The 285,790-nt window shown below is 48.1% G+C and overlaps 6 protein-coding genes across 9 annotated transcripts; 3 read left to right on the forward strand and 3 right to left on the reverse strand.

Moving 5' to 3' along the window:
- Positions 1–13,070: 13,070 nt before the first annotated feature.
- Positions 13,071–30,641, reverse strand: ACAA2 (acetyl-CoA acyltransferase 2). Its single transcript, XM_059873788.1, has 10 exons — positions 30,574–30,641; positions 26,405–26,571; positions 24,678–24,806; positions 22,848–22,964; positions 21,355–21,502; positions 18,925–19,100; positions 17,848–17,977; positions 15,586–15,656; positions 14,880–15,034; positions 13,071–13,707 (listed from the first exon to the last, which is right to left on the reverse strand). The coding sequence occupies exons 1-10, from the start codon at positions 30,638–30,640 to the stop codon at positions 13,623–13,625; spliced, it is 1,245 nt and encodes a 414-aa protein (XP_059729771.1). The 5' UTR covers position 30,641; the 3' UTR covers positions 13,071–13,622.
- A 2,347-nt stretch (positions 30,642–32,988) lies between these two features.
- On the reverse strand, positions 32,989–184,499 carry MYO5B (myosin VB). Of its 2 annotated transcripts, none has more exons than XM_059837080.1 (39): positions 184,364–184,499; positions 154,108–154,218; positions 150,445–150,616; positions 147,416–147,560; positions 131,509–131,665; positions 129,429–129,572; positions 127,959–128,040; positions 123,909–124,016; positions 121,810–121,919; positions 120,026–120,291; positions 115,179–115,260; positions 113,509–113,649; positions 105,638–105,760; positions 104,381–104,464; positions 99,137–99,286; positions 98,415–98,512; positions 92,939–93,025; positions 84,727–84,838; positions 83,569–83,780; positions 81,647–81,803; positions 77,859–78,098; positions 72,937–73,176; positions 68,001–68,085; positions 66,450–66,598; positions 65,573–65,692; positions 64,346–64,483; positions 62,727–62,789; positions 56,754–56,993; positions 55,849–55,946; positions 46,916–47,114; positions 46,133–46,226; positions 44,994–45,137; positions 43,718–43,869; positions 43,285–43,374; positions 41,059–41,209; positions 40,028–40,307; positions 39,296–39,470; positions 38,213–38,293; positions 32,989–37,443 (listed from the first exon to the last, which is right to left on the reverse strand). In XM_059837080.1, the coding sequence occupies exons 1-39, from the start codon at positions 184,388–184,390 to the stop codon at positions 37,291–37,293; spliced, it is 5,460 nt and encodes a 1,819-aa protein (XP_059693063.1). In that variant the 5' UTR covers positions 184,391–184,499; the 3' UTR covers positions 32,989–37,290. The 2 variants fall into 2 exon arrangements, with proteins under 2 accessions (XP_059693063.1, XP_059693062.1); XM_059837079.1 differs by having other exon boundaries at positions 56,742–56,993.
- LOC132322555 (myosin heavy chain IB-like) lies at positions 183,732–184,373 on the forward strand. Its single transcript, XM_059837081.1, has 2 exons — positions 183,732–183,916; positions 184,057–184,373. Exons 1-2 carry the CDS (start codon positions 183,814–183,816, stop codon positions 184,371–184,373), a joined length of 420 nt encoding a protein of 139 aa, XP_059693064.1. The 5' UTR covers positions 183,732–183,813.
- A 5,185-nt stretch (positions 184,500–189,684) lies between the features above and the next one.
- CFAP53 (cilia and flagella associated protein 53) lies at positions 189,685–206,273 on the reverse strand. Of its 2 annotated transcripts, none has more exons than XM_059836557.1 (8): positions 206,123–206,273; positions 204,790–205,019; positions 202,415–202,591; positions 196,624–196,840; positions 193,526–193,744; positions 192,328–192,544; positions 191,776–191,878; positions 189,685–190,359 (listed from the first exon to the last, which is right to left on the reverse strand). In XM_059836557.1, the coding sequence occupies exons 1-8, from the start codon at positions 206,225–206,227 to the stop codon at positions 190,185–190,187; spliced, it is 1,443 nt and encodes a 480-aa protein (XP_059692540.1). In that variant the 5' UTR covers positions 206,228–206,273; the 3' UTR covers positions 189,685–190,184. The 2 variants fall into 2 exon arrangements, with proteins under 2 accessions (XP_059692540.1, XP_059692539.1); XM_059836556.1 differs by having other exon boundaries at positions 196,537–196,840; positions 206,123–206,272.
- Positions 206,274–217,759: 11,486 nt separating this feature from the next.
- LOC132341589 (tetraspanin-36-like) lies at positions 217,760–235,116 on the forward strand. The gene is made up of 7 exons (XM_059873285.1): positions 217,760–217,918; positions 229,555–229,746; positions 230,607–230,681; positions 231,131–231,226; positions 231,827–231,979; positions 232,922–233,005; positions 233,837–235,116. Exons 1-7 carry the CDS (start codon positions 217,859–217,861, stop codon positions 233,921–233,923), a joined length of 747 nt encoding a protein of 248 aa, XP_059729268.1. The 5' UTR covers positions 217,760–217,858; the 3' UTR covers positions 233,924–235,116.
- Positions 235,117–236,862: 1,746 nt separating this feature from the next.
- Positions 236,863–252,447, forward strand: SKA1 (spindle and kinetochore associated complex subunit 1). Of its 2 annotated transcripts, none has more exons than XM_059836505.1 (7): positions 236,863–237,113; positions 237,869–237,972; positions 238,584–238,708; positions 239,680–239,771; positions 243,276–243,407; positions 248,066–248,235; positions 252,075–252,447. In XM_059836505.1, the coding sequence occupies exons 2-7, from the start codon at positions 237,873–237,875 to the stop codon at positions 252,221–252,223; spliced, it is 768 nt and encodes a 255-aa protein (XP_059692488.1). In that variant the 5' UTR covers positions 236,863–237,113; positions 237,869–237,872; the 3' UTR covers positions 252,224–252,447. The 2 variants fall into 2 exon arrangements, with proteins under 2 accessions (XP_059692488.1, XP_059692489.1); XM_059836506.1 differs by having other exon boundaries at positions 236,863–237,054.
- The last annotated feature ends 33,343 nt before the right edge of the window (positions 252,448–285,790 follow it).

Genomic DNA, 285,790 nt, shown 5'->3' on the forward strand with positions numbered 1-285,790 from the left:
CCTTCAGGGCTCTCCAAGGCTGGGAAGGAGGGCTGGTAAAGGCTGAGGAAGAGAAGGGGAGGTGAGCTGCTGGGGATGCTGCTCAGCTGCAAATTCATCCTTTTTCTATTTTTTTTTTTTTTTTAACCCACAGATTTATTGTTTACACAACACCAAAGCCACAGACCCCAAAGTGCCACCTGCTCCCACTCACACACAGCGACCCCGGTGTCTGCCACTGCTCTCATTCCATCCCCAACATCCATCCCTTTCCAGCTGCTTTCCAATGGGAGCCACAGCTTTAGGAAACACTGGAGTCTGCAAACATCCAAGATCATTTCTCTTTAATCAAGCCAGATGTTATTAAATGGGAGACACCAAATGAGCTGATATTCCATGTTCACGAGCTTTTAGAAACAAAACAAGACTTGCAGTAAATCAAACCCATTGGAATAATATGTGGGGGAAAAGAAAGGAAAAAATTAAATCCCGGAGTGTATAGTTGTAGAAATAAGACACCAGGAAAAAACGTCCAGAAAGCTAATTTTTAACTCAAGAAGTTCACGTTTTCAAAAGGCACAGCTCATCCCACACTCCCACCCCTGCAGAGGAGAGAGGAGAAGCTGAAGTCATTTAGCAGACATTTGCATCTATATTCTACAAGTAGCAGATGCAAAGGAAGAGATTCATTTCCCTTTAACATAAGCCATCTAAAAATTAAATGCTGATAGTCATCTTGGATTCTTTTTAAACCCAGATTAAAATAGCTGCTATGTGCAGGTCTGCCCTGCTCTCTCCCCAGAGATTACAGAAAGCACTCAAGTGCCAAAATTAAATAGGGGGCTGAAATTAAACCAGAGGTATCCCACCCCCAGCACAACTCCTGAATGCATGGCCTTGTATCCAAAGCACACTGGAATCCCTGGAAAAATCACGGCTGTAATCCTGGAAGGGTGTTTGAGTCCTCTGCTGCTGCTCAGGGATTCAGGAGGTCAGGCTGACCTGAGGTGCTGTGTCAGCCCTCAGAGCGACCTGCCCTGCTGGCTGCCAGCACCCAGCACCCTCCAGGACAGCACAGCGATGTCCATTTGCCTGGGCTCAAATGGAAAGGCAGAAGTGGAAGCAAAGAAGGTGCTCGTGCTCCCAGACTCTCTGCTGAGATTGATTTCTTGTGATATTTTTACTGCCAGATACCCTGAGCCATACCAGAGCATCATCACTCTGAAGGCATTGGAACAAGCATCTCTGGAGTGCAAGGGCAGGAACTACAGCAAGAGCCTCAAAAAGGGTCTCAAAGGGCAAAGAAAAACAAAACATAAAGAATTCAAACATGTCTGTGGCCTCTGTTTTTCATTGCGCTACACCAAGGGAGCGTGTGCATGCCTGTGTGCATGCCTGTGTGCATGCACAGGACCAGGAGGGACCAGAGCCTGACCAAACCAGCCCCTGCTCCGGAGCAGCCCCCCACAGGACCCCCAGGCTCACAGCCCAAGGCCAGGGGTGCCCCACGAGCAGCACCCAAAGCCGCGCTGTGGCAGAGCAGGCAGGAGGGCAGCAGGAGATGCTCCCTTGGCTGCCCAGAAGGCACCACCAGAAGACCCTGAGGCATCCAAGGCAGGAGAGGGGGAAGTCCTGGAAAGGAGCCCCCATTTTTGTTGCTGGAGTCTTGCACTGCAAGGCTTGTGATCGAAGGTTCTGCCCTTTTGAACATCCAGCTTCAGGGAGAGAGGGTGCGGGGGGAGCAGAGGGGGAGCAGAGAGGGGACCAAGCTCATTTGCTTTTATTCTTTTTTTTTTTTTTTTTTTTTTTTTTAATACGTGGCAGGTGCTGGTTTTCCACGCACGCTACCAGCTCCACACAAGTTTTTTTTTTTTCACGTTCCTTTGAGAAACAAAGGTTCGACGCAAAACGCTGCCCGTGATGAAATGTGGAAAGCGCCCGGTCTGGCTGCTGGTGAGTGCTGCTATTCATCTGACCAAGCAGCATTTGACATTTGGGCTTGCTGGGTCTCAAGTTTCCCTCTAGTAAGATATGGGCTGACTCCGCCGCAGCCAATCTCGGTCGGAGGCGCGGATGGTGCCGGAGGGAGGGAGGGAGGCATGAGCACATCCCAGACGGAGCAGCACCCACGGGCTGTGCAAGAGCGGCACTGCGAGCCTGACCTCAGCTGCACCAGAGCCGTGGCACCGCTGCCCGGTCCTCCTGGACCTGCTGGGGATGCTGCTCAGCTGCAAATTCATACCTTTCTTTTTTATTTTCTTTTTTTTTTTTTTTTTAACATTTCTTCATGACTTCCACTTGTTTTTTTTGCTTTTCTCCCCCCATTTGCCAGAGTTTTGTGTTTCCTGTTGCCCGCATGGTTTATCTGCTGTAATCGGAGGCAAGTGGAAGCTGTTTTACAAGAGCAGCATCGAGTTTCCCAACCCAGGTTTGAGCTTGGTGCAACACAACCAGCAGCACAAAGGGAAATCCTTTCTGTCAGCCAGTGTTTCAGAATAAATCCAGTCAAACCGAAATCATACCAAAAGTGACAGGCTTGCAGAGTGCTGGCTGCGCGCTGCATGGAGGCTGTGAGCTGGATCCACAACTCAGACATGTCCTCCCAGATGGAGAGAGTCCAAGCCAGACAACAATACCACAGTCCAGTCTTCTGAGAGGTGTAATCCACAAAAAATCCTACTCTGGGTGGATGTGTCACTGCCCAAGCACAGCGAGCCAGCTGGAAAGAGCTGGCATGTTTGCCTTTGATGAGTAAAGCACTAAGCATGATTTGGTAGAGACACTTTGTGGTACTGGGAAGATCTGTAACATCCTTTAATCTTTACATTTCTCTTTGCCTTTTGTGCTCCTCCTCCCAACCCCAAGATTTTTGCTTTAACTACAAGCAAGGACAAAAAGAAGGCAGCTGCAGCATAAATGACATGAATACTAAAATAAGTGCCATTTATAAGCAAGGGTTCTTTAAGTATTATCACTTCCTGATGCAGCTACTAAACTCCTTGTCCACAAAATTTAAAACAGGCTTGTACAACACAGTTTTTCAATGAGTAAAAATCCCCTATCACTTTATTTTGCACCAGACTTCCCAGGACTGTTACTTGCAACATTGCCACAGAGTCTCCCAGCTCCTAACAGCACCATCCCCAAAGACCCACTTGTCACCCTCATTTCCACTTCTTGAGACTTTCTATTAGTGGAAATGAAATTTGCAGAATTGCAAAGCTCATTGCATAACTCGTTCAAAAGGAGTTAGGAACAAACATAAACACGTCTCGTGGATGACAATGAGCCTCTGGGAGCCCTGGAGTCCCAACAGGCTTCAACTCGCTCCAAAAAGCTATCTAAGGACCTGACCCCAGTCTCACTGAGTGCAGAAAAAAAATTAACTCCAGACCACAAGTGCTGCAGATCACTGTAAAGCCATGGCTTATAAACTTTATTTTCCTGGTACCCATATCCGTTGCCTTCAGGAGATGAATGGTCTCGTCCCAGGATGGTTTTGGGCATGGTCCCTGGCTGCCCAACAACTCAGGCAAAGCTCAGCCTGACTTTGAGCCATCTCTTTGTTTGGAGGAGATGCTGCAGCCCTCCTAAACTGGGTCTCAGGGCATCATGTCAGTGATCAGCCATGTGGTGGGACTGCAGGCATGCACAGGTCTCACATGTGCAGCTCTCTGTTGCAGTCCATGCAAGATGTGGCATGTTTCTCAGCTCCAAGAACACCCAAGATACTCATCTGCTCTGGAAATACAGCTGAGCCTCCACATGAGCCTGGAGAGTGCTCACGTGGACAAACAGGGGTATGAACAGTCTTGCACACAAATATGGGTATGAACAGCCCTGCCAGAGCAGCTACACGGGAAACTTGGGGCATTTCAGGGATAAAACTGAGGTGTCACCTCTCCCAGGTCACCCCAGAGAACCTCTGCCAGCTGTGACAACAGTGCAGGGCACTCCTGCCGCCCTGCTTGGGCAAGGGCAGCATCCCCAGGGCACTGAGCCTGGAGGAGCATGCTCCACCCCATCCCTCCAGCCTGCAGCCCTTGGCTGAGCAAGCAGAGCACCTGTGGGAGGAACAGAGCAGGTAGAACCAGTGCTCCCCACCTGCCAGGGAGCTTGCTGCTGAGCAAGACCAGGGGCACAGTCCAAAACAAACAGCAGCAGAAACCACTTCTCCAAGGAACAGCTTGTCCGTGCTGTTGAAACCTCGAGGATTAGTGCAGAGCAGCCCTGTCCCAGCAGGCAGCTCTGCTGGGCACACTCAAGGGCTGGAAGCACACCTGGAAAATGGAATGAAGAGGTCGAACCCAGGAGAAGGGCCTGCCTTATGCCACAGGCTGATCCTGAGTCCCACATGTTTGCTCTGCTTGTCTTTAGCAGGCACACACAGGGAGGAGGGACTGAGACAAACCCAGCTCTGAGCATTGACAGTGATGTAACTGCATCTCACAAGGAAGGGGAATGCAGGTTTTTCTCTCCCTGTTCCTCAGGAAGGGTGCAAGCCTCACTACTAATGGTTCCTTGTCTGTGCCACAGGAAGATGAGCAGGTGGAACCCTGTCCCATAGGGAAGCAGCAGGCTGGAAGGGGTTCCTTCCAGCAGTACAACCAGCATCTCTGACACCTCCCCGGAGGGCTGGAAGAGCAGGGTGCTCACTTTAAACTGCCCTTTAAAATCACATCTAATTTTCCTTATTCTAGCACTGAGCTGCACAGCTACCACATAACCTGAGGGTTGAGACTGGAGGAGTCCTACCACACTCAGCAGCTACATTCACACAGGTGCATCATTGTGCAATAGTAGTTGCAAAAACTTCTATCATTCGGGCATCAAGACCTGAAATTGGAGGAGAGAGATCTCTTTTACTTCTTCTCTGCACAAGGTGAGCTTAGAGAACACCACCAACCTGCAAAAGCCAGTGATGCCTCAGCTCACACTGCATGGCCACCAAGCCATCAGCACAGTGCACACACCTGCAAAGGCAGCTGCCTAAGTCACATAAAACATTTTTAGAAATACAGTTGCCATCACTAGAATGTTATATTCCCTGTGAAGAGTCCTTGCTTTGTTTTCCTATCTCAAACTCTCATGGTTGAAAGGGGCACAGGCAGCTCCAGTTGCAAGTTTACTAGCAGATTAACAAAAACCTTGATGAACTCCAGCATATTTCTGGTTGATGTCCTAAAGGATTTCATTTATACGAAATCCATGCTTTAAACAGCTGATAGTCACTTCGAAACATGTCAAACTGACCCCTGTTCTGGCCTCAAAGGAGCTCACAAATCATAAATTTACGTAATAAATAAAACTTCCCCTGGGACAAACAACAGACTGTGAAATGCACTCAGTTCAGCAACTGCTGAGAACACTCATTTCCTAATCAGGCCCTGTGGATGCTGCACACACCAACTTAACCTTATCTCCCCTCATCTGGGACTCAGACTATGTGCTCACACAGCAGCTGTGCTCCTCCAGAAGCACCGTGGTGCTCAGGTGCCAGGTTTTTCAGAGATGAATCAAACACAGAACGGTGAAGAGCTGTAGGAGCTACACAGGACCCGAAACCTGCCTGGCACAGCCCCAGCCCCATTCCTGGGGAATGAGGAACCTGGGCACTGAACACCTTTTCTGGCAGCCTGGAACCCTCTGTCAGATACAGATCAGGAGCTGCTTCAGCTGAGGATGCTGCAGGTGACTGGTTGGAATGTCAGGGGCTGAGTCACAGCACGGAGCTCCCCACCTGCAGCCTGGCAGTGGCCAGGACCAACAGGAGAGCTCAGCTGCTCAGGAGCACTTTGGGAAAGGGCCATGTAGTCAGGCTGGTGCTGCAATAAGCTCAGGAGTTGGGGTATAACATGAGATCAGGGCCATGAACTTAAAAGTCAGGTTTTGGCTCATTATCTACAGCCTACCAGATTCTGACATCCACTGCATGGTGTGCTGCAGCTTCGTACCAGGCAATTGGTACATCCCTGATACCCCATCCCTGGAAACATCCAAGGCCAGGCTGGATGGGGCTCTGACCAACCTGATCTAGTGCAAGGTGCCACAGTTTATTGCAGAGGGTTGGATTAGGTGTCCTTCACAAGTCCCTGCCAACCCAAACTGTTCTGTGATTCCATGGTATATTCCAGCACAATAAGTGGTAAATAATGGCTGGACGAGGTATCTAATACAGGGAAGGCATCTCAGAATTTTAATCTACTTCATTACCTATCTTTCACAGAAAAACAGTTTTTTTAAAGTTCAGATTTTTCCCATCCTCATAGCTCCACTCCCAGATTCTATCCAAAGCAGAGGCAAAAACAACTTACTGACTTGAGCTCAAACTTTGCACAGGGGAGTGTGTCCAGGAGAGCATGAGGAAGTGGGATAGTGGGAAGGGTGGGAGCCCAGCCTTTGGGTGCCTGTACTGTGCAGTCTTGCACCTCCATTCCAAATGTCTCTTGCACTTGTGGCAAGACATTCCTCAGGTCCACGGATGGGAGACAGTAACCTGGGATAGTGGAAGGCGTCCCTGCCCACTAGGAGGAACAAGGTGGGCTCCAAGGGCCCTTCCAACCCCACACACTCCCGGGTTCTATGAGAGGGGGCCACCTGCAGTGTCAAAACAAATCAAAGAATCTCCTGATACACAAAAAATCTGGCTCCTGCTCTCTCTGAGAAGCAGGCTGAGGGATGAGAGCGAGTTCACTGCACCTCCATCAATCTCATGGAGAGGCCCATTCCAGCAGTGGCACCCCTGTCACTCTGGCTGCTTCCAAACCTTGCTAAATAACTGCACCAATGCCCAAACCACACTGAGAACAAGGGAAGAGCAGGGAAGGAAAGGTGTAAAGGAAGGAAAAAGAGAACATCTCTATATGGTTAGAGCCCCAAGCTGCTTATTGTCCATCACACGTGCAGGGATGGGAGTCACTGACACTCCCCCGTCCTGCCCAGGGGAGTCACAGTGAAATCCTCCTCTGAAGCCAGTGATTTAGACTGGAATTACACAGGTGGTAGCAACATACCGCAAATTCCTTGGGTTTACTTGGCTCTCAAGTCATCTTCAGGAAATCTATTTTTAGGCCTGCAACTGCATTTTTCCATGGCACTCCATGACTCTTCCTCCCACCCCAGTGCTGGGCAGAGCAGGAAAAGGCTGAAGACAGAGACCAGCCCTCAAACAAACAGGATCTGAGCAAGGAGCACACCTGCTTTGCAGTACAAATTCATGGGCCTCCACCTGGAAGCTGTTCTGAGAGAAAACAGCAGCACAGAGCTCTGCAGCACACACTTCTGCCCAGAGCACCAGCACTGGGGGTTCCCAGTTCTCCAGGACAAAATGCTACAGGTGGTGACAGAGGCAGGACAGCCCTGGTGAAGGCACACAGTACTTGAACCTCATCCTTTCCTTAGAAACAGCATTAATGAATAAATACTGCTGTTTGTGTAGCTGCATCCAATACCTGCCACAGTGAGTTCTTTGTTCATATCCATGCTTGCCCTTTGTCTCAAGTTCAAACTACTCATATCCATTTATACTCCATAGCCTACTCCATACTCAGCCTTCTCCATGTTCTACTCCCTTAAAATCTCTCCTGGATCTAATTTGCAGACTTGCCCACTGTTAGAAAAGTAGTCATAAATGTTCTACTTTTCGCTCACCACAACCTCACAATGCTTTTCTCCAAATTAGAAATATTTTTTACCCTTCTACCAATAGTAGATTTGCTGAATCACAGAGCTTTATGATTATTTTTAAAGTGATTTAGAAGTTTCTGGAGTCTGGCGAATGTACTTTTATTAAAAAGAGCACAACTTTAGTTTGTACAGGTGGGGGAATTTAGCCTGGTGAGTGTCAGAAGAGGCTCCTGAAAATGAGTTTTTTCATGCTCAATCCAATTAGTGTTCCAATAAATACAACTTCTCAATGCTCTGCCATCTCTTAAGTTCTCCCTCCCGAGTTAAACTTACGTTGTCTTCTGCTTCACACTCTAGATTTTGCAAATCCCTTTTCAAGACCTGAAAAATCTCTTATTTATAAATGACCACAGAAGAGGGGAAAAACACTCTTGTGTAAAATACTCTTACAAGAAAAAACAGAAAGCCCAATGATTATATGATGTGTATCTTGTACTAGAGCTAAATGTTTATAAAGAGAGATCCATTTTCTTTTTCTTCCCTGGCAAAGGCTAAAGTAAATACAATGCTAGAGAAAATATGTGACATGCACTCAACACTGAAGAAACATGTTTGGATACAGCACAGTGAGGAACTCGCAGAAGAATCTAACACCATAAAAATTCTGAGCTTCCAGCTTGCTGTCAGTGCTCAAATCTCTCAAAGTAAAACTTGGGTGAGTTTTCTTTTGAGATGTGGTCAGATGGTGCTTACAAGCTCCATAAACTGATTAGTTAGTAACAGGAATGAAAAACATTTCATAGGTTAAGAGAGGTTATCAGGCAGCAACACAGAAATGAGGGCACAAAGCCTTTTCCCTCCTCCTGCTTCCTGTAACCCCATAGCTCAGGTTTTGGCTCATAGACACTTACTTTGCTCTTTTTGGTTTTTTTTTTTTTTTTTTTGTTATTCTAAGTCCCCTGCTGCTAATGTGGAGGAGCTGGTGTGCTGTCTGTGCTTGGGACAGACAGGAGTTTGGGGTGCCTGGCTCTTGGTGTCCAGGCTGGGCATCACAACCTCTCCAGACTGGCAGGTTCACTCCCAGAGCTTGCTGCCTTCAGCTTCTGTGCAACAGCTCCCTGTCTCGCTGATTTTCAGAGATTAAAGCTCTGCTTTCACAATCATTAATGCCACATTTGGGCAATGCCTGATCTCACAGAAAACACGTCCAGCCCAGGCAGGGTGTGAACACACAGCCCTGCTTTTGCTGAATCAGAGCAAGAGCATGATCACCAGAGGGAAATCAATAGCTATTCTTGCTGAGTACCTGCCAGGAGGAGTCTGTCATGATGGCAATTTCAAACAGCTGTGGATTAGCAGCCTGAGCTTACTCCTGATCTGCCCTGCAATTCCTATGGCTCCAGCATTTTGACCAAGCATCACTGGCTCTACAGCTGGACTTGTTCTCAAAGAGTGCCCTCAAATAAGTCCAAAAACATTACCTTTTGATCTTAACTCCCTTCCATGAGAAATACTTACCCAGTATAAAACTAAAACCAACAACCATATGTGTAATTCAAACTTAACTCATGCTCCATCCCACCTGCTGAATTTACTTTTTCATTTAAATGTACCAAAGTCAGAAAAGACATGACCAGCACTAGGTTCCTTCTAGCTGCTTCCAGAAGGGGGGAAGTGCATCCCTGTTACTGAACCCTTAGCTCTGAGCTCTCAGAAGGATTAATTTCCCTTCTGATCTCCCTCAGCACCCCTGAACAGCATCCCAGTCAGACAGCACAGACTTTGGCAGGTGGAGAGGCCAGACAGAGCCCTGCCCAGCTTAACATCATCACACCAGATGGAAATTGTCTGGATTTGCAGATGGAGGAAGAGCTTAAATAGAAATACTCTCACGATGAGGTGAGACTTCCCCAAAAATGTGCATTTTAGGAACTTCAGCATGTAATTTTTTTATACACAGAATGCTACACAACATCCCATCTTCATTACTGGAGCTCCACTAGCAGTACAGCCGAACTGCTTATTTCTAATCCAGAAAGGAATGCAACAGGTAAGTCTGTCTCTGTCAGGCCTCTGCACCTTGTCCCTCTCTCACACATACAGTTGTTTAGGATTAAGGTTTAATAGCTTTTTTTCTGGACCAAGGAACCACAGAACCTATTCTCTTCATTTTCTGCCAGAGGTGAAGCAGAGATGTAGCACTCCAGTCATCTCCCCACAAACTGCAGCTGGGACTCACTCTGTAAAACACCAAATGCTCCCCAATGCCCTTGGAGTCCAGCAGCTCCGGGGTGCAGAGCAGCACAGATGTGTTGTTTAAAAACCATATAAAGAGAAACGGGGCCTGAATTTTCAAGTGTTTCAGTTCCAAGGTTAAATCCATCAAGCACTCAGGAGGAAGGCTGTGCTACTGCAGGGAGGGCAGATGCCTTTGCGAGGCTGGGACAGCTGCTGGGTGTCTAAAACGCTCCACCCAGTGGCAGAAAGCTACACCCGCCTGAAAAAGAAAATCCTGCACAGTTCTACACCGGCAATAAATCCCACACGTGCTTTCTTTCCCCACACAGGCCAAAAAAAGAAAGAAATTAACATTTTCGTTATACTGCATAATAGAGGCTATTCACGTAAAGAATACAACTGAGCCTAAAAAGGGAGGGAAAAAAAAAGTATGCGTTCAGTACATTTAAAGTATGTGATTATCCCTCTAAAATCTAACACATTTCTTATCTCCCACTTCTTCTGGGACACTTAAATTCCCGTAATCCCAACTGCTCTCAGCAGAGATGCCTTAATTTCCCAAAGGCAGAAAAACAGTTCTACCATTGTTATATCCAGGAAATCAGAGAACATAGCTGGGAATTAGTACAAGGATCAGGTATTTCTGCTGCTATTCTGCAATAAATGATAGGGCTTACTGGCAAAGACAAGCTCACACCAAATCCTCAAGGCTCAGCACTCCTAGGTAATGTGGAAGATTGGCTCAGGAATCAAACATCAATGCTTCTGCTCATCTTTAATGATAACTCAGCAAGAAAAAGCAAGTATTTTGAATCTCTGCCCATGGCACTGGGGTTGGAAGTAGATGATCTTTAATGTCCCTTCCAACCCAAACCATTCTGTGATTCTGAAGCACAGCAAACTGTGTTTGTGTAGGGCCTAGCACAGGACCTGGTTTTGGCCTTCTGGGAATGCCATGCTCTGGGTCTCAAAGTGAAATCAGGACCTCCAGAAGAGGAATGCAGAGGGATTGTCACTGGTCTCAACCATTTAACTGTTTTATTTGCACAAAGAAGGTTTTGATGAGCTATTGGGAAGGAATTGCTGGCTGGGAGGGTGGGCAGGCCCTGGCCCAGGGTGCCCAGAGCAGCTGTGGCTGCCCCTGGATCCCTGGCAGTGTCCAAGGCCAGGCTGGAACAATCTCATCTACTGCAAGGAGTCCCTGCCCATGGCAGAGACTGAGACAGTCTCCAAGGTCCCTTCCAACTAAACCATTCCATGATTCCATGAACACATCACTCAGACCTGGTTGACCACAGCTGGGTGATGTGAAAGAAGCTGCAAGCGTTAGAGCTGCACTGCCTGAAGTCCCAGTAACTTCATGGGAAAGGATTTTTCACTGCCTCACTTCTGTGTGACAAAGTCTCTCAGCCTCTTCAGTTCTCACAGAAAATGAACAGGATAAAAATGGAGTGATTTGGGAATAAGCAGCTGGCTCACACTGCAAAGAAAGGTTACTGGCAGGAGGATGTACATCATCTGTGCTGATAACACATTTTTCAAGGTATCTGGAAGCTGTAATTTATGCATAAAAAGTTCTCTGGAAAATAAGGTGGACATCATGATGCATTCTGCAGAAATTATGCCATAATTCAGAATGACCAAATGCAGTTCTCATGGCTAGAATTACACATGAATCTCAAAAATGTGAGTGATAAAAAGGGGAAATGAAACATTGTGTGCTAAATAAAGCACATGAAGGGGATTTACTGTAAACACACATTGATGATCTCAGAAAGAACTGTTATTGCACGGGGATGAGATCCTGGAAAAACGTATCCAGTTCTCTGAAAATGAGAATTCAGGGATCATCAACAGTCAAGAACTGCCCATAAATTCCTCCATGAGGACAAGAAGAGGGGCAGCACCCATCCATGATCTCTGTAATGAGTGACCAGACCTGAGGGAATGACATGAAGCTCTGTAAGGGCAGGTTTAGGTTGGATCTCAGGGAAAGGCTGCTCCCCAGAGGGTGCTGGCACTGCCCAGGCTCCCCAGGGATGGGCACGGCCCCGAGGCTGCCAGAGCTCCAGGAGCCTTTGGACAGCGCTGCCAGGGATGCCCAGGGTGGGGTTGCTGGGGGTCTGTGCAGGGCAGGAGCTGGAATGGGTGGTCCTGGTGGGTCCCTTCCAGCTCAGAGTATTCCATGTTTCTATGATTCTAAGAAGAACAGGGAATTAGTTATTGGTTATTTCAGAAAGCACTATTGGTTATTATATAAAAATCCCCCTGCAAAAGATGTGGCAAAATCCATGTGGCAAATCAGTGAAATCCCAGTAATCCCAATTTACTACAATATGAGTAGAAAAAGGAAAACAGATACTGTATTAGATAAACATCTGGTTTGCTGCCCTAGGGCAGCTGGGTTGGTTTGAGATTTTTTTTAACCCATATAAACAGTGCTAAATATCTCTACAGTTGTTAAAGTCATTGCACCCATGAAAACCCCTGGGAAGCTGATCAGCATACTTCAATTGTTATCCACCAGCTGTAGCAACACTTGCCTTGACCTGAAATTCCTGCTAGGCTAGGCAGACAGGTTTGAGTAACTGCCTGGTTTTCACAATCCTCCCATGCCAGCAGAGTGGCAAGAAGCTGTTGTAGGTAAGGAATATTTGACAGGGGACAGAGGATGAGGAGTGAGGGCTGAAGTCTCTGCTGCTGTTCCAGTGCTATGGAGAGGTGTGTGCTGTCTCTGACAGGGCTCTCTCCAGGGAGTACCTGATGCAGACACGCACATCAGAGCAAGCTGCAAGCAGTTCATGGCAGCCTGAAGGACTCCAGTGAGCACAAAGACGTCATCTCACCCCACAGTCATGCTGGTTCTGACAAATGATTCATAACTCCAACTCCAATGCCTCTGGGGCAGCTTCCTCAGAGCTGCACCTCCCAAACTGGCCAAGAACAGCCCCACACCAACAGACCCAAGAAATATGGGTGGTACTATCAGAGGAAGTTTAAGAAAGAGATGCTGAATGGGTGCAGCTACTGTGATAACAGGCCAGATGCAGCCATGCCCCTTCTCAGGGGGCTGGCAGATTTGCTGGAGCTCTCTAGAAACTACCAAACACCAGTTATTCCTCAACCAGTAGAAACACTGTCTCCAACACCCAACACTGATTTCCCAAAAGTAACAATTTTCAGATTGATTTACTTTTAAAATAAACTAACAAACAGAACACCAAACCTTTTTTCTTTTGTTTTATATTTATTATTCTTTTGAGAGGCACAATGAAAATTTCAGCTTCTGTTCTTTTCCCTTGCAGGACAGCAGGGTACAGGTTAATAGCCATCAATCTACAATCAATATATACTTCAGAAAGTCTCTGATTGCATTTTCACATTTCCTGATAATAAAAGAGGCACATGTGCCAGACAGTGTCAGTAGCTGAAATAAGTTTAAGCAATACTTGCTTAAAAAGCTGCACTGACTGCTATTTTAAGGCAGGTTGGGTGAAAGTTTGACAGGCAATTTCCTCAGGAAATGAAAATAATTTTGCCTACAGAAATACATTGATTGAAAAGAAACTTTTAGAAAATACTTCATCAGTGTGAAATTATATTGACGCTCCACTTCCTTTACTTAGAAAGACATCAATGAATCTTTTTTGTTCAGAATTCTGACTTCTCAGTCGTTCCTTTACCTTGCAGGAAAGGCAGGCAGCGGTGCTCTGCTGTCAGAGGAGGCAGGTTTCTCGGGGGATCAGCAGCTCAGGCCAGGCTGCAGTGCCCAGGAGGCCTCAGGCTGTGTTCTCAATGAGCACAGCAATGCCTTGCCCTCCGCCGATGCACGCTGACCCGACCGCGTACTTCCCACCACGGCGCCTGCTCAGAAACAGCAACAGGGAGCTTCGGTTACTGCAGGGAGCCACAGCAGCTCCTGTCCTGATTTTATGAGAGGAAACCAGCTACCAACTGGCTGTCACTGACAATGATGTTTTAGAATGTCCATGCTGTTATTTTTCTAGTAAAATACCATGAAGCTCAAATGCTGTTGAAATATTTCTGAACAATGACTTTAGACATCATCTGGTTCCAGGCCCTGCCAAAGGCACAAACTTCTTCCACCAGACTCCACCTGAACCTTTCTGGAGTAGTTTTTAAACTAAAAACTGAGGTCGTTTTTAAATGTAGGTTTCCTACAGCCACACTCCAATAAACAGATTTCTGCGAGGTGCAAATGATCTGAAGTTTCACGGCTGAGCACTGAGACAGTGTTGCAAGTACAAGCAAAGAGACACAGTGATCCCCACCCTGAGGGGGGAATTAAAATGGTGCTAAGCATGTTAAGCAAGCCAAAAGAGCCAGAATTTCTGAAAATGGGCTAAAGGAGAGAGAAGGTGACAACAAAGTCTTTTAAAGTATCCCCTTCCAGCAGCTAAAGGACTGGAGAGGGTTAGGGCAAGGGGGAATGGCTTCCATTGTCAGAGGACAAGGGTTAGATGGGATATTGGGAAGGAATTCCTGGCCATGAGGATGATGAGGCCCTGGCACAGGTTTCCCAGAGCAGCTGTGGCTGTTCCATCCCTGGCAGTATCCAAGGCCAGGTTGGACAGGGCTTGGAGCAACCTGGCATAGTGGAAAGTGTGCCTGCCCATGGCAGGGGGTGGAATGAGATGGTCTCTAAAGTCCCTTCCAACCCAAACCATTCTAGGACTCCATGATTCTGTGAAATGCACCACCTTAAGAGAACAGACTTTGCTCAAAGGCCATTCCAAAAAAGGAAAGGTTCCCACAGGCTCCTGTGGGCTTGGATCAGATCTAGGTGAACTAACAAATGCTGTCATGACAACAGGATGGGATGTGGGGCAAGTGCGGGACCCGTCCTGCAGCACAGACATGGCAAACTTGTACAGAAAGTGGCCCATTCCAGCCAGGAAAGTTTTAGGCTGGCTGACCAGAAGAATTTAGTCACACGGTATCCGTGCCCAAAATGTCAGCAGGCATAAATCCATCCACCAGCAGTGCACCACGCTGAGCAGCTGCTGTGTTCATACCTTAATTCATGCACCAGGTGAGCTGTGATCCGTGAGCCCGAGGCCCCCAGAGGGTGGCCGATGGCGATGGCACCTCCGTTGACGTTCGTTTTTTCAGGGTCAAGGCCCAACACCTTTTCCACAGCCAGATACTGAGGTGCAAATGCCTCATTTACCTAAAGCACCAGAGAAAGACAGAACTTTAACACCGGCTTTCAGCAGCATGTGTGCAAACGAGATTAAATGAGGTGAACTGGTCCTCCAGGTCCTTCTAAGAGAAACCTTAAATGCTGTGTCTGTAACAGCATGCTCAGCCAACACACATCTGTCAATCCAACCCAACTAAATTCAAATACTATGCAAGTATGAGGTGTATTTTCTAAAAAAAAAGTCCAGTATGTTCTGAGACAGTGAGTCCATGAAGAGTCTGCTGCTCTGACAGAAAAAGGCCCTGTTCACATGTATCACTAATTAAAAACATGATGAGCAGTCCAGCCAATGGAGTAAAGCATCATGTCACATGAGGATATTTTTGTTCCATGGAATGCAATCACACCATTTCCAGTTTCCACATGCCTGGGATTTTTGTAGTGACTGTGCAGCAGACATTGGATGGACAGAGGTCAGGCAGGCACCTGACAGGCAAGAACACCTACATGGAATTGAGTGGAATCCTTCTGCTAAAAAGATCAGGGGTAAAATCACTGCTCCTGTAAAAATATCTCACCTCTACCAAATCCATATCCTTCAGGGTCAGTCCTGCCTTCTTCAAAACCTCTGTAATTGCAGGTACAGGGCCTGTTTGGAAATCATATGCAGTTAGTTAAATTAAAAAATTATTAAATTAAGTATTTGAAACTTGTTTTACACAGGACAAAATCATAAAGCCTCATGAGAACCCCTCCCACGAGCCTCTGTGAAGATAATGAATTCTGAATATGTCACTCACCTGCTTATTAGGTGGTAAGAGAGCTCCTAAATCTCAAAACTGCTTGATCTCCTTGCCAACATATAGCCAGGGAAAGCTAAGAGCATCACTACTGCTGCACACAGAGCTTTCAAGTCAAGAGAAGTGACAGTCCCCAGGTAAAAAAAAAAACAACTTCACAATGGTTGTGAGGCATTCTCCCTCCCAGTAATCTTGGTTCCATTTATTTCCTCACCACTTGCAGCCTCCAGGGAAACAAAATAGGAAAAATACAGGCTGCTCTAGAGTTTTCTGGTCATGTGCTTAGTTATGGGTATTGCTGTTTTGGTGTTCTTAATATATCTGAAAATCTTCTAGTAAAAAGCCAAACATTTAATTAGTTTATCCCAAACAATTAAATGCTCCCTCAGACCCAGGTCTTAGACAACTGAAGAAAGTAAGATTTTGCATTTCAGACTATTAAGAGTTTGGCGGTGACAATGTCCTCTGGAAGAAAGCTGACTTCTATAACCTAATATAAACTACTAAGGGAAATTAATCCTAAACACAGCTACCTAAGGAAACACACACTCAAAAGAGAATTTGGAAGGGTTAATCAGGTACCTGCTTGTCGGAGAAACATACTGAGATGTTGGGTGGTGGCTGACCATTCAATTCTAAAAGACCAACAATCCCAAATGCTATCACACCACCAAAAAATGGCGTTGAAAACACACAGCTCAAAGAATAAATACGTAAAAATGAGTAAATTACCAAAGAGACAGAAAAATTAAAAGAAGTAAGGGCCCAGTTCAGAGCTCAGTGGAGTTTCAGGGAGCCCCAGGCAGCTTAACACCAGACTAAGCGCATCTTATTAGGGAAGGATTTTAGTATGCCTGTTACGCATGAGAGTAATGGGAGGGTTTCATGTAGACAACACAAAGACCCCTAATGACAGCCAAGTAAACTTTTCCCCCCTCTCTCTTTTTTTTAAAACAATGAATTCTCTCACTGAACACTGTGAGACAGGACCTGCTATCAGTATGTGAAAGGACAGTGGCTCAGACTGAGCTCCTGTTTGTCAGATCTGCTGCTGTCACGTCGATGAACCTCATCTGGTCTCTTTGAGCTGCTGGGGACAAGCTGTGGTGCAAAGGAGTTGGGATACTAAGTGATCCTCCATATGATTTATGAAGTTTTTAAACAAGCTAGAAGAGCTGCCTGAACTAGAGAGAATGGGCTGGTCTAGGAAGCACAATGCCAGCACCAAGTCCAGCGAAGAAAACCCTCCCTCCACATTTGCTTTGAAGGCTGTGTCAGTCAGACAGTCTGAGCAGGAAAACAAATCTGACAATGCCTCATTTGCATTTCTGCTGCCACACAGAACCTGCCAACAACGGCTCCTCTGAGCAGAACACACAGAGCAAAAGCAATGCTGGGATACAATGCTGTCTGCAAACTAAAGTGAAGGGAAAAATCCAGTGGTGTCTGGATTGGCTTTGAGGGACTGTTTGCACTAAGAGAGGAAACAGAAAATACCTAATGAGGAAACAGAAAATATGGGACTAAAGCAACCCAGAAAAGGCTTTTGGCTTTCCAAGTAATACATGAACAGATGCATATCCTGGGATCCAAGCAGCTTGAGCCACTGAAACCACTGGAAGGTTGCACTATTCCATCAGCAAGAGGTGAGGCAGGCAACTCAGAGTTACACATTTTATCAAGAGATAAATGATAGAGCTTACAGGAAATAAAAGTGAATTTAAGAAGAAAATGGTTTTTTAAAAAATGTATGAGTGTTTGTTTTCTTAACTAAAAGAGACAGTAAAGCAGGGGAAGAAAGAAGAGCTGGAGGAATGTGCTTGTGCTATTACTGTGGGTCAGACACTGCACACACTCTTAAAGCCAAACTGAGGAGCAAATCTGTCCCTCTGCACAACAGGGATGGACTGACACAGCAGGATGGACAGCAGGACACACAAACACCTTCAGAGCCATCATTTCTTTCCTTCAGAATACTCACGACAAGAACATTTTAGTGCTGTTTGATGCCATAAAATGATGTGCTTTACTGCAACTTACCAATGCCCATGATGGAAGGGTCACAGCCAGCTGAGTGATAAGCTACTACTCTTGCCAGAGGAGTGAGACTGTGCTTTTTAAGTGCTGATTCACTGGCAAGGATGACTGCACCAGCTCCATCACACACACCCTTGCAGTAAGAGAGAAGCATTCTTAGAGAGAAAATACAAAGAAGCAAAAAAAAAATCCTCACACTCTTTAACCCCCAAAAGGGGCTTGAGTCTAAGGTACTATAATTACCACTTAACAATGTTTCTTCAAAACAACAACAAAAAAACCCCACTATTCTGAGGATGGGGAAAGATAGTTAAATATAGATAAATGTTTCATGAATTCCAATGTGTTAGAAAAGAAAAATAAGTCTTCCCTGCATTGGAAATATGATTCTGCTGACTTGCAAGAACACTATTAATAATGGATAATGTAAGTGCAATTAATTAGAAAAGATACTTTACAGACACCCACAGTGTCTGTGGCTATGATCTATTTTAGGCATGAATTCAGACTGTATGATCACAGCACTCCATCTGGCCCAAAGAACTTTAATCAATTAATTAAGATAATGACTATGAGAGGAACAGTACATAATGACAAGCTGCTAAGCACTGAGTATATTCTGGGTAAGACCAAACTGTGGTTTGGGGGAGAGAGGACAGTAGCTGTGGTACGAAGATGAACAGCAGCAGTATGCCCACTAAAAAAATGTAGGTTTAAAGCAAGGAAGTTCAGTTACCACTGGCCTCCAAAAAAAGTAGAGTGGCTACAGAGCCACTGCAGCCACCAACTGCACAACTCAAGGCTGATGAGGAAATGCCAATGCCTCACTGCAGTATCAGTGGCAACCCACAGAATCAAATTTAGGACTTAGGAGCTGACTGAAGGATCCCCTGGCACCTGCCAGGATCACCTGGCACGAGGCTGGGAGAGTCAGCTGGGGCATTTAGCTGCAGAATTAGAAGGCATTTTTGTCAAGAGACACAACTGAGAGCCAACTGGGTGAGAGATAAAAACAGTGGCAATAAATCTGGAGAACCACAGAGGGGACACGTGCCCAACCCAGGGGTCTGATGTACTCACTGAAGCATTCCCAGCCGTGACTGTTCCATCCTTTTTAAAGACACATGGGAGTTTTGTCAGCTGTTCCATGGTGGTCTGGGGTTTGGGGTGCTCGTCCTTTTGCATGCTTTCTTTACCCTTTTTTGTCTTCACCTCAATTGGTGCCATCTCAGCCTTAAAGTAGCCAGCATCATTAGCTGCAACCACAAAAGGAAAATAAAAAGGACCTGGTAAAAACATCAAGATGATTGCCCAACATGACCAACAATCATATTTTCATGTGCACACAGCTTCTTGCTCTATTCGAACCAGAAGTTCGGGGACAGCAATATTTATGCTTTATTTTGCTTATTTATTGTTAGGGGTTTTTTGTGTTTTTTGTTATTTTAAGAAATTGGGCAAAAACTATACAAGTACACTGTCAAACTTCTCCACAGAAAGCCTCAAATACTGAAACTTTATTTCAGGTTTAAACAGCTGAACTCTTTCTGGTTTGGCTTTTTTGTGTAAATCACTATGTTTATTTCTAGTATATATTCCCCTTTACTGCTTCATTATTTTACAGCTCTGTCATTTCTCAGATGGCCAAGATGTAAATCTCACTCAGAGAGGAATGAGCAGAAAACCTCTTGAGCCACATTGTTTCTGTTGATAAGATACTGTATGTCAATCAAAATCCCGCTCAAAATCCTCCAAAGGCTCTCACTGTCAAGCCAAGATCTTAGAATGGGATTCAGCTGCCTAAACAACCTAAAACAATTCAAGGCATTGTAGGTATCTAAGATGCCCAAAAAAGCATCTGGCCAGATTGCCTAATATAACAGAGATTTAAAACTAAGACACTGAAATTGTCAGATCTGATGTTGTTTAGCTACCTCTGGGCTTCTCAATAAATTCCTCAAAATCTTTTTCTTTCCTGATAACACACAGGGCTCTCTTTACTGTGGGATAAGATGACCTGGTCCTACAGGCAGAATTAAAAACAGCAAGGTAAAATCCTATAAAACAAGAAACAGTTTCTAGCAAAGGCTCCATAAATAGCAGGAGTTAGGTAACAAGAGGAACAAGCAGGAAGAGTAATAAACCATGAAGGAAAGTTACAAAAAGCACTTAACATCCATTAGAAAAAATACAGAATTTTCCTTCAAGAGTGCAGCTGTTAAAATGCACCATCATTAGAATCTAAAACCATGCTTAGACCTTTCCTTCTAATGTTCACTTTTGGCCTGTAATGTATGTTGAGTCCCAGGATGGCCACTGCACGTTCTGCTGGATTTTGGCCTAAACTTCACAATAACTGAGTCACAGAAACCTGGGATGGTTTGGGTTGGAAGGGAGCTTAAAGTCTATCTTGCTCCAATCCCCTGCCATGGGCAGGGACACCTTCCACTGTCCCAGGCTGCTCCAAGCCCCATCCAACCTTGGACACTGCCAGGGATCCAGGGACAGCCACAGCTGCTCTGGGCACCCTGGGCCAGGGCCTGCCCACCCTCCCAGCCAGCAATTCCTCATTCCCAATATTCCATCTGTCCCTGCCCTCTGGCCCTGGGAAGCCATTCCCTGGCTGCTGTCCCTCCATGCCTTGTGCCCAGTGCCTGTGCAGCTCTCCTGGAGCCCCTGGAGGCCCTGGCAGGGGCTCTGAGGTGTCCTGGAGCCTTCTCTTGTGCAGGTGAGCAGCCCCAGCTGTGCCAGGCTGGCTCCAGAGCAGAGGGGCTCCAGCCCTGGCAGCACCTCCGTGCCCTCCTCTGCATGGCTCCAGCAGTTCCACATCCTTCCTACATTGCAGGCCCAGAGCTGAATGCCTCTGAATTATGGTTTTGGGCATGAAAACCACCCAGAGAACAGTTTAAAACACAGCTCCTAAAAAAATATCCCCTCTTCAGATTCCAGGTGCTCTGACTGCTCAAGCATTCAAGAACAACATTCAATTTGCAGAAGAAAGCAGAGGGATTTAGATGAATTACAGCACATGCTGGCACACAAGGAGGATGTGGGTCACTTTGGAAGACAGTTCTGTGGTGCAGAGGAAAGAAAGGAGTGCAGTCAGGCATGCCTGGGACAATGCTGCATCCCACCAGAGGGCACCAACAAATGACGTTCACCAACATGAATCCTGCTCAGGCAGGAGCTGACCCATGACTGGCCAGTGGTGTTTGCTACCTCAACAGCTAAGAAATGTCTGAGGAAGGCACAGGAAGGCAGTGGAAAGGGGCTCCCACTAAACTTTCTGAGGGGTGCAACCCCTCACTCAGCATACTGTCAAAGTCAACCCCCCTAAGAAGGTGTTATTTGACCATGGGGCCGACAAAATCACAAATTACAGCATGCAAACAGAAGGACAAGAGCACCAAGAGCCAGAGAAACCCTTAGAAACACTTTGAACCAATGCTAAAGACTGACTAGACTTGAAACTGGTGTCACATAAACACTTCCACTGCTCGACTCACTCACCAGCTTTGCACCTCTGCTGGGTTTTGAGCGCGTAGCGGTCGCAGTCCTCCCGGGAGATGCTGTATTTTGCAGCCAGGTTCTCAGCTGTCACTGCCATAGGGATTTTAACATGTGTATCTGTTAGGGCTTCCCACAAGGTGTCTTCCAGCTGCATGGAACACCAGAAGAAGGAAATCAGAAAGCACGGCAATACTGTATTTATTACTGACAGCCTCTAACTGTTCAGCAGTCTCTCAGAAACTAATGGCTCTTTGTAAAATTAATTCAGGTTACCTACAGATAATTTACTGATTTATTAGAATGAACAGAGTGAAAAACAGTGTGCAAGCTCTTGTTTGCTGTTCTAATTAATCTCCATTACACTCTAGTGCAATTCCTTCCACTCACACGTGGCCCCAAGAGGCTTGGGGAAAGCTTTAAAATAGATTTTTAGTATTTCAGCATATTTTGCTTCTGTATTAATTACTTATTAGAGTCCTGTGAGCAAACTTCTTGGTTGCCAGGAAGGAAACTGGAGGCACTGTGAGAAGGCACAACAGCCTACTGATTCTTTAGCTCTTTCTCTTCTGTTAGGTAAATCCCCTTACTGGAGTCAAAGGTTTCTGTGGATATAACATCTTAGGGGAGAAGATACTCAAGTCTACCTTCACTCAACCTGATAAAGGTAAGTCCAGTCAGTTCAGAGGGGTTTTGTTATCTCTGTCAACAGTAAAGTTCTGCAAGACAAACCATTCACCTGTCACTGTGTAATTCAGTTATCTTTAGGTAAGAACACAGTTGCACCAACTTGGTTTATTAGCAACTTTGTGAAGGTGCTGTCCTTAGGACCTGTGCCACACAAGAACAGAATCTAGGACATCATATTCACCACCTTCACAATGGAAATAAGGTGAGAGGAAAAAACCCAAAGGGCTGAAACATGAAATATCCTAATTTTGCATTTTGATGTCAGTTATGACCTACTGAGTAGATGGTGGCCTGCTATCGATTTACCTACTGCACATTTCCCACAGTATTCACTCAGGACCTATCTTTAGAAGAAAATGTAAAGATAACTTACTTGTCAATGGATTTAACGTCAAGGTTCCACTTTGAAACTGAGAGATGCTCACAGCTTGGGGGTATATGTACTCTTTACCAGTCTCTCTACCTACTGCATGGCATTACTTGCCTAAACTGTGTGTGCCTCTATTTCACAGACATTTTTTACATAGTACCTGCACAGGATGCACTAAGTGAACTAAATTTTGTGTCCAAGAGTTTATTGGTATGTTTAACATGGGACAGGAACTCAAAAATGATTTTGAAAAAGCTGTAAAACGAGCACACTTCACCAAATGGCCTGAACCTACAGTTTTGATACTGTCTGAATACTAGATAAATGCTTTAAATTACAAATTCTGGATCTAATCTCCAAAAATTTCACATGCAAGGATATGGAGACTACAATCCTGATACTCAACAATGCTTTGCTCACACAACAAAGGAAGTACCTTGAGTTCTGCTCCTAATCTGGTTCCGAACCGAACCTTCCGAACCGCGTAAGGAGCCTGGCTCATGCTCTCAGCTCCGCCACACAGAACAACTTCTGACTCATTCAGGCAAATTTCCTGTCAACACAGTAAAACAGAACACATCTAGGATTTAGCTTGAGTAGGAAAATAACAACTGCTTTAAAAGAAGAGGTTGTCACCTACAAAGCAAAGAACTTAGAATGAATTCAAGCTTAGACGTGTGCACATGCATGAAGGGTTCACCCTTCTGTTAATGGTGGGGTCTGTCTCCTTCATGTCACGTCCCTTTTTCTTCCCCTCAGCAGAGAATGATTGTATCCATGAGGGAAGAAGAGATATGGGTGTGCACACATGACAGAGCAGAGGAACAAAGACATCAGGCATCTGCATGCTTGTGTGGTTTGGTTCACAAATGGTTGTGCTTGTGGTTTTGAGCTCCCACTCTTCTCAAAAGGAACACAAATTACACTTCAAAGCCTGAAGTAAGACCTTACAATTCAAACAAAAGGGACATAATTTTAGAAGACAACAGCTAGGTAGCTCCCAAAGTAAGTACCCAAAACACACAAATTCATCAATGGCAAAGCACACAAAACCTAAAGCCCCAATTCTTAAATGCACCATTAAAGCATTCAAAAATAGTGCTGCCTTAAAATGCTTCACTGAGTTGGACTTTGAGGTTTTTTATGAACTAGATGAAAGAAAATTAAATTACCCCAGAGAATCTGTGGCTGCCCCATCCCTGGAAGTGCCCAAGGCCAGGCTGGACAGGGCTTGGAGCAACCTGGGGTAGTGGAAGGTGTCTCTGCCCATGGTAGGGGGTGGGACTGGGTGTCCTTTGATGTGCCTTCCAACTCAAACAGTTCCATAATTCTGTGATCTTGATATGCATTTGAGATTTCTAGTTAATAACTTGTGTGTAGCAATATGTGCTGAGATGCTCCCTACAGTTACTAAAAACTCTGTGAGCACCTAAGCAGCACAGGCTGCATTGATGAAATGCCATCTTTGAAAAGGACCTCACCACCATACTTCCAGTAAAAGTGGTCACATTCTGCAGCAGATTTTTTCAGTATGGACAAACAAGTGTATGGCCTCTGCAAAGAACACCAGTAAAAACAGCTGGGCGGATATTATTGCAAACATGTAACCTTATCTCTACATTTTTTTTTTTTTTTCTTCTAGAGTATCAGACCTAAAATAATTCTTTAGCCAAGGAAAACCAAAAAAATCCCGCACAGTTAACAGTCTGCTTGTTCAAGTAATCATAAAAGCAATGTATGAGCAAATGAAATAAAAATCCATGCGCTCTGACTCAATGGTTTTGGCCAACTCCTCAAAGAGAAGTTGATTCTCTTCTATTTTAAAAGAAGTCAAACCATAAACTACTTAACCCATGAGAGGTTTGGATCTTTGAACAAAAGCATACTTAAAAAGCTCAGGTTGCTGCTTACACAGCTAGCCAGAATATAAACAATGATCAAGAGATGAAAGACTCCTGGAGTCCAGTAATTCCAGTCCATACAAACAGGATTGTGGGATGCAACCACAGCACAGCTGAGCTCCAATTCACTAGCTAACACTTGTTCCATTCATCATATTAAACTAAAAATTATGACAATACTCAGATTTTAAGAACCAACCAGACGATGTGGCACTGTGGTGGCTGAACTCCTGCAAAAAACTTTGCTGGACAATAGAAATCTGTCAAAAATCCACGTGAAGACTCATCCCAAACACAAAGCACATGTTTCTACATGTTAAAGGCCTGACAAAAGCTACAACTGACACAGAAACACAGCTTTGTACCTGACAGCCATTGGCAATGGACTGGAAGCCAGAGCCACAGAGCCTGTTGACAGTGAGGGCTGGGACAGATATGGGAACTCCCACTCGCAAACCAACGTGTCTTGCAATGTAGATGGCATCTGAAGAGCTCTGCAGGCAGAACAGGAAAGAGATTTTGTCACACTCCCGTTGGTTCAGAAAGCAAAAAAAAGTCTTGATGGAAAGTCAGAATGGTGTAATTGCATCCCAGACAGAAGATGGAGCATGTTCGGCAGAAATCCTACTGCTCACCCAAAGCACTTGGATTCAGCTCAAGAAGACACTATCCTACAGGATATGAAAGTGTCACTGTCTTAATATGCATTTTAAAAAAAGCGTGTGTTAAGTCAGCAACTTTATGGTTTTTTTCCTTATCCCTTATTTTCAAAACAGCACCCACACAGCAGGCTGACACAAGGGCAGATCCTGCCTGGCGAGCTGCAATTATTTTAAGGTAAATCAATATTGCTCAGACTAACAGGGGAAGGCCTCCCAAAACCAGAGAGAATGCCTGTGCTCTTGGGGAACATGCCCTAAGCTAAAACCTATCAGAAAGACACAGTTCTGTGCACAGTGCTACAATACTATTGCAAGTTCAGAAAAAAAAAAAAATAATCAAGCCACTTCTGCTGAAGAAGGGAAGATTGAAATAGTCATACATTCATAGTTAATTAAACTTAAACAATATATCAATAAACCACAATTAAAAAAAAAATCTACTGGGATGAGGAAGTATGATGCAAAGGAAAAGACATTTCAAAATAAAAAGAAACTTTATCAGGAGATTGCTATTTATTGTGTGAAAGCACTACAAGAGATTTGAGGGCAGCAATGCTTTCCCAGGCCACAAACAGCTCTTACAAAATTGAAAAGCTGAATAAAAGAAGCTTAGATGGTAGCTGTAGGAGACAGAATAATTTAAAGCTACTTTTTTGGCTGAAAATCCAAAGAAGGAACACTGCCTGTTTCTTTGCTTATTGTCCAAGTTCTTAGCTACTTGCTTCTTCTGCATCCTTGAAACCTGCAGAGCAAAAAAAAAGTCCCCACCCTTAACAGTAATGATGAAATCAGAATACAAAGAAAAGAAAGGAAAAGGAAAAAAAAAAAAAGCTAGGAATGTTCTTTGCTGTCTTTCCTAAAACAAAGATCCTCATTTGTATGTGTGGGTAACTGCAGTTCTGCAATGCATACAACAGCATCATCTTTGGAAAAGACACGATTGTCCAAATGTCTCTGCCAATCAAAGCACGAATCCTTCCAGCTCAAAGGAAACTCAAAAAAAAAATTCTATGGAAAACACAAGAGAAATAGACTCAAATCACTTACAGGCTTAATACAGAAAGAGATTTATGCAACTCAGTGAAAAAACACTGATCACCGAGTCACACAGCTCGAGCCATTTAAACAAGGGAAACACACCTGGGATTAGCAACTAACCAGTTAATTGACACATACTTTTAGGAGGTCAGCCCATCCTCGTTTAAATCACCTCTGGCACTAAAAGAAGCAAGCTAAGCCTTGCTCCCAACAGCACCACAAATCGCACAGGATACATCCCTCAAGCACAAGCAAGAAACACTAGCCTGCAAACTGCTACTGACCCCTTCCACTTCCACCCCTTTGGCTGCTGGCCAGAGGCAGCCGTCCACAGGGCCACACCGAGGGTGCCTGAAATAGCCCTGGAGCAGGAGATTTTCCAGGCTACCAACCTGCATGACGTTGCCCACGACGACGCTGTCGATGATCTCGGGGGGCACCTTGCCCGCGGCCAGCGCGGCTCGAGCGGCATGCTCCGTCAGGTCGGTGGCCGAGAAGTCCTTGAGCAGCCCCCCGTAAGTGCCGAAGGGAGTGCGCTTGGCTGCCACGATGAACACACCTGCAGAGGGGGCAGAAATGACCCACAGGCACAGCACCTCACGCACAGGGCAGCGCCAAGCCAGCCTCCAGGGGGGAGTGTGGCTATAGGACACAAAATAAAACAATGCGGACACTGGAACCTCCAGGGTAAAAGATTTAATTTCTCCAACATTGATAGATTTTTAGAAGTGACAGTGGATTGGAGGGTGACAGTGCTACCTCTCCAATGACACTGGACAAACCAACAATCCATCAAATTTCTCCTCCTCCAGAAAAAAATGCAAAACAAAAAACACGTGAGAAAATTGGTTACAATAATGTAAACATCAGAAGGCTCAGAAGAACTTAAAAAAACAGGGCAACAGGTGACACCCCAAATTCACACGAAACTTTGTAAGTATAAGCAAGACAAACACAGGAAGCTTGAGATAAATAATGAATGGTGCTTTAGACAGGGAAGGCATGAAGAATTAACAGTCAGAAAGAAAAGCTGGGAAGATTCTGGAAATACAAAGAGGTTTGACAACAAAGTAAGTTTGGATACAAATGTGGAGTCAGAGTAGGTTGCCACATGCATCAAAAATTAGTGCTAATGCACTAAAAACATGCCAGTAACATCTAGGAAATCCTGTAGTAGACATCTGTGAAAAAATCAGGTAAGGAACAGTGCTTTTAGCAGAGGCCATTCTCTCATCCTAGAAGAATCAGCAGATTTTTGGTTTATATGCAGAAACAGATTCCACAAAAAAAAAAAAAAAAAAAAAAAAAAAAAAAAAAAAAAGAAAACTCAAACCAAACAATAAAGCAAAAACCATCCCCCCCCCCCCCCCACTTTTTATATGCATTTTAATTTTGAGGACTTTAGCTTAAGAGGAAAAACATTCCCTAATCAAAAAATTAATGCTCCCGCGACCAGAAATATACATGCCACCTAAACTGCTTTAGCATGAATCTTCAGGTTCCTGAGAAGAAAATCCAGTTTTTACTAGGCAGGAGACCTGTGCAAGCACTTGTGTACAAATGCACGGGCCAGGAGCAGATGTTACAAATTCCAGCTCAGGGGAAGCCATCTCTGAACCAAAGCAAACATCTCCTGGCTGCCTGTCACACTGGCTCTCTGCTCCCACGTGCAGAAAAACAAGTGGGAGGCAGGCTGTGAACTTTCCCCCAGTTGAACTGTATCGCTCACAACCCCTGTTTCCACAGCTCCATCAAACACCCAGCTATTTTAGGGAACGCTGCAGGGACACATACAGATGTAAGAACGCAAGCAAATGAAAATGCCCGCTCATTAAGCTGCTTATGAGCACTGATTTCAGGTCATCTGATCTGTGTTACTTGGCTGTTTCATCAGAGAGAGGGTGCTCCTCCATCCCGCATGTATTTGCACCCCAGGCTGCATGACTGCTAGAAAAGGACATTCCAAACTGGTCAAGGTCAAGGCTCCCCACTGACAAGGGCCTGAACACAGTGTAGAGATCTAAAATGTGCAGGGAGGATGCTCAGACTCATATCACAGAATGGGCTGGGTTGGAAGGGACTTCAAGGATCATCCCGTTCCAACCCCCCTGCCATATGCAGGGACACCTCCCACTGTCCCAGGCTGTTCCAAGCCCCATCCAGACTGGCCTTGGACACTTCCAGGAATCCAGGGGCAGCTACAGCTTTTGTGGGAAGCCTGTGCCAGTGGCTCATATCATGGCAAAGTATTTCTTCTCAATACCCAATCAAACCTTCCCTCCTTGGCATATATTTCATGCAGCAAAACAGGCCTTGATATTCACATTCTTCACCTCCCATCCACTGATTCCCTGCCTCCTCCAAATTGTGACAACTCTAATTGATCACAAAGCCTTACTGCTGAGGACCTGACCAAGCTAAAAGAACTCCTTCTCCTCCCTCCTGGCCAGGCTGTCAGTCACCCACATTATTTGTTCAATCACATCCACCGTGGCATTGCCTCACGAGCAGTCCAGGGGCGAGGATGGAACTTTGCCCTTAAACATTCCTTCCACATCAACACCAGCCCTCCCTCCTCCACAGAGGCTGCTCACTGCTGCCCACTTCCCAACAGCACCACAGGGCCAATAAACCAGGGCAGGTCACACAACAGAGGCAGCTGAACTCTAACTCAGCAGAAAAGGAGGGCCTCATTTTCACTTGGATCAGTCCTGTGCCCGAGTTCACCTTCTGGCTGCTCAATAAAACAGTAACTCAAGACTCAGAGAGAAGACTGGGAGGAACCAGTACAAGAAAAAGATGAAGGAGCAGCAGCACAGTCTGTGTTATGTTGAATTAACCTGGACACAGACACTCCCTTAGGGGACAGAGCCTGCCAAATTTTGCTTGACTGGAGAGGCACCTACAAATGCTATGTACTCCCCAGAACTTCAGGAGAGGCAACAAGGGGTGGCTGAAGTCCTCAGTGAAAAAGGACTCTGACCTCTGACAACTCTTCCTAAATTTCCATTAATTAGTTCTGTCCTACATTATCAGAGAAAGATTCCAGAGTTTGCAATTTTCCAAGGTGATAAACATTGCATGAGAGCAGAACAGTACCAAATGCATAGACATCTGACCTTTTGGGGAAAGAAAGCCAAGATCACTCTGAATCCTTACCAAACACTACATTTGAAGTTGAGAAGCAAGAATGGTATATAAAAGTGTTGTGGATTGAGGTAAGAGAAAATCCTGCAGCTGACACAGAAAACCAAAATCAAACTATTATGGCAAGGTGCCCTCTGTGTTATCCAGCTCAGCAAACCCATCAGAATTAACACAATGCTGACTACACAGGCCTTAGCACTGCAATCTCACACCAGGACTGACATGCATGTTATTAATTAAGTACAGTCTGTCAAGCAGCAAAGTGCTGTCAGATAGATAAAAAGCCCTAGTGCAATAAATTTCAATTTTGTTTTCATACAAGAACAGGTCTTAAAAGGTGTATTTACCTCATTTTAAAGAGTCACAGAATTTAAACAACGTAGAGCATAAATTAGTTCTTTGCACCAAACACTTTCAGGAGCTGTGGCGACTTAAGGAGTTTATCCTGCACTATCAGGGCTAACACAGGCAGGGCCTGGATGTGACAAATACCCTGTCACTGACAGTTCAGGTGTACTTAGTCACTGCACATAAACAGAGAATCACAGAATTACAGAATCATGTGTGTTGTAAAAGACCTCTAAGACCACGGAGTCCAACCATTCCCCAGCACTCCCAAGGCCACATCCACATGGGTCTTAAATCCCTCCTGGGATGGGGACTCCACCACTGCCCGAGACAGCTGTGCCAGGGCTGGACAGCCCTTTCCATGGAGAAACTGTTCCTGACACACAAGTCAAACTCCCAGTTACATGACAGACACGCACCCCTTGCTATGTGTTTGTTTGCAGCACAACTGAATCGAGCACGCAGGGAGCCAAACACTGAATTACGGCAGAAAACAGTGCAGAACACAGAGGCTGTGGCTGACACTCTCTGACCCCCTCCCCACCCTGTGCTCCCCATTCCCACCCTCTGACCACATTCCCACTCTCTGAACCCCATTCCCACCCTCTGACCACATTCCCACTCTCTGAACCCCATTCCCACCCTCTGACCACATTCCCACTCTCTGACCACATTCCCACTCTCTGAACCCCACTCCTACCCCTTACCACATTCCCACTCTCTGAACCCCACTCCAACCCTCTGAGCTCCCTCCCCACTCTACGGCGATCATTCCCACCCTCTACACCTCATTCCCACCCTCTGACCCCACGCAGCACGGTGGTTTTGGGAAGTTCCTAATTACTTCCAGCAGTCAGGCCGAGCAGGCACGGACGGGACGGCGGGGAGGGAGATCCCCCAAGAGGCACGGAAACGGCTCTCGGGGTCTCTACATTGAAATTCCTGCGGGCCCCACCACCTGCCTCGCTTTGGGGGCCCCTACAGCGTCCAAGCCGTGACTGCCCCCCTCAGGGTCCGCCCGGAGCCCCTCAGGGAGCCAGGGATCCGCGGGGAACGGGATCCTCACCCCTCAGCAGCGCCATGGCCACACCGCGCCCGGCCGAGTGCCGCTCCCGCCCGCCTGCCCCGCACATTCGCCACGCTCAGGGCGGAAGGGGCGGCCGTTTACTTAAAGTTATTTTCTACGCGTAATTTTAGGTTTTTGATAAATTTATTTTAAATGTGGGGGAATTTTTGGTTGTTGTTTTTTTATACTTTGCTTCTGCTTGGTTCGATTGTTTTCCCCGTGCGGTTTTGGCGAATCGGCGTCAGGGGGAGCGGGCGGAGATGGCTGAGGGGAGAGGCTCCCCCGCCGCCCTCCCCACAGGTAATTACAGCGTGTTACGGTTAATTGCAGATAATCGTGGAATCGCTTCCGTTCAAAGCTCCTCCGAGATCATCGAGTCCAGCCTGTCACCCGATCCCCACCTTGTCACCCAGCCCAGAGCTCTCAGTGCCACCACGTCCAAGACCTCCTTGGACACCTCCAGGGCTGGGCACTCCGAACCTCCCTGGGCAGTTCCAGTTCCTGACCTGCCTTTCCATGGGGAAATCCCTTCTGATGTCCGACCTGAGCCTGCCCTGGCGCAGCTGAGATCTGTAAGTCTCCTCCAGGGGTTGTGGAGGGTCGCACCCCTGAATTCGTGCACAATCCGTGGCTGACCCACCGCTGCCCCTAATTCCAAGCTTTGACTTCCCTGGACAGGAATGGAGATGAGCAGGAGCTGCTTGCAGCCCATGGGTTTGAAACCTGCAAGCATTTGGATACTCTCATTTCCCAACACAGCAGACAGTGAAAAACACGGGGATAAAAGGGCTAAAAAGCTTGCAATCATATTTTGGTCACTGGAGGGAAGAACTGATCCCTCCGTGGGCTGCAATGGGCACGTATCAGTCTCGGTGATGGAGCACCGTGGATGCTGCGAGAACCAACAGCAGGGCAGAGCCATGGTGTACTCTGAAAATATGAAATAGTCAAAGCCGCACACAAATATCCGAGAATCCCAGCATGGTTTTCATTGAAAGGGACATTAAAGCTCATCCAGTCCCACCCCCTGCCATGAGCAGGGACACCTTCCACCGTCCCAGGCTGCTCCAAGCCCCATCCAGCCTGGCCTTGGGCACTGCCAGGGATCCAGGGGCAGCCACAGCTGCTCTGGGCACCCTGGGCCAGGGCCTGCCCCACACTCACAGACAGGAGTCTGGACCTCCAAGATACACCACAAAACTCACCCTCCATAGTTCTGATGGTTGAAATGCAACTTGAGGTATGATTGATCTGTACAATTGCTCCAAGGAACAGTCCCGGCTGTCAGGCAGAAGACAGGGAAGCCAGTGAAAATATTTTGTGTACTAATAAAATTTGCCGTATGTCTTCAGGCACACATTGAAAGTTCCATAAATTTTCTAGAAGGAAAAAATGTTATCCTGTGAAGTCTCCCATTTTTCATTTAAAATAATCTTTCAAGTACTTTCTCTACATAATTCCAATGATTTATTAAATCTATAAATCAGTGAACGTGCAACATTGTCTTTAAAAAGAGCCAGGGGTTTTGCTGTATTTTATCCCTTTGCCATTGAATTCTCTCATCTAAGTCTCATTTTGGGCCAAGGGAAGGGATTCTGCCCCTGGGCTCAGGTGAGACCCCACCTGCAGAGCTGCCCCAGCCCTGGCTCCAACAGCACAAGGACCTGGAGCTGCTGGAGCCAGTGCAGAGGAGGGCACGGAGATGCTGCCAGGGCTGGAGCCCCTCTGCTCTGGAGCCAGCCTGGCACAGCTGGGGCTGCTCACCTGCACAAGAGAAGGCTCCAGGGACACCTCAGAGCCCCTGCCAGGGCCTCCAGGGGCTCCAGGAGAGCTGCACAGGCACTGGGCACAGGGCATGGAGGGACAGCAGCCAGGGAATGGCTTCCCAGGGCCAGAGGGCAGGGACAGATGGGATATTGGGAATGAGGAATTGCTGGCTGGGAGGGTGGGCAGGCCCTGGCCCAGGGTGCCCAGAGCAGCTGTGGCTGTCCCTGGATCCCTGGCAGTGTCCAAGGCCAGGCTGGATGGGGCTTGGAGCAGCCTGGGACAGTGGAAGGTGTCCCTGCCCATGGCAGGGGTGGGACTGAATGATCTTAAGCTCCCTTCCAACCCAAACCATTCTGGGATTCTGTGATTTACACACATGCACAACGGGTGGCTTTTCCTCCCTTTTTCTCCACTCATTTGCAACGGCTCTCAGGGCCATAACGCTCCACACTCAGAGAGTTTCTAATTAGCTGCCAATATTTCAGCACCTCTGAAATCAGATTATAATTTCTAAAACCTCCAGTGTTATAAGTAAAAGAGATTCTCCTAATTTCTGTTTTTAAAATACTTAGAAATGTTTCTATTGGATGGAAGTATATATTGAAAGGGGTTATTTTTTGCATTCCCATTTTTGAGCAAGAGCCACAATTTCTTCAAAAGTGTTTATTTCACAAATTTTTTTATCCCCAGCTGAATATTACAGTGACTATTACAAGCATTTTCTTATAAACAAAGGTGTAGTTTACAGATTTGTTCAAAATGGAAAAATATTTTATAAGCAGTAGTATTTCATCTACAGTATTCACTCATGTATATCATTCAGCTTTGACAGCAGCTATACCTTCTGCTCCTTAAGGTAATGACACTTCACACCACAAAAAATAAAATAAAAATATCCCCAAAGATTTCAATATAGTAGCACTTTTTAAATATACTTCTTTTCTTCTGATTAATTTCAAATTAATCTCAAAGTCTTTGTCCACTGGCATTCACACCTTGAAATAATTTGGATACTCATCAGGGTTATGTCTTGTGGATTGCTTTACCTAACATCTACCTTGCTAGAATTTCTTTCAGAAAAAACAAAAAAAGATCAATTTATGACTGTAATATATATGTGAATCAATAAAGTTTGAGGAAAAAGCTTCATGGAAGTTCATGCAATTCATTTTAATTAGGTTCTATTTTTATGCACTGATAAAATGCTAATTTTTCAGTTAACGGTCTGAAAGAATAAGTTTGCACAATTTTATTAATTTACTATTGAAAATGGAGGAAAACAACCATTGTTTCAAGTGCAGCTTTTTCATTTGTACCTTTTGCAAATCACACAAACAAGGAATCATGTCCTGCAAAGACTTCAGTGCTCAAGCTGCAGGGTGATGAAAAGCAGCCACTGTGTTTAAAACATACCCACACTTTGGTACTGTTTCACAAATACAAAGGAATTCTTGTAGATCCAATGGAATAAACTGCATGAGCAAAAAAATGTTTGTAATGTAGGATTGCAAAAATTCAGTCTTGAGGTCTAATGTACTTTTTCTACAGTCACCTACAGCAGCTTTATCAGATAAGCAACCTCAGCTACAAAATGCCAATTAAAAAAAAAGAAGAAGAAGAAAAGGAACTTTCTGATGAAAATGAAACATGGACATTTTCCTGGATGCTTCTTGTAGGTCAGCCAGCATATGCCTCAACTCATATTTGAAGTGTTCGTGCTGTAATGCTGGTGATTTGGGCATTTTGATGGTTTACTTTATTTTATTTTATTTTTATTCCCAATAGTGCTTTTCTGAGATATAAGCCATCATATTTGCAGAAATCACTGTGGGCCACTATTGTTTGGGGTTTTTTCCCCAAGAACTTCAAAATGTTTTGCAGACCTCCTCAATGTAAGATTTTATAAGTAGGCTTTTGAATCCATAGACAACCTTTTCTATGACAGAATAATAAAAATATTCTACTGTTTTAATGCTTGTTTCAGAGAAAGAGTGGTTGAGTTAAACAACTGAAGGCACAGAGTGGGAAAATGCTAAACGTAATAATCAATATTTAAAAATAAAGACAGATCTGGAGAAGAGCCAGCTTTCTCTAAGCCATGCTTTGTGATCATTTTGCTTTTTCAATAAAGAAGTGTAAATCTGAGGAAAGAAGGCATGCTTGAGCATAGCAATTTAACTAAATTAACATTTAAATACAAATTTTTAAAAGTGCTAACAGAAAAGATAACATATATTAAAGGTATTTCATACAGAGTTCTCTTCCAGATGGATCTCAGTGGATAAACTACATGATCACAGATCAGGATGTTAAATCCCAGTTCCCATCTACACATACTAAGAGTTTTTAAGAAAGAATATATAAATTACAATCCTGAAAGTGCCAGTGAAGGACCATTATCCCCTAGAAGACCATTAAGCACATTTTACAGTGGTAATCAGCAACAAAGTCACTGCAGAAGAGGATTCTGCAGCAACCTGTCACTTAGTCTGAGTGATAAGCATAGCTTTAATCAATGCATTGGGAATTGTACTCCAAATAATTTACATCAGAAAGAGGTAGAGACCTGAACTGCCTGAAACTGCTGACCTAACACGAATCCTGAGGAACAGCTCTCTGTTTAAACCACCTTACAGAAAGGCTGAATCCTGCTTTGAATTATTTACTCTCAAACCATGACGACTGTTGGAGCATGGAAAGAAGGGAGAGGCAACGACTAACAAAATTCAGAGCACTGCAAGGACATTCATTGTGGAAAGAGGTAGGTGAAAAATAAATAAAGATATGGCGGGTGAGTGGGTGGCAGGGCTTGCTGGGCACGGGCAGCAGACTGGTGGCATTACCCTCATTGTACAGCCAGGGGAGATGAAGGCACTACTGAAGACACAGCAGAGGTGAGTGCCCAAGGACTGCAGTCTGGAGACAGTCCTGGCTCTTTACAAGCAAAGTATCTGTTATTCAATGGGTGATGATTAAGGGGGAACAAATTACTTTTTAGCCTGAAGTCTGTCCTTCAGTGGTAACAGTTGCTCTGAACTATAGTCTCAGTTTGGATCAAGGTATTTACCCACTAGCATAGACTGATATAACTCTGCACAGCACTCAATTGTTTCTTTTAAAATGTGCTTTTTTGGATAGTCATATACATGTATAGTACATACAGGACTACTGCAGTTTGTATATACACTGATTATATACATGATGCCTAAATCACAACACGCTCCTTGCCTAGAAAGGAAACTGCAGCAGACAGGAGTTAGTGTATCTTTAAGAAACTTCACATTCTGCTTTCAATCTCTGAGCAGACAGCCTATCTGGTCATAATTTGCTGTTTGGATTTACACCAGCTGAAAAGAGTCAGGTGGAGAGAGAGTGGATTTTTCTTAGCTTTTAGTCATGATGGAGCCGTGGACCACAAAGGAGCCACAAAAGCAGGTGAGTTAAGATTGACTTAAACAAGACCATTGTGGAAGTGGAGAGGGCAGAATGCTGGCAGCCACACATCCTGACTGCAGTTTGGCACGTTGTGCTGTGGCAGGAGCACTCCCACGACGAGCAGTTGTGGAGCAGCCCTGACCCTGGGGAACCCACCTCCTCCCCTGCCCAGCAGTCACTGACAGCTCAGCGTGTGCTGCCAAGGACCACAGAAAAACCAATGGCTGGTCTCCTTCAGCATCTGTGTGGTGAGGTCAGAAGGTTTGTTTGGCTTAGTTTATAAGTCTGATTTAAAAAAAAACATAACAGAATCTGAATTGAAAGCAATTATTCATTTAAGGTTGTTGTAGTTTGGGTTCACTTTTAAAGAAATGGCTTATGTTTCTAACATACTACTTGACAGCTTTTTTTTTTTTGGTGTGTGTGTGTATTAGAACATTTCATCTCTTTTAGAAATTTTTAACTTTTAAAATATTCTTCATTTATGCAAGCTGTGTATTTGCATGATTCTTAACACTTTGGATGGCTACTGAACTGAATGGAGTTTTTCCATGGACAGCTGCAGCTAGGATTAACCCACTGAACACAGGTAGGGCTGGAGGATTAAACTGGGTTCCTTAGCATGATCTGTGCATGGGATTCTGACACTGGCCATGTAACAGGTACAAGAACCTTGACAGCCACTGGAGGAAAGTGTTTGACACTCAAAAGCACAAGGAAAGCCAACAGTAGGGATCAGCATGATGCTATACTAGAAGCAGAAGGCTTAAGGCAGTCCTTTGCATCATGATTATTTCATTACGACAAAACCTTTGCTAACATAAATTTGGTAATGCAAAAAAGTCCAATGGAACAAATTCCTGCCAATTTATCTCAATTTCCATGAAGCACATGCACTGAATGTATTTAGGAGGAGCAACAGCATTTCTCAAACATACTATTTGTGACAAATTCCACATCGGTGGAAACAAGCAGTATCCCAGCCCTTTACCTTTATGGTGTGATAAATACACACTTTCTGCAATTTACTTTTTCAATTCACTATCATGAATGCAGTTACTAGCAAGAACTGAAGGCAGAACTGCATGTTCTGCTATTCATTCACCCAAGACCACCTGCTACTAGACAAATGACACGTCCTTCAAGGCAGTAGAAGTGTCTCAAATTTTGTTTTTGTCATAGACACCTATGAAAATCAAAATAAGCTGTCCCCCACTTCCTGGCTTTTGGAGATGATTATGGGCTTTGAACTATGTCAACATAAAATCGAGTAGTAAAAAATAAATCTATTTTTCAAGTATCCTTATTTCTGAGATGCAAATTACCAAAAAAAAAATCACATACAGACCAGTGTCTTTTTTAGTGTACATTTTAGCATCCATTTGTTACTGTGTACTGGTTCTTCCATAAGCCTGTTTGGTCCATATTTAAAGAGCTCTTGAATTCTTTTTATGATTTTTTTCTTTTGTTGCTGGAAGTCTCTGGGTGTGAGAGGTGAGTTTAATTCTACTTTCTTCAGACTTTATTGAGAAAATCCAAGTTGAGAGAAGCAGGGAGATGAATGGAGTCCATGGTGATGGCAGATGGGTTGAATGGGAACAGAACTGGGAACATGTGCTTGAAGTCTAACAGCAGCTGTGGAGGGTCATTCCGTTCTTGCAACTGCTTCTGTTGGGTGTGGAGAAGAAAACAAATTTAGCATAAGTTGTTGCCTTTTCTTGTTGTGTTTAACACCATCAAAGGTTTGAGAATGAGCATCATTTTACAGATACTGCAGAAAACAGTGAGAACTATTTTGTTCTTTTCTGCAGCACCTTTCCTTCTGAGCAAGTCATTACAGGAACTTCTATCAGACTGTAGGAAACACTGCTTCAGGAGAACCTGGTTATGTTTTCTACATGACCACAAAGATACAGGACCTGGAAACAAGATGACCCCCTTGGCACAGCAAAACCAGGACTACATGATACCAGCAGACCACCTTTGATTCAGCTGCTCAACCACAGTGAAATGTTCTGGGGGTAGCTGAACACATGCCCTTCCTTTTCCTCCCTGCTCCTTGTGAGCATTAAAAGATGTTTGGCTTTAATTTGTTTCTTTTTCCTTTAGTTGCTAGTTTCTACCTCCTATCTCAGAAGTAACTCAATTTCACCAACACTTTGTTGACTCCTGCAACCTTAATCCTCAGTCATGTTGCTACTGAAGAACTCAATTAGCTGAGTTTGGGATTTGGGTGCTTATTGCCCTCTGTGATTAACAGCCTGGTTATCCCTGCAGCTGTGTGCTCTGTGTGTGCACACACAGAGCACTGAATTCAGGACAACCTGCAGCAGCATGCCTTTTATAAATGCTCAGGTTAGCAGTGATTTAATACAGATGCCACTAGAACTACAGAGATGTTACTTGTGCCCTCCAGTTGGCAGCCCTTTAAATTTACCTGTATGTTTCGTATGAAAGCTACTGTCACACGTTCTTCAAACTCGTTCACAGGAGTGTAGAGATTAAGTATCTTTACAATCTGTTAAAAAGAAAACATGGTAAGGGTCGTGGGAAGCTAAACTTCTCCAGAACACAAAGCACCAGCAGCAGGTTGTCATGATATGGCCACAACAAGTCTGCCATGACAAAGCAGAGAAAAGAAGCAGGAGAAGTATCACCCTGGTGTTTTTCTTTGCCTGCTGGAAGGTATTGCAAGATCTATGGACCTGTCAAAATCACTTCTTATGGGAAGGTCTAAAAATTGGCAACAGACTTGGACAACAGATTTATACAGGGCTGGCATATGGTGACATGGATGACTTCTGATGTCACCTCTACAATACTTCTCTTGACGCTCCTTCACTCCCACTCCTCCCCTCAGCTTTTCTCAAAAATGCATGTTCAGGACAGGGTGATGCAGATACATTAGAAAAGCTCTCTGAGAACCACTGGAAATCAGCTCACACCTCCCATTTCTCCCTTCCTACAATATTCTCAAATTAAGGACAGGCCATCCAGCAACAAAAAACATGAGTTTATATCCTCCTGGAATGGACTCTCGAAGTTCAAGGTTATATCCAGCCAGCCTAGGTTGGTACTTCAAAACCTCCCGCCCCAAACAGGAATCCTTGGTGAGCATCCTGCAGACCCAGCCAGTTTAAGAGCCGGCAAAAGACAATAGGCGTGGGAATCCTTAAAATCAGAGGGTTTTGGGAAAGCTGCAAAAGGCAGGCCTCAGAGACAGCAGAACTGCGATTAGAGTTAGGCGGGTTTAAAATGCCGAGGATCTGACTTACACAACAAACTCCACGGGGCTGGGTTTCATCTTTGCACATTTCTGGAGCTCCAGTGCCATCAGTGGCACTGTAATAGAGGGGCCACCCCTGTGACCACCTCTGGGAGGGGCCAAGACGTAACATCAGTCCTGAAAAGCACAAGCTGTGCCCACTGAAGGAATGGCACACTGAAGAGCTGGCAGTGGGAGACCACCCTTTCCCACTCCTCAATTACCTGTGCTGTAAACCCGTGCCCTTCTCCCTACCTGCTGAGTTGAGAGTGATGTGCACAAGGAGCAGATGGCCTCAGCATCCTCTGAGGTTTTCTTCTTCAGCTGCAGGAGCTGTGCTGCCTGAATCAAGGGCTCCAAAGTTTGTGCTGCTCCACTCTGCTGCAGATTCTTCCCACGCAGCCATTCCTCCAGCTGGCTGATGTTAAACCTGGATAAACAACCAAGATGTGAGCTCAGAGGTAAAAAGCAGCATCTTCAAAACTCCTCTTTGAGGCTCAGGGTATGTTGCAGTGCTGGTGGATGTGGCTCTTTGTGCTGTGTATTTGTGATACACGCAGCAAGAGACAATCAGACCAAAGCTTAGTACTCAACAACTCAGAGTAAAATATATACTCCAAGTACCTTTCAAATAGACAAACAATGTACCAACCAACAACAATACAAGGGAGGTGCTTTTCTATAGCATTCAGATTCCTCCAAGTTTCAACAATTAAAATGAAGCTTTTAACCAGCTTTTAAATGCTAACAAGATCCTTCAAGGCACCCAGATACCTTTGAGAATATCTACACAGAAAATGCTTTTGCTGTGCCCACTGGCCTCAAGGGGAACACAGAAAGATCCAGCTTGGGAAGGGGAAAGTGTAGCAAAACGAAGATTTAACTAATTTGCACTAGGTGCACTTTATTTTCCTATATTCCTCCAACTTATAAAATTAACAAAACTTCCCTAAGCAGGCAGAGCCCTGCCCCAAGCCCCAGCCCCACCTCAGCTGCATGCCCGTGCTCCACGAGCAGACATCCTTCCTCAGCAGGAGGTTGTTCAGGGCGATGGCATTGATCATGTAGAAGAGCTGCTTGAACACCTGCTGGATGATCTCTGGGTCCAGGCCCTGGTCACACATGATGCTGTGGAATGTGTTCAGCTGGCGAATCATTTCATCCAAGCTGTAGGAGCTGTCACCCGCATTGGAGGAATATTTCCTGTAGCCCACCGGTTTGACACTGGAAAGCCCTTGGATACTCTCATTTTCCAGCACAGCAGACACTGAAAAGAGGGGGGGAAATGGCCTAAAAAGCCTGCATCCATCTATCACTAGAAGGAAGAACTGATCCCTCCATGAGCTGCAATGAACGTGTATCTGTCTCAGTGATGCAGCACCATGGATGGTGTGAGAAACAACAGCAGGAGAGATCCATGAATGCTGGTTTACTTTGATAATACAAAATAGTTTAAAAACACACAGATATCATAGAACTATGCAAGAGTTTGGTTTGGAAGAAACCTTAAAGGCCATTTAGGTCAAACACCTCTGCCATATGCAGGGAAACCTCCCACCATCCCAGGTGGCTCCAAGCCCTGTCCAGCCGGGCTTTGGACACTTCCAGGGATAGGGCATTCCTCAGATGAGTCCTCAGGGATTTGGCTGAAGGGTTAACTCTTCTCATATCTTCTCTCACACCCTCAAAAACAAAGTCTTTATGAGTCTTTTCCCTCTTCCCAGTCCTCTCCTCTCTTATAATGTACATTTACATCCAAAAAAGATTAACCACAAGCCAGGTCTGGAGGAGAAAGCAGACCCACCAGCACAACCTCACCTCTTCCACTGCCTCCCCAACAGAAATAAAAGAGATATCTTCTGGAGTGGGAGCAAAAACCCTCATCCCTATTAGCTCCTATCATGGAGGAAGATGAAGACTCTCTGGGTCATGCTGGCCCTGTGCAAAGGTCTGAAAACCAGCTGGAGCAGATAATCTGGGCCAAGAAGCACCCTGCTGAAGGGCAGCTGTGAGCTCACCGATCATGGGCTGCAGGATGCCCTCTGCAATGTTGATGAGCTGCTGGTAGATCTGGATGGAGAGGTGGCCCAGTACCTGCCGGTACTCAGTCAGGTCAAAGTTCTTCAGGCAGTGCTCGTTCTGCTTTGCCGTGTTTTGGGTCATGAAACCCTGAAAAGGAGATTAAAACACCCAGGCTCATTATCCCACCCACTGACAGTCCATCAAAACCACTGCATTAAAACCCCCCTGCACCCCTACAGTACAGTATAACAAAATATGTTACCAAAGTATATCATAGAAAAGATCAAAACTCATCAATCCCTTTCAGTTACCTAGGCATTTGTTCATAAATTATTGCTAGAGAACTACTTTTTGAAGAAAATCTTTAAATTACCAGCTTTTCATTTTATCCTTAGCAAAGATCTGCACATTTGTATTAACTGCAACATATAGGAGTAGAAAATGACATTTCAGGCCCTCTGAAACTACCTTTTAGTTTATCCTTTTGAGTTCCAGCTGTTTATGGGAAACAAAATATGTTTAAATTAGGTTCTAGAAAATTGGAAAAAAAATTATGACCGCATGTTACATGCTTTGACAGCATTTTAAATTATTCTGAAATTCATAAATCACCTGAAATAATGGAGTTTATTATTTTTTTGCTGCCTTTTGCTGATACAGCTGATCTATAATCCTGCATCTGACTGCTGTAAGCCCTCAGTTCTGGGCACAGATATTAATACAAGTTCTAGTGGCAGAAGCCAATGAGATGTTTTAATTAATACAGATCCTTTAATTGCCTGCTAATATGGTCTTACTTGGTGTGAAAATGTGAACTATGAAACTGTTTTTGTTGGTTGCTGACTGGCAAAATGCAAAAATACAACATGTACCAATTTGAGTTGATTTCACAATTTCCCCATTTTCCTGACTAATTGTAGAGCACCATGCTCTTCACCTGACAGGACTGCATGTGGGTTGGGATTTTCTTTTAAGCCTTTTCTGAAAAAGAGGCCAGATTTAAAACTAAAGATAACGGTATCTTGCAAACTGCTCTGAAGAATTTCTCCCCTCTATATTTTGCAACAGTTGCCAATGGAATTTGCAAACAGCTGGTTCATTTAACACAGTAAATCACAGCAAACAACTAAAATTTAAGAGTGTGTTTTAAACCAGCTGGTTTTCTGGAGAGGATTTTCTTTAAATGCAGTATTATTATCCAGACAGAAGAGGGCAAACAAGAGCACAACTGCTAGTAAGTATTCTCTAAAATATTTTAACTTAACTTTTAATTTTAAATCTTTGACATCCAGTGCTGAGGTTTTGCACACAAACCATTATCTTTTGAATGACATGTATAGTTAATTTAATTTTATGAATTTTTTTTCTTACAGTTTGAATGCTCAATATACCTAAATAAATATCTAAAGACTAAAAAAAAATAACAGTATTTGGGTCTGTTGAAAATTTTCATATGTAGAATACATAGCTATAAGGATGGCAGTGTGTAATGTTCTAGGAGAACTGTGATAATCCCATTCTTTTGAAAGGAATCAGCTTTAATAAAACTTATTTCAAGCTATGAAATATTGTTTAATGAAAAGCTGTGGGACGAACTAAAACCAGGAGAACAACCTTCAAAATGGCCCACCAGAAAGAGCATAGAAAGGATGGCACAGCTGAGGCTGCTCACCTGCACAAGAGAAGGCTCCAGGGACACCTCAGAGCCCCTGCCAGGGCCTCCAGGGGCTCCAGGAGAGCTGCACAGGCACTGGGCACAAGGCATGGAGGGACAGCAGCCAGGGAATGGCTTCCCAGGGCCAGAGGGCAGGGACAGATGGGATATTGGGAATGAGGAATTGCTGGCTGGGAGGGTGGGCAGGCCCTGGCCCAGGGTGCCCAGAGCAGCTGTGGCTGTCCCTGGATCCCTGGCAGTGCCCAAGGCCAGGCTGGATGGGGCTTGGAGCAGCCTGGGACAGTGGAAGGTGTCCCTGCCCATGGCAGGGGCTGGAATGAGATGGGATTTAAGGTCCCTTTCCAACCCAAACCCTTTTGTGCTTTTAGGAGCTTTTCCAGGGAATGCTAGCTGTGCTATATCCAGATGATAGCACTGCCGTGCCATTCCCAGATTAACCAAGGAGGGCAGTCAGAACAGCCCCATCCCACCGCCAGAGGGAAGCCCCTGGTGCCCAGAGGAGGCAGGACAGTCCCTCAGGGATGCCACCCCCAGGCCGGGCTCTCACCTCTTCCCCGCTGTACTGCTTCAGGCAGTGCAGCAGCCGGCACGTGTTCGCCAGCCAGAACGATGTCATCTCAAAGTCATCCTGGTGCTTCTGCAGAGACAAAGTGAAAACACGTGAGATACCCCCCTCCCTTTCAGTGGGGGTACTGGCATCACAAAACTAACCAATTTTGATTTTCCCCACCCAAAATTAGGCAGCTTTCCCTCTGCAGCTGGGCAATATTAGCTGCTCTTCTCTGCAATTTTTTTTTTTTAACCTCTAAATCCAAACAGTCATTGCTAAGATCATAAGTCTCCTCACTCTTCTAAAAAGGGAGGCTCTAAGAGCAAATTGGCTTGAAAATCACTGTGAGAGCTGAGTGTCACACTCTTGGACATGGTTATTACCACCTGACAGCCCCTCAACCCCAAGACAAGAGCAAATGGACACCTGCCTTCAGCACTTTCTTAACGCCGTTGATGGTGGAGGTGAGCAAGGAGTGCACCTTCTGGTCATCATTGATGTAATCTGCGTGTCTGATGCACATGTACAGGATGTAAGCAGGAAGGCAGGGAACAGTAGCAGACACTGCCTGAGGCTTGAGATCTGGAAGATGTGACAATTAAAAAAATGAAGATTTCACAAAAGAAGCAAACTTAAATTTCCCCAACTGACAAGAGAAGCAGAGAACACCAGAGCTGGAGTGTACCCAGGCAAAACCCTCTCCCCTCAGCCCTGGGGAAAATTATATTTTGGCTCTACAACTTGCATCCCTCTCTGCAGAGTGGACACGGAGCCAGAGGTTCAGCTGCAGGACAGAGGGACCTGTCCCAGACCTTCAGCACTCAGGCTTGGGAGGGCAGCCCTGCTTGCACTGAGGTTTTTGACAACACCCCATTTCTCCTTATGGATGCACAGTGGAGCCCGAGCTTCTCTACCTCATAAAACCCCCCCCCAGCAGCACAAAACCACCTCAAAACAGCTCCCCAAAGCTTTCAGGAATACCTCACATAATAAATCCTCTCCCTCTCACTGATTTAATGTGTCATCATGAATTGATGACACATTAAATCAGTCTTTCTCTCAAGATACGGAATCCTAATGGCAGCTGTGGGCATTTGGAGCCTCTATAGAACAAGCTTGTCTGATTAGGGGAGTTTCAGTGCCCACAGCAATGGGCTAGCACTGCTCTGTGAACACTTTTTGGATCGTCACTAGTCTCTGCTGGGGTTAGATTGTAGTAAATGTCAACACCTTGCCAGGGAAGCCTGACTTCTGAAACAGCACTGAGTGAGGGGATGCTGCAGCAACTCTGACCAGCCTGTGCAGTGCAGAAGAGCTCACAAGTTCATTATCTGTTGTCTGTTATTACCTCATAAACTGAGCTACCTTTGCTCCACTGCTGTGCCAGGCCCAGGGGCCTGTCCTTCTGCCACCCCCTCCCCACCTATCACCTCATATGAAGCTCAGAAAGTTACTACCTGCTCTAAAAACTAGCCTTGCTTTGTGTTTCCCATTTTTCGCTATCCCTAAGGGATTGTGTCCATCCTGGTCTATCTGCTTAGTGCAGCAGTACTTTACCTACCCAAACTGCCATCACCACAAACATGCAGCCCCAGAAAGGATCAACTGAGAAGATCTATTTGTCTACCTTAATTTTTTAATCTCAGGTTTACAAACTCCCCCACGAGAAGGAGCAGCCAGGCAGAGAAGCAGAGCAAGTTCCCCACCTGTAATGAGGTTTCGGATGAGGAGTGGCTCATCTTCTTTGTAATATTCCAGCATGCCCTGAAAATCCTTCTCCTTCCTCTGGACAGCAACCTGCATGCTCCGCTCGTGCGCCCTCCTCTCCACTGGCACCATTGTCTGGGATGCTGTGAAGAGAAAAGGTTATCAACACCTGGCTGGCACCTGGAAATCAACAGCTATTCAGGCCCTCCATTGGCCTTAGTGCAGACAACAAGTCAAAAAGTTATATATTGAATTCCCAATAATGTCATCAGCTTTGACAGTTTTATAAAAATATCAACAATCCTGGATTACCAGTCCACAGAGTTCTGACTCTGAATGATAGAAAAAGTGCAAAACTTGAACTTAGAAGAGGAAAAAATGAAGCCATTTTTTATTTTCCAGGAGACCACAGGCTAGAAGGTAGCAACCCTAGTGAATGATTTTCACAGAGCCAGGCAAAAAGTAGGCAGGCAATGCAAAATCCCTAAGCATGGCATCTTCTGTCTGCCTGCAAAGCTGCAAACCACAGTGGCACACTGCTGAAGTGTAATAAAGCAGAAGAGACCAGCATGCAAATACTGCAGCAAGCAGCATGCAAATCACACTGACAGGGAGCAGCTGGGCGAGCCATGGAAACCCTCCAGTTATTCAGCTTAATTTCACTTAATGCCTGGTTTCCAGAAATTAACTCATGAGAAGGGGGCTCTCTGATTAATCACGGCTTCTCCAGAGAACAGGAAGTGCTTCCCATACAACACAGATGCCACATTTAAGGTGATTTCTCATTAGGCAGAACATACACAATTTGATACTAAAGGGTTATAATTCCTCCTTCAGAATTGACAGATCAGAGCACTTTCCTGCTGGCCACTGGGCTCCTTTCTGTATCTCTGCCTGGGTCACTGCATTGACTGCAATGACAGCAGAAAAGTTTCCTTAAATATCCTCCAAACCCCAGTACAGGGTCAATGTCAGCTCAGTGCCTGCTGCTAGTTCAGTGCCAGAACAAGCAAAATCTTACTTTCATAGAAAGAAAAGGAGAAAAAACCCCGAAACCCTGCAGCTCTCCAAGACTGGCCAAAGAAGTAAAACCCAAGTGCAATTCCCCCAACCCAGCATCTCCCAATGCACAGGTCACCTTCAAAATCTTGGACCTTCTTCATGTAAATCTTCAGCTGCTTCTTCAGCTTCTTTTCATTCTTTTCCAACTTTTCCAGCAATTCTTTAAGATCCTGAGAGACAGAATATATATTTAAAAGAACTCCCAACATTAAACCCAAGAACAACTCATTTGGGGTGAGTTAGAGGCTGGAGTCTGGTCTGCATCCCCAGGGCATGGTGCGAGCATCTCAGTGGAAGAGGAGCACCACCACAGCATTTAATCCTGGCTCTTAATCACATTTAAACAGTTTTATTTAGATACTGGAGTTGTTGAAAAAAGGCAAAAACTCAGGAGGTGCCAACATTCCCTCCAGACTTTGCACACAGATACAGAAGGGGAGAAAGGGAAAATTTATGATCATCCAGGCCAACTTTTTGAAGTGGCAACTGCCTTTCCACACTCCCAATAAAAGCAAGTAAGATGAAAGACCTGTGCTGCCTCTGTGCCTAACAGAGTAGAAGGGTCCCCAGTGATCTGATTTGGAAGGCAGTGTCACAAAATAGAAAGCCTTAAAAAAGCATTTAAAAAAATTAAAAATAAAGCACCTATGTAGTCACAAAAGTCACACAGCCACAAAACATCAGCTCAAGGCCAAGTGCCAGCACTCCCAAATGCACCAGTGGGAGATGCTGGTGGATTCTGCAGAGTTTAGGAGGGGTGAAAGAGATCCCAGTGCCCTTCCCTCCCTGTTATGCTTCATATCTCCTTTTCTCAAACTATTTTTTGCTCTCTTTCTGTCTTTTCAGCACAGCCTCTTACCAGGTTTTCATTGGTCAGACGTGTAATTTCTTGCTGAAGTCCAAATTCCACCTGCAACTCTGGAGAGAGCTGCAGAGTCTGCAGGAATGCCTGCTGCTGCTTCTCCAGCTCCTCTTGCATTAAATCCATCTGGTTTTTCAGAGCTTCCATCTCCTCCTCATGCTCCCTTCTCTGGTCCTGGAGCTGTGCTTCCAGCAACCTGAGAACAGGACCACACTGATCAGTCTGTGATGTCAGTGTGACAGTAGTAACCACCATTTGAGTTTATATCCTTCAAAATCAGCCAACTTGGGAAATACTCTGTCAACCTCCCGATACAACTGACAAACAAGAAGCTATTATTGCCAGACTAGTCTGTCATTTGCTATACTGCAGATTAAATACTTTTCAATACCACAATCAAAGGTTGGGATTTTTAAACAATAAATCCCAAAGCACCCTTTTTTAACTGCATCAAACATCCAGGTTCCTTTACTTGCAAAGAGCAAATACATGGCAAGAAAGCAACACAGAGCAACACCTGCAAGTTTTGTTTTCAAAAGCTCAGCTTGAAGGACATTTGTTCTTGTGCTCCTTTCCTGTCAAACATAAATTTTCACTCTCCAAAACTGCCATTTGCTAAGCCAGAATGCCTTTTTAAATCCAGTGGAAGAATGATTCATCACTGAGATGTTAACTGCAGACACCTGTGCTGATGGTGATGGTGACAACCTGGCAGGTGACACGCTAATTGATTTTAAGTGTCCTGCACCCTCTGCTACATGGAAATCTCTCTTCAGCCCACCAGCTCTTGCCAGAAGATTGAAGTGACTCCAGAAGGTATGAGACCTCTGAGAGAGAACCACCACACCAGCAACTACAAAGCACAGTCCCAGATTATACAGGCCAATGGTGGCCAAGAGGAGGAATGACCAAGGGGACCACCAAGCCCCTGCCCCTGCTGCAGCTCACAGATGTGCCTGCTCAGAGCTGAGGGTCACATCACAGCCAGCTCAGGGCCTTCTGACACTGGGTGCAAACAGAAATCCTCAAAGATGAGGAGGATTCTGCTGTTGACAGCTCCACACTGACCCAGGACATGCACAGACACAGAGCTACAACTCACACTGGTCCACTAGGAAATTGATTGTGATCCACACCTGACAACTGTTTCCCTACAGGAACAAATATGCACGAAATTTTTTTGTTGTTGTTTTGGTATTTTTCTGTAATAACTTTTTTATAAAAGAGTGCATGCTTTCAGGGAAGATTCCTGGATGAAAAGTACTAATCATCCCCACGTTGTTTTGTGTAGTTGTTTTTGTTCCCTTTATAAAATTTAACAACACAGTCTCTACTCCCACATTCCAGCAGAAGACAGAAAAGCATGTTTTCCACCTATAGAAACATGAGCAATAAAGCAGTCAGCCTCATAATCCTGTCAGGAGTTATATTCTTAATAGGCTTGGAAAATACAGACCCACCATGAAATAAGTATTAAGTACTTAATTTTCACTTTATTTCTTCATACTGGGATTAGTTGGGATTCAGTCTGGATAATCCATGAGACACCCTCAGAAGAAAATGCTCCTCCTATGAACTTGGGCTCCTACTTTTCTTGGAAAAACACATGAAATAATCACTGTTGTTTCTTCCTGTTACTGGCTGGTTTTACCCTGATACCTCTAGATGTGACCACTTTAGACTACTCTATACAAAATACTTCCATTTTTAATCTCTTTAATGTCCTTAAAACTTTAATAAAAGCATATATATTGGAGCCCCATAACCACCAAGCACAGGGGTGATGCAGGACAAGAATCCAGGAGGGATATTTGCCCAGCAGAGCAGGACCTGGGGAGGGCTGTGGAACAAAGGCACCCTGTATCCACCACGTGCCTTTCTCACCCACAGACAACACATGGATGGGAGCACAAAATCCCCAGGATCATGCAAAGCTGACAGCACTGGGACACAAGCACAGACCCTCCCCTTCCAACAGGTCAAGGACTGGGAGAAAACACTTCTGAGAGGTGCCATGTCTCAGTGCAATGTGCAAGAAAAAAAAAAAAATGTGTTCTTGAAGAACCCAGCTTCCCAACCCCTCCATCACCCAATTTCCCATTACTGTCACATAGTTCTTACTGGATCACAGCTCAGGCACTAGTGACAACAGCCACCACCAGCAATGGCCAACTGGAACCAGGACTCCTCTGAAAATTACAGGAGGGTCTCAATTCCTGCAGTTTGGAAATTCCACCTCCAGCTTCTCCCAGACAGGAGGACAGTGGGCCCTGCCCAGGACCACATGGCAACAGCAGAGCAAGAGAAAGAAACAAAAGGGCAAGGAAAAGGCAGGAGAAGGGAGAAGCAGCAGTGGAGAACAACAGAAAGTGTTTGACCTGGCAACTTGCTTTAAACCTTGATAAGCCAAGCCGAGCTCTCCATCTTCATTGAGATAGCCCCAGTCCTCAGTCTTGCTAGAAACAAAGGACAGAAAAAGGAAACAAGAGGACAGAGAAAGACAAAAGGTCAATTGAAAGAGAAGGGGAAAAGGTGCAGAAGCCTTATGTATTTCATTCAGTATTAGTTTTCAGAGCACACTTGCATTGCATTGCATTTCTTTTTCCACCACAGGGAAGGAGAGCCCTGCCCTGGTTGTGCCCTGTAAGACATTTTAAAAACAAGTTTCTCCATCTCTTTCCCACTGCAGCAATTCCCACTGGTCTAAAATAAACTCTACTCCTTCTACTTCAGCCAAGGGTTTCCTCAGCATTTGACTCAAACACATCAGTCTCTCCTCAGAGCAATCTTTGGTCCAAACACCACATGCATCCACACAAGATCAATCTCCTCTGTATACATCCAGGCAGAATAATGGCCAGGAAAGTCTCATCTCACTTTAATACTTATAGCAGTTGGCTTTTTTTAGTCTCCTTTTAGCAGATTGTTTGGATTTTTTTTTTCTCAAGTTATATGAGGCAACAAGGTGATTTATCTTCTTTAACAAGGGGCTGAACACATTACAAATGAGTGATGTAAGCTGGTCAACTTGACCAGAAACACTTGTTACAGCAAGATTTTACACAGCTTTGATACCAGTTAGAAAAAAAGTGTTTGTTTCAAGCAATAACAATTTAAAAAGTAAGGAAGGAAACCATCAAACTTAATATATCATTATATTAAAAAAAAAAAAAAACCAACAAAAAACCTCAGAACCAAACAAACCAAAACACAAAAAGAAGAAAGCCAAACACACACTTTGAAAAGAGCTGTAGCAGAAGCCATTCCCTGGGAAGGGAATCTCTGCATTTTTCAGTGGCAAAGCACAACACACAAACATTCATGAGCAAATTTTCCCAGAAGGAAATTTTCCCATTTCTCACTGGAAAATTTCCAGTGAGAAATGCAGTGTTGCAGCACTGCTTTGAAGGGGCTCTGGAGGTGCCTCACCACCACAGACAGCTCATGCATCCCTCCCATGCCACTGCTCGAGCACAGCACTTCTCAAAACTGGCAAACATTTCAGGCACTGACACTTGCAAAGTTCATCTGTTAGAGCCACATGTATGAATTTCAATTAAAACCTTGTTGCTATCCCATACATAGCAGGTTTTCAAAAGGGTCTGCAAAGTGACAGATACAGGGAAGTTTATTGGTCTCATTTGCATGAATTTGTTAGTAAAGTCTTTTTTTTTTTGGTTCATATAATCTTATCAGGACATGCCCTCAGGCACTGAAAACCAAAGGAAAAAGCAAGAAGGTTCCCACTATTTATTGCACATCAGAAACCTGTGAAATCTCACATGATGAGCAGCATTTTTAAAATATAGCCTCCTTGAAAAAACAGCTTTCCTTCCTTTTTTAATCATAGGCATTGAGGTAAATGAGGAGAGCAGCTCAAGAAAATGCCATTATAGGTAAATATATAAAAATGCTGATGGAAGGTAAACCTGTACTAGGAAATAAGCATTCAGTTCATCTCTATCAACACAGCACTGACTCAGAAATCACTGCACTCCCCCTTCCCCCAGAAGGTCATGATGACCAAGACATAAAAAGGGGTCCTTTCAATATAGTTAGAGTCATTGGCATCTGAAACATAATTTCCTAAAATGCTGGGTCAATCCTATTCTCAAATAAGGCTGGAGAGGAGTTAAAAGGGCAAATTCACAAAGCCCTTTATCCTGATCTTGGAAGCAAAGGTCTGGGGAGCAGCTGGGACCTGCAGTCAGCAAACTGTCCTCATCAAAAGCAAAATATTTCCTGCCCAAACACCTCCCTGTCCTGTGCAAGGAGCTTAAAGGAGGTGTAGGTACCCCAGCTCAGAGATGTTAATTTCAGCATCTTCAGTAAATGATCCTCTCTTCATAAAAAAGGGGCATTTCACTTTCAGACACAGATGGACCTTTTTGTTTTAGGTAAAAGGAAAAATACTGTGCATCACATACTAGATGTATGGCAGAGTGGGAAGATACCCATGGGAGAGTGGGAGGCAGAGGTAGGGTATGATCTCCACATCATGATCTCTCCCAGATGCAAAAGCATCCCTCATGTGAAGCCAGCATCAGCTCTTCACTTTGCACAGCAGCTGCAGGTGGGACTTGCCCAACAGGGAAAAGAAAAAAATCCATGTACTCAACAAAAATCACTTGGAAGCTATCACTGAAGCTAATTTCAAAGGCACAGCCTGATTTACTTTGAGCTGCCAGGTTATTTATTATCTCTTAACACCATCACCCAGTCTCTGACTGGCTCTGCATTTCCACCAAGATCAAACAGCCTTGAAAGAACGATCCCAAGAACTAAAACAGGGAACAAAAAGCCTACTTAGCTTTAGATTCAGTTATTGTAGGAGAAAAATGAGGCAGGAGCTAACTTGATTTTCCTCTTAGCAGCTGAAATTCAGCAAAATTGTAGGAAAAAAAAGTAAAAAAAGAAAGAAAAAAAGCTGAGTTTAAGGCATTTATAAAGAAAGGGCTGATTTCAGTTCAAATTTGCCCTTGACCTGGAATCAAAGGGCTTTCCACTGGAAGCTTTGTGGAGAGAGAATTGCTACATGGGCAGGGTTAGCAGCACCTGGCATAGTTCTTCCTGTTTTGCTCCTGCTGTATTTAGAAGGGCTGCATGACATAGACATGGAGAGAATAAAAGGTCGATCTCCCACCAAAAGAAAGCCATGCTCTGACCTCAGCCTAAATAACTAAGACATGATGGCTTAGAGACAGGAGCAATTCCTGGGTGGAGTGAGATTTTACCACATCCATAAGGCTGGCTGTGTGAAGAACCTCCACCTGGTCAAAAAGCACCTCAGACTGTGGGGCAAAGAGCAGCTGACACCCCTAAGGACTGGGCCATCCAGAGGGACCTGGACAAGCCTAAACAGTGGCCCAAGGGAACCTCACAAGGTTTAACAAGACCAAGTGCTGGAGCTGCACCTGGTCAGGGCAACCCCCAGGATCAACCCCGGCTGGGGGTGAGCAGAGGGAGCAGCCCTGGGAGAAGGACCTGGGGGTGCTGTGGGTGAGAGCTGGGCCTGCCCCAGCCTGAACCCCCTGCCCTGAGCTGATCCCCCAGTGTGGGCAGCAGGGCAGGGGGGATTCTGCCCCTGTGCCCCTGGGCTCAGGTGAGACCCCACCTGCAGAGCTGGCCCAGCCCTGGCTCCAACAGCACAAGGACCTGGAGCTGCTGGAGCCAGTGCAGAGGAGGGCACGGAGATGCTGCCAGGGCTGGAGCCCCTCTGCTCTGGAGCCAGCCTGGCACAGCTGGGGCTGCTCACCTGCACAAGAGAAGGCTCCAGGGACACCTCAGAGCCCCTGCCAGGGCCTCCAGGGGCTCCAGGAGAGCTGCACAGGCACTGGGCACAAGGCATGGAGGGACAGCAGCCAGGGAATGGCTTCCCAGGGCCAGAGGGCAGGCACAGATGGGCTATTGGGAATGAGGAATTGCTGGCTGGGAGGGTGGGCAGGCCCTGGCCCAGGGTGCCCAGAGCAGCTGTGGCTGTCCCTGGATCCCTGGCAGTGTCCCAGGCCAGGCTGGATGGGGCTTGGAGCAGCCTGGAACAGTGGAAGGTGTCCCTGCCCATGGCAGGTTCTGGAACAGGATGAGTTTTATGGTCCCTTCCAACTCAAACCACTCAATGAAAGAGAAATGGGAGTGCTTCTTGCAGAGAAGTTGAGAGAAGAAGTGGCTCTTGCTCATAAATCCTACTTCAGAACCACAACCCCACCAGAAAATCTTCCTATTAAAATATGTATTGATCAAGATTAGAAGGGAAGGCATTTCTGTTTCTCATGCTGACACCCTTGGGTATAGAGCTGTGTAAGTACAAATGCAAATTTTTGCTTGGGGAGGGAATGTTAATTTATGTCCAGAAATACAATAATCTAGGCTCCCCAAGCATTTGTCTTCATCCATTTTATTGCCATCAACACCAGCCTACAGCTTATAAACCAACTCAATAAACAGACAACTGCACAGGGAACCTTGTAATGGGGAGGTTTGTGGTGCTTAATGAGCCACTGGATAAATAACTGCAGAAAATCAGGGTGAGAGCATATAGAGCTACTGCTGCTGTATTTCAAGAGCCAAGCTCCCGTCAAGCTTCACACGAGAGGCAGATGAGAGAATAATGAACTGACCCTGGAGGCTGCAGCTTTCCCCTCCCAAAACTTAAGAGACCAAAAACCACCAAGGCCAGATCACATGAACTTCTTAGAACTGCAGCTCACCCATGCAATTGCAAGGAAAGACATTTTTACTCCTGTGGAAAATTAGATCCTGGAAACCTAAAGGCCTTGGAGGGATTTAAAATCCATGTGGATGTGGCGTGTGGTTTAGTGCTGGCCTTTGCAGTGCTGGGAGAAGAGCTGAACCTCAAGACATCTTTTTGAGCCTAAATGATTCTACAATTCAGTTCTTTCTGCAGAAGTCAAGTGTGGAAACCAGAATGTTGGGAAGAGGACTGGAGCCTCCTGGCAGGCTACAGAAGGCAATGTGCACCAGTAAGGCCAGATACCACCTTATACTGGGGACCAGTGACACCCCTGGGTCAGACATGTTTCCCATGAAAGCAGCAACCCTTATTTTGATGCCTTCACCAAGCCCTGAACACCAACTAACCTTCCCTGCACACTGGAAAATTTAGGGAGCAATTAAAGCTGTGCCCATCAATGGCATTTCACATCTCATATAAGCACCCACGGCTTCTGGAGAATGTTGGAAAGAAGGAAAAAGAAGGAAAGAAGAGAAAATTCACAGAATTCATTAAGTGACCAAAACCTACTGCTTGCTGCAGAAAGCACACTGAGCTCCACTGATTTACTGACAAGAATGTGATGTGCAAATTAATCTCATCACCTCTGCTGCAGGAGGGGCAGAAATTTCATCAGCAAGTTCACTTCAGGAAAGCAAAATATTCAATGGGAAATTGAAAAAAAACCACAAAGACTAGTCCTGATTTAGCCAGACATGGTGCCCAGGTGAGAAACCAATGTCACAGGAGTCCTGGACCCCAACAATCCCCACTGCTCCAGGCCTCTAGATCTGGTGAAAGCTGGCAGAACAGGCTGAGCAGAGCCTCAGTCCAGCCATCAGTGTTTTGAGCTCCTCTTAAATGGGCCCTTCCTCATATTCATACAGGTGTGAATAAAATCCTCATTAAGTCAGGTCCCAGCCTGGAATGTTAACAACCTTCTGCAACCACTCTACAAAGTAGCAAACCATATTGTGTTGTTAAAAGCCATTAATCCATGATGGCTGGGTCTTCTTCATTGCAGAATAGAAATTATTTAGGGGGAAAAAGATTCAAACATCTGTATTTGTCAAGAGAAAAAGAAAAGATAAACACTCAATTTCCTTGAAGTAAAATAAAAATTTACTTTACATAATATCTTGCTGTTTAATCCATATAATTTTTTCTTCTTGCAAGATACTACTTTATTATTTTATATCCTCCTGGGCAGCTGCAAGGACTGATTTAATGCTTGGCAATATCAGCCCACTGTTACTGTCAGGACAGACATGTTCAAAGTATTAATCCTTATTGAGGTAAACTGGCAATAAAACAGTTGTTCCTGATACTCAGTTTGGGTGCAAAAAAATCAATAATATGAATGTTTCCACAGAATAGATCACATTTGTAAGCTCAGTTAACCACAATGGGCTTTTGCCTCTGGGAAAACCAGAAGGGAATTGTGGCATCTTCCCAACACGGTATGAAATACCTGAGGAACAACTGAGGGAGCTGGGGGTGCTCAGCCTGGAGAAAAGGAGACTCAGGGGTGGCCTTATCACTCTCTATAGCTCCCTGAAAGGTGGCTGTAGTCAGGTGGGGTTGGTCTCTTTCTCCAGGCAGCACTGATAGAACCAGAGGACACAGTCTCAAGCTGCAGCAAGGGAAATTTAGGTTGGATATCAGGAAAAAGCTTTTCATGGAAAGAGAGATAAAGTTCTGGAATGGCCTGCCCAGGGAGGTGGTGGAGTCACCATCCCTGGGTGTGTTTAAAACGAGACTGGATATGGCTCTGGGTGCCAGGGTTTAGTTGAGGTGTTAGGGCATGGGTTGGACTTGATGATCTTGAAGGTCTCTTTCAACCTGGTTACTCTGTGAATTCTGTGAAATAAATATAAATACAATCCCAAATCTTAGTCTTCCTGCTATTTCCATACTGGAAGTAAAGTCAAAACCCAGTTTTGCTCACTTCCACATTTGCTTTTCCACCTACTCAGTATCTGACTGGAAGTAGATTATCTTAAAGGTCTCTTTTGGTCCAAACCACTCTGGGATTCTACAATTCTGTAAGACATGTGTCCTTGGTTTCACCTTTATGGCCCACCCTTGAGTCCACAGCACAATCCAGAGGCTGGCAGCCCTCTGGAACGCATTGATTTTGGTGTGGGTCCCTCTCTGGCACAGAATCCCCCCGTGCTGGCGAGGTCTGTGCCACACTTACCGGTTGGTCTCGCACATGCCCTGGTAGGCTTCGATCGCGTCCTCCTGATCAACGTGCCGGTCACTGTTGGGCCAGCTGGCATTGGGGGAGATGCTCTCCTAAAGTCAACATGCAAAACACCCATGTGACTTCCTGCTTTAAAACTCTGCCCAGCTCTATGAGTTCCTGACACCAAACAAGTCTCAACTATTCTATTAAAAGCATCCCTAGGGCATCCACCACACTACTGAGTTTCTATGAGTCCACACAACATGCAGCAGGAGAGATAAGAGATGGAAGAAAGATGCAGTGAACTTGGGAAGAGGATAAGCAGGGTGCTTGGTTTGGTCTGAAATACAAAACACACTAAAACCCTGAGGAATGATAAGACAGCAAATCAATAAAGACTGAGTTTCTGGAAAATGTGCCCTTCCACTGGAATGTGCTCTAAATACAAAATCCCATCCCAGCTGTTTGAGAGACAGGCTCCCTTCTTGCCTGCATGTCAGAAGAAACTCATTACAGCTGCACCAGCCCAAAGTGAGCAGAATCTGGTCTAGATTTCATCCCATTTCCTTGCAGAAAAAGATTATTGCTGTGAAACATCACCAGGACCATCACCAATGTTTGTGGTTCAGTAACCACAAACATTGGTGCAGGGGCGGTGTGGGCTGGCTTATCCTCATCAGGTGTGGGGGTAGGCACCCTACAGCAGTACCATGGCTCAGATAGTCCTGGGCTGTCTGAAATGCCAGGGACTGCATCTCATCCCCAGGCAGGACATCCTGTATCCCTGCACAACCCCCCATAACCTCCCTGTGCCATCCTGCCCACCAGAGCAGGAATGGCATTGCTCAGGCAGCCAGTGAGTTTCCACCAACAGAGGGGAAGAAGGAAAAAAGAAAATCCATTACCCTCTCCTTTACCATGTTTTTCCCAGTCTCTTTCTGCTGGGCTGCCTTCATGATCTGTGACCTGAGGATGAGCACCTCCTCCTTGCGCACCTCCAGCTCCTCGTTGGCCGATTTCAGCTGGTTCAGAAGGAGGTTGTAGCCGTCCTGCACATCATTGGAGGAGTTGTTCTGGGTGGCATGGTCTGCAATGGCCTTCCTCAGCTCATTGAGCTCATTTTTCAGCTTCTTGTTCTCCGACTCCAGCTCTTGCCTCTGGAAAACACCAAGTCATTAAGCAGTTTAAATAAACTGTGGTGCCTCATCCTGTTTTGAGATGCCTCTAGGCTGACTCAATTATCGATGGTTACAGATCAATGCAAGCCAGGATCTGGATTTTGCTGCCAGCCCAGCCATCTGTGGTTCAGGGAAGGTTTTTGCTTTAGTCAGCAGCCTGTTGCTATTTAATAACAACACTACAGGGTGACCCAGGGTATTTTTTATTTGTTGACACTATTTCTAAACACAAACGCAGGCTGTTAAAGAAGTTAAGCATGCTCTTTTCCTTCTGAATCAATAAATCACACAACCCCCACAACATTCAGCTCACCTTTCATATTCATTAGATAAGCTGGAAGATGCTGGTTTGCTGAAACCATCATCATGGCAGGCATCCCTTAGGTAAGACACTGGTCTCTGAATTCCCTCTTCTTTTGTAATTACCCACCCCAGTGCAGTGTTTATAGCTTGAGGATTTCCTCACCCAGGTGTCTTCTCAGCCATTGGCATTTGACAGGCAGGGCCAACACCGTGCTAGTTTGATGCTAACTGATTCTCCTGAATAACAACATCTTAACTGAGACAACTGAAGGGCTTATTCACTTTTGCATGGCAGCAGAAGACAGAAGAATAGAGCTCTGGCAGCTAGGACAGCCTTTATTTTAGTCTGTCACCACAAAGCTTTGTTTGCAGGTGGCAGCACAACATTTGGCAGCTCCTTGCCACCGCCTAAAGCCCACCTGGAGAATCCCTGCTGGATCAAGAGCAGCTTTGCTCCTGTACACAGTGCAATCACAGAATCATGGAATGGTTTGGGTTGCAAGGGACATTAAAGCTCATCCAGTTCCAACCCCTGCCATGGGCAGGGACACCTTCCACTAGCCCAGGTGGCTCCAAGTCCTGTCCAGACTGGCCTTGGACACTTCCAGGGATCCAATCCACCCTCACAGCCAAGAACTTCTTCCCAATATCCCATCTAAATCCACTCTCTTCAAGCTTAAAACCATCACCAGTCTTTGCTGTGGGTCACAGACTGGCTGGGAGCCAGACTCCTTGGAGTCCTGTTCACAACAACCCACCTCCCTTGGCATGACCCTCCACCTCTGGCTGCTGCATGGTGCCACCCAGGAGTGCTCACTCCTGTCCCCACACCCCCAGACTTCTCAGGCAACACCAAACCCCGACAGGACCCTTGTCCAACACTGCACAAACCAACAGCCCTGCACGTGAGCTGACAAAGTCTGCTGTCTGAGGAGGGGTCAGCTCTTTCCTAGGGACCAACCCCCATCCATGTGGATTCTCCAGTGGCTACAACAGCACAAGATCATTCCCCACTGTCACCCATGTGCCCCATCTCCCTGCTGCTTACTGAGCCTTTCCACAGCTTCCTTTCACAAATCCCTCCTATCTCTGGGATCTCTGCTTCATTATCAGCTTGGGCTGAGTCAAGCTAATGAATCCAAAAATGGCTGGGGGGATGGGGGCAATTTATACAATTTACACAGTGTGTAGCTAGCACAGCTGTGTAAACCCCATTTCCATAGGAAACGGGTGTTGTAATTATAAATCCTTACAAATTATAAATAGCATGGTTTATCACAGCAGAGGTGTGAGCAGAATAGCTGATCTGGCACTGGGCAGCATGCTCCTAGCTGAACAGACACCATCATATAATGGGGCATATTCAGGTACTTTATACCATCTGTCAGGAAAAAACCAAAAGGATAAGTAATGCCTTAGATCCATCAATTCTGGTTAATCCCACATTAACCATGTACATGAGACATGGGCTTTTCTGTAACTGGTGTTTAAAGCAGGAGTTGGAAGTGTGTGCACGGTGGGAATTGGTATCAAACTGGGTGTAACTCTTCCTGCTACATCACCCCTCACTGATTGTGAAAGCAGTTACTTGCTTTTCTACTAAAATAACTCTACTGTGGGTTTGTTATTTGCTGGGTAAGACCTCTGCTTTCCTTTTTCTTAACCTTCTGCTTTCCTTTTTCTTAACCTTTGTCGTCCTCCTCTTTGTGTCCCTTTCTCCCTCTCTTTTTTGTAATGGGTCAGCCACACTGCTAACTCCAAGGCCTGGTCATTTCAAGCTCTGCTCTGGTTAGAAACAAAGTCAGGAAGACCAGGAAAGAAAGCAAATCCCAACAACCCTGCCCCAAGAGCCCCTACCATACACTCCTTTCAAAATTTACATTTAAGTTTATTCCTTGCTCCTTTCTTTGTGGATTTCACAAAGCAGTGTTAAAAGACCTTCTGTCCCCAGCCCACACACCCTTTGCATCAGCACTTGTCATGGGAGATCAGAAGCTAAAATAAAATGCTATTGATGGGAAAAGAGATTTCTACTGGCCAAGTGAAAAATGCTCTTTCTTCAGCATAGTCCAGTCATGCTGATTTATTTGACAAATATCTGACAAATAAATTTGACCAAAAAATTTTACAGTCAGAAAGCAGTGAACCTGAACTCACACTTGTCCCAACATATGCAGTGTTAAAGAGCTCTGACAGGGGTACCTGAGCACTAATGGTGATGGAAATAGCTTCACTCTTTAGCAAAGGGCCTACAGCGCAGTGCTGGGGGAAGTGTGAGCCTGCCTAAGTCACAGGTTAGCACTGCCATGCCAGGATTTTGCCCCCTCTCTCCTTTTCTGGTACTCTGCAGGAAAAGAAAATTAAATCCTCCATGCAGCTCATTTATGATGAGCTGACAATTTGAAGGGATGAAACAAGTGAGAAACTGAATTATGCATCATGCTCCTGCTTGGAATCCTAGAATGTGTGAGTTAGGAAGGACCTTTAAAGGCCATCTAGTCCAGCTGCAGGGACAGCTGCCACTAGAACAGGTTGCTCAGGAACACGGAGTCAGAGCAAGGGCTCCTTGGTGCTTTCATTCCAACTGCCACTTTCCCAGCTTGATAAAACAGGGAAAACACATTTTTCACTGGCTTGTTTGAGGGATGTAACTCCCTGTTTTGCATTCCTGGATAATGATTAACCAAACATCTGGCTGGGTGTATTTTGGGACAGCATCTCCTGAGAAATGTACTTCTCCATTACAAAGGACAGGTAACTTCTGCCTGTACATTTACCAGTGTTAGCTCAGGTTTCACATTTCATTCTTACAAAACTAAAAAACCAGAGGAGCCTCTCTAACAGAGAACAGTGCCTCACTCACTTCCCTCCACCAGAATCTGCATCAAGAACAGGCTCCCCACCAGATGCTAAATCCAAAGGGAAATCCCTGCCATCATGGTGTCATGACTAATAATTATAGTAATAATTACACCAAGACACCAAGCTGGAGGACAGCAGACACCTATGAAGTATCAGCCCATGTGCTGGTTGCAGAAGCCAAACCTGCACAGCCATCGAGTAACACCCATACCTTATATTGTCCTGGTTGAGGGGCTGTGAGTGCCAAAAATGTCTGAAATGGGGCATAAAAGTACGGAATCTTACTTTAAAATAGTGAAGAAATAGTTTTTAAGTTAAGGAACCTAAAAGCTCATCTTGTCCAAACTGAAAGAGAGAAGGTTTTGATCAGAAAGGAGGAAAAATATTCCAGGCTGTGAGGGTGGTGAGGCCCTGCCTGGCACAGGGTGCCCAGAGCAGCTGTGGCTGCCCCTGGATCCCTGGAAGTGTCCAAGGCCAGGTGGGAGCAGCCTGGTCCAGGGGAAGATGTTTCTGTCCATGGCTGACTAACTGGTACCTCACCATCCATTCAAGAGCATCCACAGAAAGACTGTCCCCTGTGTGAGCTCTTAGGCACCTCAGACTATTTCCCCAAAATAAAGTCTTTTTAAGCTGGTAAAAATGAAAAATAAACATATTCACAAGAAACTCTTTAAGGAGCCAGAGATAGTACAAATATTTGAGATATAAATTAGCAAGAGAAAGAGAAGAATAGCTTTGTCATAGCCATGGAAGCAGCTGTCAAGGGGGAAGGAGGGAAAAGAAGCCCTCAAAATCAGCAGTAAGTCACTTTTGCGTTGCAGACAGAGACTTCAGGCTGTGTCCTGTGTTCAGATGTGGGGGGAACAGCTGGGAACTGTACTTGTCTGTCTTTTTCAATGGTCCTTCTCAGGAAAACACTCCTACAGGGAATGTGAATTCCCTAGGGGTTCATTTTCCATCTATTTTAGACTAAAGTAAAAAAACCCCTGCATTTTTAGCAACACATGCCACCTATTCTTATGAAATAGTATTAACATTAATTGGTAAATTTGTTAAAAATTTAACATTTAACAAGTTTTTAAAATTTGTTAGATATGTAGAACTATGAATACTAGTATGTCAGTGTGCAGAAAGTAGCAAAATCCAAAATTAGTATTTCCACTCTGAACTTCCAGGGTTAAACCTTGAAGGAAACACAGTTTGTGAGCCCATATAGAAGTCAGAATTCCAGAAGCCATCTAAGGAAGTGGTGGCTCTCATCTGCTGGGTTTCGCCCTTCCAAACTGCAACTCCACTTTGCTTTTCAGGGTCAAGAAACTTAAACTTTCCACAAGTATGTTTAACCAACTGGAGGACACTTGGGCAGGGACCTTGCCAGGCTTCTTTTCCAAGAGCTATGCAGAGGTACTAAGGAAGTTCAGGGGGGTTTCCCTCCACCACAAACAGCACATTTATCCAGAACTACACCAATATCATGCTACGAAAATAAAATTGGATAATTAGGTTTCACAAAAATCTACTGATACTCCAAGGGCACTTTCCATCTTTAATTTCTGCCTTTTTTTTTTTTTTTTTTGCATCCTTCAGAGGAGATGATGCAGCAGGAAAAATTGATATTACTACTGACAGATGGTTTAGCATCATGCTATTCTGGAAAACATATGTTCCTCCGGACTTCTCAGTTGCATTGCAATATTTGTTAACGGGATAGGGAGAGAAGGAACATCAGAAAGGTAGGTCTGCACTGAACAAACCAATAGCATAAAAAAATTTCCCTTAGTAACGCTATCCTAGGAACTGTTTTTTTGAGGACAAGCAGGACATAAAAATTGGTCTAAGACAGTAAAGGCCAGAAGTGTTTGAATACAGTTAAAGAAGGAGGATAGAACTCACAGAAGCTGCTGTAGGAACCCAGGAGGTTTCAGTTGCTCTGATTGTCACAGGGAGAAAGTGATGGGGACAGAAACTGTCAGGATTTTGAGCTCGGGGACAAGACACATTCTAGGGTAGGGCAATACTGAGAAGACACAGGATGACTGTGGTCAGCCAGCACTTCTGCTGGGAGATGGAGACATTTAAGGAGGCTCAAATCACTCCACAGATTTATCTGGGTTTGACCTGAGTGGCACCTTGGGATAGCACAGAAGGTGGCTAAGAAGCAGAGATGGAGCCTGGAATAAGAAACAGCCCATAAGAATTTAACACCTGTTGCAAAGCCAACTGCTGAGACCTGCAGTCAAAGGGAGCCCAGCAAATCCCAGAGGGAAAACCTGAACTGGAAAAAGCCCCCTTCACCACGAGTGGGTTCGTTACCTCCATGGATGACTCAGAGACAGGCAGATCAGCAGAAAACAATGTCACCCAGAGAGAAACATATGTGAGCCCACCCCAGGCCCAGGAGCGGATGGAAAGCTACATTTTTCCAGCTGCCCTCTCTAGCAGAGCTGATTACAGCAGGTTTTGGATTATTATCAGGTTCACACCATTTGTTTGGGCTGCTGTAGCCATGCAATAGGTTACAGCATTAAGGAGAAGCCTGTCACTCACCTTCAGGCTGTTGTATGCAAAATCTTCATGTTCTGAAGCCACTTCAGTCTTTATTTCAATTACCTGTGCAGATTAAAGAGCAAATTTGTATTTAGGATCAGGCAGAAGAACTGGCACAGAGCACAGGGTAGCTGGGCACGTCTCCATCAGCATTCAGCCCTGCTGGCCAGTTCAACCATAATAATGTCATTAATTGCCATCAGACAGCATCCCAGCAACACCAGTGGGGCAGAGGACACTCCAAGAGAAAATGGTTTAATCTCTCATTAATATCTTGACAACTGTGCCTCGCTGCAGCTTTCAAACAATGACAGTCATTAAGGGAACAATCTCCAACACAGCAGTTGAAAAACAGGTTTTTAATCTTCCTGCAGCAGGAATGAGAGGCTGGGGAAGTCTCCCGTTTCATGTGTTTCTTGCAAATTGCTAGGGGTGATCAATAAGGATATCTAGTGAAGCAAGTAAATAATTACTGTTGATGATATTGTTGAGTCTCCTACTGCATTTGTTCTAAGGTACACCGATCTCACACTGGAGAGTAATAATGAAAACAATTCCCAAACAAAGCAACAGAAGCCCCAGGAATTCCAAATATGTATCCCAGAGGGATGGCATTTGCCCAGCAATTTGTAAAAGAGCATCTTCAGTGCTTCAGGACACCAAGCACACAGCAGCACTGCTGTTTCATATCACACTCTGGCCTCTGACAAGCCACAGAGCCTTGGCTACAGATGGCAGGGAAAGCACACACAAGAAATCTGCTATTAAAACCCCCCAACCCAGAAGTCAGCTCACCACAACCTAGAGAGCTGTATTTTTAGACTCACAGATTCCTGTCCCCTGAGTTACCACTGGGCTGCCAGTAATCTTAATTTTTTAAATATTCATGGTTTTAATTTGTTTCCAAGCAAGCAAATCAAATTTTAGGAAGTTTGGGGTTGTTTTTTTGTTTGGTTTTTTCATCTGTTTTTTTCACAAGGAAGGAAGAATACAGCAAAAGGCTATCCCTGCCTTGCAAGAGAAATTAAGAACCTATTCTTCTAACAGCTATCCTGATATTTCTGATTTACCACACTACTTTTAACCTGTATTCCTCTCTATGATCATTACTGAGGGAAAAAACCTAACCAAGACACACAGATGATAATAAAACCAAACTGAGGACACCAGCCTGACTGATATGTATGTGAAGTGCTTTTCAGTTCATGCCACACACTGCTGGATGGGGGGAAACCAGGACAGCTAAGAAATGCTTAAATAACAGAAATCATCCAGGGTTGTTGAACGTGCAGGGTGCCACACGTGAGACACAGGGTCAGTGCTGATGGAATAATGTGTGCCAAAATTGATTCCACATTTCATTGCTTTCAAGAAGCTTAAGATACTGCCCTAAATGTTATAACCAGTTTGTTTAAACAAATAAATGAAGCAGTTTTCCTGTCCAGTTGTCCTTAGTGGACAAAAAAAAAGTTTATCTCAGTTTTCCAGATGGATTTGTAGCCTTTTACATTGAACTTGTCACTCTCAAAGCTAAATTCCTACATCATGTGGCCTCAGGCAATCAAGGAAAGCCAGTTACAAATATGACATATTAGTATCCATGAAAAGATGCCTCTTGCCTGGGATTTCTTGCTCTCTTGCTCCTTTTTCTCCAGCTGGGCTTGCAGCTTCTTCCTCTCCAGCTCCAGCTCCCTCACTCGCTTCTGTAGCTTTAGGAAGAGGGTCATGTCCATGGCTGCTTTCTCCATCCCAATCTCCTAGAGAAGGACAGTGGGGAGGGAAAAAAAGAGAAGACCTCAGTGTCAAGTTCTATACCCATGCACAGTGCCAGATGCACCCTGACTGAGTGCAGGGTACATCAGCCACAGCCAGGGACAAGAGCATCCTAAGAAACACATGTGCTTCCAAAGAGCAAATCCACATTTTAAACACCTATTTTTAATGTCAGTAAAATACCTGACTTTGTTTTGATACATCACTGGATGCTTAACAGCCCAACAGATAAAAGGTGATGCAGCTAAGAACATGAAAAATGTCCCTTTTAGTCAAGTGTTTATTTGTTGGGGTTTTTTAACTGCCACACCTGGAATATTTTATATCAAAACATTGTCAATACTGATTATTTTGACTTCAGAAAATGCTTTCAGAGCTGTTCAAGAATACCAAAGCAATATAATGCAGCACCCAGCAGAGGGAAATAGGGGCTTCTGCAGGTGTGTATTGGGACAGAAAATATGGTCCTGCAAGGGTAGGGCTGACCACAGGGACACTGATCACCCATAAGTGCTCAAGAGTCAGAAAAGTGGAGCTTAAAACGCAGCCGGCTCTATCAGATGTAAGTAAAAAACACATTTCCCTTTTCCACAGGATTCTTGATAGCCAAGGAATAATTTGTGCTGCTCTTTTCTGCATTAGGAGACTGTTGATTTGATTACAGGGCTGTGCTGGCCAGCAAAATATCCGTGAAGATGCATGGGAATGAAAATGCTTGGGGCAAGAGGCCAATGAATTCTGGTGTCCTTGCAGAGAGGGATCATGATACAGTCATGATCCATCAGCACTGGGTGTAACTGCTGTGATGAATTTTCATCAGTCTTCAAGCTGGTATGGCCCAAAGACAGCACTAAATTATTTTTAGAGCCCTGATTGCTGCAAACAAATAGAATTTGCCAGAGCACCACAACCCTGCAGTCCCTCTCACACAATTAACGAGGCGTTTCTACTGCATGGAATCAATTCATCCATCACACCTCACTGTCCAGCCTGCACTGCCCTCCTGTGCTGCAGACCCCCATCCATCACACCCAGAGCAGGGCTCCCCTGCCCTCCCTCCTCATTTGCTGTACCTCCACCTGCTGTATCACATCCTCAGTGTCTCCAATCTCAGAGGTGCAGATGGATGGGTTATTGGAATCAGACTCCAAGCTGCTCTGGTTGGATGGGTTTCTCCTGTGGCCCGGTGTTTGCTGCCAAGAAACAATGCAGGCACATAAAGCACCCAGTGTTAAAGGATTCCTCTCCAAGTGTTGCTTCTGTAGAGCAAATATGTGACTATATAGTTGTTACCTTACAGAGAATTACATGTTCTGAGTTTTTATGCCCTACCCTTAAAATTCATATTAACACTTCAAAGTGCAAAAGTGATATAGAAGCTCAGCTTAAAAATTCTGCAGGAATTAAAGGCTCTTCATGACACCAGATGCCTGGTAAGTGTGAACGTGCAAATCTGAGCTCAAGGTTGTGCTGCTGGCAGCACCCTCCAGGACCCTCTTTAAACACTTAGTCTTCCATCAAATCCAGCAGCACTCTGATTTTAAACAGTTTTTCTAACACTTTAGCAATGCTGAACCCAAAAACTCTGGGTTTTGAAATTCTGAGGTCATAGTGCTGGAGGTTTTGTTTGTTTGCTTTTTTAACCCAACACCTACAACATGAACATCACTAACACAAAAGCAAAACAACAAGCATGACCCAGCTTTTGCTGAGGTTCACAGACATCTCTAAGCATTTCACAGAGGAGCACAGAAGGCCAAGCTCCTTTTGCATGGCACACAAGGCACTGTTTTGTCTCCAGTGCACATAGGTATCCTTAGAAATATCCAGCACAAACTGCCCACTCATGGCAGTTCTATTAAATGTTTTGGGAGTGAAGGAGCCACGTTATCCAGGCACCAACATCAGGTCCAGGGCACAAGGGAACAGGGATAATTCCAGTTTAATTACCTTAAAAATAGTCATTTCATCCCTCAAGTTGTCATATCTCTGTTCCAGACTTGCATACTCTTTTACCAGGTTCTGATAACGAGATCTCTCTTCTTCCAGCTCTTTCTTCATCTGCGTATTTTCCTCAACTGTGTTTCGTGCAAATTCATCTTTAAAATAGGAGGGGAGGAAAAAAAAAAAGAAATTATGAACTTAGCTGAGAAACAAGCTCCTTGTAAACATGTGGAACAACAACAACCACTAATGAACAAAATACTCTCTGCCAAGAGCCTTTAAAATACATGTAAGTTTTCAATAATATTTAGAGATTATTAGAATCTGTATTTGTCTACTCAACATTTGAAACAGCTTGAGCTCTTCTGCTTGCAGAGGAGTCCTTTGCCTTGAGTTAAAGAGAACTCTCCAGTGCCTACAAACCACCATTTAACTGTGGCAGCTCCAGCTCCCATGGGTCAAGCCATAAACCCACTTAAGAAAAGACCAGCACAGTACAGAAATACATTTGAGTTGAAAAGGTGGTACTTGCTGCATTTAAAAACTTCCATGCCTGCTTCCCACCAGCAGCTTTGGCGTAGGAGCAAATCAACAACAGCAGCTCTTCCTTATGTCACCATCAACCATTTACCATGGCAAGATTGTTGGGGTTCAAAGAAGTTTATATCGAAATAAATTCAGATATTTGTTGAAAACTCCCCTCTGGAAGAAAACCTGGTCCCTTCTCTTCCTAAGGAACGAGGCAAATGTAGCCCATGTGTTGTTTTAAATGGGTGAACAACAAACCAACCCCCTCCCCTTCCTTTCTCCCATCTTAGATGCTCCAAAAGCATCCTTTAAGGCATGAATAAGTATTTGCAGCAAGTTTCTTCTTAATATGTTATCTTCATTCCTTTGTTTTATGTTAGGCTAGGAGCAAAAGGCACTTCACAAGTACCACAGAGCAGTGGTAGTTACATCCACAGCAGGATGACCTTTGTAAATCCTGCTGCAAAAACAAAGCTGAAAAAGATGACAAAAAATAGAAATGCTCAATACATGCAGGAGAGTCCTCTTTGTGAAATGGGATCTTCCCAGATTGCTTCCCCTATGTATGACTTGTCAGCTAAGTCTCTGCTTTTAAAAAACACTCACAGGCTTCTGTCACACCAGACAAATCCTTTGCCACAGCTCAATAATGTGAATTGCACTGCCCCTTGGATCCTTTATTAATTATTCTTGGGACACAGCTGTTCTCTACTCCATCAGCTTCACTGCCTCCCACGCTGTCTGCATTAAATGCTTTAACATGACTGAACTAAAAAGCCTTGCTGGGTACTTTATTCTGTATTTCACCAATTAAACTGGCCTCTGCCTTACCTGTTGTGCAGGTAGCTCTGTTCATGCAGTGGGACAGCACAAACAAAACTACCTCCACAACAAAATGGAGACAAAAGCCACCGGGAAAGGGTCATGGGAAGATAAGCACTTTTCAAGGCAGGGAAAATTAATTTCAGGAGAGAAGATTAAGCCCTTGTCTAATGGAGGCATGACAATGCCATAGGCAGTTTTTCCTACCTTCAGACTGACAGAGGATCCTGCTGTTCAGCTCCTCTTTCTCCTGCTTCAGGAGAGCGTTTTCTTCTTCCAGGTCGCAGATACGCTAGGGAACAAGGCAGAGAGTTACTGCTGGCTGCAGGGCAGGGCTCCTGCAGGGATTAATTTCACCTGGCAGGAGACAGGGGGCTTTGTTCAGCCTCCCTCTGCTTTTTAAAAGATCTGTTCCCCTGTGCTTTGTCACTTATCCTTTGTACGCTGGTAGCAGAAACACAGGAGAAATGCACTGCTACAAAAGATAATAACTTTCCCTTTCCTGAGTGCACTTCTCCCTTAAATCAATGTTTTCAGCAGAATCTTACAAAGCACTGAGCAGCTGGACTTGGTGGCCACAAACTGCAGGGGCAAAGCTCTTGGAAGTGATCAGGTCATCAAATCAGAGGTTTATTTTTAGATTTCAATGGGCTTCATCATTGTCTTCAAGTCACAGCACCAAGTCACAGCTGCTGGGGAAATAAATCTGCTGATTGTTCCCAGAGATGTAGCATTTCAGGAGTTGAGATGGACACAGAGAATGTGAGCTGAGTGAATAGATCAGGCTTTTTTAACTTTATTGTACCCAATCCATGTAGCCCCATGAGTCACTTCAGTGCTTCCCACAACTACAGAACCTCTGGTACAGCAAGGAATGACATGTACCAGGGCTCTTGGCAATACAACAGCAGCATATTTAGCAGCTATTAACAACAATTGCCTCATAAAAAGTAATGAGAGCAGGAACTAAATCCTGAAAAATGCTATTTTCACTTGTCACAACTGCAAGGCTGGACTGATGCTGATGGCAACTACTCCTGGAACATTATTCAGCTTCCTGAATTCTGGTGCATTCAACAGCGTTATCTCAAAACACACAACCATCTTATTGTCAAGTGAAATACACTGCCACAGCTAAGCAGGATGATTCTTCCTTCTGCTGCTGTCAGGGGGAGAACACACATCATCCCAGCACGTGTCATCCCCTAAGCCTGCTCCTTCACTTCCTGTAGCCACTGCTTAGGAAACAGCTACACACAGTAGAAGGATCTCAAGGCACCAACAATAAACAACAATGTAAACACCATAATAAGAGTTTCCAGAGCCCAAGAGTAACAATTTTGCTGTCACCATAGATTAAATTTATATGCAGCCCAGCTGGCATGCATTCCTAGCACAGATTTCAGTCTTCCACACAAGCATGTTCAAATTAAGGCATTTTATCAAACACTGGCTATGCCAGATACATGCTAATGATGAGGACAAAAGCACAGTGAATATTTTCTTGTAAGTCACAACTGAATCAGTCCTGTTCTATGCACATACTGAAAAACCTTCCCACTCATTACTCTCCCTGTTAATTTACTCCAGCTGTCTGCATTACATCTGTCTGCACCTCTCCTAGAAGGCTGGAGTCTGGATGTACAACTAGAAAGTGAAAAACACCACAATTTAAGCATGCAGAGCTACTGGGGTTTTAAATGCTGTGAACTGAGCCAAGATTTTAATATTCTGTACCAAAACCAACTGCACTCCTTCACCATAAATCACATCTGCCATTAGATCACCACTAGTGTCTTCAAGATAGGAAGAATTCTTAAAAAATTGGAGAAGAGATAAAAGAGTGATGGAATGAAAGGAAAACCTGTGCTGCAATGGGACAGCAAAGAGCTCCACTTGTTTCTCCCATCAGGAAAAGATTAAAGACAGATTATTTTACTAATGCTTTTTATTGGGTGCTGATAAGGAATTCTCTGCCCAAAGCTATGATGGTTGGAAAACAAAACTGTTCGTAATTCTTGGGTATTCTCAACTGTGCTGAGAGGATATTTGGAAGAGCAAGACTTAACAGACTCCACAAAAATTATTCCCAGATTTTAAAATTACATTAGGTTGGGTAGAGATATTTTTAAGATGTCCTCTTAAGCCACTGGATGTGTTTTCTGCATTCCTGTTTCTACATGAATCAGGAACAAGCTCAGAGATCAAAACCTGTGTGTAACCAAGTCCAGTGGGAATGTGAACAGTCCACTACACACAGGGAGAGGCAAAGGGAGCAGGCCACACAATGGCAAAGCAGCACCAACTGCATCCCTGATACCTACACGGACAACTTTTGTACCTCCTGCTTCTCTTTCCACAGGAAACAGATCTTTGGAGGTGCCTCAAATGCAACAGCATCTGCTTTGAAAGATTTCTGTGGAAGATGCTGAGCAGGGAGCACTTGTGATAGCTGCAGCTCTTATCTAGGTGTCTCCCTGGAACAGCCTGCTCATAAGGTCTGCCTCCCATCCTTCCCCTAGTCATGTAAGGAAAGGATGATGGCATTTGGCACTTTCCTAATGAAATTCCTGGCCAGGCTGTGAATTATCCTAGCTCACCAAGCAAGAAAAATAGGTGCTACCAAAAGCCCTGGAAGGAGCTATTGGTACTTACCCAGATGTTTCAAACTTAATCAGGAAATTAAATAAGAAGAGCTGTTCTAAAATTAAGGACTTGGACAGAACAGCTATGATGAAGAGATTAAAGGACTTTTTTTCAGTAACTAAATCATAACTGACATGGATTTGCAAGAGCTTCAGAAAAATTAAAGGCTCATCTCAGTCTCACTGAGAAGTGAGATGTCTTTGAGAATCTGTCCCACTATAACCATGCCCATGGTGTCATCTTGATATTGAAGGCGGAAACTGCTTCTCACCTGAATTCAGTTTCATAATGCTTCCCAGCTCCTAGCAGATTAGAACAATTCAAAAATCTCATCCCAGAATTTTTTGGGGGAAGTGTTCTTGTTAAATTAATATTTTCAGGAAGGAAAGAGGTCCTCTCGATCTTCCCACTTAAAAGGAACCGAAGGGAGCAATGTAAAGCTAATGCCAGAAATAGGAGCCTGCACCATTAGAAATGTTTTATAATTAAACCATCTATTTTCATGGTAAAATGCACAGTATTTGCTCTTCTGTAGGCACTTTTACAACAAGGGAAAGCTTCTGCTTTGTTTTCATGCTTTTTAAAAGCATTTCTTCAGCAATTAATCCAACCTTCCATCCAAGTGCTCGAAGGCGATTTGCAATCAAGAACAAAGAGACACAGTTTATCCCCAGCTGCATCACCCTTAAAATCAGGCATCCTTTCAGGATGTGCTGTACCCAGCTAATGAACAGAGCCCTGTGCCAAAAAGAATCTTATAATTTTAAAAGGAAATCACTGGTTTCACATGTCCCTGTGTGGTGCACCACAAGCGCAAGGAGTGGGGCAAGTGATCACCTGGCAGCTCTCTTGGTCCAGCCAAGGACAGCAAGTGTACAGACTGTTCATCTCTTTGAGAATCACACTCAAAAGTGCATTTTAGTCAGGCCAGATGTTGAGGGTAAATCACCCTGACCACAGTCCTTCACTACAGCTTCTCAGCCAGACCCACCACCTGAGGGCTCAGCCTTGAGGGGAGGTTGGCCACAGCAATGGTGCTGTGTGAAGTGCACTAGAAGAGCTCATAAGGACATTCTTCCACTGTAATAATAACACAGCTAATTCCAGGTTCTTTTTTTTGTTGTTTTTTTAATTTCCAAAAGTGACTCCTCTTCAGGTTGTCACACACCAAGTACTGTTCTAGAATAATAGCTGCAAAACAGCTTTTTCTTTGCAATTTATTGAGTAGAAAAGCCCTAAATTCTTTCCTATAGCAAGATCAAAGATTCAATTCAGTTTCTGGCGCAGAAGAGATATCACGGATTTAACTTGAGCAGCCACAAGCATTTGCAGAAGGGAACTGAACTTTCATCTCAGTGCCTCAGGTTAAGAGAACGGGTGTTACTCAGAATTAATCTGATCAGTGAAGAAATTCAGGGCAAAAGTCCATCTTTGCTATTTGCAAATCAAACTCTACACTCTGAAATCTCTTCCTCCCACTAGAATGCCTTCTTGTACAATGGTGGCAGTGTTGGACCACTCCCTCTCCAAGATATAAACAACAGGATTGCTACGCTTGATTGTCCTTGTGAGTCCCTTCCAAACCAGGAAAGTCTGTGGGTTTGCATGAAGGAGGAAGAAAAAAATTAATATATTTTGTGTATATCCCAGCTCCAAATGCTATAAAAGCCCGTAACAACCAGCAGCTGGTGCTGGAGCAGTGCCTCTCCTCAGGGAGGGAACTTGGTCCTCACATAGGTCATGCTAAGTGCATACCTACAACACCAGCTATGTCAGAAACTGAGTCTTGTGTCCCATCCTGGGCTGGGGTGAGGAATATTTACACCTTCCTAATTTTTCCAGCAGCTGTGACAGACCTCCCCAGTAATTTGCATTACACACCACGAGGAATCACTGTATACACATGAAGCTCTGGCATTTACATGAATCTCAGGACAATAAAAGCAGCTTCAAATTGTGCCAGGGCAGGTTTAGATTGGATATTAGATAAACTTTTTTTACTGAAAGGCTTGTAAAGCATTGGAACAGACTGCTCAGGGCAGTGGTGGAGTCACCAGCCTTGAAAGCATTCAAAAACCACACGGATGTGGCATTTGAGGACATGGTTTAGTGCTGAACATGGTGGTGCTGGGCTGATGGTTGGACTTGGTGATTTTACAGGTCTTTTTCAACCTTTACAACTCTGTGATTCCATGATGTTCATGGTTATTAGGCATCCTGATTTCCAGATGTATTTGGGTTTGGGGCGTTTCCTTGTGGTTGGCAGCACAAAAGGCATCAGGGTGGGTGTCCTGACACAAGGCAGCCACTGCTCCTACAGGGATGTCCTCCTGTCCTGCCCCAGGAGCTGGCTGAAGGTAAATCCTAGGGGAATTCAGCAGCAGAAATAACACTCAAAGAGCAACACTCCCCTTCAGAGCTGTGAAGAGCGAGCTCTCACCAGTGTGGCCACCTGCAGGAGACAACCTGAGACAGGCAGACAGACAGACAGATATACCTTCCTCAGCAGGTCCCTCTCCTTGCCGTGGCTGTCCTCCAGGACCTCCCTCTCCCCGTGAGCCCTCTCCAGCTCCATCCGCAGCCGCTCCATCTCCTCCTGCAGGCTGAGGAGCTGCTTGCCATCACCCTGCTGGGTCTGCTGGTACTGCTGCAGCTCCTTCTTCAGCTTCTCCACCTCGGAGGAGTGGGCTGATGTCAGCATGGACAGCTGCTCATTCAGAAGCTTGTTCTCCTTGTTCTGCAGCCAGCATCCCAGAAAGAAGAAAACAAGAGCACAAGTGACATCAATGCATGCAGTGATGCACTACAAAAGTAACCACTCAAACCCTCAAGCACGGTGGGTGACAGACCCACAATAACAAACGTTCCCATGCATATGCTAATGAAGCCCATAAAGTTAAAAGCTATTTCTAAACTGTGACAAAAGCTCAATAATACTTTGGCAACGATTACAGAAGCATTTGTCAAACTGGTACTACACTGATATCACTCAGAGCAAAGGCAAATGACTCTTGGTAGCACTGGCAACCAAACCAAAATACTACACTTGTACTACAGCTTCCAAACAGCATTGCTTAATGTGATTGGTTTGCAGTTTTGGGGAGCTTTGTAGTATTCCTTTTGCAGTTTACCCTGCTATTCCTGAACTCCATGCCTGCAGAAACCTGGAGTGACAATGCAGAACTGCATCTTCAAGCACAAGGAGCTCCCCAAACTCCAGTTTCAAGTCATGTGCCAGCTCAGCCATCCTTTCATTTGCTCAGGTTTTCACTTCTAGCACTTAGCACTGATTTTCTCCCCAGTTTTGAGAACTGAAAATTCAGCAGACTTAGCTGTGTTTTGGGCTTCAAATGAAAGCCAATGGGCACTACATTGTGCCTGATAAAACATCATCAGTATTAGGCATCCCCAGGCCAAACACCTAGACCTTCATTAAAAGCTAACTACACAAGCTGTGCTGACTTTGGGTAGATAATCTTGATACCACACACAGCATTTTGAAACTTAAAATGCATTCTGGTTTTTAAAGTTTGCTCTGATTATCCTTCTGACCCTTCTTAAGGTGACCTCCCAAAGCACTCCCTCTCACTGCATCTCAGGGCTCTGAAGCAAGATAAAAACACATCTCAAATGGAAAAAACAAGTAAATGAGGCATATTAATATTTTTTTCCTTTTGCTCCCTAGTAATGAATTATTAATGAACATCAAAATTCAGCATTTGTATCATATTTGGAAATTATAATTTCTGCATGACCAAAGGCATTTCATGGAATCCTAGAATGATTTGAGCTGGAAGGGACATCATGCTCCCTGCCATAGGCAGAGACACCTTCCACTGTTCCAGGCTGCTCTAGGCACCCTGGGCCAGGGCCTGCCCACCCTCCCAGCCAGCAATTCCTCATTCCCAATATCCCATCTGTGCCTGCCCTCTGGCCCTGGGAAGCCATTCCCTGGCTGCTGTCCCTCCATGCCTTGTGCCCAGTGCCTGTGCAGCTCTCTGGAGCCCCTTGAGGCCCTGGCAGGGCTCTGAGGTGTCCCTGGAGCCTTCTCTTGTACAGGTGAGCAGCCCCAGCTGTGCCAGGCTGGCTCCAGAGCAGGGGTTCTGAAGATATTTCCAAATAAATGCATTTTAAGAACCTTGTATATACGGTTTTACACAGCACTCAACAAAGATTTTCATCCAAATACAAGATAAATGTACAGGAACGGTTCTGGGGTGTTTTATTAAAAATTACTGACATGAGAAAGCATTTACTGGGTTGCTCCCCACTGCAATCAGAGATTGCTCAACAGACCCTGTTAAACTCGAACTTGCTTTATTTTAAACCTCTATCCAGTCCTGCAGATCTGAGACAGTCCTGGTTTCAACCCGGGCTCTGTGAAAAAACCTTATTTATTTTGCTACCAAAGGCAGATGTAACAAATTCCTCAGCTTGTTACACAAACTAGTTTTTTTCACAAAAGTGCTCACAGAGATAGTAGTGATGCTTGCAGAGACAGTGTAGAGAGCTCACAGTATGTCTAAATATTGGCTACAAGAACATGCAACATTAAATTAGGCACATGCCCTGTAACTGTCTCAGGCAATTCCAACAGATTAAAAGAAAATTACCTGAAGGAAAAAAAAAAAAAAAAAAAAGAAGAAAAAAAAAGAGAAGGAATTGGTCCAATGTAAACAGAAAAGAAAGTGCTCCAGTGAAGATGTTTTGCAGCAAAATAGATCAAAATCTTTCTTCTGTGTGCAAAAAATCCCTCAGCGATTAAAAAACCTAATTAAATTATTCCAGTTACAGATGCCAGCGCATCTGAGCCGAGGCTGACGTACAATAATAGGTTTTAATGTTTTCAAAGAAAGTTCTCTTCCTTAGGGGCACACGGAGGATTGCATCTCTACTCATGCATGAGATAAAGTAGCAGAAATAGAAACATTTTCTTCCACAGCTACTCAAAAAAAACAACACAACTGCAGCTCTCCAGGTTACCTGCTATATGCTTTTTTTTTTTTTTTTTCTTGTAAAGTTAATTGGTATTTTCAAAGGTTGTGTTTATAGATTAGCAAGGACTGAAAGCAAGATCCTTCAGGGAAACTACGATACTGCAAACACACCGTGCCAGAAAAAAAGACTCAGTGCACTGAAAAGAGAATCTGCTGGAATGGTGCTGTTAGCACTTCCAAAGCATCCCAGGGAAACCTGGCAGCCCTGGAAGGATGGTCAAATTCAGCTCTCTGGACAGACCATCACAAGTAACCCAGAGCAGGAATTCTTTCCTTCAAAGGCTACACAGAAAGCATCAAAGAAACTCCTACAAAATGGTCTGTGGAGAAACTGAGGGAGAGCAAGATGAGCTCAAGACCATTATTTCTGCCTGGTTAAAAGCTCACCATGACTCCTTCCCTAAAGCAGATCTTTCTGCTGCTTTCATAACCCATGACAGGAAAGCCAATGTTAACCAAATATTGCTTTTTTGCCTTTACTGTTCCACTGCCACACTTCTCCTAGCAAGGAAATAGGGAAAAATACAAACTTTAAAATACGACTGATGTTCCAGTGTCAAGTCCAGCTGCTCAGCAGATCCAACACTGACGTTCACACTCATTGCATGAGTTCAGCCAAAATTATCTCGACCTGGAATGACTCTTCCTATTCAATTCCACCAAAATACCTTCTGGATGAAAGGTCATACCCTTCAAACCTTATTCAAGAGTTTCCCATTCCTAAGCTACTGCTAGCAAAATCTAAGTATGGAAGCAGGCATTTTAAAATTAAACACCAGGGTCTGGGTGCAGTTAATGCACTGCAGCCAATTAACACTGCAGTGAGGGTGACCACAGCAATGCAAACCCCCTGTGTGTCCTGACTCTGCACTGTCTGAGCCAACACAGAGCCACTTGTCATCACCCCCAACACAGGACCTCTCCTGGCTTACTGGGGTGAGATTTCAGGTGGTGAGGGAGCTATGTGGGATGGACAAAGGTCTCTGACAACGTCTCAGAATGATAAACTGGAATCATCACAAACTGGCGCTACAAATAAGGGGAAATCCCTTATTTGTAAGGGATAAACTGAAAAGGATGTTTTCCTACCTGTAAAAATTTAATTTAAGGGTACAAGTGGATATTGGTCCCATTCAGCACTTCTTATGATCACCCCTCAATTCCTTGTACAGCAACACAGAAGGTATTTAAGAAAGCAATTTGCACACATTAGGTGAAAAAATTATTCTGCTATGTCTCTAAAATCAAACCATTATTCTGCAGATTATTAATGGCAAATGGCTACTAAAGAAAACACCCCTGTGATCAAACAGTCATTGTAAAGTTATTAACTCATGCCACACAAGAATCTATCAGATCACACCATCCCACCCTCTCCTTACTCCTGGAGAGCTGTTGTGTCTAGCAACACAATGCAAAGTATTTACCCAAATTGCTGTTTATCTTCCAGGGAATGTGACTCCCAAGACACGCAGTTCACAGCACCCGTGGTGGCACACACTCTGCACACTCAGTGCCCACAGAGCAAAAACCACAGCAGAGCAATTCAGCCCCAAACCCATGGCATTGGACCCCATGTGGAGCTGGCTTGGGTTTTCAAGCAACATTTTCCAAAGCTATCATTCTATTTTCCCCCTCTGAGCCCTGCTGGACAGTCCCCACAACAATTCCAGTGCAGCTTGGAGCAGGCTGTGTCCCAGCCTTACAAATGCTTGGCTGCCACCAACATGACTGTGAAAAATGTGTATTTTATGATTGGCTTTTTGTAAATATTAAAATTAATATTTTATGTGTTGTGTCAGAAAGTTATGCTGTATTAATTTTTTTAGTAGTGTGTTAAAATATAAATTTAGATTATAACATAATGTTAAAATAAAAACTATGCTATGTAAGATACGTTTTTAAAGAAAAGACTTGCAGCAAGATAGCCACAGGACATCTAAATTTTCAGAGAAAGGGAATTTATTGTTCCCTATCAGAAGAGGCTAACTTCTTCCCTCCTTGCTCAGCCCTGAAGATACCATTAGGATTAAGAGGAAGAAGTTGGAACTGACCAGACAGAATCCTTTGTTTGAATGGAATTTATGCATCATGTATGAGGTGTATGAATATGTAACAGGCTATGGTTTTAAGGGTTAATCCTCTGTTAACGTGTGTCCTTTTTGGGGTTTATTTTGCCCAGAAAAGGTACCCGGACTGTCCATAACTCTTTGTTTCTATTGCCTCATATTGTCCTAATCTCAACTATTCAAATTTTTATTACTCTATATTACAATTTTTATAACCACTTTATTACTATTAACCTTTTAAAATCTGAAAACCAAGCGATGGGGGTTTTTCACACCGACCCTTCCCAGACGACACGGGAAGGCCCAAAGCGGCCGGCTGGGCCAGGCCCGTCCCAGCACAGCCCGGGACGTACCTGCTCGTCCACCTTCCTCTGCAGCTGCACCACCTTGTTCTCCATGCCGATGTTGAGCTTCTTGAGGTGCTGTGCCGAGCGGGCCTCGATGCGGAGGGCCTGGAGCTGGCGCCGGGCCCTGAGGCGCCGCCAGTGGCACTGCAGCACCACGGCGGCGGCCTGGGCCCGGCGGAACCGTGCGCGGGCCAGCCAGCCCCGCGCGTACTTCTGCAGGATGGTGGCCTTGTGCTCCTGCAGCATCTGCAAAACACGGCCACAACGGGGCTGTTAACAGAGGGAAGGCATGGGATTGGGGAACTAGGATGGTTTGGGTTGGAGGGGCTTTAAAGATCATCCACCACGGGCAGGGATGTCGCCCTGATTTTCTAGGATTTTCTAAGCCTTCTGATGTTTACCTCCTTGTGGAGAACTTTATCGCACACTGTCTGGAGATAACACATTGTTTTGCATTCCTTTATGGAGGAGGAGAGACTTGATGGACTGTTGGTTTGCCCAGTGGCATTGGAGAGGTGGCACGGTCACCCTCCAATCCACTGTCACCTTTGGAAAACTATAAATGTTGGAGTCAGAAAATAAACTTCCTCTTTTGCTCTTCACCTTGGAGCAGCGGTGTGCGTCTGGTTCTTTCGTGTTCAATAGCGACACAGGGACACTTTCCACTAGAGCAAGGTGCTCCAAGCTCTGTCCAGCCCGGCCTTGGAAACTTCCAGGGATCCAGTTGTGTCAGAATTCAGACCCCTCTGGCTATCCTGGATTGTCAGGACCCCTGCCAGAGGGCTCAGAGACCAAGACACCTGTGACTTTGATTATGACCCATGGAAAGAGTTACCAACCTTATATGAGGATCTACAAGCTGCAAAGTATAAGTAGAATAATAATCAGTTTTTCATAGGGTGAAAAATAGATTTTTTTGGGGTTTTTAGAATGGGGGTTCAGGGGGCAAGATGGAGGAATCTGGGAGTGCCCAGCCTTTCTCCTTCTTCTTCTTGGCCTCCATCTTCTGCTGTGATGCTGGCACTTTTAGATTCATTTAGAGTAGAAGCTCACTGTCTAACACAGGTGATAGGTATTGGGAAGTAACTGTAAACATTATACACGTAGTTTTTAGTATAAAAAGATAACACCACCCCAGGGGCAGGCAGAGTGCCTCTGACTGTCCTGCTGAGCAGGCCTCGGCAAGTCAGGAGAAAGAATTTTATAGATAAGATACAATAAACATTGAGACCAAGAAATGAAGAGTTCTGACTTCTTCTTTGACCGTCGGGCTGGGAAAAGAGACTTTCTAACTTATCTCGGGGTCACTCTGAGCAGCTGAAGTCCCAAGACAGGTGCTCTGGGAAACCTGTGCCAGGGCCTCCCCACCCTCACAGCCTTCCCATATCTTCTCTAAATCCACTTTACTTCATCTTAAGACCATTCCTGGAAGGTTGCCTATACAGCAACTCTGGTTTGACTGAAACAAATATTAAACACTTCCCAAGTTGCCTTGGAAAGGGCTTCTCCTCCAAGGAATGTCCTGGAAGATGCGGGTGCTGATGGCTGGAAATGAAGGCTAGTTTTGCACCCTGCAGGCAGGACACCTCTCCTAGGAGCCTGCTTGGTCTCAAAGTAAAGACCTGCTTGGCCAGTGACATGAGGGGATATTATCCTGGTTGTGAGGACTTGGTGGGAGCAGGTGACATCTGGGCTCAAGTGTGACTTCATGGACCATCCCAGAAGAGTACTGAGATCCTCCAGAGCCACAGCTCCAGAGTAACACTTATTAACAGACACACCAACACTCAGCAATGAACTCACTGTCCCCTCAGCATCAGACATCACCAGAACAGATCTGTAGATTTTTTTTTCCCTGAGTTCTGCCTCTGCAATATGATAATTTTTACTGCAGATAAATGGTGTCCTGATGGGATTTCATATCATGTGGGTAACCTTCAAATAAAACCATGAGTCCTTTCACTATAGTCTGCAGCTAGTTCTCTAGCACGGTTCAATTCATAGCAATTTTTATCTGTTTTTATGAAATTTCTGGCATGTTTGCATTGAATTTCTCCCCCCAAATTTACAGCTATCTTGTCAGTCAGTGGCAGTTCAATTTTGCTCTCTAAAATTGAAGGCTGGCATTTTAGAGATACAAACAGCATGTTGTTAATAGCTTCCTTATGCTTCAGTCTGCTAAGGAAATAAATAGGAGAATTTGAAGATTACAAGACACTATTGTTATTAGTTTGAGTTAAGTTGTCTCAGAAAAGGTTATCCTACCAGCTTCTCTTACAAATGCTTTGTTTCACCCCAAGGCTTTCTTTGCAGTGTCAAATTTTAATTCAGAACAAAGGGATTGTATCAATTAAGGATGCATGTGAAGAATGACTGTGAAATGAGCTTTGTACATCTTCAGCCTCAGCATTCATAAATGGGGAAAGCTAGGGATGCCCAAACAGGGAGAAGAAACCCCTCTGCATTGCCTTGGGGACTGATTTCAGCTTTACAGAGAAATTTGGGTGGGCACTGGGCATGCCCTTATCCCACAGATCATCACCCACTGCCCTTCATCTGTCACTGAACATGCATTGGAACTAACACCTATATCTAAAACCTAGACCCAGGTTCTCCAGAGATTAAGGATGCTCAGATTAGAGCGGCCTGGCCTTCAGGCAACTTCTACACCTTGTTTAGATTTGGCCTTGAATCTTAGAGAATTTAACTGCTGGACCAGCTGCCTCCTCTGTAGAAGCTTCCACTTTAAAAAACAGATGCTGAAACAGCAGTGGCAGCACAAATTCCTTATCACCAGCTGCTGTGTCTCAAAGGATAGCCCTGGTCTCTCTGGGAGGTCACCAGGTGTCCAGGTAATTTCAATTATTTCCAGGAACAGGCTTTTCCCTACTGATGCCTCTCACTTCTTGGAGTAGCCCCACAACCCAGTGAGGCATCAGTTTAGGTAACCACCAACACAGTGCTGGGTCTGAGGAGTAGACAGAAGATTCTCCAAAGCTCTTCTCTGCTTCCTGACAGAGAGTAGCTGGAGAAAGACTTTGGACAAGTGAGGAGGGGACAGGACAAGGGACAATGACTTCCCTCTGCCAGAGGGCAGGGACGGATGGGATATTGGGAAGGAATTGCTGGCTGTGAGGGTGCCAATGTCTTGGCACAGGTTTCCCAGAGAATCTGTGGCTGTCCCTGGATCCTTGGAAGTGACCAAGACCAAACTGGACAGGGCTTGGAGCAGCCTGGGACAGTGGAAGGTGTCCCTGCCCATGGCAGGGGGTGGAATGAGGTGATCTTTAAGGTCCCTTACACCCAAACGACCCCAGGATTCAATGATTTCTCACTGTACCACTGCTGTCATGAAACTCTAAATATTTTGTGTCCTGCTCCAGCTTTAACACAGAAAGCTAAAGGAGAGACCTAATTAAAGAGATATGTCTATCAATAAATGACTTCTCTTCCTACCCTACCAGGAACAGCCCCTGCATGCAGCTCTGACACGCACTCAGTGGCATGGGGAGGTTTCAGCAGAGCATAGGTTAGACCAAATGACATTTCCACATCTCCACAACATCTCCTGGCATCACAGTGACCAACTCCATTTAGCTGCTCTTCCGAGGTGCTTGCTGCCAAAATGTTTTTTGCTTGCACAGCTTTAAGCAGCAAAGCTCGTCGTCACCCTCAGTCCTCTGGCAACACTGGGGGCTGTCAGCTTCACAAACATCAACAGAGCCACAACAAACACAACACAGAAGTAAACATAAAGGCTGTTTCCTCATGCAAAGACCCTCCTGGGGGCGTACCTGGTGGTAAATCCTCCTGACAAACATGCCCCGAGCAAAAGCCTGGATGGTGAGGGTGGCGCTGCGGACCCTCAGGAAGGCCCGGCGCATCCGCAGCATTCGGTACTGCTTCTGCAGGATGATGGCAGCCCTCGTCCTCCTCAGGTGCTGGAACAGCCTGCAGTGCACAGGAGGAGGGTAAGCAGGGAAAATAAACTCAACTTTTCATCCGATGCAGTAAGTTTTGAACCAGGGGGAGAGGAAATCTTTTGTCCAATGTGGCTTGATGGTATTCACTAAAGACCACCCCAACAGCTGGGCTAAGAAAGCCTCCATGCTATCAGACAGCAGCCATGGAACCCAGGAGCACTGGAATCACAGATCAACACACCTCATTGCTCCCAAACAGCATTAAATCCAAGTATTCCCCAGGTTTTCCTTGGTTTGAACTCTCCGCCTTGCTCTAGCGCCAACCAGCACCTAGGTTGGCTCCATCACCTCCATGACTATAAAAAGCACACTACTGATTCAGTGAAAACAGCAGCAAATCGATTTGACATTTAAACTGGTGTGCACTGCTTTGGCAACATTCCTGAGCAGAGCCTCGAGCCATTCACAGACAGTAAATAATGAGGGATGTGGTCAACTCCGCATGCTCCCATTCTCCAGCTGAACTCAAGTTCAATTTGCTGTTACACCAGTTAATAAATGTCCATAAACCCTCCATTAAATTTGATAATTAGCTGTTTTGCTGGATTTGTGATTCATTTCTTGCTCTCAGCATTTAGCATTATACAGAAATTTGATCCACTTCTTTTATTTTGTGAAAAGCATATCAAAAGGAAGGGCCACATCAGATTGGTTTATATATTCCTCTGATTGAGGCAAATGGTTTCTCATTAGGACCCACTGAGCCAGGGCTTCCTGAAGAGGATAAGGGATGGTCTGTCTCCAAAAAGAGACAGTAGTTACTCAGATGCCATCCCACCCTACAAACCATGCAAAAAGAGAGGAACCGAGAAATTATGCAGAAGAAACTCTGCAGCAACTGTTTCTCCCTGACACCAACCCTTTTCACAATCACAAATAACACCACAAATTCAGCTAGTATCCTGATGTCCTGCTGATTGTCTGGCTTAAAGAAGGGCCACAAGAAGGAAGGTGGCCAGTGTGTTGGGATGCTGTTGCATTGCTTCACTCCTCCCTCACATCCTCCCCACACCTGCCACCAGTAGCTCACCCCTCCAGCAGAGTGCTACCTACAGAAGCCCCAGCAAGGGTTCCTGCACAGAAAGGGTTAACATGAGGCTCCATTATCTACTGTACACAGCCCCCCTGCCAGCCTCCACCCTGGTTTTGAGTGATTTTCCTCATTATGAAGGATACAGCCAATCAATCCTGAGAACTCCCCCTGGACATCAGGAGACACAAACCTTGTCCCTGCAGGGGAGGAGTGCATACCAACTAGGCAGCCCTTCCCTGGCTGATCCAAATGCCCTTTACCAAAGGCAGTCCCAGGAAAATATTATTTCTGTGAAACACTTTCACCTAAATCCTTCAGAGTGCTGTAGTCACCTCATTACAACCAGATGGTCTATGTCTATGTCTTGGCCCAGCACCTAGAAATTAAACTAATGTAAATATGAAACCAGTTTGAGGCAAAGAATTTTGATCTCCTGCCCCTCACTAAAGCCAGATAGAGGGGCCAGAAGTAAGTCCCAACTTTAGCCCTTTAGAGTTTTTTTAGAAACTCTCACCCCAGCGTTACCCACATGCACATTACGCATCTTGCTTTCAAGCCAGCAGAGCATTTCCAAAGCTCCTCATATGAAACCCCCAAGTTCAAGTTCTAGAAGATGCAACAGATTGAAAACCCAGGTGGCCAGAGGTGTTCTCACACTTGGCCTCCCAGCTGGCCCCCCCTGAGGCTCGCCAGGACCCACCTGCGTGCCAGGTGCCCGCGGGCGTAGCGCTGCAGGGCGAGGGTGGCTCGTCTCAGCCGCTGGTACCTGGCCCTCTGCAGCCAGCCCCGCACCGTCTTCTGGATCATGATGGTGGCAGCTCTGAACTTATCTGCCCGCAGTTTCTCCAGATATGCCACCTGGCCTGCACGGAAAAAGATCTTGGTACGGCCAAACTGGAACTTGTCTGGATCCTTTTCAAAAGCATAAAGGAAATTATATTTAATTGAGGCAAGCATTACTTTTTTTTCTTTTTGTTTTCAGTCTAAGTTGATCAGTAGATACCAGTAAAAACACCACTTTGAATCAAATTTATTAACTCACATCTCTTCTTAATTGGGTAATGAAGTTATTATTACACTCCATTATTATATATATTAAATTATTAGTCTTATTAGACATTATTAGATATTATTAGACTTACTACACTTGAGCATCTATACACCCATTTAGGAAAGCAGCACTAGGATTCAGTCTTAAACTCCATATATTTACGCAAATTTTTAAGGGGTTTTGGGTTGGGGTTTTTTGTGTTTTATGGGATTTTTTGCTTGGTTGGTCTGGGGGGTTTTGCATACAAGCAAGCAGTAAAATTTGGGTAAGGTGAGGGGGCAAAACCTTCTGACTCATTTATGGTAAAAAAGTCCCAATCTGTGGGATGTTTTTTCGACACAGGGCCACTGAAACTCTCCCACACATCAAGATAAGGCATTTACTGCACTTTTCCCTTACTCATTTGTGCAAAGAATCATTTAATGATTGACTAAGGTTCAAGACATTGTCCCAGGGTGGACCCCCAAAATGTGCTCCAGCTGTGGCTAGACAAAACCAGAAGGACGGGATGGGGGGACACATTTTTTAAAAGTGGCCAGTCATTCATGCCCAGCCAGTGACAGAAAATTCTGGATTTCACCAGCACTGAAATGATTCAACCACTTGACCACAGCCAAGAAATAACATGTCCCACTTGCTCCTGCCACTTCCTCACAAGACTCCCTCATTTCGGGAAAACTCCCAGGCTGCCTGGGGTGGAGAAGCTCCTGCACATGCAGCAGGTGAAGCTGAAGCAATTTCAGAGCACATCAAAGCCATGAGTTCTGTGCTTTTAGCATCAGCGACAAAGATCTGGTCCCAGCTCACCTTAATGAGGTTTTCCAAGAGGGTCTGACAGATCTGCTTCTTGTCGTTCTTAGAGAGGTCTCTCTTGTTCATAAGCACACGGTACCTATTGAAAAAGTCAGGGTAGGACCACCTGAAAGCAAAGCACACGCTGGGTTAGTCTGCATGCTGGGCACTGTTTCACTAAAGTAAAGTGCTTGCAGTTGTAGGTGAGCCAAAGTGTGAAATATTTCAAGGGATTTCTCACCACTACCCTCAGCACGGACTGCTCCAAACGGAGCTACTCACCCCCAGCTTGGCCCCAGTCTCAGACACTGAATTACCATGTGGCCTTTCTAGCCTGGAACAGAAAGGCCACAGATCACCCTGTTTTCACCCCTGATGAGCTTCCCAATCTGCTGCTCTTCACCACTCAAATGTAACAATGCTGCTCCCATCAGAAAGGACAACCTAATTTGGGAGAAATCATGGATGTCTCGATTGCCCAAAAATAAAAATTAAACAGCAATTTTCATAAAGTTATAGAGAATGAATCAAATAGATATTCTGTGGATTTTGTGTTCCTAAACTTTGCTGAATACTAATTTCAATCAATTGACTGCCTAACTGCCCCATCTTGAGGTCCACGACTGACACCCTTCAAACAAACACCAAATCTTTTGGCTCTGGATAGACAAAGCAGCCCCTTGGAAGATGCCTCACTGTCTCCAGCAGCAATGCTAATTGAAGGAATTAGAGCACTGTATCCTGCTGCTAGAAATATCATCTCCCGCTGCTGGTGATAGATGTAGAGCCTGCAGACTGCGATCCTGAAATTGCTTCAGCATCTGCCAAGTTTCCGCCTTCTCTAAATTAACACTGTGAGTTATAAACCCCTCAAAACCTGAGATTTTAATTAACACTAAACTTTTCCAGCAATGTCCAGAATGATCACTGACATGCCAACAAAATACGCATAACAAACATCAAAGGGAGACTGGAGAGGATCACTGAGGATTTGATTTCTGCCCTCACTCAACAAAACCACTTGTGAGCCTGATCCTTACCTGCAGGGATGCTCTGGCAACCAGGACAAAAACAAACTGTGAAGAGCTGCCATACAGAAACATCCTCTGCACTCACAAGCCCCACGCACACCTTAACTTTTTGCATTACTGCACCAAATTCTTCCTATTTTTACACTTCAGGGATTAAGGGTGTTGGAGGGAAAACAAACTGCAAAGGGCCAGAGCATTGCTTGTGACAGATCGTGGCCAGTTTGCAGTGGTGAGGCTGAGCGAGAGACCACCTGAGCAGTCACAGCTGCCAGCTCTACAAGATACATCAAGAAACAAAACTGTTCAGTTGGAAGGGCCCTGCACAATCATGAAACACCTTGAAGGCTGGAAGCTGTGGTATTTGCTAAGACAGGCATATTGCTGATTCCAAAACACATAGCCAACAGAGTTTTGTGTCACTTTAGAAAAGGGGGGGAAGCCAATGTTTTTTTTCATTGAAAAGAGTGCAGTAGAAGGCAATGTTTGCAAAGGGAATGAAGAGAGCAAATGGGGGAAAAAAGGTGGACTGGTAAGCCACATGTAACTCCTGCACGGACAGACAGCACCCAGGACACAACTAGTAAAGAATAAAGGGACTGGCAAAAACCAGAATACCCTTAGGACTGCACCTAAAGCCAAAGGTTAAAATGGAGACCTCATAGGAGCAGGAGCATGAGGGCAACTGTGATGAAAGGATTTCCCATGCTCAGAATGCTCAGATTGGCTCTGGAACAGCCAGATTTAGTGCTGATTCAATCTCTGTCTCCATAGGCTAGTCCTGAGGCCAGGCAGCTAAGGCTACCCACCTTCAAATAACCAAAAGTACTGGATTACTACTAAAAAAACTAAGGTGTCAGCTGTGGGGAGCTCCCTCTGGATTGAAAACTGAACACAAAGATTATGCAAGACTACAAGCTTGTGTCCTGTAAGGTTTAACTTAAACTTGCCTCCTCTTTGTTTTCCCAGTGCCTCTGTTTTATAATTACATTTCCCATTTTGCGTTGTGCAAATAAAACCCATTTTCATTTTAAGCACGCCCGGGGTTTACACAGCTCCAAATCAAACCTGAGAGGAGAAGCAGAGCATGCAGAGCCCAAGGCACCCAGCCAAGCACACGAGGCTGGCTCAGGTGCTGCTCCAGCCAGGGAAAGCTTGGGAGGGAGGAAGAGAGAAGGAGGGAGTATTCCCATTAACCTGCCAGAGTCAGCTCAGGCACTGGCATTATTAACTGCTGATATCTGGAGAAAAAAATCACCCTGCAGGTGCCACCCAGGCTCTTCCAGCTAAGAGCAGATGGCGAAGAGGCAGAACATGAAACTCAGGGCACAGGTCCAAGCTGGGCAGAAAGCAAAATCCATCATCTTCCAGGACCATGGCAGAGATGGAGATCTCACAGCTGCCTACAAACAATAGTCAGACACCTGCAGGAATTCCTTAAAAATAGATCATAAGTCACTACACAGCACCTCTTCCTCCAGAGCCTGTTATTCTCATTTCCCAAGGCAGAATAAATTTATTTTCCACATCCATCCTTTATGAAAATGACTCACTTTTCAGGAGTAAGTCTCACATGAGACATTGGAAGAGTCAGAGAATACACCCCCTGTGGTTTCCGCTGAGCTGCTCACAGGACTGGTGGCATCCACAGCCCTGTAGCCACATCTCCCAGAGGTTCACAGCCCCACACTGAGCCCCAGGGCACAGAACTGCCTCACTCGTGCTCTCACCACTCCCTGATTTATCAGGGAATGACAGCCCTGACACCACACTGCTCCTGTATTACTGTCCATGAGGCATCAAGACAAAATCTGTGCCACAACAGGGCTCAGCCAGCCCATCAGGAGTTTCACTGGGATATGTGCCATCCTAGTTCACCAGCAAAAGAAAGCTGCAGGCGTTCATAGGTGCTGCCACAGAATCCTCCCTGGAGAAAGGAACAATTAAAGCACTCAGGTTTAATGTAACATGCCTCATTGAACCACTCGAGGCTCAAAGCTGTATAAAATTTCCTTACAACTATGTGCTGGGAGAGAAACAAACATGATCCCCCTGTCCTGCAAGGAAGATTTCTCCAGTGCAGAAATACTGAAGCTCAGACTCACAGTGCTGTACATATACTTTTAAAATTATTTTTTCTGCACATACATCTTTTTTTTTCTTTCTTTTTTTTTTTTTTTTCAGGTATAGTGCCTTCATTTTAAAAGGGAAAAAGAAAAAAAAAAAAAGAAAACAAAAAAAGAAAATTAATTCATACTCGCCAAGCCACACACTGACTCCCAGCAGGAGACAAAGGATGTGCTGTGTTACCCTACAGCTTAGCAGGCCAGGAAAGACTATGGGAAGGGTACACCTCAGTTCAACTTGTGTACAGGTATCAAATAAAAAACAGACCTCAGGTGCTTGGTAATGCTGCCACACAACACACAGCATGGGCAAGCCTCAGTACTGGGGGCTGGAAACCACCAAGAGACACTAAATAAATACAGCTCTGTACTATTATCAAGTTTTAATATCCAGATAAGTGATGCAGAGAAAAGAGATGGAACCAGGGCATTTTTGTACCTGCACAACTGAGAAACAGGAAGAAGGAGGCACAAAGGACTGGGCAGATGCTACTCAAACTGAGATCAAGCCAACCTCAAACAGCTGAATTTTGCTTTGATGTCAGCACAGGTCACTAAGGGGAAAAGGCAATAAAGGGAAGGGAAGAATGCAGGAAAATAACTTATGCCTGTGGAAAAAACCCTCCTTGGGCTCAAGCAGCAAGGAGGATGGTTGGCTGAGAGCCTGAGGCTTGGTTGTCCCAGCAAAGTCTTTGTCAACTAGAGGAAACAGAGGGGATAAGACATAGCACACCCCACAGATGAAGTAACCTTTTTTCTGTAGTTTAAGCAACCAGATTTGGATATTTTACACAAAAATGCAGCCAGGTGCAAAGCAAAAGGGCTGCTCCTGTCCAAAATCGAGGGTTTATGAACCTGAGCAGGGCCAGCTGTGTTTATTAGAACGCCAAATTGAAGGGAGGGTGTGGGTAGGAAACTGGGGTTGACATTCTAAGGAAGCTTCCAAAAAGCATCTTTCCAAGGAGTCAACAACTGCCCAAAATATCCACAACCCATTGTTCCAGCAATGTTATGCCAGCTGCACTGAGTGAACAGCTGAAAGCAGTGTAATAGGTCAAAGAAGCTTCAAACTCTTAACCATAACATGGTTTGTTTTGGTACCCTGAAATAACTGAACGTGAAATGTTTCCACTCAGAGTAAACAAATTCACCCAAGACCATCCCAGGTGCTGAGCATACAGTTTTGTGTAGGAAATCCTGGCAGCACCCTCCCCTGAAGGGGTTAATACAATAAGCAGGAAGGAGCTGGACCATATTGATCTTTCCAGAGGAGTCAGAACATGTCTGGAAGGGTGCAGGTTCAATCTTGGAGCCAAGATTTGACATGAAATTATTTTAGAAGCTGCAGTTCAGGGAGAAATTTTCTCTTGCCTTGTTTACTGCAGCAGAACAGATTTGCCTTTCAATTAGCTCTAAAACATGCAAGCTGGCCTGGCTTGAAATTAGCTGGAATATATTCAAAGGGAAAAAGCCTGTCCATTTACATATTACACCTTTGTTGGGTGTGGGCAAACAGAACTGTTGGTAGCCAAAGCAATTTATAGGTCTTGTTATCCTGAAATGACAGCCAGACAGCTAAAGGCACATTCTGTAAAAAAAATTATACATCCAAGGATGTCCATGATAGTTTTCAATTATAAATGTTTAATATTTATAGAGTTTAGCAGCTGGGATTTCACACTGAATTGATACAAAAATGCTGAATCTGACAGTGAGCTCCAGCGACCAGAGGAAGCAGCCAAATGCCAAGGATACTTAAACTATAAATACATAACAACTACAAAGAGGGTAATTCAGAGAGAACAGCAGTGATGAGATTATTCAGAGTGATGGCATGCTGCTGGACCACTGACTGGAAACCACCATAACCAGCAGGGGGGAGAAAAAAAGGTACAGTTTTGATAGAACCAATTTAAAAACTTGTTTTAAAGAGTTATTTTGCTATTTATGAAGATCTGCACCAATTAGTTCTCTACAGACTCATCTCTATGCAGCCAGTTTCTGTAAGGAAGATGAATGGTTTTACAGCAGTGAGACATCTTCCACGCTTTACCCAGGGAAGCTGATGATAGATTTACTACCTACACATCTCAGACACTCCATTCATCACAGTCATTTATGTACATGCTAACAGATACAGATTTCTTGAAGGCTGAGTAACATTTCAAAGCAAATGATACATTTTCAATTTAGTTCAGACGCAGCCAGAGCACAGCCTACCATGGAAATGGTAAAATAAACCCAGTAGCACCCTAAGTGGGGAGACTTCAGGAGAAACCTGAATCCAAGGCTCCAGATTTCTGTGACTTACCCAGCTTGAACAACTACCACTTGTATTAAAAATTATTTCTTTTTCTAGAGGTAAAAAAATTATCAAGGACTCAAAACACTGAACTCCTCAGCAGCAGGTGGATTTATCCAGCAATCTCTGACTCAAAGCCACATCACCCTCAGAAAGTTACTCTAGTGACAGTATGCTGGAATATATTCAGAGGTAAACATTACAGGATGAAAACAAGAGCTTTTCTATTGTTTCTGGATAAAACTTACCTTGAGATAAACAAATTTAGAAATCCCTGTTGCTTTATGGGTAAATTGCTTACACCCAAGTGAAGCAAAAGTCAAAAAATCAAGTTTTCTGTTATTATTTTAAGGTATACCAAATTTAGAGCCTCCACAAGAGGTGCAATGACTCTCCTTTTTGGTTTTATCCTTAATCAAGCAGTATAAACTTAACTTGTCTCAAAATATAAGGAAATGCAGAGGAATAATCAATGCTCACTGTGATGAAAACTGAGAGATACCGCATGTAAAACTGCAGAAAGAACTAAAAGTCTGTTACTATTCCTACAAAACAAGATCCTGTGGAAGCATCTTTTCCCAAGATGGTCCATAAAGTCAATATAAATACACAGATTATTCACAATCTTTCAATGACATCATCCAGCTCCTGGGTCTGGATTTTCAAGATTGGAATTTTCTGAGTAAGGAAGGTAAAGAAGCACTGGAACCCAAAGTGAGAATTCTATTTGGTGCAGAGCTGCTCCTATACACGATTATATCCTAGAAATCATAAAATATACAAAGATCTGTCTTTCAAGAGTCACAGACTTTGGAGAAAGTCAGTCTGAAAGGCTGAAATTGCTTTTTGCACCCTGTTTTTTTTGTCCCTGGAGGAAGAACAAGAGCTGACAAGTTGAAGTGATGGAAGAGTCCTGTATTCTCAGTGTCCTGCAAAAAGACCTCATAACCAAAAGCCTGCAAGGAGAGCTGAGAGCATCACTATTTAGTTTGTCAGGGTGGAGAGGCCCTTGCACTGGTCAATACTTTGCTGTCAATAGATCCTGGCTGGTGTCCAGGTGCTGCAGTGGTTTCTCCCCTCTGCTCCTCCTCCCCAATTACTGATTTCACATTGATTTTAGTGCTGTAGAGTATTAGCTGCAGTTAAGTGAGCAGAAATGGAAAAATGCTACAAATCTGTAGGATAATTATGAATGGAGAGGAACAGGGTGTCCATGCAGCCATGATAAGAGCAGTAACAAACCTCACAAAACACACAACGCTCAGGGCAGAGCTCCCCAAACTCTCCTGGCCCCACCATGGCAGAGCCAGGGCCCAGACTGCACTGGGCAGTGTGACTGCTTGCTTGGAGAGCAAAGAACTGCATTTCTCTGGACATTCCCATGTTAAAAAATCCAGATTTTTCATTGTTTAGGGGCTTTTACTACAAGGGGACTGATGGATTTGGTCTGGCAACAAAGACAACCCATGGGCTGGAATTTTTGATTCCCCACCATGGCTTAGGGATCTTGTAACAAAGAAGCAGCTTTTTACTGGCTACTTCCACAGAAGCCCTCAAGACTTCAGAGATGAGATACAAAGGTGATGCTGGGTCTTCTCATATGGCCAGACTCCCAACATGAGGTCCCAGATCTGCACCCTCCCACACTGGCAGAGGACAGAGAAAAATTTGGTTCCATGAGAGTTTTCTTCATCTCCTTCTTCTGTTTCCCCTTCCTCCTCCTTAAGGAGCTGGACTCAGCTGGTCAGGGAGGACCCCATGACCAGCTGTGACCTGCCCACAGAGGTCAGTGGCCAACAGAGGTGACAGAGCCACCTCAACTTGCAGCTGCTGCCCTCAGCTGCCAGAACCCCCCTGCAGCTTTTCAGGAGGTGAGAGCAGCACACTCCTCTCCAAAATCCGGGACAGGGAGTTTCTCATGGTGCTCCACATCATGCTTAGCCAACACTTCACTGGGCATATTTATAACTTCTTTGTTCCGTATGAAAAGGCTGATGGCTTTGCTGACATTAACACAAAGCTGCTTGGCACTAAAATGCAATTGATGCATTTTTAGAATTATTTGCCCTTGTCATCTTCAGGACCTATGTATAGCCTATGTTTTCTGATTTATTAGGTCTTAAAAACCTCTTTTGAATTTGGTATCTCAATCAGCAGGAGCTACACCCATAACCCTCCTTTTTATGATGCAAGAGTTTGAAGCCTAGGATGCTCTGGATGTGCTCTGTGAAAGTCTACAACAATAATTTACAACCCTTATTTTCTTTCTCTGAAAGTAGAATCAGAATTTTTTTTTTGGCTGAAATGAGGATTGCAGCAGATGTCTGAAGCCAGGGGGAAAAAAAAAAAAAAATTCAAATTCACTGGACACAGCACAACACACTCTCTGTCATGCCCCCTCTGCAGCTCTTTGCTTGATGATGAATCTCTTGCACTTGAGGAACCCACGACATTACAGGAGTTTGGCAAAATGAAACAAACAAAAAAACCAAAAAAAAGGCAAAAAATCTATCCTGGAGATAAACAAACCTAAATAAACATTGTCCTGGGAACACAAGTGTATTCTTCTTCCTCCCTCACCTCAGATAATCCCAGAAGGATTTGGTCTGGAAGGGTCTTTAGAGCTCACCCAGTCCCACCCCTGCCATGGGCAGGGACAGCTTCCACTGTCCCAGGCTGCTCCAAGCCCTGTCCAGCCTGGCCTGGGTACAATGAACCTGCTGGGTAAATGTCAAAGGCAGCACAACCCCAGGGAATTCCCAGCCCAGCACCTGGATGGGAAGCCAGCTGCACTGATCCGGATGGTCTCCAGCACTCCGCAGGCTCTCAGCTGCTGCACTGCTCTCTTCGGATCAAACCTGCAATTAGATTTAGGACAGACAGTAACACACAGTGAAAGGGAGCCCACAGACACTGCCTCCCAAACCTCAGCATAACCCAGGCCTGCCTTTGGGAACAGGCTGCACAGATGTCACACCCTCTCTCTGCATGTCACAAAGGTCTGATTTCCAAGTTGCCTGAAACCTTGCTCCCACCCTGCTATCAATGCCAGGTGTATTCTTGGGATAGACTGACCACCTGCTGCAATTAATTAGTGCCTACAGCCAGAACCTACTTGGCTTTGTAAAGCAATACAAATAAAGAATACAAAGCAATCACAATAAAGAAGGGAACAGGCTACCCCACCAGAAGCTGCCTGGTGAACCAGCTATCAGGGCAACAACATATTTACAGAAAGCAAATTCAACAGCAAAATAAGTCTGATATATTCAATTCCATACCCAAACCAGGTAATTAACAGGTCCCACAAGTTTCTAGACTAAGTTTTCCAAGAACTGTGGTGGTTGTGTTCCAGACTAATGACTTAGGTAGGCACCACGTGGAAATTGAAGGTCTTTCTGGCCTCCTCTTTAAAGCTTGCATCATCCCTTACCACTGGCATCTCATTTCCCTCAGGAATTTGTGGCAAAAAAACTCAAGGCAACTTCCAGCTGAATACTCAGGCACTGCCTCCTCTGGCTCCTGGCAAAAACTCAGATCAGACCATCCTTGCAGAGAGTGAGTCCAGGTACCAGGTACCATCTCCCACGGCTGCTCCCTCCTTCCACCCTGACTCTGAATACACAAGGAGGTCCCAGCTCTGGAAGGCACTGGGAAAGGTCCCTGCATCAAGCTCAGATTCACAGGATGCAACGTCCATGGCTGTGTGAGGTTTCCAGAACAAAGCTTCTCATATAATGCCAGTTTTTCCCCTTTCTGAAAGCCCAAAACATTTACACCTGCAAGTCAAGATTACATGAATAATTCTGCCTGCTCTCTGCTGTACAAAAGCAGCATGAAAAATAGTCTCCTTCTTCTCTCTCTGTGGTTCTTTCAATTCCCTGGACCTGTCAAGTCTACAAGCAAGTTATTCACTGCAACACCACCAACATTGTGCAGGGTGAAAAATCAGTCTGGGCTGTCACTCACTTCAAGGAAGAACCCACAAGGGTGCAATTTCCATAAGAATAAATAATAAACAGGAGTGGCAGATAGACAGGTGAACGCCAGTCCTGGAAGATCCCAGGGCAATCTCTCTGGTATCCAAGGGAAACTCTGCAAAGCAGCAAAGCCCTGCTCAGTGGGGGTGAAATGCAGTCACCAGAGAGGCTGCAGTCATCTGTCAGCAAGAGCTCCAGCTATGGGCTAATGCTGAAATTAAGACCTTAAAAGTGGGACAATACACCTTCCTACAAACTGCTTTTCCTTGCCATGGCAGGTAGAAGCACCTGGCAGGTTGCTTTCGGCCTAGAAACCCAAGTCAAAGATCCCAAACCTTGCCTGAAAGAGAATCTAAAAGGAAAACTGACAGAGGAACAAGATGAAGTCAGGCATTTCTCTTGCACATCTCTCTTTGGAAGTCTTCTCCAGCAGGAATTAACTTCAGACCCAGCCTGCAGTCAGATGCAGCAGACATCCCTGCGTGGTGCCAGGGTGTCCCAGGATGGGAGCCAGGCACCCTCCAGCCCCATTACAGATCTTCTCTTCCTAGCAAGTTGTGAGTAGGAATGCAGGGTGTGAGAGACCTGAATAATTCTCCAGTCCAACCCCCTGTGCTCAAAAGCTGGGACAGCTGTGGGGGCAGACCCATAGCCCAGGGGTTTAGCCAGTCAAAACTGATAGAAACCTCCAGAGATGGAGGCTGAACAACCTCTGAGGGCAGACTGCTCCATTGACAGACTGTCCTCAAAGGGCAAAAAAACAGGTTTACTCATCTCCAGTTTGAAGCTCCTGTGTTAATCTGGGGCCATTGGCTCCTTCCTCCCACCACACACCACTGCTGAGAGCATGTTTTCTCCTCATGGTAGGCCCTCTAAGTACTGAAGGGCTGCCATTACCTCCTTCCTGTTCTCCAGGGTAAGCTTCTCCTTTTAGTAAAAACATAATGCTCTTGTGAGCTGAAAAATGTTGGATTTTAGAAAGAGAAACTTATTTTCTCACTGAACAACAAACACAACACCGAGTGTTCTGCATGCTACAGACACTTGTGTGCTAACATGGAGCAATGCTGATGACATTTCACTTCACAAATGCTTCCCAGCACTGCACATTTTCCAGCATGTGTCTCCAGGTCCCACTTTTACACATAAAAGAAGAGAGCAAGTCCTACAAGGTGCAGCTGAGGGAGCTGGGGAGGGGCTGGAGCCCCTGGAGAGGCTGAGGGAGCTGGGAAGGGGCTGAGCCTGGAGAAAAGGAGGCTCAGGGGGCCCTTGTGGCTCTGCACAGCTCCTGACAGGAGGGGACAGCCGGGGGGTCGGGCTGTGCTCCAGGGAACAGGGACAGGAGCATAGGGAGCAGCCTGAGGCTGGGCATGGGGAGAGTCAGGGTGGGCACCAGCAGGAATTTCCTCATGGAAAGGGAGGTCAGGCCTTGGCAGGGGCTGCCCAGGGAGGTGTTGGAGTGCCCATCCCTGGAGGTGTCCAAGGCAGGACTGGATGTGGCACTCAGTGCTTCGGGCTGGTGACACAGCAGGGATCAGGCACAGCTGGGACTCCATGATCCTGGAGCTCTTTTCCAGCCTCAGTGCTCCTGGGTTTCTGTGACTTTATTTGAGCCAGGCTAAGGATACAAATTCCTCAAGCTGGTGGCAGCAAGACCAACCTTGGTCACAATCCACAGGTGACAATGCCAATTAAACAATCCATGAGGGGTGAGGGGTCCTGCAGAAACACCCACAGGAGACACCTGAACCCTCTGTGGATGAGGACGCAACCCCATCACCACAACCTAAAGCAACCTACTCCAGAACCATCCTTGTGTCTGTTTTGGTCTGTCATTTGTTCCCAAAATCCTGAGCTTGGACATTCACCAGCAGTAGCATCACACTGGGCAGAGCCATCCCTTGGACTAGGAGCAGGCATGGGCAGAATTATCCTCCTGGTGCTTGCTACCCATAACATCTTAGGGATACAATTGAGTTCATTCAATTACTGCCCCCTGACAACCAGGAGCTTGCACATCCATGGAATTATATTAACTGTATCCTGAGCATCACATGAAAAACTGAATTTGAAAGTTCAAAGGCAGAGAAGTGAAGAGGGATGAGCTGAAAGGAGAGCCAAGCAGGGACATGGAGTCCTGAAAAGACCCACTGGAAAGATGAAGACACTTCACCACCCAGAGCATCTACCACACTCTCACTACAGCAAATCAGAGAATAATTTTGTGCTTCATCTAAAGAAAACAGTCAATCACACAGTGTAATCCTGAATTTCATGTAATGGGCACCCCCTGCAAAAGGCAAGAGGAGACCAAGGCTGGAGCACATCCAGCACCACAGGATGGTGTGTGAAACAGATCAGCAGAGCACAGGAACACAGATCCCAGCACAGACAGCCAGGGCTGCTAACTACTCATCTAAGGAATCTGGTAAATAGAAACCAGACTCTGAATGTCTTGCAATGATTAATACCCCTCACTTTGCTGTGAGGCAGAAGAGTCAAGCCTGGAAGCTTCCTGGTGGATACATCTCCCCTAGCACATCATGACCAAGGGTGAGTCTGTTTAGAGAAGCTTTGCCTTCCTTCCAGGACACTGCTGGAACTGTCTCTGCACTCCTAAATCCCACTGTGCTCACTGGGAGCACTCAGCCTGCATCAGATCAGCTGGAGGGAAATGCCTCCCTGCTGCTGGATTACATTTACAACCTTCTTCCTTAAAGGTCACCACCTGCATTTGATGCCTTTCGAGGACATCACATCTGTAAGGTCCCTGCATACTAATGGCCAAGCTTTCCTGGAGTTGCAGGGAAAGAAAACTGGGCACAAATCCATGACCAAGAGGTCAAACAGGGCTAACAACTACCTGCTCACAGAGTTTGCTGCCTGTGATATGTCTCTGAAATACAGACAAAGATCAGGACTGGCCTTTTGCTTCAGCTGCTTACCTGCCTGAAGTTGATACAAGCCACGTCTTTGCTTTTTCTACATTTATTTTGGAAGCACCAAAATATTTCTGTTCATTTTACAAGCCCACTACTTATCGCTTCCTTTTCATTTCTTTCTCTTGTCACTGTTTGGAACTATAATTATTTAAATCAAAGCAAGTCTAAGATGAAAACTGCAGGAAGACCCTATTACTGCAAAGCAAGGATGCTGAGTATTAGCAGAGCATATCTATGAATTATTAGAACCTGAATTAGTCTTCATTTCAGAGGCACATGCTGAAACCCAAAAAGGTGACTCCAGAAACCCACACAGACCTTCCAGCTTCAGGAACAACATTAAAAGGAGGGGGCAAGCTCTTCAGCAGGAGAAAGTGCCCAAAGCACTCCCTGCTGTCATAAAGCTGAGCACATCTGCTCACTTTCATTAGTAAATTTGCAGGCAACACTAAGCTGGGAGCTTGTGTTGATCAGCTGGAAGGAAGGAGGGCTCTGCAGAGAGACTTTGATTGATTGGATGGATGGGCAGAGTCCAATAGCATGAAGTTTGATAAATCCAAGTGTCGAGTTCTACATTCTGGCCACAAAAATCCCCTACAATGTTACAAGCTGGGGACAGTGTGGCTGGACAGTGTTCAGGCACAAAGGGACCTGGGGGTGCTGGTTGACAGCTGGTTGAATATGAGCCAGCAATGTGCCTTGGTGGCCAAGAAGGCCAATGGCATCCTGGCCTGCATTAGGAATAATGTGGCCAGCAGGAGCAGGGAGGTCATTCTTCCCCTGTACTCGGCACTGGTGAGGGCACAGCTGGAGTGCTGTGTCCAGTTCTGGGCCCCTCAGTTTGGGAAGGATGTTGAGATGCTTGAGCACACCCAGAGGAGGCAACGAGGCTGGTGAGGGGCTGGCAACACAAACCCTGTGAGGAAGGTTTGAAGGAGCTGGGGCTGTTTAGCCTGGAGAAGACGAGGCTTAGAGGTGACCTTATTGCTCTCTACACCTTCCTAAAGGGAGGTTGTAGACAGGTGGGGGTCGGTCTCTTCCACCAGACAGCACTGACAGAACCAGAGGACAGTCTCCAGCTACGTCAGGGAAGGAACAGGTTGGATATTAGGAAGAAATTTTTCACCGAAAGAATAATAAAGCACTGGAATGCCCTTCCCAGGGAGGTGGTAGAATCACCATCTCTGGATGTGTTTAAAAAAAGACTGGACATGGCACTTGGTGTTATAGTCTAGTTGAGGTGTTAGGGCATAGGTTGGACTTGATCTTAGAGGTCTCTTCCAACCTCCTTACTCTGTGATTCTGTGACCTGCAGGGCCACTTACTTGAAGGGGAGCTTCTCGTCATTGGGCTTGATGCAGCGCACGTAGTGCGGGGTGGTGGCATTCAGGGTCTCCATCAGCAGCTGCAGGGAGTTGCGGAACTGAAAGACAAAACCACTCATCTGGAGGAGGGAGGAAGGAGCTGTGACCCTGCAGCCCCAGCCAGCACGTGCCACAAGCCACCCGTGGGCAGGACACGGCGTGAGCCTCCCCATGGACCTGGCACGAGCCTCCCCATGGACCCGGCACAGGCAGGGGGAATTCAGAGAAGACACTGTGGGTTGAGGGCTTCCAGCTCAAGGAGTCATGAGCAACAAAGCCTGGAACTCTGCCCAGTTGGGCCTTTGAAACATCTCCAAGGATGGAGACAGCACAACCTCTCTGTGCCCCTGATGAAATTTTTGACTGCCCACAGGGGCGAAAATGCTCCTTTTCCGAAGCTGCCTCAGTTTAAAGGCTCCACTGTATATTGGGACACCATCCAGTGAATCCCGGAGTCTCCACCCTCCCCAGACCATGTCTCATCTGCTTTCAGCCAAGACTACTCAATCCTGCTGCTCCAGAGACACCACTAGAAGTCATCCAAAGCACAACAGCTGAACACAGTGATCATGGGAAGATCTCTTTCCACCCCCAACAGCTTATTTACCTCTGCTTCAAACTGAAGCAACAAGGCATTAACTGGATTGCGGTGCTGTCATGGACTCACTCAGACCTCACATTACCTGGTGTCCCACTGTTTTCCTGTGCTCCTTGTTGGCAGCTTTGAAGGCTGGCTTGGCAGAGCGCACGTTGATCCGGGGTGTTCTCTTTGGCACGACAGAGGCAGGCACAGCGTCCTTCTCCTCCTGGAATAAGTCTGCTATCATCTGATACTGAAACAAAAGGCAACACCTGAGCACCTCTGGCCCTGCTCCCTGGAGAATGAACCCACCCAGCTCCCGCTGCTCAGGTCATTTCTCACCCACCCTAAACCTGGAAGGGGAAAAGAGGCAAGAAAGTGAAAGCAAGAAGAGTTGTCTACATGAACCACCTCAGCAGGGCAGCTGACCATTCTGTGCTGCAGGTCATGAAACCTTGAAACGTGCACATTAAATCAAACTAGCCTAAAAAGAAAAAGAGGCTGGATTGCTGAGGTCTTGCCAAGGCACAAAACCTCCTGAACAGGAGGTGACTCTTGCTCCCAAGGCTTTGTTTCAGGGTATTTATCCAGCCCTGCCCCAGCAAGGATGCTGCCTACACAGCACATTCCCCAGGAACAGGATCTCCTGTGAGCACAGGCGGCAGCCAGGCCCCACCACAGCACCAGAGGCACCCTTGCTTTTCAAAAAATTAAGGGACACAAACACTTCCTCCCTATTGACCCACCTTTCAAGGCAGCCCCACCATTCCACAACCCTGCAAGCACCACATCTAGCTCAACAGATCCCTAAGCCTGGGATTTCTGGCAAGCCAGCAGCAACATTTCCACTTCACAAACAACAGGTGAGCTGGCAAAGGCAGTTAATGCCTTTTTTTTATTATTAATATTATTTAGGAAGCAGGATATTCAGATTTACGTTAGGCTGGGGAACCTGAATATTAAGTAAGCCCAGTCTGGTTATCAAGGCTGTTGAATTTTCACATCTTGAATCCATCTACACACCTACAATGGCTACTGCCACAGCTGCACTTACATTCAAAGGGGAAATCCTCAAATGTAAAAAAACCCCTCTGTCAGCAGGTGGGATGTCACATATCACCAGCTGAGCTGGGCTCCTGCCCAGTGACACAGCCAAAGCACCCACGATGCCTCCCAGCAGCATGGATGCTGGAGCACCTGAGGGACAGAACCACATTCCCCATATCCATGGCACATCATGCCCAACACAGCCACCCCAAAACCACCAGCACAAGGCAGTGGCACCTGCCTAGCGCTCTTGCCCCCACCTCTGGCTCCTCCAAAAGCCCAGCCTGGTTGTATTTCCATTAAGATCCCAGGAAGAGTGCTGTGGTTTACCACTTTTAAGACACAGACAGATAGCCCTGCACCATGAAGGGCTGCCTGGCTCTCTGTCACATCCCTGGGCTGAGACAGGAACACTTCCAGCCCTGTCCTGTGGGATGTTCTCACAGCTTGTTAGGACAGCAGCCTCAACAACACTGTGGGGAGGAAATTATTTGTATTACATGAGCAAATTTCTTGCAGGCTCCACAACAGCGCCAGCTAAGGTTCTGTTCACAGTCAGCTTTCACTGCTATCTCGGCAGCTCACTCAACTCCTACCACAATAAATTCTCTCTCCTTCTTCACCTGGCCCTCTATCCCTAAAAAAAGACATCCTGACAGTTGTTGTGGATGACACATCACCACCTGGGATGCTCTGACTCCTGCAAGCACAGGAGGTATGGATGGCACACGTATTGATGAAGATATCTAACATAGGCTCTGCATTACTGCCTCACATCTGACAACGTGGTAAAACCCCTGGATGTGATTTGGGGTTTCAAAATATCTTCTCAACACAGCTGGGAGTGCCACTGATCCCTCCTTCCACTTGGTATTAATAACAGCAGTGTTTGTTCCTGGAGAAGGATCTCAGAGCCAAGCTCTCAGCTTGCATGATGCAAACCTGGTGGAACTGGGACCATCTCTAGCAGGAGCCATTCCACAGGTTCTGGGGCATAAGCAAGAGGGACAGATCCCTCCTCCTCGGCTGGCAGAGTCAAAACCATTGGTGCATTATTTGTAATTACAGAGAAATGGAAAATAATACCTTCACAGCATGCCCTTATGCTTTCCATCAGCATTCAAATAATTTCCCTTAATTTGAAGAACATCAGCTCTCAACTGTTTTAGCTGACAGCGCTTACAGAACTAATTAAACACTTTATAAATTCTCTTTCACCATCTCGATGGTGGCAGTAATTGCATTCTAGTTAGCAGAAGGCAGTTCTGCCTTGGTGGGAGTGCTTCATCAGCAATGGCTTGCTGACAGGGAGGTGCCCAGGTCCTTGCTGTGTTAAATCCAGTGTTGTCCCTTGCCCTCTCTGCTGCTTTAGTGAGAATGCAAAGAAGAGTGCAGGGAATGCTGTGTGCCAGCCCGATCCTGAGGACAGGACAAAGTCCTCGCAGCACAGCCCTCTGCAGCATAAATCTGAGCTTTAGTTAAATTTACACTTTTGGGTAGCAGAGTCAGCACTGCCACTGCTGCTTTTGCTGGTTCAGAGAGACCAGGTTGCCTTTTACAGCAAAACAAAATTGGTTTTGATTGTTTATAGCCCTGCTGAGGGCAAATGGCAGGCAAGAAGCAAAAATACCAGGGAAACAGTCTGCTGGCAAACAGGGGTTAGGGGCAGCAGGAGCAGATCATCAGGTGTTGAAGGATTTGGGAGGGGAATGGGACACTGCTCCTGCTGCTCTTCTTCCAGAACAGCACGGGATCAGCACAGGCTGATAAAAGCCACTGCTCCTACATTGTTAGGGGAATGGCTTAAAGGCAGAAATTCAACAAACTGTCTCCCAAAGGTTCTCAGACCCAAGTGTATTTCAGAGCGTTCTGGGCTGGGTCAGGGCAGCTGTGGCTGGCCCATCCCTGGAAGCATCCAAGGCCAAATTGGACAGGGCTTGGAGCAACCTGGGATAGTGGAAGGGGCAGGGGTGGATGGGATTTAAGATCCCCTCCAACCCAGATATTCAACAAAGTCCAGCCTGCTCTGATATTATATTGTGGTCCCTATACATGACAAGAGAGCCTTTATTTTACATCTGTGTTTTTAGGGAACTATTTCCAGGGTCTCCACCACTCTTCACCACACTACTCCAATGAGTTACAATCTCTCCTCTACACCAAATAGTCAAGCAGAAATTCTTATCAGACCCTGCCAGTTCTGCAGCACTGACTCCAACAGCAAGTTAAGCACTAGCTAAATAATTAATCATACAGCATCAACTATTCCTGGAGGTTACCTGGCTTTTCTAATGAGCTCTAATCATGCCCAGTTTTTCCCTGGGAAGCTTCCTGAACATGCAGAGTTCTTGATTTGGGCATCGTTAAAGCCCAGCTTCATGGTTATTAATTTCACAACTACTCCCATGGATGAGAAAATTGTTCATCTTGCCATCTTCACATGAATTCCTTGCTGCGAAACAGGCCAAGCCACTGACAACACTTAAATAATTTCCCATTCTCATCTCTTCCAACTTTGACAGGAACAAATTCCTCCTAAAAATAATGTTTCCTCCACCTCCCTTCATCCCACTCCTTATTCAGAGTGGCATTTAGAAGGTCACAGCCAGCAGCACACCCAAGAGTGTCACAGAGAGAAGTCTGAATATGACACACTTTTGCTTGCAACATGCAGGGGGCCTTCAAAATTTGAAGAAGAAAAAAAACCTAAGAAAAAGAAAAAAACCAAAAAAACCCCCCAAACAAACAACAAAGCCAAACAAACAAAAATAAACAAAAAAAAACCCCAAACCAAAACAATTTAACATGCTGGCCTATGCTATGGAAGGCTTTGAAAGGTTTGGAGGAAAGCGAATGTGCTCCTTCCTTAAACCACATATGGGGTTTGGAGCAGCATTGGTGCCCCAGGGTCACACAGCCTGGATTTTGGCTGCTGGATGGTGACCTGAGCTTTGCAGGGCTGCACTCTCACACTAACTGCTTAATAAAAGCTGCCCCTGGGAAAGATGAGGTTGTTTTAAGTTTCAGCTCATTAACTGACAATGAAAGACTCAAGGCTGCAGGGAAGAACTTTTGGTCTGGTTTTAAAACAAGAAGGATCTGAAATTCCTTAGCTGTCTGTGCTATTGACACTTTTAACCCAACCTACCCAAATGCCCATAGAGAGCAGGAGAATGGTACTGGAAGCCAGTGCAAAATCTACTCAATTTATATTGAAAACTAAAATCTCTGGCTCGGAGCCCACTGTCAAACGCTCATTTACTGCAGACATGACCCACTCCAAAGCCTTCAGAGCCCCACAGCTCTTCTCCTTCCAACTTCCCAACAAATCCACAGCACACAGGAAATTTTAAACAGCAAGAGCCAAAAAGCCTTTGCCAGGAGAGCTGGCATTCAAAGCCAGTCAATACCTCCCTGCTGGCACCTGGTGCAATGAGATGTTGACAAGTTGTTTGTACAACACACGGGAGAGGGAAGGTACACAGCACAAAACCTTGTAAAAGACAAGTGACACCAAGAGTGATCATTAGTATCTGTTAATTTGTTCAAGTTACGCATTGGCAGTGGTGTAAAACAGCTCCACAGCAGCTGGAGTGTCTCAGAGTTCATGTTAAATTTCCAGCATTATGTATGAACTCCAGTTTTTGCACAGTAATTATTGAAGTAATTAGAAGTCACAGGGACAAGTATGATGGATTACAGCTAAGAGGAACAGCTATTTTCACACAGGAGGATGATAGGACCAGCAAGGCTACCCACAATGTACAAACTACACTGGTGACAGTGGCTTTTAACCCCAGATCCCTGTGCTTTTAACCAACCTGGTCTAGTGGAAGGTGTCCCATTGCAGGGGGCTGGAACAAGATGATCCCTAAATTCTCTTCCAACCCAAATCATCCTGTGATTCTATGGATGGATGATTGGGTGATGGGTGGGGAGCTCCAAGCAAGAGCTAAGTGGGATTTACAGTGCCCAAAAACTACCTGTTCCTAATTTTGGCCCTTGGAGACCAAAAAAAGAAGAGGATCAGCAGGTTTGGAAATTACTTCTGCGATGCATCTTGACAGGACACCACCACCAGTGTGAAGGAAGGCAGACAACCACCCACATCCACACATGGCTGTGACTGTAACCCCGAGCACCCTGCTCTCCCCCCTTTTTCCCTGCTCCACACCCCACTGGTTTGGCTCTTTGGTGGCTGTCAGTGGCTGTCACATTCCCACCCAGGGCCAGGTGAGGCACAGGGACACGCAGCTCAGTTCCAGCCTGGGCAGCTGCCCTGACCTGCTGCTCTTTTTACCTTGCTGGCTTTCAGGATGTTGATCTGCTCCTCGTACACAGTGTCCCTGTTCTTCTCCAGAAACCCCTCACTCTGGTACTCCACCTGCCAGGATACAAAAGGAAGAAGCTCAGAGGGACAAGTCCGACACACAGGGACAAGGTGCTCCCACCACACCCCTGCTGTCAGGAGCTCACCCCAAAATCCTGAGAGGGGAAAGGAACAACTGGAATTTAAAGGTCACCTTTTATCAAAGTGAATCTGGGTGAAAGCAAAATCCTTACTAGGAAACACAGATTGTTTCTTAGTCATTAAATTGCTGTGTATGGAAGTCAGGGGTAAAAAATGCAAGGATCATCAGTAACTCTACACGCTCTTTTGTTCACTTCTCAACTCCTTCTAAGTTAATCAATAAACCTCAAAATATGCTCTGCCTAAGTCTCTTGTAGGTCTCTTGGGTTTTGAAACTACAGAGGGGTGGGATGCAAAGGAATTTTTTTTTTTAATTTAAAATAAACTAGAGACAACAAAAGAAAATTTTTTTTTTCACATTTAAAAAAAAGCAAAACTTGCTAAGAAATATTGCTCATGAAAGATCCATATGCAAAACCAGCTGCCTAAGGAAAGGTGAGTACCAACCTTTGCCATGGTGAGTGCCTCTGGCATCCAGAGCAAACCTGGTTAGGAGAAGCACCTGTAGGGCATCACAGCACCTGTATGCTGTCCAGCTCCTCAGACACATCTTAAAAAGATCCCTGGGTTGGTATTTTTAATTTTTTTCTAACAAATGTGTGGGGTAACTTCGAGCTTTTAAGATTCCTGTTTGCTGTGAGTAACACCTGTCACATCAGGGCTTCAGTGAAGCTGGAGCCCATGGACAAAACCCCCGAGCACCAGGCACTGGGATTTGGTTCAGTTTAGTGCCACAGATGGCATCTTCTCCCTCAAAAAGGTGGGATCTACTTGGGATCACCTCTCACCTCCTCCCTGCCCTTGCTGACACTCACAGCTCCTGCTCTTCTAACACAAGCACGTTTTCTGCCAAGCTGCCCTTACAGAAACCCCTTTCACCACAGCTTTGGGAAAGAGGATTTGTCTCTCCTCGAGAATCCACAACTCACAGCTCAGAGCCACAGCCGGCAGGCTGGAGCCCTCGGGGCTGATCCAGATTTGAGCACCTGAGCCACGACCACCACCCTCCAGGCACCAAGGGGCAGCTCACGGGGCTCTCCACTGACTGGCTGTGGTGCAGGAGGCTCTCCTGTCCCTGCTGGGTACCTTGTCGGCGAAGTGCAGGACGATGAAGGAGGTGTTGGACATGCGCGGCTTCTGGAAGTGCTGGCTGGCGCCGTGGCGGTCGTACAGCTTCTGCGCCCAGTTCTGGTCCGTGCCCTTGGGCACCTGCACAGAGGGGACAGAGGGGACACTGCCAGGGCCAGGTGCTGCTCTGCAGTCACCTGCCTTCATGACAAACACACCAAAACTGCGTTTCCAGCAGGAAACGCCCAGATCTTGGTTCCATTCCCGCAGCCGGAACGGCTCTTGCGGGAAATAAAAGGACAAAATGACAAAATGAACCAAACAAATAAAAAAGCAAAAAACAAAACAAGACAAAACACCCCAAACAAAACAAAAAAGCACCCACAAGCCCTGAAACAAAACAAAAATAAACAAAGAAAAACCACAAAAAAAACCACCGCAAAACAAAACAAAAAAGCACCCACAAGCCCTGAAACTAAACAAAAACAAAGAAAAAGCACACAAAAACCAAACAAACAAAAACCAAAACAACCAAAAAACCAAACAAAACCAAACAAAAACCTAACAAAACCCCAAAATATACCCCCCAAAAAACAAACAAAAATCCCCCCTGAAAAAACCACCCCCAACCCCTGAAACAAACAAAAAACAAAGAAAAACAGACACAAAAACCAAAATAGCCATGAAAGCAAAACCAAACCAAAAACTAACAAAAATCCAAAATCTCCCCCCAAGAAAAACCCAAAAAAATCCCCAAACAAAAAAAAGCACCCACAAACCCTGAAACAAACCAAAAACAAAGAAACACACACAAAAACCAAAACAGCCATGAAAACATCCAAAACCAAACAAAAAGCTAACAAAAACCCAAAAGCTCCACCCCCAAAAAACAAAAAAAATCCCCAAACAAAAAAAGCAAAAAATCACCCACAAACCTTGAAACAAAACAAAACAAACAAAAAAACTCACCAAAAAAACCCTCAAAACCAAACCAAAACTCAACCAAAACCACAAAACTTCCCTTCTTCAAAAAACCAAAAAGCTCTAACAGAAACAAACCCAGAACCAAAAAAAAAAAAAACCCAAAATAAAACAAAACCCCAAATACACACACACAAACCCCCAAACAACAACAACAAAAAAAACCCAATAATTAAAACAGAAATATTAAGGAAGTATTTTTACACTTAAGATAAATTAACTACTCAGGTACCAACATTATTTTTAATGCTGTTTTAGGTGATGGAATAATTTCCAGAAATTGCCAGTGAGATCACACACATGAAGTTCTGGTTTATATAACAGTGAAATTGTTCCTCTTGGGGTCTGAGAGCCACCTCTGATGGGGTTCATCCCCATCCCATGAACCACTGCTGAGCACAGCAGTGGCTGCACAAAAACACACAGAGATTTTTTTAACCAAAAAAAAAAAAAAAAAGGATAATTGGATATTTAGGTCAGAAAAAGAGATGGTTCAGAAGAAAAGTCTCAGTCAATATTTTAACTTAGATGGGACAAAGCTTAGAAACCATAGAACAACCGTGCAGCAACAGAGAGAGCTCTTGATCACCAGTCAGGACTTTACATAGGCCTTTATATGAAAAATGACAGAGGAAATGGGGACAGAGAACAGGAAGATGGAAAACATGAGACAGGTGAGGAATACTTCTTTATGCTGCTCTGAAACAGCCTTTGATTTCATGACAGCAAACCAAAACACACACCAGAAGGGCTCTGAACACTGGGAGAAGCATCTCCTGCCAATCCCTGTAATGAGGGTGAATTAAAGGCAGCAGCCATTCACACAAGCTGTGCTCTCCCTCATTTGTTTGTACTTTACAATTTTTAAGTTTGGCCAATTAGAGATACACACAGAAATAACACAGGCTATATATAAATATTGAAAGGCACTTAGCTATGCAATTATATACATATTTTATTTATGCAAGGTGAGACTCGCATGTTTAAACGATGGGGTTTTATAAATGTAGATGTGTTTCTTTTCAAGGGTTATATTTAATATTTGCATGCAAAAGCATCCTTTCTGGAGGTATCACTGAGTGTCTCCTGTGCAGGACTAAGCCACAGGTGCAGAGCAGGAGCACTGCAGCCACCCTGAGCCAGATTCATCCTGCACCAGCTCTCTTCCAAGGCATCCACTTTGCTGAAAAACCTGCTTATCTCGGAGTTGAACTTCAAAGGCATCGCTCCTGCCTCCCAGAAAGAGGGTTTGCCATACCCTGCTCACCATCCTGCAGCCTGGGTATTTTCAGCTGCCTGGGAAGCACCTGATAGGGACCAAGTTCCAAAGATAAAAATTAAGGAGGGCATTATCTCTACTATTATAACAGCTCTTGGTATTACCTTGGCAGTTCAAGGCCCTCAGAGCAACTGAGAAAGTTACTTATGGGCTATCTCACCATTTTTTTTTAGGGGATGGGGAAGAGGAAAGGCGACTGCTTTGCAAGTTTTGTACGTAATCTTTAAACAGGATAAAGCTGATACCAGGAATTGCAAAGGTCACTGCCTGTCCTCCTCTGTCCTCCCTGGTCACAGGCAGGGTCCCCCCCACTCTGGATTCACTTCCCCTGGTGCTTCCAGGAGCTCCTGCAACCACAATCACACCCACTGCAGCCAGGGCCAGCCTCACACGATCCATTCTGCATCGCAGGACCAAGAACCAGGTGAGGAGATGCTTTGGACCACCTGGACTAAAGGCTGGGACTCCCTCCACCACCAGCTCCAACAGAAGGACAATTAAGTGGATAGAAGAAAAAAGGTCAATAGTTTAAGGTGAAGGAGGGTAGATTTACATTAGATATTAGGAAGAAATTCTTCCCTGTGAGGGTCTGGCACAGGTTACCCAGCGAAGCTGTGGCTGCTCCATCCCTGGAAGTGTCCAAGGCCAGGTTGAACAGAGCTTGGAGCAACCTGGGACACTGGAAGGTGTCCTTGCCCATGGCAGGGACTGGAACTGGATGAGCTTCAAGGTGCCTTCCCACTCAAACCATTCAGGAATTCTGTGATTCAAACCTAATGATCTAAAAGTCAACCCTCTGAAAAGATAGTACAAACTACTCACATTTTATTTCTTTACTCCTCAGCACTCCAATACAAGTTAAAACCTGAAAAGAGCGTGGGCTGCCTCTGCAGAAACACTCCAAAAACACGTTCCCTTGCAAGTGATGTGCCTGACTTTAAAGTCATCAGAGCTGACAGCATGACGTAGGGGAGGCTGCTGTGCCGCACGTCGGGCGGCCCGCCCCAGAGGAAAGCCCAGGGGTCCAACCTCTGCTTGTGGAGCAGAAATCCCCCCGGACAGGAAGGCCATGTGCTAATTCCTGATGTCCAAAGAACTAACGAGTCCAGACAAGGAAAACACATTTGCTCAGATCCCCAGGTCCACAGCGATGCACAGAGACAAGCGGGGTGGAAAAGCAGTCGGCCAGAAGGGGAGTGCGGCGTTCCTGGCACTTGACAGAAGGACACAGCAAAGGGCAAAGAGCATCTTCTGAACAGCACTAGAAAATGCATTTGGCACATCAGCAGCATAACACAGTGGCAACGTGCCATGGAACACAGAATAGAGCCACAGAGGAGCTCAAGAACATGAGGGAGTTGGGGGCTTTGGTGAGATACATCCCCCCTTGGCAGCTTCAGGGTCAGGCTGCTCCACCAGCAGAAAGAACCCTCACAAATCTTGGACAATAATGACAACTCTGACAGGTGAACCTTCCCAATCAGCCTGCTCTTGATTGAACCCTTTTGGTTGTACTTAAGTGAAACAGACCGTTTTTTTCATTGATTTTTTCATTCTCACTCCCATGCCAAAGAAAAAGCAAGGAAAGAGTGAGGTAGCAGGACACCTTATGGAGAAACCTGGGCATCCACAGTAACCTCTGATTTTACTCCCAAAGAGAACCACAGAACCACTGAATATCCTGAGCTGGAAGGGACCCACAAGGACCAGCAATGTCCAACTCCCGGCCCTGCACAGGACAGCCCCAAAAATGCCACCCTGTGCCAGAGAGCATTGTCCTAGGCCCTCGGGAAGTGTCTGGAAAACAGACAGCACCTCCATATGCCATGCAGCTTCAGTCTGAATACAGAACAGCTCACCCAGCTTTGACAGAGGCTCGACTGCATTTCTGAGGGTTTCTGTTTCCTCTAAGTGTGGTATTCACATGCCCTCTGAACAGACAGAAGCTGTGAGACAGGCAGAGAAGAAGGAAAACACAATTCTTATCTCGCTTGCTGTGCCTGTGTTGTGCTAAAGTAGAATGCAATGTGGAGATTGTTTGCCCAAAGTGAGGATGTTTTGTTCCCTTGGCTTATCAGGGCCAAGAAGTTTGTGTGTGTGGGACTGTCACGGGACAGTCAGGAGAGAATTGGAGATGAGTGCAGTTCTGGGCAGTTGTGAGCAAGAGGGAGTGCTTGGCAGATTCAGTTTAGATGAAATGTACACAGTAGTATAATAAAGTAATTCTTTAGCCTTCTGATGATGGAGTCAGATGCATCATTCTCTCTCCCCTTCGTCAGAGTCATCTTTGATTTACAATATCTAAGGATAACTTAAATCCCTTGGAAAACCAAACCCAACTGGCTGCTCTTCTTCAGAGGGTTTAAGTCATTCCACATGTCTCCTCAGAAATCAAAGTCTTCCAAAGTGTGCTGTCCCCTCCATCAAAGTAACTCCCTCCACAAGTGCAACCATACCCTAAATCTATTCCAGATTTCCAACCAATCTTTCCAGAACTGGATTTAGAGAAGACAGCCTCCATCTTTCAGTCCTTCTGACAGGCTCTACTCCTTTCCCAGATTACTTCCCCTTGGCCCCACAGTGACTGCACCCACCCTGCACAGCTCATCAAGGGGAGGTTCTCCTGGATGCCCTTCTGCCCTTTCCCACCTGTTTGGGCTCATCAGTTTGTGCCACAGCACATCAGCATCCCACCACTGTGGTGGGCTTGGCCAGAACTTCTTCTGAGCAGGGGACATGAGCTCTCACTGCTCCTCTGGCACCAGAGCAAAACCAAGAGGCCCTAAAAGCTACAGATCCAGGCAGGTGAAACTCCAGTGCAGAAAACAGGGAAAAGGCTCTTCAAGGACCCCAGGGCTCCTCAGCAGAGGACACAGCTCAGAGAGGTTATAATGGTTCCCAGGCAGACCAAGGATGTAACAGGACAAAGGACCAAATGAGCTCCAGAAGCCAGCTCCAACCCTAATAATTCTAGAACAGCTTCCAACTCCTATATTACAAAGCTGTTTTAAAAAACCCAAACATAAACATCTCCCCTCTGGAGAGGGATTTTCCACAAAGACATGGAGTGACAGGACAAGGGAGAGTGGCTTCCCACTGCCAGAGGGCAGGGTTAGATGGGGTATTGGAAAGGAATTGTCACCTGTGAGAGTGGGGGGCATCCAAGACAGGCTGGACTGGGCTTGGAGCAGCCTGGGACAGTGGAAGGGGTGGGGCAGGGTGTGGAGCAGGATGATCTTTAAGGTCTACACCAAACCGTCCTGTGATTCTGTGATTCCACGATTCTATATCCTAAAGTCTGTTTTAAGAAGTAGGGTTTTTCTCATTAGCTTTCAGCAGGCAGGTTTAGTCCTTAACACTGCAATCCCAGTTCAAGGGCCCTCTCTTTCACTGCCAGTTCTTACGTCAATTTCTCCCTAAACAGCAACAAGACACTCCTATGACCTGCACTTCCTGAACAGCTTCAGCACATACCCAGCCACCTCCTCTCCAACCACACATTAAGGATTAAAAAAAACCCCATACTGTGAAGAGAGAACATTAGTGACAAACCCTCTGCATTTGCACTAATGCTTCATTATGTACCAAATACTCCCCTGGTGCCGTTTCACGTCCCAGAGTGTTTTCATCCTCTGTTAGGTTCTAACAAGGTGGCATGTAATTACCTTATTGTGGTCCCACCCCAGGAGCTGAAACACTGCCGTGGGGGTGAAGGCTTTCATCCACAAACGGCTGCTTGCAGCTGACAGGTTTTGCTGAAACTGTCATAAATCTGGAGAACACTTGCAGGTTGTTATAAAAGAGGCGATTACAGGGCCAGTAATAAGGGCCTGTGACTAATGACAGCATCTCCCACTGACAGGTAAACACCCAGATAATTGGCATTTGATGAGAAGGGGGAGGGAATACATCTTGATTTGGGGGTTTGGGGTTTTGTTTTGTTTTTTTTGGTTTGGTTTTTTTGTATTTTTGTTTGTGTGGTTTTTTTTTTTTTTTTTTGTCAAAAAATAAGTATGGACTAAAAAAGTAGCACCAAGTAAATCTACTGCTGTTACATGGGAGCTGCAGTGAGACCACCAGCAATGCCACCAGCAACAACCAGTACCAGGTGCTCCAGAGAGGAGCCAAGGGTGTGACTTCCAACACTGGGGAAACTTCCCTTATAGTCCTCCCAGCATCCAGGAGACAGTTAGAGCCTGCAGAATTTAACTGGCCTGACAGCACAAAGAGCAGATGAAATGCTGCTGAATATCAAGCAAATAATCTGACCTCTTTCCAAACCAGCACTAGCTGAGATGCTATTTTTAAGGACTTAATTTTAAGTCTAATTTGTTCTCGTTTTTAAGGAGATTTCCTGAGAGCAGACTCGAAAAGGGCAAAGCCCCATCTCTGGCTCCCCCAAAGAGAAAGCCAGTGTCTGTAGCCCAGACCAGGGCTGAGCTCATGGAGTGTGCAGGCTGGGACAGCCCTGCTGTGCCTGGGAAGGCAGCCCTGGTACCTGGAGGGCAGCAAAGACTTCACAGGTCACCCCGCTTCCAGACAAACACAGGTACCACATCCTTGCCCAGGGAAACCAGTCTGAACAATGGACCCCAGCCCTTTCCCTCAGATACAACACAACACTTGTGTCCTTGAGCCACCAGAGCTGTCCTGTGCTCATGGATCCCACAAACACCACAAAAATTCCTTCTTATCACCTTGGCTATGCTGGTGAGGTGAGCCCTTTTATCCACTTCAGCTCTCCCAGCACTTTGTCTCACTCTTCCCTGCCTTTGCTCAGAAACAGTCAGGGCCCTCCCACAGTCAGAAAGACATTCCCTGGCACAAAACACACCCAAGCCTCTATGGAAACCCTGAGGACAACGTGGGTCACCCCACAGCAACACCAGGCTGTGGCCCCTCAAGGCAGCCACACCCAGCAGGAAGGCAGTCCCCATCCCCTTCCAATAGGACATCTCCAGCATCAAAGAGCTTCAAAACAGGCATCCCAGCTTCCCAAGGAAACCTGCCCTCTGACATTCCTTGTTCCTAAGTATATTTGATTATTCATGACTGAGCAATGTGTGAACAAGGAGCCCAGCCTTTCTTCTGGATTGTCATCAAGGTTTGCACTCTGGCTTTTCTTCTCAAATTTCAAACAAGATTTCATTTGGCCAGTATGAGAGAGAGAGAGAGGGCAAAAGACAGCAAACTGCTCTCCAACATCACAACTCTCTGAAGTCTGCACACAAAATGCAATGAGTTTTGCCTTAAAGAGCTGTTGTAAGAAGAAAGGTTTCCCCTGAGACAAAATAAGGCTTGAGAGGAGCTCCAGCTCCTTCTGGGCAATGCCAAAGACATCAGGTCTCAGTGGAAGGCTGTCCCGCAGTACAGCCAGGCCAGACACACGAGCACTGGCTGCACAGAGTGAGTGCAGGTACCCGGGGCTGGAGCAAACACCTGCCCAGGAGGCTCTGAATGTTCCAAACCAAAGCAAATCCCAGCTCAAGCCAACTCCTGCCATGACCACAGCAGCAGCACACGTGAAAGGAGATGTTTACCCACCTGCAAGACACCAGAGATTAAAGCCCATTCTTTGATCATTTACAGAGACAAAGACGTGGGTGAAAAGGTGGGAGGTTTTCTTTACCTTGCACTCTTCATCCAGCAGGTCCAGGATCCCCAGCTTGGCCTCTATCAGGTCAATGCAGGGCTGGTTGTCGTAGAAGTCTATGAGAGTCCAGGGGATTTCCTCCTTCATGTACTCTTCTTGTTCCAGCTTAAACACGTGCTGGGAGTGGGAGAAAGCAGAGCCGCTAAGTGTGAGCCCAGCCAGCAGAGCACAGCCCCTTCCCCCACTCCCTGCTGGAGCTCAGCATTCCATGAGCAAACCCAGAGGCCACAGAGGCTCTAGGTGCCCTCACATACAGCCTGCACATTCACACAGCCCATTTTCCTGGCCAGGAAAACAAAACCATCACTCTGGGAAACCACGGCGCAGGGAAAATAAGGCTAGAAATGGCTTTCAGTACAAAGGGACTGAAGCTGTCACTGCGACAGCGAGGTGGGAGCCGTACACTGGTGTGGCAGTGACACATCTATCTCTTGGACTGACAAAAACCCTCCTCTGCTTTATTGCTCTGCTGATTAACGCCGTGACCTGAAGCAGGTTCACAAGCTGGGAGCCCAGCCAGGGCTGGGAGCCCATGTCCCCATCTGCGAGCAGGGCTTCACAAAGAGCACCCATCATCCCACAAGGGATATCAGCAGCAGCATCTGACTGACTCAGGGACACTTCTATTGAAAATTCTTATTTAAAAGAATCTATAATAAAAAAATCCTTGCAAGGCTTACGTATCTCAGACCTCTGCCCAAGCAGATAAATTGTCTCTGGCTATTTCTGAGATACTCCAATGCATATTAAAAAATGATTTTTCAAATGCACTTTTTTTTCCCTTCAAAGATAGCTTTTTAAAATCTCTTCAAACATGTCATCTCGGAGCTTGAATTTATAAGCTTCAGAAGTGATAGTTAGACATACCAAGTAAGATATGAATAGTGCAAATACAATCCATAATTTACTTTTCATTTTTAGCAGCAGTGATCTATCTGATGCATTAGATAGACTGCAAATGTTCGTGTCCGTGCATAAGATGTGGCTTCAAAGGGCCAAACTAATCTGCAGTACTTAAATGCTCAAACTTAACAAGTTTTCCCCTGTATCCTGAAATTAACAGTATTTTTTTCCCTACTTACAACTGAAGGAGAAGACAACTCCTTACTGGTTCCATTTCCAGTGAAGGTAAATGCTTGTTTCTAATAAAATAGGAAAAATTCTGGGTTTTGTGAGGCATGTCCCAGTGAAAAGGGGGGAGTGTTTCCTACTCTGTTATTTAATACAGAGTTTTCATCTCACAGGTTTAAAGCCATCCTTAACAGGAAGATTTCCACTCCCATAACTTATTTTAATTCACACTAGAAATCAGCATGAGACCACCCAGGTTTTGTTTTAGGATTGAAACAGCACGAAGAAAAAGGCAGATTTCATACTTATTCAGAGCAATATGTGAGCCTTTGCACAGATCACACGCATATCCATTTCCAGAATCACGTTTGTACATCAACTAAGCAACATTTTCCAACTTGATCAGAATATCTAGAACCACTGCAGTGAAATGTCTGGGAGAGGGGCATCCCAGGGATGGCCAGGATCTGTCCAGGCTGCAGGTGAATGCTGTAGAGCAGAAGCCAGACACGCCACAATCCTGCCTAGCTACATTTTCTGCTCGGTTTTATGGAAACTTTCCAAGCTGACCTTACCGAGTTGAACTGCTGCTGGAGCTTTTCGTTGGCATAGTTGATACAGAACTGTTCAAAGCTGTTCACTTCAAAAGTTTCAAACCTGCAAAGCAATGAATAAATCAGCATTAGGCGTTGCTTTGTCTCAAAATCTTCTTTTTTAATTTTTTGGTTTTTTCCTGCAACGGTGCCATCCATGTGACGGGGAACACTCAACCCTCCTCTCCACTCCTCCTATCCTGAATTTACACCTTTTTCCTCAAAACATCTTTCTTTCCTTGGCACAACTCAAGGGATTCAAGAGGTCCCTCCTGGTACACACGAATGAGACATTTGGCACGACTGCAGCTTCCTGCCCATCAGCTCTGTCTGAGACAAGAAATGTAACTGCCTCTCCTGGGGAAAAATATTATGAAATATTAAGTTCCAAATACATTCACTGCAAAGGTGATGAAGAAACAGTAGCTGCTGTCTTAAAAGACCCAGCATGCTACTTTTAATGGAATTTAATAGAGCAGAAAAAAGAAGGTATTAAATTTGTAATTATAGCTTCTGTTCTGCATCCCTGTTGGCATAAAAATTAGACACACGTGAGTAAGCAACTTCTGGAAGGGAGAAGGGGAAAAATGGTGATTTCAGCTCCAACTCCACGTTCCTTAGAGGACCCTTAGAGGGTCCTTGGTGCTGGGCTCTGTGATCCACTGCTTCACCAGGACTTCCACAACCAAAACATTATCTTACCCTGCCACAGATCAGCTCCAAAAGAGGCCCAAAAATAGCTTCTTAGTCACAATTAGAAAGGAAAAAATATGCAGTTTTAGTAAGACAGACTACAGGTAAGGAGCAGGGAGCCAGCAGAGCCCCTGAGGCTGAAGCACACAACACCCAAGGACAGGCACGGGGAGCCAGGATTGCTCTTAAAACCCAAAGAGAGTATTTTGAGCTACCACTGGGAATTGTGTGTTTTATATTTCTATTTTTAAGGCACAGGTGGAAGGGGGAAGGGAAAAAAAGAAGTCTTTGACACATGACTGTATGGATTAAACCAAGGGGAAAAGTGGGAAGGCTTCCTGTGTTCAATGAGTAAGCTGCTGTAATGATAAATATGTGACTAAATAATTGTTCGGGTAATAGGCACTGTAGGAGCTGGCAGAACAGTCTTTAAACACTGAATGAATGAAGCCCTTTCTTTCCAGCCTCTCTTCCTAAAATAATCAGCACTTCTGCCACTTCCTGAGGACCACCCTGCTGTTACCCAGGCGATGCAGTTGTTCCCCAGGTACTTCCAGGTGACAATGCCATCACCACACAAAATGCCAAAGTCCCTGAGGAAATGCACTGCCAAAAGGAAAAGGGGAATGGGAGAAATTAAGTCGTTTTGTGATTTTATCACCCCCATGGTCCTTGAGGAAACCTGGGACTGCTTTCCCTCTGCATGCCCAGCACTGCCGCCGCAGCTGGTGCCACCTGTGCCAAACCCATCCCCTTCCCAAAAACTGGGCTTTACAGTCTTTAATGCAACAGAATCTCGTGCCTGGGACTACAAATGATGACATTAAAGATGTGTTGTGGCCCTCAGTGGTGGATGTGTCCCTGGAGAGCCCCCTCTGTGCTCAATCTCGGTGGCATGGCTGACCAATCTGTGCCTCCAGCCCTTGCCACTCAAGGAATGTGCAATGCCAGGACTCTTTTTGGAATAATCAGCTGCTGCAGGCATGACCACAGCAACAGGACAAGGAAAGATTTAATTAAAACATAGATGGAGAGGCACAGCAAGCTAGGTGGGAAAAGGTAATGAGGGCAGGAGCATATGAGGAAAAGAAATCAGAGTGGAAATTTCTCCCCTTCCGAGACACCAGATGTGATTTATGAACCCTCCCAGTGAGGGCCAGCCAGGGGCAGAGCTGCTGTACAACTCCAGCTCCGAGAGAGATCTCACAAAGTTGCTAATCAAGGGAATCTACTAGCACAGTTTGCTAATTGACAAAGCAGATTAGTTGCCAGCCCTACGCATGTGCACGCCAGGAGGCCCTACCTGCTCAGAGGGACTGCACTGAGGGCAACATCCTGATGGGGAAAGCAAAACAGTGCCTGTTGGCTCTCTACCCATTTTAGTGCACTGTAATTTGGTGGAAAAAATAAACATATTCACCACTCCAGCCCATTGTGGTCCCTGGAAGGCACATCCAGCTTGGGGACAGCTCTTGTAAGTAGATTTTCAAGGGGCAAATGCTGCATTTTGGTTTTTCTGCTGCTCCCTCCTATGTCCTCTGAAGCACCAAGGTTTGTATTAAAATATTTAAAGTTCACAAATAAGTCCAGCACACAGCTGGTTGCCTGGGTGTTCACATTTCACATGGCAAACAAGAGGGGGAACAAGCCATCCCCACCAAGTCCAGGAGTGCCACATGAATCCACCCTTCTGACTGACTTCAGTGTTGGTGCTACAGCAAATAACACCATTTCAATAAATACAGAAAGGCTTTCAGTGCTGCACGTTCTCACCTCAGTGTAAACAGAGAATTAAGGATGCAAAGTCGAGCACTAGAAAGTTGGAATAAAAACCCTGCAGCTTCTGCATGCTCTGTTTGGATCCCACCCCTAGAAATACCACCCAGAGGGACAGTCCTCCCCCAGGAGCACTGGGACAGAAGCTCTGAGGATGTCAAGGATGTGCTGTGAAGATGCTGCAGGCTCCCTGCCTTTCCAGCTCAAGCCCCCTCCCAAAGGAAAGGACCAAACAACACCCATTTGGGGGGAAAAAATCTGATAGTTAGAAAAATGCATTAAAGCTCAAAAACCACATGAGTTAGGAGAATCAAACCACTTTAAAGTTCAGCAGAGTCAGGCTATCATCACCCATATTCCCCACATTGTAAATTACTCAGCATTTAGACAGCAACACCCATTTACAGAAGGGATTCATGGCCATTTTAGGCCACCAGACTTCCACAAGCATTTCAGCCAAGAACATGGACACCTTCTCCTGCAAATCTGCTTCTTTAGTAGGACCTGCAGGTCCTTGTGGAAAAGCCCTGCTGGTGTCACCAGGGCTGAAAGCACCTGCTGGCCCACGCACTGGACAGGCGGCTGAAGGTTTTTCTTCCACACTAACAGATTTTCAGCCCAGCTCAATCTTTTATGAGCCTTATCCTCCAGCCTCTTTTCATTCAGATTTGTGAAAGTCTGATCCTCTAACTCAGCATCCAATTTTCTGTACGGACCCTCCATCACCCACAGGGCTCTGTCTAAAAGCTTTATTTATCATACTCCAGCCTGCAGAAATTTCTGTGGGGGAAAACAGCTTCTCTATCTCATAGAAAAGAGATGGGAAACAGCTTCTCTATTTCATACAGTCCTTGAACCAGACTGTACCATATTTAAGATCTTCCCAAGTGAGCCCAGAAACTTACAAACCAGAGAAAGCAACCTCATCACCTCAGGCCATCCCACTGAAATCCCAAACCAAAGAGAACTGTGTGGTTATCACCCTTGATAGCAGTGTTCCTGCAAACCTTGCCACATGACAGCAGCTATGGATGGAGACCAGCAACCAGTGGGGCTGCACTGCTGCTCCCAGCATTTTCTGGCATCATTTCTGCTGTCCAGGTGTCAAAGCTATCATCCCAAACACCAGGAGCTGTAGAAACTTCGTGGGAGGGTTTATACACAAGACCCAGTTCCAGCAATTGTGTAGGTGTTACAGCCCTAAAATCACACTGCTTTTTTGTTCTGATCCAGAACTGCTTTGGCAGGATTTCATTCTGAACTTGAGGTTCTCCTAGAGCTGATAGACCTTCAGAGGACACAGGATTTGTGATTGAGCAAGCACAATGACTGCCTTGGGTTAGGAACTGGCTCCTGGAGCAGCTGCAACTTGTGCATTCCACCTCCCCTCTGAAACAGGAGCAATTCAGCACCAGAATGTGGTAAGGGAGAACAGAGACCTCTGCTGTCCCACTGAGAACCACAGAATCCCAGAAGGGTTTTGGGTTGCAAGGGACCTTTTACTGTCATCCAGTCCCCACATGCAGGGACACCTTCCACTGTCCCAGGTTGCTCCAAGTGCCATCTAACCTGGCCTTGCATGGACCTGCCAGGCCACCTGGGACTTCTCTCTTGCCCTTGCTGCCTAGAGACACACACACCCCAAAAAAATAAAAGGGCGTTGGAAAAATGCAGGGTAAACCCCAAACCCACAAGTCCTCCTTCCTTTTCCACCCCACAACTGACAGAATCCCTTCCTTTCTCCTCCATCTTCTGCTTCTTTGCAGCACTTCAGCTAAAATGAACTCAGACAACTCTCACAGCCCTCTTCTAGCACCACTCAGGATGACAAACCAGGCAGTAATGGGTACCAGAACAATTTTAAAGTAGCTCATTGCCCCTGAGGGCACAGGCTGCAACTTTTGCAAGAGCTTTTTGCACCTGACATCCCCACCACAGGTTCCCAAGCTCCTCTGAAAGCTCTCACTGCACTAGGGCCCTGCAGCAGTGGTTTCACAGATGAAGTGAAGGAGTGTCCTCAAACCCCACAGCAAGATGAGGCAGTCTTTGCTCTCCACAGCAGCACCTTTACCCCAGCTCATCCTTAAGGTTATTATGAGCAGCACAGGAGACAGGAACTCCAGACGGGAAAGGCATGGGAGGTATATCCCAGAACCCAGGGCTCACACAGACCATTCTGTGCCGAAGGCTGCACACTCTGAAGGAGGACCAAAACTGCAAACCACACAGTACTTTTTTTGTGCTCCTTTCCATCATTCCCACCACCTGCCCCCAGACAAAGCAGCATGTGCTTTGGAAGAAGGGGAAGACAAGCTATAAAGGAGTCACTGAGCCGCCCGGGGAGCTGAGGAGGTGCCTACCCGTAGATGTCGAGCACGCCGATGAAGGAGTGCTGCTTCACAGTGGTGTGCAGGGCCTTGTTGACATGCTGCACGATCCAGTTGAAGAGCTGGGCGTAGATGTGCTTGGCCAGGGCGTTCCTGGCGTTCACCACCTGGTGCAGGGACATGCTCTTCACGTAGGTCTCGGCCGTGGTGACGAGCTTGCGGTGGCAGAGCCAGTGCTGCATCTGGCTGTGCTCCACGCCCAGCAGGCTGCAGAAGCTGCTCAGGTGCTCGTCCTCGCTCTGGGAGGGAGGTGGGGAGGACCAGAAGTAAAGTCAGCAGGTTGGTGACACCCCAAAGTGGCATTTTAACGCCCCAGGAATGGCAGCTTTTTGTAACTGTCTAGGGAAAGCTGTGTCTGTGTGGGGACAGGAGTGGAATGCAGTGACACCCATCCAGCTGTGGGAGTTCTCATGGGCAGGGTGGGACAGCTCACACGGAGCTCTGGATGGTGGCACCAAGGCTTGGCCCTGCTCTGGTTATCCTTGAGCTCTCAGCTTTCACAAAGAGCACATTTCCATAGGAAAAAGAATTCTCCACCTCCTCAAGCTGCAGCTACATCCTGCCCCAGAGTAACCCTGGTTATGCCTCAGACTAAAGCTTAGGGTATGCCAGGACACCATTCCTTTTACAAAATAGCTCCATCCTGAATAACAAAGCTATAAATCGTGCATTACCAGAGGGGCTTAGGCTTTGCACAATTAATAAAATGAAACGTGAACTTCATTTTCTTTAGTGCAATGTATTTCTCCCCCTCTGAAATTAAGACAAAGCAGCTCTGAGTCTCTATTGTGGTCAGACAGCAGGCTCTGCCTTTTGGAAAACGAGAAAATTTCCCCTTCCCCTGTGTGATAATACATATCTATAGAAAGTAAATTGTTTCCAGTTAGGTAGGTTTACTTAGAAATGCTGGATGGGGTTGGGGATGCAGGAAAAAAAAAAGTGCATTTTACAAGAATTCTAGGATGTTTTATTGCTACAATACCTTTCTGACCAGAGTCAAGGTTGTACCAGAATTGATTTAATACCTTGCAATTATATTTGGAGGTAATTAAACAACATGAGCTTCATTAACAGAACTCAACATCATTGAAGCAGGCAGCCTTCACATATTCATGTTGCCAAATATCAAGTAAATTACCTCTAGCATCTCACACTGAGCACATTATCTCTAGGGTAACACTGAAGTGTGTGCAGAACCCTTTTAATACTTTAATTAGGAACAAACCACCCAGCATGGGATGCAGTGATAATTTACAGGACAGTATTTTCCATATAATTGCTTTACTTTTCCCCACCTCCGAACAAACACAGAAACAGAAAAACCGCCTCTAAGGCATCTTTAGTGTTACTTATTTTTGCTAATTAACCATGCCATGCTCCTTTGGCCACATTCCAAGCAGCAGCTCCATGGCTTTGCTTGGAGGAAAGTGGTTGTAAAGCATCACACCTTGTGCTGGTGTCCCCATCAGTGTCACAAGACCCTGCACTGGGTGCTCTAAGGAAGCAGGAAGGGCTAAGGTGGGTTGGGATGTCAGGGATGCAAGCAATTTTTTAACAGCCTCGCTTGCAGGCTGGCTAGAGAGGAGGAATAATGCATTATTTCTCAGGACAAACATAGCAACTAGAAACTTCTGATGTGTTTTCAAAAAAAGGCCAAGAAAACAGGAGGAAAAGGGCTTTCTAGCCAAGGACATGAGCACAGCCTGACTCCTGAGCACACCAAGCTCCCCACGTGCCTGCTCCTGAGGGTGACCTACCGATATACTGCAGACCTCCCCATCTCGTTCCCCTTGGATCTTCAAGTTCCCCAGGTGCAGGATGGCAGCAATTATCCTAAAAATGGTCGTCTGGTGAGACTCCTTCACTCCTGCAGGAACAATGGATAGCTGATTGTCACAAAGGAAAATGAAACACGATTTAAGTTTATTTGAAGGTGCTTGCAGTGTTTTACTTCCTTCCAAGGCAATTGGTTTACAGAATCCTGAGGCTTCTTCCAGCAAATATGTCATAAACTCTCAATTTTAACATGGGTGGGTTTAATACACACAAACCCAAGGATACTGCTCCACAGTGATCAAACAGGATCAGAGTTACAGGGGCTCTGCAGCTTTCACAGAACAAGGAGTTGCTCATCTGACCTCAGAGTCTGCTGACAACCAAAGCACACAAATTACAAATTACACTTATTGCCAACATCCCACAAAAAGAAGGGAAAATTAAAGCCCTGCACAACGCCTCCAGACTGGTGGCACAGCTGGATGCAGCAAGTCACCAGGGAGGTGATGGGGAGCTCTGTCTTACCCTCCCCAGTGTCTCCACAAGAAACACTTGTGGGTCTTTACTGGGGGTGTAACATGTTATTGCTTTATATATTTTATTTATATATTGCTTTATCCATCTTTCTTTGCAGGCATCCCAGCAGGAGCTTTGCTCAGCAGCAGCCCACACATGGCCTTCTTGCCGTATCTTGCATTTTTTTTAACATCCCAGCTGGGTTTCTGTGTCCCTTTTGTGCTCAGGGCTGGTGTCCTCATTATCCACCCAAGGTCTAAAACATCACCTGCTGGTTGCTGAATTATCTAGAGCCTCCCTTTCTCTCTCTCTCAGGACTCTTCTGTTATCAGCACTGTGAGAAATGTTTCAAGGTTACTAAAAGGAGCAGTGCTCTGCTCTTACTCAGAACTCTTGACTGGAGTTAAGCCTGGCTAGGACTGGGGATTTGCAGACAAATTTGACTTCTTGTAACACACAAAAAGGCAAGACTGGACACTGTAGTCGCAATTTCACCAGGCCATGAACAGAAGCAGAGCTGGGAAACAGTGGAGAAAAATGAGGAAAAGCAGAGAGAGAGGAGCACGTGAAGAACAGAAAATCATCATCAGACTGGCCCCAGAGGAAGATGCTCTCATAGAGCTTCCCAGGGACCAGCAAGGAGACAGGGGAGCTGCCTGGGGAGCCAGAGAAGGGGACCAAAGAGAGACTACACATGCCAGGGGGATGGGGGGAGGGTTCTCTGGGGATTGCAGTCCTGTGGGCAAGCTTGGAGCAACCAAGAATTGTATTTTTTAGGTAGTTAACAGAACTCACACAAGCTGAATAAGAGGAGGGTAAAGATAAGACACCAAAGAGAAAGAGATGAGGCCCATCTAAAACACAAAGAGGACAAATGTGGGGGAAACAAGTGCAGTTCTACAGCTCGAAGTGAGTCCCCACACTCACTGCAGGCACAGCTGATCAGGAGATTTCACAGACAACTCTAAATACCATGAGGTCCCCTCCCAACCTGGGAAATGGAACCAAGAGGTACCAAGACTCACCAGGATTTATAAACTTGGTTTCAGATAAATACAAATACGCTGGGCAAGTGTTCCCTTCCAGATTGTTTTTCCTTTAACAGCTCTGCTCCCCTGCTGCCAGCACGGGGGCTGGACACAGCCACAGCTCCTGCAGCTGCCGTGTGCATGTGGACTCTGCACAGCAGGGATGTACTCAGCTCATTATTTCCAGGAATCAGCTACTTGGCACAGGGCTGTGATCCAACAAGTGACATCACCCTCAACCACAACACAGACTGAACTGCACAGTAACAGCTCTTTTCCTGCTCATAAACAGGATAAAAAATAGCAAGTCAATACTGCAGCCCTCCTTTGACTTCAGAATGGCTTCTCTTAAATTCTGCATCCCTCCCCATTTCAGTGCTGCTCCACAGACAGCTGCTAGAAACACTTCTGCAGCTCCTGCTAAAGAGCTAAGCAAAGCAAGCTAGGTCAACAGGAACATTATAATTCAGGCAAAACACTGAAAACAATTGCAAGAGACTTCTGCTGGACAGGCTTTAAGCATAGCAACTCCTTACCAAGCAGGGTGAAGGCATGCCTGGTTTTCTCAAAGTCATCTGCATCATCCACACCATCGATGGACGTGTCACCTCCCTGAGAAGTGTAGAAAAAGTCTTCGGCACACGCTAGGAGAGAAGAAAGGGGAGAAAAAGGTGAGCCAGCAGTCCTGCCCGCTGTCGCCATTGAGTCAGGAACAGATAACAAGTGACACAGGCTATAGGACAAAAGAAGCTAGAAACCCCACATTTATGGGAACCCCTTCTTTTATACACTCGTCGGCTACAGGGGGACCTGATTGGTCACTTAATCAACACATTTCACATGATTGGCTAATTAAGAAGACACCCTTAGGTAATGAGAAAAACAACTTGTTCAAAACACCACCTGCAGATAGTTTACAATTCCTTATCTCCACCTCCCTAAAACTTCCCAGACCAGTCCATGGGAAATCTTATCTAGCTTTCTCCCCAGACCAGACCATGGGAAATCTTATCTAGCTTTCTCCCCACACCAATCCACACTAGCTTTTCTAGTTTTCTCTCTCTGCCCAGACTGTTGTATCCACATCCCACTACAGCACTCCCCAAATGGGCACTGGGTGCTCCCTGTGCCCCATCCCTGAAGGACACCTGTGTCCTTTGAACTACAGTTTGCTCAGGGATGGAGGAGGCTTGGTAAGTGCCTGTAGCTGCTTCTTGCAGTGGGTGCACAGCAAGTGCAGTCAGGGCAGCACTGTGCTGTGTCTGGGATTCTAGTAACAGCTCCATCACGTGGGGAAGACCATTTCAAACACTGAGGTGACTCCTTTCAGTAATTCCTCATCCTGTTTTACACATCCATGACTGATTCAGGTATTTTAACACCTTTTCTACACAAAGCCTTAATCCTTAGGAGCAAAGGGAATGGAGAATGGCTCACGGTGCCTGCATTACACCACTTGAACATCTGTGCTCTAGCAAAGCTACTCCAGGATGACACCAATAAATCCTGTGGAGGCTCAGAGGCATTTCCAATGCAAATAGAACAAGAAGAGATTGCAGGATTTGTGTCCACTTAAGAAAGCTGCTCAGGTAATCCCCCTCCTTAAAACAAGGCCCCCCAGGAGGCCCAGAGCAGGGAGATGTGTGCCCACGGCTGCTGCTGAGCCCTGGCAGAGCCAGAGCTTTTCCCTGCAAGGCCTGGGGGAGCCAGCCCCTGGGCAGCCTCCCCACCCCACCCAGAATCAGTTCTCAGCACCAGCCTCAGCCTGTTTTGTACTGGGTAGGAGTCATAAGCCAAAACCTACTCATTAACATGCACAAACATATTTCCCAAGCATGGTGAATAGAGAGAAAAAGCCTACCGCTTTCCATGCCAGCCTAGTGGTAACCTTTTAAACACTGCAATCTGCACTTTTCTTGACTCAAATTGCCATCAGAAGCTCCCCCGCCCTTCCCAGGCCCCCCACAGGCTTCTGCATTAGCTGTACTCTCAGGCTGTAAAGAAAAACATTTGATTCCTTTTGGCATACAAAGCCCTGTAACCCTGAGATTTCGGTAATTCCACTCATTGCTGGAGCATCAGGAATTAGGGGCAGAAAATGCTGACTGGGGTCAGGCAGACAATGTCCCTCCTGGTCCCCCAGCAAAAGAGGAGCTCACCCAGCCCATGGTGGAGCACATCACACTCACAGCCTGGTGCTGCTGCTAGTGGCTGATGGTACCAGGACCTCAGCTTTCATTTTCAGCATTCACACTGGGATCTGTTCCTGCCTCAAGTCACCCCTGGTATAACTGACTCCAATCTCTATATTTCAAGATCTCTGTAATTATTTTAAGCACACAAACCCTTTGATTCACTGCAAACAAATAAAACACATTTCTGCCTTGCACCACTGCCCAGGCATCATTAAGCCAGACACCACACTTCAAAAGGCACTTGCATAGCACATCACCATTTAAAGTCAAATATTTACTTTCTAGTTTAAAATTAAGCCCTTTAGGATCACTCTGACTGAAGCCAACACTGGTTTGCTCTACTGGGCTCATGTATGTTTAGAGACTCTTTTTGTTTTCCAGCATCTTGTAACATAAAAGGAAGTAATAACAATTCTCTGTATGTGTGAGACCCAAAGGAGAAGCAATAGCTCCTGGTTTTCAGATGGAAAAATATACATCCTCCTCCATGAGCAATAAATAAAAAGTGGATTTTCAATCAAGACACCTCTTGTTTTGTATAAGCCTTGGGAAGACAAGATTGACAGGTAAGTACAGCTTGCACAAGGAAATAAATCTGAGTTCTGACTAGTCATCTTCAAGAAGGCCAGTAAATCCAAGAAAAAGCTGGAAATTAAAAACATCACTCAAAAGAAAGACAAACAAGTGAATTGTGCACCTCTGCACCCACAGCCCACTGCCCAGCACCAGCAATCCCACAGGCAAGGGCAGAGCCTGTGCCACACTGACAGGAGCACCCACATCCCCATCCCCACTGAGCCCATGAGCAGCCCACATCTGACAGCCCCCAAAACACTTTGGGGAGGCTTTTTCCAGCTATTGCAAGGTGAGAGGGTGGGAAACACCAAGGGCACACCCCTTCACCTTTGGAAAAACTGCTTCTTCTCCAACACCCACTGGACACCTGTGCATGCTGTGACACAGCAATGCAAAGTGCCACAGAGAGCAGCTGGAGACTGACAAGCACTGGCACCAAATTTTGATGAGAAATGACCCAAGAAGGCTTCCTTGCAGCTAATGGCCCTGGCACCCATTCCTCCTGCACTGCCAGCTGTTGCCATTAGACATTCATCCCTGAGATGCTGAAGCTGAGCCAGAGTCACAACTGCACAAATGTGTCCTGCGTGATGCACCAGGACAGCAAAGTCCTCTCAGCCTGCACTCCTGCCAGTCACCACAAACACAGACAATGCTTTTAGAGAGCTGTGATGAGTAAGACTGGTATTTCCCCTGATCCACATGTTCCCAAGAAGAGAGCAGTGGTTTCACAGCTGGAGCTCTCACACGTCAACTCCTCTCCCAGACGGAGCTGAAATAGTTTGTGTCTGAATGTTAAGATGCCAGCAAACATCATCATTACCCAGGGTATGTTTTTAAAAATGAAGCACGTAAGTATGGCGTAGACTCTTGAAAATGGTCCATGTGATGTGCTCTGTGTGGGCAATGTGCCTACAGTGACCCAAAAGGTGATTAAAACAAGCTCAGAATCACCTAGAAACTGAAATCCCCTCTCTTCATCTGCCATTACACTATGGTGTGGATGGCAACTTCTGCAAGACCCTAGGTGGGATAAAACCTGCCTTGCTCCCTATTAAAAATAGGTTAAAAGCCTGGTTTAAACCTTGCTTTTCTCTCTAAGCTACAGCAAATATTCAAGATAAAAAAATAATTAAAATTCATCCCTGCACCACCTGCTGCGAGTGCAAACCCTCCGAATCAAGTGTTCCACAGAGGCTTTGCTGCAAATCCTAGGGAAAACCTAGCCCACTCCAGGACTTAGCCATTAAAAAGAAGGAAACATAATTAATTCCAAGGACACAACCACTCCTGCCAAGACACGGACCAGATCAGTCCACACTCACGTCTGATTTAAAACACACACCTGATGCCAGATTGGTACAATATTAACACATGATCTCCCTGCATCAGCTGGCAAACACCACAGCAATGTAGTTTCACTGCAGCTGAAGCTACTGCAGTTTCACTACCGATTTTTACAAAATCACGGGATCACAAAATGGTTTGAGTTGGAAGGGACCTTAAAGGGACACCTTCCACTGTCCCAGGCTGCTCCAAGCCCCATCCAACCCAGCCCCAGACACTCCCAGGGATCCAGGGGCAGCCACAGCTTCTCTGGGCACCCACCCTCACTCAAGCTGCCACATCCCTGGTGATGGGGTGAACAAACCTGTGCTCCACTCAGCAGCAGAGTCCTGCAGTCTCATCCCCCTGCCCCCCTCCCAGGGCACACAGGCCTCCCCAGGGACCTGCATTTCTGACCCCACCACCTTCCCCTGCTGCCCTCTGGCCCAGGCAGCAGCCAGCAGGGCACAGGGATGTGCCAGCACTTACTGAGTCCGAGGTCTTTGAATTCTGGGAGGCTTGAGGAGGCACAGAGCTGGTAGAAGATGTGGTAGTTGCGCTCGTCCTCTGCCTGTGGGGAAATGCCAAGTTACCAGAGGCACAGAGGGGTCACAGCAGTGCTCCCACCCTCACACTGAGCCCAGGGACACCCTGGCCCCATCCCCTGTCTCCCACCACCGAGACCCATCAGTGACACCAACACAAAAATGTTTTCCTTGCCACCTGGGAGAAAGGAGGTGCTGAACCTGACCAACACACACTGCCCACCTGGCAAAGAAAGTAAATAATTCTGTATTACCTTCCACATCTTATCCCTCTCTGGAGTAACCAGAGTGAATGAAGCAGCAAGCACTGAGTTGCAAACCCACAGTAATATAAAAGAAGGTGGTTTATTCTTCATGGCTTCTCAAAGTTGTCAGGTTTTTAAGATTTTTGTCATTGGGGCACTCTTTTTTTTGTGTAAGGACAAAATTTTTGCAGTAGCTTCTGATCTACATCCCAAGCAGAAACTAAGAAAGCCTCTCCTGAGCCTGCACAAGAAACCCAAGGGATGTGCTGTGGCAGACATCAGTCTTCTCAGCCCCTCTCCTGCCCTTCTTCATCTTCAAAACTGAACACTGCTGCCTGCCATTTGTTCTCCCTGGTTCTCTGTCTAACAAGTCTCCCAGGTACACCTTAGCCCAGGACAAGGATCATCAGGCTGGAATCATAAAGAACTCCAAGACTGAGTCCAAAAGACACATCTGGAAGCTGTGTCCACCAAGAAAGTGACAGGACAAGGGAAAACAGCCTCAGGCTGTGCCAGGGGTGGTTTAGGTTGGCTATCAGGAACAATTCCTCCATGGAAAGGGCTGTCCAGCTCTGGCACAGCTGCCAAGGGTAGTGATGGGGTCCCCAGTGATGGAGGGGTTTAAAAGCCATGTGGAGGTGACACCTGGGGATGTAATCACAAACAAGATGGAAAGGGACTTTGTACAAGAGCATGGGGGGAACAGGACAAGGAGCAATGGCTTCCCATGGACAGAGAGTATTGGGATATTGGATATTGGGAATGAGGAATTGCTGGCTGGGAGGGTGGGCAGGCCCTGGCCCAGGGTGCCCAGAGCAGCTGGGGCTGCCCCTGGATCCCTGGCAGTGTCCAAGAGCAGGCTGGATGGGGCTTGGAGCAGCCTGGGACGGTGGAAGGTGTCCCTGCCCATGGCAGGGAGCGAATGAGGCGATCTTTAAAAAGCCTTCCAATCCAAACCATTCCGTGATGATGATTCTGTGATGGGTATGGCAGTGCAGGGGGGACAGTTGGATTCAGTGGTCTCAGAGGTCGCTTCAACCTAAACGATTCGGTAGTTCTATTTGTAAAGAGATTTTTTTTTTCCTTAAACACAGCAAAGACCCAGACTATCGAATTCCTGGAATACAGCACCCAAAAGAAGAAAAGGACAAAGCCCCACAACTCCTCACCTGAAATACAACTCGAGATTTTTCCAGCAGATATGTCCTCATGTTGGCACCAATGATGTGGTATCTTTTATCAAAGCCAATCTGAATGTACTTCCCAAAGCGGCTGCTGTTGTCATTCCTTGTTGTTTTAGCATTTCCAATGGCCTTCATAAAACAAGCAAAATTAAATCTTAAATTTCAATTGCATTTTTTAATTTCTTTAAACACTTCGATTTGCAATCAGTGTTATATAAACAGCCACAGGAGGTTTTGAGGAAAACCCCTTTCCAGATAATGAAGGCAGAGGAGCAATGTGACTTTGGGGAGGACTCTTCACTGAAAAGGGTTTTTATGGAAGAAAAATGCATACAAACAGCAAGGAGTGTTTGTACAGTAATTAAACTATCCACATCCCAAAAGCCTCAACATTTGTGTCCCACCTTATAGGATGCCCCCACCTTTTTTCAAAGTCAACACCAGCAGCTTCCCTGGATGGGTCTCCTTCCCCCACAAGCCCATTTACCTCAGGGTTTTTCTGCAAACCAGGCAGTTTTCTTTTATGTTTTTTTCTGCATAGGCAATGTTCTCATCAATTTCCAATAAAGACAGGCAGGTTGCCTGGCCTCAGCACTTAGAAATTACAGCCAGAGCTAAACAGAGGCAGGAAAATTAGAGCAATAAAATTCTGGGGTCATATAGAAGGATAGTGAGCACCATGAATTTTTTTCTTGGATGGTTTTAAGTGCCCCCCTGGTATTGCACTACATTTCACAGAGGCAGGGGAGATGGGTGAGGAAAGGACTAAACTTTAGGCAGGTTTACCAGGAGTAAACCTGCATGAAACCAGCCAGATTTCCCCATCAGCCATGCACCTGCTGGCTTTTCTTACTGCTCACCTGCAGCACCACTGGCCTGGGCACTGCAGCTCACCCCCATGGGTATCAGACCAGAGGTGTTGCCTGTCAGGCTGTGTCTCACCCCAGACCAGCCACCCCCTCTCTGTCTGTCAGACAATTTGGCACGAGGCACCATGATGGGAAACCTCCCTAAAGGCAGAGCCAAGCCTAAGGTTAAGCACAGGACAACACCACACTCCACTAAAGCAGCACTGCTGGCTTCTGCCTTGAAAACAAAGTCACACGAGTCTGAAGAGCTTCATGGACTTTGGAAAAGCCCAAATCAACTGAAGGTGCTTCATGGCTCCAAAATCTGTTTGGAAAATGGGATTTAGACACTCAGACATTTATTTTCAGCATCTGGCTTCAGTGAAAGGAAAAGGAAAACAAAGCTGCTTTTCCCCTTTCTTTTGTATTTATAAGGAGAATTATTTTCCTTCAGAGCAGGGATTTCCCTATAATGAGACTGGTTATTCCCCTATCTCAGATCATTTGGGTTGGAAAAGCCCTCCCAGCTCATTAAGCCCAACTTGTGCTTGATGCCCACCTTGTCACCAGCCCTGAGCACTCAGTGCCATGCCCAGGCTTTCCTTGGACACTTCCAGGGATGGGCACTCCAGCACCTCCCTGGGCAGCTCTTTCCAATGCCTGACCACCCTTTCCATGAAGAAATTCCTGCTAATGTCCAGCCTAAACTACCGTGGCACAGCTTAAGACTATGTCCTTTTGTCCCGTTGCTGTTGCCTAGGGGAAGAGGCTGGTACATGATTGATAGCAACAGAAAACTAACAAAAACAAAAATGAATTTGAATATCTCAGGTTAATCCCTTTCTTCTCTATTTCATGTCTGTACAACAAAGGAAGGAGATTAAGGGGCACCATGCAGTGACAAAGGAGGAAGAAGATGATAAAACACTAACAATGCCTGCTGCACTGCTTGGGCTCTCTACTCTGGAGCCCCACCAAAGCCCAGCTCCTGGACATGTGCTGAGGATACTCAGGCTCAGCTTTACAACCATCAAATGCAGGTGCAATTGGGGTGGTCTAAATGGAGGCTGTTGGTGCCTCTCTGCATTTCAGCCCAGCTCCAGGATGCTGTTATGTTGTAAATCAGACCTGTTTCTCAAGCCCCTGGGTTTCTCACTGTCCTTGTGACTTACGGCGAGACAGAGTGATCAGGACAAAGGAAAGGGAGCAGCTTTTACCTCCATGATGGGGCTGGAGGCCAGGACTTTGGCTTCGATGTTGGTCTCACTGGCGGAGCCCCCGACGGTGGCGAAGAAGCGCATGGCGTATTTGGCAGAGACTGTCTTGCCCGCCCCTGACTCCCCACTCACAATGATGGACTGGTTCTTTTCATCCCTGGGGGGAGCCAGAGCAGCAGAGTCAATGAAAGATAAGCTTCTCTGAGTTAATCCGTTTTCCTGTCAGCTGCTTGCACCCTCTTCCCGTGTCGCTGGTCCCTCGCCCTGTGGCCACCCACGTTACAGACACTGGATTTCTTCTGGACTAGGAAAGGAGCAGTGAGTAATACACAGCTGTGACACTTCCCAGAGAACACATGGAGGACACTGGACACCTCCAGAACACTCCCAGACACCGAACATCCCCAAAGGCTTGCAGAGACAGTGGGAACCGAGCCTCTGCATGAAGCATTGCTGCCTCCCTCATCCCGAAGCTCTGGGGAGCCCATTTCTTACACAACACCCAACCTCTGCTGCTGGACATCTGTCTGGAGAACTATTAACAAGCATTGGCTGAGTATCAGCTCCTAATACTGTATATTTAATTTTCCCTCCCAGCTCCTTCACTCAAGCATTTGAGACTTTGCTCATTAAAACACAGTCAACTCATGAAAACTGATTTTAAAACACAGTTACTCAGAAAGATTCCTCTATGCTCAAAACACATTAAAAACACTGAAGTTGTAAAATCAAGCATCCTAAAATCAGGACACAGAAGAAGCCACTTTATTCCCTATGCAATTATATGAGTATCAGTATTTTCACACAACTCCCAACATCTAGCTGAAATTTTGACAACCACGATACAAAGCATGTCTGACATCAGACTCACACCAGGGACTCATCCCCAAACCCTGTGGCACTATGATGTCACTGAAGTGCAGAGGTACTTCACCAGATATCTCCAGGGCACGGGACTTTGCACGGAGAAGCTGGGGGTTCACCATCTCATGCAGCTCTTGAGCCTTGCACAGAGCACAAACTCTTCCAAATGCCTTTTTCCACTTGCAAAATTAATCATTCACACAAAAGCTGTTGCAGAAGTCACCATGAAATAGCCAGTCCTTTCCAGCATGGTACCCACCAGATACCTCTCAGTAATTAATCTGTTTAACATGCTTGAGCTGCAAGGCAAAGAAAGGGCCAAGGCAGTAAGAGGAGCGCATTTTCAGACCTACATCCCTCCAGGAAAAGGTTTGCTGGCTCCAGGGCCAAGCTCCTCTGCTGCAGTGGGATTCACTCCCCAGGCCATCATCAGCACACAGCAAACCTAGCAACTTTGCAGTTTGTCTGCAGACTTTGGGAAGGGCAGAGTTTTCACTGCAGGATTTGCTATAAGCTCCCAAAATACCCGAACTCTTGGGTAAGCTGTAAGGACATAATTGAGTATGTTTTTAAGTAAGATCAACTTAAGCTTCCCAGACTCTGCCCAGACTCCCATGAATCACAGCTGAAGGCAGGCACAGAAAATCCCATACACAAGTACAACAATAAATTTATACCTTGCAGTTCTCTTGACATCAGGAAACAGCATCAAAACACATTTCAATTTAAGATACTCAGTTCAAGTTTATACCAGATGAGGACAGAGCCTAAATGATTGCCATACCCCACTTTTGTACTTCCAACAAAGACATACCCCACCATTACTTCCCTCCACTGTCAGGCACAAACATCTTAATTCCTTCTAGGCTCGGGGTAATTGGTTTGAGAAAAAAACCTCAGCCAAGTCACATGTAGCATTTTGGTGCAGCTTTGACTTTGAGATGCCTTCAGCAGCAGCAGACTGACAAAATAATTTCCAGCCCTCTCAATTTTTCAGTGACTGAGTCCCCCCCCCCGGAGGGGTTTAGAAGCCATGTGGAGGTGACACCTGGGGATGTGATCACAAGAAACAAGATGGAAAGGGACTTTGTACAAGAGCATGGGGGGAACAGGACAAGAAGCAATGGCTTCCCATAGACAGATAGTAGGTTTAGGGTGGATATTGGGAAGGAATTGCTGGCTGGGAGGGTAGGCAGGCCCTGGCCCAGGGTGCCCAGAGCAGCTGTGGCTGCCCCTGGATCCCTGGAAGTTCCCAAGGCCAGGCTGGATGGGGCTTGGAGCAGCTGGAAGGTGGAAGGTGTCCCTGCCTATGGCAGGGAGGGAATGAGGTGATCTTTACGCCAATTCCCAAAGTGTATCTTAATCCATCCCCTAGCCAGCTAGCTCTCCTGGGTACCAACCAAGGGGAAGGCAAGAGGAGCCTCCAAGCACCCCAGCAACCAGGCAGCAGTGCAGAAACACGGGCTGTGAGTGGGGCACGCCCTCCTGGGAGCCGGGAGCCAGCATCCCAGAGCCTGTGTTCCTGGTGACTCACCCGGGTGGGGACAGCCTGCTCTTGCTAAGTCACGGCGTGGTGCCCTCAGCAGGCCTTGGCAGAGCCACTGAGGCCCTGCCACAGCCAGCTGGCAGGATCCAGGCACGGGGCTGCCAACGTGCCACTCTCACACCTTTGGACTCCCACAGGTGTGCAGCAAACCTCTCCTGGCAGCACGAGCCAGCCAGCAGAGGAAAAGCAGTGCCAGCTCCACAGAGGGGAAGGGAAACTCAGCACCAGCCCCAGAAGGGAGCTGGGTGAACCCACAGCACAGTTCCTGGGACAGCTGATGGCTGTCCTGGTTTACCTCTGACTGAACTCTGATTGCAGCTCCCCCATGCTTTGATCATCTTCAGGGAGAGGGGTTGCCAGTCTCTCCTTCCAGGGAACAAGTAAAAGGAGGAGAGGAAACGGCCTCAAGCTGTGCCAGGGAAGGCTTAGATTGGATATCTGGAAGAATTTCTTCATGGAAGGGGCTGCCAAGCTCCAGCACAGGCTGCTGGGAAGTGATGGAGTCCCCCTGCCTGGAAGTGTTCAAATAAAGTGTGGATGTGGCACTTGGGGACATGGTTAAGGTGAACATGCTGGTGGTGCTGGCTGACAGCTGGACCTGATCTCAGAGGCCTTTTCCAGCCTTAGTGGATCCATGGTTTCAGTGACTCGTGGACTGCTGAGCTCCATCAGTGAAATCCCACACTGGCCATCAGTAGGACCCAACAGACAAAATTCCTGTCAGCTGCCAAGAAAGAGGCAGAGAGAAGCTCTGGCATGAGCTGCAAGGGTGGATGAACAGGCTGTTCTTGGTCAGAGGAGAGGGAGAAGCAGAAGGGAGAGGTGACAACCAAAATCCCTGCAAAAGGAGCTCTGCAAATGCAAAGTTTTCATGGCTTAGAACTACACTTGCCTCAAAGCTACTTCAGAATTATTTTTTCCCACCCTGCTCTGCCTGACAGGTATGGCCCAAGTGGGACATTTCAGATAACATTTCCCTGCCACTTTTCTCTTAAAGCCATAAGACAAAAGCTCCACCAGTCTGGGTGTGAGTCCTCAGCTAAATGAGGCCAAAATCTCAAAAGATGCATTACCTGGCATACAGACAGCACTGTCGCAAGGTATTGCTAACCCATTTTTTGGTAACCCATTTTTTTTTCTCTTTAAGGTTCACAATTATGAGCTCTTGTCAGCAATTTTGACCTCGTTCATAACTTCTCTATTACCAGTTATTGGGGTGGGCCAGGCTGGGAAGGCAGAGACCAACCCACCTGAGAGCCCAGCTAAGGAGCAACCCAGACCCACAGTTCCCCTGGGCTTCCAATCCCATCACAAAAAATGCATTTAAGTGGCATTCTGAGTGCTTAATGCCTCCCTCTGGCTTGCCTCCTTTTAAACAGACATTTGCCAAAAGACACTGAGCCTAGTGACAAAACTATGGCCAACACAATCTACAGCTACTGCAGCCACTCTGCCAGGTCCCATTTTTCTAGTTTCCCAAGAATTTGCCCTAATGGCTGATGTGCTGCAATATGAAACAGGCCAGGTGAGCTCTCCATGGCACCAAAAAACTTTTGGATTATATCAATAACAAAATGAAAAGAAAGCTGCTCTTACCAGGCCACTCAGCCTCCTGCATTTGCAGTAATGTGTCTCTTCTGGGGTTTTTTGGTGGATAGTGCATGTTGAGACGTTTATTTTCCAACTCAGGAATAAAAGCTTTCAGGAATAAAGGCTGCAGAGCCTTTCCAGTGTAAAAGTTAACCAACTGCTGGTGCCAGCAGGGGAAGATGGATGAACCCCACAGAGCAGCTGGAAGCACACAGGAGGCTCAGGCAGCAGAAATGGTTAAAGCCAGGCAGGAGGTGTTTGTGTTCAGTGTGGAATAAAAGACACTGAAATGTTTGGCCACTGTGCAGGCACAGTGTGCAACACGGCTGCTTAAAATACATTCAATTTTGGCAGTGCCAGCACAGGAGAAAATTATTATTGAAAGGAACCTGGATAAAATGAAATGTCTGTGGGTGAATACTGCCTCTGCTGCAGCATGGCAATGCTGCCCCATCTCCTCCTGGAGCTGGGCAGGCTCCTGTGCACCTCAGGGCTGCCACCACAGCTTTTTATGCTGCCACAAAGTACATCAGGGCTCCTTTCCCCATGGCTCACGACTCAAATGAGGCTCAGGATGGAAAACCACACCACGATCTGGGCTACAGCCCCCAGCCGTCAGAGAGGCAAACAAAACCACAAAGGAGCAGAAGTCCAGCCAGAACAAGATCCAGAATAGTTTATTCAATGCAAGAGGCACCAGCAGCACCAGAGGTGCTTTGGAGGTTGGTAACACATCTTTCTGCAGGTGTTTGCCAGCTGAAGAGCAATGCCCCTCAAGACCACACACAGTAAGAGATAGGTGATGTCTCCTGCCAGCAAAACTAAGAGGGGGTCACTGGTGTTTTTACAACACATGAAAAACAGCATGGAATCATAGAAATGCTAGGGTTGGGAAGGACCTTTAAAGGCCATCTAGAAAAGGCCAGAGACACCTTCCACTACCCCAGGTTGCTCCAAACCCCATCCAACTCATCCCTGGACATTTCCAAAGATGAGGCAGCCACAGCTGCTCTGGGCAATCTGTAGAAATTCCTTCTTTATATCTACTCTAGAAGTCTAATAGATACCATTTTTGAAAGGCAACATTTAAAGGTGCTGCCCAAGGCAAACAAAAGAAGAGAAAGGGCACCTCAGATTCCTTTGCTGATTAGCACTGGCTACTAATTGCCAGCCTTTACATCCAGGGAACATATTTCTCTGCCTGTTTAAGCAGTCAGTCCTTCACCTGCAGCAACACAGAGAGCACTGCTGCCCTCAGAGGAGCACCAGAACAGCCTGGGAAAGGTGTGGAGAAGCATCCACACCCCAAGCTGCCCAGCTGGACACAGAGCAATCTGCATCAGAGCAGTCAGAGGTGTGGCACTGCTCACTGTTTCCATGTGCAGCCCTCACCACTTTAATTAATCTGGGGCAGAACATCCCTGGAAAATCCTCACTTCAGAAAAGGGGATGGTTGAGCCACTGCAATAAAAAAGGGTTTGAATCCAGGGATGGCTCTCACCACTGCTCTGCCGGAGACAGAGGAGACTGGGGACACCTCAGTGCAGATATTTGCACCCTCAGCCTTCAGCAACACTGCTTGAAAACAGAATTTGAAGACAAATATACCTAAAATGTTCTTTGGACATATATATCACCAGTCAGAATTTTTCCAAAGTCATCTTTCTTTAAAGCAATAATCCAAACCCATGAGGAGGGACCTGGAACATCTAGGATTTGTTTTCATGGTCATCCCTTCAGAAAATCACCACTGGCACAAGCAGCTTAACTGCACAACTTTATCCTGGTCTCTGCAGCAGGACCAGAACCAGTTGTACTAAAACCACAGCTTTTCCAAGAGGGAAAAGGATCTGGAATAAATGAAGGCAGAGTCAGACCCTGTGAATAATTGTCAGGGGTCACTCCAGCTTTAATCCCAGATCTGACACTAATTCTCTGTGTCGTGGAATGAGTCAATAAGTCTCTCCACCATAGAAATCATATTTAACCTACTTCTTTCAGGTTGCTTGGAGGATTAGTGCTCATAAAGCAATCTGAAGATTAAAAATCCTTTAAGTACTGCAGTTTGAATTGAGCCTGACCACAATGAAAACACCCACAAAAGCCCTGATGCATTTCTCCATTGTCAGCGCTGCACAGGCTAAGAATGAGCGTAGCTACTGCATTGTGTTCCTAGAAATATAAAAAATGAAAAATTAAATAAAAATAATTTTTTTTTAAATAAACAATTTAATTACCACCGGGTTGCACCCCTCAAGTGCTAATGACAGTGAATCAAAACTGAGACAGTACAACTCTGCTTTCAAATGAACAAACAGAAGTTGCACTCTGGAGGTGAAAACCAGAGGGTTGCAGCATTGTAATGCAGGGAAAAGCCTTCTCTAAAGTGGTCTCTGAAGCCAGGAGTTGTTCCCATTTCTGTGGGATAACTGGAATTTGGAGCAGCATCACTGATGAGAGTGGTAGCAGCTTCTTTTACTTGTTGGATCTAATTTGGGTTTTTAGAATCCCTGGCATTGTTACTCAGGCAAAGAGAAAATCACAACTTAGTGGCAGTTACACTTTTCTCTCAGAGAAACCCCAGAAGATATTTTTCATCCAGTTGAACAAGAATATTTAAGGACTTGTTTTCTGTTTGCATTTTCAAATATCAGCTGCAAATGCACACTTTATGGTGCAGCTGCTGAAGCCAGCAGCACTACAAGGACAGATTTTCATGACCTACACATTCATTTGGGTCATTTTTTACTCTGTACCTTCCATAAATGGCATGGATTACCCTATACAACCTCTTTTTGGTCCTTCTTTTTTTCACACAGAAAACTATATTTAACATAGATAATTTTCTTTTTGTAGGGATAACTTTTGATACAGTGGCACACACCCATGGGGAAAAATAACACTGTTTTCACCAACAATCTACGCCCATATCAGAGCTTCAAAATACATTCTGGTCACAAAGAACGAGTTGGATTCCAAAGAGGTGGTCTTGAGTTGAACTTGATCATCCTGATGGGTCCCTTCCAGCTCAGCATGTTCTATGATTCTGAGATGCACTGGGGGTGATGCTGTCCCTGGTTACCCTGTGCAGCTTTGGAGTCCATCTGCTCACACCCCACTGGGTTTCAGCAAGGAGCCAGAGAAAAAAAATGTGGCCTTCAATGTCTTAGTTGCTGAGAAAATCCTAAAAGTAGCAGTTTGGCCCCAAATGGGCAGGCATGAGCACGCACATGGAGACCAGGCAAGGTGCAGCACTGACCTCCTCCTGCACGGCGAGCTCCGCCAGCTCGGCGGGGAAGGGCTGCTCCCTCTCCTTAACACTCATCCATCCCACGTTCCCAATGCCAGGACCAAACCCCAGGGAGCAGACCACGGCGTCTCTGCAGAGGTCAGAGTGCTTTCAGGAGGTGTTCCAGCGCTCCAGGCGTTTTACCCACAGGAGCACTGGAACTCCCACAGGCCCCGGCCTGTTCATGCCCCTTCTCCCCAAACACTCCACACAGCCGGCTGGAAACGCCCCTCCGACAGCACAGAAGACCCTTACAGCTCTGAATTTCTGTGAAATGCTAGCTGTGACCAGTCTGGATGACTTCTGGTAGGACTGATGCCTTGGACACCCCATAGGGAGGAACACAAGCTCTGTCCCAGCACTCCAGGCGTTTTCCCCACAGGAGCACTGGGACTCCCACAGGCCCTGGCCTGTTCATGCCCCTTCTCCCCAAACACTCCACACAGCCAGCTGGAAACGCCCTCCAACAGCACAGAAAACACTCACAGCTCTGAATTTCTGTGAAATGCTAGCTGTGTCCACTCTGGATAACCTTCTGGTAGGACTGATGCCTTGGACACCCCATAGGGAGGAACACAAGCTCTGTCCCAGCACTCCAGGCGTTTTCCCCACAGGAGCACTGGGACTCCCACAGGCCCTGGCCTGTTCATGCCCCTTCTCCCCAAACACTCCACACAGCCGGCTGGAAACGCCCCTCCGACAGCACAGAAAACCCTCACAGCTCTGAATTTCTGTGAAATGCTAGCTGTGACCAGTCTAGATGACTTCTGGCAGGACTGATGCCTTGGACACCCCATAGGGAGGAACACAAGCTCTGTCCCAGCACTCCAGGCATTTTCCCCACAGGAGCGCTGGGACTCCCACAGGCCCCGGCCTGTTCATGCCCCTTCTCCCCAAACACTCCACACAGCTGGCTGGAAACGCCCCTCCAACAGAACAGAAAACACTCACAGCTCTGAATTTCTGTGAAATGCTAGCTGTGTCCAGTCTGGATGACTTCTGGCAGGACTGATGCCCTGCACATCCTGTCTGCAGGAGCACAAGCTCTGTCCCAGCACTCCAAGCATTTTCCCCACAGGAGCACTGGGACTCCCACAGGCCCCGGCCTGTTCATGCCCCTTTTCACAAAACACTCCACACAGCCGGCTGGAAACGCCCCTCCAACAGCACAGAAGACCCTCACAGCTCTGAATTTCTGTGAAATGCTAGCTGTGACCAGTCTGGATGACTTCTGGTAGGACTGATGCCTTGGACACCCCATAGGGAGGAACACAAGCTCTGTCCCAGCACTCCAGGCGTTTTCCCCACAGGAGCACTGGGACTCCCACAGGCCCCGGCCTGTTCATGCCCCTTCTCCCCAAACACTCCACACAGCTGGCTGTAAACGCCCCTCCAACAGCACAGAAAACCCTCACAGCTCTGAATTTCTGTGAAATGCTAGCTGTGACCAGTCTGGATGACTTCTGGCAGGACTGATGCCCTGCACATCCTGTCTGCAGGAGCACAAGCTCTGTCCCAGCACTCCAGGCATTTTCCCCACAGGAGCACTGGGACTCCCACAGGCCCCGGCCTGTTCATGCCCCTTTTCACAAAACACTCCACACAGCTGGCTGGAAACGCCCCTCCAACAGCACAGAAAACCCTCACAGCTCTGAATTTCTGTGAAATGCTGAGCTGCGTCCAGTCTGGATGACTTTCTGGCAGGACTGATGCCTTGGACACCCCATAGGGAGGAACACAAGCTCTGTCCCAGCACTCCAGGCGTTTTCCCCACAGGAGCACTGGGACTCCCACAGGCCCCGGCCTGTTCATGCCCCTTCTCCCCAAACACTCCACACAGCTGGCTGGAAATGCCCCTCCGACAGCACAGAAAACCCTCACAGCTCTGAATTTCTGTGAAATGCTAGCTGTGTCCAGTCTGGATGACCTTCTGGCAGGACTGATGCCCTGCACACCCCGTTGGGAGGAACACAAGCTCCCCGGCCTCACGGAAACAAGGTCAGCAATTCCTTTGTGTGCTGTTCCCAAGGAGAGCAAAACACGCACCCGGCCAGCTTCCCCAGCTCTCTGGCACCCTGATGCTCTGTTCTGTGCCGGGATCACACCACAGAGCATCCCTGGCTCCAGCCCAGGCCACCTGCAAGCTGCTGGAGTGCTGCAGGAGGAGGAGGCTTGGGGCTGTGTCCTCCCAAAGAGCACCACACACGGACGGGAAGGAGCCCTGGGATGCTGTGCCAGCAGATCAGCTCTGGAGCACCAGGAGGACAGGTCAGCTGTTCTTCCACCCCATGCCAGTCCCAGAAAGAAGCTCCTGACTGACCATCCTAAGCTACTGCTGCTTGGAAAACTCCCACAGTGCCATCTGACTAATTGATCAATTGATGAACATTAGGAAAACCCCAGAAAGGGATTTTCAGAAACCATGCTCTGGGTTCCCCATCCTGAGACCTCCAGAAGTTCACTGAGGGTGTGGGGTGGCCAGCAGTGACTGGGAAGTGGGCAAGGCCAATGACAAGCATTTGGGCTCTGATGTAATTATGCTGCTCATAAATGCTGTTTTGAATGTTTAATGATACTTGGGGTTGCAGCTGTCTCCCCTCAGAGCTCCAGCACTTCTCCTGCATCCCAGAAGTAGTTACATGTTTGATGTAGGCTATTATCCCTCCTTCCTGGTCAGTGATACTTCACACACACACTCATTACTTTCAGGACTTTCTCTACCTTAAGCTTTCCCATGCCAGTTCTGTCCCATTTATGAGTATTTATGATTTTTCTGTAAGGATTGTTTCATTTATTATTAAATCTGCTAACAAATTGCACACTCCTTATTCCAAATTGCCAAAAAGAAAAAAATAAATTACATTTAAAAGAAGTTCATTAGCTGGCCACTTATCCCCAGAGCATCTCTGTCCTCTCCCACAGCAAGTAAGACCTGAGGCTCTCTCCTCCAGTTCTCGGGAAACATTTCCTGGAGTGTCTTCCAATTAATTTTTTTTCTACATATCACCTCAGGAGAAGAAAAGCAATCCCTGGGGTCTCACAGCAGCACCAGCACATTCATGGGATAGCTCTTGCAAAACCTCCTCCCCTCATCCCCATCCCACATTCAGCTCTAAACAGAAGAAAACTCCCTCAGTTTCACAGCTTCCTGAATCCAAGGCTCTTGAGTTATTTTTCTTCTGGTCCCCTTTTAGACCAGAGCTTTATTTTTGGGATGATCCCTGCTGCACAGCCCTGGTGAGGGGCAGCACAGCTCAGCCCCCCAGCCCCCTGCAGGCCACCACCCAGCCTCATTCCCCTGGAGACAAAACCCTTCTCTGCCTTTAATGTAAGGATTCAGGATTCAGCCTTATTTACTATGCCAGTCTGATTCCCCTTGCATCTCTGTTGGGGGTTAATCTCTCTTTTAACTCCTATCTGCTCTCTCTTTGTACAGCTTTAAACCCTCCTGTAAAAGCTTGAAATCTGAAGTGCTATGAAAGGACATCCCCCACCGTGCCCATACCCCTCCCCGAGTCTATTTGCATGTGTGCAGGGCTGTCGCTGCAATTTCTGCTCTTTTCCAGCTCCAGCCTTGCCCCCCAGGGCAGAAAAGGGAGCTGTGGTCACCTCAGGCAGCCCCAGTGGCACCTGCCTCTCTGCAGGACACAGACATTTCCCCTGTGGCTGCAGGGAGCAGAGATTTTGATAGCAGTGCAAAGCCTGGGTGCACTAACCTCCAATAAAAATGGAAAGCCACACAGAGATACCTGTCTGCAGTCCAAGGGTTTGAGCACTTGGTGACAGGAGCAGCATGTGGGCAGTGGGGCTGAAGGGAGGAGACACCCTATTTCCATGCAATTTACAATCCAGGAATTACACAACGGATGCTGAGCCCGGCTGGAGCTGCAGACACCAGGCAGGGGTTATCTGGTACCCACCCAGCTGCAGCTCAGACAAGATATGCAGGAGGTGAACTCATCCATCAAATCACACCTGCATCTCTTACTTTATTTCTTCTGCAAGAACTATCAGCAACACCGTGAGCAGATCCTCAAACAGGGAAGGAGGAAACTGGGAAGGAAAGAAACCCACCCAAAAAAAAAAAAAAAGGCAACAAAACCAAACCAAACCAAAAAACACCAAAAAAAAGAACCTCACCAAACCCAAAAGCATTAAGAAACCTTATTTGGACTAGCAACTCCCGGCTTAGGCCCAGAATGAACCCAGGTGGTAAAAAAGGGAGAGACAAGGACCAAATACAGGAAAGTCATACATATATATCCATGGTGGTGTTTTTCCTAATAGACTCAGCCCTGCACCACATGAAAATACGATGACCAAACTGACAAGTCGAGCTGGCAAGAATTAAAATGGAGCTGCAGACAAGATGGGAATATCTCACCAAAAACACACCTAAAGCTCCCAAAGCCTGGGAAGGGGGAGCTGGTGTTGCACTGTCACCATCCAAACTTCCTCCATGGAGCTGGCAAAAACTAGTGACAGTCAGGGGTCAGAGCATGAATCATGGACTCTCTTAGGCTGGAAAAGCCCTCCCAAGATCATGGAGTCCAAGCTGTGCCCCATCCCCACTGTGTCACCAGCCCAGAGACTCAGTGCCACGTCCAGCCCTTCCTTGGACAACTCCAGGGCTGGACATGGCACTCCCTGGACAGTTCCAGTTCCTGATCTCCCTTTCCATGAGGAAATTCCTGCTGGTGTCCACCCTGAGCCTCCCCTGGCCAACCTGAGGCTGTTCCATCTCCTCCTGTCCCTGTTCCCTGGGAGCTGTTCCCTCCTGTCAGGAGCTGTGCAGAGCCACAAGGTCCCCCTGAGCCTCCTTTGCTCCAGGCTCAGCCCCTTCCCAGCTCCCTCAGCCTCTGCTGGGGCTCCAGCCCCTTCCCAGCTCCATTCCCTGCCCTGGACACGCTCCAGCCCCTCGGTGTCTCTGCTGTCCCGAGGGCCCAGAGCTGTCCCCAGCTCAGCCTCGGCAGTGCTGGCACAGAGCAGTGTGAAACATGTGCTGCTCAGGTCGGGCTGACTGCAGCAGAAATGCAGGTTTTCAAGAGGGAATTTTTGCCAGACTCCAGGCTCCTGCCCAGAGGGATGACACACAGGGAAATCAGAGCCAGGATGTGGGTACACAAGGCATCTTTTGTTCTTCTGCGAGAAAAGCAAGAATCAGCCAGGCCACCAGCAGCTGTGCTGTCCTTCTGTGCGACCATGGCACAACTTCCAGACTGCTCCCAGGAGGGCAAACACCTTCTGTGGCCCCCCAGCCCCACTGCACCTCTCCAGGACAGAACCCTGACCAGAGAAGGTGCCTGCACTGCCCTGCAGGCAATCCATATCTCAAGGCACTCACTAACCACTAACAATCACTAATGATCCCTCCTTCCACCATCCCAGCACCACCAACCATCACCACCACTTACAATCACTAATGATCCCTCCTTCCACTATCCCAACACCACTTACAATCACTAATGATCCCTCCTTCCACCATCCCAGCACCACCACTAACAATCGCTAATGATTCATCCTTCCACCATCCCAGCACCACCAACCATCACCACTAACAATCACTAAATGATCTCTCCTTCCACCATCCCAGCACCACCAACCATCACCACCACTAACAATCACTAAGTGATCTCTCCTTCTACCATCCCAGCACCACCAACCATCACCACCACTAACAATCACTAAATGATCTCTCCTTCCACCATCCCAGCACCACCAACCATCACCACCACTAACAATCACTAAATGATCTCTCTTTCCACCATCCCAGCACCACCAACCATCACCACCACTAACAATCACTAAATGATCTCTCCTTCCACCATCCCAGCACCACCAACCATCACCACTAACAATCACTAAATGATCCATCCTTCCACCATCCCAGCACTTGACTCCACCTCCTCCAGCAGCAGCACTTGGAGCAAACTGACTCCATTTTGTTTAAAACAACACTGTTTCAGTGAACTGACTGTGCTTATTTCCACACTGGGTATCTGGGGAGTTTCTAAAGGGCTGGTCACTGTAAAAATTAGAGGATGTCACAGATGAATTTTAATCACTTGTCTTTTTTGTTTGTTTTTTTTTAAGCTGTTTCACATGCAAGTGCTGCAAAAACATCGTCTTTGTGAAAAGCTCTTGCATAAAGGGGAGTTTTAACGCACACTGAATCCACTGTAGGTGTTCAGGTGCTTTATGAAAAACTCTGACTCAAAAAGGGGATCAGGTGTTGCTACACAAACTCTGCAGCCCCTCAAACGGCTTTTAGTTTTTCCTTTTCCTCTTTTCTTATTTTTCTTCCCCCACCCCCCTTCCCCGCTTTAAATTGGCATTTTCTGATGGCAGGACAAAAGCAAACACAGAATGCCACACAGTCACCTGTGAAGCTGCCTCCTGTCCCATCTCCACTGAGGTTGAGGCAGTGGGAAAGCACAGGAGCAAGTCACTAACAGTTGTACAACCAACTGCCTCACACCCTGCCCTGCCACCCTGTCCCTGCATGGAAAGCTCAGAAGTGAAAATCTAATTACCTCCAATTTTTCTCATTTAACACAGAGTCTTAAGTTTTGTGCCCTTTTCCCTTGCCATCCACTCAGTCCCATCCAATCCCCTTCACTGTGCTTTCCCTGTGTGCTCTGGGCCACTAATGGACATAAAATATTCCAAAACCCTCAGGAATGGCCAGACTGTTTTCCTGCTCTCAGTCACCTTGCAAGTTTGCCCTTCTGAGACAGCAGCCTTGAGTTTTATTCCTGATCTGTAAGGATGCAACAGACATAATCCAATTGTTTAAAAGCTGAACTGCAAAACAAGTGATATCTTTGCACCAGTTTAGGTTCAACAAGCCACGTCCCACCTCACCTCAAAGCAGTAAAGCGGAGCTGCAGACAGTTAACAAGGCATCCCACAGAGTCAGCATTTCAGCTGGAAAAAGGGCAAAAATAAGTCCTTTTCAATGCCCTTTATCCATCACCCAGGGATGCCATCCACACCCCCTGCCCCAACAGCTCCTCCACTCTCCTTGGTGCACCGTGGAGGGAAAAGCTCAGATCAAGCTGCAGAGAACGCAACACCCACCCAGGAGTCCTCAGACTTAAAACTCAGTGTGCCACATTTTAAGGCACATTTCAAATAACCAGGTAGATTCCTATAATCCATATTCCAATCTCCTCTCAGCCCTGTCTGAAACCCTCTTTTGTGCCCAAGCCTGCAATTACCATAATAACAGCTCAAAACAGAGCACCAGAGGAGCACTGCGCAGTGAGCACCTTGCCTGAGAGCTCTGAAGGTGGTTATTTTTCTATCCCCTTGAAAACAGAGCAGTCTGAACCACCCAGAGACAGCAGCTATCCTTTATGAGCTGCTGTCAAAACTAGCTTTATTCTGATAAGGAAGGAAGCAGAGACAAGCATTATTGGCTAGAGCTGTTCTCTCACTGCCTGCAAAAAGATGTGGGAGAGAAGCACCTAGCAAATCTCAGCACCTGAAGTTTGCCCCTACACAAACTTCAGCAGAAAAGCGAGTTGCTGCCTTGTGTTTTAGACATTTGCCCTGGAAAGACCACAGGTCCTGTCCACACGGGTCAGCAAAACCCTGGTGTCTTCTAAAAAGAGTCCTGCAGCTTGCTGCTCAGTCTGGAATCACACAAGGACAAAATCCTAAGTCTTCCTCTTTCTGCAGGCAGCTCCCCAAATTCCTGAACTCATCTCAAAGCAGTTTTGCCCAGAGCACAAGCACTTGCAGGAGTGCACTGCAGGCTGGACTCAGTTTGGGTGCAATCCATCCAGTCTCTGGCCATGGCAGTGCTCCTCCAGATGCATCTCTGGATTGAAATCTGGCTCATTTTTATTAGAAATGCATTCTAACTCACCATGAAAACCCAGACACAGCAGAAAGAAAGAACGTTGGAAAATGGTTCAGTGCTTACTCTTGCTGTTAAAAGCCAGGGCTGTACAAAAATCTCAGCTAATTCACAAGCAAACAAAAACACACTGTGTGAGTCCTGACAACTATAGTAAAATGATCCCTGGTACAACAATTTTTAGTTTCCTCACCAATTCTCTTTTGGATCATGTCTTATTTCTTCAAAATCCTACATTAGTCCCCAGCAACACAACAAGCATGGAAATAAATAAAATAAAACTCTCACCATGTCCATCTGGTGAAGGGAGGGATTTGGGAGACCCATAAATATCTCCAAGTATCTGCCAGTTAACACCTAACTCAAAATCACAATATCTCCATAAAGCAGCAAGTAACATTAGCTTCTGGATTTAGTTTGATTATCTCATCGAACTATCTGAAATGTGGTTTCCTCTAAGCTATTAAACACGACGTTTGCAGAGTGGTTTGAATTTCTTCCAGGAAACTCATCCAAGAAGCAAGAAGAGAGGGATCCCTTGCAGAACCCCTGAGCTCCTGAGGAGCACAGGGACCCCATCAGCCCAGCAGTCTGGGCACAGTTCTGGGATCAAGTCATTAGGCAGAATTAATTAGACATACCTGACCTCCAGCACACTCTCCTACATGACATTGCTTTCACTAAGTATCTGGAGCATTTAATGGCATTTTTGCCCACTTTTGACCCAAAACCCCATGGCTGGGCCCCCCCCGACCTGGCCATCTGCTTGTAGGCTTCCTCGGCCACGGCGAAGATGTGGGGGTCCATGTCCCCCATGTTCTGGCCGCTGTAGGCGTAGATGACATCCTGCTCGTAGATTGGCAGCTGTTCATAGGGGTTGATGGCCACCAGCACGATACCTGAGGGCAGACAGACAGGCAAGGGGTTGAAATTTCTGGGTTTTCAAGGCTTGTTTTAGCTGCTTCAATAAGATTTTTAAAATTTAATGATTGAGAGTTAACAAAGAAAGTGAGTGGGGAAGGGCTCGTAATTCTTATCTTGGCATCCCCTTCAATAGCAAGGCAGTAAACCCCTGTACAGCTACAAAGGAGATGCACAAAACTGGTGAGAAGAGCAAAAATATACAATAATCTCCATTGTGTGAAGACAGGCTTTGCTGCAGGGGTGGGGAGAGATCAACACAGCCTGAGCCAGCACTACAGAAAAGCAATTCCTGTGCAAACAAAGCTCTACTAGACCCAAACAAACATCCCGGGTTTTCCCCTGGCCTGGGTTGTGAGCAAAAACTCCTAACAAAGAATGTGCCCAAATCAAACTGAAATACATAAATCACAGGGAAGGAATGCCAGAGCCTGCTCTGAGGCTTTCATGTCTGCCTCCTCTCCAGCTCTGGGCACTGAACTGGGAGCTAATGAGAGGCCAAGCCACACAAGTGCTCCCCGTGGGCTCCAGGGAGCTGCTCTGCACCCAAACTCCACCTCTGGGGAGTTTTGGGTCTCAGCTGTCCCTGCAAGGAGCTCCAGGAACACCTGGCTGTGGAGCCAGCATTGTACACTTGTCTGTGGGGCCAGTGCTGTGCTCCTGGCTGTGAGGCCAGCATTGTACACCTGGTTATGGGACCACTGCCAATGTCCCCAGTCCCTAATGTCCCCAGTGCCCCAATGTCCCCAATGTCCTCACTGTCCCCAATCCCCCAATGTCCCCACTGCACTTGGCTGTGGGGGCAGCATTGTACATCTGGCTGTGGGGCCAGTGCCAATGTCCCCAATCCCCCAATATCCCCAATCCCCCAATGATGTCCCCAATGTCCTCACTATCTCCAATGTCCCCAGTGTCCCCACTGCCCCCAATGCCCCCAATTCCCCAGTGTCCCCAGTCCCCCAATGTCCCCACTGCACCTGGCTGCGGGGCCATCATTGTGCTCCTGGCTGTGGGACCAGTGCCAATGTCTCCAGTCTCCAATGTCCCCAATCCCCCAGTGATGTCCCCAATGTCTGCACTGTCCCCAGTGTCCCCAGTGTCCCTACTACCCCCAATGCCCCCAATGTCCCCAATCCTCCAATGTCCCCATTGCACCTGACTGTGGGGCCAGTGCTGTGCACCTGGCTGTGTGGCCAGTGCCAATGTTCCCAATCTCCAGTGTGCCCAATCCCCACAATGTCCCCAATCCCCCAGTGGTGTCCCCAGTGTTCCCTATGTCCCCAGTATCCCCACTGCCCCCAATGCCCCCAGTGTCCCCCAATGTCCCCACTGCACCTGGCTGTGGGGCCAGTGCTGTGCTCCCAGCCCAGCCAGGCCAGGGCTCAGGCACGCTCCCACTACAGGAGCACAGGAGCTCTCAGCTTGCAGCAAACACCAGGAAAGGCAAAGGGCAGTGACTGTCCCAGCAGCTGCCCCTGCAGGACATTGACCCAGCTGCTTCACCCCCCCAAGCCCTGCTCCTGCCTGCTGGCTTCCCGGTTCTGCTCAGGTCACCCGCCAATTTTCCCTGACTCACCAAAACCACAAAGCAAACCAAGCTGAAGGGCTCTGCTCACTTCAGACAAGCACCTTCCTGCCCTTCTCAGCCAAGCATGAGGCATGCTGCAGCCAGGCAGATCTTTGCAACTAAACCTACACAGCCCAAACGCTTGCATCCCCATCAACGCTGTGCTCCGACAATCATGAGCCTTCTTAGAAGCTGCTTTCACAAAACCTCACTGATTTTGGGTGAGAGCAGGCCTGTGGGTGACTGAAGGCACATGTGCAGCTGCAAAAGGCTGCAAGTTATGCCAGTAATCCAACACTACACTTCATTAAACACTGAAAGTTAACATTACTCAGAGCCACAGTGGCTATATATTTCTAGGGCGCTGTTTTAAAAAGTCATCTCCCCCTGCCAGTTATCTCCTCTGCAACCCCAAACTGCAACACTGTCACAGCTGTACACACAGCTTTAACAGCACCCAGGGAATGGCTTCCCACTGCCAGAGGGCAGGCACAGATGGGATATTGGGAATGAGGAATTGCTGGCTGGGAGGGTGGGCAGGCCCTGGCCCAGGGTGCCCAGAGCAGCTGTGGCTGTCCCTGCATCCCTGGAAGTGTCCAAGGGCAGGCTGGATGGGGCTTGGAACAGCCTGGGACAGTGGGAAGGGTCCCTGCCCATGGCAGGGGGTTGGAATATGATCCTTAAAACTCCTTCCAACCAAAACAAGTCTGGGATTCTATGAATTGCCTTCTTTCCTTTCTTCTTAATTTTTCAAGCTGCACCTTGTTGCTGTCCATCCACAGGTAACTGCTGTCCTGAATAGCTTTGGCAAGGTGCCCTCCCCAAAAATCACAAACCCAAGTTCACACCTGCCCTCCTCCTGCTCTGAATTTGGGAGTTAGATAATTCCCAAAGCCATGAAGAAAAGGAAGGAAATGGCAGCACTGGAAGGTTTTTTGCATTTTTTCTGGAGGAAAACCTGCTATGGACATTCCTCAGTAGTATCTCTCCATCTGGCATGCCATGTTCACTGGTTTTTTAAGTCCTACTTTTCCCCTGTGGGGGCTGCCAAGCCCATGCAAGGCTGGCCCCAAACTCATCTGACAAGGTGCTCCCACCAAGAGCAGGTGGCCCATGAGCTCAGCAAGGTCACAGTGCACCAGCCCTCAAAAACCACCTCTGGTTTTGCACACACTCAAAACTAAACCCACCACCCCCAGGTTTCCTCGCACTGCAGCCTCTGGCTGATGGTCTCAAGGGGCTTCTCTGTGGCCCCATAACCTCTGAGGAGCTGAAGGTGTGCTCTGGACACTCACCACAGTAGGTGTAGATGTGGTTGGACTCGAGGAACCTGACTTTGAGGTTGTGCAGGACGGCGGGCTCGTGCAGGTAGCTGAGGGCTGTCAGGTCATTCTGCCCCACCAGGATGTCTGGGTTGCGTAGGAAGGGCAGCTCACTCCCTGGCAGGTCGATGGGATACTCATAGAGCTGAGGGCACACACAAACACAAAACACAACAGCTCTTTTAATGGCTCGTAGCTTTTCCAGGCATAACTCCTGCTAGTGTTAAACACTCACATGCCCTGCTCTAAATTAAATTATAAGCCCCTTGGTGATAAGTGCTCCAGGGACTTTCATGCAGACTGCCAGGTCACCCCTCTGGTAATGGCCAGGAGCACACCACATGGTCCTGGTGGACACTGATGTTCCACGAGCACCAACCTGGCCACACCTGAGTCATCTTCAGGCCAGCCTTGGGACAAACAGCCTTCAGCCAGCTCTGAGCAGTGACAGCAGCAACAGAAACTCACAGCTTCATCTGATCTAAGCATCTTCCTGCTCTTGGAAAAGCAGCCTCACTCCAAACTAGTCCATGCCCTTACCATCAGAGCGATTTCTCAGCTCATTTTTAACTCAGGTTACTTTTATACCTGAAACCTGGCACCCCTGAGGGCAGAGAGGACATGGAGAAGTCCCTGCTGCTGACGTGCTGAAGAGGAGCCAGGTTACACTGCTGAAGTTGGCATATGGGCAGCCTTATGCTATTTTTGACTCGTCCCCAAATGAGCAACAGAGCCATCAACTAAAGAAAAACTGCATTTTTTTTTCTTTACAGAGGAGGGGAAAAAAAAAAATTGCCAGTGATGCTGCTTCCCCCAGGGTGCCTCAGAAAGGAGGCCTGATGCTCAGCTCCCATCAGAAGGGAGGAATCCTAGCTTCCAAGCAAAACCACAGTCACTGCACTGGATCCCTGCCTGTGCAAACAAGGAAGGCTGACCCAAGCGCACGAGGACAGGCTCCCTCAGCGTGTCTGACAACTTCAGGCTGGTTTTATCCTCCAGTTCCACGTTGTCAATGCCAATTTTCAAGAGTTTGCACTCAGTCTCACATCTTAATGGCAAACACACCAGGGATGCCCTGTGATATTTAACAGCCAGCTCTTCATTTGGAGGGAGCTCTCCTGCATACAGAGCAGAGCCAGGAACCACAAAACCCGTGAAGACTCACTTAAAGCACAAGGACAAAAGGAAGCAGTGAACAGCTGGGTAATGTATGTTGGCTGTCAGGAAAAAAGGCTTTCTACAGCTTTGAATCTCCTGAAGGTACCTGTGCTGGGTGTCTCCAACCTGCTGCACACAAAGGCTGCTCCCCTTTGCCAGAGCTTTTCAGCCCAACATGACACAGATCCAGGCAGGACTTCATACAGGAAAGCATCAAACAGGGCACTCCCAGAGACCTTGGGCCTCTTGCACAACCCCAAAATGAGATGTTCCCTGATTCACCATGACTGTGACATGCTTATTAAGCTACTACCTGCAAAACCTGGTAATCCTTTCATCACCTTGTACTTTAGTGTTCCAGATCCTGAACTCAGCTGCACAAAAGGATTTGACCTTGCAGGGCTCCTCAGCCCCTTTAGTTTCCAGGGAAATATCCAGATTAAAGAGGAAAAAAGTAATTCCTGCCCAAGTACTAAAACTACAGGAGATCTCAGCTAGGAGGGGAGGATGGGGGTTGTGGCACTCAGCAGTAGGAGCAGGTGTACTTTGGCAGCCTGAGCACAAGTGGAAGAAAGGAGCTCCTGTGGGTGAGATGGGCACCCAGGCACCCATCAGTGTCCAGCCCTGGCTCCAACAGCACAAGGACCTGGAGCTGCTGGAGCCAGTGCAGAGGAGGGCACGGAGATGCTGCCAGGGCTGGAGCCTCTCTGCTCTGGAGCCAGCCTGGCACAGCTGGGGCTGCTCACCTGCACAAGAGAAGGCTCCAGGGACACCTCAGAGCCCCTGCCAGGGCCTCAAGGGGCTCCAGGAGAGCTGCACAGGTGCTGGGCACAAGGCATGGAGGGACAGGACAAGCGGGAATTACCTTAAGCTGAAGGACAGTAGGCTTAGGTAAGATATTAGGAGTAAGTTCTTTGCTGTAATGGTAGGGAGGCCCTGGCTCAGGGTGTCCAGAGCAGCTGTGGCTGCCCCTGGATCCCTGGGAGTGCCCAAGGCCAGGTTGAACCAGGCTTGGAGCAGCCTGGGACAGTGGAAGGTGTCCCTGCCCATGGCAAGGGGTGGAATGAGATGAACTTTAAGGTCTTTCCAACCCAAACCATTCCATGATAAAATGATGATTCTATGCCTGGTGCTTCCAAGGGATTGCAAGGTGCCATCCGTGCATCTCCTCACTGTGGAAGGTAAAAAGGCATCAAGCATCCTCCATCCTTTATCCTCCCCAGAAAGCTGCCCTATGCTGGAAGAGCAAATTGGGCAGGACAACCAAAGCAGCTGAGGCCGAGCCAGGAAGAAGCAACAGCACCAAGCACTGGGTGCAGACCCCACCATCAACAGCCTTCTCTGCAAACCTGGCACACCCACACACTGCCAAGAGCCCGAGCCAGAGCTGCTCTGAAAGAAAAACTGCTTTGACAAACTGCCTGATCCACCACAGCTCATTCCTGTTCTCCATCCTCCATCAGGCAATATGGTGAAAATGCTTCCCACAGTGGGGAAACGTCTGGCTTGGAGGGGATGGGAATTACTCGCCCTGCTCGGCACATGTGGGTCTGTAGTGGGTGGTCTCTGCTAACTCTGCCAGGCAATGGAGCAGATCACACTCTAGACAGCTCAGGAAACCCCACCTGCTCAATGAAGAAAGATGGTTTAGGTACAATTCTTCATGAAAAATGTATTTATTCTTCCCGCTACAGCAGGCAGCTCATGGTGGGCACACAGCACGGCTGCTCCCTTCCCATAAACTGAATTTGCAGCTGATGCAAATGCCGTGGTTAACTTCATCTGCAATTCCCTGCTGTCACCCAATGTCCCACCCCACGAGGCTCTGTGAGGAACACGGAGCAGCTGCTCCTCCCCAGCCTGTGTCCTGCTCTGGGGATGATTAATTGCTGGCTGTACTCACGCTACAGCCCGGGCTGTTTGTGCATTTGGAACCAGCACCAGCTAGAAAACATCTACATTTAAATGAGTTTTGTGTTGTCCCCTTTTAAAAGCTTTTCTTATTTAAAAATGAAGCAGAGAAAAAAGGGGTTTACATAAGAGTATGCTCAGAGAGAAAAACTGAGGCGTGGAGAAAGCTGTGTCACAGCAGCCACCTCTGAGGTGTGTGTGGGTTTTCCATCAGCACCCGAGGTTGAGTGGATGCCACCAGCCGTGCTCTCCACAGTTTTTTCAGCAGCAAAAAGCACAAACTGGCATTTCTGACATACTGCTGCTATTAAAAAAAATACATCCTGGTATCACAGACTATTACCAGTTTGCCAGGAGATGAAAAGAGATGATGGAGGTCAAGGGCTTTTTTCGCAACCTACTGTGACACAAGTGTCTAGGGAGAGAGCAGGCAGGGAAGAGCTGGAAGTGTGGAGGCAATAAAACACATTTTAAACCACTTCACAGAAACTATGAAATGGCTCAGGCTTCTTCACACATTAATTCGAAGCTTTAAATTGCTAAAAAGAATGACATTCAAAAGCTTACAGTTTCATCTTCAAGTTTCAGCTGGAGGCTTTTATCTCCCTCTTTGTAATCCTTGATAATTTCAGCTGATCTCCAAACTTCATCAGGGTCAGGAATCCAAACCCTAGTGTACTGGAGAGGTGGAAAAGAAAAGAAAAGAAGTGAAAGAAAAAGTTTAAACCTCGGGAAATTAAATGAGAAATAAATTAATTCTCCATTAATACAGCCACACACATTGTAAAGTCAATGCAGCTAAATCATTTATTTTAGTAAAAGAAAAAATAAATCCAGTTTTAGTTCTTGGGGTTAATTACAGACCAGAAGTCTAATTTTTCAGTCTAATTTTCTCCTGGATAAGGTGTACACTGGCTCGTTACCAAGCTAACAAAGCAGGGTAAAGTTTCAAGGTAAATGTGGAATTTAATTTCCCTGGGAGAAAAAAAAACAACAGCCTTCCAAAAGGCTTTTATGAAATAACTCAATTCACCCCCAGCAGTCCCTACACCAAAGTGTGTTTATTTTGCTTAGAACAAGGCAGTTTGGTGCAAGACCTGACCCACTGCCACAGGCAGAGGCAGGCAAATGAGGACAGCAAAGCCAGCTCCTTCAGCTGGAGGTGAACACACAAACAGGCTTCAGGAACATGCTTGGATTTAAATGAATTTATGAATTAGGTTAAATTTAACCCTTTTTTTTTTTTTTTTTTTGCATCCACAAAGCTAGGGCACCAGCCCAGGTGCCCATGAGGTTTTGGCTGTCAGACTCAGGGAGCCAGGCTGGTGCTGGACTCCTCCTGTCAGAACCCAGAGCATTCCTCTGGCTGCCCTGGAGCACTCCAGACCCTGGCAGGGGGCTCAGAGACCTTGGCACAGAGTCAAAGACACCTGTGCCTTCGATTTTAACCCATGGAAACAATTCCCAACTCTGTGTGAGGAGTTAAAGCCACGAGGGTTTGAGTAGAATGATAGTGAATTTACCACAGGGTGAAAAAGTAGAATTTTGGAGATTTAGAATGGGGGTTCAGGAGGCAAAATGGAGGAAGCTGGGCATGTTCTGTCCTTCTTCTCCTTCTTCTTCTTGTCCTCCATCTCCTGCTGTGATGGTGGCACTTTTGGATTGGTTTAGGATAGAGACAGACTGTCTACCATAGGTGATAGGTATTGGGAAATTATTGTAAATAATAAATAGTAAAATAAACAATAGTTTTTAGTATAAAAATCTAACACTGCTCCGAGGGCAGTCAGTGTGCCACAACCCGACCTGCTGGACAGACCTCAGCAGGTCAGAAAGAGAGTGTATTAGATAAGAGCAAATAAACAACCTTTAAAACCAGAGCTGAGGAATCCTGACTTCTTCCTCAAGCGCGGGGCTGGGAAAAAAGCCTTTTTAACACCTCGGGAGCCATTTCAGCAGCAACAAACGTGAGATCCTCCAGCCCACAGACCAACAGGAGCCCTCCAACAACCACGGATTTACTGGCCCTTTGGGGCAGCTCTCCCCTCTACTCCTCCTGCTGATTGAAATGGCAGCAACAGAATCTTATTCCTTCTCAGAGCTCCAGGGGCTGGGGGAAATCCCAGCCAGCCCAAGTGACAGCAGCACCAGAGCCCCAAAGGTGGCTTTGGCTTTCATTTGGAACCAAACCCCAGCAGACAATGTCCAAGGAACATTTTGTGGCAACCAATGAGTTAACACAGCAGCAGCCACCACCTGACAGGCCGCTTTGCAGCTGAAAAGCAATAGATTTTTATAGTTATCACACGTAATTATTTTTAGAGCTGCTCAATAGCTACAGCAGCAGGAACCTTTAGATGTTAATGGAGCCACACAATCCTATTCCCAGAACAACAGTTTTACCAGGGAGTGGGGGAAAAGATGTGAAAACGTGAATTTTCTCAGCACACTGGCTCTAGCACCTCATGGGCCTTCGGTGCTCTCCCTGCCACGAAGAAGGGAGGCTGCAGTGGGGAAGGGGCTGCCTGGGACCCCAACCTGCCCCACCACTGTGGATTCATCCAGTGCCAGCTCTCTGCTGGCAAAAAGCGAGATTCAGACACGCTCTAGAAGTGCCCAAAATAGCCAAGGATCAGGATGTACCCGGCTCAGGGCAGCTTCAGACACAAGGTGTTGCTGGTCTTGGCAACCTTGCAAATTTTCCACCTGCACACGGGGCTGGGCTGAGCCCTGGCCCTGCCTGGCCTGGTGGCTGCAGACAGGGACACACTGACCCCAGAGCAGCCTGGAATGGGGGTCAGCACTTTGAGGGTGAAACCTGGGTACTGCTCCAGCTGCAGCAGAGGTCCCATGGGCCACCCCCCTCAGCAATTCATCACCAGGCACGGCCAGGAGCCAGCCAGGTGTGACAGGAGGGTGACAGCTCTCAGCACCACAGCCTGGCGGTGGGAGGCTCCATAGGCCATCAGCCACCTTGACCACAGCACTACAGAGTAATAATAATAATAATAATAATAATAATAATAATAATAATAATAATAATAATAACTGATTTTCCCAGCATTTGTGCGCGCGCGCACACACACACAAACACACACACACACACACACACATGTGCAAGGAGCCACACAGGACAGAGTGCACCGCACAGGACAGAACACACCAGGCAGGACAGAACACACCATGCAGACAGGACACACCACACTGGACAGGACACACCACACAGAACAGAGCACACCAGGCAGGACAGAACACACCACACAAGACAGAACACACCACACAGGACAGAACACACCACATAAGACAGAACACACCACACAGGACAGAACACACCACACAGGACAGAACACCCCAGGCAGGACAGAACACACCACACAGAACAGAACACCCCAGGCAGGACAGAACACACCACACAGGACAGGATACACCAGGCAGGACAGGACACACCATACAGGACAGGACACACCACACAGGACAGAACACCCCAGGCAGGACAGAACACACCAGGCAGACCAGAACACATCAGGCAGGACAGAACACACCACACAGGTCAGAACACACCACACGGAGCACACCAGGCAGGACAGGACACACCAGGCAGAACAGAACACATCAGGCAGGACAGAACACACCACACAGGACAGAACACACAAGGCAGGACAGAACACACCAGGCAGACCAGAACGCATCAGGCAGGACAGGACACACCACACAGGACAGGACACCCCAGGCAGGACAGCCTGCACCAGGCAGGACAGACGTGTTTGCAAGGCCCAGGAGCCCTGGGGACAACCCTGGCTGGCAGATGCCAGATGTGGCCAGGCAGTGCCCACACCCAGGGGGCGGTCAGGCAGCTCCCCACCGTGCTGCAGAGCCGGGGGCTGGCAGCACAGGCTGCTGTGAATGCAGCTCCCCGAGCATCTCTAACGCTGCCCTGCCGTGCGTGCACAGGCACACACCCAGAGAGGGGAGCACCATTCATCTCGCTCTGCTCCTCCCCTCCCTGCTGCACAAACCCCCATCCGAGCCCTCCCTTGCAGCCATAAATCCCAGATATGTCAGGCACTAACTGCTGGAATCCAAGCCCTCTGTCACGGGTACATCTTCACAAGGCCAGCTTTAGTTGGAGCCTGAGGAGGCTTGGGCAGCCCGCGGTGGGGTCATGCTGGGCTCACCACCCTCACCTCCCCTGCACTCCCTGCCTCTGACCTCTGCAACCCTCCCCAAAACTGCCTCAACCCCCTCTTCTTGACAAACCAAGCCGCTTGGGTGAGAGCCACCGTGTCACCAAAACCAGGGCGCTGGCAGGTGCCCACCTGCATGGGTGGGGAGAGCATCCCTGTGAGCTGCTGCTAACAATAATCACATTTACAGCACTATTTTACCACTCCACAAGCCTTGTCCAGGCTTCCTGAGAGCTTTAACAGCCTCCTGATCTGCTAGAGGAGCTTGTTCTAAGGGAGAGGGCACATGGGCCCGTCTCAAAGCACTGGGAATGAAGGATGAACTTGACTTTGTGCTCACAACCCTGGGCAAGCCACTCAACCTCCAGACTCTCCAGGCTTTTCATACATTTTCTCTCTCTTTTTTTTTTTTTTTTTTTTAAGAAAAAGATTCCTTCAGTCCTCAAGGATGCCTTTAAACAATATGCTAAAATTAACTAGAAATAGCTCTGCATGGTCATCCTTTAAAAAAAAAAATTAAAAAACCCTCTGGTTTACTTTGGGATTTTTTTTTTTAACCAGATCCCCAATAAAACTAAAGCCATTCTGTGCTCTCACTGCCTCCTGCATTATTCCACACAGCTTAAGCAGAAGCTTAATAAATTCAACCCCCACCTCCTGATTTGATTTAGATTTTAGCAGGCTGCCGCTGCGGATGCAGATTAAAACCAACATTAAATTAGAAGAGGCAGGTCCTGTTTTACTGTTTCAAAGCCCTCAGTGCTGGCCAAAGGCACTCCCAGCAAGCTCTGGGCAAGGTGCTCCATCTCAGCCAGGAGAGGTGCAGGTCTGCAGGCAAGGAGTTACAACTCCACGGACAGAACATCATTTTCATTACATTAAGAAAGTGGTATAATCTTCCATTAAGTAAAAATATTAAAAAATAGTGATCTCAGCTTCATCCAGGCTGTTTGGCTGTTCAAGTCTTCATGGAGAGCTGGACTTCAGCAAATCCATCTTTATTATTGCTGGGTTTTTATCCCCTGAGTTATTCCAGGAATGCCAACACTCACAGCTGACCCCGGGAAGTTTTCATTGCTCCTGGGTCAAGGGCATTTTTCCAGGGGCATCCTTCCAACAAACTGCAGATAGATGGAGGGCACAGCAGCAAACCATGAATAAAATAAATTATAAATAGAATAGCAACAAAATATTGCATTTTTATGCAATAAAATAGCAACAACTAGTAAAGCAATTCCCCTCACCAGTGGGAATTCAGCAACAGAGGTGAAGACACAGTATGTCATGACAAAGGTTCTTCCATGCAGGTTAAGAAAATCTTATGAAAGAACTTTATTGAAAACAGAAACAGTGATTTTCAAAAAAAAAAAATCAGAGGTGAATGCACAAATGCACAAATGTTAACTAGAACAAGGTGGAAATTGGGACAAATCTCTGTATATTTTTCTCTGTAAAACAAACACACTTCTGCTTTTCTCCCCTTGCAGTGGGTTTATTGCTAACCTCATTCTATATTGTTCTGTGTCCAGTATTGCTGGGTGCCTTTGAAGAGGGCAAAAAATACACACAAAAGAAAAACCAGCACAAATGTCAGCCCTAGCTTCCCGGGAATATTTATATTTACACACACAGCACGTGAATGGTTAAGCAGCTTACACTCAAACAGACCAGTGACCACCTTCCAGCTCTCACAAGCTATGACTAAAACTGAGGTTTTCCCAAACTGTGCTCTTATGTCCTGAAAGTACAAGCTGTATGTGGAATTAAAAGTGGCCATATCACACACTCAGGGTGTCATTTTTCTGTTCCCTATTCTCCTTTTTAAACTGGTATTGAAGATCACTCCCTACAGATAATTTAAAGAGGCTCTTCCAGAAATTAAAAAAAAAAAAAAAAAAAAAAAAAAAACCCAGAGGATTTTACTTGCAGCCCCTGTCTGGATGTGCACAGCTTCTCTCTCAGCCTCTATGCCAAACCAAACAAACTTCCCCTCATTAATTTTGGTTGGTGCAGACCTGGGCTGAGCTGGGGTGAGCAGCACAGGGGGCTTGGGCCACGCTCTGCCATTGTGCCCAAGGCAGCAGGGTCCCACCCGTGGCTGTGGAAGGAGTGGCTGCTGTGGCCAATTGTTTGTGTTTGCAAACCAGCTGTGCCCGTGGGTGCTGGGAAGAGCGCTGGATGTGTGCTGGCAGGAGGGGGACACAGAAAGGGACCTCTCCTGGGTGCCCTGCAGCCCTAAAGTTCCTTTCTGCCCCACTTGGCAGTGGCTCAGGAGAAAAATCTGCTTCGCCCGTGATGCAGCAAAATATCTCCATTAAGGGACTTGTGGATCATTACCTTTTTTTTATTATTTACATTACTGACTATCAAGGCAGATGGCAAACCATAATCCTCCCTTTCCCATCCTCTGAGACTTTCATCCCAGGAGCAATTTCTCCCCTGCCTGACAGGCAAGCCAAGCTCAAATTTAGGTCAGGGCTCCATAAGCTGTGCCATGACCTGGGACCTGCTGACCCCAGTGTCTCAGCCTGGTCTGGCTTCTCTGCCTGCTGCTGGGCACCACCAGCTGGCACAGCCTCACAGGGGACAGGAGGGGTGGCAGAGGGTGTCCCTGCCTGCTGCAGGGCAGGCAGGGATGGCCCAGGGCTGTGCATCTCTCCCCTGCCCGGTGTCAGTACCCAGTGCTGGGAGGAAAACACAAATCCAGCACCTCCAGCATGAGCCCAGAGGGATCCACTCAAAACAGGGACCTCTAGTAACAAAAGTCCAACTTCTTCCTCACCCTAAATCCCCACAAACACTGAAAGGACTGGCAAATCATCATTTCAGCTCCGAGTGGGGGGCACACACTACAACAGCATCATGCCCTAGGGATAGGGGAAAAGATAAATAGTGTTTTACTTCTTAAAAAGCACAAAAAACATCATTTTGAGCTACAGGATGAAAGTGCTAACCTGCTGAGGGTGTTAAATGTAAAGGGAAAGACAGTGGAGCTCTGCAGGAGCATCTTTAATTCCTCAACATGAGAACGAGCAAATTGAGTGTTTTCCAGGGCTGATAAAAATGTACAAAAAACAAACAGCAGAGCCAGAGAAGACGGGCATTATCTACACCACCTCTCATGTTCCCTATCATCCTCATGCTAGTGGAGATGGACCCTGGACAAACACACAAATGCACACTCAGACAGGGCTTCTAAATTCTGGGGAGTACCTCTCCATCCCCGAACACTGCATGGGTCCCTGAATTTGAGCAAACCATGTGCTTCACTGGTGCCTTCGAGGCACGGGGATGTTCTCCTCTCCCCCTGAAGAGCTGTCACGCTGATGGATGGCTCCAAGACTCCCACCAGCACTAAATCTGCTCTATTTCTCCTTGTGGAACTTCATTCCCCTGCCCAAATTAACTCCGACGACCATTTGCATAAATTGTCACAGCAGCTGAGCAGTGCTTGGACAGCAGCATCTGCAGCATTTATCCACTGGCTCATTAGGAGCATTTCTAATGAAGGGGCATTTAAAAGGCTTCAGTTCATCATTGCACCGACCCCATGCCACCAAAGGCAGACAGAAAACTGGCACCGAGCACAGGGGGGCTGCAGGCGAGCCCTGACACCAGGACAGAAACACTGGGGGTACCCTTGAGGGCTTTTCTTTAATTAGCTGTGATTTTCAGGACCATTTCCAAGACTAATCAATGGTCTTACATGCAACTAACAGCCAACAACTCGTGTATCCCAACATCTCCCCCGCCGCATCTCGGCGTCGCTCGTTACTGCCGGTTTAATTAAGAGTGACAAGTTCAGCGTCAAGGTCTTGAGCGCACACACAGCCCTGCTCTCGCTGCAAAATTCCTCTTTCAGTAAGTCATCAGATGCTGCAGAAGTAGGTGAAGCCCCAGGTGCTTTGGGACAGTGCAAATAAACAATCCGGTCTTAATCTGGGGCAAAAAAAGGCAAAAAAAGGCAGTCCCTCCCGGGCTGGGGAGCGGCTTCCTCGCGGGCTGTGACACCACGGTTTGCTCCGGGCAGTGCAGCCACTTCTGCCTTCACTTCGCTCCTCCACCCTTTAAAAAGCCACGGGAGCAAAGGCAGGGTCAGCGCGGTTCCAGGCACAGGGGATGTGCGCTGTCACCTGCACCGCCCCGACACACACCTGAGAGCAGCCCCAGGCGGGCAGGGGAGAGCTGTGCCGGGCTGGTGGGAGCTGGCAGCCCTCGGGGGTGCCTCTGCAGCCCTCTCCAGCCCGGACCAGGCTGAGCACAGCAGCCCTTTGCCCCGGCAGGCTCCGAAGCAGAGCTGCCAAGGCTGGGAGCTGGCAGCAGCCTGGTGAGACACGGCTGTTCCCTCTGCGGGGCTAAACCTGGACTTACAGCATGTGCCCCACAGCAGAATTACCCTAACCCTGCAAAGCCCTTCAAAACTTAGTGTTCACCGGGGTCAGAGCAGCTCCAAGAGATGCCAGCACCCGGAGAGCTGCTGCGAGTCCCCTCCCCAGCGCCTGGGGTCCATCCAGCAGGGCAGCACTGCCCCACACGAGCACGGAGTTTCTCTCAGCCCTGCAAACGCTTCACCGTCACTGTGCACCCCCTGCCAGAAAGAGGGACGCTCTGCAAGCCCCCAAAATCTCTGCAGAGTCCCTGGGAAGTGCAAAAATCTGTTGATAAAGACAACGCGGGTAAACTTGACTTTGCTTGCAGATCTCCCTGGAAGAGCTGTGGGCATCAGCATCCTGGAGCAGGGAGCTCAGCACCACCTCCCCAAGCACCTCCCCTGGCTCCAGCACCCACGGGTGCCTGTGGCACACCCCAGCACCACCCAGCCAAATCAGCTCCTCCGGGACTCCTCGCCTCTCCTTGCAAGTGTTTGATTAAAAAATTCCCACATTGCACAGGACCATGAAGAATTCCTTGATGCAGGATGAGCCTTTCACACACAGCTCAGACGTGCAGACAAGTTTTAAATTAAAATAAGGGTTATTGGGATTTTACAGAGTCGGGTTTTGCCTTTTTTAACTAAACATTCCATGCAGGGGCCAAGTGTCCTCGTAGCATGACTTTCACCAAACAGCCTGTCACACTGCAAGAGTGAAATCCTTCCAGGCTACTTTCTGCAAATCCCTCTTGATTGGCATTAATTACCCTTCTCTCCTGTAATTCTCAATTAATCAAAACCTTTAGCAGTGATGTTTATGAGTGATGTGATGTAACCTTGCCTTCACTGTCCCTTTTTCAATCCGAAATCTGTGTGAGTTCACCACTCCTTGGTGAACATAAGCTGGATCCAAAACATGCTCAATGTAACACCATTTACAGATGATTGGTAATGAATAGTTCAAAAACTGCCTTTGGGTTTAATTAAATAGTCAAAAATGGCCTTTTCCCCTTGGGTTTTCAGAGTCCTCTCTCTGTAACACAGCCCTGTGATGCTTTATGGAAATTCACAAGCACGTTCACTTCCCAGGCAATGACCACCTCACGTTAGAGGATTTTAGATTAAAATGGTCCTGGGAGGAGCTGGCTCTGGGGTGCAGGGATGCAGCCAGGAGACAGCAGGGCTTTCAGCTGGAAATGTTTAAAGCAGTGGCTGCTCCTTGGCTGTAACTGCGGTGACACCGGTGGCATTCAGGGTGTCACCAGGGTCTCCCAAAATCCAGGGAACCACAGCATGTTCCCCACCCCTCCAGAGCTCAGCTATGCTCCCCACTGGCCTCCACTGTACCCAAACATCTCCGAAATCCACCGTTAATTGCAGTGCAACCTCTCCACCGGACTGGATTGTTAACCTTATTCAAAAGAAGTAATTGGATTAATCAACCTGCACAGTAACCCCTCACATCTCCAGAACTCGGGCATTAAAACCCCTCTTGGAACATCACTCAGGCAGAGTTAATTCAAAGGGGTTTGACTTAAAGTAACAGGACATTTTTCAGCATTTTCCAGGGTTATGCTGGAAAGCCCCCCAGGGCCACCTCTGCATCCTTTTCACTGCCGAGCAACTGAAGGAAAACAAATTGATCACCAGGGATTTCAATGAGCAACGTTTCACCAGAGGTAATTAAAAAATTCCAGCAACAAGGTCTGCTAGAAAAGAGATATTAGACACCTGGAGAACAGCCCCAGTGATCAAGACACAAAGCTGGAATAAATATTTTCAATTAAAGCAATTGAAGCAGTGAACACACGCTCAGACACTCCCAGCTGCTGCGGAATGGGAGGGCAGAGAAAAGGAGGGAACCACTGCTCCTGCATTTCCATACAATGGCAGAATGGTTTGGGTGGGAAGGGGCCCAGTGCCACCCCTGCCATGGGCAGGGACACCTCCCACTGTCCCAGGCTGTTCCAAGCCCCATCCAGCCTGGCCCTGGACACTGCCAGGGATCCAGGGGCAGCCACAGCTGCTCTGGGCACCCTGGGCCAGGGCCTGCCCACCCTCCCAGGGAAGAACTTCTTCCTAAACTTCTTTCTTGCAGCAATTTCCAGGTATTTGGGAATGTGGTTTGTAGGGGCTCTGGTGCTCCCAAGCTGTCTTTTCACCAGATCTCAGAGGAGCACTTGTGCCAGGAGTTACTCCCTGTCCATGCACAGACTCTGTGCTTCTCTCCTGTGAAATAAATCAGCAAGATTTTGCAATTGCTGAGCTAACACTGGGGTTTTTTTTAATACAGAAAGTGCAAGGCACAACGTGGCTGGACACTCAGCTGCCTTCCTTCTCATTCCCTCACAGTTTTAGCTGTCCAGCTGAAATTCTGAGATTTTGGCTCTCCAGATCTTTCTGCCCTCATATCCAGCAGCAACTTTACATCATGCAGCAACTCTGTGGAAAAGCATCCCCTAAATCCCACATCCAACAAGGGTGGGGGGACAAAAGCTTAAGTGAGGATGCAGGAAGTAACATCTCCATCAGCCCCCGAAATTTGAATCTCAGAAGGTGATTTGGGAGGCGGTGCCTTTGGCAAAGCAGCATTTGTGTTCTGCAGGAAGGGCTCAGGGAAGGGCAGAACCCTGCCCAAGTGGGAAAATGGTGGCAAGAAGGGCACCTGACCCCACTTAAAAAAACCAAAACAACAGAAAATCAACAACAACAACCAAAAACAAAAGGGGAAAAAACAACAAACCGACAAAACAAAACAAAAATCACCACCACAAAATGCATCTTTTCTAGCCTTCACCTTCTGGTTTGAATTTTGATTTTTTTTTTTTCCCTGGTCTGGCAACATCCCCAGAAGAGTTAAGCAAACCCAAGGTTATCTTTTCCCTCTGGAAGTGAGGCTGGCCCAGCTGCACACAAACACACATTCCCAGGAAGATCAAACACAGCTCTCATGAAACACTGGAGTGCCCACAGAACAAAGCGCCCAGACAGAAGGAGAAAATAAAAACAGATTTTTCTAAAACCCTGAAGAATCTATCTCAGCCAAGGGGTGCTGCTCCTGCCTTCCCCATTCCCACAACAAAGCCATCCTTGGGCGGGCACTTCGGACATCCCTGTCCCAACAGGAGATGTGTGTGCTCACAGGAACACCCCTCCCTGTGCCACAGCAGCATCTCTGTACTCCCCAAGAGCACAGGCTCCAGAGGGAGCTGACACCAAGGACAGTCTCAGCTCTGGCTCTCCCCACATCACAGGGACATCCCAGCTGTCAGATTTCTGCTCCCATTAGCATTCCCTGGCTCGGGTCCAAGGAGCTTTGCCCCAGCACCAGGAAATGCAGCTCCTGCCCAAGGCATGCCTGTCCCTGGGGGGAGGACAGGAGCCACAGTCACACAGCAGCTGATGCCACTTGCCTTGGAGCCACGGGGTCCCATCAGCTCAGCTTCAGCACTTACCCCGTTTCAAGGCTGTTACACCTACTCTTACCACCCAAGGTGAGGAAAACATTTATTATTAACTAGAAAAGCAGCAAAACAAGTAACAATACATCTTGAAGTTACAGCAGGTTCAGAGGGCATGAAGACAAGTCACGAGGTCACTCAAACCAGGGCCAAAGAGTAACTCACATCCACCCCTACTGAACACACTGCTCTGCCACCTTCCTCTCTCCTCTAAGGGATGACCTCATGCTTTGCTAGGTAGATGAATAAAATTAAGAAGAAAAAACTAAACTGAATAAACTTTACATTATTCAAGTTTATTTAGTTGTAAAAGCGAAGCTTTTGCCAGCCGTGCTGAGTTCCCAGTTCAGAATGCACAAGACCAAAGGTTTCTGCCCTTTCTGACAAAACAGTCAGTCCCAAGAACTGAGTTCCTTCAAGCTGCAGGGCTCGGTGCTTGGGCAGGGACAGCTGAACTCACGTGGCTTCAGTCACTGCCAGCGTGCCCTCATGGTGACCCACAGCCCCACCACGGCGTGGGCCGGTCCCACTGGGCCTCCAAACCACTGGGGCTGGAAAAGCCCTCAGACCATCAAGTCCATCATCCCCAGCACTGCCCAGGCCACCACTGACCCATGTCCCCAAGTGCCACATCCACACAGCTTCTAAATCCCTGCAGGGATGGGGACTCCACCAGTGCCCCGAGCAGCGGAGCCAGGGCTGGGCAGCTCTTTCCACAAAGGAATTTTCCCCAATATCCAAATGCATCAGAAGAGGCCACACACACTCATGGATGCACCAGGGATTTGGGAGCCTGTCCAAAGGGGATGTGGTCTACAAAAAGCAGAGAGATGTGGAGCAGCTCATGTCCCCTCACCGCTGCTCCACCTTCCACCCCACACCAGGGTGAAACTGGAGGCTGCTGCAAACTTTCCAACAAGTTCTCTCAGACACTTTATTAAGAAGGGAAAAAAAAAAAAAAAAACAGTTTTGGTCATGGAATGGTGCTGTCATCATGCAGATGTGCCATCCAGACCTAACCCCACCCTGTTCACCCCAAAGCAGCCTTTGCCACTGCTTCAGTTTCGCCCCTCCCTGTGGTACCTCTCACCTCCTGCTCCCTGGTAAGGCAGCAAGGCTGCCTTTGGAGCCCTTATCAGGGCTTTATTAAAGGCACTGCCTCCCAGTTCCCAGCCAGGGTGCAGAAAAGACCCACCTTGCACACACACAAATGCTCTAGTTAAAGAAGAGACTCAAGTGTGAGAGGAGCAGGACCTACCAGAGCATCAGCGAGATGGATTCAGCCACAGAAAGGCAAATATTTGCTTTCCCCTCCTCTCCCCACGCCCCCGTGTCGTATTTGCAAATCAGGGTCACTTCCAGCGACAGGGTGTCCCCTTTGTCAGGCTGGAGAGCCAGGTGCCAAGCAGAGCCACACGGCGAGCAGCCCAGGGCAGCAGGCCCAGCTCAGCCCAGGGCTCAGCTCCCTCTGGATGGTCCCTGATGCTTTCAGTCACTGATTTCAGTCCCTGCACAGGCACTGGGCACAGGGCATGGAGGGACAGCAGCCAGGGAATGGCTTCCCAGGGCCAGAGGGCAGGCACAGATGGGATATTGGGAATGAGGAATTGCTGGCTGGGAGGGTGGGCAGGCCCTGGCCCAGGGTGCCCAGAGCAGCTGTGGCTGTCCCTGGATCCCTGGGAGTTAGATCCCAGGTTGGACAGGGCTTGGGACTGGATGAACTGTAAGGTCCTTCCCACCCAAACCCTTCTGTGATTCTGGGATTTCCCCACAGAGGGTCTGCAGAAGCCCCCTGTTTCCATGCTCCTTCAGCTGCTGGCATTCCCAGCTGTAGGACTGTGGATCTGAGCTGCAGGCTGATGCATTTCAGAGCAGCCACCTTGTTCAGGACACGACAGGTCCCAGCAGGTCCTTGCCAGGTCTGCAAGGACAGCACTGATGGCCACAGCAGTGCAGGATCTGGGGACAGCCTGGCTGCCACCAGCACACCCACAAAGCCAGCTCCTGACTGCCAGCACCGATGTCCCGGGGAGGAATCCCAAGGGACTGCTTTCCACAAGAGCTCTTTTACAGGAAAGCAGTTTAACCTGCTCAAAAGCCATTTTAGCCAGTTCAGAGGGGAGGTTTCCCCTCTGTCCATCTGCCAGCAAAGCACTGACAAAGACCTGGGCTTTGTTTCAAGGGAAGCCAGCAAACCTCAGCATCCCCACAGCCTGTTTCCAGCCAGGAACGCTGTCTGGGAAAGCTGGGATCTCCCCGCTCCTCCAACACTTCTTTCAGGATTTGCATGTGCAGGAGAAAGCCCACGTCTCATTTTGCACTGACACAGGGAAAAATATGCCACAAACCTCTCCTCATCACAAGAGAGAAGAGGGTATTGGCTGCTCTGGCAGCGAGACAGACTGCCACAGTTAATATCATTATCACCCCTAACGTGTGTTTTATTGCTGCAGCAATTTATCCCCAGTGTCTTACACTCAGTCTGCAGGAATAAAACACAGGAGACATCCCCAGAAATGCTTAGATCCCCCAAAGTGGGGGGTTTTGTGAGCCTTTGGGAGGGATGCTGGACACAAGCAGAGAGTTCAGCAGCTGCTGGCCCCACGCAGGTGTGAAAATGCCAATGTTATGGTTGGCTTTTCACAAATATTAAAATGAATATTATATGTGTTGTGTCAGAAAGTTATGCTGTATTAATTTTTTTAAGTAGTGCTTTAAATATAGTTTTAGGTTATAACATAATGTTAAAATAGAAACTAGGCTATGTGGGATATTTTTTTAAAGAAAGGAGTGAGGTACTCGCACCAGACAGCAGCCACAGGACACCTAAATCTTTCATAGAGAAAGAATTTATTGCTCCATTATCAGAAGAAACTAACAGAATCCTGTGTTTGAACGGAATTTATGCATCATGTATGAGGTGTATGAATATGCAACAGGCTATGGTTTTTAAGGGTTAATTCTCTGTTAAAGGGTGTCCTTTTCCAGGCTTATTTTGCCCAGAAAAGGTACCCAGACGTCCGTAACTCTCTGTTTCTATTGCCTCATATTGTCCTAATCCAAATTGTCCAAATTTTTATTCCTCTAATTATATTGCTATTTTTATACCCATTTTATTACTATTAACCTTTGAAAATTTTAAGAACGAGTGATTGTCGCTTTTGACGCGGGCAGCTCGGGGTCTGACAGCATCCTCACCGACCTGAGGGCCTCAGCTGGGAGGGACAGCGAGGGACACAGCTGCAGGACATCAGCCCAGCACAGCAGTTTGTGGCTGCTGAAAGGACACGCAGCCCCTGCAGGGGCCCTTCAGGCTCTCAGGTGTCACTCCAGCCCCACAGATGTTCACAGGTTTAGTGGCCAAGGGCCATTGCTGCATTTTCACACCCACACTCAGCTCAGCCCGGGTTTGTGGCACCAAGGACACGGCACCCACCCCCTCACTGCTGGGTTGTGGCCAGGGCACAGCACCCACACAGTGGCTTCAGCTTTTCTGCCTCAAACCCAGGGTGGGGAAAGCCACGTCTCGGTTTTTCACTGGCCTGCTTCCATCCAACAACTTAAACATCCTTAATGCATCCCAGCCAGCCAACACAGGCCCTGGGCATGGGCACTGCAGCTCCCAAGAGACTGCTCCGAGCATCAGTCATGGACAAGCGTGTTAACAGAGCAGCCAGCTTTCAGATCAGACATAAATTATGCACAGAGCCTGTAAGAGACAAGGGTCAGTGCTGTTTGTGGGGTTAAAGCAGGTAAGGCAGATGCAGCCAGGGCCTCTTCCATCTGCTGGGGTGTTTCAAAAGCCCTTCAGCTTTCAAAATATGAGCTCTGGTTCAGCTCTGCACTGATTTGCTCTGCCCTGACTTGAAAAATTACATTTGTTTTGTGTGAGCAGGAGGAGAGAAGCCAAGTCCTTCCAAATCGGCCTTTTCCCTTCCCAGACAAATTACCTGAACTGAAGTTCAGCCTCACACCAGGACAGGTTTGTCCAGATCCCAGGCACATTTTGGCTGTTCCCAGTTTTCCAGCTGCTTCCCAGGCAGGAGAGAGTAAGCAGGGAGGCACCAGGGAGGCAACCCTCCTGCCCAGCCCGAGCCTGGCCACGGCTCCAGAGCCCCCCAAACCCCACAGGAGCCCTCACAAGGCATCCAGCACCCTCTGCTAATGCTGCAGAAATTCCTCCTGAGTCACTCACAGGACATGGGGGCAACTGGGAGTTCAGAGCCCCCAGTGACCAACTCAGGCACCCAGAGGTGTGTGCAGAGGAAATTAATTTATCTAGACAAGCGTCAGGGCCACGTCTCTTCCAGACATCTCTGTAACTGCACCTCAAAGCAGCATTTATCAACATCTAAAACATGTCAGTCTACTGGCTCTGAAGCTTGGAGGCAGAAGAAACAAGATTTTAACCCGAGGAAGGTGTTAAGTTGCTCGGTGAAGATACTTGAAGTTTGTTTCTAAGCTTCAAGTCACATTATAATGTGGCTCTTCAAAGAGGAGCTTTTGGGAGCAACTCAGAAAACAAGAGTGGATTGTATCCTGTGGAAGGAGAGCAGTGGAATCCTGGCTGCAGGCAAAAGCAGAGCATTAAAGAACACCTACACCCAAATGATCACACAAAAGTGAAAACGACCACAAAGGCTGAGGACTTGGACCCCCTTCCAGAAAACAGCAGCAGTTCCAGCACATCCCTGGGGTGGACTTTTTGCCCCGAAACGCTGCCCATGCAGCACAGCTCATCTCCCCCTTTTCAGGTGGGCTCTGACATTGCTCCATCACGTTGGGCATTCACTCCAGGACCTTGCAATATCGTGTGTCTGCATCTCAGCAGCACCTTGCACGCTGCTGCAACGTGAATTCAGCTGCAGTATGGAGCTGAGTCCAAAGTGTTGTTGCCATACTCCAGAAGGATTACAGAACTATTTTAAATAAGGGGTTTAGTGAGCTCTAAGCAGAGTAAGTTGCTTTTGCTCAGCTCACATGGCTGCAAAGATAAAACCTTGCACAAAGCAACAGCCACAAGCTGCTTGACAGAACTTGCAGCGCTAAAAATTATGGAGTTACCTCCTAAAAGAATGTTCTCCTTTGTTTCCTTTGAAGTAAAAGTTTATATACTACAAACCTAGGTTTGGCTATCTCGCAGTTTTACATCACAGAGCTGCACCTCTGCAGTTTCTGTTTGGCTTTGGCCAGACACTGTAGGATCAGGAATGAGCAACACTGAAGGTTTGGAGCACGAGGAAAACACCTAGATCTTGCTTTGTGAACCAATATTCTTTATGTACTTAAGATGCACAGCACCAGGTGGGCACCCTCCTGAGCTGGCACAGCCAAAACCAAATTCCCACAGCACATTCCACATCCCCAGGCACTGCTGGTCACCCACAGCTGGACCAGAGCCACACCACGCTGGACCACAGCTCCCAGCACCCCCAGCCACATCCCAAAGGTGACAGGACAGATACCCACAGCACAGGGATGGTCACCTCCAGATAACACACATCTCTTGGAAACCAGTCAGTATCAGCATTAAATTTTCCTCAGGAAAAAAAAAAAAAAAGTAAATAGAAAAAGAAAGCAAGCCCATCCTGAACCTAGGAAAGGGTCAGCAGAATAAAATTTAAAATTATAAGTAACTATTAGTTTTTTCTGCTCTGTGAGTGTTTCTCCCTCCCCCACCACTTAGCACAACCTCTATTGTCTGAAAAGCGTTTAACTGGAAGTGGGTCATGTCTCCTGGCATTACTAAATCTTCCCAAATTTCCCCCGATTAGTCAAATGCAATATCCTCTCTGACATCTGAGTGATTGAGGTAGTGTGTAATGCCATTTTTCCCCTGAATGAGCCACATCAAAGAGGGTTATCAGCCTAGAGATGGCACGCCAGATAAAAGAGTCGCCAACAGATTGTGCCCAAAATGTTACCAAGGGAAATTAAATCGTTTTGTTGGAAGGTTTCTCCTTTGGAAACACTCAGCCATTAGGATTGGAAGTGGAGAGACAAGAAACTGCCTTCAGAGCTGCTAGGAGGATGAAACCTCACTAGCTGTGAGCTGAGTGGTCCCACGGTTAAAACACTTGCACGCAGAAGATTTTCTATCAGCCACAACATCCAGCCTGCTCTTTGCACAGAGACACCAAAAACCATCCTGCTGGGAGTTAAAAACAGCCTAAATTTGGGCAATACCTCTCAAATGACTGAAAATTACAGCAGGATCCTATCAAACTAGAAAAAAATAAGGAAAAAAATGCAAAAGAAGCAGTAAACCTGCTACCCCAGAAAAAGAAAACACAATTAAATAACTTGGATGTAACAGCAAGCAATCACTCAGGCATGAGTTATATCCAAAGGGTTCAAAAATGCCACCCTTTGAAGGAGAAGGATGCCAGGACCCTGGAAGAATCCAAGGGCTGCTCCAGTGCTGACGTGGGGCTGAGCTCTCTCCTCACAGGAAGAGAGCTGGAGCTCTCAAATACGTGTCAGGTTGGTGATTAGGTGAGATCCGGGCAAAGTTTAGTCCATAACAGCAGGGTTTGTATTCTGCTGATTTACCTCACGTGACCCCCCCAGTGCTGAAACTTTGCACCAGAGCAAAGGCTGGCAGGAGGCAGCACCTTTTTCAGTCAGTTAAAAAAAAAAAAAAAAAAAAAAAAAAGAGAGAGAGTAATAAATTAAAATAATATTAGAAAAAGAGGGAGAGAGCCCAAAGACGTTTCGGCATTGACAAATAGAATATTCTGTTTCTGAGAACTGGCTTTTTATCCAAAGACAAAAAGTGTGTGGTGCAGAAATCCATATTAAAAAAAGAAAAAAAGAGGGGCCCCAGGGAGATTCCATTTGGGTGAGAGCACTGTTTCAAATGCCTGCTGGTGGACTTTGGGATGCAAACCCGTATTTTGGGTTGAGCAGTGCCTGGGGAGGAGAAGCCTGCTTGCAGATGGTTTTTGGGCACTGCCAAGTGGCTCAGCCTGGAGCAGCCTCAGCCATGCCCACCTCTTCCAGCACGGAGTGCTGAAAGGGAAATTCAGCCAGGTTTCCTTGCTAAGGTGGTTCAGGCCCACCCTGATGGTCAAGCAGGGGGTTCAGGTTGCCCCAAGCTGGTCAGCACTGACCACCAGACACCTCGGGGACAGTCCCCAGGACTCCCCAAAACGCCGCGGGGCCAGCACAGCCATCCCTCACCACAACAGCAGCGGGGAGGGCAAAGTGCAGAGAGACGAAGATTAGCTCTGACAGCCTCGACTCTGAGTTTATTTTGGCATGGCAAGAGCACACGAGGCTTCAAAGTAGCTCTGACGAGCAGGGGCCGGGCAGCAGCAGTTGCCCCGAGGCTGAATTCCACAGCCGTCCCTGCCACCGGCTGCACCCAAAGCATCGGCCCTTTAGCCCTCACGCCAGGGTTCTGCAGAACTGGGACCCACACACTCAAGGCACCTCGATTCTCCTCCTTCCCTCTTGCTTGTTTTTAAATGAAGTGTTTTGTTTAGCAGCTCTGCCTCCATCCCTGCGACAGGGCAGACAAAGCAGCAGCGCTCCTCTCACCGCTCTGCACGGGGAGGAACAGCTCCTCTCCTTGCTGGGGCAGGAGCCAAACAAGAACAAAGGCTCTGGAAGGCAGAAGGAAAGAGAAAGCAAGCAGAACCTGGTGCTCCCAGGGTTTACAGGAGCAAGATAGGAGCTGCTTATCTCTGGCCAGGGTGGTGAAGTACGTGCTGCAGGAGAGCCAAGGGCAGGTCTGTCACCCTGGGACCTCTGCTCCCCAAAAGGCACAGGGACAAAACCCCAGCTCAGAGGGGCAGGGGAGGCCCTGCTGACACCCCTGAGAGCAGCTCTGCCCCAGCCCACCGGTGAGATGTTCCCAGCTCACACACACCTGCCCTCCCTGAGAGCTTTCCTGTGGTGCTACAGACCCTGCTTCAGCCAGAACGTGCCTTGTTGGTACCAATACTCACAAGAGGATAGTGCAGGGGTTCACAGCCCAGCCCAGCAGAGAATTGCTGTCCTGTCTCACCTGGCCTTGGAAGAAACCAAAGGGACAGCACAAGACATGAGACACCACCCAAGCTCTGGATGGGCAGCTCTTTATCTCCAATTTCTTTCATTATTTTATTTCTTACCACTGAGCATGGCGGTGAAAGAGGAATCAGATAAGCAACAAGCAGGCACCCCACAGCTGTGGGGAGAGCTGGCAAGAGCCATGTCAGTATTCCCATGTCCACTTTCTGCTCTGGAGCAGACACTTCTCCTCCAACCTCTCTCCACAGCAGGACATGGTCCTAGCAGGAGCTGTGGGACCAGCCCAAGACCTCAGCAGTCCAGGGCTGCCAGGTGAAAGCCACCTTGAGCTCCCCATGCCCAGCCCAGCAGGAGGCTGAGTGTCCCTGACCCAGCCCCAGGCCATGCCCAGGGCACTCTCTGTGCAAAGAACAGCAATACCCACAGCACCCACCCGCCCAGAGCTCACAGTAATTAAGCAGCATCAATCCACAAGGAGTTACTCAGCTTAATTAGATTGGAAATTACACCTTCTATCATCTCAGCCTCTTGGCATCCACTGGCTGCCTTGAGACATGCTTGCACCAGCCGTGCTCACCTGGGGTGCAGCACCAAGGACCAGCTCCTCAGCAGGCACAGGGATCAGATATTTTTTATTCCTGTTTTGTGTCAAAGCCCTTTTCAATGCTCACTCGCTAATACACATGTCAGCAGCCCCAGGGGCCTGCTCACACCCAGCCTGCTTTGTCAGCTGTAGGTTTGCCTGTGCCACCTGAACCCATCCCTGTGGGGCTTCCAGAAAAATCCGGACATGCCCGTGATGTTCTAGAAGCCATCTCTAAATACATCAAGGGTCTTTTTTCCCTTTGAAGAGCAGTGACTGGCTGGACCACATCCCTGAGGTGTAACGTGCTATTGTGATAGGCAGTGATTCACCCAGCAGGCATCCTGCTCCCTGCAGCCTCTAAGTGGTGGTTAGCACATCCAGCCAGCTCCCCACAAGCTGTGGCACTTCCAGGAGGGAGCCTGGGCAGTGACTCACGGGAAGGGGGAAGGTGTGAGGGCTCCACCGAGGCCTGGGGCCACCAAGGGAAACTCATCCCTTTGTGGGCTGCCCCTGGTCCTTCAGGGTGGGAGCTGGCTGTGGTCTGGAAGGGTTGGTCAACCCCAGGTGTGGAAAGGATGTTCTCAAGGAACGGCTGAGCTGGAAGGACGTGGGGATGGAGACTTGTGGGTGAGAGCCAAGAGAAATATCCAAAAGTCAGAATGGATGTGGGCTTCCCAGAGGTGTAGGGTGCCCAGAGCAGCTGTGGCTGCCCCTGGATCCCTGGCAGTGTCCCAGGCCAGCCTGGGCAGGGCTTGGAGCACTCTGGGATAGGGGAAGGTGTCCCTGCCATGGCAGGGGGTGGACCTGGATGATCCCTCAAGTCCCTTCCAACCCAAACAATTCTGGAATTCCATGACACAGCACACATCTCCTGCTGAGGATCCATGAAAGCACCAAACACCTGGAGCAGCCAGAGGAGGCAAAGCCACCCCAGTGGTGCCACCACAGTGCCTCTGTGGAGAGAGGGAGCTGAAGGCTGTACACTAAGGAGGAGGTGAGCAGGGTCACAACAGCCTGCCCTGCACCCTGCAGAGCCAGGGAGGGCAGCCAGGGGGTCACACAGCACTGCTGCTGCTCTGCTGGGACTGCCAGAGCAGGGCCTGAAGCACCCCTGGCTGCCTGGGGACAAACACAGGGCACCAAAAGTCAGTGCCACAGAAAACTGCTCAGGGAGGGGAAAATTAATAATGAAATTTAAAAAAGGACACTAGATGGGGTTTGGTTAAAAATGGCAAAGGATGGTGGCAGAGCAGGCCAGGAGCACAGGCTGCTGGAGGAGCACAGGTGCTGGAGCACCATCCCACCCCCCTGCACCACCATCCCACCCCCTGCACCACCATCCCACCCCCTGCCCCACCATCCACCCCCCTGCACCACCATCCCAACCCCCTGCACCACCATCCCACCCCCCTGCACCACCATCCCACCCCCTGCACCACCATCCCACCCCCTGCACCACCATCCCACACCCCTGCCCCACCATCCCACCCCCTGCACCACCATCCCACCCCCCTGCACCACCATCCCACCCCCTGCACCACCATCCCACCCCCTGCACTAACATCCCACACCCCTGCCCCACCATCCCACCCCCTGCACCACCATCCCACCCCCCTGCACCACCATCCCACCCCCCTGCACCACCATCCCACCCCCTGCACCACCATCCCACCCCCCTGCACCACCATCCCACCCCCCTGCACCACCATCCCACACCCCTGCACCACCATCCCACACCCCTGCACCACCATCCCACCCCCTGCACCACCATCCCACACCCCTGCACCACCATCCCACCCCCTGCACCACCATCCCACCCCCTGCACCACCATCCCACCCCCTGCACCACCATCCCACACCCCTGCACCATCATCCCACCCCCCTGCCCCACCATCCACCCCCCTGCACCACCATCCCACCCCCCTGCACCACCATCCCACCCCCTGCACCACCATCCCACCCCCCTGCACCACCATCCCACCCCCCTGCACCACCATCCCACCCCCCTGCCCCGTGCCAGGGCTGGCAGTCACCACCTCAGGTAATCACTGCTCACAGTGAGGGGTTACAGACCCGTGCTGCTCACAGCCCTTGCAGCCCCACCGTCCCTACCTGGACATGTTCAAATCACCCCTGTGGTTCCCAGGTTTCAGTCTGCTGGAGAAGGCTTTGGACACGGACAAACCAAGGACAAAAGGAGAGCACAGCTGGAGAAGGAGTCACATTTCCAAGCTGCAGGCTCTTCCCTGTAGGGATGCTCTTCTCCCAGCCCTCTGGATACCACAGGAAAGGCAAAGGGCGGAAATGCCAACCCCTCAAAAGCTTCATTAGTACAACTGATGAGCTCCCCACGACCCAGACAACACTTTAAAGAGGGTTCAGGTGAGGAAAGCCACGTGAAGCCCACTGCCCACCAAGCCTGGTCCTTCCCAGCACTGCCACCACCTCTGGACAGGTCTCTGCTCATACTTGAAGGTTCAGACTAAGCCAAAACCCAACCCAACCCCAGAGGCACAGCTTTACAGGTACGAGGACCACAGCTTTACAGCCAGCCCGAGACACAGAAAGCTCACAGGGAGCTTTTTTCAGTTTTGATAAGCAGCAAACTCTTCCCTAAAGTGTTCTGCAAACATTTCAGGCGTCTGCCACAGCTTGAGGTTCCGCTGCAACAGCAGCAGTTGTTTTGCTGACCTGGATTGCAGCTCGCTCCGGTGCTCCTTTAGCCAGCACCAAACGCCTCTGTGTGCAGGAAGGGCCAAAGATCAGGCAGCAGCACCACACAAAAACACCCAGCTCAGAGCTTCACCTGCCTAACCTGACATTTATTACACCCATGGCTAGCTCAGAAAGCCCAAAGTCCACCTTCAAGCTCAAGTGGGGCTACTCCTGTGGATTCCCTGAAGGACAGCCATCACAGTAAGGGTACACCACTCCTGCTTTGGACAGGGCTTCAAATTAATTGTGTGTAAATTAAAAGTCCAGCACATCTAGAACTGCACTGCTTTACAGCAAACTGAGAAGTTTAAACATGTATGTATAAAAACACAGTCACAAACAGCCTTCTTTCTTGGTCACCAGAAGAGATGCATGAGTTCACATTCAGGGTCATTATTTCCTCTGCCTGGTAATTGGCAGCAAGAAAGAACAACAAAGCAAAAATCCTCCCCTGTAAATACATTCCTCAACAGCAGCCAGGCTGCCTGTAACAAATAACCTCGGATAAACTCCTTCCTCAGGGCAGGAAAGGGCAGGAAGGACTCATCCCACCCAATCCCATAAGAACCAGCACAGCACCCACTGCTGTTCCCATCCCTCACCCTGGAGTGAGCCCAGCAAATCACTGCAACTTGGGCTTGCATGCACTGTGATTTCCACACCACAGTTTCACACCCTTGGAGCAGAATCAGGGCAGGAATTCTCAAAAATAGTTTTTTAAAAGAGCAAGCTGATTAATCCCAGCCAGCAAGAGGGCATGCAGCGGGATCCAGCTAATTAACCCTGCTGCAACCATTCCTGGGGCTGTGCCCCAGCACCTGCACTCAGCTCTGCACTCAGTGCCTCTCATCTGACCCAAGCACAGGGATTATTAAATGCACAACTGAGATGAAAAATTGCACAAACAGAGCTGAAAATAGGGTTATTTTTGCAGCACAAAGCCCCCGGAGCAGCGTGCCCTGTGGTGGGACGTGCACCCGCACAGCGCCAGAGAGCGTGGGGTGAGCTCTGGCCATGCCCTGCCCATCGAGGCAGGGAGATGCCCCTCAGACCACAATCTCTCACCTCCCCGGGATCCAGGCAAGGCCCAGACCCAGCCCCACCCGGGGCTGAAGGATATTTAAGCCCAGGCTTGGCTCTGGCTGTCTCTGCCCGTGCCACCACGGGAAGCCCAGGGGGCCCCGGGCGGCTGCAGCGCCGGCCATGCCCTTGGCACGGTCCCAGGCTGCAGAGAGCTGGCTGGAGCAATCAGAGTTTACATTTCAATGATTTTCTCTCTGCCACTGCAGCTCATAATGAGGCAGGACCAGGAGGAGCCCGGGGATGCCAATGGACCTGGCTCCCTCAGTGAGACAGCCCCATCCTTAAACACAAACCCCAGCGTGGCCTCCAAGCTGTCCCTGCCCTCTGTGCTATGACCCAGACGTGGTCTCATCATCTCAAATAAAGAAGAAAAAGAGACAAAACCCCTCGGATGTAACCTGCTTTTCCTCACAGGAGCTGCAATGGCAGCAGCAGCAGCTCAGGAGCTCTGCAGCATCCCGTGGATGTCCTGAGACTGAACCCCAAACGCTTCCTGTCCCCAGCACTTATTCCCAGAAATTAGTTCTACAACATCCACAGAAAATCTCTCTCCTTCCCAGCTGCTCCTCAGCCCCAAACCAGCCCACAGGCACACGCTAAGGATGAATCCTCCCCGAGCCTTGCAGGATAAATAATTTTCAGGAGGTTTTCTGCCAGGAGGTTTGTGCAGATTCACTGACTCAATCAGTGTGTGATCACACTGGCAGCATTTACACACTTTTGAGAAGTTTCTCCCCAGGGTCAGAAACTACCAATTCATTCCAGCTATTTCATTTAATACAACTTTAAGTGAAAACCAGGGTCTTCTACACCCAACACAAGCCATTAGAAGAGGATTTCTCTAATGCATCAAGTCTGTAAGAAAAGGCTTGGCAAATTGCAGCCACTTTGCACGACAAGAGGAAATAAAATAATATGGTTTCTTATTTAGCCATAGTTTGCAGACCTTCTGAAGAGCATATCTTGAGCTGCACAACAGCCCAGGAGCAGAAAGGCACAGCTTATTCCCCAGCCTGGCAGAAGCACTATTTTGCATGAGGTTCAGAGGCTATACTTACAAGGACAATTAACATATTTTAAGAAGCACCTTTAAGAGAGCAGAACAACAGAAGCCAAAGCAATTACAGTTGTTTTTGCCATACAAAGAGCTTCACCTTCCAACGTAACAAAGGTCAGCCATACCAACAACTCTAATTTCTGGTTTAGTGCTGCAAATCAGCCATGATGATGAGGATGGCACCTTCCATGGGCTGTCCTGGTCCATTCCTCCCATCCAGTGCCCAGCCCAGGGCACAGAGCACCCCGTTATCCCATGGAAGGGGCACACTGGCACCTGCACAGGCTCAGTTATCCCACTCCAGGGGCACACTGGCACCTGCACAGGCTGTGATCCCATGGAAGGGGCACACTGGCACCTGCACAGGCTCAGTTATCCCATGGAAGGGGCACACTGGCACCTGCAGAGGCTCAGTTATCCCATGGAAGGGGCACACTGGCACCTGCAGAGGCTCAGTTATCCCATGGAAGGGTCACACTGGCACCTGCACAGGCTCTGATCCCACTCCAGGGGCACACTGGCACCTGCACAGGCTCTGATCCCACTCCAGGGGCACACTGGCACCTGCACAGGCTCTGATCCCACTCCAGGGGCACACTGGCACCTGCACAGGCTGTGATCCCACTCCAGGGGCACACTGGCACCTGCACAGGCTGTGATCCCACTCCAGGGGCACACTGGCACCTGCACAGGCTCTGATCCCACTCCAGGGGCACACTGGCACCTGCACAGGCTGTGATCCCATGGAAGGGGCACACTGGCACCTGCACAGGCTCTGATCCCACTCCAGGGGCACACTGGCACCTGCACAGGCTCTGATCCCATGGAAGGGGCACACTGGCACCTGCACAGGCTCTGATCCCACTCCAGGGGCACACTGGCACCTGCACAGGCTCTGATCCCACTCCAGGGGCACACTGGCACCTGCACAGGCTCTGATCCCACTCCAGGGGCACACTGGCACCTGCACAGGCTCTGATCCCATGGAAGGGGCACACTGGCACCTGCACAGGCTCTGATCCCACTCCAGGGGCACACTGGCACCTGCACAGGCTGTGATCCCATGGAAGGGGCACACTGGCACCTGCACAAGCTCTGATCCCATGGAAGGGGCACACTGGCACCTGCACAGGCTCTGATCCCACTCCAGGGGCACACTGGCACCTGCACAGGCTCTGATCCCATGGAAGGGGCACACTGGCACCTGCACAGGCTCTGATCCCATGGAAGGGGCACACTGGCACCTGCACAGGCTCTGATCCCATGGAAGGGGCACACTGGCACCTGCACAGGCTCTGATCCCATGGAAGGGGCACACTGGCACCTGCACAGGCTCTGATCCCACTCCAGGGGCACACTGGCACCTGCACAGGCTGTGATCCCACTCCAGGGGCACACTGGCACCTGCACAGGCTCTGATCCCATGGAAGGGGCACACTGGCACCTGCACAGGCTGTGATCCCATGGAAGGGGCACACTGGCACCTGCACAGGCTCTGATCCCACTCCAGGGGCACACTGGCACCTGCACAGGCTCTGATCCCATGGAAGGGGCACACTGGCACCTGCACAGGCTCATGGGCTCATGAGCTGCCTTTGCCCCCTGCTGCAGGTAAAGAGGATTTGACAAACTCCCCTGCCCAGCAGCAGCTTTCCTGGGCCTGGCTGCAGCTGGGCACATCAGGGATGTGGCAGGATCAGGGCCAGCACAAGCAGCCTTAGAAAGATATTCCTTGGGCAATGCACAGATTCTTTGAAGTTCTCCTGTCTCTCCATATGGAACAGTTTTTGCAGGCTGGAATCCTCTATACCACCACCTGCCCTGTTCCTCTTGCACAGGCTGGTGCCAGGTGGCATCCTCTGCCACAGAACTCCTTTTCTGCTGCTCAACTCCTGTTTGATTCAGCCACAAAATAAAATCCACAGCCAGATAATCCCAGAGTGCCCAGGTGAAGCAATGGTAGTGAGAAGAGAGAATGGTCTCTCCATAGCTCCTTACCAAAGGGGAGTCCTACTTGAAGGCTGAGGCAGTTTTGGAGCTACTCTCATGCTCATAATTAGGCAGAGCTATTAATTACCCTGCTTGATGGGGGTATTAAACACCAGTCTGCCCTGATCTTGCAGGGCCACAGGCATCCCATGGAGAAGGCATCCAGCAGAAGCTCAGAGCTGCTGGTGTTCCCAGGATGGGTTCCTCTCCTGCCTAAGTGCCCCCAGGCCAATCCAACACACCAAATTCATCAGCATGGTGATGGATTTGTGCACCAAAAAAACTACTGCACGTCCCCACAAGGTCCCAGAAAACCTTCTGCAAGCACCACATGGGAGCTGAGGGCACTCCACACATCACACACCAGCTCCCATTGCAGTTCAGCAGGAAGGAGACCTGAGAATTCCCACCTGGACGCTCCAAAGTGGCTCCTCAGCAGTTTCTCTCATCCTGGCTCAGCCGGAGGAGGGATGACTCAGAGGAAGGTGCAGTTGTGGCTGTGCCAGCACAACAGCACCTGTGGGATCAATAGCCTGTGGGATCAATAGGCTCTCAGCAAGACAGCTGTACTGAGCCTGGATCACCTTCCTCCCCCTCCTCTGCTCCCCACAAACAGCCTCACCTGCCAGCAGAGGCCCAGGAGGCATCACCCCTGCACCTGGGCTGTCACCTCTGCCCCTGGGCATCACCCCTGTCCCTGGGCTGTCACCTCTGCCCCTGGGCATCACCCCTGCCCCCTGGGTTAGGGCCCTGGGCATCACCCCTGCCCCTGGGTTAGGGCCCTGGGCTGTCACCTCTGCCCTGGGCATCACCACTGTCCCTGGCCTGTCACCCCTGCCCCTGGGCATCACCCCTACCCCTGGGTTATGGCCCTGGGCTGTCACCTCTGCCCTGGCCATCACCCCTGCACCTGGGCTATCACCTCTGCCCCTGGGCATCACCCCTGCACCTGGGTTAGGGCCCTGGGCTGTCACCTCTGCCCCTGGGCATCACCCCTGCCCCTGGGCTGTCACCTCTGCCCCTGGGCATCACCCCTGCCCCTGGGTTAGGGCCCTGGTCTGTCACCCCTGCCCCTGGGCTGTCACCCCTGCATGGAGCTGACCTGCAGGTGAGCTCCAGGACCGAGCCCAACACATCCCCTTTGCCTCAGGGACTCTGCAGCCTCCAGCACCACCAGGCTCAGCACCTCCAGGCTGTTGGGTTTGTTGTGGGTTTTAAGCCTTCTTTGATCTTCTTCTTGTACTCTCAAAGTCACAGGAAACATTTCTCCTGCTGCTTCAAAGGCCAGAGCTGGCACAGGGGCCCCATGCAGCAGACAGCCCAGCAGGACAGTCCTAAATTTCACCATGACTCAGCTGCACAGACAACCCATGTGGGTTCCAGCCCCTGGCCCCACCACCTAAAAATCCAGCTGCATCCCTAGAATGTTCCTGCAAAACTGACAGGCAAACGCAGAAAGGCCAGTGCTGAAACACCTGCTCCCACCAACAAACTTTCTCGTTGTTAAAAATAAACCTAAAATTAACAACACACACAGGTTGCCAGCAAATCCCCCCCACTTCCTCATCAGAAAGTCCCTACACAGCAACAAGATCCCAAGGAATGCCCCAGGGGGAGCTCACACCTGCTCAACAGACCAACAGGAGTATAAACCAAGGCTGCACTAAAAAGTCAACGCGGGTTAGCTACTGCTCATCAAGTCAAAAATCAATTAACCAGGCTGCTTTAATCAGCCCATCAACTGGGCTAGCACAGCACTGGGAGCCAGCCTCCCTCCTCCCCAGGGATGCTTGCCATCACATCCATGCACTCATCCTGAGAGGGGCTGTGGTCGGCATGGCAGAGCTGTTTAGCCGCAGCTTTACTCCTGCTCCTCTCTGGATTTTCCAAGGGGAAAAGATGTTCAAAACTTTGCTTTTGAAGTGCTCCCGAGAAGGATGGAGGTCATCCCGCTCACAGACAGCCCGGCTCAGTCCAGCAGGGCTCCTGCAATGCCCACAGGTTCAGGGGAGATCACTAGATCCACCATTCACCCTGCATCCCTTTGGCGGCCACAGCCCCCGACGTTACATAAAAAAGCTCTTGGCAGAACGAGTTACAGAAGCAGAAATCTGCAGCAAAGTTGAGCCCGGGGGACAGAGAGTGAATCTGGTGCCAATCTGGCAGCACCTCCACGAGCCAACCACGGCCACAGGGAGAATCCAAACCACTAAAACTCTCATTAAGACAACAGATGATGCTGACACTGTCACACAGCAAAGCCTTTTCTGAAGCCAAGCGCTGCTCCCGGAGAGCCCCTGCCCGGCGTTACGGATGTTTCTGACACTCCCGGACCGCGGCTGCCCGCAGCTCTCCCGAGCAGCCCCGGGAGATGCAGAGCGCAGCGAGAGGGCTCTCTCCATCAGAGCGCTCCGAGCCAGGCGCATCTCGCACTGCCTGCGACCAGCTCTTTCATCGGGACAGGTCAATCGGCACAGATCTCTCTGGACACAAACTCCCCCTGGGAAAAGGAGCGGAAAACCCCGAACTGGGTTGGAGGCATCCAGAGCCCGGGCTGCCCTAGGGCTGGGGTTACCCGAGTATCCCACAGACACAAAATAACGACCAAAAAAAAAATAAATAAAAAAAAGCAGAGTGGAAACAGTGTTTTTCTAGTCCAGACCTCAGGCTCTGCTTCAAAAAGAGCACCTGAGCCTCCAATTACCGCCGCGATCACTTTGCAAGAGCAAGCCCTCGGCCTGGGAAGCGTGGGGCCCGCCGGGGCGCGGTGCCCAGCCGGGCCACCAGCCGTGTCACCTTCCCTGGCTGCCATGAGGAAGCGGGCGCGTCCCATCGCACCCCTGCCAAGGGATCTCATCCAGGACTTGTGGAACAAAAAGGGCTCTGGAAACCGGACACCGCGGAAGCGTTTCGGTGAGTTACGGCACTTGTTCTGCGGTTCTGTGATTCCAGGGGCTGCACCTTCCTCCCCCTCCACCCCGGCCTTTAGGAATACAGCAGGGCAGAATTATTCCAGGGGGTCTGGGCAGGCTGACAGTGTTTTGGCCGAGCAGGTGACGGAGCGCACGGAGGGCGAGGCCACCGCCGCGACCCACGGGCGAAGTCCACCCCGCAGCGCGGAGAACCCGGGCGGGGGGAACGCCGGGGGCCCGGGAGGGGTTCGGGAGGGGCCCGGGAGGGGCCCGGACCCGCCGGGGCACGCCGGGGATGCCCGCTCCGCATCCCGCGCACCTGCGGCCGCCGTCCCGGCGGGTGCGGGAAAGTTGCGGGGCCCCTCCCGGGCTGGGAAGCAGCCCCCCCCGAGGGCAGGTGGAGCACGGAGAGGCACCCGCAGAGCCCCCCGCGCCCCTCCCCGCTCACCTTGGTGTAGAGCTGCGCGGCGGACATGGCCGGGGCGGGCGGCGCTAGGCGCGGGGCATGGGGGCGGCGGGCGGCCGGACCGACCGCCGCACGGACACACGGACGCTCCGACACACCGGCACTTCGACCTTTACACCCGCCGCGGCCGGCCGGGAGCGGGCACGGGAAGCGAAGGGAGCGGCAGCGGCAGGAGGAGGAGGAGGAGAAGGAGAAGAAGGAGGAGGAGGAGGAGGAGGAGGCAGCGCCGCTCCGCCTCCGCCGCGCCCCGCTCAGGTATGGGGAGGCTCGGCTCGGCTCCCTTCGGTCCCCTTCGGCTCGGCTTTTATTATTATAATTTCTTTCTCAAAAAAAAAAAAAAAAAAAAAAAAAAAAAAAAAAAAAAAGCTCTTTTTAATAAATATTTTTTCTTCCCCGCCACTTCCGCCGCGGTCCTCGGCATCCCGCCCAGCTCTGGCTGCGCCCCCCGGGCAGGGTCCCCCGGGCAGCGTAGGTTGGTGCTGCGTTTGGGAAGTTTTGCCTTTTATCCATCTTCCTTTCTCACAGAGGAAGAGTAATTAAGCCCCAAGCAGTGCCTCTTGGTGGTTTTCGCGTCTTCGATGGCCCACAGGGCTCTGGGGATCCCCCACACTTTGAGGAGAGAGGGGCGGCATCACTGGGGTGTCCTTTGCCAGGACACACCTGTTCCCGGGACAAGAGCATTGACCTCGTGAGCCCACTGGAAATCAACTCGAGAAATGTGCCAGGGACAGGTTTTTCTCTGTCCTCTGCCTGCAGGTGGGCTTGGGGTCCCACCAGCGTCACAGCTCCTGGGTGCTGCTTGTGTGCCACTCCTACACCGAGGGCAGGAATTCCAACTCCCACAGCAACAGCCAAAAATTGATCCCAGCCCGTCAATCTGTGGCCGTGCTGCTTCCCTCCATCCCACGGGAGCACCCTGTTCTGCAATTCATGCTTATACGGCACTTTCAGAGCCTGAGAAGCAGAATGAAATGCAAAGCGTTCCTAATTAACCACTGCTATTCTTTATCACTCAAGGTATTTTGCATATTAACTGAGCGGGCAGAAGCCACGCTCAGCGGATGCTGCTCGCTGTCACCGCTGTTTACTCATCACTGGGATCCCTCCTGCCGCGGTTTCGGGCTGTGCCACTCTCAGGCACCCACAGCCCTTCCTCACAGTGATCACTGGTGGCATCTCACACTCCGCTCCTTGTCCCCTGCAGGACAAAACTCTTCCCCTCTGACATATTTTCCCTCTTCCACCTCAGGGCATGGCAGGGAGCAGTGCTGATGTGGTGGAAGGACAGCCAGCATTGCAGATTCTTCCCTTTTCTAGCTTTGATATCCTTGATGAATAAAAAAAAAATATTGCAGGTGGGTCTGGCGGGAGTCTGGGAAGGAGGAAGGAAGGGGAGAAAAAAACTGCACCATGTCTAGAAATTGCCCTGGGAAAATTTGACAGCATAATCCCTGCAAAGCCTCCAAGAGAGCTTAGTCAGGCAAACAAAACTTGCTCCTCTCATTTCATTAAATCAGCTGCAGAAACAAAACGTGGGGCGCTGGTGGAATTAGAAGCAAAGCTTTCAGTGAAGCTGGGGTAGCAGTGATAGCCCCGAGGCAAAGCACAGCCATTCCCGTGAAATACCAGCTGGTGTCACATGCGATTCTCCACTAATCTAACACTTTAATTAAACTCAGAAACTGAAAACCCCAAAATACATACAGAATCCCTGAAGTACATCCCAACTGCTGAGTTGCTGGAAATTGTCTCTTCCGGGAGATAGAAGCTTCTTTCCACGTGGGAATCAAAACTTGTGTTGATCAAATTTAACAGGCATGGGCTCTTAAAAAGCAGTTTATGGTACCCCTCTTGCATTCACACACAAGGCACCTTGAGGTAAAATTAACTAAATACCAGGGTTTTTCCCTTTAAGCACAGACAGTGGGTTCTTTACAAGTACAGGATGAGCTGGAGTTCATTTTAAGGTCCTGGCTTTGTCCCTGTGTTGTAGTGACACATGGAGACCCCAGGAACAGATGGATGGATGGATGGACGGACGGACAGGTGATGGCACAGCCCAGTGAGGTGCATCAATTCTGACAGCTCTAAATGTCATCAGAACAGAGCTGGCTGTTGCTAAGTATAACCCCAGGTCCTGAATTTTTGCATGCAAAGATGTCCCAAAGACCTTAAATCTGGGTTTCACTCCTCCTGAGCCACACAGAAGCCACCATGTGCCACATCTGGGCACAATCTGGGGCCTGGCAGAGTCACAATACCCTGGGTTTGGTTGCACTGGCTGTTTCTGCAGCAAGGGTTCCTGCCTGGTTTAAAGTAATGATAAATTATTCCAGGTGATAAAGAGATGAATAATTAACACTCCTGCAAATAGAACTGATTCTGTCCAGAGCCCTGCAGGCCAGCCCCAGGGAGCAGGGACCAAGACAGCACCATGCCACAGGGTGTGGGGAACCACTCCTGAGTCCATCATCTTGTGATGGCCAAAAACACCCCACAGAAAGCCCTGGGGTCAGTAAAAAGTCATTGTAAGCAGATGGGTGCATGTAGAAAAGTCTTAAAGCCTTGGGAGACGCTGAGGATTCAAACCCTGGAGTGAGTGTGGGATGATGTGATCAGGGACTGGCATTCCCAGCCCTGCCACAGGCAAGTCACCCACACGCTCCACACCTCTGCCCTTCCTCTGTAGCCATGACAAATTTAATTAAAAATACTGGGAAGAATGTTTTGCAGAGACCTGGTACGTGTCTAAGAGAAAAGGCTGTGACTGTCAGGTTTCTAAATGCCATTGGTTCTGTCTCTGTGTGGCTCACAGCCCTGGTTCAGGGCAAGCTCAACCCTGGGCCAGGCTTCCCTCACCAGTGGTGTCCCTGCACTCCGGGTTTAATAGCTGGTTTGCCTGCAGGATTGCTCACTGGGGCAGGAAATGCCACAGGATTTCAGGAGCAGCAGCTAATGCTCCAGAGGTTCCCGATACCTGCAAGCCACAATTCCAGCTGAGTTTGGCACCTACAAGCCACAATTCCAGCTGTTTGACTCGTTACTGACCTGTAAGTCAGAGGTGAAACGTGAGCACTGGCCCGAGGCAGGCAAAGGCACCACCGAGCTTTGCAGCACGTTCTGCTTGGTGCCCTTTTTACTCAGTTTACTGCAAGGAGATCCAAGGAGCTGGAAGAAGATGGAAATCTGGAGGATTTAGAAACCCTTCAGTCTTGAGAGAGAAAATCGTTCTTACGGCATCACTCGCTGCTGGGGACAGCAAGCAGGTGCCTCTCAAGGAGGCTCTGACCCAGCCAGCCTCACCAGTTCTTCTGGACCAACCTGAATCCTGTAAGGCACTTGGCAGCAACGGGCTCAGCCCCAGCAACACGCTCACCCACCAACAGCTTTGTCTCACAAGAGTTTGGTTGCCCGTTATCCCATGGGAATTCACTCCTGCTGAAGGCAAACTCCTTCCAGTCTGATCTTTTAATCTTGTGCAGACCTCATGTTCGTTGCAGAGGAAATTTGCCTCCAGGAGCAGGAGCTCAGACACTCTATAAATGTTTGATAGCTCTGACCACCTCTTCTGAGTTATTATTTTATTAAAAAAGGAGATTTATTATGGTTCTGGATGACTTGAATTCACAAAACTCACCAATGTGGTATTTTTTTTATCTCTCATATCAGGTATACCCAACAAATGTCACAGCCTTTAATAACATGCTTTAATTAATCCTGGAATTCTGGATGTGCTATTATCTTCATTTTTCAAAGGGAGGTCACAATAGTAAAGGAAAATCTACATTGCTTGCACGGGCTACTCCAGGAGTCTGCAGCAGACCAGGAAATTAATCTCTTAATCATTCTGCCAATTTGACTCCGTGGTGGGAGCACAGACCTGTGACTACCTCAGCTCTCTGCATTGATGAAACTATTTCCTTTATCTGGGGTGGCCTGTCCTACCTGCAAAACAGAAGCAGCTCTGATGTCCTCTGGGCAGCTTTGGAGATGGCTGCTGAAAAGGGCTCGACATCCTGGCCACCAGCCTACCTCTCCCAGCCTGAAGCTTCATCTTTCTGGAAGCTTCCTTCCTCAGTACCTGTAGGACAAGCCCTGTTTGGATCCAAGGAATCCAAGGAACAAGCCTTGAGAGGCACTGCTCTGGTCTGTCTGGCTCCCTGCCAGGATGGAAAGAGTTCCAGTGGACTTGTCTCTCTCCCATCTGGTGACTCAGGAAGTTTTGTCTGTAAGTAAGGATAAAATCCCACCACTCTCCTTTTGCCCTCAGCAGGGCCAGATTCTTCCAGCACTTACAGCCAGAATCAGCTGGGTTGCTGAAAGACCACTGGCACTGTTTCAGATTAACACATCTCCACCTGGCCTTTTTCTCCACAGGGGGCTAAAAAGCTTTTGTCAACTTGGTGTCTGCTTTAAACCAAGAGGACACAACTTTGCAGGGTGTTTGTTCCCGGTTTGCTCCAAGATGTCTGGGATCTGGGGCTCCTGAGCTCTGATCCCAGTGATTTATCAGCACCTCTGTGCATCCATTCACATTCTCACAGAACAAAAGCAACAAAAACACAACTTGGTTTGCCAACAGGGAGCCACACTCTGAAAAGGAGGGTGGGAGGACAAAAGTGGCAGAGCAAGTGCTTAGTGAAAAATGGAAGTTTTGGGAAAAAACAGGTGAAAAAGCAGGAGCTGGAGGAAAGATGGCAGAAGCTGAAAGGCTGAAGGAGAGAGTAACAGCTGCAGATAAGCAGCAGCAACAAAGATTCATATGGAAAAATGAAAAAAAGAACTTAAAACATTTTCAAATGCCACGAAGTCTATGAGCAAGAACGGACGAGAGGTTTTACATGGGTTCTTCACTTCCCTGCTCTCAATAGGACAGAGGAAAAACTAAAGAAAGACATAGCAAGGAGCTGGTCAAGGGCAGCACCATGGGGAGCAGCTGGGTCACCCCTACCCGTGCTCCTCATGTCACCCACTGCTCCTCCTGCAGCAGGGCCAAGCTGGTGTGGGGACCGAGAGGCCAGCGAGGTGTCCCTGCTCCCCACTGCCACCAGCACCGTCCTGGGGACATCCAGCCAGCTTCTGTGCTGCTGTCTTAAATTATGGTGGTGTGCTCCAGCCCCCACTCCATGTGTTCAGTGTGGTGATCCAGGGAAGGCCAGAGAGGCAGAGGTGCCATGAATATTATAGAGAACAAACCTTTTTACAAGGTTTATTCTAACCTCACCTCAAACTTTAGCCCTGCAAACTTAATTCTGCCCAAGCAGAGGACACACAGACTTGGGACTCCAGTATTGCACAGATCATTCAAAGAATATCAGCTTTTTAATGTTCAACCCACAGTAAAATACATTCAGAGTTTTATACTTGGTATCTAAATACAAAGAAAATATTTTTGCAAATGTTTTCAGTTTGAAAGACATTTTAATAAAGGTTTACTGAAAGTTTTCTACAATTTTTCTTTTTGCAGATTAAAAAGAATACCTGTGCATTGTTCATGTCACAATAATACACTATTAAATTGTAGAGGGCAGACAGCATCCTTAAATTAAAATGTCAAGCACTTTGGATTGGATCAGATTTGTAAACAAAAAAAAAAACTATGGGGAAAAAATCAACTTCAAAATACTATGTTTCTTGTAATTTCCAATTAAATGTTTTGAGTATCACAGTGGAGAGAGTTCTTCCAACTCAAATCAGGCGTAAGCATCCTAAGAAAATGTTTTTAAAGGCAACTGAGTGAGCTAAATACCAAAGGGATGCCCTTAAGAGTCAGGCATTAGTGCTTTTTCTGCAGTGGGGGGCTTTACTTGTTGGGCATTGACAGAATGAACTGTATCTTTTCTTGGTACTGTCTCTCTGCTTCCATATTTGATTCCTCTTCTTTCTTCCTCTTCTCTTCCTCAGCTTTTTGGAGCCACTGTTGATAGGCAATTTGAGTTGTGAGCTGGTCTCTGTACTCTTTGGCCTTCCGTGCTTTTCTGGAAATGCCAAATGAATAGGTTATTTAAGCAGTGTGGGTAAAAAGAATAAACTTTATTATTATTATCATTATGTAACCTGTTAGCATTCGAGCTTAGACTAAAGAACCATTCAAAGCTCCTTTCAGCAGTTAAGAATAACTGCCACTATTAAGCAAATGCTGCATGCTAACCTTATGTTCTGCAGAGAGTTAACTGCACTCTGTTGTGTCCTGTAGAGCAGACTGTAAAACTGGTGCTTGACCAGAAAGAGGGAAGGAACAACTCCTTGTATCAGCATGCCCTCCATGCTCCTCACAGCCGCGGTGAGAGGACAGAGGATGGGGGTGCTGGGTCTCAGTCTGTCCCTGGCTTGGGCTCAGTGCTGCTGCTGACACCCATCCTCACCCTCCTGCTGAGAACAACTCCCTGCTGCACTGATATTGCTGGAAGTGGCTGTCAGGAGAAATCAATCTTCACCAAACCTCAGGACTCGAGTACTGCTTTTAGTCCCCTCTGGAGAAGCACAGGAAGTCTTACGTGCTCAGGCCTTTCTGGTGCAGGAGTCAGACACTTGAATGCCAACAGAGTAGTCAGGACTTGTGCACTAACTCAACAGAGCTGAGCTACAAACCCTTCCTGACACTGCTGAGTGCCATCTCTGCTAAGTGGAGCATATCCCAGCTGGAGCCCAGCGTGTTTCCTTCACAAGGGTGACACTTCTGCCACAGCCAGGAGATTGTTCCCAATACAGCCCTCAGAGAACACAACAGATACCGGCTCAGGAAGAAGCTACTTATGTCCCACGGACAAGAGTGGAGAAAGGGCAGGAGTACAAAAGGGGAGTAAGCGAGATAAGGCCCTTTGCCCAAGGCTTTGCATGACACCCAGAGGAACATTCCAGCTACTGCGTGTAAGGCTCTGCTCATCCAGAGGCACTAGGGAGAGCTCTGTGCAGCTGGGGTTATGTGCTCTAGCCTGGTGTCCCGGTGGCTGACACAGCGCTGTTCAAGGGATGTCTGTGGGTGGAGTTTAGCAATAAGCCCGGACACACTTGCTCTCCTGGGGCAGGAACAAACAAACCTTTCATTAATCCTCCTCCCCAGACTTCTGCCACTTGTAACAACAGCTCAGAGTATGAGGGGATGTGTTTAGGAATATGACTGATGTAAGTCACATGATGATCAAAAACACCAACACAAGGATATGTACCACTATCTTCTGAGGTCAGAATTAATGACTTAATACCAGCTGCAGTATCACAAGTCTGCTCTTGGGCAGTTTGGAACTGATAAGGTACGTGGTGGGAAAGCTTCTCTAAATAGAAAGAAGTCCACCCTGTGTTCTAGATTTATCAGAAAAAAAATAAACAGCTCTCTCACAAGTTTAAAAGATTGATCTGCAAAGGAATGACCCGATGACATGGAAGAAAAATACCTTATACGTTCTTCTTCTTCTTCATATTCAAATTTTCTGACTAGTTCAGCCATTGCCTTCCTCTCTTCAGCAATCTCTATTTTTCTCTCTTCTTTTTTCTGCACTGGAAAACAAAACCAGAAATCCTTTTAGAAGGTAACAGCTCTGCTGAGCTTGAAGGGACAGTGAGACTGCATTTGGGCTAAGTAGCCTAAATAGTAGGTTTGAGTTTTGTTGTTTCTGAAGTGCCACACAAACAACAGCAAGTGTATTCCCAGCTTATTTATTTTTCATCCACTCAGAACTGGAAAGTTTTCACATTCAGGGCTTCATAACAATATAACTAATGACAATGACCATTTGCCCATGCAATCCTCACTTTACTAGGCTTTGCTCTGGTGGTGGCAATGGGGAATTAGTGTAAGGAATGCCTGTAGGAGTGCATTTTGGGAACAGGTTCAGGGAGGGTGACATTGCTGTCCACTCTGTCACACAGTGTGTGCTGGGGCAGATGCTGTTCCCACCAGCAGGGTGTTGAACTGCCTCTGCCCAAAAGTGTGTTCAACCACTTACACTTCTCCTCCATCTGCATCTGCCTTGTGTTCATGACATCTCTCAGCAGGTGAAATCGGGCCTCCCTCTCTTGTTTCAGTTTCTCAACCCTCTCAGCCCAAACCTTATCCCTCTCTTCCTTGAAGATCTTCTCATCCTCTCTTTCTTGCTCCTTCTCCCTCCTCAGCTGTTCAGCCAGATGATCCAGATAAGTAAGCTGCTCCTTCAACAGTGTTTGCTGCAAACACAGAGATGTTTGCAGATGTGAGTAAATTAGTTCAAAAAAACCTTTCAAACCCTGAAGAAAAGAGACCATTCCAAAACCTGCCAGGGGAAAGAACTGCTCAGAATCCTCTACCTGGCCAGACCACAGGACAAACACACAGTGATCCCTTTACCCATAGCAGCTCAGCTGCCTACAACACACCCATTTTACAGACTTCACACAGCTGACCAGGCTACCCCAGTATCACCTGCATTAAATATAATAATGTAACATAATATAATATATATCGGCTCCTGTAATTCTGCAGCAAGGTTTAACATTGAGTTGATACAACTTTCCTAACCTACAGGAGCTTCTAACCACCTCTCTCCTGGGTCCTAAAAACTCTGAGAGTCATTTGCATGCTGAAGTTGGACAATCTACTTGTTTTAACTTCAGGAAATGACAGACATGTCCATTGATTCATGGCATCTCCAAGAAATAAAACATGAGAGTTTGCATCTATCTATATATGGTTTTTAAATAATTTAAATTTTTTAGTATTCATTAATTACAACAAGGTAAATATTTCCTTTCTTCTGCAGTTACAAATACTTACTACCTCAGGTCCATGAAACAAAAAATAGTTTTCCAGCCTCTATTATGTCCATGCAGTGTAAGGAAGATAAAGCTCAGGTGATTTATATACAATGAAGTCAGCATGGAGGGACAAAATTCCAGGATTTTCTGAGAGCCCCCACTTCATTTATCCAGCTTGGTAGCCTTGCTGATTGCAAAGCAGGCTTTAGAGTGCTGTGGTTTTAACAGCTAATGGGCTTCTGCAGAGCTACAGGGTGCTGGCAGGAGGAGAGGCAGCAGGCTGCTCAAGAAAAGAATTATCTCATTCAGGGAGAAGGGCTTGTGTCTGTTCTCTGTTACCCTGTGCAGTTCACAGGGCCACAGAACTGGCCTACATGAGGTATTGCCCCCCAAGCTCACAATGAAACACCTTACTTTTTTATTTCTTATCTTCTCATATTCCTTGTCGGTGTTGTCAAAATCATTTTCCAAGATCACCTTCTCTTCAGCAAGTTGGATTTGTTTTTCTGCATCAAGATGCTTCTGCCTGTCCTGTACTGCTTTGAGCCACATCTCCCTGCATTCCTTCTGCTGATATCGCTTCTTCCTCTCAAGGTCTTCAGTTTCTTTCCTTAACTGGTGCAGCTCTTTTTCCTACACGGATAAAAGTAGCCAGCTTGCAAAATCACTGTGTAACTTCCAACTAAGTGGTGGCTAGAGTTAATTTATTGCAACATTGAAGAGAAAAGCCTTGCTGGCAACACAGAATTAGTGTCATCCACTAGACCTGGTAAACCCTGAACATTTTAGTATATCATTCACTAGAATTCAGGATTTCTATCTGTAACCATCACATGCAATTCAATATAAAAACACTATTGTGCCTGATATTTTACAAATGTTTCAGACAGATAGACAGAGTAATCTCTTTAGGGAAATCAGTATCATTGCAGCACTTTTGATCTACATCCAGGGGTTCATACACAGCGATAAGCAATGACAAATAACAGGGCCGTGTGTTCCTGCTCTTTCTGTAGATATTCTGCCTGTGTCCTCTGCCTGTGTTGGGTGCTCAGAGCACTGCATCTCTACCAGCCATAAGGCTGCTACCAGTCAGTGATTGTATCTTTGTGTTCCGATGGGCACTTAATGAATTTCCATGATTTCTAATCATCCCACTTCATATTGGAAAGAACTTTATATTCCACTTCATTTTGGAAAAACGTGCGGTGAAACTGACTTCTTAAAAAAGAGACAATGACAAATTGGAAATCCATATTTGTGATCAAATAGGTATTTGTATATTCAAGATTATTTAGACACAAAAAAAAAATTCAAATGTAGCATCAATAAGTAATTCATAAGCATAATTTCTGGACATCTTGCAATTGAATGCGTGTATAAGCACAACTGCACTGAAACATAGCCATAACACAGTATGTGACCAGCATTAGCACTGTATTATCTCAGAAATCATGCTTCAGCTGTCTCTAAGGCACACAGATTTTTGTTAACTTGTTTTTAAATTAAATGTCTCTTTTGTAATGTGAATGAGTCTTTAAAAATGCCTTAGCAGGTTTGTCATAAACAGCATGTCTAATCTTTCCATAGGGAAGCAGAAGTTGCACTCCCTAACAAACATCCCTTTTTATGCTGGACATAAAGCACCCACAGGTTCTGGCAGTATTTCAGAGGCAAAGCTGACTTTGTATCTGCCTGAACTGTCAAATTCACTTTCAGAAGCTGGTGAAACAGCTTTGAAACTCAATATATATAATTTGAGGAATAGCATTAGAAATCCAAAAAGCTTTGAACAGCAAAGGTGGAAAGAAAGCAGAAATAGTGAGCAGTCTGCTGTGCAAGCTGGCACATGCCTTTGGATGAATCTGACATCAGTGAAGCTGTGTGAGAGCAGCCAAGGATGGGATCCATGAAAGCTTGTTCATTGGGGGAAAACATCAGAAATGTGCAAAGAAGTGGTTACCAACCACCCTTCTGCAAGCCAGAACCAAAGTGCTATGGCAGAAACTCTTGGCAGTACAGTCAGGATAACATGAAGTCAATCACTTTACAAGAAATCACAATTCTTAAAGGGACAAATAAGACAAAAGGGGAAGGCAGCTAATGTGGGTAATGTAGCTAAAGCAAAAACTGCTGTCTCTGCTTTGTCATCCACTTCTGAGATATCCTGGTGCACACATGTGGTCTACCATGCCAAACATGCAAGTTTTCCTTCACTAAATATTCTATCTTTGTTGCAACAACCAGGAGAATCCTTTATGGACACTTAGCTGTCCATTCACCCAGATGAAACTCCTGGTCATTAGGGGCTGCCAGACTGCAATGAAAAACTTGTAATGAGACCATCTGCCACATCCCTCTTCTGCTGAGAATGGATTACATTGCATTTTCCATACAGAAACTCTCCTTCAAAGAAAACTTTTTTTTTTTTTCCAGAGACTCAACCACTTCACCAGAAATGTATCTCCTTGACAGAGCCCCAGGCTGCTGTCTCCAGGGGAAGATGCAGAGTCTTCTATTTTAATAGTGTTTTTCTGAAAAGGCCAGTTAAGGAGCAGCATTCTTTGCCTGGGAGGTTTGGCAATGCCTTAGAAGTTGTTACAAGAAAATAATTCTATTCTACATGTTTTTAAATAAGCAAAACATTTATCTAGCTTGGAATATTTTCACAGACAGCATTTTCAGAGCTTTAGATTCATTATTGTCTCATTTTTATAAAATGGGGAAGCATATATGATGCCAACACCAGTTTCCAGTGTCTAACAGAGTTTCCTGAGTGATCATTCAGCCTCTACATGTAAATAAATGCAAAATGAAGATTGAGCCTGAGCTAAATAGCCTCCCATAATTCAAAGTCAACACAGAATACGGAACTAGCAAGCCACACTAAAGCCAGCAAAACTACAGCAGGAGAGATGGATAAGAATGATGAGAAAAGAAGGTAGTGGCTGAGCAGTTGGGCCAAGGTAGCCAAATGCCTCCTGTGATGTGAACTCAACAGCAGCCAGGTCTAGCAGGCAAGAGAGCTTAAGTGCTGCTTGCTAATTTGCTAAAAATAAATATATAAAATAAATATTTCAGCTGGGAAACAAGACTCCCCTGCTATCCTTCAGGAACTGGAAATCAAAAAACAACAAAGGTATTTGGCAAAAGCTTTAAAATGTTTCCATTTCCCACAATGCCTCTGAGAGACTGAGTGCCAAAACCCTTTAGAATGCCGAGTTTCAAAAGATGTATTTCCCTCTGTAAACGGGAATGCCTTTGCCACAGCTCTGGAAAAGAGGCTTAGCTTAACAACACAGGCTCAGATACTAATGGTATCAGTGAAGATACAAATAAGGTATGGATTAGTATAAATGTCTAGTAAGCCTATCATTAGAAGGGCCTTCTGCCCAAGCCTGAATGCAGAACACTGTGGAAATTACCAGCCTTTCAGCATCCTGTCTGATCTCCTGCTTCTTCTCCTCTCTGCGAGCGGCATGCACGGCCACCTGGGCTTCACGCACACCCACCATCTCCCGGATCCGCGCTGCCGCCTCCTGCGCCCTCAGCTCCGCTTCCTGGTCCTTAGCCAACTGCTCCTTCTCACAAATCTCTTCCAACTTCCGCTCCTGCATCTTCTCTTCCTTTTTCAGTATCTCCTTCAGAGTCTGCTGGGCCAGCTGGCAGTCACTCAGCTCCTTCTCATTCAGTTTTTTACAGTGTTCGCGATACTCGTGACAGCGGTTTCTGGAAGGCAACATAAAAGTTTTTTTAAAGTCTCAAAACAATAAGCAGGTCTGGAGGTGTGTGGTGAATGAAGGCTCTCGGCTCATCACTGCTCAAAACACAGAAACCCCACACACCAGTTATACTCCTGGTCTGACACTGATTCCTTGTGGAACCCAAGGAACCACAGAGAGCCTGATTTGATGGAGGTTTTGACATTAATGAACTGAAGGATTCGAATTTGTAAAAGAAGCCTGAATCAACTTCCTCACAAGGGGAAATGAAGAGGCAGCAGTGATTTCTGCTCCCTGTGACAGGGACAGGACCCAGGGCAGGGCTGGAGCTGTGCCAGGGAGGGTTAGGTGGGATATCAGGGAAAGGCTGTTCCCCAGAGGGTGCTGGCACTGCCCAGGCTCCCCAGGGATGGGCACAGCCCCGAGGCTGCCAGAGCTCCAGGAGCCTTTGGACAGCACTGCCAGGGATGCCCAGGGTGGGATTGCTGGGGGTCTGTGCAGGGCAGGAGCTGGAATGGGTGATCCTGGTGGGTCCCTTCCAACCTGGGACATTCTGTGAGTGTAAATGAATACGCAATTTATCCACACATTGTATACACAATGAGTATTCTACATGTAGCTGGAACATGGGGGGGTTGTGTGCATATATACCTTTTATTAACATAAAAAACATATGCATGCTACACTTATTCAAACATGTAGGTTGGTCTCTATTCAAATGAAGACTAGAACAGGTTGGTAACTCACCTGAAATCTCATTCATATTCAGAAAATACTGCGACTGTGGAAATGTGGGTTACACGGTTGAGCAGGAACCACTAGAAATTTATTAATTTTTAAAGTGAAGTTCTGTGGGATAATTCAGACAAGTTGCAATAAAAGCCTGGAGAAGCTAGAAAGTCAAACAAGTAATGCAGCTTTCAACTTTCGTTTACTCTCTGCAACTGAGTTGCATATAAAGAGGTAATTTATCTTCAGTTGAAGAGCACTGCTCTAATTGCAGATTCTGCTTTTACTTTTGCAAACAAAGCACTATTGAGATCAACACATGCCATCAAACATTATTTAATTTGAACAATCTGCAAGCACTAATTCTGTTCTATAAACAGGATATAGATTTCATTAAGTCAGACAAAGGTGAAAACCTACAAGTGTGAAGGATGTTTAAGATGTGAGGGTGTGTGACAGACACATGTGAATGCTGTGAAGTGAAAAGATATCTCACAATTTCATGCTGAATCAAACTATCTATGCAGATTATTGCAAAGGTGTTGAGGAATTCACAGAAGATATCACAGGCTGAATCATGAACAACTTCACAGCAGCGGTAGTTACCTGCACAATGTGAAATACTATGACACTACACAAGCTTTAGCTGACTATCCTGTGTAACAAAAATATTAAATATTCATCAGGCAACTACCTCAATGCTATCACCAATCTCCGTATCAGGGTAGTTATTTAATTTTCAGAGCAGAGGTCTCACCACATTTTCTCCCTGCTGGCATTCAACAGTTGCTGCCTCACATTTCCCTGGGGAAAAGGACATCTCTCTGTTCATCCTTTTGGCCAAAGCACCTAGTGCCATGGAGCCTGTGCTGAAAGGTGAAGGGCACTGACACAAACAGAGAAAGGGACAGCACTGTTGTGAAAACATTTTCATTCTGCTTGCCATTTGTTGAACCTGCCCCAGCCTGAACCCCCTGCCCTGGGCTGATCCCCCAGTGTGGGCAGCAGGGCAGGGGGGATTCCGCCCTTGTGCCCCTGGGCTCAGGTGAGACCCCACCTGCAGAGCTGGCCCAGCCCTGGCTCCAACAGCACAAGGACCTGGAGCTGCTGGAGCCAGTGCAGAGGAGGGCACGGAGATGCTGCCAGGGCTGGAGCCCCTCTGCTCTGGAGCCAGCCTGGCACAGCTGGGGCTGCTCACCTGCACAAGAGAAGGCTCCAGGGACACCTCAGAGCCCCTGCCAGGGCCTCCAGGGGCTCCAGGAGAGCTGCACAGGCACTGGGCACAAGGCATGGAGGGACAGCAGCCAGGGAATGGCTTCCCAGGGCCAGAGGGCAGGGACAGATGGGATATTGGGAATGAGGAATTGCTGGCTGGGAGGGTGGGCAGGCCCTGGCCCAGGGTGCCCAGAGCAGCTGTGGCTGTCCCTGGATCCCTGGCAGTGTCCCAGGCCAGGCTGGATGGGGCTTGGAGCAGCCTGGGGTAGAGGAAGGTGTCCCTGCCCACAATAAAGATGACTTTGAAGGCCTCTTCCAACCCAAACCAGTCCATGATGAAATGCTGTAGTTCAGAGCCAGTGCAGGCTGGTGAAAAGGGACGGTTGTTTTTACCTCTTGGACAAGACAGTAACCTCCAGACCACTGTTTAACTCAGCAATAAAAGCAGAGAGCAGCACAGGGATGTGCCTGCCATGAGCCATGGCACATTCCAAGGAGCACCCCTGCTCCCAGCAGGTCATCAAACGTACTGCGTCATTGATGGCTTTCTTATGTTTCACCACTGGAATCTATCTTTCATCTCCTGGGTGGGAGTTAGTGGTGATGAAAGACCACAACACTAATTAGTATTCATGAAAAACATATTTCTCAAATGTTTTGAGGGAAACATGCTATTATTAAGATTCTAAATCTTACTATTATTAAGATTCTACATCTTACAATTAGCAATCACTATACTACCTTAACACAATGGGTTCAAATTTCTCTCAGCATTGAAGGAATAAAGAACTAGTTATTCTTTTCTGTGATTATATACTAATCTGATATTTATTGAATTCCCACAGGAGACTAGAAGTTAATTATAATCAGCATTGTTAGAATTTTAATATAAAATAACCCTGTAATTGCTTGATTTCATCAAAATAATTCCCTCAAAGCAGCTTTTACACCAACCCATAAACATCTGCTCCCCCAGATGGCAGGTTTTCTTCCTCACTTTGCTATCCTAAGCTTCTTAACCTTAAAACTGTGCCTGGATGTGGCTACTTCCCAAAGACAGAACCTCCCCAGTTATTTATTCATTTTATGGCTGCAGCACGATGATGTTGCTGGGATAACATCATTCCCCATATGGATTCTTCTGATGTTACCACAAGAAAGAGGATGTGATCTGTGTTTTATGCAAATTTTAAGACATTGCAGTTTTCTTTTAAGTTACCAATGATGAACATGCCCTCAGGCTAGCACTGGCTGAGTCTCCTCTCAGACAAGGTGTAGCCCTCTCTAAAAATGAATTCCAGCAGGACTCCCATGGTCCAAGCCTTGTCCCCTCTGCCACCTGGTGACAAAGGACTCCCCTGGTTAACATTACTACTGAGAAGCTCTTACACCTGTACCCTCAGGTCATGGCAACCAGCCATAAAAAATAAAAAATGCCTTTTAGTGCTCTGGAATAATGTCTGACAGTATAGGTGCTCCTATACCTCAAGGTTTGAGAATCCATGCCTGGAGCACCTTGCTTGGAGTTAAAGGAAATACAAACAAGTCTGTATCAGGTTTCAGAAAGATATTCAAAAGAGTTGAAAATCCACAGGAAAAGAGAAACAGAAAATCATGTGTGTATCCACCTGCTACTGGATTGACTTGCCAGGGCTCCTGGGTGTGCCCTGGAGTAATCATCTCCAAAGGGGGGCAGGTGTGCAGGAAGAGAATATGTTTTGTACCACTGATAAATAACATTACAAAGTAAAAAATAGCTTTTACTTCATCTTTACCTCATCCTTTTTTATTTCTATTTGTGCATATGTTTTATAATGTACATGATATACCAGTACAGTATATTATTATACACTTATATAGTTGATCAATAAACATATTGGGGTGAATGTTGAAAGTTTTTACAGCTAGGGGGTGGAGTCAGAGGATTGGAGGCCATTGCTCCAGAGGACAGGCTATGACACAATTTACAGACTCTGCCTGTGGATCTTCAGTAAGTATTGTTCTCCTGAGCAGCAAATCCTGCTCCTAGATCTCTGCCTGGCCCAGGATGGTTTAGGAGGAAGAGTAACATCTAACAGCTAAAGAAAAGCCTACCTGGGGCTCCTTAAACAATACAAATACATGCAGATACCCCAAGACTGCCACTCACAACAGCTGTGAGGAGAGATGGTTTTGCTGCCTCTAAATCCTCTGAAACCTCCATCCAGCAGAACACCAGCAGTAAAAGCTCAGCAACACTTTTTAACAGGATGCTGTGTGGTGTGAATATGGCTTAGATCCCACAGCAGAGCGGGAAAGGAAAAAGGACAATAATAGGATGAAATATTCCCATAAGACTGAGTGACCCATAGATCAACAGGGCTACACAAGGAAGACAAAGGACCTAAGACATTAGGACAGGCAACTACAGCATGAAAGTTCAAGTATGTGTCACCAGATGATGCAGTTCACTGGTGTGATTCATTTTGCAATTAAAATATCTAAAATTAGACATCTGAACAAGAATCTGCATATGTGCTAAATTCCTACTCTGATCAATGAGAACCTAATTAAAGTCAGTAGAGGCTGGAGTGCAGTTCAGCTGACAGGGCAGGATAAGCCTGTTTGGGACTGACTTTAGGTTCCTGTAACTGTCCTGATTTTGGTGAAGTTTTGAATAGAACAGGAATGCAGATTCCCAGTGAATATAAAGATATCAACACTGAGACACCTACCTTTAGGTAACATCTCTCTACAAGTACAAAATAAAAGGCACTCCAGCAGCACTCCCACCAAACTATTTTTAAAAGTGAGTTTCAACCAACCAGAACAAACCAGAAGCTGCAAAAGGCAAGGGCCACATTTTCAAACCACCATGAGAAGTTAGGCAGTGTATGCACTTCTAACACCTGTCAAAGTCAATAATCCCCACATTTTAACAAATATTTACCTGTGGAATTAATTAATGTTTATGCACAAGAAAGAGCCAATGTTGATTTTTATCCCCAGCCTGGGCACGCTGAGAAGCAGGTGTTGTAGATTTCACAGTACTGTGGGAGACTGGGAAAAAGACTTCAAATAATCACAATTATTATTTCTTTCATCCCTCCCTCGGAAAACCAGATTTACAAGAATGGGACAGGACAGACTTCATGCCAAGGCCTCAGGTCCTAGTAAGTACCTGCAAGTTACTGCTTTCAGTCTGGAAGACTTGGCACAGAACTTCAGGATGCATTAAACCCTTAGCTGCAGCTGCTACTCTTGAAAAGTCTATATAATAAATAAAATAAATAAATAAATAACACTGTATTTTTGGATAATCTTAACGTTTCAGGAATCTTTAATGACGTATTATCCTAGTAAGCTTGATTTAGGCCAAATTAACCTTCCCTGCAGCCTGTTCACTTCAACAGTATAAAGCTGGAACAGGAATCACAAAAAGGGTTGACTTGGCAGGTGGAAACGCAGGGATGCTCATGTGGGACAAGGAGGACACACTACACTTGCAAGAATTAACTGCTTTGATTTTTTCTGTCTTACTGTTTCAACAACTTTCATCTTTCCTTCCTCAGTTTATTACTGCCATCTTCTTTTTAAATGGTCCCTATATATTTACTTTGGGCAAATTCTCTTTTATAAGCTATTTTTATGGCAATACCTGAACTGTTGCTCTCGTTTTTCAGCTACCACTTGTAGTCTTTCTTGCTCCCTCTTCTCCCTCAGTAATTTTGCTTGTTCCTTCATCTTTACTTCTCTCTGCTGTGCCTTTTCTTCATCTAGTGCATTTACCTCAGCAAGGTGCCTGCTCTCCTCTGCCTCCAGAAAGTCACGGAGCCTGCAATGAAAACATTTGAGTAAAGGCTAAATCAATCCTTCTGTCAAAGGACAAAGTTTTTGTTTATTTGCTATTAACACAAAGTGGGTACTGGGCTCCTTTTAACACCTCTTGCAAATGTCAGAGAAGTGAACATCAGATTTTAACTCAGGATCATTCATGTTGTGTCCATCAAGGGACTCTTACAGCACAACGTGAGTGATCCTGTCTAGGCACAGTCTAAACTCCTGATCTTCCAAACCCACTTTCAAAGCTGCTTTATGACTTCAGTTCCCCATTCATCAAATAATTTTATTTCTCGGACTACATTTGTCACCAGCTGAAAACAATTATATTTTGTACTACGGTTGTCCTTCAGCACAGACCCACAGAATACCGTGAGCTGGAAGGGACCCCCAAGGATCACCCAGTCCAGCTCCTGGCCCTACAGACACCCCAAAAATCCCACCCTGGGCATCCCTGGCAGTGCTGTCCAATGCTCCTGGAGCTCTGGCAACCTCGGGGATCCTGCTGAGTGCCCCACAACTCTCTGGGGGAAGAACCTTTTCCTGATGCCTTCCCTCCTCTATGCATCTATAATTGTATCTTCCCTCAAACGACCTCTTGATATTTTAGCATCACTCTACAAAACACTTCATCCTGAAATATCTTTGATGAGAAAATTATGTCAAATAGGCAGTTTTTAAACACATCATCATTTACTTCCCTGTTAATCCCAGCAATGAGAAACCTGGGGCTACAGAATCCAGAAATCACTGATTTCAGCCCAAATGCCAGAGGGTCTCAGCAGAAATGGCCCTGGGAGTCCCGGCAGACAAGCTGAGCACAGGCCAGTGATGCACCCTTGTGGCAAAGAGAGCCACTGGCACCTTGGGCTGCGGGAGGTGCAGCACTGCAAGCAGGTCCAGGGAGGGCATCCTTCCTCCCGGCACTGCTGAGACCCCACCCCGAGCACTGGCTCCAGCTCCGGGCTCTGCAGCCTGCAAGGACACGGCCTCAGCAGAAGGTGCCAGTGGAGGGACACCTCTCCCAACGGGAGAATTTCTCCTAAAGTTCCTTCTCTCCTGAGAGAGCTGGGACTGTCCAGCCTGGAGAATAGAAGGTGCAGAGGGATCTTACCAATGTACATAAACTCCTGAAGGGAGGGAATGCAGGAAAGACAGACACCTACTGCTCAGTGGTGCTCAGTGGCAGGGCAAGGGGCCACAAATTAAACCACGTGAAATTCCAAACGAACAGAAGAAAACATTTTGTTTTATTTTTACTGGGAGTGTGGTCAGATATTGGACAGGCTGCCCACAGAGATGATTCAGTCTCCATGTGTGGAGACAAGCAAAACCCAAATGGACTCACACACCCCGGGACACCCTGCTCTAGGTGACTCCAGGGTTGGACCAGATCATCTCAGCAGGTTCCTTCTAACCCCAGGGGTTCTGTGGAACCCATGTGCAATTCCCCTGAAGGCACATTAGATCAGGACACCAAACGGATGACCCTCACAGCTACAAAGTCACTTGACATGAAACAGTAACTGAGAAATTAAATCACATTATTTTTTCCAAAGATCAGTACAGCATAGTTCTGTTCTTTACATGGCAGCAATGTGTCTCACCTTTAATATTTTTGAAAGACTTCTAGAAAATTTTAATTTTTTCAGCTGACTGTGCTGCAAAGCATTATTTGTAGGAGTTAAGCAGCAGCTTGAGGAGTTTGCAACAAAACCCTCAGTGACACTGGACTGAGAGAATTTCTGATACTTGGCTACCCAGAGAAGCTGTGGATGTCCACAGCAGTGTAGGTGGATGAGCCCATCCAGCCCAAACCACCCTGGAATTCTATGAATCTGTGCCCCACCTCTGGAAATGTTCCAGGCCAGTTTGGACAAGGCTTGGAGCAACCTGGTCTGGTGGGAGCTGTCCCTGCCAGGGGGCTTGGAACAAGATGAGCTTTAAAGTCCCTTCCAACCCAAATCATTCTATCATTTCATGACTGTACCAAGGTACTCTTCAATCTCTTTAAAAATCAAGCAATGAAAGTGCTATGCTACTACTTCCGCGCTTATCTGCGGCAGACAGGAGGCTCCAAAAAATGCCACCTCAGCTACACAGTTACTGCGTTTGAACACATGCCACCGGGCCGGGCCCTCTGAGCACACACTGAAAACAGCAGGGGCGCTGCCCTGGCTACTTGCTCGATACCTCTGTCTCCTCACTTCGATCTCCTGCAGGTACTGCTGCAGCGTCGCCCGGACCTTCCTCTCAGCAGCACGCTGCATCCATTTGTCCTCGCCGCCCTTGTGCCACTCGCAGACGTTGCGGTAGTGGTGGAACACTCGCAGGTCACGTTCTTGCTCACGCTGCTCCTCCTCCAGCGCCCTCTCAGCCAAAATTGTCTCTTCAACGAGGTCTCTCTTGGTGGGCTTAGCTAGCTGCGAGAGAAAGGAAATGGAGAAAGCGTGGACAACTTCTAGCATCCTTCCAAAGATGTGAAGGGGCCTACAGCGAATCCAGAGATGGATTCTTCATCAGGAGCTATAGTGACAGGACAAGGGAAATGGGTACAAAGTGAAAGGGAAAATTTAAGCTAAAGGTAGGAAGAAATTCTTCTTTGTGAGGGTGGTGAGGTACCCGCACAGGTTTCCCAGAGAAGCTGTGGCTGTCCCATCCCTGGCAGTGCCCAAGGCCAGGCTGGATGGGGTTTCGAGCAACATGGGATAGTGGAAGGTGTCCCTGCCCATGGCAGGGGGTGGCACCAGATGAGCTTTAAGGTCCCTTCCAACCAAAACCATTCATGGGTGAAAATACAGACTATTAGTCTGCATGTTTTTCAGTTGAATTCATGACTGTGCAAGTACCTAACACCAAATGATGAATTCACAGTAATTATGGGGTAATCACAGAATCACTGAGGCTGGAAAAGAGCTCCAAGATCATCAAGTCCCCACCTTGTCACCCAGCCCAGAGCACTGAGTGCCATGTCCCATCCTTCCTTGGACACCTCCAAGGATGGGGACTTCAACACCTCCCTGGGCAGCCTCTTCCAAGGCCTGAACATTTTTTCTGTGAAGAAATTCTTTCTAAATTAGACAAGCCCTGCCTACATCCCCATAGCACCAGGCTCCTCAGGACCCCCAAATACGGCACGGGGCTTGCCAGGACCTCTCACACAGCACCAGGCTCTCCAGAGCCAATCACCCAGCACTGGGCTCCCCGGGACTCCTCACACAGCACCGGGCTCCCCGGGACCTCTCACACAGCACCGGGCTCCCCGGGACCTTCAAACACAGCACCGGGCTCTCCGGGACCTCTCACACAGCACCGGGCTCCCCGGGACCTCTCACACAGCACCGGGCTCCCCGGGACCTTCAAACACAGCACCGGGCTCTCCGGGACCTCTCACACAGCACCGGGCTCCCCGGGACCCCTCCTGGCTGCTCCCAGAGGGTCCCGCCTCAGCCGGCCCCGTTCTGGGGCTCGGCCCCCAGGTCCCCGTAGCTCCCCGGAGCAGAGCAGCCCCGGCGTGGCCCCTCACCAGTGCCACTTCGCCCGGCAGCGGCCCGCAGCCGGTGAACTCCCGGCGTCTCTGGGTGTGAGAGCGGCGAGGGGACTGGGGACGAGGCGGGGGCCGCGCCGCCATGGCGGACGGAGGCGCCGCCGTTGCTGAGGGGACGCGCGCGGGACGGAAGTGGCATCATGGCCGTGGGGGCGCTGAGGGGTATCCGGCACGGCGGGAGCGCTGAGGTGTGTCCCAGTGTTAAAAACGGGACCACACTCCCGGTACTAAAGTGATTTTAGCATTTATGATAATATAAAGGCCTAAAGCATGGGGGACCCGCGGGTCGATTAGGAGCATTTCCGTCGAGGATGCTGCAGCGCCGCCGCTGGGTCTTCTTGAGCAGCGATGTCCCCGATGTTCCAGGTGGAGCGGCACAAATTCACTGGGTCACTTTTCATCCTGTTTTTTGTCCCTCTGGATTGGTTTCTCTTGGGATCCTTTCACTTGCATGAAGGTTTAAGGCTCTTGATTTGCCTATTACAGTTCTGTCCAGGCCGGTTCGTTCAGCTGAGGGGAGGGACGGTGCACTTAGGTGTAATGTGGCACGTTGAGTACCATATTTCTCATAACTACCTGTGAAAAACGCCAATCACTTGTTTTTAAAATTTTAAAGGTTTAATAGTAATAAAACGGTTATTAAAATAGTAATACAATTAGAGTAATAATAATTTAGACAGTTTGAATTAAGACAATATGAGACAATAAAAACAAAGAGTTACGGACTTCCGGGTACCTTTTCCTGCGCAAAATAAGCCTGGAAAAGGACACCCGTTAACAAAGGATTAACTCTTAAAAACAACCGCCTGTTGCATATTCATACCCTTCACACATGATGCATAAATTCCATTCAAACACAGGATTCTGTCTGGTCATCATCAACTTCTTCCTCTGAGTCCTAACAGCGCCTTCGAGGCAGGAAGAAGTTCGTTTCTTCTAATGAGAGGGCAATAAATTCTTTTTCTCTGAAAGATTTAGGTGTCCCGTGGCTGCTATCTAGCTGCAAGTCCCTTATTTAAAAAAGTATCCTATATAGCATAGTTTCTATTTTAACTTTTTTTTTATAACCTAAAACTATATTTAACAAACTATTTAAGAGAATTAATATAACATTACTTTTTAACACAACTCATATAATATTCATTTTAATATTTGCGAAATGCCAATCATAAAATACACATTTTTCACACTACCTTTTAAATCCCTTTTAGAAATAATAACTAAACGGTACATGCTTAACAATTACCAAATATTTTACAACAGTTTCTAACCCATTTTTGACACTGGGGTGGCGGGGACACTGAGGGGTGTCCGGCATGGCGGGGGAACTGAGGAGTGTCTGGCATGGCGGGGGTACTGAGAGGTGTCCTGGCATGACGGGGGCTCTGAGGGGTGTCCTGGCATGGCGGGGACACTGAGGGCTGTCCTGGCATGGCGGGGGTGCTGAGGGGTGTCCTGGCAGGCCGGGGTCACTGAGGGGTGTCCGGCATGGCAGGGGCGCTGAGGGGTGTCCTGGCATGGCAGGGGAGCTGAGGGGTGTCCTGGCATGGCGAGGACACTGAGGGGTGTCCTGGCATGGCGGGAGAGCTCAGGAGTGTCTGGCATGGCAGGGGCACTGAGGGGTGTCCTGGCATGCCGGGGGAGCTGAGGGGTGTCCTGGCATGGCAGGGGTGCTGAGGGGTGTCCTGGCATGGTGGGGGCTCTGAGAGGTGTCCTGGCATGGCGGGGGAGCTGAGAGGTGTCCTGGCATGGCGGGGGAGCTGAGGGGTGTCCTGGCATGGCAGGGGAGATGAGGGGTGTCCTGGCATGGCAGGGGAGCTGAGGGGTGTCCTGGCATGGCAGGGGAGCTGAGGGGTGTCCTGGCATGGCAGGGGCACTGAGGGGTGTCCTGGCAGGACGGGGTCACTGAGGGGTGTCCGGCATGGCAGGGGCGCTGAGGGGTGTCCTGGCATGGCGGGGGTGCTGAGGGATGTCCTGGCATGGCGGGGGAGCTGAGGGGTGTCCTGGCATGGCAGGGGTGCTGAGGGGTGTCTGGCATGGCGAGGACACTGAGGGGTGTCCGGCATGGCGGGGGCGCTGAGGGGTGTCCTGGCATGGCGGGGGAGCTGAGAGGTGTCCGGGCATGGCAGGGGCTCTGAGGGGTGTCCTGTCATGGCGAGGACACTGAGGGGTGTCCTGACAGGCCGGGGGCACTGAGGGGTGTCCCGAGGTCAGGGGACAGTCAGGGTTGGAAGAGACCTTTAATACGATCCAACGGACTCGGAATTACAGTCCGCTGTAATTCCGAACCCACCACACCGCGGCTCTCCGAGCTACAGCCCGACGCCTCCTGAGCTCCTGCACTTTCACCGCCCTCTGTGGGCAGCCCCTGATATGCCTGCCCGCCCGTGTGGCAAAATGCAGAATACCTAAAAGTTTCTGAAGAAGGGCTGTCCTTTGATCATGGAATCACAACATATCCTGAGTTGGAAGACAGGCACAAGGGGCCCCGTCCCCGCCGCTCACAGTGTCAGGGACCTACAGAGTGCAGCCCCGGGTGCAGTGCTGGGACATCAGTGGGGACACGCTGGAACAGGAATGGAAAGCATTTAGGTTAATGACTCTTATATTATGGAGCCAGCCTGGCACAGCTGGGGCTGCTCACCTGCACAAGAGAAGGCTCCAGGGACACCTCAGAGCCCCTGCCAGGGCCTCCAGGGGCTCCAGGAGAGCTGCACAGGCACTGGGCACAGGGCATGGAGGGACAGCAGCCAGGGAATGGCTTCCCAGGGCCAGAGGGCAGGCACAGATGGGCTATTGGGAATGAGGAATTGCTGGCTGGGAGGGTGGGCAGGCCCTGGCCCAGGGTGCCCAGAGCAGCTGTGGCTGTCTCTGGATCCCTGGCAGTGCCCAAGGCCAGGCTGGATGGGGCTTGGAGCAGCCTGGGATGGTGGAAGGTGTCCCTGCCCATGGCAGGAGATGGCACTGGATGGGCTTTAAGGTTCCCTCCCAACCCAAACCCTTCTGTCACTCTGTGAAATGGAGCTAATGACAAGAATGGGTTCTCTGTGCCCACAGGTGATGGAGCAGAGTGAACCCACAGCTCCCAGGTCAGGACTGTCACAGAGACCTCCTGCAGCACATCCTGCTGATGCCAGGCTCCAGACCTGCCTGGGCTGGAGGAAAACGGGAAGTAAAACATTGGCTGTGCATCAGTGATTGCTTCAAGCTCATTGCCCTCAAAGGGGTCACGGGAAAAAGCTGTTGCTGAAGCTTTGAAGCTCTGGAACACACACACATACACTGCCAAGAACTTTCCTTTCTTGCACATAATCACATTAGCTTGGCTGATAGCAAGTTGAAAAAAATGATCCCAGGGAAGAAAGGTCAATGTTTAACCTGGCTGTAAAACTTGTTCTCATCCAATTAAAACCCAGTGCAATTACTTCTGGTGTCAACAATGGGATCCTTGCATGGTCAAACACAGCAGTTTGATACACATGATTTGCACACTGGAGAATGTGTTATACCACCACGGTAGTGCTTGAAATGGAATCTTTTGAGTTTATTTCAGTAGAGACCTAATGCTGTCATCCTGTTGTGACTTAGTCTTTGAGATGTTTGTGAAAGGGAAACAACTTCACATCACTTTCCCCCTGAAAACTTGTATTTGAGTGGAGGGAGGGCTGAATTTCTTGGAATTTTATAGTTCTGCCTAGTATTTTATGGTGCGTTTAATAGGAAGTGTTGCCTTAGTCTTAAGATCTACACAAAACCAGCAATCAGCTTATGTGTAAGAGACAGTGTACAAATGTGCAGCACTGCCATCTGTTTGACATCCAAAAATAAACAGGGATGTGTGGATTCTCTAAAGCCCCCATTCTTCTGTGAAGTCTCTCCACCAGCTCTGAGAACATTTCCTCCTGAATATTGGGTTCATTCCAAAGACATGGCAGATGGTTTTTGACTTTATTTTACATTAATGTTTGATGAAAAAACAGATTCTCCTTAACTTAGGTGTCTGAGAGGACCCTGGTCACTGGCTTTCCTTGCTGGGAATGTATATGGGATATAGGTTATTCATAGGATATGGTCTGTTCTGGATTGGCTGGCTTGAATTCTCCTTCCTGAAACCTCTCTCAAAGGAATGGCCCATAAACTTCACACATTCACAGAACCACAGAATCCCCAGGTGGTTTGGGTGCAAAGGGACCTTAAATCCTGTCCCATTCCACCCCTGCCATGGGCAGGGACATCTTCCACTGTCCCAGGGTGCTCCAAGTCTCGTTGGCAGGAGGGAAGGGCTGGGAAGGAGTGGAAGAAGGACAGCACAGGCTGACAGATGGAGCAACTCAGCCAACCAGAGCCCATTTTCAGGAGCAAAATCTGCACTGGGAAAATCTGGCAAGGACGGTAGGGCCTTTCTGTCCTTCAGGGAAGTATGAGAAACTGATTGGTATCAACTGACAGACAATTCCCTCTTTGTACAAAAGAAACTTTCAGTGTCTTCCTCTAGAAGGAAAATTAACTCTATTTAAGGGAACCAAAGTCCTCCCCACCCCTCAAAAAATACAATTTTCTCTGCAATGGCTGCCTATTCTCTTTGTCTGAGGTTGTGGTAGCTATATGAGCCAGTGCTTGGCCACACCAGCCCCCTTCCCTCTGCAGGATCAAATGTCCTTCTGTCCTGTTCTGTCCTTCTGCCCCTGGCTTCCCAGGCCAGGGCTTTCAGAAGTTGCCAGTTCCTCTCTGGTTATGAATCCCCCTGAGGTTTCCTCACTGGTCACATTCCATCATCTCAGGTTCCTCCAGCCAGGCTTTCTTGTGATTCTTCCTCCAGGCAGTCTTCAAAGTACTTGCTTAGGGAAACCATGACTTTTGGCTTTTTGTGTCTTTTGGATACATTTTTTCTGAGTGGTTTTTGTGGTTTTTTTTTTTTTTTTTTTGTTTTTTTTTTTTTTTTGAGGGATTTCCTGTTTGCTCAGATCCACATGACTGGCTGAGTTAGGAACAGGAGAGTCACATAAATATGAAAGTGTGTCACAGTGACATGCTTTGCATCACTAGCAGAGCTCAGAACTTCTACTAATGTATTTTAAAAATGTAAGTTAAATATAAATCTTTCCCTTGCGTCACTGGTCACAGGCAGTACCTGCCAGCTGGCACCATGTGTCATGGTGCAGAGCCACGCACCAGGCCTGGCTGTGGCAGGAATCACAGAGCCCTGGAATGGCTGGGGCTGGAAGGGACCTTAAAGCCCATCCAGTGCCACCCTCGCCATGGGCAGGGACACCTTCCACTGTCCCAGGCTGCTCCAAGCCCCATCCAGCCTGGCATTGGGCACTGCCAGGGATCCAGGGACAGCCACAGCTGCTCTGGGCACCCTGGGCCAGGGCCTGCCCACCCTCCCAGCCAGCAATTCCTCATTCCCAATATCCCATCTGTGCCTGCCCTCTGGCCCTGGGAAGCCATTCCCTGGCTGCTGTCCCTCCATGCCTTGTGCCCAGTGCCTGTGCAGCTCTCCTGGAGCCCCTGGAGGCCCTGGCAGGGGCTCTGAGGTGTCCCTGGAGCCTTCTCTTGTGCAGGTGAGCAGCCCCAGCTGTGCCAGGCTGGCTCCAGAGCAGAGGGGCTCCAGCCCTGGCAGCATCTCCGTGCTCTCCTCTGCACTGGCTCCAGCAGCTCCACGTCTTTCTCATGCCTGGAGCCCCCAACATACACAGACATTTTTTGTTCTCTTGTTCAGTTTCCCCTGAGACTGCAGCCTCACATCTTGGCTGTCCTCTCTCACCATTATGATTAATTTAAATTCATGCTGGCACTAAGTTCTGCAGCCTGGGAGGCCCACAGATGTTTTATGGTGGAGCTTTAATCACCATTGATTCATCATTCACATACCTGTGACACAGCTCATGTTTCTGTTGCATCCATGTTGCATCCATGTATCTCCCCATGGAATTTAATGGCAGCAAGATGCGAGTTTCTAGCACTGGCACATAAAATTCATGTAGTCCTTGATATTTATTTGACTCTGAGCTTCAGGGGAGGACTGAGAGTTTTGAGTTGGAGGCCAACAAGAGCTCTTTGAACATTCTGAATGAATGAAGGAGGCAGCTGATGGGACAAGTCTGTCTTTGGCCGTGGCTGGCAGTGTCAGCTGCATGCATGAGTCCAGCTTGGTCACTTTGGTGCAGATGTGGAAGAGCAAAGATAGGAGTCCTTCCCCAACCACATCTGAGCCATCCGACAAATGCTTCTTTTTACCCCAAATCCCCACAGTGGAAGGGGGTGGGAGAGTGGAGGATCAGCTGCTTCCCTCTCTCCACACCCACGGGTGAGCAGAAAAGATATTTTTCTCCTTCCTTTCTCTCAGCCTTGAAGGAGCAAAGGGTAACCACAAAAAGGGAACATGGTGTGAGGGGGGGTGAATAATTCCAGCATGATTAAGATAGACCAAAGCCTAAGAGTGGATTTACAGCTTTATTTTTATAAAGCTGCCTGTGGTCCTTCCCTACCTCCCTGCCCCAAGAGCTGATCCATCTCAGGAAACATCTCATTCTCCCTATTGTAAATCAAAGACGACTCTGACGAAGGGGAGAGAGAATGATGCATCTGACTCCATCATCAGAAGGTTAATTAATTATTATACTACACTGTGTACATTTCATCTAAACTGAATCTGCCATGCACTCACTCTTGCTCACAACTGCACAGAACTGCACTCATCTCCAATTCTCTCCTGACTGTCCCGTGACAGTCCCACACACACAAACTTCTTGGCCCTGATAAGCCAAGGGAACAAAACATCCTCACTTTGGGCAAACAATCTCCATATTGCATTCTACTTTAGCACAACACAGGCACAGCAAGCGAGATAAGAATTGTGTTTTCCTTCTTCTCTGCTTGTCTCACAGCTTCTCTCTCTTCAGAGGGCATGTGAATACCACATCTCCCTGCATGCTCCAGGTTTCACCAGGAAGATCTGTACATCTCCAAGTTGTTTTATCTGTATTTTGTAATTAGAAGGGGATATCACAGAGAAGCTCACCAGGCATGGTTTGGGGTTTCACCACCTACACCATGCCTGGCTGCTCTCAGTCACAGCTCACAAAGTTGGTGAGATCAGCAGCGAGGTCAAAATTCCCCTCCCAGCAAATCAGAGTCCCTGAAGCAGAGCAGAGCATCAGGCTGCAGCTCCCTGCAGGCACAGCTTCGGGGCTGGGGCAGTGCTACCTGTGGCAGAGTGCTGAGGTGTGGCAGGAATCAGAATTCCAAGCTAGTGACATGGATGCTTGCACACGAACACTCCAGGGAAATGCTGCCCTGCTGACCTCTCTGCTGACATGGGATGGAGAGCCATGCACAGTCCTTCCCTTCCTAATCCAACTCCAGGAAGGAACAATTTCCCTTCTGCAAAACTGTGAAAATTTGTGCTGGGAAACACACTTTTTTTCATGCCTGAGACAAGAACTGGCTGTGTAACCCAGCTGGAGTATTTAAGAGGAAGTGAAAGTAGTTGAGATTTTCAGACTTGGCTACCTGCTAATTTTATGATGTCAATAAAAGATTATTTAATTCTTTTTAGCTAGAAAGCAATCTCTGCTGACTTTAAATTTTCCTTCCTGTTATTTTTACATGAGTCTTTTCAACAGACCAAAATGATTCCAAGAAATAAGGTCATGTACTATGATGGTGCTTCTGCATCATCCTCACGTGCCAATCATGGGAGACTGATTTTCTGTCCTCATTGTACTGGGGGCACCAAAACGTCCAGCACAATCAGCAGCTGGCACTGCAGAAGTAGGGAAAAAGGGCTAAAGTCAGTTGGAGAATGAGGAAAGGACAGGTTACACAGAGGTTTTATCAACTGATGGCTCTCAAGTGAATTTGGTGCTCTGGGCTTTTTCCCAGAAGACTTGGAAAGTGAGTCCAGCCCTCTAAGAGCTGTTTGGAGTGGGGCTGTTGGAAGGGAGGTGAGGTGCTGGCAGACTGAGAAAAAAAACACTTGGAAAATACAAGCCAGTTAACTTCAGTTCCTGATTAACAACATCAAAGAGACCATGGAATAAGTAATTGGGAAATCATTTGCAGACAAGAAGAAAATACAGAGACAAATACCAGGCAACATGGATATGTCAAGGACAAATGGTTTCATGCTAATTGCATTTCCTTCTGTGATGGGTAACAGGCCTTGTGGGGAAAGAAGCAGTATATTTAATTTGATAAGGCCTCTAACACCTCCCTGTGCCCCACAGTACCTTTGTCCCCGTGGCCTGTCCGGAACAACCCCTGTGTCCCCCACCCGTGGCTTGGTGTCACCTGGGTTACTGTCCCACCTCCTGGGGGTTTAAATTTCAGTAATAACCTGGAGAAGAGAACAGGGATTTTTTTATGTGGGGAGCACATGGAGGTGTTAAGGACAAGGGCTGCAATAGAAATAGAGTTGCCAAGAGATCTGGAGGGCCAAGGAAGAGAGGGCTGAAAAATCAGATGTGGTGCAGAAAGGACAAGGCATGGAGGGACAGCAGCCAGGGAATGGCTTCCCAGGGCCAGAGGGCAGGCACAGATGGGATATTGGGAATGAGGAATTGCTGGCTGGGAGGGTGGGCAGGCCCTGGCCCAGGGTGCCCAGAGCAGCTGTGGCTGTCCCTGGATCCCTGGCAGTGTCCCAGGCCAGGCTGGATGGGGCTTGGAGCAGCCGGGGACAGCCCACGGCAGGGGTGCTACTGGATGATGTTTAAGATCCTTCCCAGCCAAACCATCCTGGGGTTCTTGGATTCTGTGACACCAGCAGGGTTGCCCACCTGGACAAGAGCAATCAGAAGTGGATGGGGAACAGCTGACTTGAATGCAGTTCCTTGGGCAGAAATAGATGATGACAAGCTGGGAGTGAGTCAGCAAGGCCGCAGCGCTGCAGGAGAAGGCAGAGAGCTCTGGTGACCTCTTCATTGCAACCCTTGGGGAACACGCTGCATTTCCACGCATTTCGAGAGAAACAAAGTTTAGTGGGAGAGAATGAGTTCTGGAAAGTATCAGAGCTAGCAAGTTGTTTAGTCTAGCAGGAGGAAAGCAAAATAGACGTATTTTCAGATACCTTGTCTCATGTGCAGAGAGGAATTTTATCTTTACAGTTGTGGTTGTCTGGTGGATAAGGGGAAATGCGAAGGCCTTTTCCTATCTCATGTTACAACTTCCAGTACAAACCACTGAGCCAGCTGCTGATTGTTTCCCAAACCGATCTCACACTGAAATCCAGCAAACCCAAGCAATTTACCCAGGGTGAGAGATCTATGGCAGGCAGCAGCTCTGGAAAACAGCCTCCTTTGAGGCTTTATCAGGTTAGGTAGTTTTTATTTCCTTTTTTCCACAACTCCCTTCCAAAGCTGCCTGTGAAAATTCCAGCTTACTGCTGTTTTAAAATCTCATGTTCAACAGGGATCTCTTAATTTTAATATTAATTTGTTAGGAAATGATGCAGAATATCACAGCCAGGGTTTGTTGTGATATTTGGGATAGATCTCTAAGGGCACATTTTGTTCTGGCAAGCTACTTTCTAGATCACCTTTAATAAAAAAAATCAACCACCATTGATTTTGAGTAACACTTTGTTCTGAAACAAACAGCATACAGGTGGTAACAGTTTTGTTACAGATTCAATTTTATTCTCACTGTGAAATAACCATTTTTATATATCTAATTAAAGACTTTCAGTGAACTAACAAGTGACAGAATTGGTAACAATATCTGGATATTCAAGAAGAGTGGGGTTTGGTTGGTGTTTTGATTGGTTTTGGTTTTGGTTTTTTAAACTCCTTTATATTTCATTTTAAATCAAACATCAGATTTTGCCCTCCCATTTTTCTTCAAACTCTTTCCCCCAGATTACCAATCATTCCTGTAAAACTAGGAGAAATGGTTTCCAGGTGATATTTTTTTTTTTTTTGCTTTGTCCACCTGCCACACTACAAGGAAAAGTGAAAATGCTGATTTTTTTTTTCTTTATTTAAAAATACTCTACAATTACACACGTTGTTAATATTTAGTGCTGTAATAGAAAATATGATGGCAAAGAGAGCCTTGCTGGTAGGAGGAACTCTGTGAGCAGTCCTCAAGTTCTGACTTTGTGCTGATCTTTGCTCTCCAAGGAATTTAATTTGGGATATGAGCTTCACCCCACTTTCTGCACACAAATTTCTCTTTTCAGCAGACAGCACAGACAGTCTGATGCCTTTCAAAGCAGCTGTAGCTTAAATTCATGGTCTCTGGGCAGAGGCTGTCCATAATCTCCCTTTCCTGCTTTCCTGCTGGAGGGCTGGTTCATAACATCCCCTCCAAAATCCATCTCCCCCAGAAGACACTGCATCACAGCGATTTTTGCCAGGAAGGGGCAATGGCAGGAAACTCGTTATTGCTGCATCCTGCAGCCCTGCCTAGGGGTGGGCTCAGCTCAGTTCGGGCTGCCAAAGGTCTGCTCTGATAAACAAACCCCTGGCTGCCAGTCCTGCACCTCCAGCTTGTTTGTAAAAGCACGAGGCTTGGCTGATGAGAATAAAGTGACATTTGCAGCTCTCTGCAGGCACTGAATTCCAATACCTCTCCCTATACCTGCTCAGCCTCACATTCCAGAATTTAGGATGTACTCTGTGTCCAAACCTGTGTTGTGGAGTCAAAGAATAACTTGGGTTGAAAGGAACCTTAAACATCATCTGCTTCTATCCCCTGCCATGGGCAGGGACGCCTTCCACTGTCCCAGGCTGCTCCAAGCCCCATCCAGCCTGGCCTGGGACACTGCCAGGGATCCAGGGACAGCCACAGCTGCTCTGGGCACCCTGGGCCAGGGCCTGCCCACCCTCCCAGCCAGCAATTCCTCATTCCCAATATCCCATCTGTCCCTGCCCTCTGGCCCTGGGAAGCCATTCCCTGGCTGCTGTCCCTCCATGCCTTGTGCCCAGTGCCTGTGCAGCTCTCCTGGAGCCCCTGGAGGCCCTGGCAGGGGCTCTGAGGTGTCCCTGGAGCCTTCTCTTGTGCAGGTGAGCAGCCCCAGCTGTGCCAGGCTGGCTCCAGAGCAGAGGAGCTCCAGCCCTGGCAGCATCTCCGTGCCCTCCTCTGCACTGGCTCCAGCAGCTCCAGGTCCTTGTGCTGTTGGAGCCAGGGCTGGGGCAGCTCTGCAGGTGGGGTCTCACCTGAGCCCAGGGGCACAGGGGCAGAATCCCCCCTGCCCTGCTGCCCACACTGGACACCAGCCCTGGTCATCGAGTCCAGTTGTTAACCCAGCACGGATCTATGTGTTTTCATCACTGATCCACATATTCCTGCTTTTCAGGGGAGCATGTGTTTGGGAAGATTGGCTTCAGATAGACCAAAACAGGCTGGATAAAGAGGAGATAGCTGTGGGTTAGCAACCCGGGAAAGCAAATCTGATGTAAACCTTTGTGCTGCAGCAAGAGCTTTTCACAGGGCTTAGTGTAACTTCGCTGGAAAGTTGCAGAAGTTTGGGGGGAAAAGAAAATCTAAAAAAAGCACAAAAAAACCACCCAAAGCACGCTGAATTCAACAGTAATTTGCTTTGAAATTTGTTCCCGGCACTCCCCACCCCCTGCTTGGAAATCTGCCGGCTCGGCCACGGGGAAACGCGTCCCGTGGGTGGGCAGGGCAGGGCAGGGCTGGGGCGGACCGGGGGCGGCCCCGCGGGGACCTGGTGCCGGTTCGGCGGCAGCGCAGCCCCAGAGCTGCGCCGACATGGACTGCGGAGTCATCACGTCCAAGACCGTGCTGCTGCTGCTGAGCTTCGCCTTCTGGGTACCGCGGGGCTGTCCCGGGCCGTGGGGAGCGGGCTCTGGCCGGGGAACACGCTGCTGGGGGACGGGCCCGCGATCCCGCAGTGAGCGGGGTGTCGGACTTAGCTGTGTGTGCTCGTACCTCTCTGTAGCAACGCCTAATTACGTGGTTTTAAAGAACGAGGGGATTTAGGAGTTTAAGTTTCTCAGGGAAAAAAAATAAGGTCGGAGCTTGTTACTTTTTTTTTTTTTTCTTCGTGGCGTGTTTTTAATGTACACTTTTTTTAGTAGTGTTTTTAGTTAGAGCAGTCTCCAGCACGTTTTGTGATCGGAAGGAAATGAAGCTGCGTGGCGGGGGCATTGTATAAGGGCTCTGCTCCATATTTGGGGCGAGGAGACTTTTGGGGAGGAAAACTGCTGAGAACTTTGTTCCAGCTATGTCCTTGGCACAGTTACAGCTTTCCAAATCCCTTCCGCGATAATTATTTACAAGCAAATGAGAAAATGAGGGAGGTTTGTATACTTTTTAGCCTAACCCGCGTTGGTTTGGGGGTGTCGGCATCGGAGGCTCGTGGCACGGCTGCCTCGTGGCAGTGACATTGGGGCCGGGGGCTGGTGGCTGTTCAGACGGGCTGGGGGTTGTTCTGGTAACCCGGCTGGGACATTCCGCCTGCATGGGGAAGTTTGGAAAACCCCCGCCATCACCAGGGACCGCGCTGGGACTTGTGTACTGCTGTAGGGAAGGGCCATGTCAGAGCTCAGGTGTGTCGGGCCGTGGGCTGGGGGTTCACGGCTGCTCTGTAGCACCTGGGTGTTTTCCAGGGATGCCCCAACCTGCCGGCGGCAGCCAGGGCCTGGAGCTGCTCGGCCAGGCTAGGCTCAGCGAGGCAGCGTCCCTTGCTCTGGGTGTAGCAGGGACTCTTCCTGAAGAGAAGGACCAGAGTTTTCCAAAGAGAGATGCTACATGAGGAGAGAAAATATAAGGCAAAAGAAGGAATCCTGCTCGAATTAATCCCTGGGGCCTCGTGGGGTGTGGTGCCGTTTTGTAAAAACATGACTTGCTGCTGGCTGTGGTGAGGAGCTCGTCCCCTCCGTCCGTTGCCTCCTTTATGGAGGCCCAGCACAGTTTATTGCTGCATGTGCTCCATGTAGCTCCTGAGCCATTGGCATAAAGGGAGCTGCAGGCCGAGTCCCTTCTGCACACCAGGTGACATGATCTCACTGTGTCTGCTTGGTTTGTGGCGATTTTCTTTTGTTTTCTTGTTGAGTAACCACAGAGAAACATTGCAGCATCCCTCTGTTTGTATGTGGAAAGCCCCTGAGCCTCAGAACAGGTGTACCTCAGGTTAGCATCGTTGCTTGGCTTTTTGAAAATGAAATAGCCTTATATCCTCCTAGAAATGTCTCTGGTGCTTTTCCTGCTGCTGTAGGAGCACTCTCTATTTGTGATTGGTCTGCTTCCATGGACTGTCAGTAATGATCCTTGTGCACGTCTCTGGCCTCTGAATTTGGGGTGACCCAGAGCAGCTCTTTGAGTTGTTTTTCATCCCAGTAAGAGCAGTGCAGCCCCGGTACCTGTGGCATTTAAATGCTGCTGCCACCATTATGTGTGGTAATCACATTCCAGCAGCAGAACTGCAGAACCTGGAATTCTGGTTTAGGAGGGTGGAGATGGAGGGACTGATTCTTTTATACTCCAGCAGAACATTTCTAACAGTCAGGGCTCTGTAAGTACAACGCTCCAGGTGATTGTGAAAATGGGATTTGCAAAGAACATCAGAGCCCTTCTCCAAGGAGTAATTCATGTCCAGACATTGCATGCTGCAGATCTTTCCCAGCTCAGAAGTGATTATGGAAAATAATTCACCACCTGCGTAGTCAGCAGATGGCGCAGATGTGGCTCTTTGACAGAAGTTATTACTTAAGAATATCCTAAAAAGGCAAAAAATCCTCTTTTGGATTTCTGATCCTTTTCATGCAGAGTGAAGTAAGTCAGATCTTCCACGGTGACAGATCGGGCTTCCTAAATGAGGTGAAAAAACAGCCTTTCTCCTAAGCACTAGGCTCAGCATTGTACATGCAGGTCGTTCTTCGGGTGAGGGATCTGTGCATAACTCCCCTCCCCTCCCCCCTCCCCAAAAAACTCGGCGATTAAAGATTATTTAATTACAAGACTACCATGGGTGGTGCTTCAGCTGTGGGAGCTCTTCCCACCTCCTCTTCTGCTCTTTAGCAGCCACCAATTAGGTGCAAGTGAGTGGTTTTGCTAAGTGGGTGCTGGCCTGCTCCAGGTGAAGATAGGGGATGCAGGTTTATCTCTTGGGTCCTAAAAGAGGCAGAGGAAGGGTCAGAGCAGACCATGATGTTCTTGGCAATTTCTTTTGAGGGGACTTTGCTGGGTGAGATGTGATGATGCTCCTTTTGAAGGAGAGAGGTAAAATGCTGGGATTCACTTCCTGGTCCAGGGGAAGAAAATGAGAATGTTAAAACTAGGTGGAAGCTTCATGCTCCAGTATTTCTGTATAATGTGTGGTAAGCACCTTCCAGTTGCTTTTAACCTCAAAGCATCCAGCACCTTGCCCCTGCTCACCTTCAGTCACTGAGGAGGTCTCTGCCTTCAGAGGGGGTTTGGCATTCACTGGTGGTCCTGGGGACTAGGAGCTGGACTTCCACCATCCTTGTGGGTTCCCTCCAACACAAGATATTCTGATTGATCACCAGAGGGCTGCCTTAGGTGTTCCTGCAGTGAAAATCCTGCTTCCCCAGGTTTCCCGTTCACCTCTAAGCAGAGGTGGGCACTTTCCCAGCTTCCTTGCTTGACTTGCCCAACAGCAGGGAGAAGCATAAGGACAAGTTCCTGCCTAGGGGGCTTCAGCAGGACCAGGGGTTTTGAGAGAGCGGCATTTGATCTGCAGGCAGGAAGTGCAGCCCCCTGCCGTGGGCAGGAGCACCTTCCACTAGACCAGGTTGCTCAAGGAATCACTATATTGCTGTGGTTCACTATAAATAATTTTTAGTGATTTGGAGGTATAAACTTACCCACAAGATAAATTCCTGTATGTGTGAATGGTTTAAAATCATTCATGCCAGTAATGAGTACTTTGGGAATGCTTACTCTGGAGCCTCAGTCAGAGAGGAATCTGAATACTTTTAATAAACAATGTATTGGATACTTTTAATGAACAACACATTGAATAGCAAAGATTACATTGACAAAGGGAAGGGGAAGGTGGTGGGTTCCTTGGGAGTTGGAACCATGGTGATTTTTAAGGTTCCTTCCAGCCCCAGCCGTTCTATGATTTCTAGCTCTTTTCTGAATGGTGAGAGCAGAGCAGCCACATGACCTACTGGTCACAGGATGGGCCTGATGCCTGGGCCCTTTGGTGTGATCCTTTTGAGCATGCCTCGGAAGGGTAAAGTTGTTCCTTGTTTAAAATTATTCTCCCCAAAATCAGGAAGCAGAACTGAACTGGCTTTCAGGAAAATGGGCTTTGCTGTACCGCATAGGGGCCTCACGGACCAAATTAAAATGAAGGTGCCAGTGCTGTGTGGTCAGCACAGGGGAGGTGTTGGGACAGTGATGCAGATTCAGAGGAACAACCTCAGCTGGAGGGTCCCTGTGGCTCTGAAGGGACCCCTGGGTGGCCAGGCTGTGTATCCATCCCTAAAGGCACTTTGGTCTCTTCAAAGGCCACCAGTGTGCAGGTCACCAAAACCACAGGTTGACAGGCTGAGAAGGTGGGGGTGGTCAGCCTGGAGATGAGGAAGTTGTGTGAAGACCATGTGGAAATCAGCCTTCCAGTGTCTGACAGGAGCTGCAAGGAAACCATAGAGGGATTCTTCATCAGGAGATGTACTGGTGGGAAAATGGCTTTACACTGAAAATCAGGGTAGATGTTGGGAAGGAATTGTTCCTGTGAGGATGGTGAGACACTGGCATAAATTGCCCAGAGAAGCAGAAGTGTTCCAGACCAGGCTAGACAGGGCTTGGAGTGCACTGGGGCAGTGGAAGGAGTCCCTGCCCATGGCAGGGGGTTGAGCTGGGTGAGCTTTGCAGGTCCTTCCAACCCAAACCATTCTGGGATTCTGTGATTCCATGTTGTGGAAGTGCATGTGGTAATTACAAGGGCTCATTTTGGTAGCTACATTTTGGTACATTTTGTAGCAAGATTTAGGATTAGCTCTGCTGTGATTTAGGTGCACCTTGGTTTAGTTGCAGCATCCAGTGTCTGAGCCTGGAGCAGCTGATTGAGAAATTGGGGTGGTTCAGAAGGCAAATATTGAACTACAGGGTGTTTTGTGTCCAGATAGGCTGCTCAGATCCAAAACAGGCTGGCACTGGCTGATAAATCAATCTGTACTCAGCTGAAATTACACTCCCTGCAACTCATGCCCTGCAGTTTGTGTATTTGGGGAGAATTTGAGTGAAAATGGGGGTTCTGACAAGTGGAAATAGGGGTTCTGAGAAGTGAAAAGGGGTTTCTCCTCCTCCTGGTCCTGTTGCCTCTGTGATTGTGATTAACAGCAGCACCATAGCCCCGAGGCAGGGGATTAAGCATTAGGAATTGGGGCAGGATTCTTTGCTTTGCATTTCTGTACAGTATCTCTGTGAGGACATCCCACCTTTTGTGCTTTGTAGGTATATGCTGGCTTTTAGGGATGGAAAAATAACCTTGGAATTCGGCTTGGGGAACAGAAGGCTAAAACAACTCTCAAGGCAGACATTTACTTAATATAGCTTGAAAACAAGCCCACTACACCCAGAATCCCCTCTGAGTGTGTGGTTTTGCAGCATGTAAACTGCAAGAAAATGTTGGTTTAGGTTTGGGGATTTTTTCTCCTGAAACAGAGACTTAGGTTTCCAGAGCCTTTTGGCAGCTGCTCATTGTTTTCATTTGAGGAAAAAAAGGGAAAAGCAAGCACTTCCCACCATACCCAGCAAGCAGCCCTGAGGTGTGTTTTGAGGGCAGGCTGAAACATGCCCCGCAGTTGTACATCCCAGCTGAATATTTAGGTGTAACAGATCTTGATGAGTCTGTTGTGGCTTGGTATAGCTTGGCTCAGAACAGCTGTCTAGGTTCTGTCCCACCTCTGTAAGCTCACGTGAGGAAACTGATTTGAAGGTTTTAGTTGGAGGGCAGTGACTGGCATGAGATTGGCAGCAGTTCTCTCCTGGGACTGTTGGTGCTGCTGGAATCGAGGGCAGCCTCCTAGGAGCTCACAGCTTTGGTGTTTTTTGCTCCAATCCAAAGCCAACTTGTTGAGTTCAGTATTTTTTATTATTTTTTAAATCATTGTTTTCACAACATGAAGATCTGAGGGAGCACAGCAGGTTTGTGTACTAACAGGAGACTCCATCCTGCCTCCAGCCCTGGCTCCAACAGCACAAGGACCTGGAGCTGCTGGAGCCAGTGCAGAGGAGGGCACGGAGATGCTGCCAGGGCTGGAGCCCCTCTGCTCTGGAGCCAGCCTGGCACAGCTGGGGCTGCTCACCTGCACAAGAGAAGGCTCCAGGGACACCTCAGAGCCCCTGCCAGGGCCTCCAGGGGCTCCAGGAGAGCTGCACAGGCACTGGGCACAAGGCATGGAGGGACAGCAGCCAGGGAATGGCTTCCCAGGGCCAGAGGGCAGGCACAGATGGGCTATTGGGAATGAGGAATTGCTGGCTGGGAGGGTGGGCAGGCCCTGGCCCAGGTATCCTGGCATAGCAGCTTTGCTTGCTCCTCTGTGCCTGTCCTTGTCCAGATGATGCTGTCAGTGCACAGTGACAGGGCCAGTGAGCACAAGCTGAAGCACAGGATGGTCCCTCTGAACTTCAGAAACCTTTTTCACTGCAAGAGTGACCAAGCACGGTCACACACTGTCCTGGGTAAACACAAATGTAGCAGTACCTGATTTATCATTTAGAGAAATTAATACCGTAAGCAGAGTAGGAAACAGTAGCTGAAGCCAGGAGGTCCCTTCCATCTGGCAGAGTTCTAAATCCAGGATGGAAAAGGGAGAGAAAGTTGTGCACGTGTGTGTGAGTTGGGGTCACTCTCACTGCTGGGAGAAACCACCTTTGCCTCGGGCCGAGGGAGACCCTCAGTTCTGGGAGGTGCCTGGTCCGTGTGGACCATGGGGGCTTTAAACTGGTTAAAATGAGGATAAAGCGAGGAAAGCTTTCTCAAAAATGCTCAGTGTCTTTCTTTTTCCCTAAAATCCTTAGAAAACCTTTTGCATCCCTGAAAATGGAGTAATGCAGCAGCCAGGGAGGACTTGAAACTGTGGCAGTGAATGGGAAGAATAAATCTTGCAGTACAATAAATCAGCAAGGCAGACAGATAGTGATTCCCTTTGCCATGCAAGCTGGCTGTTGGGTAATAAAATACATTATTTATGGAGGAAATGTGCAAAATATTTCGAGCAGAAGATTTACCTGTCAAGGTAAATCAAAACCACTTCTTGTACACAGAAAAAAAGCCAAAAAACAAAGACATGGAGTGTCTTCTGTGCTAAGGAGAGGATGGGCAGGTGTAACTGAGGCCAGTGTTGCTGGGGGCTGACTCTAAACGTGAGAGACATGGGGCCTGCACAGAAGTAATAATTGTAATTGGCAAAGTAATAATTGAAGAATAATTGAAGTAATAATTTGCATCTGACTGTGTAAAGATACTGGTAAAAAAAGTGAGATTTGAGCCTTAAAGTTAACTCAGACAGCTCTGTGAGCTGACTGTCTAATGATGAGTTAGGTGGCAGTGGTTCAGAAGGGGTTTGTGGGGCTATTCATAGTTCTTCCAGTTTGTATTTGCAATAGTTTGCCGTGGAAGACAGCCTCTCTCACTGTGTCATGAAAAATGGTATTATTTCTCTCACCTCTCCTGGCCCATAGGAAGTTTATGATGTATGAAAAATCCAGCCAGCCTGAGTTTTGTGCTGTTGTGGATATTAGTGCTGGCCCTGAGAAAGTCCCATTGTACAGAGGAGAAATGCCTGTAAGTCTCATAGCCTCAATTTTTTACTGTATAGAGGCTGCATCTTGCTGGACACATGGGTGAATTCAGAATTCACCCTGTTCTTAAGCTTCTCATTTTAACACTACAGCTTTGTTACTCTGTATTTTTAATTTTCCAGCTTTTTCAAAATAAAATCCTATACCAGTTTGCAGTAACAGATCAAGTCATAGAATCAACACTCTGAAATAGGAGGATGGTGGGAGAAACCTTTCTAAAAGTACCCCAAATCCTCCAAGCAGCAGACACTGCCTTTTAACATCACAGGTGGTAGTTTGGCTCCTTTGCTGAGCCTTATCTGCGTTTGGCAGGGGACCCAGAAGCCTGTGCTGATACCTGTGAACGAACACTAACCTCTGTTCTCAGCCATCACATAAGGTTAGCTCATGAAAACAGAGAAGTAAAGGTGGAAAAGCACCTGTTCTGCCTCACTGATAGGAAAAAAAAAATATCTATAAATAAAATATTTGCATGTATTTCAGAGCAGTGGTATAGAGGAAGATTTAAGCAGTCCCTTCTATGTCTGTGATTAAGTGGCATGAAGTATTTGCATGGCTAAAAGCCTCCTGAACAGGGTAGGGACTTTTGGCCATCAGCATATAAAAACAGTGGAACACAAAGTAAGAGGCTTGTTGCATTTTAAAAAATACATAAAATTGGTGTTTTCCAGCAGCTGTCCTGCTCTGCATCAGTGAGACCGTGCAGGGTTCTGTTTCATGGGCAGCAGTGAATATTAACGGTGCTCTGTGTGTGTTATGTGACCGAGTGCCCCCGTGTTGTGTTTGCCCTCTGTGCACCTGCTTCCCTGGCTCAGCTGAGCGTGGAAGGGCTTGGTGAGCCCAGGCTCTGCCCAAACCTCAGCCTGGGCAAATCTGCTGACTGTCACAGCTTGGCTTTCTTCTCACTCATGCCCGAGGAGTTCACTTTTTCACACTCAAATAGTTTTTCTGCTTTCTGTCAAGGGCGTGGGATATGAAAAATTGAGTGATTCTGGCACTAGGTCCTTGAAGGGTGCAAGCTGTGGGGGTGAGGCAGCTCTGTTGCCCAGCTGTGAAAAGGGGTTTTCTTGCAAAATTTCCTTTTGCCTCATCTCGTCATCTTGTCTTAAGGAAGTCACCAGCACTGTAGAGATACGAGAGCAGTTTCCTGGAGTCTGGTGAGTCAGTGGGGGCTGTGAGGGCAGGGCAGGGTCGGGGGGGGGTGTTGTGCTGGCTGTGGGTGGCCCAGGGGAGCTCCACCTTGAGTCACCCTGGGCTGCCCATGCCGGGGTTCATGCCCACACTGTGTGAGCCGGCTGGGCACTGGGCCTGGCTGCAGGCATGCTGACAAGCAGGAAACCGACAAAAAGTGTGACAAGAAGTGTGTTTCTTGGCATCATCCTAGCGTCCTTTGTGTCATTATAGATGGGTTTGAGGAGGTGGTTGACTAATCATGGGAAAAGGAGGTATTTGATCTGTTCCTCCTCAAAAGTAATTGCTCAAACTGGCCTGTGTGTTTGTGGGAATTATTTCTTGAGACCCAACAGAAACCTAATCAGACATACTTTGAGATCCATCTTTTGCAATGCAAAGGACTTGTTCTTCTAGGGAAGTACATCTTAGCACATCTTGATATTAGATCTAGGAATGGGCTGTAGATTTTGTGATGTTGAGGTGAAACAAATCCCTCCACCAGCTTTTGAATTTGCCTTAAATTCTGGAAAGGCTTAAGGGAAGAGTTCTGATATAAGTTCTGAAGTATTTTTCATCTTTGCTTTCAAAACTTGTCTCTGGGACTCACGTGCAAAAATCAGGGAAGAGGTCATTAGCTGTGATGCCTTCTATTCCTGAGTGACCCAGCTCTACAAGGCTTCAGGATTCTTCCAACTGAATCAAAAATCATGGGTGAAGTTGTGGCAGTATCTGTGGGGAAAAGGCCATCTTCCTTTAAGTCTTTTCCCAAAGACTTCTGGTTTTGCCTCATTATGCTTCCTTTTCTGCTTGGAAGCAGAGGTTTGGAAATTTTAGTAAACTTATTGCTGGTTGTGCTTTGTCTCTGACCAGAAACAAGGTAATCCTGAGTATTGCAATAACACCCACTGTGAAAGTGCTTTGTATTTGAGGTCCTTGAACTTAACACTAGACCTTCTGGTTTTGTCTTGCAGTCCTGGGGCTTTGCTGGTCCTGGCTTTAGGGGCCTTTTGTGAATTGACTTCATAATTTATTTATTTTTTTCTTAATTTGTGGCAGCCTTTTACTTGCAGCAAGGTCTTTCTTAGCTCCCCACAGCTGGGGAGCTTTGTTCTTTAGCATGTCCTGTGCTGCTTCCTTTGCATTGCCTTTTGAGCACACTGGAAATGGATGGAAAATGAAGTATGGATGAAAAATGAAGACTGTTTCTCCACCATGGTGGAGAGGGACTTTGGAAAAGACACTAGAATGACAGGACAAGGGGGAATGGCTTCCCATTGCCAGAGGGTGGAGTGAGTTGGGATATTGGGAAGGAATCCTTCCCCTTGGTGGTGGTGGTGGTGTTGAGGCCCTGGCATAACGTGGCTTGCCTCTCTGTGACTGTCCTTGCCCAGATGATGCTGGGCAAGGACAGTTTCAGAGCAGAGAATAGGTGGACAGACACATGCATCCAGCCTTCCACGCCAGAAATACAGGATAGACTGTTTGAGTCAGGCACCTTCATTCTTTTTGTGCAACTGAAGGCAAAGGAGGATGAAGGTGTCGTGTCCCCACCTCCACCTTTACTGTGGCAGCAGCTCTCTGGCCACAGAGAGAAACAAACAACTTTCCCAGAACTATGCCTGGGAAAGACTGTGAGAAGATCAGAGAAAAGAATGATAAACAATTCTTGTCTTCGCTTGCTGCACCTGTTGTTGTGAACATGTGGAATGTGTAACCAAGATTTGTTTACCAAACGGTTTCTTAATCAGCCAATGCTGATGGTGTTTGGATTGGAGGACTAATCAATTCCACCTGTAGCAATCTAGGGTATAAAAAAACAATGGTTTTCCTAATAAATTAAATTATCAGCTTTCTGTGAATACATGGAGTCTGTGTTGCTTATTACCCAGCTGGGGGCCCATTGCTGTGGCGCTTTACTGCTGCTGCCATTCCAAGGACTTTTCCTCCCCCACTTTCAGTTCAGGAACAGAGTGTTGAGGGATAAGATGAGGTTGCTCCTCCTCAACTCCTCGCTCCTGTGGTGAAATGAGAGGGCAGTGGTGCCCTTTGAGATAAAGTTATCTCATCCTTTCCCTGCATCCCTAAAAAGGTGGGACAAGAAAAAGCCACAGTCACCCAACACCTGCAGACTGGGAAATAGGAAAGAGATTTCCCTCAAAGAGAGGAAAAATGAAAGGAAGCTTTATCAACACTTTAATCATTAGCATATCTGAAAACCCAGTGCATGTGGAGAAGAAAAACAAGCAACCTGTTGAGAACTTGGTGATCCTATTCCTTTTCCTGATATCCCACTTTGCAGAGGACCTGCTGCATCTGAGCCCCAGTGCAGCAGGACCTTGCAGGTCCTGTACCAAATGTCTGGCTTCATCACTTGGTGCATCTGACCCCAGTAATTCTGGGGTGCAGACAGCATCCAGGAATGCAGGATTATGGGATAGGAGCTGTCTGAAACAAAGGGTGTTTCTGCACTTGGAGGTAATTGAAGGGCAGGCAGCAGACCTGGCTGGAGGGGAAAGAGCCAAACAAGGTCAAGGAATTAGCAAATCCTAGCTCCAGCACGAGGAGTGTTTGATTAATTAAAATGTACAGTGCTGGGGAGGTAACAAACTGCTCCAAGGCTGTGTGATGAAGTCCTGCTGTGACCTGTTGAAAACAATCTGGCTGATTTTCCTCAAGTTTCCAGAATGTGAATATGGGGGGTGCTGCATTTTCCTTGTGCTGCAGGATTACAGAGGGTGGATGAGCCATCCTGACTCTTGAGAGAATTTTTTTGGGCCATCAGTAAAGGCATGGCTGAGCCTTTTGGTGTTGTTTCTAGGGCTATACCCAGTCGAGTGGGTAAAAGTCTTTGGTCACCAGTGCAGCTGCCACTGGTGCACTTTACCTTGGCCTCAGTCACCAAAACATCCTTCTGGGAGAGAGATTATTTTAGAGGTTGCAGAAATCTGTTTCCTCCAGGAAAAGGAGGGACTGTTTTGCTGAGTCTAGGTACATTTGTGCCTGCCTTAGTGGTCAATGAGAATGCAAAGGATGAGTTTTTCTCAAAAAGAAAAACCCGAAAAACCAAAACAAACAAACAAAAACCAAAACCAAAACAAACAAAAACTCAACCAACAACAACAACAAAAAAAAAACCTAGCAAAACCAACCCCTGTGGTGATCTGGTTCCTGCTAATGCAGCCTTGGTGGGATGTAGTGTGAGCTTAGCATTCTGCAAAGACACTGATGCAAGTCTACAGACACCAGCCTTTCTCCTAAGCTCCTGTGGTGCCTTATTAGCAAGGGAGCTATACAGTGAATTTTGCCTCCTCTGTGTTCAAGTTTGAATGCCTAGATTAGGTAATAGTTTCAGATTCCGCGTTCCTTTCCATCTAGTTCTTTGCACACTGTAGCCATTATTTCTAAAATCTCTATTAGAAAACAATCCCTTATTAGTTTCTATGTCAGAGGCTTTTATAAATAGCTGCTTATCACTTTTCTTTACTGCATTTCAGGCGGCAGCTGCCGGCCTCAGCTATGTTGGGGCGTATGTCATCAACACCTACCAGAGCTACGACAACTTTCTGCAGGACAAGCACGCCCTGCTGCCAGCCGTGATCATAATTTGCGCAGCTGTGGTGATGTTCGTCATCGGGCTGATCGGCTGCTGTGCCACCTTCCGCGAGTCTCGGGTCGGCCTGGGGCTGGTGAGTGTCACCGCGGGGTCGCTGCCACAGTCTGCGGGTGTCGCCTGCCTCCCGCCGGCCGGGGCGGTGCTCGGCCGGACCTCGGGAGGTGAACAGAGGGAAAGGCCGTGGCGATATGCACTGCTGGTTTGTGTGAGTCACCTACACCTGGGATGTGCGGCTGGCTCAGGGAAGATGAGTGCAGGAGCAATTTTTGTGGAGTGAGCTGGTGAAGGAACAGGAGGAAATACGAGTTTCTAAGCAAGCAAACCAGATGTGTATCAGTTTTTCTGCAGACTTTAATGCTCGTGCCTTGACTGCTCACAGAATTACTTTTAAAAATCCAGAAAGGTTCACTTAGAGTCGCTTCATGCCCCAGGTCATGCCCTGAAGGCAATGTGAGCCAACGAGGAGTGCACAATGTACCTAACTCAGCTGCTGGTGTATCTGTGCACTCTCCCCTTTGACATCTACCTTGTGAAGTGGTCCACAGGCTCTTCACACAGGTCACGCCGTGGCAGTGTTCAGGATCAGGCACAGAGCCTGTGGAGCCACAGTCATCGTCCCAGCCACACACAGCAATCCCCAAAACATTTGGGTTGGACAGTTCCACCTCTTTTCCATAGGCAGGGACAGCTTCCACTAGACCAACCAATACAACCAGCTTGCTCCAAACCCTGTCCAACCTGGCCTTGAACAATTCCAGGGGTGAGGCAGCCACAGCTTCTTCTGTTCTAAATTATCTTCTGGGAACTATTTTGATTGGAGAGGCAATAAGAGATAATGATCACTTACTGCTGTAAATTAATGTGAAGTGTATGGTGCAGTTGAATTTGAGTGCTCTGGGATTTTCTCTTACTGTCTCTCTTTTTTATTTTCAGTTCTTGGCCATTATCCTGGTTATCTTCATTGCTGAAGTGTCTGCTTTTGTCTTGGGATTTGTTTACAGGGAAAAGGTAAACAAAGAATTAGCATCTCTGTCCCAACATAAAAGCAAAGAATAGATCTTGCATTATTTGATCATTCCAATTTATCTGGATTTTTTTTAATTCATCCCCTGTCCTGCAACCTGCAGAGCAAATGGGAATGAGGATGTCTTTGTTGGGAACACAGTGACTATATAAAGTACCTGGCAGATATCACAACAGTCTCTGAGTTGGATTAAACAGTTGTTGATGTTTCCCAAAGGAAGGCTTTTCCACCAAGGGTGGCAAGCTTCTGCCCAGGAACATGATTCTGGCTTAGTGCCACCTGAATTTTGTCTAAAACGTTGCTTGATTTTTCTTATTCCTTATTTCACCCCTTGAATTATTTGGGCTACAGATCTTTTGCAGTTTCTACCTGCAGATAAAGTGCTCACCTCTCACATTAAAACCATCTGCATTGTTTTTCTCTGTCTAAACAGGTAAAAACTGATGTGCAAGGTACAATGCGCTCGGTCTTTGAGAAGTATGATGGCAAAAACCCAGAGTCTGTAGTTGTGGATTACTTGCAAGAACAGGTAAGAAAATATTGAAGCATTGTTTGGGAAAGAACAGTTGGGTCCTGAACAAGGAATTTACTCTGGGAAAGGTGGGGAGAGGATGAGTGGGGCAGTGTCCCGGAGCTTGGCTCTGTGTTTAGCATCCAATTATCCAAGGCAGCTGAGGGTGCTCGTCACTTTTCAGAGCTGGTGTGTCCAGGCTGCAGGTGTGGCGTTCATGTAGTCAGGGATGTGGTTGATGTGAGTGACATTTGCATCACAGCAATGAGTACATTTGAATAGCTGCTGCTGAGAACAACACTCCATAAAATAGCGAGATGATGGAAGAGTCTGCCCTGCAACGTGTGGCCTTCCTGTTGGAGCTTTCACAAAGAATGAACCAAAAGGGATGTAATAATGTGTGGAGATTGATTTATTACATCTGTGTTTTCCTGAAGCACCGCTGCTTGCAAATTTGCTGCAAACTACTGGCAGCTCTGGCTATGCGTAAGAGAGGTTTAACTCACCATGAACATTCATCTATATGAACATATATTATATATGTATAATGTAACAAGTAATACATATGTATAATGGTATGTAACAGTAACTGCTGTGTCACTGTTCTGTGTTTGGTAGCTTCACTGCTGCGGTGTTAAGAACTACAGCGACTGGACAACCACCCAGTGGTTTAATTCCACTGGGAACAACAGTGTTCCTCAGAGCTGCTGTCAGCAAGAGGCCAAGAACTGCACTGGGCACCTGGATCAGCCGCAGGAACTCAACACAAGGGTGAGGATGAGGGGCTCAGTGTCACAGTGGGCCATGTTCATTTTCAGCCAGGTGGAACTGTGGAGGGAAGCACACCAGGCAGAGTTTAGGGATTTGCCCATAGCTGTAGTTGTTTAAACAGATCTGTGGCAGGGAAACAGACTCATCTGGGATTGATCACGCTGAATCTGGAAGATGACGATGTTCTGAGGGCTGGAGTCCCTCTGCTCTGGAGCCAGCCTGGCACAGCTGGGGCTGCTCACCTGCGCAAGAGAAGGCTCCAGGGACACCTCAGAGCCCCTGCCAGGGCCTCAAGGTTGCCTGTAAGGGAGATGAGGTAAAATGTTTTAGCAGGGCCTGTTGCAACAGGACAAGGGGTAATGGTTTTAAGCTAGAAGAGGATCAGTGTAGATCAGATATGAGGTGGGCAGGCCCTGGCCCAGGGTGCCCAGAGCAGCTGTGGCTGTCCCTGGATCCCTGGAAGTGTCCAAGGCCAGGTTGGATGGGGCTTGGAGCAGCCTGGGACAGTGGAAGGTGTCCCTGCCCATGGCAGGGGTGGAGCTGAATGATCTTTAAATTCCTTCCAACCCAAACCACTCTGTGATTCCAAATTCCATACCAAGTTTTCCAGTCTAGGGCATAAAGCCCTAAGCTGGCTTTTATAGATACTATTGATGGCCATTCTGGCTCTGAGTTTTGGGCTCTTGTTTAAATGACCAGAGCTAGAGGAAATTCAGATGCAGCAAATGTCAGTAAATTGCAGTTTGTCAGTGCCTCTCCTCATGCAGGAGGAAATAAGCCATCAGGTCTGGAAGAGAAGAATGGAGTTCCTCAGATCTGCAGTGTGGTTTAGACAGGCCTTACCAGGTCCTGCTTCCTTGGGACAGCTGAGGGGGAAATAATAAAAACTTCAGTCTGGATGAACACCTTTTAACACGTTTTTACCTCTCTCTTTCATGGCAGGGCTGTGCACAGGAGCTGGAGTCTGGGCTGCAGAGTGTTTTCAGCTATGCCATGCTTGTAATCCTGGGATTTGCCATCGTAAAGGTAAACACTCCTGTCTCTTCCCTCATGGAAATAGTACTGTTTTCCCTTGGATCTTGGGTCTTCTTCATCTCCACTGTCCTAACAGCCTACAGCCTTCTTCTGCTTCTGGAGTAGACTCAGTCTTCTGTTCCTCACTTGTGTTTTTCCCACTGTCTCTGTTTCATCTGCCTCACAATGATGGGATTCAAAAGACAGTAGGGGATTTGGGATGGAAATTCAATGTGGAATCCATTTTATCATAGTCACAGAATCTCAGGATGGTTTGGGTGTTAAGGGACCTTAAAGCCCGTCCAGTGCCACCCCCTGCCATGGGCAGGGACACCTTCCACTGTCCCAGGCTGCTCCAAGCCCCATCCAGCCTGGCCTTGGGCACTCCCAGGGATCCAGGGACAGCCCCAGCTGCTCTGGGCACCCTGTGCCAGGGCCTGCCCACCCTCCCAGCCAGCAATTCCTCATTCCCAATATCCCATCTGTGCCTGCCCTCTGGCCCTGGGAAGCCATTCCTGTCACTCCTTGTCCAAAGGTGTGCTTAAATAGTTTGGAGAACTCATTTTATCCCCAAACAATCCTAGCCTTTCACTGAAATTTCCCCCATGGCAAGATAAATATTAATTAATGTGAATGTACTAATTAATGGAACAAAGCAGAGAGGAAACACTCCAGCCAGAACTATTACTGGGAATTGGTATGCAAAAATAACACTTTATGCAGATGTATTTTTAAATGAGTTTTTTTCAAATGATGAAGTCATCTGCTGTGTAGGTGTTTAGTCTGACAACTGAAATAGGAACACAGCAGGACCAAGTCCCTTGTGCACTCCCTCTTTTCCAGTTCTTTGCCATGCTGAGCATCTGCGTGCTTACTTGCAAGAAAGAAGAAAGTGGATATCAGCCTCTTCACACAATGGCGTTTGCTTAATAAACTGAGAACAGCCTTGCTTCCTGATGATGAAACTGACTTGTGATCACACCACAGTTTTCTGAAACGTTATGCTAAGTTTGGACCTGTGACTACAGGTAGCACTGGGTGGTGTAGTAGGCTCCAGAAAGAAACTTTATTCTTCCCAAAAACGTGCAGCAGAAATTTTATCTTTTAATCAAAAAATTGGTGGAGACCTCAGGAGGGGTTTCAGTTGCCTGCACAAACCTCAGATCCTTCCCATTATATGGTTAAAACAACAAAAGAAACTTGTAAATGCCAGGTTTAAATACTCTTCATAAGCATGGGGATCTGTAGTATGTTTTTTTTTCTATATTTGATTGAGCAGTTTCAGGTTTTTTCCCCTTCTTTATGTCACATGTTGTAATTCTGTTTGCTGCAAAGGTTGTTAGTGCAAGACAGCCCCACACTTAAAGTCTCGAACAAGCATTAGTGTGGTTGGTGGGAGCAGCTAGCTCAAAACCCCAGGTTCTGAGCTTTTGGGCTCAAAAGTCTCTCTCTTTGGTTTGGTTTTAATCTCTAAATTATTGACATTAAAAATTCTTTATGAAGCAGGGCTTTTGAACATTTTCTTCCTCCTTTTTCTGTGGTTTGCCTGGGGGAACTAATGCCACATTCCCACCCTGACCATGCTTCTCTGTAAAAATATTAAAAAGATACATTCTTGTACTAAGCAATTTCAATAATGTGCTGTAGCGCTGCTTTTGCACATTTCAGTTCTCCTTAGTTCTGCTGGACACAGACTGGATTGTATGCTTGCTTTAACACAATCCTTCTGAAACTCGTTTGTATGTTAATCTGTTTATAAGCTCTTCAGAATTTTGGGGATAGAGAACAGAGAGAACTGTGAGCTTTTATGTATCAGGGAATTGTGGAAAAGCAACAGAAATTCTGCTGATTCCTTCCTTGGAGAGATAAGCAGCCCGTCCTTAGTAAAATAAACCTTTATATTTGTGGCTAAAAAGAAAAAAAAAAAAATCTTTGGATCAGTGTAAACTGTTTAATTATCTCCATCCCTACCCGAAGAGAAAAAAAAGCAGCAATGGTTGGCAATGTCCTACAGAAGACACACTAGCACGAGCATGTGTATGTTGAAAACTTGAATTTTTATTGAGGGCTTTGTCTTCTGTTAAATGCTGAAATAAACTCAATTTATACAACCAAGTAATAAATAGTGAAGCGGTTGTTTGTCGATGCTATCACAATTTTCCTGGAGGGAGTGAAGTCCTCAGGGGTGGAACCCGACCGAGGGGCTGAGGGCGCTGCCTCAGAGAGATCCCGCCCGGCTCCCTCAGCAATTCCGCCTTCCGCCCTTTTTTCCGGCTCCCCTCAGCGGTCCTGCCTTCCCTCCCCGCTGTCTTCAGCGATCCCGGCTCCTTCTCACCCGGCTCCGTTTAGCAATTCCGCCTTTTGTTCCCGCTCCCCTCAGCGATCCCGCCTCCCTTCGCGCCCGATTCTCCTCAGCGACCCGGCCTCCCTCAGGGATCCTGCTTTCCCTTCCCGCCCCCGGTTCCCTAACTGATCCCCTCAGCAATCCCGCCTGCTGCCCTTCCTTCCCGTTCCCCTCAGCAATCCCGCCTTCCTTCCCATTCCCCTCAGCAATCCCACCTTCCGCCCTTCCTTCCCGTTCCCCTCAGCAATCCCGCCTTCCTTCCTGTTCCCCTCAACAATCCCGCCTTCCGCCCTTCCTTCCCGTTCCCCTCAGCAATCCCGCCTCCCTTCCCGTTCCCCTCAACAATCCCGCCTTCCGCCCTTCCTTCCCGTTCCCCTCAGCAATCCCGCCTTCTTTGCCGCTCCCCTCAGCAATCCCGCCTCCCTTCGCGCTCGGCTGTCCTCAGCAACACGGTCTCTCTTACCGCCTCCCTCAGGGATCTCGCTTTTCCTTCCCGCCCGGTTCCCTGACCGCTCCGCTCACCAATTCCGCCCTTCCTTTCCATTCCCCTCAGCAATTCCGCGTTTCTCCTCGCCTGGCTCTACTCGGCGATCCCACCTTCCACCCTTCCTTGCCGCTCTCCTCAGTGATCCCGCCTCCCGTCCGCTCTCCTGGCCTTCCTGCCCTGCTTCAGCAGTCCTCCACCTTCCCTTCCCTTCCCTTGTTCCCGCCTTCCGTCTCGTCCCCATCCCGCTGTCCTTTGACTTTCAGGTTTTTTCTCAGCTTTTGTAAACGTAACTTCTGTGAAATTACTTGTGTGAGAGGAGTTTCCCTAGTGAAGGAAAAAAGCCGTTTCAACCCGTGCGTTGAGATTACATCACCCAAATAAATATGCATTAGGTGGGCGTGATCACCTGAATTTTACTGTTAACAGATGTAACTTTTTACCCCTTGACAAGCTGATTAGTGGGAACGTCCTCCTCGCACGCTGCGCTGAATAAACAACGTCTTTCTGAGATGAACTCTTGTGTCTGTGTTCACAGAGCTCCTAAAATCGACAACAGCCTCCACGCTCCCGCTCCCCTCAGAGTTCCCGCCTCACGCCCTTCCTCCCAGTCCCGCCAAAATCACAGAATTATAGTCAAAGGTTGGAAAAAACCTCTGAGATCGTGCCCAACCCTTTGTCATTCAGACCACAGCACTGAGGGCCATGTCCATGCGTTCCTTGGACACCTCCAGGGATGAGGACTCCAAACCTCCCTGGGCAGCCCCTTCCAATGCCAGAACGCCCTTTCCATGAAGAAATTCCTCCTGAAGTCCAACCTGAGCTTCCCATGGCATATCTTGAGACCATATCCCCTTGTCCTGTCACTGGTTATCTGACAGAAGAGACCGACCTTCACCTGACCCACAACCTCCTTTAGCGCCCGGCATTGCGCCCTGAGTTCCCCTCAGCGATCCCGCCCTTCCCGCCCGGCTTTTCCTCAGCGCCGCCCCCGCTCCGCCCTTTCCGCCCGCCCCGAGCGCTCCCCTCAGCGCGCACGCGCCCTCCGTGCCCTCCCCAACGCCCGCCCGAGCGCGGCGGATTCAAATCGGGGCTCCACCCGAGCTGTGCTAGCCGCGTCCGAGCGTCCTCCTCCCCCTCCTGAGGGAGTGGGACCAGGACGAAGGCCGGGAAGCACTAGTGCTGGGCCTGGTGAAACCCGAGGAGAAACGGGCGCTGCCGCCGGGCGCACGGGTGAGCTCGATCCCCTCAGGGCATCCCAATCCCTCTCGGAGGGTCCCGGTTCCGCGCAGGTACGGAGGGTGGGGGAGGCGGCAGGTCTCTAAGAACGGATTTAGTAAGCGCGGTAGTTGATAGTATTTTAAGCCAAAAGCGAAAAAAAGCCGTTTTTAAAGTTTCCAAGTGTGAGCCGCCGGAGGGAGCTATGTGAGCGCTCAGTGCCGGGCCACAGTGTTAAATGCGGGTTTTTGTCACATTGTATAATTTTTTCTTTTCATCAATTCCTGTCTATAATAGGGTTAATAATTCTATTATTATAGACAATATAGTAATCGATATATAATGCTCTTTTTGATGCCTCCAGACTTCACTAATAACTCTGCTTTTTTTTTTCTTAATTACGTTTTTAAAAAAGCACCCCAATTTAAACATCAGTCATCTGATGTAGTCTCCCTGAGAGAGTCTTCTAAAACTGCCTCATACACACCAGGTGTTTCTTGGTTTTTGCAGTAAATTCCAAGTCCTTTTTTACTGCACACTTCAATGTAATAAGGATGCTCGCAGTCTTGTGAGGAATCGCTGAATGATATCACACTGCATTTATCTCCAGAGTTCTGGGAAACTTATTGCCTTGTCTAGTGCCACTCTTTGCTTCCTTTCCTGCCTTCAATTTAGTAAGATAAAAGAGAATTACTCCATTTACTGTTTCATTTATGCTCCCTTTGCTTCTTTGACAGATCAGCATTCTTCTAAAAATTCTGCTTTTGTAGGCAATGTTTGCAACTTGGGTCTTTGGTAAATTCCTGCCTTCATTTTTGTTCTCCCTTAGTGTGATGATGAAGAATATGGCATCCTCAAGCCTGGAAGATTTATGTTTCCACATCAATATGAAGATTTCAAATATTAAAAAGTGTCTCCTATTGAGAGACATAGGTAACAAGAGCAACAGTGGGGTTTGGCTTGCACTTCACTCCAGGAAAGACACTGAGGGGCTGGAGCCCCAGGAGGGCTGAGGGAGCTGGGAAGGGGCTGAGCCTGGAGAAAAGGAGGCTCAGGGGGGCCCTTGTGGCTCTGCACAGCTCCTGACAGGAGGGGACAGCCGGGGGGTCGGGCTGTGCTCCAGGGAACAGGGACAGGAGGAGAGGGAACGGCCTCAGGCTGGGCATGGGGAGGGTCAGGGTGGGCACCAGCAGGAATTTCCCCGTGGAAAGGGAGGTCAGGAATCCACCCAGGGAGGTGTTGGAATCCCGATCCCTGAAGGGATTTAAAAGCCATGTGGCTGTGACACTTGGGACACAGGTTAGTGGTGGCCTTGACAGTGCTCTGTGGGACCTGGTCTTAGAGGGCTTTTCCAAACTAAGTAATTCCATGAACTCTGTTGGCTGTGTGGAGTACAAGGCTGACAGTTTGGCTTGCTGCTTCTCCTGGATGGATATGGTGGCTGAGGAGCAGGGAGTTAGATAATCACTGCTTGTGAAGGGGAGGAAAATGGGATTTTCTTTTTTTCTTGGAGACTTTTTAGCTTAATGTTCTCTCTTTTACAGGTAAGGATGATTCCCGCAAGCCTGTGCTCCATAAAATACGGAATGATGTGATCCTTGTACATGATCTCCTGAATAAAATGGAAAATGAAGTTAAACAGCAAGAAAAACTGAGAGATTTGCTCAAAGTAATTTTTTTTTCCTGCTCATAAAATACTGAAAGATTCAAAGAAATCTTTGATATGTGTGTCACTTTTTTTTCCTAGATTCTTAGTGATGTTTGGATGCATGTGCTTACAAGAGAAACTGGGGCTTGGAACAGGCTTGCTGGTGGCTTGTCAAGCAGTTCTCCAGAACAACCAACATTAAAAATTGTATTTTTCAAGGCTTGTACATAGAATCATAGAATTGTAGAATGGTTTGAATTGGAAGGGACCTTAAAGCTCGTCCAGTCCCACCCCCTGCCATGGGCAGGGACACCTTCCACTGTCCCAGGCTGCTCCAAGCCCCATCCAACCTGGCCTTGGACACTTCCAGGGATCCAGGGACAGCCACAGCTGCTCTGGGCACTCTGGGCTGGGGCCTCACCACCTCCTCAGGGAAGATTTTTTTCCTAATATCTAATCTAAGTCTACCTTCCTTCATCCTAAGGACATTAAAATCATGTCTTTATCACTGGCCTTGAAAACATGTCTTTATCCTAACAGATATTGTGATCTAAAAATTAATTCTACTTATGCATCTTTACAATAGCTGCACAAAGTATTCAATTAGAATATTTGTCTGGTTTTCTACTGTGTGTTTGCAGTGCCTTTGTTAAGTCTTTTGTGTAAATGTTGTTTGGGGAATGGAGGTGAGTTTACCACAGTCCCTCGTCTTCACCACTATCATTCCCCAACCAGACCTTGCTCAGGGTGTATTGCTAAAGTTCCTTTTGCCTGCTCAAATTTCTGTGACATTCTGAGGGCAAGGACAGACACTCCTTCCTTTATATCTATACTAGTTTTCCTGGGGAAATTATGGGATAAGGAGGTAAGATGATGGGGAGAAAACAAAGACACCTCTTAAAAAAGCTGAAAATTAATTTAGTTTTGCCCTAATTTCACTTGCTTGATGTTAGTAGGATGAGATTTCTGATATAGTCTGATATCAATTTCAGGAGATGCAGAAGGCTGCTGAGAGAGACCAGAAGGAAGCAGAGCACCTCCTTGAACACATTCCACGCTATCTGCCCAAACCAGCCCAGAGCCGGTATGTGGTACCTGAGCCCAGGGGATTCGGGCTGCTCCTGGCACTGTCCAGCTGCAGCGCTCTACAGCTGTGCTCCTTTCACTCCACATTAACTGGGCAACTTTGGGACACAAAGTTGTTGTGTCTGTTGATTCTGGAGTTGGCTCTTGTCCAGGCTTGTGCCAGCACCCCAACAAATCTGTCAGGTCAAGTCTATAAAACCCCAGGTTTTTCCAATGGGAGCTTCCAGGTGTAGGTGTGATGTAGTAGAAAGGAAGTGCTTCTCTGAGTTTGGGCATCCCTTCCTTTAGAATCACAAACACACCACTTTTGTAATTGCAGTGCCTACTCATCAAAGGGGTTGTGACCCAAATGCTGGGTCTCTAGAACTGAAGTGTACCACTGCCCTTCCAAATACAATTAGAAACCAAAAATTCTCTAACTCAGTTGTCTTTCTGCAGGACTTTGAATCATGTTTGTGGTAGTTTTGTTCTCTTTTCCCTAAGGCAATCCTGCATTTATTTCAGCTAGCTATGACATCCCCTTGCCTTGGAGAGGGCTGTGGTAAGAAGCTTTTCAGAGTCAAGTAGCTCAAGTGTGTAAAAATGACAAGTACATTAATTAACAGTTTTAACAGAACTAATGTTACTTAATTAACAGAATTAATGTTACTCAGAAGGCTTCTAAGACTTTTCAACTCTGAGTTTTTCATCTCTTTCTCCATCCTGTTGGAGCTGCTTTGTTTTATGGAGTGTTGTTAGTGTGTGTCAGGTGGGGTCACTTCCAGAGAAACCCTTATTATCTGGGGATCCCAGAGTTTCTTTCCCACCTCGTAGCTTGTCAGAAGGCAATGCATTGGTTTGAACTCAGTGCTTCCAGTATGTGCCCTGAATCAACCAGCTTTACTTGGTCTGGTTCCTCATGCCAGAGAAGCCTCAGTCTCAAAACATGACAGACGTATTCCAGCAAACAGGTTAAATGTGTGGAAAGAGGGTTCTAGAAGAGAAAAATGAATGGTAATTTTTGTTGGTGTGTAGCAGTATAGTCATTGGTGTAGGTATTGTATTGAAGCTTTTCTTAGCTGGTGAAGGGATGACTTGTGCAGAAGCTTTTTACCTATTCTCACCCTTTAGAGATGAACCCCTAAGTTTAGGAAACAGCCTCTCAAAATGTCTCTAGGGGTGACATGCTCCTTCTCAATTTACATGTTGCTTTTTTTTTTGTGTGTAAGAATTGAAGTTTTTCGGAAATTATCACTTGGGTTCTGCCTTCCTGTCATAACTTACTTTTTTATTGTGGGAAATCCTTTGTCTTAACTTTGTGTTAGCTCCTGGAAATTGTTTAGATGTAAAGGAGGCTTGTTCAGTGATTGTGCCACCTCTCACACCAAAAGATTTTTTGGGATGTTAGTTTCCCTTACAATCTTGTCCTGCTTGTGATTAGGACGTTAATTGTGATATGACTTTTGTCAGTTCTTCCCTTTCTAGAGAGAACCACAATATGTAAAACCAACCAAGCTTTTCTGATACTTTTCTACAGATTGTGCTCAGCCAGCTTACAGCTGCTGTTCTGTCAGTGTCAGTATGTTGCTGGTATGTCTTGAGTAATAATACATTGTATGATGATGCCCTTTGTCAAAACACGCTTTCTTCTTTTTTCCCTGTTTTGTCACTTCTTGGTATTCACTGCGTTATGCAGTGGAGGGTCAAGGAAGTGTAAGAAGGGACATAATTGTTCAAAACCCACTGTATCAGGTGTAAATATGTTTTCAGGCCTCTTCCCCAAACCTTCCTCTCCTGGCCTCCTCCCTTTCTGTTCCCGGATGTGTGGGGCTGTGAATATCAATGCTGAGTGATTTATAATGTTGAGTGAGATAATGCAGAAAGCAAAGGAGCACTTGAATGCTGGTGAGACAGGCCTTGAAGTCCCTGGGAAAATGAAAACACCCACACAGAGAAACTCAGGGATTCATGCCTTTAGCAATTGTTTCTCTCCTGTATCCTTGGGTTTTCTGTTCTTGTTTACCAGAGGAATCTCACTGAAATAAAAAGCAGGTTAAATATCTCTCAAGCTCTTTGTATCCCCTGTGTTTGTTGCGATTCAATTTCTCGTTCCACCAGAGCCAGATTTTGTAAACAAGCATAAGTTTTTCCTTTTCATAGTTCAGGTCAGTGGTGAACTGTGTCTGTACTACCTCACTGCAGCAGCGCAGGGGCAAAGGAGTGGGTGGGAACACAAAGGAAGGGGGCCTGGATATGGGAATCATCTAGAAAAGGTTTGTTGCAGTGGGATAGACAGCAGGAGACTGGAGCGTGGGAGGAATGAAGTTTCAAGATGTGAACTTGCTTCCCTTGGTTCTTGTGTTTATCCTTTCATTCCAAACCCACCTCCACCACCACCCAAAATTCACCCCCCTCTTCTTTCCCTCCAGTTTGCTGACATTCCCTGCTAGCTGCAGGGTGCCAGGATTCATTTTGTTGTTGTTGTTCAGATGCAAACAGATGTTCTTCAGATGATGACATCTGCATAAGCTTGGCTGCAGATGTGTTGGGTTTCAGAAGGGCTCTGTGCGGTGTCCCCGCGCAGAGCAGATCTGCTCCCGTCCCCGTGACAGCGAGCAGGCGGTGTGGGAGCCCAGCAGGTGGCACTCACTGTCCTCTCCATGGCTCTGCTCTTCCGCGGGGAACACAGCGAGTGACACCTCAAATCCTGCCCCTGGGGGGGACAGATGGGGCACTGCCGTACTGTTCACTGCTGTAGAGACCCCATGTGCAGCAGCGATCTCTTGTGGGACAGTCAGATCCAAGCAGAGGACTATCTCCTTGTCCAGGTCAGCTCTGTACTGCTTTATTTAATTCTGCTGCACATCCCAGTAATGCCCACGTGTTCTGCTGACAGTGGATTTGGCCATATGCATCACCTTTGCTGTCCTGCTGAGGAGCAGCTGGGTGGGTGGCTGGCAAATCCCTTGGGGTTTGAGGCTCTGCGCTGAGGGTTTAGAGGAAGGTTGAATTTATAAAATTTATGTTCTAATAATCAGGAATAAATCAGGAAATTCTTTGACCTTTTGGAACTTGCCTAAAAAATTTTTAAAAGTGTCTGCCAGGTGGTGTAGAATTTCTTTGCTTCAAAAGTTTAATGGATGAGTTAGGCTTCCCAAGATTTGAAGTATTTCAAATCTGCCTGTGAAGGCTGCAGCTCTGGACTGTGTTTTATCTGATAAAAAGCCAGGCCTTGTGTTGTGTGAAATGTAACGGTAAATTGAATTCTGAGCTCTTCCATGCTGCACTTGGACTGCTTCCAGCTCACCTGCTAGCAGCTTCTGGAGCACAGAAACCAAGAGCTGTGCTGAAGTCAGCTGAAGGATATGATTTGAAACAGAGTAGGCTGGCTCACTGATGTTTCTTTTGTGAAATATCACTAAAACAGATAGGCCGGAACTTAGGTCTGTGACTAAGCAGTGTAGTGGAATTATCCTTCCTAATTACCTGCTGTTTATGCACGGAATATTCCTTCATTTTACAGCAACATCATGCCAAGTGTGAAAGGACAAACAAAGGCTGTAGAATGCAAAGCTGAGAAGAAACCTGCAAAAGAGAAAAAACCCATTAAAGAAGCAGCATTAATAACCACAGAGGAGTTTGAAAGTGTTCCTGCGTAAGTAAGCATGGCTTCCTTTGTACCCTGGCATATCAGTTTGGGTGGCACACATAGGTTTGGCAGAGTGACCTCTTGCAGAACTGGGACTGACAGAGATGAAATATTTCATTGGTGAAACATGACAGCAGCTCCAAAGGGTTTAAATGTGTTGCTAGCAAACACATTTAAAATCCAATTAATTAATTGGGCTCCTCTTTATGCTGGTATTGGGAAGATGAAAACTGGTCAGTTAAAAACCAAACCTCTTACCTCAAACGCCACTATAATTGTATGAACAGAGATTTATTAGCTAACAGGTGAATCCTCATCTTGTTTTGAGAACTGACATTAAAAAAAAGAGCCATCATCCCATAACATGGTTTGTTTACATATAGAAAGAAAAACAGGGATAAATGCTGTTTTTATTTGACACAAATATTGGTTTCTGGAAACTTCAAGTCTTGACTTACCAATCTGTTTTAAGACAGGAAAAGCAATCAGACTTGTTAAAAACAAAAAAATCACTTTGCACTGAAATTCCCAAATTTCTGGAATAGAAAGCTGTGGGTGTTTTCCCCTAACATCAGGACCTGATTAATGGATATCCTTGTCTGATGTCTGACATACAGGCATAACTTCTTAAACAGCATTTGGGTGGTATGGGTAAATGTTTCTGCAGGAAGAAGAAATTTCTTTTGATGCCTAAGGCTAAATTGTTATTGAGACTCTAGATTCACTGTGTTCCCTGACAATACCTGTTTCTGTAAGAAATACAGTTTTGAGTCTGTACTTTACTTAAGGCTTTCCAGTAATTTTTTTCTATAGCCTTCAAAATTTTCAGGTGAGTAATGCCCATTTTCTTCCTTATCCTGAATGTTGAGCTAATGACAAAGGACTCCTTAGAAGAGCATGTGCCTGATATTTTTATTCTGCAGAATATCTCAGGTATTTTGTGGATTTACTTCCTTAGGTAGTTCTCTCCTGATAAAATTATGGGAGGATAAAGCTGGAACCTGTGAATTTTTGGTCTTTATCTCTGCTGTGGTAAGAAAAATAGACACAGACCTTTCCAGCCAAATACTGTTTTAACTTCCAGTTAAGGCGATGATCTTCCACATCACAAGACAGGTGGCAGGACACTTGGGACATGGTTTAGTGGTGGCCTTGGCCATGCTGGGAGAAAGGTTGGACTCGATGATGTCAGAGGGCTTTTCCCACCTAGAGGAGTTTATGATAACCCTTGAAAGTGGAAGATTTTCCTCAGCTGTTCACGGGCGTGGAGGATGGGGACAGAGGCCAGATGGATCCTCTTCCTATCCATTACAGATTCACAAAACGACAGAATAAGCAGAGTTGGAAGGCACCCCCTGTGGAAATGTTGCAGCTGTGTTGGAAGGTACCCATTATGGAAAGGTTGCAGCTTAGACTGTGCTGGTAGAGCTCTAGAAATAATTTAATTTTATTCAGATGGGAGAAGCATGTTTGTTCTGTGGAGGAAAATTTACATGAATTTACATAGATCTATTAATCTACCAGTACTTCTGTTGCCTGGCAATGTTGTAGTACAAGATTGAGGGAGTACTTGCAATTTCACATACTGATTGACCAAATCTAAGCAGCAAATACTTGTAATACAAATTCTCTTACACTGAATGTATTCTCTTGGAAGAATGAGAATTTGGTTCAGAGCCCGTTTCTTCAGGTGAGCACTGGGGGCGGGGGGTGGTCACTGAAAAATTGAGGCTGTTTTCCCTTGCTTTATGCTGAACATGAAGGAAAATCTATTCCTAACACCATCAGGCCACTGAAAGGGACACAGGCTTCAGTGACTTCATAGTCCTAGGACAGGGCAGCTGGCATTTAGCAAAGGTACATGCTGTGTTAAGGGGCAGAAGTGGAGCACCCTGATCAAACAGAACACTTTGCACAATAAAAAACCTGCAAATTATCTTACTCTTCAAATCTGTTGCAGGAAAGTGCTTTTGGAGGAAGATAAAGGACATTTCACAGTGCCTGTCTTTGTTAACTTTTGACTTTGAGGCAGAGGAAAAGGTTTGCTTTATTATGTGTCTAGAATTCCTACTCCTTTCTGAAAATCTTACTGCCGAAAGCATTTTAGATTCTGTGCATTCATTATAACTCTCAAGTCTCAGAAGATGGTGGCTTGGGAGAATGCATGGCTATTTTAGCCCAACCATTTTGAGAGAGCAGGGGGTGGCCATTACAAGCTTTATCTCTTTTAGAGTGGTATATATGTGATATATTGATGTTATTCTTTTCTCTGAGGAACACAGCACCGTGCTCTGGTTTTCATACCTATAGAAAAAATGCTTTGAAAAAGGGCTTCTGTGGATTAAAAAAAGAAACTGACTGGATCTTTTTCAGAGGAGTTTTGAATTTTATTGCATTTTGAATAGTGAAGCAGATTTTAAAGTTATTTTAAATCTAAATTAAATGCCTGAATTTGGAACTTCTCAACTTTGTATTTTTATATTAGCATACACATGGACTGAAATAAATGTCAGCATTAGTCGATTTGCCAGCCATGGTTGGGTAGAACCATGAGAGGGCTGTAGGACAGCTGGAGTTTTTATGATCCTTAGTTATGCACAAAATAAAAATTGCATTTGGTTTTGACAGGATTTAATTTCAGATTAAAGCATCTTGGATGCCTGAGGGCTTCTCAAAGACCATTTGTGTTTAGGTTCAGGCAACCCAGTCCTGCCTCTCTGTTTCAGTTTCAGGATGAGCTGAGGTGCTCCCTTGGCTTTATTAAGTGTGTTCACTGCCTGTGTGTTGGCAGTGGGAGCACAGGAACTTAAATAAAGGTGTTTTATACCTCTGGGCTGAGCCTTCCTCGCTCTGCACACTCCCCTGTTGTGCAGGGAGGCAAAGAGAGCAATAAAGAGCAGTTAATGCAGGCAGGCAGAGCCCTGCTGTGGTTACAGCTGTGCTCCTGCTGTGGCTGCATGTCAGGGGGGTAGTGCTGCCTTATTGCTGTGCAAAGTAGAGAGTTTTTGTACCTACGGGATGGCTGCACCCTCCAATGCTGAATTAATTGAGGTGTCAATAAAGTAGGAAGCTGGTTGCAAGTAACTTAGTGGCTACTGAATTTCAAACTCGGTTTGGAGGCAGAGCAATTGCTTTGATTTCAGTTTTACAGTCTGTAATTTGGCCTGACCACCTGGCAGGGACTGGCTGCTGTTGAAATCTACAGCACTTGTTTTGAGTTGGCAATTGCAGAATGCCTGTCTGAATTCTGGTTTGGAATACTGAACTTGTAATTGATTATCTGCTGCTGCTTTGAATTCTTTGTGTGCTCTCCAAAGATTGAGCCTGTCTGTTCAGATTAAAACGAGGGAGGAATTTGCTGTTCATTGATCTTTTCAGTCTTTCTGTCACACAGCTTTTAGCCACCTGCTCTACTGACCTAGAGCATTCATTCTTAAAATGAGTTGTAATACTTGTGTAATTCCTCACATCTGCAAACCCATACTGAACAAAACACCAACAGCCAGGTTTGGTTTGTTGTAGCAACTGAATGAAGGCCACAGGACAATGCAGGTTTCAAGGCTGGCCTGGCCTTTACTGCCATTTTTGTGGGGAGAGGAAGGTTGTGTTGTATTTAGCTTACTGCTTGTCACTTGAGTTTCAGATTTCATTTTTATATAATGGTTTCTCAGTGTGCAGCACAGTTCCTTTTCCTTGAAGGCATGGTTTTACATCTATAAATACTGAACAGCCTTACTTGCAAATCTTCCAATGTTCTAGTATTTCCACATCACTTTGTTCTTTATCTTCTGTTCTTCCTGTACCTCTAGGCTGTTATCAACAGACCTTATTCTTCTAGTACTAGTATTAGAAATGCTCTGAGAGTTCAGAAATGGATGCTGGTGGTGCAGAACCTTATCTTCACAGCTCAGTAGGCTGCAAAGTCAAATACAGAAGGCAACACACAACTAGTAGCTCTTAAAAAAACCCCAAATAATCACAGAATCACTGGGTTTGAAGAGACCTTCAAGATCATCATGTCCAACCCATGCCCTGACACCTCAACTAAACCATGGCACCAAGTGCCACATCAAAAAAAACAAAAACAAAGCAAAAACCAACCAAAGAAACACTAAAAAAACCGATAAACAAATTTTAAAGAAGGGCCCATGGTGGGCAGGGGCCGCTGCGCTCCGGCCCCGCTCCACGCCCGCTGCCTGATTGTTTTGTGCCCTGGCCAAACAATAAATGGCCATAACATCAAACACAGCTCATTTGTGGTGATAATATCAGCCAAGTTGTGCTCCTAGGCAAACATTTCATTTCGTGCTGTTTTCTGCAAAGTTTCTTTATTTTTCTGTGTTTAAGTGGTAAGCTATAAAAGAAACCTTTATTCCATTTGGAAAAGCTTTTTACAGCTTAAGCACTGAATGCATTCTGCTTCTTAATTTAGCTTTCTAATATTTTATCTTTCTGCTTTAGGTTTTGTCATGGCCTTTTTACCTTCAGGATTGTTAAGCAATCAAGGAAATGAACAGAATTAACTACTAGATGTTTTCATTAATACAAAACAGGAGAAACTGCCTCTAACTAGGAATGGCTTCTTCAGTTAAGGCAGATGAAAGAGAAGAATAATCACAGAATTTTGTGATTTTCTGGTTACTGATTCTTATTTTTATTTGTAGGTATATGAAAGGCCGTATAACATATGATCAGATTAATGCAGTTGTTCAAGAGCTGAACAAGGCCGTGGTGGGCAAATACAAGATCTTGTATCAGCCTTTGAAGTCTATGAGTGCACCAGTCAGAAACCTCTACCACAGGTTCGTTGAAGAAGAAACTAAGGATACAAAAGGTTTGTTTTGTTTTTTTCCTTTGTTAGTACCAAACTCGTAACACTTGGGTGTTGCAGGAGAAGTATAAAAATACTCATCTTTTTTTCAGTATTTTTGACTGAAGAGTTTCCCATAATGATTGGCTCACTTTTTGATGGTTTTCCTTGAAGAATATGTCCCTTTGATGGTGTGTCATGGCAGAAAGTTTGATGCACAAAGATTTAGTTTGGAATCACTACAAGTTTGGGAAACTCTTAGTTTGATAACCAAACCATAGAAATGTGTTCTCAAGTGTTAAACTTGGTTGGATGTGATCTGTTAAAATTTTGTTTTGAAGTTGGGAAATCTGGCTAATTAATTGTGCTGCAGTGGCTTTGTGGAAGAGGTAAGTCCGTCTGAAAATCTTATAAAGTTTTCTCCTCTTAAAAGCATAGAGGGAGTGAAAATCAAAATATCTTTCTTTCAATTGAAAAGTAAGTTGCACTTAATGGGTAGTTTTTCCAAAAACCTGTGGCACAGTAAATCTCTGATATTAAAATCTCCTTTTTGGCATGCCTTTCCTCTTGAGAACACGTATGTAATTATTCCTGGAGGGGCGCAGTGCACATGTCAACTTGGGGATGTCCTTAGAATGCCCTCATGTTTCCAAGTTCAGGCATAAAGAGTGGAGCAAACTGTCTTCTGTCTCACATAAGAAGAGCTGTCTCTGACAGCACCATGGCACCCACTTTCTGTTTTAGCCCTGGACAGAATGCTAGAACTTCTGCCCTGAGCATTCACTGGGTATTCAGGAGTGAAGAGAAAGTGCAACCTTTCCTTCCTTCCTTCCGCCACTTCCTTCCTGCCTCCCTCCCTCCCTCTTCAAGACTCTGGATATTATAGGATGATGATGATAACATCAGTGACTTCTGGGTTCTAAATGCGGCTTTTCTGTAGGGAAGGAATTCTGATCTGATGGACATGCTGGCACTTTATTTTGAGACCTGTAAGATAAACACAGAATCATGAAATGGTTTGGGTTGGAAGTGGCCTTCAATATTAGCCACTTCCACCCCGTGCCATGGGCAGGGACACCTTCCACTGTCCCAGGCTGCTCCAAGCCCCATCCAGCCTGGCCTTGGGCACTGCCAGGGATCCAGGGGCAGCCACAGCTGCTCTGGGCACCCTGGGCCAGGGCCTGCCCACCCTCCCAGCCAGCAATTCCTCATTCCCAATAGCCCATCTGTCCCTGCCCTCTGGCCCTGGGAAGCCATTCCCTGGCTGCTGTCCCTCCATGCCCTGTGCCCAGTGCCTGTGCAGCTCTCCTGGAGCCCCTGGAGGCCCTGGCAGGGGCTCTGAGGTGTCCCTGGAGCCTTCTCTTGTGCAGGTGAGCAGCCCCAGCTGTGCCAGGCTGGCTCCAGAGCAGAGGGGCTCCAGCCCTGGCAGCATCTCCGTGCCCTCCTCTGCACTGGCTCCAGCAGCTCCACATCCTTCTCATGCTGCAGTCACAGGGCTGGACACAGGACTCCAGATGAGATCTCAGCTGCCATACAAAGGTCATTGTTGTAAAGGGCTTTATTAAAATCATTCTAAGCACATGCAGCTAGATAAATTCATGTGACTGACTTTTGGTTTGGGCTGTGATGGTGTGGCTTATCTCTAAGCATGTTTTGCCTCAGTTGAACAGCAGCTTGCATTAATCTGGATTTCTTAAAATACTGGCTTCATCAATTTAATTTACAGCACATTTTTGGTATCACTATTCCTATCCTTAGGACAGTAGTAACGAGTTTGAGCCCACAGCTGTAGAAGAGAGGCTGAACACTAGAAGGGCCCTCCTGGGCCTGGAGTGCTGCTCAGTCTGCACTGTGATCCACAGCAGTCTTGGCTGCAGTGAAGAAGCCATTCTAGCAACCTGGTCAGAGAATTTTCTATCAGCTGGGGGGCTTAAGTCTGAAAAACTGAAGTGCTTAATTTCTTTAAGTACCTGAGAGATGGTCTTTATTTCTTGTTTATCTTGGGAAGTTCACTTAGGAAACTAGGACATTCAGCATCTGATAGAGCGTGTGTAGTTGTGTGGTAGATGGTTTTGTTTAGATTTTTTTTGTGATTAATCATTTAGAAAGTCTAGAGGAAAAGTCCTGGCAGGCTGTCAGATGGTTCTTATCTGGCCAGCACAAAATGATTAAATGTCTTTATCCATTGCATTTTTCAGGATGATGTTCCGCATTCATTGATTTGTTTGTTTAAATCTCTCCTGTAAGTGTCTCTCTGCTTAGGAGCCCCACTGGTTCTCATCCTGGGACGATTGCCAGCTGACCTCTTCTCTGATTTCAAGATGAGAGTAGATGCTCCCTGGTTTATCAGGGTCACTTCCTGCCACCCAGGTGGTTCAGTGAGTTTAGCTGGTTGTTTAGCACGTGGACCAAACTACTGCCCTTCACCCAGCTCTGATTTCTTCACAAAAAAGATCCTGCTCTGCTGAATGTTGCCACTCTGGATTGTGAGCAAATATAAGAAGGAATCTTGTTTTATCAAAATTCAGGACGTTCTGATGCTCCCCAAGACGTAACAGACTGTGAAGGCAGCAGGCAGGTTATGCCTGGCTTCCCAGCACTCTTTGGGTGTGTTGGTGTCCCTGGAAGTTGGTCTCTATTTGAGACCATTTTCTATTTTGAGCAGTAATGCAGCTCTTCTTTCTTTTCCTAGTAAACAAACTTCCTACTTCTCATCTGTATGTGGATTTGGTGGCGTTACAAGCTCTGAGATTCCAGCAGAGTTCCTCTCTGGGGAAATATCTCTAGATTTTGACAGTTATTGTCTCTGGAAGATTCTACTCCCTGTGAGACACATGTGTCACCAACTCTCATGAGAGGCTCAGGCTGTGAGAAAACACGATCTGTTACTTCTCAGCTCTGTCTAAGCAAGATTTTGGGGGACATTGCACTTACAAACATAATTCTTGGACCTCAGTTCTTTTCTATCAGCTTCGGCTTTCTAGCTTGGATCAGCTATATCCCAGTGAAACTGGAAGAACTTAACAGGAGGAAGAGATGCTCCATTTTTTCTAAGATGTCACTACCTCAGTGTTAAGGATAAAACAAGGAGGGACAATGCTATCTTCTTTTTCTGAGCTGAAACACCCCTACCCTTGTGTCCTCCTTCCCATTAGACTTGGAAGCATGATAATTCAGGAGTCATTTAGGCTGGAAAAGGTCTTTAAGATCACAAATTCCAACTGTCAGCCAAGCACCATGTTAACCATGTCATCCAGGGGCACATTCACATGTTTTTTTGAACACTTCCAGGGATGGTAACTCCACCACTGCCCTGGGCAGCCTGAATTTTAATGACAATTTTCTTGTAGAAGTAGTTAATCAACTACAAGAAGGGGGGAGCTCTCAGCTTTGATGCAGGACTTCACTGTGCCATTTTCTTGGAGACACAGGGACGATGCTGTTGCAAGTGATTAGTCTTTTCCTGTGATTTTCTTAAGTAATGATGGATTATTCTTTTCCAAATCTGATATAAGTCAAGGGAGTGGTGGGCTGCATAGCTCTGATGCATGGGCTCTGTCCTTATGGCAGAGATCTAATTCCAGAACGTGAGTGCCTGCTGGGAGACAGAGCTCATGGAGCGGGGCCTGTGGATGATGTAGAGTGTCTGAACTTCTGGGGAAGGCCGCCAGTTCTCTTTCTGATGACAGGTTTTAAAAGTAGAACAAAGTTCCCAATATAGTGTGAAGCCATCCTACTGACTGTAGAATTATGAATTGCAGGTTGTGGAATTATGAAGAAGAGGCTGTGCTGTCACTTGTGGAATGCTGAGTGTATCCCACCGCAGAGTCTTTTCTGTAACAAAACCATTGTTTGTTTTTCAGGAGCATTTTTTATTGTGGAAGATGATATCAAGGCGTTCACTCAGCTGAAATTGGATAAGAAGTTCCACAGCATCCTCAGCATCCTGAGGCACTGCCAGAGAGTGAGAGAGATTCGTGGCTCAGGGCTCATCCGCTACGTCATCTGCTAACAGCTCCCCTGCCTGACCTCACACCCTGCCCTGCTCTCCAGACAGCAGCACGGAGGGACAGGGAGGGGTTTTCAGGCATCTACCCTAAATTAGGAGTGGCATTTAAGGATATGAGTTTTGCTTTTAGTTGAGGGGAACTACAAACCCAAACCAGAAAGTCAGCTGGGCACATTTTTTGTTCTTTTAGTATAGTTTTAATATAATATATATCATAAAATAATAAAGCAGTAAAGCAAAAAAAGTAAAGTTCTCTGCATGTTAACCTGTGATGGTTAAGCTAAGAATAGAAAAAGAAGAATGATAACAAAGGCTTGTCTCTGACCGAGACAGTCTGGACAGCTGGATTGTGATTGGCCTTTAATTAGAAACACACATGAGGCCAATCACAGATCCACCTGTTGCATTCCACAGCAGCAGGTAATCATTGTTTACATTTTGATCCTGAGGCCTCTCAGCTTCTCAGGAGAAAAAATCCTAAGGAAAGGATTTTTCAGAAAATATCATGGCTACATTTCACCCTTTTTATTTTAATTAAATTAAAAACAAAAGTGTTTGTAATTTCATCTGCTGGGCCCATGCAGAATAAAGGACAAACACTTAGGTTTTGTGTTGCCAATCAAAACCTCAATCAAGTGCTGATGTGGAATGATCAAGAAAATTCTTCAATTGTAGAACATCAAATTCTATCATATCACTAAAACAATCTTACAATATAAGAAAATGCAAAACAATGCAAAGAAAGTTCATTGCTTCAAGTCCAAACAGCTGAGTTTCAGGAGAAAGTCCATGGTCTGGAGATGTTCCTCTTTGACATTTCTGCAATTCCCTTTTGGTCCTGAAACAGGCTTGCAGAATCCTGATACAAAGAACTGCTGAAGAAAATCATCAACAGTTATCAAAAATCCACTGACAGTTTTCAGACAATTTTGAGAAAATTTCTGAAATGTCTCAGCCACAGCCCTTAATTGAACCACTTGGGCTGAGTCTAATTTTTGGCTTTTCAATGCTTTTGAGCTGCTAGTTAGCTCTTTCAACTGTTTTTGGTTTTTTTTTCCCCTCCAAAAGAGCAGCAGCAGAGAGGAGCTTCTGAGGCCCTGCAGGGTCCCTGGCCCCTGTGGCAGGATCAGGAAACCCAGAGCTGGCCCAGAGAACGCTGGCCCAGGTCCTGACGGGGGAAGCAAAGCCCCCAAACCAAACAGCCGCTGGCCGGGCGGAGGCCCTGGCCCAGGGAACCGAGCCAAACGGCCCAGACCCGGCCCGCGGAGCGGGCTCTGTGTTCTCACAACCCGGCACCCTGCTGCCAATGCCTGGGCAGCACGAGTGACCGAACGCTTCATCCCCTCTGAACCGGTGCAGACCAGCAGCTGGGGAAGAGAAGCTTTCCCAGGGATCATCACCCCAGATCTGGGGGTGCTTTGTCCCCAGAGCAAGTGAGCGACGCTCACTTTCCACTGTTTCTCCTGCCTCTGCAACGCAAATGCAAAAGGTGTTCCTCCTTTCTGCCCCTCGGTACCACCCCCACTCCCTGCGGGCTGGGGACCAGAAGCAGAAGGCTCAGGAGCCACCTCCCCCACGGTGCTGGGGTGCGCAGGGGGAGTCAGGCATTCCAACCCCCAACGGGAACCTCCGAACCAAACCCGAACCGGCCCGCGAAAAACGCTGAGTTTGAAAGCAGGCAGACGGGCTGAGCCCCCAACCAGCTGTCGAGCCATGCTCCCCCACGGAGGGGCAGGCCGGCGTCCCCTTCCCCTGTCCCAGCTCCCCCCGCAGGGGCAGCCTCGGGACAGCCCGAAAAGCTCGGGGAGGAAGCCAGGCTGGTCGCAGGTGCCGCGGCAGCCACCGCTGGGGGTGGTGGGACCGCGGGTGGCTCTGAAGGCGGTTCTGTGGGATCGGCGCCGTTCTCAGCATCATCTTGAGCTGGGACCGGGCTTACGGAAGGCGGCAGAACCGGCAGGGGGACCGCCTTGCTGGTCGCTGTTCTCAGCTTCAACCTCCTCCAGCGAAGCGGCGGGCGAAGGCAGGGCTGCCGCGGTCGGAGCTCTCATGGGCTCTGCTGCAGGGGCGATCGCGGGAAGGGCTGCGGGGACCAGCGCCTCCCGCGGGGCTGGCTGGGTCGGGACCCGCGGGGCAAGGCCAGCGGCTCCGTTGGAGCATGCTCCAAAGGCACAGGAAAAAACTTACCTTCAGCTGTGGGCAAAGCCTCGTCCCCCCACCACGATGTGAAGGGGCTGGAAATCCGCAGGTCATGTTCCTGGACAGGTTCCACTCCTGCCGGGTCCGGCGGGAAGGGAGCACGGCCTCTACATTTGGCAATCCATTCAAATGAAGATTCTTTCCGTTTCAAAACTGGGAAGAGAGTTTTGAATGCCGGATAAATCGGAGGAAATCGAAATCCCCGGTAGAAAACGTCCCGAATAGTGAATTCCATGCATTCCCATATGTATGAATCAAGGGAATACAACACATTTGTAAAAAATCCATGGACCTTTGTCCATCTGAAAAACTCATGGAAATGTCTCTTCACCATAGGAACTCTGTTTTCATGACCCCATTTTTGCCAGAGGGCAATAATTTTCTCCTCTGAGGGGGAGAATGGAACCTCTGACTCCGCAGGCACCCTCTGCCACCTCCAAGCCCACATTGCACACAAGGAGCAGCATTTTCAGGAAGGGAAGAGTTAACAGTACCTTTCTACAGTGTCCTCTGCGCTTCAGGAGGCCACTCTGTGCTGCGAAGACTTCCGGGCATCTTGTCTGGGAGACTTTTCAAAAGGTTCCTCTGTGGCCAGCCTTGGCTGTGAACTCTGTCCAAATTCAGGATCTTTGGTTCTTCAGCTCCTGGCTAGAAGCCACTTCTGTGGTCACTTGTGCAGTGGCCATCAATGCCACACACTCGGGGTTTACCCAAATGTAGCAATGCTCCTCTGGGCTTACCAAATGAAGAATTGTTCTTCACTGGGGGTCACCAATTGTGACGGTGGTCACAGGGGTCCCAGGATGAGGGAAGAGACGAGAAAGTTGACTCCATGTTTCAGAAGGCTTGATTTATTATTCTATGATATATATTATATTAAAACTATACTAAAGGAATAGAAGAAAGGATTTCATCAGAAGGCTTGCTAAGAATAGAAAAAGAAGAATGATAACAAAGGTTTGTCTCTGACTGAGACAGTCTGGACAGCTGGACTGTGATTGGCCTTTAATTAGAAACAACCACATGAGACCAATCACAGATCCACCTGTTGCATTCCACAGAAGCAGATAATCATTGTTTGCATTTTGTTCCTGAGGCCTCTCAGCTTCTCAGGAGAAAAAATCCTAAGGAAAGGATTTTTCAGAAAATGTCACGCCTACATTAACCGTGCTCCTTTGGTCCTGTTGTGTTTCTGAGTGGAACTCTTTGTCTCAGAGAATTTTTCTCCATTTTTTTGCCTAAGAGATGAGAACAATGGATATTTAAGAGAGACAAAAGATGTGGCAGGGGAGGGAGGGACAGTGGGGCCTGGAGGAAAAGGGGTGCAGTTTGCTACTGTCCCTTAGCTGGGGGGATTTCTCTTGGGAAATGCAGAGATGAGCCTGGGCTGGAGGTCAGGGACCAGGCTTGACCGTCAAGTTCTCTCAGGATTGGAGGGGAGACAGGTGGGGTTTGGGGTTTTGGGTTTTGCTGCAGAGAGAATTCACTGCTACTGCACTGTTACTGTCCTGCACTGCTTCTCCTTATCGGGAGTGAGCCTTTGCTTTGTGACAGCAGCTGTTGAACTGGCACCTTTCCAACACCCAACCTCACTGGGAGGGACCCTTCCCATCTGTTTGAGTGTCTCAGGGGAAACACAGGACCCTGACCCTCTCTGGAGGGAGACATCATCTCCTGGCTGCTCACAGGAGCCCAGCTGCTGCTGCCCAGGGGAAACCCAGGATCCTGACACCCTCAAGAAAGTGAGTTCGTCCCTTGGCTGCTCGCAGGAGCCCAGCTGCTGCTGCCTAGGGAAAACCCAGGACCCTGATCCCCTCCGGAAGGCGAGATCATCCCCCGGCTGCTCACAGGAGCCAGTCTGCTGCTGCCTAGGGGAAACCCAGGACCCTGACTCCCTCAAGAAGGCGAGATCATCCCCTGGCTGCTCGCAGGAGCCCAGCTGCTGCTGCCTAGGGAAAACCCAGGACCCTGATCCCCTCCGGAAGACGAGATCATCCCCTGGCTGCTCACTGGAGCCCAGCTGCTGCTGCCCAGGGGAAACCCAGGACCCTGATCCCCTCTGGAAGGCGAGATCATCCCTTGGCTGCTTGCTGGAGCCAGTCTGCTGCTGCCCAGGGGAAACCCAGGACCCTGATCCCCTCCGGAAGGCGAGATCATCCCTTGGCTGCTCACAGGAGCCCAGCTGCTGCTGCCCAGGGGAAACCCAGGACCCTGATCCCCTCTGGAAGGCGAGATCATCCCTTGGCTGCTTGCTGGAGCCAGTCTGCTGCTGCCTAGGGAAAACCCAGGACTCTGATCCCCTCCAGAAGACGAGATCATCCCCCGGCTGCTCGCAGGAGCCCAGCTGCTGCTGCCTAGGGAAAACCCAGAACCCTGATCCCCTCCAGAAGACGAGATTATCCCCTGGCTGCTCACTGGAGCCCAGCTGCTGCTGCCCAGTTCCACTGTTCACCGCTGCCTCCGGCTTTTTGCTCCGCTTTCAGCTGACCTGATACCCAGTGAGTGCCGGACCCCTGTGGCTCCTGGCAGGCTCTGGAGTCGTGGCTGTGCTTTGTTCACCACCCCGGCGGTGCCGTCTCTGCTGCAGCCGCCGCCGGCTCCCGCTGCGGCCACTGTGCCATCCGCCACCGCACAGCGCCCCCTACAGCCGCGGAGGAATCACTGCACACTGCCCGGCCAGCGGCCAGCAGCGCCCCTGCTGGCAGGGACCGGAACTGCAGCGTCGGGAAGAGGCTGGGACTGGGTTTGTGTCTGGTTGTGTCGTTGTTGGTTGTTCACCTTCCCATACACCTTAAAGTAAACATAGATTTATGTTTACATACATGCTCTTCTTCCACCCATCTCTTTGCCTCAGAGCCCCGTAACTCCAAAGTTATAATAATTTGGAGGGAAGGGGTCATATTTCCCAACTTCCTTGGCAGACACTGATGCCTTAGGTTTTAGCTTTCCAGATTCATACTGCACTAGTGTGTGACTATGAACTTCATATAAAGTCTTTTTCTCAAGTTCTCCTCAGAGTTTAGTCAGACAAAACAACCCTTCTCCAGCCAGAACCAAGGGCACCGCTGCAGCCTCAGGCCCAAAAAGTGCCAACAGCAGAGGATGGAGGAGAGCAAACTGGGAGGGTGGGACTGCATCACCCGGAGCTGTAATTGGACAATTAGCCCCAATATGGAAATGGACCAAAACTTGTAAATGTGTGAAAACTCAGGATCAGGATCCATCCTGGGAGGAGCTACGGCCAGGCTCTTGTACTGCTCAAGGTGCATCCTTTGAAGGTCTTTTAATAAATCCCAATTTAATTCCTTTAACACTGCCTAGCCTCTGTTCCAGGCAGCCTCTCGAGGCATCAACACCTGTCTTTTAAACCAATACAATGAGTTGGAGGCTGTGTTTGAGATTCCGTAGCTACTCAGGGGAAGCATCTGATTCTTTTTCTTTTTTTTTTCCCCCAATGCCTCAAACCAGTTTCCAGATTTCCTTTTTTTAATCTTTCTTCTTATACTCATTGGACATTTTGGAGTTTTCTACATCTCTTGAACAGGAAGATCTGAGATGGTCCAAAGACTTCTAGACTGATTGTTAATTCTGTTAGTCCTGTGCTTTTCCACCTTCATCATGCAGCCAGATTTCTCCCTCAGATACTCAGACTGGCCTGAAACAGTAGGGGTTTGAAGTGAAAATATTCACACTAATCATGAAAATTCAGGTCAAACTTGTCCTGGTTTTATTATAGAAGTCTTTATTACAGCTTTTGTTATAGAAGGTTGCTTTCAAATTACTTCTTAGTGTAGTAAGGTTCGGAGTAGATCTATTGTGATAAATATAAACTCTGCAAGTAATAAAAACTGTTTTGATAAGAAAAGCTGTGTTCTTTTTCTTTCATGAGCCGGTATCTGCTGTTATCCTAACATCTCATCTAAAACGCCTCCTCTTGTACCCTGTCAGCATTAGCATGAAATTTAGTGTGCAAAATACCCCAAATGATCTTTGAACTTTGTCAATAAAGAGATTCTGCTGAGTTTCTAGATTCCCTCTGCTTGTGTTGCATTTTGGGGTTTTGCTTTTTGGTCTTTTCCTCCAGAATGTAGAGATCCAAGCTGTGGTCTCTGCTCTGCATTTGATTGGAATATATTTGAGGACCCTAGAGATTCTACTTGGCTTCTGATGGGTATTAAAAAGCAATATCTGATAGTATAAAACTTTACCCTGGTTTTGCCTACTCACTGTAAAATCCTGTCAGGTTTTTTCTCTTCAGATGTCACTGAACAGGGTTATTTTATATTTATTTCCTTAGTACTTGTTTTGGTCTCGGTAAGCTTGGTTGCTGCATGAATTTTATTTTTTTTCCTCCTTTTCTTGTTTTGTTGTGGAGATTGCAGTTTTTGCTTAATTAGATGTTGGTTAACAGCTTTCGGTCTGTTACTATGGAGTTTTTAATTTTCTGAACTATTTTCCCTCGGGCAGATTCTCACAAATGTGCTCATTATTTTAATTCCCTGTCCTAACACTGTGTTTTCCTTCTCCCAAGGAGCTCTGCCCATGGATTGAGGTCACCTACTGTGCCTTTCCACTTTTCTCCCTCCAAGAGCTCACGCTGGGAGAGAGGGAGCTGGAAAAGAGCAATTCCCTGGTGTCCCAGGGGCTCGGTGAGCACCTGTCTCCTGCCTTGGATGAGCTTTTCGGTGTGTCCAAGGCATTCTGGGGACAAAACCTTCGCCTCCAGGAGCTGCCTTTAAAAACTGCTATATTCTGCAGGATGTGCACTGCCTGCCCAGTGCTCCCTGGATTCACTCACCAGCAGACAGAAGCCACAGCCCTGGGTACCAGCCCTGCCAGATGGTGTAATTTAAAAGCCCTGAAAGCACAGCCCATGTGCAGCCCCCTGGCGCTCACTCACACTGCCGGTGGCAGCTGCCGAAAACAAGGGAACGGAGCAGAGGCAACACCAATTTAATTGCCTGGTGTAGGAACGAGCAGGGAGCTGTTCCCACCCCCTTAATCCCCTCTGCTCTGCTGTGATTTCACCCCCGGCCCCCGGGCCGCGGGAGCTGGGGGTGATGAATATGGAATATGCATTTGGGGAGCCAAGTGGCCTCCTGGGCTGGCCTAGATAAACAGGGTGACAATGCTGGTGACAGCCTGGTGTGGTAAGTGTCCCGGCAGAGATGACAGAAGTGTCTGCTGAATCCCGCCCGGATGGTCGGTGTGGAAAACACCAGTCACTTGGTTTTGAAATTTTAGAAGTTTAAGAGTAATAAAATGGTTATAAAATAGCAATATAATTAGAGTAATAAAAAATTTGGACAGTTTGGATTAGGACAATATGAGGCAATAGAAACAAAGAGTTACAGACAGTCCGAGTGCCTTTTTCCGGGCAGCACAAGCCCGAAAAAGGACACCCGTTAACAGAGGATTAACCCTTAAAAACAACAGCCTGTTGCATATTCATACACCTCACCCATGATGCATAAATTCCATTCAAACACAGGATTCTGTCTGGTCATCGTCAACTTCTTCCTCTTAATCCTAACTGCATCTTCATGGCTGAGCAAGGCAGGAAGAAGTTAATTTCTTCTGATAAGAGGTCAATAAATTCTCTTTCTCTGAAAGAAGTTAATTTCTTCTGATAAGAGGTCAATAAATTCTCTTTCTCTGAAAGATTGAGGTGTCCTGTGGCTGCTGTCTCGATGGGAGTCCTTTCTTTAAAAAAGTGTTTTACACAGCATAGTTTCTATTTTAACATTTTGTTACAACCTAAAACTATATTTAACACACTGCTTAAAGAGAATTAATACAGCATCACTTTCTGACACAACACGTATAATATTCATTTTAACATTTGCGAAAAGCCAACCATAAAATAGGCATTTTTCACAGTGGGACACCACACCGAGTGCGGTGCGAGGAGGGGCCGGAGGAGGGCAGGGATGCTGTGCGCGGCCAGGGAGCGGCACTGCCGGCAGCAGCAGGGCTCAGGAGCTGCCGGGCTGGTCTGCTTGCGACAAGAAAGGCACCACACATCCCAGGGGAGCTGGCTTTTCTCCCTGTCAGCAACCCATGGACGCCGCAAAAAAGTTGAGACAAAACCAAGCTGGTTTTTAAAATGCTCTTTGTTCCTGCTGCTTTGTTGTTTTGTCGGTTAAGAAAAAAAAATAAAATAAAATAAATAATCTTTTTGTTCTCCCTAACTCCTCTTCTGAGGAGGCACTAATGGAAATAATTATCTGTAGAAATCAATGCTGGGAGCAGCCCGTACCCCTGAGTATTTAGTGCTGCGTGTTGTTTCAGGAGGCAGTGATTTCCATCTGTGAGAGCACATGTTCCCTTTCACTGAGCCCGTGAGGAGGAAGAGAAAAGGAGCATTTCATGTCATTCATGGATCTTTGCTTGCAGGGAGCTGATACTGAACAGAGCTGGCAAGAGCTGCGTGAGGGAACTGGGTAAAGAAGCTCGTGGATACTGAGGAAAATCAAGAGCAGTGTCTGAGCAGGAAAATATTTCTCCCACATACAAGATTTTATCAAATTTTCTCTTAGTTTGAAAAAAAAAAAAAAATTAAAAAGTACAAAACCTTTTGTCCAGGATGGTGCATGCTGTGCCTCGTGGGACTGAATAATCCAGACAAACCACAGTGATTGCCATCAAAGATCTGTTTGCCTTCCTCTGCATGTTGAATTTGGGATCTGCGTGTGTCACACCCAGGATAACATACAGTTAAGCGCTTGCAAAGCTTAAAATCTCATAATTAGGCTAATCATTTTCCACATTAAAATGGTGCTTCCTTATTAAGTGGCTGCTTTTTCTTTCTTTTTTTTTTTTAATCTAATTTTGTGTCACACTGAATTTCCTGGGAATTGGGACGCAGCTAAAATGCAGGAAAGCTTGTTTGAACAAAACAGCTTTAAATACACTGGGGTTTATGTGCAGGCAGAGGTACTTTAACATTTCATGTACAGACAGAAACATGGAAAAAGTTTATTTCTGCCCATGCTGCTTTCAAAGCTGAATAAAACTCAGTAATTTGGAAAGCTGGGATCAAAACCAGTTAAGTGTATTTGTATTTCGGTGTATCAGGTGGTAGTCTCAGTTTCCATGGATGGAGAATGGCGCTAGGAAAATTGGTTTTCCCACTTCCTCTATTCTTCATGAATTTACCAAATGCAGAAAAATCAGTGGAATAGCATAGTTCTGAATAGCAGCACAATTTTTTCTCTGTTCCAGCTGAGTAGTGTGTCTTATTTAATTGAAGTGAGGCTGGTAAGTGATGGGGAGTCCAGGCCTTTTCATCACTTCCTGAACCAAAGCTGCTTGGACTCTCTGGGCATTATTTTAAGGCTGTTCCATGCAAGTTTTGTGGATTGATCCGATTCCAAGTTTTGCCCTTTCTTCCCCCTTTTTATTTCCCTTTTCCCCAAAGTTCAGGGGGAATTAATTCCTGGGAGAAGCCCAGCTCCTGTTCCCACCTCCTTTTTTGTGCTGGCCAGCCTCAGCCCGCTCACCCCTGCTGATGCAGCTCCTGCTGCCCTGTGCTGAGCAGCAGCACTTCAGCTATGAGCTAATGCCTTATGTTTGATATTTATGCAGCAGCTGAGAAACCTAAATAATTAAATTTCCCTGTGGCCCGAGCAGGAGCGGGAGGAGCAGCCTGGTGGAAGTGAGCTGTGTTGCCTCGCAGGATGAGCTGCCCTGGTGGTCGCTGCCTGGGTGCTCCTTCCTCAGCACAAACTGCCCCACTGCCCACCAGGAGTGCAGCTGTGGCTCAGCACGTGGGGTTAACCTTTGGGAACACACCGAGGCTGCTGCTACCTGCAACCCTTGTTCTTACAGCAGCAAAATCATTCTTTCAGAGCAGGGAGAGACCTGCACCGTCCGTCTGGGGGGTTCCTTTCACAGCAACGGCCCCGACTAAGCGTGGCTTGGCTGTTGTGCAAGTCTGAGATTTATTCAAACCATTCAGATGTTTGGTTTAATAATCCACGTTATCCTAGTTGTTTCAGTAGTCTGGTTTTCTGTGGTGCTTTCGGCTGTGTCACAAGTATGCAGGGATGTCAGGAAGGCTGAGAGTTGCTGCAGGACTCACTGTGGGAGCATCAGAGTGCTAAATCCCCATCTAGTTACTCATGGGTTTTATCTGGGCATCCTCTTGTTCTCAGTTACAAGCAGGTGTGATGAATTATCCAGACTGTGGATAATTCACTGTGCTGTGTTGGTGAAATTTGTTAAAATCCAGTATCCAGACATCCCTGCCTCCCTACCTCATGCATCTAATGCTGCCTCCCCTTCCCCTCGTGCCACATCCTGGGATGATGGCAGGCAGAGATACCCATGGGAAAGAGAAGCTTTGCAGGTTGGGAATGAGTCACTTCAGAGGCTGGGAATGAGCTGGCCGGCAGTGGTAGGTCAGAGGAGACCTGATGGCCACAGCAGACCACAGATTAAAGCAGGAATCCATTGGTGTGGCTATGGCAAAGTGAGCCAGTAAGTACAGATAGGATCTGGTCTACCAAACTGTTAGAAATGGAGAGCAGTCAGCCTCCTAATTACAGCAAGGACTGGGCTTGGACTCTCTCTGTGAGGTCCTGCTGCCTGCTAGGAGAGATTCAAGAGGAGCTGTGAGATGGAAGTGAGGATGTCTAGGAAGGGATGAAAGTGAAAAGGAAGGAGTTGGGCTCACTTGGTGTAGAGAGAGATGCAGAGCCCTCAGTTGTGGGTCCTGGAGGGTGATGAAACGCGGGAAGGTGGAAGTGCAGAGGAATGATGCAGGAGCACTGCAGCTGGCCATGCTCTCAGTTACACCAAGCCTGCAGCAAGACCTCAAAGAATTCATCATCCATCCTCTCAGACATGTAATTTCAGAGTCTGCTAGTTCAGGCTAATTGTTCCTGGAACAGGCTTGTTCCTCCCTTGCAGTGGCAGCGGCATCCCGGACGTCCTGCCCTTCCCTCTGCCAGACCTGGGGAATAATTGCAAAGGGAGAAAAAGGCCCATTAACCTTTACTGTCTGTCTTTTCTTGCTGTAATCCAGTTGGTGTTTGTCTTGATGGCGATAATTACACAGAAGTATGTAATTGCAAGACAAATGTTTAATTAAGAGCAGGTTTGTTGCTAGTCTCTTGTCTGCTTCCATCTGGGAAGAGCGTGGTTGTGCCGGTTGTCTTGGCAGCCTGGATCGAAGGTCTAACGAGCTCGTTCTGCACCCTTGCTAAAGAGGAAGGAAATAAATGAAATTAATGCATTAATGGGACCCTTCAATTGCCTCCTGCTGCCATAAGGCTTTCTCATTTCTGTACAATACTTTGCTCAAGACCCACATGTTTTATGGTGGATAAGGCAGGTTTATTTAATTAGAATAATTTGGGATGGTGTGGCCTGCCTGGTCAGAGCTCCAGGAAAGCTTGTGAGGAAAACTGCTCTTCTAGATGCTGCAGTTATCTGCCTTCAGATGAGCTTAAATCAAAATCACATTTTCTAGCTCTTTAGTAATGCCCAGTAACGTATTCCTGCAATATCCTTCTAAACCCAAAAAAAACCCCTTGGGTTGAGGTTACTTGTTCAAGCATGTCTGCATAAATGGGCTGTGAATTCTCAGCCCGTGCTGCCGCTTGGGAAGACTCACGAACACGGAGGTGGCCCTGTAACCTGACTGCACAAAGAAAAGGCATTAAAAACATTCCTCCTCTCATCACTCCTTGGTGCAGGGGGTGTCTGGGGCAGAGCTGCCTCCCTGCCTCACAGTAACAGCAGCAAGCATCAGCTGCTGAAATAATTTAGATATGTTTTCCCTCTGGGAAATCCCACTGATCTTAAGAGAGGTTTTTAATTAAATAATATGCTGATTGTTACAAGCTGGAAGTACTTTGGGTTTTGTGTTTATTCTTTGCAGCAGCGTTTCCTTCTGGTTGTCACTCGTTGCTTGAGGAGAGAAAGGCTCGGGAATTTCTTCCCTCTGGGAACCAGCCCCGGGAGCTGCCCAGAGGCTGCACGCCGAGGGTGGGGGATGGAAATGCTCACAGGAGCAGCTGGGCAAGTGCTGGCCCTGCGGTGACTTCCCTGTCACGGGATCCATCGCAGCCCAGCGGCTCTCCGGGCCAGCCAGCCCCGCCGGGCTCCGGCAGCCAGGAAATTCGGGAGCGGCTGGGGGTTCAGCGCGGCTTTCCGCTGCTGGTGATGAAGGGCGATGAGGCCGGAGAGCAGCGGTCCGGGGAGCGCCGCAGATCCCGGGAGCAGCCCGTGGTACCCGCGCTGGTGCGGGGCAGAGCCCGGAGGTGCCATGGCAACATCGCGGGCAGCAGCGCACGGGGTACCAGCGCACGCCAATTAAAATTTAAACAGCCTCGGATGCCGGGAGCGAGCCCGTGGGGCGGGACTCCTGCTTGTGGAGAAAATTGAGGAGTGTCGAAGGGGTCTCTGTGCTGCAGGGCACCCGGCTGCAGGGCTCCCCCGGCCCTGCCTGCCCCGCGGCCGCTCGTCCTTCCCTCCTGGAGGACTGAGGTGCTCCGGCAGCTCCATCGTCTGCCGGGATGTGCTCCTGGGGCTCCTGCCTGTGCAGGTATGAGCTGAGCTCTCTGTCGAGCACCTGTGCCAGACGCTCAGCAGGTCGGGCCCCAAACTGTCTCAAATTGTCTGGCTCAGTCCGGGTGGGTGATGTTTTGTGCTGCAGGGGGAACCAGGGGGGGTTCTCCTGTGACTATGCCTCCATGTCCCCAGTGGTTCCTAGGCATGGGCAAGAAGTGCTATCCCTGCTGTGCAAAAGGAAGAGGAGCTGTTAAGGCATTTGAGTGCTTCCCAAGGCCACACCGTGAGCAGGTGGTTAAGGCTGCACACAAAGTCTTTTGTCCATGGGTGCCACCTCCCCACGATCCCCCCAGCTCCAGCCTTGCAGATCCCTGCCTGAGGAGTGATGATTTTTGCTCATGAACTTGACAAGCTCCACGTTAAAACCACTTGACTGCACCTTTGCCCCTTCAGCTCGGTAAGCCCTGATGTTTCTGCCTTAACAGGGAAAAACCTCCCCCAATATTCAGCTTAAATCCAGCCATGGCTGAGAAAAGCCTCTCATCCTTGTGCTTGGCCTTGGAGGCTGCCTAGGGTGAGCTCTGGCCCTGCCCCTCTCCCTCTTCTCTAAGCCAGACCTGCTCTCCTCCCTTGCCCTGGTGTCTCCCCAGCACCAGGAATTGGCAGGAATTGGCAGGAATCTTCCTTCCCACTTTGCTCGGTGGAATTTGGTGCCACCATTTGTGGGGGCAAGCATTGCAAACCCACTCATGGCCAGGGACACCAGGCTGAAAGGGGTGACTTTCCCACCAGCATCGTTCCATTGCTAGTGGTTTGCAGCTTCTAATTTGGGTCCTCATCTGTGATTTGGGGGCTTTCCCATGTTTGTACAGTTCCTCTGGTTCTTCTTCATTGTGGCTTTGAGGTGTCTGTGCCGAGAAGTGGGGAAGAAATGGGAAGCAGGTGAAAAATGAGAAATTCCATCTCTGGGGCTCCTTGCCTCCAAATCCCATGCAGGTGCTGCTGCAGGAGCTCTTCCCCATGTGCAGCCGTGTGCCTCTCTGCCTCTCCCACCCAAGCCTCAGATTTGCACCCTTGGATGTTGTTTTGCAGCCCTATATTTGGATTTTTTACGAGCCTAGGGAAGATCTCCTGGAAACAGAGCACAGGAGAGGCGCTCTGCAGAACGTTATCAGAAGCATCAGAAAACAGCAAACCAGCCTTTCTCTTGAAAGCTGGAAGCACGCAGTGCAGAGGTGGGGGTGGGATGCAAACCTGCCGAGCTTTGTAGAGCCAACTTTTGGAGCAGATCAAGCTTAAGGCGCAGGCTTTGGAAGGCTCAGCTCAGCCCAGCGCCGCCGCGAGCTGTCCTGATGCTGGATTCGTGTTTCCATTCCTCTCCCTTCAGCAGGGATGTTTTCACCCAGTCAGAGCTGAGGCCCTGCCTTTTCTGCAGCCTCCCTTGAAGGATGGGGAGCCCAGGCACGGAGTCCTTGCCCTGGTGGCTGGGGAAGACAATTCCTGTTTTTTCCACCCCTGCAAAATGCCACTGCAAGGCACAAAGGGCACAGAGAGAGGTGACGAAGGAATGATGAGATGGCCTGAGCAGCCACCCTTTATCTTCACTTTTTATCCTTTGCTTTCCCCTGGTTTGATTCCCTACCACCTAACCCTGGTGTGGGGTGATACAAAAGGTCTGCCAAATGCCTTCTCACCCCACAAGCAGTGAGGAAAGGGGCTGAAGCTCTGGCTCCTCTCTGTGCCACATCTGGGGGATGGTGCCTGGGAGGGCACCCGGGCACTGGTGGCACTGGTGGCTGCAGGGAGGGTTCTTGCAAAGATGGTGAATTCTAATTGATTCCTACCTCTGACCCCAGCAACCACAAAAGGGCCCTTAGAAATCTCCAGCTGAGCCACTTCTTTTTAAAATGCACCAAGCTGCACCCAGATCCAGCCAGGGGAGGGTCCTTGCTGCTTTTGTGGCCACCAAATCCTCTGTGCTCTGACCCCCACGTGCATCCTGGGCTTCCAGGCCCTCAGTCCCTCTGGTTTTCTGGCTTCCTGCATGTGCCCACAGAAACCATCAGAAATCTGATCTGTGTTTTCATGAGTCTCCTTTATTCTCCCAAAGCCTTAATTAATTTTCTCTGTCTGCTCTTGCCGGGCCTAATATCACTTGAATGGCTCACTTATGTGAATTAGCTTGATTAATGGCAGCACCCAGACACAAAGCTCCTCAGCCTGCTGGTGCTTTCCATGGGAGCTTTTCCAGCCTCCTGTTCTCCTCTGACAAAGCCAAGCTTTAGCCTCAGCTGGTGGGAGCAGCAGCCCACAAACACACAGAGAATATACAAACAGAGTTCCTCAGATGAGGTAGAATTTCCCTGGCTGGAAACATCAAATTACAGATTAATAAAAAAATCCTGGAGTGCCTTCCTGCTCCTCAGGCCTTGTCACTGTGCTGCCACTGGCCTTTGGTGACAGCCACGCTGAGGTGCTCGGGGTCTTCTGCAGGCTGTCCTGCCTCCTCCATCAGCAGCCTGGCCAGCCCCCCTGGCTGTCCAAGGACTGGCTCTGGCAGCTGGAGTCTCCTCCAGACCAAAGGCTCTGCCTGGCACCAGTGGCCCAGCTGGTAATTCTGGTTAGTTCTTCAGCTGGAAGTGTCTGGGAAGCTTGGGAGGACCAGAGAGGTGAAACCAGCACTGCAAAAGCGTGCAGGGCTCTGTGTGTCCGTGTGGGCCGGGACTGATGCTGCCCTCAGCTCTCACAAAAGCACCTCCAGTTGATCCAGACCCTTTCCCAGGGACAAACCATGTCCTTTTCATGGCAAAACTGGGCAGTGCTTGCCTGTTCTTGGGGAGCACTGGGGGGGAAAATGGGAGCCACAGGCTGAGGGACTCAAAATCAGCTGTGCCCCAGGAAAAGTGGGAGCCACAGGCTGAGGGACCCAGCCCCATATCAGCTGAGCCCCAGGCTGAGTTACCCAGCCCCACATCAGCTGTGCCCCAGGAAAAGTGGGAGCCACAGGCTGAGGGACCCAGCCCCATATCAGCTGAGCCCCAGGCTGAGTTACCCAGCCCCACATCAGCTGTGCCCCAGGAAAAGTGGGAGCCACAGGCTGAGGGACCCAAAATCAGCTGTGCCCCAGGGAAAGTGGGAGCCCCAGGCTGAGGGACCCAGCCCCACGTCAGCTGAGCCCCAGGACAGTGACACTTTGCTGCAGACACCTGAGAAAGGAGAGGCCAGGAGGAGCAGCCCACGTGTCCCACACAGCAGGAGCATCCTGCAAGGACCAGTGGGGACACACGAGGCTTGCTGGCTGGTTCCAGGCACAAAGCAGTGCCTGGAGCCACCAGGAGAAGACAGCCAGGAGCGGTGAGCAGTTGCCTCCACGTGCCTTTTGGACAACTCCTCCAGCACAATCCAGCTCCAGGCACCTGTGAGGAGATGACTGGGACAGCTGGGGATGCTCAGCCCAGCCCTGCCCCGTGTGCTGTGCCTGATTTTGGGGCTCAAGCCCCCCAGGGCTTGTCAGCCTTGCCCAGGCCCAGGTGAGCCCCAGCTGGTGGGGAAGGGCAGGCTCTCAGCTCTGCCATCATTAGCACCTCAGCAGCAGCCAAATTTTCCTGTGCTGCTGGGGGTGCTGCCACCTGTGCCAGCAATCCACAGCATCACTGCCTACATCCCATCCTCGGGCTGCTGGACCTCCTGGAAGGGAACACCTAAGGTTTGTGAATGCTCGTGGTTGGAAGGAGTTGCAAAATCAGAAAGTCCACAAGAACTCCCAAAGTTTTATTAGTAAATCACACACTTGGCATGGAAATTGTTGTTGGTCTCCCAGAGTAAGCACAGAGCAGTGGGGTTTGGATAAAGGGATGGCCTGGAGGTAGGGTATTGCCATGTGCTCAGCTTGGGGTGGAAGAGAGCAGCTCTGCCCTGCTGCCTTCCTTGCCCTTGTGAACTGTCAGCTAGGAGCCTCTAGGAAAGGCACAGCGGTGTTAATTAAACCTGCCTTGGGCATTATCTCAAGTGTTCTCCCCATGAGACTTTCAGGTGCTGCTGGCAGTGCTGGCTGGGAAGTTTCTCTGCAGGGAGGCCAGTGCCAGCTCCTGGAGCCCTTTGCATTCCCAGGTTTGGAGTGTTTGGGGTTCAGCTGTGAATCCCACCCTGTGAAAGGTGAAGGCAGATGGATACTGCTCAGCTTCAGTGTGTCTTGGGATCAGAGAGGCTGGGAGGTTGGGCAGCTTCCATCAACTCCAAAACAGGTTCTCAAGCTTCAAACCACTCTTTGCAATCAGAGCAGCAGTGCAGGGAAATGGCCAGTCTTGGGGGAGTTTAAAAAAAAACAAGTTACCTTGCTGTGCACTTGGCATGGTGGTTTCTGAGGCTGGAACACTCCCAAGGGGCTGGATCTGGAGCACAGAGGGCTGGAGGACGCCTCCTCTGGGCTGTCCTTGCAGGAGAGAGCATCTCCTGGCACACAGGTCACAGGAGAGCCCCGCTCACCTGCGTTCAGACAGCTCCTGCAGCAGTGCCATCCCTCAGCCCCTCTGCCCCAGCCCCTCAGACACCACTGGGCTGCTGCAAAGCCATCCTGCTAAACTGGGACCTCGGGGAGGCAGCTCCCCTTCTGAAGCACGCTCTGCTTTGATGAGCGGGTAAAACAATCTATGGATAAATAGGAAGACCATTACTAACTCCCATTTTTATTTCTCTTCTCTTTCCCATGCTTCTCCCAGATAATTTGGAGCAATGCCTGGTGAAAGTCCATGCAATGGATAACCTGGCTGCTTGTTTTCTGCAGGCTCAGTCCTGCAAACAGCCAGGAATGCAAATGCTGGGAGCTGGCAAAGCACATGGATAACCAGGTGAGCCAGTGAGCTGTTCCTGGGATAGCTCCTTGGTTAAAGCTCAGCTGGGATCCAGGTGTTGGAAGGGATTTACTCCAAAGGGTGAAGAAGATTTGAGGTGGTGCTGTTTGACCTGGGCATCATCTCCATCTGACACACTGGGGACAGCCATGGCAAAATGGTTTTTGAAATAATGCCATCTGTTTTCCTTCTTGTGGCTGGATTTCTGCTGTGGGAACAGTCAGGATGCAGCTGATCTGGGCACCCAGAACTGTAAATCTGCACCCCACAGTCTGTCTGGGCTGTCCCTGTCCATGATGGCTTCGGTGTCCAGGGGCTGTGGGGGGTGTGAGCAGGCAGGGGCTGTGCTTTCAATTAGAGCCTTTGTTAATGAGAAAGTGCCAGGGTAAATGGCTTGTGTGGCCAGCAGGGAAGGATGCTGGGCCAGGGAGAGGGTGCTGTGGTGTGGGGGTGCTCCTCCCACTCAGCACGGAATGTTCCTGGCCCTCTCTGGGCTGGGACAGGGGCGGTGGCAGAGTCTGGGCTCTCCAAGGCCATTCCTGGATGGAGCAGGTGGAGCTGGGAGCTGCCACCTCGGGGGTGTCCTGCCTCTGCTCCCGCGTGCTCTGGGTGCTCACAGAGCACCTGAAACACAGCAGCAGGAGGTGAGAAGCAGTGGGGATGTGGGTGGGCAGAGGAGAGCTCCCCCAGGGCCAGGAGGGTGTGACAAGCCCGTTCCCAAGGATTTACAAAGGTGGCTGCCTACGACTGAGAGAGGCGTCATCTTTCTTCTTCGCCTTGGCAGTTCTAGGTCAGTTTGTGGAACAGAAGGAAAAGGAAACCTGCAAGGAAGCTGATGCTGAGCTGGTGACAGTTTGGGAAATCAGAAGCTTGGCTCTAGACTGGTTCTGCTGCCAGTGAGGTGGGAGGAGCGGGCTGGGATCCTCGCAGCTGGTCAGTGGCAGGGCTCACCACTCTTGCCCTGCCTCGGTGGTGGGTGGGTGCCCTGATCCCAGCATTAAATCAAATGTAATGAGAGGAAATGGAGGGAGGAGTGACTAAACTGTTATTTCAGGGTGCCAGGGGCCTGGGTGCAGCTGTGGGACAGTCAGGAGGGCAGCAGGGACAGACTGCAGGCACAGAGTGTGAACAAGAACTTGCAATAAATAAGAAGTAGATGGGTTGTGCTGTGATATCGCTTCCTCCACACAGACCCAGCCCCGGGAGCTCCACGTCTGCACATCACCTCTGCTCACCACCCCATCATCCTTCACACCAGCTGCTCTGTGCCATCCCCTGCCACACCACCCAGCCCCGGATCCAGGGCTGCTCTGAAGTACCTCCCACCCTCCTGCTGCTCCGTGCAGTTCTGCATCCCCCACAGGGTGCTGGAGGAGCTGGCAGGGCTGAGGGCAGTTCTTCACCTCTGCCTGGCAAGTCCTGTGCTCTGACATTTCCTCCTGGGAAGCATTCCCGTTTCCAAGAGGCAAACTGTGTTAGGGGCTGTTTCCCTGAGGACATCCCGGGAGTGCCTTGGCTCCTGGTGTCCAGCAGTGGTCTAAGCCCAGAGCCAGGGTCCCCCCACTGCCATGGGCAGGGCAGGGAGCCCTCACACACTGCCAGCTTTGCTCCACCTGCACCACGTGAGCCAGACTCACTTCTGAGAGGCACAGACTCACCCCTGAGCCGCCCCACAGGTAAGGAGACAGAGGGAGGGGAGCCTGCCCCAAAGGTGTTCGTGGGCATGTCCTCAGTCCCAGTGGGACCCCAGACCCCTCCCCAGCCTGCTCCTCCACCTCACTGGCAGCAGAACTAGTCAAGAGCCAAGCTTCTGACTTCCCAGACTGCCATCAGTTTAGCACCAGCTCCCTTGAAGGTTTCCTTTTCCTTCTGTTCCAGTAACTGACCCAAAGCTGCACCAGCACTGGTGCTGCAGCACCGTGACCCCACAGGTGCAGGGTGGGGCTGCTTCACTCCATGCACAGCTCCCCACCTGCACAGCTGCTTCCTGGACACTGATATTTGAGTATCAATCTGATTTATAGCCCCCAGGGGAGGAATGAGAGTGTGTGAGAAGGATTGAACAGCGAGTTGCAGCGGTTTTATTTCCCCAGATTGACACTCACAGCACTTTTCTGTCCTGCTGTTTTTAATTTCCACTTTATTCTTCTACATTAATACTGCTCTGGGGCAGTTAATCACACGTTGCTGTCACACATTTCCCTGGGGAATTCATCTTTTCCTGGTGGCAGCAGTGCAAAGGCAGAGTAGTTTCAGAGGTGTGACTAACCCAGGGCTAGGGCAACAGGACCACTCCAGTGGAGCTTCACACAGATGTGCAAACCACCACCAAGGCTGTGCCAGAGCCCTGCTAAGCAAGGCACCTCTGAGCAACGGGCAGGGCAGAAAAGGTGCATGCATTATTAAATGGCATTTTTGTTCTGTGTGCAGGAAATATAAACTGACCTTTATGAGGGCCTGAATATGAAACATGGCCATGGGAGGCTCGCTCTGGCCCAACCATCAATCAGCCTCTCCTTGGGTGCTCCAGTACGTCCTTTTCCTGCACGAAAGGTTAGGAAGTCAAAAGAGCTTTTTAAATGTTTCATGTTGTCCTTCTCTCCCTGCTTGCAGAGCTGTTCACTCAGAGCAGTTTGAGGCAGTGACTCAGGCCAGCGCTGCACCCAGCTCTCTGCGGGGCAGCTGGGCTGAAATCACAGAATCCTTCAGGCTGGAAGGATCAAAGGATCACAGAATCCTTTAGGCTGGAAAAGCCCTCCAAGGCCATGGAGTCCAACCACCCCCAGCACTGCCAAGGCCACCACTGCCCCTGTCCCCAGGTGCCACATCCATACAGCTTTTAAACCCCTCCAGGGATGGGGACTCCACCACTGCCCTGGGCAGCTGTGCCAGGACAAGCCTTTCCATGGAGGGATTTTTCCCAATATTTGATCTAAACCTCCCCATGCCCAGCCTGAGGCCGTTCCCTCTCCTCCTGTCCCTGTTCCCTGGAGCACAGCCTGACCCCCCCTGGCTGTCCCCTCCTGTCAGGAGCTGTGCAGAGCCACAAGGTCCCCCCTAAGCCTCCTTTTCTCCAGGCTCAGCCCCTTCCCAGCTCCCTCAGCCTCTCCTGGGGCTCCAGCCCCTCCCCAGCTCCGTTCCCTGCCCTGGACACGCTCCAGCCCATCCATGCCTTTCCAGCCTGGATGGGGTGGCTCTCCAAGGGCTCCCACCTGTCCTGGCCCCAGATTCCCCACAGCTCCCCTTGCTCAGCCGCCTGCTGCTCCCAGAGAGCTGGGGTTTGTTTACTACGCACCAATTTATTTCATTTTCCATTTAAAATATAAAAAGTACGTGGGTTACAGCAACATAATTTGCAGCCTGCTGATTAATAATACAGCTGACAGAACAAAATTGGGCTGCGAGCTCGAAGTGCTGAGGAAAGCTAAAATTTAGTGAGCAGTGTGTGGATGTGGGGTAGGCAGCCTGCAGCTGGCAGAGGAGGCTGCCGGGGCCAGAAACACTGTTTGCTTTTTTAGCTGCCTCACACACAAATCCTGCCTCTTGCATCCCCTTTCCCCTGCCCTGCCGTGCCTGGAGATGGTCAGCACTCCACTGGAGAAGGCTGTGAGGAAACTGATACGAGGAGAGCAATTCCTAAGGGTTCTCCATCCACGGTGAGAGAAGGCAACCCACTCAGTGTTGATTTATTATGTGTATTTTCCTCCCCAAAGGGCACTGAGGTGCTGCCCAGCAGACAGGCTTTAGCAGCTCTGGCCATGTGGCTGGTTTTGCACCAGTTCTTCATTTTATAGGATTTGTTCTGGAAAAAAGTCTTTGCTCTCTGCCTGTTGTGTCTGGGCCAGTGAAGGCGTTAAAGACTCACCCCAGGGTGTGCTGCTGCAGGCAGGACCAGCTCTGCACGGCGTTCCCAGGGCTGATGGAGCACCAGGGATGTGTCTGGAAAAGGTGGTGCCACGGCTGTGGAGGAGGATGTGCTGAGTGTGCTGTACCCAGCGGGAAGCGACAGTGCCAGCCTGACTGGTGTCACTTCACCGGTGTCAGCACGCCCGGATCTGGCAGGGGATGGCTGAAACTCGCTCCTGATGAGACACCCCAGTCCCTTTTATTTTAGCAGCCAGCGATTTAACCCCTGAGGGAGGCTGAATGCATCCTGTGATGGGAGACAGAGGGATATTGTGCAGGACAAACATTTTGCAGTGAGGAGTGTGACAGCCCTTTTATACAAGCACGGTGAAATGCAGCCCCGGACAGGGCACGGTGCCCCCGAGCAGCCTGAGCTGCCTTGTGGCTCCTCCGCCTGGGACAGGGGTGGATCTCGGGCTGCACGGGCCGTGACCGGGTGACCAAAATGCTCCCTCTGTCCACGACGATGAGTGTTAGAGGTGGAGGTGGCGGAGATAAGCGCCCTCTCCCTGAAGGCAGCATCCGCCTGGCAAGGCAGGACTAAAGCCACGCCTTGCTGCCTTTGCCTTACCTGTGCTTGTGGCTGTCTCACACCGCGGGGAGAGAGAGCCTGGACTAAAAACCACAGCGCCAGGGTGAGAAAAAGAGATGGTCGCAGCTCCCGCTGCCGACACGCACCCCGGGCACCGGCACCGCCGGCTCTGACCGAGCGTGGCCGGGCCCTCCTCACCAATCGCCAGGAAATCGATGTCAACGCTCCGGCAGCTCTCGGAGAGCTTTCCTTCCCCTGCTCGAAAGGAGGCACCGTCCCTCGTGCTTGAGGATGCCGCGCAGATTATCCAGCCAGGGGCCGTGATTATCTCGCCAGGCTCCGCGGTGTTTAATTGAGTTGTTTACCGTGCAGTCGCGCTGTCGGTCTCCATCCCGCCTGGAAACGCGCCCTGGCACCCCCCGCGGGCCGGGAGCGGCGGCTCCTGCCTCCCGGAGGGGCACCGGGGGTGCCGGAGCCTGCGGGAGGGTGCTCCGCGGGGATGAGGGGTTAATCACCGCTCCGCACAGAGCCCCTTTGTGCTGACCCTGCCAAGCCTCGCTGTTGCCGGGGCGGTGTGAGAGCCCGGGGCGCTGCCAGGGTTTGTTGTTCGCCGCGCCGGGGACGGCTGCCAAGGTCCTGCGAGGTGCTGCCCTGGTTTCCTGCAGCGCTGGTGACAAACACCCAAATGCCCCGTCTCTTCACCCAAAGCAAGCTCCTACCAACCAAACCAATGCCCACCCCCTGAAAAGAAAATATGAATGTGTTTCAGGGCTATTACTGCTAATTGTGGGAGGGAATCATGGAGTCACAGAATGCGCCTTGAAGACCATCTTCTTGCAGCCCCTGCCATGGCAGGGACACCTTCCACTGTCCCAGGCTGCTCCATCCAGCCTGGCCTGGGACACTGCAGGGATCCAGGGACAGCCACAGCTGCTCTGGCCTGTGCCAGGGCCTGCCTACCCTCCCAGCCAGCAATCCCTAATTCCCAATATCCCATCTGTGCCTGCCTTCTTTCAATTTGAACCCGTTCCCCTTGTCCTGTCACTCCATCCCTCGTAAATGGTCTCTCTCCATCTTCCTTGTCAGCCCCTCAGGTCCTGGCGGGGGAGGGCCACAGTTAGGTCACCCCAAATCTTCTCCTCTCCAGGCTGAGCAATCCCAGTTGTCTCAGCCTCTCCTCATGGGAGGAGTGCTCCAGCCCTCTGATTATCTTGGTGGCCTCCTCTAGGTCAAGGAAGGCAGAGGTTGGATATTAGGAAGAAATTTTTCACCAAAAGAATAATAAAGTTCTGGAATGCTCTTCCCAGGGAGGTGGTGGAATGTGTTTGAAAAAGATTGGACATGGCACTTGGTGTTATAGTCTAGTTGAGGTGTTAGGGCATAGGTTGGGCTCAATGATATTAGAGGTCACTTCCAACCTCCTTGTTCTGTGATTCCAGAGCTCACTGGCCCAGGTGTTCAGAGACTGGCCCGTGGCTGTGCCACAAGCCGAAGGGCTGGAGCTGTGGAGGGAGAGCCCTCAGGTCCTGCCTCACCCCGGCAGGGCAGGTGCCAGGGGCACTCCCCTGGCACGGGGTTTGTGAGCTCCGGCCTCAGCCTGAGGCTGGGGGGGCCAGTTATTGTCCCTGTTCCCACTTTGCCCTTTGCTGGGCCACTCCAGGGCTGGAAACCCCTGTGCTGAGGGCCAGACCAGGATCACGGTGCTGGAGCCAGGCGTGTCTCTGTGTTTTGCTGCAGGGACATCTTAGAGCACGCTGCCACACCACAGCCCTGTCTGAGACCACCCTCCCCCAAACACTGCTGTATTTCAGCAGGGCTTTGCCAGGAGGGCCCCAGGATGCCCTCAAGTGTCCCTGGCTGCGTGGGACTGTCCCTGGCTGCCATGGGAGTAGCCTCCACACTTTGACAGAGAGCACACAGGGGCAGCTTCCCTGGGAGGATTTAACTATAGCTGCTCATGCTCCTATTGCTCTTTCTGCTCTGTTTCCACCCTTCCATCCGCAGGCACAAGCTTCTATTAAATACCTTCCTGCTCACGCAGTAACCAGATGGGAACATTCATTTTAATCCTAGACAGCAAAACAGTAGAGTTACAGATTACTATGCCACCAGAAATTGCTTATACACCTTTGTTTCCTCCCATGTAATTCCCTGGGAGTTTTAATTTACGGGACCATTTTTTATTTTTTCTTGCCACTTCCCTTGCATCAGGCAGGGTTCCTTCAGCTCCAACAAAGCAGCATGCCTGTCTGGAGGGGATCAATAACTATTGAGCTATCACGCTTCCTCCACTTAGGCTGTTGAAGCAGCTTCCTTTAATTGCTCTTTCACACTGTAAATACAGCGTACGGTGATTTTTTTTTCCCTTTGAGGCTGCTCAGTGGGTGAAGGCACCGGCGGGTAGGAAGAGCTCAGCTGCCTCACCTGTGATCCATCACACCTGCTCCGCAGGGAACACCCCCGGAGCGCAGGGACACGAGGACCCTGCCAAGCCCCAGGGGCCAAAGCGGCCCCAGAACGGTCCCAGGGGGACGATGGCTCGGGGCAGACCCGCAAACACGCTGGTTAAAACTGATAAGAGAAAGCACGTTGGGCACGGGCAGGGGAAAGGGCAGAACGCCCAGCCAGGAGGGTCCGGCTGCTCAGCACCCTCCGCTGCGAGGGATGCCCCGAGGGGGGAGCCAGGCGGGATCCTCCTCCCTCGGCTCCTGGCAGGGGCTGGGGCAGGAGGGGGCAACCAGATCCGTGCCTGTGGCGCCTCCAGGGAACGGGGAGCGGATCCCCTGGGCGGCCCCTGTCGGGGATGGGGAGGGATGACCGGGGCTCACGGGGGTCCTCTCGGGGATGGGGAGAGATGCCGGGGCTCACGGGGGTCCTCTCGGGCATGAGGAGGGATGCCCGGGCTCACGGGGGTCCTCTCGGGCATGGGGAGGGATGCCCGGGCTCACCGGGCTCCTCTCGGGCATGGGGAGGGATGCCCGGGCTCACCGGGCTCCTCTCGGGCATGGGGAGGGATGCCCGGGCTCACCGGGCTCCTCTGGGGGATGGGGAGGGATGCCGGGGCTCACGGGGCTCCTCTCGGAGATGGGGAGGGATGCCCGGGCTCACGGGGGTCCTCTGGGGGATGGGGAGGGATGCCGGGGCTCACGGGGGTCTTCTCGGTGATGGGGAGGGATGCCGGAGCTCACCGGGCTCCTCTCGGGGATGGGGAGGGATGCCGGGGCTCACGGGGGTCCTCTGAGGGATGGGGAGGGATGCCCGGGCTCATTGGGCTCCTCTCAGGGATGGGGAGGGATGCCGGGGCTCACGGGGGTCCTCTCGGGGATGGGGAGGGATCACCGGGCTCACGGGGGTCTTCTCGGGGATGGGGAGGGAGGAGCGGAGGGGCTGGATCGCCTTCGGCGGCTCCCCCCGGCCGTGGTGAGTGGGACCGGACCTCTCCGTGCCGCTTCCCCCGGGGATGGCGAGGGGGGAACGGACCCCTGGGGCGGCTTTTCCCGGGGATGGCGAGGGGCGACTGGACGGACCCCTGGGTGGTTCCTCCCGGGGATGGCGAGAGGGGTTCGCACCCCTCCGGCGGCTTTTCCCGTGAATGGCGAGGGATGGCCGGACCCCCGGGCGGTCCCTCCCCGGAACGGGTGGGGGGACCCGATGCCGGGGGCGGCTTCTTCCAGGCATGGCGAGGGAGGAGGGGACCCCCGGGCGGCTCCTCCCGCGGGCGGCGAGGGGGGAGCCGACCTCTGCAGCGCCGTTTCCCGGGCATGGCGAGGGATGCCCGGAGCCCGGCGGTGCCGCCGGGGATGGGGGGGGGGGGTTCGCGGCTGCCGGCCCCGCCCCCCGCAGGTGCCGGCGCGGCGGGGGCCGGGGGTGACGTCAGGCGGGGCGGGCGCGGTGCCGGTGCCGGTCGGGCCATGGCGGAGCCGAGCGCGGCGGCCCCGGTGAGTGCGGCGGCCCCGGCGCTGCCCCCGAGCCCCGCCGGGCGCTGCCGCTGAGCGGGGGCGGGCGGGGGGAGCCGGGCGGGGGCGGGGGCGGGTCCGTGCCCCGTGCGGGACCGCCCGCGGGAGCGTCCCTGGGAGCGGTGCGGTGTCGCCTCGTCCTTCCCGTGCCCCGGACCCCCTTGCCCGGAACGGAGGGATTCAAACCCCTGGGAGCGCCGGCTGGCTGCCTGCGAGGGCGAGCGGAGACACCGGCATTGCTTCTCCGCCGTTTCACACGGGCTCGGTGCGTCTTTGTGTGCCCTGTGGGCTTGTTCGGGCGCCGTGCCCTGCCTGTGTGTCCGTGCCTCGCGGCTCTGTCCGTGCCCGAGGGTCTGTGTGTGCCCTGTCGGTCTGTCTGTCCGTGCCCGAGGGTCTGTCCATGCTCGTGTGTGCGCCCTGTCCGTCCGTCCGGGCTGTGTGTGTCTGTATGTGCCCTGTCTGTCTGTCCGGGTGGTGTGTATCTGTATGTGCCCTGTCTGTCTGTCTGTCTGTCTGTCTGTCCCGGCGGTGTGTGTCTGTATGCGTCCTGTCTGTTTGTCCGGGCGGTGTGTTTCTGTATGTGCCCTGTCTGTCTGTCCGGGCAGTGTGTGTCTGTATGTGCCCTGTCTGTCTGTCCGGGCGGTGTGTGTCTGTACGTGCCCCATTTGCCCACACGGTCCGTCTATGTCCACCCGTGCCCTGCGAGCCCACGCGTGCTGTGTGTGCCCACGGTCCCCAGGGATCTGTACCTGCCCTCTGAGTCCATGCGTGCCCCGGGGTGCCTCCGTGAGCTGTATCCATCCATCCATGGGTGCTGTGACGGGCTGCACCCGCCCTGTGTGCCCACACGACCCCTGCTAACAGGCTCTGTGTGTCCCACCGTGCCCCATGGCTGTGCAGGTCCTGTGTGTGCCACCGTGCCCATGGCTGTGCAGGTCCTGTGTGTGCCCATGGCTGTGCAGGTCCTGTGTGTCCCACTGTGCCCCATGGCTGTGCAGGTCCTGTGTGTCCCACCATGCCCCATGGCTGTGCAGGTCCTGTGTGTGCCCACGGCTGTGCAGGTCCTGTGTGTCCCACCGTGCCACGTGTGTCCCTCCGTGCAGACTCGTGGGTTCACACAGGCAAACCCAGTGTCATTCCTAGCGGGCCCCCAGTGCCCAGAGAGAGAAGGTTGCTCCTCTGCCTCTGCCCTGCTCCAAGGCAGGCTGCATTTTCTCTGGGTCAGGTTTATTTCCTCTCACCTGAGCCAGACCCTCGGGGGGAGGTGGCAGGTGGTGATGGTCCAGGTTTAATGGCATCGGGTGTGGGGAAGGTGAGTTTGGCTGGGGACATCCATCCCGGGCTGCTGTGGTGTGAGGAGCAGAGAGGGGGAGGGAGGCAAACCTGACCCTGGTGTGGCAGTGGCTCCTCTGGGCTGTCCCCACACAGCTGCCCAGAGGAACCCTCCTCCCCGAGGTGTGGGGCTGGGTAGGGGAGAGGCTCCCCAGGCTGCAGAACTCAGAACTCGGCCTTTGCTGGGTGTCAGAGGTGCTGGGGTGCCTCTGCCTGCCTGGCTGTGTGCCTGGGGACTTGGCAGGATGTGCAAGGGGACGTGCAGGGTCCAGGGCTCCCCTTGTCCAAGCAGCTGGCTCGGCAGTGGACCCACAGAGCTGGGAGGACAGACAGGGTTTGGTCTCTGCAGCCAGCTCTGTGCTGCTGGCTCCTCACAGTTAATTAGACACGACTAATCCTATCTGGCGCTGGGAACTTCCCAGCAAACCAGAGCGCTTTTCCCTCTCCTGGTCTGAGCAGGGTCCCAGCCTCGTGCAGAGCGAGGCCTGGGGACAGGGACATCTTTTTGAGCCCCTTGGACACGATCAGGGGTGGCAGCTCAGACCTGCAGTGCCCTGACCTTGCAGTGGCTGGACAGGTGTTCTGCAGGGGGAAGGAGACAAGCCCCGGGGAGGTTTTTGGGTGAAGGACTGCAGGGAGAGGGAGGTCAGGACTGTAATGAGGATATTGCAGGAATATGGGCCAGAGCTGGACTTTGGAGGATAAATGTCACACCCAGCAGGTGAGCATCAGCATTCCCCATCCCTACAAAAGAGGAGGGGACAAAGGGACACGATAATCCCCGTTCCACTGATGCCCCCGTGCTTGGGAGAACCTCAGTGTGTGCCCTGGCCTGGCCTTGCAGCCAAAGCAGAGCGGAGTCGGGCTCACTTAAGGCTATGTCAGAGGAGGGTTTGTCAGCGCAGGGTTAATGGTTGGTGATCTTGGAGGGCTCTTCCAACCTCAACGAGCCTCTGACTGTGATTCATTGCAGTCCTTTCCCTCCTGCCCCTGAGCCCAGCCTGTTAGCAAGGACTGATAAAACCTGCAATCACAACCAAATGACCCGTGTTTGGAAAGAATGACATTGATCTGGGAACATCCTGCTCTCCAGGCCGAGTCCCCCGTGCCCAGGGTCGTGTTTGTCCCTTCTGTACACCGAGAACAGAGTCGGGAAGGAGCTGGATCAGCTCCCCGCCCTGCTCCTGCCCCCTTGGTTGGTGCTGGGCTGCCAAAATCTCCAGAACGGGCATTCTGGGCTGGAATTACCCCTCAGCCTTGCAGGCTGTGTGAGCCACCTCGCTTGTGGCTGGAGCTGCTCTAGTGGATGCTGTTTGTTTGCCCTTGCTCAGGGCCCTAAAAGGGTCTGTTCCGAGCTGTCCCCCACCAAACAAGGGGGACAGGCACCTCCAAATGAGGCTTGTTTCCCTCTTTGGAAAGCCTCATATGCGGGCCAGGCAAATGCCTTTCAGGGTGCTGGCTCTGATTTGGATAGCTGAGCTTGAGCGGTCTAAATTTAAGCGAAGATGAATCTCACCCGGCGCTTGCAAACCTTGGTTTTCAGGCTTTTCGCCTTGATCTTCCCTTTTTTTAGCACGACCCTGCTGTTTTCCTACCACTCAGGACTCTTCCCAAGCACAGAAAATGCTTCTGAAACTTTCCACCCCCCCAGGTGGGAGGTGTTGCAGAAATGCAAGTGCAGGGAAGCGTTTGCAGCTCATCCTCCTTGCAGACGCAGAGCCCGGGTTAAACAAGCAGCCTGTTAATTTTGTGTTAATGGCTCTGAGCAACGCCGAGTCCCCCCCGCCACCCCCTTCCTCCCTTACCTTGCGCCAACATTTAATTGCTCTCACTCTGGAGAGATGCTATCTCATTTCAAGGTTGAACTTATCTAGTTCTGACTTGCAGGGGGGGATGTTGCCGTGTCCTTGTCACGGAGGTCACTCGTCACTCCCTGCTCCTCGTCCCCTCCACCTCCGCTGCTCAGGGGATGCTGTCCCCCCTCGCCGCGGGGCTCCTGCTCCTCCCCGCCTGGGTTTTGTGGCACCCTCGGGACGTGGCTGCTGTGGCCGTGTGGCCAGGTGCCCGTCCGGGTGCAGCCATGGGTGTCAGCTCGCTTTTGTGACTCCTTAGGGACGCGTTCCCACCGCCCCCTCGGGGAACACCCGCTCTTTGCCGATGCCTTAGGCGGGAGGCGCTCCCTGCTCATCCCAAACCTTTCCTGGCCCTGGCAGCCGTCTCTGTCCGGGCCTCATGCATCTCCCTGACACACAAACCTGTCTGTGGCCACCTGAGTGTGGCCTCTCTGAGGTGATCTGGGCCACCAACCAACCATTCGTGAGTTACTGCGGCTCTTCTTGTTAGAGATTTACATTTAATATAATCCCAGGGAACGAGTCAGGGATGGGACTGGGCAGCGACAGAAATCCCCGAGGAAGGCACTGGGATTGCTGGGATGCTGTTTCCGGGCTGTCTCAGCCACACCTGACGCGTGTGGAGTTGGTTGCACCTGCTGTGAGATTCATCCTCGGGGTATTCTGTGCTCAGGAGAAATGTGGGCAAACACTGCGTCGAGGCAACAATAATGTCTTTAGCTAGATAATAAGTCTCCTAAATGGATCTAATTCCAGGAAACTCCACTGGCTGATTGGAATCGTATTTTTAGTCTCTGGTTCGTGTATTTACCTGAAATTTCTGTCCTGCTGTTCTAGTTGGAGCTGACCCCGGGCTGCCTGCTGCTCCTGCCTTTTACCCAAATACTCTGACTACACAAAGTTTCCGAGTTCCACCAGTTGGTCTGAAAATGCTTTATTTTGGCCGATGTCTGGCAATACTGAAATTTCTGTCTTGAGGGGCCTTAAGGGGTCATGGAGGGGTTTCAAAGCAGGTTGCCCAGGGGGTCGGTGAGAAAAGCTCTGCCTTGGCACAGTGGGGTGCACATGGTGCTTGATCTGTGGGCTCCTCTCCTCCTCTTTGGCAACTGTTTCATCAGTTTTACTGATGGTGCCTAATAGTGAACCTGGCAGATATCTCATTCTCCATTCCTGGCAGGCTGTAAAAGTGCCTTATTTTTCAATTAACTCTGTTAGCTGTACAGATTTTAATGGATCCCTTTAGAGGTCCCCATCGGTCACCGACACCGGACATTTCTTTTCCAGCGCCGTTTCTCTCTCCTTCCCTGTGCCTAGAAAGATCACGTTCCCATGCATTTTCCACGTCTCATTTTTGCCAGAATGGCTTTTTCATTATTTAAATCCTGCTGCTTTTCCAGGTTTGCGAGTTTTGGGGTCTTTGGCAGAAGCTTGAAGCGGGTTCCTTGCTTTCACTGATGCCAGCGACTGCTCTGGGCTGTTTAAAATTTGCCCTTTTAAAGTCATATGCTGCCGCCGTTATTTTGGGCTCGCCGTTCCCGTGAGCAGCAGAGAGGCAGAAAGAAACTATAATAGAAGAAGACTTGCATTAGACGTGGCAGTTCATTTTGGCCTCCTCCCTGTCACGCAGACCTGCTGCCACTCCACAGGCAATTAACGCTGAAACGTGACCCGCTCCTTGTGCCAGAAGCCACTTCTCATCCCAAAGATTTGTGGGCTCCCTGGGTCTGGCAGTGGTTACTCATGAGTTGTTCGCCTGGTGGCATTTCTATCTGCCCCCCTGGGTGTGTGGCTGCGATGGATGGTGGCAGGATGTCCCCGTGCACGTGGAAGAGTGAAATTCCGTGCTTGTGGTGTTTGGGTGCCTGACACCGCTGAGGAAGGAAATCACATCCTCCACGTGGTAGAAATATTTTGGCACGCTGAACTCTTCATCTGTGCCTCGATGTCCTGCTGCTGCTCTCCCAGGTGACCGCGGCACCCCTCACACCTGGCCAGGTGCTGCCAGGCAGGCGCGGTGCCGGCCGGTGCAGCCCGGGCTGGGCTCCCGAGGCCACCGCGGGCTCCCCCTGCCCAGCGCCAGCTGAGATTAAAGACTGATCTCCTTCCAGGGCTTTCCAGGCAGGATTGCCTGTGAGGATTTACAGGAGCCGATTTCAGCCCGGCTGAAAGGTGCCAGGGTGACCTTGCCATCACTCCCTGTCCCCGGGGCTGGAACAGGAGCGGGACCAGCTCCCACATCTCCCCACCGAAAGCTTCCCCTGGCTGGGAGGCTGCGGGGGGACTAACGCCGCTTCTTCCTGCAGCACTTTCCACCCGAGCCGAGCCTGTCTTTAAAAAGCAGCCGGCGTGGTTGTGCTTGGAACAGGCAGCTCGGTTTCTATATTATACACAGCGCTCATCTCCGTGGGAAGCCGGGCAGCCCACGCCGCTGCCGCAGCCCGGAGCCGCCGGCTCTTGCCGGCTCTTGCCGGCTCCTCGGGGCGTTCCCGGAGGCAGGGAAGGAGCTGGGGCCCCGTGTGTGCCCCCCGCTCTCCGCGGGGCACGGCTGTCCCCTCCCCGGGGACCGGCCACCTTGTGTCACTCACCCTGCCCTTGTGTCCTGAGCCCCGGGCCGCCGTGCCTCACCTGCCCTGACCTGCCAGGTGAACACCCAGCTCCTGCTGCCCCGAGCCTGGCTCCGCTCCCGGCCAGCCACGGGCACTCCGCGCCCCCGTGGTCTCCCGGGGGAGCGGCTTGGCCGTGTCTCAGCGTCAGGTTACAGCCGCCCCGAATTCGGGGAGCAGCAAACCATCCCCCGAGCTGAGTCCTGTTGGTGTCCATCTGTCCCAGCTGTCTGCATTATTTGCACAATTTAATTCTTGGCTACACCTGGTTTTACAACGGGCTTAATTTCATAGCAACTGATACACCTGCAACAATTAGCTATGTAAACCGAGATAAAAGGCCAATCAAATTTCATGGTTTGGAGCGCAGGCTGCTTCCAGCCGGAGGCTTCCTAAGCCCTTCTGAGATCCCTCCCCAGAGGAAGCTCTGCAGGTCATCTCCAGCCCCGAGCGAGGCTTGTTCCTCTGCGAAATGAGTGAAACGGCGCTGGGGAATGCAGCAATGAGCCAGGCGGGCTGAGCCTTCGGGGACAAGGCTGCTCCCCCTGCCCACCTCTGGCTCTGTGGTGCCCGGGGGTGTTCCCAGCCCCGGCAGCTCTGGGGGCAGGGCCGGCTTTGCAGCCAGGCTGGAAATCCCCCGGTGCCGTGCGGGCTCCGTGCTCCACTGAGTGGGCACGGAAAGTTCTGAGCCATGGCAAAGCGCCTTTGGGGAAAGGTAAATTAAACCCTTTCCCCGGCTGCGAGGGGGCAGGGCTGCAAATGCCGGCGTGGAAATAGGTCCCGGCTCAAAAGGACTCCAAGGACAGAGGGTAGGTGCTGGGCTTCTCGGGATCAGATCCATCTGGGACCGCCTCCAACTGAAATGAGATCAAGGAGACTGGGACGAGGGGAAAAAAGGCAGTTATCTGTGCATTTCTGCCGGGATTGCAGCCTCGGGCTGGGCTCAGTGCTGGGGTCCTCTCCCCACTCCCCGCGGTGCCCAGTTAGGTTGGTTTGCTCCTGGCTTTGTTCCCGGTTGCTGTGGCTGTAATTCCCACCCTGCATCCCAGGAGGGGTGCTGGGATGGGCGGGTGAGGAAGGGGCTGCACCCACGGGGGGTCAGAGCTGTGGTCCTGGGCCAGGGAAATTCTTCAGGTCATGGATGTGCTGGAGCTCCTCAGGCCTGAGCTGGGGGAATCCTGGTCAGAGGAGAGCCACAAAGACGGTCAGAGGATGGCTGGGAGAGCTGGGGCTGCTCACCTGCACAAGAGAAGGCTCCAGGGACACCTCAGAGCCCCTGCCAGGGCCTCCAGGGGCTCCAGGAGAGCTGCACAGGCACTGGGCACAAGGCATGGAGGGACAGCAGCCAGGGAATGGCTTCCCAGGGCCAGAGGGCAGGCACAGATGGGATATTGGGAATGAGGAATTGCTGGCTGGGAGGGTGGGCAGGCCCTGGCCCAGGGTGCCCAGAGCAGCTGTGGCTGCTCCTGGATTCCTGGCAGTGTCCAAGGCCAGGCTGGATGGGGCTTGGAGCAGCCTGGGACAGTGGAAGGTGTCCCTGCCCATGGCATGGAGTGGGACTGGGTGGGCTTTGAGGTCTGCTCCACCCTGAGCCATTCTGGAATTCTGTCACTAGCTTGCATTTCTCTTACAAGCATTGGATCTGACCTGTGTTCAGGCACCTGTGCCCAGGAGACTATTTCAGATAATTTTAGAACTGCAGTTCTTTTGCTCTCTGGGAATTCTCCTTTCTCCATAGTTTTTTGTTTGGCTTTTTTTATTTTTTTCAGCGTGAGGTTGTATCAACTTGAGAAAGCTTTATCCAGAGCTTGCAACGAGCAGGCC

The sequence above is a fragment of the Haemorhous mexicanus genome, chromosome Z (assembly GCF_027477595.1).
Source record: "Haemorhous mexicanus isolate bHaeMex1 chromosome Z, bHaeMex1.pri, whole genome shotgun sequence".
Taxonomy (NCBI): Eukaryota; Metazoa; Chordata; class Aves; order Passeriformes; family Fringillidae; genus Haemorhous; species Haemorhous mexicanus.

Excerpts from the sequence above, each read along its gene's own strand:
- SKA1 (XM_059836505.1), top strand. The coding sequence starts at position 237,873 with ATGATGAAGAATATGGCATCCTCAAGCCTGGAAGATTTATGTTTCCAC. Across the intron at positions 238,709-239,679 it reads AACTGAGAGATTTGCTCAAA|GAGATGCAGAAGGCTGCTGA; the intron begins GTAATTTTTTTT and ends TATCAATTTCAG. Across the intron at positions 243,408-248,065 it reads GAGTTTGAAAGTGTTCCTGC|GTATATGAAAGGCCGTATAA; the intron begins GTAAGTAAGCAT and ends TTTTATTTGTAG.
- CFAP53 (XM_059836556.1), bottom strand. The coding sequence starts at position 206,227 with ATGGCGGCGCGGCCCCCGCCTCGTCCCCAGTCCCCTCGCCGCTCTCAC. Across the intron at positions 205,020-206,122 it reads TGCCGGGCGAAGTGGCACTG|CTAGCTAAGCCCACCAAGAG; the intron begins GTGAGGGGCCAC and ends TTTCTCTCGCAG. Across the intron at positions 202,592-204,789 it reads ATCGAAGTGAGGAGACAGAG|GCTCCGTGACTTTCTGGAGG; the intron begins GTATCGAGCAAG and ends TTTTCATTGCAG.
- LOC132322555 (XM_059837081.1), top strand. The coding sequence starts at position 183,814 with ATGAGGAAGCGGGCGCGTCCCATCGCACCCCTGCCAAGGGATCTCATC. Across the intron at positions 183,917-184,056 it reads GACACCGCGGAAGCGTTTCG|GTGACGGAGCGCACGGAGGG; the intron begins GTGAGTTACGGC and ends TTGGCCGAGCAG.
- LOC132341589 (XM_059873285.1), top strand. The coding sequence starts at position 217,859 with ATGGACTGCGGAGTCATCACGTCCAAGACCGTGCTGCTGCTGCTGAGC. Across the intron at positions 231,227-231,826 it reads TGGATTACTTGCAAGAACAG|CTTCACTGCTGCGGTGTTAA; the intron begins GTAAGAAAATAT and ends TGTGTTTGGTAG. Across the intron at positions 231,980-232,921 it reads CGCAGGAACTCAACACAAGG|GGCTGTGCACAGGAGCTGGA; the intron begins GTGAGGATGAGG and ends CTTTCATGGCAG.
- ACAA2 (XM_059873788.1), bottom strand. The coding sequence starts at position 30,640 with ATGTGCGGGGCAGGCGGGCGGGAGCGGCACTCGGCCGGGCGCGGTGTG. Across the intron at positions 17,978-18,924 it reads TCACGGCTGGGAATGCTTCA|GGTGTGTGTGATGGAGCTGG; the intron begins GTGAGTACATCA and ends TCTTACTGCAAG. Across the intron at positions 15,035-15,585 it reads AGGATATGGATTTGGTAGAG|GTAAATGAGGCATTTGCACC; the intron begins GTGAGATATTTT and ends CTGGTGCTTTAG.
- MYO5B (XM_059837079.1), bottom strand. The coding sequence starts at position 184,390 with ATGTCCGCCGCGCAGCTCTACACCAAG. Across the intron at positions 150,617-154,107 it reads TGAAACTTGAAGATGAAACT|CTCTATGAGTATCCCATCGA; the intron begins GTAAGCTTTTGA and ends GTGTGCCCTCAG. Across the intron at positions 46,227-46,915 it reads GTCTGACCAATGAAAACCTG|GATCTTAAAGAATTGCTGGA; the intron begins GTAAGAGGCTGT and ends TCTGTCTCTCAG.